The sequence below is a fragment of the Microtus oregoni genome, unplaced genomic scaffold (genome assembly GCF_018167655.1).
Source record: "Microtus oregoni isolate MIOR12 unplaced genomic scaffold, Mior012 000001F_ref0000356, whole genome shotgun sequence".
Taxonomy (NCBI): domain Eukaryota; kingdom Metazoa; phylum Chordata; class Mammalia; order Rodentia; family Cricetidae; genus Microtus; species Microtus oregoni.
Window position 1 is genome coordinate 72528 of NW_024543060.1, and position 288358 is coordinate 360885.

The 288358-nt window shown below is 42.3% G+C and overlaps 8 protein-coding genes, 2 long non-coding RNA genes and 1 pseudogene across 10 annotated transcripts; 2 read left to right on the forward strand and 9 right to left on the reverse strand.

Moving 5' to 3' along the window:
* Positions 1 to 11373: 11373 nt before the first annotated feature.
* LOC121462941 lies at positions 11374 to 12534 on the reverse strand (annotated as a pseudogene).
* A 9745-nt stretch (positions 12535 to 22279) lies between these two features.
* Positions 22280 to 31238, reverse strand: LOC121461671. Its single transcript, XR_005976215.1, has 5 exons — positions 31194 to 31238; positions 26874 to 26935; positions 24696 to 24729; positions 22886 to 22943; positions 22280 to 22304 (listed from the first exon to the last, which is right to left on the reverse strand). It is a non-coding gene; the product is annotated as an uncharacterized LOC121461671 (long non-coding RNA).
* A 10217-nt stretch (positions 31239 to 41455) lies between these two features.
* Positions 41456 to 51439, reverse strand: LOC121458069 (ankyrin repeat domain-containing protein 7-like). The gene is made up of 6 exons (XM_041667195.1): positions 51186 to 51439; positions 48195 to 48312; positions 47307 to 47480; positions 45863 to 45969; positions 42423 to 42484; positions 41456 to 41622 (listed from the first exon to the last, which is right to left on the reverse strand). Exons 1-6 carry the CDS (start codon positions 51437 to 51439, stop codon positions 41456 to 41458), a joined length of 882 nt encoding a protein of 293 aa, XP_041523129.1.
* LOC121459088 (importin subunit alpha-4-like) lies at positions 50978 to 138731 on the forward strand. Its single transcript, XM_041668601.1, has 17 exons — positions 50978 to 51103; positions 93078 to 93122; positions 104737 to 104826; positions 105011 to 105040; positions 105130 to 105182; positions 105305 to 105400; positions 109235 to 109320; positions 111740 to 111826; positions 112174 to 112343; positions 113461 to 113505; positions 129665 to 129796; positions 130857 to 130985; positions 134708 to 134812; positions 134909 to 134980; positions 135124 to 135286; positions 137735 to 137829; positions 138430 to 138731. Exons 2-17 carry the CDS (start codon positions 93081 to 93083, stop codon positions 138526 to 138528), a joined length of 1494 nt encoding a protein of 497 aa, XP_041524535.1. The 5' UTR covers positions 50978 to 51103; positions 93078 to 93080; the 3' UTR covers positions 138529 to 138731.
* LOC121458078 (ADP-ribosylation factor-like protein 11) lies at positions 74209 to 75494 on the reverse strand. Its single transcript, XM_041667207.1, has 2 exons — positions 75429 to 75494; positions 74209 to 74842 (listed from the first exon to the last, which is right to left on the reverse strand). Exon 2 carries the CDS (start codon positions 74782 to 74784, stop codon positions 74209 to 74211), a length of 576 nt encoding a protein of 191 aa, XP_041523141.1. The 5' UTR covers positions 74785 to 74842; positions 75429 to 75494.
* Positions 138732 to 162508: 23777 nt separating the features above from the next.
* LOC121458089 (emopamil-binding protein-like) lies at positions 162509 to 169600 on the forward strand. The gene is made up of 4 exons (XM_041667219.1): positions 162509 to 162625; positions 163648 to 163717; positions 168574 to 168712; positions 169237 to 169600. The coding sequence occupies exons 1-4, from the start codon at positions 162509 to 162511 to the stop codon at positions 169475 to 169477; spliced, it is 567 nt and encodes a 188-aa protein (XP_041523153.1). The 3' UTR covers positions 169478 to 169600.
* Positions 169601 to 181134: 11534 nt separating this feature from the next.
* LOC121461146 (DNA-directed RNA polymerase II subunit GRINL1A-like) lies at positions 181135 to 182416 on the reverse strand. Its single transcript, XM_041672004.1, has one exon. It carries the CDS (start codon positions 182399 to 182401, stop codon positions 181322 to 181324), a length of 1080 nt encoding a protein of 359 aa, XP_041527938.1. The 5' UTR covers positions 182402 to 182416; the 3' UTR covers positions 181135 to 181321.
* Positions 182417 to 192160: 9744 nt separating this feature from the next.
* Positions 192161 to 201141, reverse strand: LOC121461428. Its single transcript, XR_005976182.1, has 5 exons — positions 201097 to 201141; positions 196765 to 196826; positions 194586 to 194619; positions 192768 to 192825; positions 192161 to 192185 (listed from the first exon to the last, which is right to left on the reverse strand). It is a non-coding gene; the product is annotated as an uncharacterized LOC121461428 (long non-coding RNA).
* A 13120-nt stretch (positions 201142 to 214261) lies between these two features.
* On the reverse strand, positions 214262 to 224889 carry LOC121458099 (ankyrin repeat domain-containing protein 7-like). The gene is made up of 6 exons (XM_041667227.1): positions 224636 to 224889; positions 220302 to 220419; positions 219414 to 219587; positions 218478 to 218584; positions 215229 to 215290; positions 214262 to 214428 (listed from the first exon to the last, which is right to left on the reverse strand). Exons 1-6 carry the CDS (start codon positions 224887 to 224889, stop codon positions 214262 to 214264), a joined length of 882 nt encoding a protein of 293 aa, XP_041523161.1.
* On the reverse strand, positions 222237 to 223323 carry LOC121456135 (metastasis-associated protein MTA3-like). Its single transcript, XM_041663990.1, has 2 exons — positions 223270 to 223323; positions 222237 to 223163 (listed from the first exon to the last, which is right to left on the reverse strand). Exons 1-2 carry the CDS (start codon positions 223321 to 223323, stop codon positions 222237 to 222239), a joined length of 981 nt encoding a protein of 326 aa, XP_041519924.1.
* A 22840-nt stretch (positions 224890 to 247729) lies between the features above and the next one.
* On the reverse strand, positions 247730 to 249015 carry LOC121458110 (ADP-ribosylation factor-like protein 11). The gene is made up of 2 exons (XM_041667239.1): positions 248950 to 249015; positions 247730 to 248363 (listed from the first exon to the last, which is right to left on the reverse strand). The coding sequence occupies exon 2, from the start codon at positions 248303 to 248305 to the stop codon at positions 247730 to 247732; it is 576 nt and encodes a 191-aa protein (XP_041523173.1). The 5' UTR covers positions 248306 to 248363; positions 248950 to 249015.
* Positions 249016 to 288358: the final 39343 nt, after the last annotated feature.

Below are 288358 nucleotides of genomic sequence, written 5' to 3' on the forward strand. Positions count from 1 at the left end.
CGGAACCCCACTGCCTGAATTAGCAAAAGCTCAAGTACCTGTGGTTTTGCAACAAAAGCCACCACACGGCAGATTTGGTCTGATACAAAGTGACTTGGCCTGTCAGTGGTGGCGCACGCCTTTGATACCAGCACTTGGGAGGCAGAGGCAGGCGGATCTCTGTGAGTTCGAGGCCAATCTGGTCTACAAGAGGTAGTACGAGGACAGGCTCCAAAAACACAGAGACCACCACTGGCAGGAACCAATCATTGCAGGTAAAAAAATTTTATTTTATAAATAAAATGTCTGAACATGTTACTGTTCAAGAATTTAACAGTTTTTTTAATTGTAGCATGATTTTACAAGAGGTGTCTATCACCCCACATCTATGGATCCTTCTCGGATTCGTAGTTTTCATTGGCACTAAATGGTTTGATAATAGAAATATGATAAAGTCTTTACGAGACGAATCCAGGATTCTTAAGGCAGAGATTGAACACTTAAAAACAACTGATAATGACAACAATCTTCTCAAGAATCAGTTTGAAGTTCTCCAGGCTGATGTTAAGGAGAAATTCATTACTATGGAAGAGGGAACAGCTGATTTGGATCCTAAGCTTCAGTCCCTTTCTGTAGGAAATGAAACATTAGTGGCTGATATTAAGGAGAAATTCATTACTATGGAAGAGGGAACAGCTGATTTGGATCGTAAGCTTCAGTCCCTTTCTGTAGGAAATGAAACATTAACTGAGAGAATCAAAACTGCTGAATGTGACAATCGGATTTTGTCTAAAGCTTATGACAGATTGATGGAGAGATTGTCAATACAAGAAGGCACGGTTTATGCCATAAAAATTATGTCCAAAGATGAGATGTTATCTCTAACGGACAAACTTCATACTTTAGAATCCTCAATGAAAACAAAAAAAAAAAACAAAAACAAAAACAAAAAAAAACCAAAAAATAACCTGAGCAGAAGCCGGATGGTGGTGGCGCACGCCTTTATTCCCAGCACTCGGGAGGCAGAGGCAGGCGGATCTCTGTGAGTTTGAGGCCAGCCTGGTCTACAAGAGCTAGTGGCTAGTGCCAGGACAGGCTCCAAAGCTACAGAGAAACCCTGTCTCGAAAAACAAAAACAACAACAACAACAACAACAACAAAAGAATCCTCAATGAAGGCTTTGGAACATAATTCAGGACAGGAGATTCAGACATTGCAGAAGGCAATGGTGAATAGAATTGAAAAGATTGAGGAATTTCTAAATTCTGATGAAGAAGAGCAAAGGGTAGAAAGGCAAATTTTAACTACATCTGTGGGTACATCTCTCTGGGACAATTCCACAAAGCTCTACCTACAGCTCTATCTGCCTTTCCAGTAATAACAACAGAGAAGGTGATTGGTTCCAAAAACCCTAGGGTCATCAAGGAGGATAAATGGGAGCCTGTCCGTATGAATGATCTCAAGGAAATAAAACAGGCTGTCATGACTTTTGGGATGCAAGCCTCTTTTGTTAAAGAGATGCTAAGATCTTGGACCACGACAAGCAGAGCAACCCCCTCGGACTGGCTCCAGCTGAGCTCTGCGGTACTTGAGAGTGGACCACAATTGAAATGGAAATGCTTATTCAGGCAAAAGGCTAGACTTTTAGAACAGCAGGAAAAAGCAAAGGGAATTGATATTTCCCTAGATAAAATTCTAGGTGAAGGGCTCTTTTCTGACCCTCAGGAACAAGCTAATTTGGGTGAAAACACACTCTCCATGTGTACTACAGCAGCCTTAAGGGCTTGGGACAGGGTACAAGACCCAGGACAGAGAATGGAATCATTTGTCAGAGTTAAACAGGGTCAGAGAGAACCCTTTAGTGACTTTTTACAAAGATTAACTAAGGCTGTACAAATAGGGATATATGACCCAGAAGCAAGATGTGTAATGATTGAATCTTTGGCTTATGAAAATGCAAATGTGGAATGCAAAAGGATTTTGGACCCTTTAAAGCTCAGATCAGCGCCCTTGGAAGAATGGGTCTTGCATACACTCAATGTTGATACATTTGATTATGGCACTGAAGCATGGGTAGAAGAAGCAATTTCCAATGGTAAAAAGAGACACCAGAATACCAAATGTTTTAATTGTGGCAAAATGGGTCATATGAAAAGGAATTGTAGACAACAGTTTTTCAGAAATAATAATAATAATAATAATAATAATAATGCATCTTTCAGAAATAATAATAATAATAATAATAATAATAATGCATCTTTCAGAAATAATAATAATAATAATAATAATAATAATAATAATGCATCTTCTAGAAATAACAGAAATAGGAGGACTCAGCCTTCAGGTTTATGTAGAAGATGTGGAAAAGGCAGACATTGGATGAATGAATGCAGGTCTACAAGAGATAGACAAGGTAACCTGATACAGATGGGAAACATGAGAGGGGGGGCCTCAGAGGCCCCCATGGCAAATATGGTTCAGTCATTTCCAGTTTCTGCAGAGAACGTGCCTCGTCAGGACAATTAGGAAGCCCCATGCCTACTGTTACAAGCAATAATGATCAGAAAGATAAGTTACGTGTGTTTTGGCAAACTTCTATAAATGATCAAAGACCTAAACTGAGAGTGTGTGTAAATGGCATTTTATTACTGGCCTGCTGGACACAGGTGCTGATGTAAATATCATTACCCCAGAATCTTGGCATCCGTATTGGCCTCTTCAGAATGTAAATGTTCAGCTCCTGGGAATTGGAACCCTATCTCTAGTAAGGCAGAGCACGAGATGGGTTGAATGTATAGGGCCAGAGGGACAAATAGGAAAATTAAGGCCATATGTAGCCAATATCGCAATGAATTTATGGGGTCGTGACCTATTACAACAATGGAATACAGAAATTAACATTCCTGCTACTTCTAGAGCCTATATTTCTGAGAATAATATTAAAAGATATTACAAACGGAGAAAACCGGCCATTTGGGCTGTACAAGAACAAGCAATTGATGTCCCTTCAGAGATACCAACAGCCTTGCCTCTAAAATGGTTGACTGAGAAACCAATATGGACAAAGCAATGGCCTTTAGCTGAGGAAAAGTTACAGACTTTAGAACAGCTGGTACAAGAACAATTAGATGCTGGGCATATAGAAGAATCTACCAGCCCTTGGAATTCTCCTGTATTTGTGGTTAAGAAAAAATCAGGTAAATGGAGAATGGTGACAGATCTCAGGGCCATCAACAAGGTTATTCAACCTATGGGCCCTCTGCAATCTGGAATTCCTTTGCCCTCTTTATTACCAAAAGGATGGCCTCTCATAGTTATTGATTTAAAGGATTGTTTTTTCACTATACCTTTGCTAAAAGAAGATAGAGAAAAATTTGCCTTCACAGTGCCTACTTATACCAATTCTCAACCTTTGAGGAGGTACTACTGGACCGTCCTCCCCAGGGTAAGTTAAATAGCCCCTCCCTGTGCCAATATTTTGTGAACCAACCATTGCAAATAATACGCAAGAAATTTCCCAAATCTATAGAATACCATTACATGGACGACATCTTGTTATCCGATTCAAACATGGATACCTTGAACAGACTGTTTGAAGAAATAAAGATACTTTTACCTAAATGGGGATTGCAAATCGCTCCTGAAAAGATTCAGAGGGGAAATTCTGTTAATTATTTAGGTTATAAAATAGGTTTGCAAAAAATTAAGACACAAAAAGCACAAATTAGGAGAGATCGCCTATGCACTCTTTTTGACTTTCAAAGACTGTTAGGAGACATTTCCAGTCTACGACCAGCTATTGGAATAACACCTGATCTAATAATTCATTTGAACAAAACCTTGGATGGTGATAAAGATTTAAACAGTCCCAGAGAATTAACAGCTGAAGCAGAAAAGGAACTGACAATGATTGAGGAAAAATTACAACAGGCACATGTGGACAGGGTGAATCCAGAGCTCGATTGTATTCTCGTCATACTACCATCAAAAATTTCTCCTACAGGAATTTTAATGCAGAGAGATGATATTATTTTGGAATGGATCTTTTTACCACATAAACCAAGTAAGAAACTGAAAACTTATGTGGAAAAAGTCTCTGAGTTAATTATAAAAGGCAAGCTGAGACTTTGTCAACTAGCAGGCATAGACCCAGCAGAAATTATAGTGCCTTTCACTGCTGATGAACTAAAGAAATTATGGGAAGATAATGAACCATGGCAAAGAGCTTGTGCTAATTTTTTGGGAGACATTAATAACAACTATCCAAAAAGCAAGCGGCTTAACTTCATAAAGAGAACTTCTTGGATTCTTCCTCGAATCGTCCGTGATGCTCCAATAACTGGAGCCCGTACATTCTATACTGATGCCAATAAATCAGGGAAGGCAGGTTACAAATCAGAAGACTTGGATAAGGTGGAACAAAGTCCTTATGATTCTGTCCAGAAGGCAGAATTATATGCCATTCTTATGGTTCTAAGGGATTATAAAGAACCTATTAATATAGTTACTGATTCACAATATGCAGAAAGAGTTATTTTACATATTGAAACTGCTGAATTTATACCTGATGACACAGAACTAACCTCGTTGTTTCTCCAGGTTCAAGATTTGATCAGGAACAGGCTTTGCCCTATGTACATAACACACATCTGATCCCATATGGGTCTGCCAGGTCCTCTAGCACAAGGTAATGCAGAAATTGATCAATTATTGATTGGTAGTGTGCTACAAGCCTCTGAATTTCATAAAAAACATCATGTTCATAGCAAAGGTTTGAAGAAAGAGTTTTCTATTACATGGCAACAAGCTAAGGAGATTGTAAAGGAATGCCCTACTTGCTCTTTCTACAACCAAACGCCACTGCCTGCAGGGGCTAATCCAAAGGGCACCCAAAGGAATGAAATCTGGCAGATGGATGTGTTCCACTTTGCAGAATTTGGCAAATTAAAATATGTTCATCACACCATTGACACTTATTCAGGCTTTCAGTGGGCAACTGCTTTAAGTTCAGAAAAAGCTGATTCAGTAACCACTCATTTATTAGAAGTCATGGCTATCATGGGTATACCTACACAAACCAAGACGGATAATGGTCCTGCTTATGTCTCTAGGAAAATGAAACGGTTTTTTGATTATTACAATATCAAGCATGTTACAGGTATACCATACAATCCTACAGGTCAAGCAGTCATAGAAAGATCAAATTGAACTATAAAGGATATGTTGAACAAACAGAAAGGGGTGGAAAACACCCCCAGAAATAGGTTACATAATGCTTTGTTAACCTTGAATTTTCTCAACGCTAATGAGAAGGGAACGGCGGCTGCAGAAAGACATTGGATAATGGAAAATCTACTGAACTAAATCAACCAGTTTATTTCAAGGATGTGCTGACCTCACAAAGGAAGCCAGGAGATGTGCTGCGTTGGGGAAGGGGTTTTGCTCGTATCTCCACAGGTGAGGAAAAATTGTGGATACCATCAAATTAATAAAGGTTTGATTTGAAGAAGAGAAGCCACTTGGAAAAGATAAATAACAATTTATTCACAAGGATGGCGAGCATACTGATGGCAAGAAATACAGATAGGTTGAAGACAGGGTTCTTTTCTTATCTCCACAGGAAAATACTCATCTTCAAAGAAATTAAGCGACCCTGAATATTTAATTACTGATGGATGGACACATTTTGTAATTATTAATTATATATATATATCAATATATGTCTTATTAAACATTTCTTTATAAATATGTAGAGCTGGTTTTGGAGTTGGACTATGGCTCAGTCCCTCTTCAATCCCAAGCCTGTTGATAAGAGATATTTCAGAGTTTCTGTCTCAGGTCAGGATCCATGAAATGGGACAGAATAAGAATAATTATGTACTTGATAAACTTTCTTTGCTTTTCCTCATATCTGTGTCTTTCTTTATATGTCAGTATATGTCCTTGTTGTTAATGTTTAAATTTCCCATAACAAACAACAACTTTCCCTACAGTAACCTTTAAAGTTTCCAGGAAGAAGATGGGGCCCCATAACAACAACTCCACCTGGTTGATATGACGTCATGATACTGATAGCGCTACTACAAGACCTGCTTTAGGTACCAGCTGCACAAGACAGTTCCAACTTGGTTAGCTGAAATGGTGCACATCTTATACAACATTTTGGCCAGACCTGCACAAAATACTCAGAGACTATTTGCAATTTTAAAAACATTGATTTGGGAATTTTACCATCATTTGCTTTCACAGGAGCCCCTAAGAAGAATGTCGCCCCCATGTCAGCTAGAAGCAATTTTAGAGGACGATGTCCCCTCTCCCAACAGAGTTTGCCCTCAGGGTTAGGGACATCTTTTAGTGGTTGCTTTAGGGTTGAGGGGATGGGGAGATATTTTATGGAATTAGGGGTATTTTCAAAAAAAGGGGGGATTAACTGGTGTGATGGGTTGATTGGTATTTGTGAATTACTGTTTTTAGAAAATTGTATTGGTACTGTTTCCTGTATATTGATATATTAAATATTGAATGTGAGTGTTCCACCTCTATTTTTGTATAAGAGTATGCTTATAACTTTGTCTATATTGTATTGATACATCTACCATATTACAACATACATTTCTACCTCTGATACTTTTTATATAATAACATTGTTTACACTTGATATGTAATGACATTGTTTACAGTTGAAGATCATTGTCTTCATATATTGCACAGTTGTTTATTCTTTTAGTCTTCAAGATAGATAGTATAATCTTCAGCCTCTTCGAAGAGCTGTAGAAAATGGCCTTTAATCTAACCTAGAATTCTGTGCCAATGAGACACAATTACTCCTGGCAATGGAACTCTACTCCTGAGAGAACATTGAGCACCAAAGACACTCCACTGGGAGCTTGTCTTCTTGGCAGAACTGGCCTTTGGGTTAAGAAAAGCCCATACCTCAACTTCTGACAATGAAACAGAATTGTCTTATCCTGCCAAGACAGGGTAGGATAGTTCTAAGAAAGTTCCTTGCCTTTAATAATGGTATGTCAGTTATGTTAGGCCTTAGCCAAAGTTGGTTGACTCAACATTGCAAACAAAACTTTGGGTGATTGCCCAGGCAGTCAGTTGTCTCTGTCAATTGTTGCACATTTTGGATATATCTCGTTTGTTAAGTAATATTTATTCCCTTCTCAGATCTTTGACGGAGTTGAAGATTATATAATTGTAGTTACTCTCTATATTATTTAGACTCCTTGAGATAGAATGTTTAGCAAAACTTTTGTTCTCAATATTGTTTGTTATATTTATTATTTGTTATTATTGTATATAGTTGTATTTGGTTTAGTTCTGTCTTATTTAGACAAAAAGGGGAGATGTAGGGATAAGTCCTGCCCCTTAGGGGGCGTGTTCGCCTCGGGCTAATGTATACCTATAAATCTGGCAAGCATGCTCCTAGCTGTCACTTCTGATTTCCTGGTCTCCATGAGAATGGTGGTTTTGTAAGTCTATTTCCCCATTAAAACTGTATATATTTTTCCAATCTATCTGCATTCATTTACACCGTTACATCCCACAGTATGTACCATGAGAGCTGGGTTACAGCCATGTGCCCGCAACAGTACCTATACCATGAATGCTGGGTAATAGAAAATCCATTCCAAAAGTACATACACTATCAGTTCTGGGTTATAGCTATAAGCCTACCATTGTATATACACAATGGAGGCCAGGTTATTGGCATGATCCATCCACAGTGCATGCAGCTTGAGTTTGGAGTTCATTATGGCACAGTACATTCACAATGAGAACATGGTTGAGGACACATGTCCACTACACTATTTTCAATAAGAATGATGGATTAATGGTTTGAGTCTCATACAGCAGATCACCAGAAGTGCTGCAATACAGCTGTTCAGTTACCATTGTAAATGCACGATTAATGCTGAGAGCTAGACATAAGAGCACCACAGTAGATTCTGGGATGTATGTATGACCCTGTCTCAGTACACCACCATGCATGGTTGGAAACGTGTCAGCCCTCCACAGTACATGCACAGAGTGTTGGGATACAACCACGAGCCCACGATAGTGCTTGTACCATGAAGGCTTGGATATAGGCATGAGGCTCTTGCTGTATACACACGACTTGCGCTCAGTTACTGGTTTGAGTCTCACACATAATATTCACAATGAGTGCTGGATTTTAAGCATGAGCTTCCCTTTAATGTGCTGGGATCATGGTTGTATCTCGCATTCATGGTTCATGTCCTGCTGGAAACTCTTACTTAAAACCAAGAATTCATTGTTCGTGAATTATTGTGGGCTTATGGGTGGAAACCAGCACTGAATGTGAATGTACTGTGGGAGACTTAGATGAGTCTCACAGAACTCATGGTGCATGTGCTGTGGGAGGATCACGCCTAAACTCCAGCAATAATGTGAATGTACTGAGCGAGACTGAAGAACTAATGGTTTATGTGTGGATGGAGACTCACATAGCTAACCTATCACTCATGGGGCAGGTACGTCAGAAGTTCATGTCTATATCCCACCACTCACTGTGAATGCACTGCCCCAAATGCAAACCAGTAGCCCAGCACTTCCACTGCATGCACTGCAGGAGGCCGACACAACCTCAGCAGCACTCATGGTGCATATCCTGTGTGAGACTGACACTTGTACCAGCAAGCATGGCGCGTGCACTGCAAGGTGCGTGCAACAGTCTGAAAGAACCAGCTTCCAGGCTGCTGACAGCACTGACTGTCCACAGTGTAGCACAAACTGACACTTCTTTATCTGAGGGCTTAGGAAATGTACACTCAGAGCTATTCTGATGGATTCCTTCTTTATTCTCTCACAGTGCTTTCATGATGCCCCTTTGTTACCCTCCCTGCTTTCTCCATCTCTCATTCTAACTCTGTCTTTACTCTTGATGTTTCGCTCCTGATTTTCTCATGCATGATGTTATTATTCTTCTAGCCCATTTTAACTCCTTCTCTCATGGTTTTCCTCTGATGCCCCAAAGTTTCTTTGTTCTTCACAGCTTATATATCCAAAGTTTTTTTCAAGCAATATACATCTTATTTGACAAAAAATATCATCTGATGTCAGGATAAGATCTGGAGCACCCTACACATTCTTTGTATTAAGGCATGGCCATGTTTCTTGGTCATTAAAATGGGTCCTTGTCTTGCTTCATGCCATGCTGTGGTCCTGGACCCTTTGTGGTTAGGATTGTTCTAGGTCAAATGAGATGAGGGTGTGGCTCAAATATCCTTGAATTTAAGCTTGCCCCAGATGCCTTGGTAATTAGGGAGCTGCCACGCTGCCAATGATGTCCCTGGATCTTTGTATGGACTGGATGTTTCTGTGTCCCTTCTGTTTTACATGTGGTTCCAAGCTTTGAATTCTCAGATTAATGTTTTTAATTTAGAGTACCTGTTAAAGCCAGAAAGCATGAAATGGACCCTTAGAGGAGAACAGGCCTGGAGGGAGTGGGATGGCAGAAGAAATGCACTGTGGACGGGGTGAGGGAATCTTGCAAGTGGAAAGGTTTAACCAGGGATGGAAGAAGTGTGGTGTTGGGGAAAGGGGTAACCAAAAGTATGCATGGAGGAAAAAATCCTTTTAGACAAATATTACATTTTAAATTGTTTAAGTTTAGCATGTTAAGGTTCTTGATGCCAACCATATAATGTTAAGTTTAATGTTGGGAAATCACATAGTAAAAGGTAAGAAAATGACCCAGAAAATGATCCTCTGACCTCCATACATGGACCGTGGTTTGCCACCAAGCCTAATGAATGAAGCTGCATCCTTGGAAGCCTAAGTAAAACAACTGAATGAAGTAGCCCTGCATGCATGGATAACGTTCCTCTCAGAAGATTAAGTTTACCAAACAAAGACCCCAATACTATAGGATAGTTCCCTCTGAGGTGTGAAGCAAGGGGGGGGGCTACTGTCAAACATTACAAGCTCTTGCCAATGTCCTCATTTACACATGAGAATTAGATTGTAGGACTCTTCTGAACACACTGCACACTTGGGATATAGGACATTTAGAAGTCATGTTGTGTCCATGCTGGCTAGCTTTCACAGTACTAGAACTTCTATGCAAGCTACTGTATGAGGGAAGTTGGCAATGATTCTACCCATCTGTAGACCCTGCGTGTGACAACTTGCCTGGCAAGATATTCTCTGTGTGTTGACTCTTATAGGAACAATGAAATTTGTGATTTGATTTTAGGTCTACCACACAGTAGGGAACGCTTGGCTGGTTCTGTAAACTTGGTTAAGAGCCCAATGACTGAGGCCATGGTGATGTAATATGGCAATATGTCTTATTCTAGAGACTGAAACATTTGCTTGACATCACAGCCAGAGTTCATAACATATCTTGAGGTCACTTAAAACATAAGGCTGCTATCCTACTGTGTACTCAAATTGATTGTTTAGCCAACTTTTAAGAGAAAAATGTAACAATTACGACCACTTTCCTTGGTCTTTATAAACTTTTACAAACTAAACTAATACTTAATTGTAATGTTAAATTATGTCCTTTTTTTGCTCTGATTGGTATTTTATTTCTCCTTTACAGGTTCCACATAATAGACAAAGGTTTTTTGATAACATATTGTTATCTTTGCTGGAGATGATCATATGATCATTCTAAACAACACAAATGTGTACATACAAGAGACTGAGGTTTCTGCAGCCTATAAACACCTCTTTGGGTTTAAAAAGGAAAAAAAGCAATATATGACAATTCAACCTCAACTCTCAGAAAAACCGGTTTCCTGACCAAACATGAGCACCCTGTACATGGACCTATCATCAAAGACAGCAAGGTGCCGGGGGAAGCCAAGAGCAGCTCCTCACACCAGCTCAGAAGACCCTCCCCATCCAGTACCTCCTCAAGGTGCTCCATCTTCATCACAGGAAGATAGCGGTCACCCCAAAAGAAGACAGGAGCAGCAAATAAACATTGTTGTAAAATCTGAGTGTCTTCCACAGTATTTCACACCAGCATCTCAGGAACTCCATGCAAGCATGCGTACCATTTTCTAGATTGCTCCCTTCATTTCTCAAGAAAGGGAACCAGGTCTTCCTAACTGATTTTAGGTGCCTGGGAAAACTAAGTATTTCACCAGAAGGGATATAAGCAATGCTATTTGATAAGAGTAAGAATAAGGAGAAAGCAGCTATCTTAAAGAAAAGTGTGCTCTACTCACACTAAAGTATCAGACCAATGCACAACATACTGCAAAACTGTAATACAATACGGTCAAACACAATGGCAAATATGAAACTGTTCAAGCACATGAAGATCATCTTCGGAAAGACAAGCTGGGTTCTGATTTGTAGCTACCTTTGTGTAACTTTAAAAACTGTTGTCCCTCAACAAGGTCTGACACTGATCTTGATACTTGTTAGGAAGTTTGCTATGAGGCAATGGTGGCTCAACAGTCAGGTTCAGAGATCGCCCGGTGCTCATCTTCAGAATTCATCCGAGGACTGGGCATCATCTTCATCCCTCACTTCTCGGTATCTCCCTGAAGACTCCCCTTCTGGATTGTAGCTCTGCATTTTAATGTTCAGTCTCTCAGCTAGTTTCTGTGCTGCGAGCTTTGCCTGCATCTCCTCGTAATTTTGCTTCTGTTCTTTCTGCAGGGCCAGTGACTCTTCTATGGAGAGCAGCTGTGAAGGTAGGTGGTGGAGCGGAAGGAGGCGTGCTGCTGTGATGTCATCAAGATGCTGCCTAGCCCTGCGTCGCTGCTCTTCTGAAGAAGGAGATTCACCCCTCTGACAATGACTTGGTGAGTCACTCTGTTGAGTGGGTAATACATTGGTCTTAAACTTATGAGGAGGGGGCACTGGGTTTTTGGCTCGCATTTCTAGCACTTCCATGTAATGAGGCCTTTTAGGAGTCTCTCTCTGGAGCCCTGGCACGTTCTCAGTGCTGGTGTTTTCTTCTGCGGGCTCACTCTGGTCTGCAATTGTGATCTTTTGCAACTTAGTGAGAAACAGACTGTCAATGCCGCTGGAAATGTCTTCTGCTTGACTTGAAACAGGGCGCTGGGGGAGATGTTCGTTAACTTCAGATGAGGGTGCCCTGGCTTTGCTGCCGGGAGCTGCACCCGGGTTCACTGTGCAGCCAGCCTCCAAAGTCTCTTCGTTGCCTCTGGGAGTGAGATGTGCAGGTCCTTGTGTTTCTGAGGTTGTTCTGAATGATTTGTCAGGAACTAATGATGAAGTATCAAGCATCAGGTCAGAATTCTGGGCCTTGTCTACGTCGGTATCTACTCTTGTGGCTGCTTTTTGCCTTAGCTTACAGTCTACACTAACAGGATGAAACAGTTCACTTCTTGCTCTAACCTCTTCGTGTTCTGCAATGGCAGCTTTCAGTTTGGCGATGGTGTCTGAGATCTTTTTACCTTTGTCGGGCAATTTGCAAATGAATTTTTCGTTGCGCAAAAGTCTCTCCTGGCGCCTCAACCTCTCCCGCAGCTCCGCCTAACTCCGCTGCCCCAAGTCCTCGGGAGCTGGGGGCTCGAAGCCGCGGGGCAGCGAGAACATTGTGCACGGGCTGCGGCTGGCCGGCGGGCAGGGTTCCCCGGCGGGGCCCACAGAGGGCGCAGGCTCCGCGGCCTGTGGCAACTCTGGTGTGGGAGCGGGAGTCGCCATTTTCCCGGAAGAGCGCGGCTTCTTCCAGCCTAACGGAATTTTCTGGAAATCAATTATGTCTTTTTCTGTGCCCCTGATCCAGAACAATTCATGTTTATCATTTGTATAAAAGAGCAGACATAGAGGTTGAAAACACTTCTAAATGAGTATCCACCAAAACAGTTGGGCACAGCAGCATTACTGGGCAATCATGGTATTTGTAATTTCTTTTTAAGGCTGGGTAAATTGGGTTCAGTTGTGCTCACTACCTTAATCCCTTGTAAGACTCCATGAATGATTTCTGTAAAGTACCCCACTCCTTCCCCAGGTGATTCTTATGGGGAAATTCAATAAAAGAGAGAGCAAGAAAAGGGGCAGACACACAAATTCACACATAGGGACACATGTAGGGACAGACAGACATAGGGACAGACAAAGACTCAGACAGACATAGGGACAGACAAAGACTCAGACAGACAGACAGACACACACACACACACACATACACACAACCAGACAAAGGGACAGGCACACTTCTTCAGAAAGGCACAGATTTGGAGGGAAGACAGGGAACATGGAGAAAATTCAAACCTGGAAATGACTCCCAGTGGAAGTGCTTTTATTTCCTTACTGCCATGCTGATGCAGTATTGGTGACTCTGAGTTAATCACTGTTGTGGTGAATCCACAAAATAGGCCCTCTGTTGTTGTTTTGTTAAAATTCCATGGCATCAAGCTGCCTTCTAGGTACTCTCCCTGACACCTATACATTTGAGCAACTGTGATCCCTAATGAGAGAGGCTTCTTTAGGAAGTGGGCTCTGCTGACTGCACAGACTCACACCTGGCCAAAGTTTAGAGAATACATAACTGTGCAGTTCTCAGACCTCAGCAGGACACCTGAACCACAACACGCTGCAAGGCTCAGGGACTGCTTTGGAAGTGAGAGGCAGAGGTTGAAGATTGTTTCTGTGAAATGGTGTCCAGGACACAATGATAATCACACACAGGAAGGGGCTCATAAGGCCCCACCCTCAGTGAGGGACTTTGCTCACTTAATATGTGCTGGGTGATGGAATGTCATAAAAAGTAAAGAGGGAATGCAGGTAAGCAGCCACAGTTTAAATCTATGGATGTTAAGGCCAATAGAGTAGTTCGAGTGGTGTTTTCACTCATGTGAGAGCAGTGTGAGAAGGGAAACCTCAACATGACTGGTTTGTGCCTTGGAAAATCCACTAAAATTCATTGAACTCCAGTTTCCAAAACTGCAATTGCAGGCCCAGATACCCAGAAATGGGCTCAACCTGGACTTTTGGAGGCTTTCTGGAGGTTAGATAAATCCAACATTCCTTAAAAACTTGTGAAGCTACTTCCTCTTCTCAAAGGGGTCATTTCTCTTCTCACTGGCAGTAGGAAAAGTTGACTATCTGTGGTCATTATCTATTACTATAACAAGGTACAGACTAGCCTCCAGGTCCTTCAGTAGCACCAGTACCCACTGAACATGTCAGAGTCCATGCTCGTGTTCTAGGTCTTCTACCCTGCTCCCTACCCTAAACTCCCTCTAGTTCAGAAGCATCCCTCTCCCAGCTTCTCATTCTCTTTCTAAACCTATCTCTCTGTCTCCTCCTGTCTCTATGTTCCTCTCCCTCTCTCTGTGTCTCCTCTTCTGTCTCTCTCCATCTGCCTCTCTGCTCTGCTTCTGCTTCTATCATAGGCAGGTGCAGTTGACTATGTTCAGCCAACATCTATTTCTGCTCTGCGTGATTTGATGTGCCGCTGTCTGTTCTATCTCTGATAGCTATAATAGAAGCTTTCTCCTTAAACATGTCATCAAGAGGTCATGCCATCAGCTTGTACAATACAAAGAAATAGTTTAAAATATTTTCATAGTATATTTTAATGAAAAGCTACTAAAAACTTATATACAAAATTCAATATATACTGTATCAATTTTCAGAGAAATATTTAACATTATAATTTCTATTTTTTTCTGAGAGTAAGTACAGATTTTATTTATTATTATTATTAAAATTTTTCACCTCCTCCCATTTTCTTCCCCTTCCCCTCATTCCCCCTCCTCCTCCCTCTCCAGTCCAAAGAGCAGTCAGGGTTCCCTGCCCTGTGGGAAGTCCAAGGTCCTCCCTCCTCCATCCAGGTCTAGGAAGGTGAGCATCCAAACAGACTAGGTTCCCACAAAGCCAGTACATGCAGTAGAATCAAAACCCAGTGCCATTGTCCTTGGCTTCTTCAGCCCTCCTTGTCAGCCATGTTCAGAGAGTCCGGTTTGATCACATGCTCCATCAGTCCCAGTCCAGCTGGACTTGGTGAGTTCCCCTTAGATCAGCCCCACTGTCACAGTGGGTGGGTGTACCCCTTGCGGTCCTGACTTTCTTGTTCATGTTCTCTCTCCTCAGCGGTAAAAAACAACGACATCTTGAATTTTGCATGCAAATGGATGGAAATAGAACACACTATCCTGAGTGAGGTAACCCAGACCCCAAAAGATGAATATGGTATGTACTCACTCATTAGTGGATTCTAGCCATAAATAAAGGACATTGAACCTATACTTCGTGATCCTAGAGAAGCTAAATAGGAAGGTGAACCCAAAGAAAAACATATAGTTATCCTCCTGGATATTGGAAGTAGACAAGATAGCCAGGCAAAAATTGGGAGCTTGGGGGATGGGTGAGGTGGAGAGGGGGAGAGAGAAGTGAGAAGGGAAGGATGGGGAGAGTTTGGGGGAATGGGATGGTGGGGATGGAGGAAGAGTGGATATGGGAGCAGGGAAGTATATATCTTAATTAAGGGAGCCATTTTAGGGTTGGCAAGAGACTGGAATCTAGAGAGGTTCCCAGGTGTCCAAGGAGATGTCCCCAGCTTGTTCCTTGAGCAGCTGAGGAGAGGACGCCTGAACTGTCCCACACTTATAAATATCTTGCATATCACCATAGAACCTTCATCTGGCAATGGATGGAGATGGAGACAGAGACCCCCATTGGAGCACTGGACTGAGCTCCCAAGGTCCAATTGAGGAAAATTTCTAAATTTTATAAAATATTTCTGACAGATTGTCACTTGAAAGCCAATGTAATAATATCATAACAACATCATTTTTAAAGGTGTCTTATATCTTTAATCTTTCAAAATAATGTACAACAGGTTAATAGTTTTTTTTTAGAATACCAAAAAGGAGGTGGACTAAGAAGGAACTAGATTACATATGAAGGAACCAGAAATACATTATAATTTATTTTTTATATATTTTTATAGTATTCTTTCATCCCCTGCAGTACATTCCACATGCTTCCTCAAAAAGTTTTAAAATCATGCATTCTCAAAATATTGAGCTCATTTAAAAGACCAGGTATTTTAATTGTACATATATAAATATATAAACCCCCACACACATAAGCCATGTTGATTCTTATATTCTAGCCCTAGCTGGGCCTCTTAGCCTCAACAACTCTCAGTGGAATTTTTCATTCCTGAATGTTGAACAATAGGGTGCCAAGGAACCCATACATATCTATATTTGTATTCATAAAGATGTGGCAAACTCGGCATCTAATATTTGTCATCTTTTGTTACAAATGAACAACTCTACTCCTTTTCTGGAAATCTCATGAAATTCATTCTAGGCAGAAATTGATTTCAATATTTTATCGGATGGCAGAATAATGAATTTATTGACCTCTTGGAAATACTTTTGACCCTTTGCTCCTTTCAACTCTCCATTACAGTTCCTTAACCTCCTTAGAATTCCGCACAACTAGGAGGCTTCTGATCAAGGAGTAAGAGAGAAAGTCCAAGTAGCAAAGTGTTTTTGTTTATCTTTCAGAATTTATCAGTGTATTCCACTAGATAAAGTCAAATTCCTATTGACTTGTGTATCCCCTTGAGTTGTGTTCTTTCTCTGGGGATGCATGTACAGTACATGTTTAAATAGGTGAATGAAAGTTTAGCAAGCTTTACATGTACTGAAAGCATAATAAGGTCTATAGAATTAGATAAGAGTTAATGTTTTAAACTGGCCAGTAATTCAAGGAACAAAACACTATATGTAATTTATCTGCAAAACTGGTGAAAGATGGATGTTATGTCTCCCTCCCTTTTTTAATAACACACTTAGTCCAACTGGTAATGTCCACATGCACTTGGCTGTGGGGGATCCTACTGGAAGTCTTACTCCTTAAGATAAATGACACAAAAATGGGATGAGGACAAGTTAGGGGATGGGATGGAGGCAGAGGACAGGGATGGGGAAGATATGAGCAACATGGATGATCTGAATTACATACATTAAAATGTCAAAGAGTAAACTGAAAATATTCTTCAAACAATTAAATGAAAAAAAAAACCTCAAAAAATATTTCTGACACTTAACAACAGGAGCTCTTCATAGGTTGTTCAGCAGAAACTAAAAAGAAAAGCAAGAATTATCAGTAGTATCAAGAACATCATTGGTAGCATCGTCAAGATAAGCAATAACAGAGGCATCACCCATAGAATCCTATGTAGTGTCATGTCACAATGAGTAAAATTGTATTTGAGAATGGTGAGAATGTGGAGTCTTGTTTCACTGGTTTTATTCTCAGAGGTTGTTTCTTTTGGGGTGTTTGTTTCCAAAATAATGCTGTCCACATAAGTCACAGTGTATGGACACAGAAAAATAACAACTAATATCTAACAGTTACATTTCCCTGCTTCGCCATTCAGAAAATACAAGTTTCACATTAAGAGTGAAAATCATTTCCTCATTCCAGCATGGGAGGCAACTGTGTGCTTACCAACTTTACTTGGTCAGTTTGGTTGGACTAAACTGATTGTGTTAATTTTATGTGATGCATTTTCAATATGACTAGAAAAGATAATCATTTTTTTCTAGTTATAGGTAATATCTAAAGAGTCCTATACAAAGTATGAAATTTATTTATCATCATGCATATTAGAGCCAAAGAGAATTGGATTTCCCGCACAGAAATATTTATCTATTTTAAGCCATTGGTGTGGTCTAACTTACCTTGTTAAGCTCCTTTAACTTTAACTGTGCAGGATTTCTAAATTAGGTTCCATACCCACGGCATCGTCAAAGCCACCAACTGCAGCAACCACATTGACGATGTTAGGAGGAGCAAGGATGTGGTTGCTGCCCAAATTGGAAAAACCATGACGGGAGTATTTGCTGCATAGCTGGTGCCGTGAGCAGGACGTGAAGCAAGAACCCGCATATGAGCATTCTGAGGGTCCAACGTGTCACCTGGGATACAAACAAGAGCAGATTTCTGGTCAGTAGTGAAGCTAAGACACTGTGTTCTCTTCTAAGCAGGTATCAAGAACAGGGTCAGAATGTTGCACAGGGTCCATGGTGTCACCAGTGTGGCTACCAGGAGCAAGGTCAGGGACAGCATGTGTTCTCCCCCTTGCATGCCCAGTATAAGTACCTAGAGGAGGTGTGTGATCCACGCTGGTGTTGTTAACAGTAGTTTCCTCAGATGATGGAATATTGTAACCTCTTTCACTAACGCTGATGGTGTTAACAGTAGTTTTTTCAGATGACCGACGATTGTCACCTCTTTCACTAACGCTGGTGTTGTTTACAGTAGTTTCCTTAGATGACGAAGACTGAAGATTGTCACCTCTTTCACTAACGCTGGTGGTGTTAACAGTAGTTTCCTCCGATGACTGACGATTGTCACCTGTTTCACTAACATGAGAAGTTGATGTGGCATCGGCATGGGCAGGAGGCTGGGGCACGATGTCATGCATATTAGGTGGAGGAAGGAAATCTTCTCCCTTCTTTGTTTCAACCTTTAAGGAAATTTTGAGATGTTAGATTTCATTGAAAATCTCACTTATTTTTGTTCATTTTAGAACTTATCTGTTAATGTCAGGGTCTTGATTTAGAGTCCCCAAATGTTTGTTTTCTCAGGCTAATTTTATCACATAACCGCTGATATCCTGAAACTTTTGCTTCCATTGGTTTAGTCAAAGGCCCAGAGTTTGAGAATCTTAAAAGGGGATCTATTCAGCTTTATGCCTTCTTTTCTACTGTTCTTTGCTACCGCTCTATAAAAGAAAGATGGAAAAAAAGACACAATGTGTCCTCTCCTGTCTTTATGACAAGGATTTTACATTCCATCCAGATTAAGAGAATGTGACAATCGGGGGCTTCGGAAACAAAAAGAACCTCGCTCTTCTGCACCACACTACTGCTTTCCCCATGGCTTTCACAATTGCCCATTAGGTTCCCGGGATAACAGAATAGTGAGGGTGACTTTTGAAATGCATGAATAAAGTGTGCCACTACCCACAGCACATGGAAACTATGGGGCTGAAGGAAGGGTTCTGGGAGATGCCATCCAAACTCTTACTCCTTAGCTATGACTGTTTTTATATATGGCTGATGAATGCAATGGCCTGTTCCAGCATCTCTGTGGTGGGTTGAATGAGAACAGACTCATGGGCTCATATATTTGAATGTTGGTTTCCAGGCAGTGGAACTATTTGGGGGGAAGGATAGGTGGTGTGGCCTTGTTGGAGGAGTTGTGTGGTCTTGGGTTTCAGAAGACTGGTGCCATTTCTAGTGAGCTCTTGGTTCCTTGTATAGATTTAAATGTAACTCTCAGCTGCTGCTACAGCACCATGCCTGCCGGCCTCAATCACGGTGGTGATGAAATTGTATGTATCCCATTGGAACCATGTGCCTTACTAGACCTGCATGGAGGTGGGTGGTCCTTGGACTTCCCACAGGGCAGGGAACCCTGATTGCTCTTCGGACAGACGAGAGAGGGAGGCTTGACTGGGGGAGGGGGAGGGAAATGGGAGGCGGTGGCGGGGAGGAGGCAGAAATCTTTAATTAATAAATAAATAAATATATTTAGGAAGTGCCAGTTTTGAAAATGCATTTGATGCTGTTTGTCAGAAGGAGAGCCTCCCCAACTTTTATTCCAATTACAAATAATGATGCTAGGCCTTAATCATTCATGACATCTCAGGGAGACTCCTAACTTAGCAGTCTATGTTTACCTTTCTGTACCAGGTTTGAGGAGGATTTGTGCTACTTATGTGAAATACTCAAACGTTCCAGAGCTTACGTAACATGATCAAACAATGTAGCGTGGAGATGGTAAACAAAATAGCTTGAGAAGCATTGTTTGTAAAGGAAAACAGATGAGGAAGTAACATACTACATGTGTGTCCGAACTGCTCAAGGGCATCATGTGAAAATGTTCAGTTCATTTGGTTTCCTTGAGAATGATGAGCGTGAACACATCAAAGCTAGAGATTTGTGAGCCTTAGACACATTTTCACACGCCATATGTTTCACTCATTGCTTCATCATTAACTAAATATGCTTAAGCCAGTTATAAAAGGGAAATGAAAGGGCCACATGGTACAAGTATGGTTTTCCAGGACACATGTCACATGGAAATTAGAAACACTGAAGATGACTGAGAGACCCTGAAAATATTTTCCTTATATGTTAGTTACACAACAGGAGTGCCAATGAATATATAGACACCATTTATTATCTGAATAATCAATATTGTATTATCCTAAAAATTACTATTGGAGTGTGTGTTTGCTTGTGTGCTTGAATTAATATGCCTGTTTGTGCTATGCTAGTGCGTGTGTGTATACGTACATGCATACATGTGTGCGTGCACGTGTGTGTGTGTGTGTGTGTGAAGGGCATAGGATAACTTTCAGGAGGCAGCTCTCTGCTTTCACTGGGTGAGACAGGGTCTCGCAATGTTTCTGTGCTAAGATCTCATTTCTATTAGTGATATTGTGGTTTGTATATTGTGGTTTGTATTCTAATCTTTTGCATATCCAAGGTGTTGGTCCCTTCACGCCAAGGGGAACACTCCATGGTTGCCACACTCATCACATTACCATTTACTTTCTGTATCAAACTAAAATTTTGACATTAGTCTAAAATTTGCATTTGTTTTAATCATGTCAATTTATATGCTAATGATTTTTCACTGAAATCTTGGAAGATGTCTGGCAACTGAATGTCTGTTTATTAAAATCACTTGAGATCTGTCTCCCTGCTAAGACCTCCCTTGACCAATGACTCACCTTGATCATACATAATAGCTAATATTAATTCAGAAACCAAGTTGGATTAGGCTTAAAAGAAAGAGCATTTGAGTTTGGTTCTGACAATATTAAAATTACAGTTACTAATGGTTTTATTAAGTGTCATAATTATGTCAAGTCTGCCCCTGTCTCTCCTAATGTTGAATTTAGATGGTTCAAGGTAACTAGCTAGTTGTTAGCCATTTGTAATGTTAAGTAGGGTATACAAACAGAGCGAGCTCTTCTGTTTGCTTTATACCTTCTGAAGGGTTAAAACACAAAAGAAAATTGTCCATTTCCTTTACATTTTCCACTTTTCTCAAATACAGATTTTTGACATATGACCTGATAATTCTCTGGATTTCCTCAGTGTCTGATGTTATGTCCCCCTTTTCATTTCTGATTTTGTTAATATGGATTTTGTCTCTCTTTCTTTTGATTAGTTTGAATAAGGGTTTGTCTATCTTGCTGATTTTCTCAAAAACCCATTTCTTTGTCCCACTGACTCTTTGTTTCATTTACTTTGTTTCTATTTTATTGATTTTAGTCTTCAAATTGATAATTTCCTGGTATCCACTCCTCCTGGGTGAGACTCCCTTTTTTGTTCTAGAGCTTTCAGGTGTGTTGTTAAAATGCTAGTGTGAGATTTCTCCAGGTTCTTTATGTAGGCACTTAGTGCTATGAATTTTCCTGTTAGTAATGCTGTCAAAGTATCCCGAAGAATTGGGTATGTCATGCATTCATTTTCATTAAATTCTAGGAAGGCTTCCTTTATTTTTCCTTGATCCAGGGGTAATTCTGTTGAGAATTGTTCAGTTTCCATGAATACGTGGAATTTTTGCAATTAGTGTTGTTGAATTCTAACTTTAACCCATAGGTGATCCAATAAGACACGGGGTTATTTCCACTTTTTTTAATCTGTTGAGATTTGCTTTGTGATCAAATATGAGGTCGATTATAGAAAAAATAACCCCGCAGAAACAGCTGACCCAAGGTTGTGGGAGCTCACTGGCTCCTGACTGACAACTAGGGAACTGGCACAGGACCAAACTAGGCCCTCTGAATGTGGGTGACAGTCATATGGTTTGGTCAGTTTTGTTAGTCCACTGGCAGTGGGTCCAGTATTTATTTACCCCTAGTATGTGAACTGGCTTTTTGGAACCCATTCCCTATGGAGGGATACTCTACTCAGCCTAGATACAGGGAGGATAGCCTTAGTCCTGCCTCAAGGGATATGACAGACTTTGTTGACTCCCCGTGGGAGACCTTATCCTCTATGAGGAATGAATGGGGAGTGGGGTAGTGTGGAGTGGGGTGGTGGGGAGTTGGGAGAGCAGGCAGAAGGGAGGGAGAGGGAATTGGGGTTGGTATGTAAAATAAAAAAGATTGTCTTAAAGAATAAAAGAAAAAGTAAAATAAATAAATAAAAAACATGATACAAAGAATCAGAGTGTATATTATTGTCAAGTACAGAGCAAATATCCAGAAACCAAAGTATTACTATATGGTAATTGAATCTTCACATCTACAATTGCTGGCTAATTGGGGAAAAAATACTTACTGTGCACCTGGAGGAAGAGTTGTCAATATCCTCCTAGTGAAATCAAATAGAAAACAGTCTGTAATCTCTTCATAATGAAAACTTGGTTGAACAGATTACAAATAGCTAAATTTCCAAAATTTCTTGCTAATATAAACACAGAAGAAAAGAGACAAACAGAGGAGATGCTTTTATCTGTGATCCTGAAATAGGACTATCCAAGGGAAGAGACAACCTACCTGCAATTATGCTGAGAGAAAAGGCACCTGGGTGATGCCTGGACCACTACAATAACTGGACCCTCTAAAATGTATTCAGATGTATCACCACAGTTGTTTTAAAAATCAGTCTAATGTGTATCTATTTCTGCAAACCATCCTTGATCAAGCACCAGGCATCTTCTAATATATGAGAACTGCACTCAATCTTCCACTCCCTGTGTTTCCAGTTCATTCTCCTATTGGCCACCGCTATCTGCAAGGACTTACTGCTCACTGGAATTTATAGAAAGGATGGTTCACTGATACCAAACACTTTTCTCTGACCAAATTTCCATATAAAACTGTGATAGGTAGAGTACTGCTGCATTTTAACAAAATTCATAAGGAAACAAATTTCACAAAGGAGAATTTTACCTTAATAGCAGAGGTGGTGGCCGTGTCCTCTGTTGTAACATGAGGGTTTTCAGAGAGCCTTTAGAATAAAAGCATGCAGTGAGGGGTGAGTTTGGTCCTTAGAGCATCTCTCTTGAAAGATTTGTTATCTGTGCACTATATTTTTGCATTTATGTAATTCAACGTTGACCCAGGTTTTAAAAAGTTTTTACTTTGGCAGTTTCAACTTGTCTCAATCTATGTAACATTCAGTGAAGACTCACTCATAGTTCTATTTAAAAATAAAAATTTAAAAAGCCAGTGGTTTGGGAGATGGCTCAGTCAATAAGAATGTTTGCTGCCAACACAGAGCAACCTGAGTTTGAATCCTCAGCATCCACATAAAAAACTGGGCATGGACACATGCACATGTACCCCAGTACTGTGGGTGGAAGAGACTACCAATTGGGCTTGTTGGCTGCCAGACCAGCTCCAGCGTCAGTCAGAGATCTTATGTCAAGTGGATAAGTTAGAGAATGATGCAAGACACCAATATCCTCCTCTTTCCCTCATGTCTGCACAAAAAAATATGCAAAGCATGCAACAGGCACAGACACATGCACACGTGCAACACACACATGCAACACACACACACACACACACACACACATCCAATCACATAAGAGGGGGAAATGGCGAGTTTTGCACACACTTGTTATGATGGTTGCAGTAACTGATGGTTTTGAGCACTTAATGCTCCTATTTCATTTGTTCCCCTAAACCTAATGTACCATGGCCTGTTTTTTGTAAAAAAAAAAAAATTAGGCATTTCATTTCATAGCACTCTCTTCAAAGAGTTGCTCTGGGAAAACATGAAATGGACTCTATGTCTAAGCATTAAGTTGCCATCAGTCTCAGAAGTCATATTTTGGTGCCTTGAAGATTTGATAGTGTGTCCACATGCATATGTTGAAACTCTTTATACTCAAGGGTATTTCTGAGTCATTTTATAGGACACTAGGGAGCAACACTGTCCCCTCAGCTTTGATTCATCGGATCTACAGCTAAAAGTTCCTAATTTCAGGGTTTCTGATTGACAAACTCTGGAACAAACACTTTCTTTTTGTAAGTTCCACCTACCTAGGGATTCACCACAGAGGTGGAACTCATTAAGAGGGAAATAAACCTGCTAACCAGAAGCATGTCTATAAGGCCATTCTGAGGTGATTTTCTCAGCAAAGTTTGGGAGAGTTTTGCCCACACTCTTCCCAGCAGACATCTTGTCCCAAACATACTAGTAAACAGGATTAACAGCCTGAAAACTAATATTTTTACATATATGTAACTGCATGTTATGTGCAGTGTATTTGTAAGTATGTATGATTTCAGATAAATACATGCCAATGTATAGGTGTGGTGATTGGAGTACAGACTTGGGTGTCGACCCTCACCCTCAGCCTTAGTTATATGGCTGAATCTCATTCATGAATGCAAGCCCCAGGCTAGCAATCCAGGCAAGACATCCAGAAAAATGTGAGAGTATGCTCTGTCTCCACCTGCAATCTCACCAAAGCTCACCAGGATTTTAGAAGCGCACAAGACCAACAGGCCTCATGTGGACCCTGGGCATCCATCTCCCATTCTCCCATATGCACAGCCAGCATTTTATGTGCTGAATCACCGCCACAGACAGGGAGTCCTAACATCATTGCACGCTGTATCTGAGGCATAATTCAGCTTTCATTAGCGAATAATCAAGAAGCTAAAATTGTCTTAAACAGAGGAAAACTTGGTGCCAGCTTCTGAACTTTATATTCTCTACATACTGTATTTAAAATCCAGACATTCTTACCTGAGTGGGATTTGGTCTTGATTTCTTCCATTATCTACAGAGTAGAAAGGCAAAATATGTTATAAGTAACTGTAGAAAAAAGAGCATTGAATGCCAAAGCCAATGCTTTGTTACTACATATACCTTGAATCTGTGTAGCCTTCAAGGTGAATACTGATTTATAGACAATAAAAACAAGGATAACTCTTAATTTACACTTCTTTGTATGTTTAAAATACAGAGACAATTTTATCAAAGTCGATACTAATAATAAATTGGTATACAAAATACCTATGATCATGAGCATTATCAAACAGAGAAACTGACATCTTAACCAGAATCAATATCACAAGCTGAAGTGTTAATTGGTAGCACAGTGTTGCTGCTGCTGGATTTATCTCTGGACTAGTGGTGTTAGGAGAATTGCAAGTGAGCATACTCATCTTGCATGGAAGTGAAAAGAGCCTCTCTAAAGATTAAGTTGAACTTATTTCGTTGACGATGAAAATTCCAGACACAGGGAAGCTAAGTCTATGAGGACTGCTCTTTGCAGCATAGCAAAAGTTAAGAAACACAGGTAGACCAAGGGCAAAGAATTTCCAGATGCCAGGGTGGCAAAGCTACATACAGAGAGAGAGGGGGCATTGTGTGCTCTCTCCTCAAGTGCTTCTGAGGAAGATGCAGAAGCCCCTCAATTCTAGCTTCTGGTCCCTTGCTAATGGGCAGTGCAAAGAACCTCAGCACTAGCTGCTATCACCTCCCATGGTAAGAGCTATGGGAAAGCCCCCTGCAGTAGTTATGACCCTGAACTGTATCTCCAGGGCGAGAAGCATGGAAGAAACATGGGGAAAAAGCAGCAATTCCATGGGAGTAGTACCTCACAGGAAACGTTTGTGTCCACACATACACAGCTTCAAGTGAGCAGCTTTCACTGCATGCTAACAGCCTGCCCTCTACAAAGGAATAAAGCAAATTTTTGCTTATTTCATTCACAGTATGGAAACTGCAGTATAATCTCCTTGACATTGCCTATGGCTGAGGCAAAGCATTTGTCCCACCAACAAATGGACTGCCAATGAGGCTTAGCATGTGAGAGACCTCCATCAACCATCGTCACCACAAAGGAAATTTAGTGTGGAAATAATGTAAAGGACAGTCACCCACATTACAATAATACTGACTCTTTTCAATAAAGTCTTTCAGACCCTCTACACTCCACATACTCCTATTCACTTGATGCTGTGCTCTCTATAGGCAAGGCAGGTGTGAAAGACACTGTGGTGACAGCGGAGAGCCCAAACTCTGCAGTGTTCCTTCCACTCTTAGAATCTTATCCAGACTCAGTGGACCAGTCAGTGCTGTCCCCTGCAGAATGATGCTCTTTTCTCAGCCTTCCTCCTACTGTGGCAAATTGTTCTGGAAATTATGTCTATCAGCATATAAACCAAGTATCACCATATCCTCCACTAATAAAACCAAAGGAAAAGGTGCTGGCGGTATAGCCATTAGGGCGAGCACTAGTCTAGAATGCTTAGAATGGCAATGTTCAATCCGCAGCACTGCCTACAGGACTCAAAGTCCATTTTTTAAAAAAGTTGACCAAGCCTATTATTTCGTATGCCAAGAAATAGTCAGATTAAATAGCAGATAATTAAAGATAAACATAAAACCATATGTGAATTTTCTAATATGTCTAAGTAGAGAAATTACAGAAAGGAACAAAACCCATAAAATGTAGTTAATTTAGTTCTCAAAATCCTTAATGAAAGTAATTGAATACTGTATTTCTGTTTTTTACATGATCACCTTTCATTGACACTAATATATATGTAGCAAAAATGTAATATATTTATTATAAAAATGAAAGAAAAATTCATTTTATAACAAGCAAAATTGCTGTCACATAACTCTAGAGGACACATACTGTGGACTAGTTAGAGGTCCTTATATTTATACAAAGATACTGTGTGCATCAGTGGCTATGTTAAATAAATAAACATGGTTCAGATAATATAGTTTGATACTGAAATTTCTCAGAAAATCATTTCTGAAATAATTTTGAATGTGAAGAACATTAGGAGGCAAATTTTAAAACATGAAATTACGTTTATATCTTATTTACTTTGTTCCTTTTTTGAATGAATTAAGTTGCTATTGAAACTAGGGAAGTAGCAGCAAAGTATTCATGATTACTCTTACCTCCACTGATCTGAAGAGACTTCTTAAGTATTGGTTTCAGCTCTCCAGGTGGTCGTATGCCGCTGTTGCATATTTTAAAATGTAATATCTTAATATTCATACAAGAACATTTACCAAATGCTTTGATTATTTGATGTTTGATTTCCTAACATACATTAGAGATTTACAGTCAAGCATTAACTTGTCCTTCAATCAGTTGATTAGGTTTGGTGACACTTTTTTAAAACTTTTCCCATGTGAAAGAAAGGAAAGATTTAGTCCACAGAAATTAGTCCACCGAAAGCATAGACACACATGAGGGAGACAAAGAGAGAAAGACAGAAAGAGATAGAGAGAGAAAGAGAGACACACAGAGAGAGAGAGAACACCAAAGACAGTAGTTTCTTTCCAGCACATTTTTTAAAATTGTAGTAACTGATGGTCACTCTTGTGCTCAATGTAATTAGTACCCCGATTCCATTTGTCATGTCATCATCTGTTCCTAGAGCATCACAGAACCCCTCTCTCTCAGGTTACTTCGTGGGCTCTCAATGCTTGTGATGCTATCTCTCACAAGGTTTGTTTGTGGACCATAGAATAGATTCCTGCTTCTGCTAGCACTCTGACAAGATACCATGGCCTAGGCTATGCTCAAGCTGCCCCTTAGTAGTCCATTCATGAGTGGACTTGAAACTACAATCGGCCTGTTTCTATGCCAAATGAGCATTGCTATTCACTTAACGAGATAAAAATATGAACAAACAACAATAAAACTCAGTGGATAATTTCAGGTTATTAGCTTGAAACAGTTTAGAATTCCCAGTAGAAGAGAACATGGTTTTTACAAAGTGTGTCTTTGAACAGTTGTAGCTACTGTAATTTATGAATCTGCACTTTGGACCTTTTAACTTGGAGTAATTTATTAATAAATAATTAGTAATAAGCAATTTACTAATGTGTATCGAATGCTTTATGATACATGTTCCCACAAATGTTAACACAATTGTCCTCTATTATGGAAGTAATCAATTAAGATGAGCACAGAACTAGCTTGACATACCACCTTTAATTTTCTGCCAAATCAGTGTCTGAGATAGCAGATCACTGACAGAAGGGGCCTTTTACTCTATGTTCATGTCCTACTGATGGGGAAGACAAAGCCCCTTTTATAGACACATAAAGAGTAAACATGCCACAGTTTGGCTCTCTACATCCAGATAATCTACTGAGATCCAGAGACTTCATTACTGTAGAAAACAGCTCAAAGGAATGGACAAGTGATGGATGGAGCACTGTAGTAGGAGGAAGGCATGGGATCTTCCACCATCTATAAAAGGGTCCTACACAGAACAAAAGGGCCTCTGCATGTGGAGATGGTGTCAAAGGAAGAAAGTAATTTGTTGGCTTCTTGTAATACTGTGTGATAATGCAGAATGATCCCAAATCCTGTCAGCTCTCAGAATGACAAATGCGATGAAGACCTAGTTCACTAGCTGATTTCAGAAAAAAATTGAAAAGGCACTAAGTGTCAGATGGACATAGAGAGTGTGGTTATCATCAGTAGGCTCATTTTCCAAAACGCAGAATTGGTACTTGGGACATGATGGTTGAGTATACAACTCATGACCACGATCTAAAAACAACAATATTTCTGGCTAAAATACATTGATAATACTATGGGGATTGTAAGACAAAGCAAAAATTGAGTGTATAAATCAGCATCTATCTGAGAATACAACCAATAATTGGCTTGTTATCTTGGAATTTCCTTAGCATTATTGTATTCTTAGACCTTACCTGCAAAAAGGCTTCTTATTGGTATTGTAATGTACTTCTAAAAAAATCAAAATGAATTTGTTACAATGCTAGAGAAATATAACATATAAAATGATTAGATACATAGTATCCATTTTTGAGACTAATCTAGACTATTCTAAATACTCTTTTTTAGGAAATTTGTTCATGTAGAATTAATCCATTTTGTTTATTTCAAATCAAACAAGACTTAAACTTATCAAGCACAATACCTAAAAATAAACAATCACCCTGTGATTCCCAAGACAGTCAGAACTACATAATAATAAAACTGTGTCTCACAAACAAAACAACATATTCAAAATGGAAAACAAGATCCATGGGCCTATACATATTTTTGTTCTTCAAGGAAACAAAGAACCTTGTTGAGCCTTTTAGTTAAAATTGTTCATTTTATCAGGCAAATTCCTACCACTGGGACTATATGTATTGTTTCTGTCTTTTGTATCAGGATGAAACCTGGCAGAAAGAAAGAGAAGAAGGACAGAGACTTTTACATAACAGCTCAAGGGAGGGCAGGCATCAAGCTTCCTCTCCTCATCCCCTTTGGGGAAAGAATATCCTTAGTTCCATCTGTGTTCCAGACTTATATGCAGCTTAAAGGAGGCTCATGATAGCAGGCATCATCTCCCCTGAAATGAATTACTGGAAAGATCTCTCCCTTGGGAGTAATAACACCAAGCTCAACCTCAAGTGCAAGAGCATCAGAGAAGCAGCTGTGAGGCTGGAGCAGCAAATTCCATGGGCTTCCTTCTGACATAGGATCATTGTACAAGTTCACATATGTAAACAATAAACTCACTCAATCCTTCACTGTTCACTTGCAGTTTGCTTTTAGAAATGAAACATTGGAGGCTGGCAGTGGTGGCTCACACCTTTAATCCCAGTGCTTGGAAACAGAGGCAGGAGGCTCTATGGGAGTTCAAGGCAAGCTTGTGTAGAGAATACATTAAAGGGCAGGCTCCAAATATACATACAGAAACACCCTGTCTCAAAAAAAATCCTAAAATAAACATAAACAAACAAAAAAAGAAATGAAATCATTCATTTTTGTCTTGTTTAAAGTCAAGGAAACTTAGTGTGCCTTTTTAGCATTCCCCATGTCTCAGGACAGCCACTTGAGCCACCAACGAGTGGACTGGGATTGCGGCTCAGTAGGAAAGCCTATGCTTATTATGCAGGAGGCCTCAGTCAGTTCTCACCACCACAGATGCCATGAACAGCAAACTTCATAATACAGTGACACAAAGCTGTCTCCATCACAATAATATTGACTCTCTTCATCTTACCTCTTGAGAGAAGAGGGTTTTGCATTCTCTACTTAGTGTGGTTGCCACTGGCAGCTTAGGTATAAAAGACACTGTGATGTCAGTTGGTGAAAGTAAATACTACGTGGTGTTCCTGCCACTGCCACAAAGTCTCTCCAGACTCAACGGAGAAGCAGATAATTATTTGAAATACAGAATGATGTCATTTTCTTCACTTAGCTTTTTGTTTCAATTTTTTTTAAGATTTATTACATCTACAGTGTTTTGTCTGCATATATTCCTGCAGGCCAGAAGAGGGCACCAGATCTCATTACAGATGATTGTGAGCCACCATGTGGTTGCTGGGAATTGAACTCAGGACCTCTGGAAGAGCTGCCAGTGCTCTTCACCTCTGAGCCATCTCTCCAGCTCCTTGTTTCAGTTTTTATTCTTGAATCATGCTTTGCAGCATGGAAATGATATACACCCTTAGCATGTTCTTTTTAACAAAAACAGAAGGCAGAGATTATGGGTAGGGTACTTGCCTACAATGCTCCCAAAGCCTTATGCTCAACCTCTAGCACTTCACAGAAAAAAAAAGAAAGAGAGAGAGAAAGAAAGAAAGAAAGAAAGAGAGGGAGGGAGGGAGGGATTGATTTAGGGATGGGTGGAAGGAATGAGGGGAGGCAAGGAACAAGAAAAAGAAAGAAAAGGAAAACATATAAGGATTGTTAAGTCTTCCTAAAATCAATGCATTCACTGTAAAAGAAACACTTCCACCCTAAAGTAGGAGATTTCTAAAGAAAACAACTATACAGTATGCCAAAACTTTCCAAACTGAGAACTTTCACAGACATTTAAGAACTCAGATGATTTAATAACATCATAAGGTAGGAAATTAGTTAATGAAAATAATTGATTAAAGTTTTTTTGTGACTTAATTTTACTTTAGTGGCAGTGAGATGTGTTAGCGATATGCAGTGCAAAATACAAGGCATTTGTCATAAACTCAAGGAGAATCTGTATTTCTGACAATCCTATTTGCTGCAATGTGACTATGGAAGACATGTGCTGTGTAAAGATGTTTTCTCATTTATTCAAAGGCTGTACAGATATCAACATTAAAGTGAAATAAGCAATGTTTTGACAAAAATACTTCACACTTGAAAGTGCTTGATTTATACTTGTTTTCCTTAACTCCTTTTTGGGGTCTAAAAATCTTTACTCTTCCTTATTCCTTCTTCTTCGGGGAAGGTAGGACAGATGGAGTAATTCTTACCTTTGTTGAAGGTGACACACTTTTTCTTTCTCTGCTCTGGCTCTCTTGTCATTGTTCCTTCACTGTGACATATGTTGAAAGTGATCATCATTTAATTATCCATATAAAAACACTTAGCATGTTTATAAATTCTTTATTTTTGAGTCCCTCATACATCTTACGTTACATATTTACAAAAACATTTTTTGAAACAGGATCTCATTATGTATTCCAGCTAACTTTTAATACACTATATGTTTTGTGTTTGTCTTGAAATCAAAGAGATCTATGCCTCCTGCCTCCCACATTCTGGGATTAAAGGCATGGGCAAAGAGGCTGAGCCAAATAATTCTGAATTCATTCTTCAACAGTTGGTGATGATTAATGACTGCTCTCCTTTCCACCTTTCCTCATGGAGAATAACATAGAAAATTTAGCTCTTGATTAAAACAACACACACACACACACACACACACACACACACACACACACATCCAAGCACACAAGACAGGGGAATGGCTGTTTTTCCACACACTTTGTTCTGATGGTTGCAGTAACTGACTGTTTTGTGCTCTAAGTAAGTAATGCTCCTATTTCATTTCTTCCCCTAAACCTACAGCACCTTGTCCTGTTTTCTGTCAAGAAACTTTTTAGGCATTACATTTAGTCACTCACTCTCTCCAAGAAATTGCTTTGGGAGCAACATCTTGATCTGAACATCAAACATCAAAAAATCTAAACCTCAAGCTGCCAACAATATCAGAATTCACCATATTTTGGTGATTTGAAGCTGCTTTATTGGTAGTCTGTGCGCAAGTACATGATGAAATTCTTTTTTTTTTGTTTTTTTTTTTGTTTTGTTTTTTTGAGACAGAGTTTCTCTGTAGTTTTGAAGCCTGTCCTGGAACTGGTTCTTGTAAACCAGGCTTGCCTCGAACTCACAGATCCGCCTGCCTCTGCTTTTCTGAGTGCTAGGATTAAAAGCATGCACCAAAACCACCTTGATCTATGAGGATCCTCTTTATTCGCAATGGCCAGTACTTCCTGCACAAGTCTTGAGTATTTACAGGGCACTGCAGAGCAATACAGTACCCTCAGCTCTACTCCATCTGAACTACAGCTAAGAGCTCCAAATTTCAGGGCTTCTAGTTGGTAAGCTCTGGACCAACCAGTTTGTTTTTCTAACTTCACCTACCTTGTGAGTCACCACAGTTGGGTAACTCATTAAGGGAGCTATTAACCTGCTGGACAGAAGCATGTCTATAAGGCCATTCTGAGGTAATCTTTAGCAAAGCCTTGGAGAGTTTTGAACCTTGCCATATTATTCACACTCTTCCCACAGACAACTCAAACAAACAAATTAGTGAAAAAGATTAATGACTTGAAAATGGATCCTTTTACATATATGTGCAAAATATGTTATATGCTGTGTATTTCTATGTATGTGTGATTTAAGATAAATACATGCCAGTGTGTAGGTGTGGTGATTGGAATATAGACTTGGGAGTTGACCCTAACCTTAAGCATTAGTTTACTAGCTGGGTCTCTCACTCATGAATGCAAACCTCAGGCAAGCAATCCAGAAAATGTCAGGAGATGCTCTCTGTCCACGTGCAATCTCATCATAACCTCACCAGAATTTTAGAAGCACACAAGACCAACAGGCCTCATATAGACCCTGGGAATCCGTCTCCCATTTTCCCATATACACAGCCAGCACTTTACCCACTGAATCACCTCCACAGACAGGGAGTCCTAATAGCATTTCATGCTGTATCAGAGGAATAATCAGTTATTTAAAACTATATGCTTCTCCATAGATAAATATTCAGCTTTGATTAGCATATAATCAAGAAGCTGAAACTGCCTTACACAGAGAAAAACATGGTGGCAGCTTCTAAACTTTATATTCGCTACATGCTCTGTGTATTTTAAAATCCAGACATTCTTACCTGAGTGAGACCTCATCTTTTAGTCTTCGACTACCTATAAAGTAGAAAACCAAAATATGTTATAATCAATTGTAAAATATAAGAACATTAAATGCCAAGGCCAATATTTTTTACTACATATACTTTGTCCCCAAATGAGTTTAAAATTTAAAGTGAATATTGATTTATAGACAACAAATATAGATAACTCTTAATTGAGACTTCTTTGTATGTTTCAAATAGAGACAAAATTATCAAAAGTTACTACTTATAATAAATTGGTGTACAAAACACCTATGATCTTGAGCACTATAAGACATCTTAGCCAGAATCAATATCACAAGCTGAAGTGTTAAAGCAGTAGCACAGTGTTGCTGCTGTTGCTTTGTCTCTGGACTAGTGGTGGTAGGAGAATTGTAAGTGAGTATACTCATCTTGTATGGAAGTGAAAAGAGTTTCTCTAAGGTTTGAGTTGACCTTATTCCATTGAAGATGAAAATTCCAGACACAAGGAAGCTAAGTCTATGGTGACTGCCCTTTGCAGCATAGCAAAATTAAAACAAAACAAAACCACAAGCAGACGAAGGACAATGGCCCCTGCAAAGAATTTCAAACTGATAGGTTGGCAAAGCTCCAGAGAGGGGTCAAGGTGTGTACTCTCCTTAAGTGCTTCTGAGGAAGCTGCAGAAGCCCCTCAGTTCTAGCTTCTGGTCCTTCACTAATGGGCAGTGCAAAGAAGTTCAGCATTAGTAGCTATCACCTCCCATGGTAAGAGCTATTGCAAAGCCCCCTGCAGTAGTTATGCACCCTGAACTCTATCTCTAGGGTGAGAAGCATGGAAAAACATGGGGACCTAGCAGCAATTCCATGGTAGTAGTACCTTACAGGAAACATCAGAGTTCCCAAAGACAATGTATCAAGCTCCACTGCATGCTAAAAGCCCGCCCTCTGAAAAGGAATAAAGCAAATTCTTGTTTATTTTATTCACAGTATATAAACTGTAATATAACTTCCTTGGCATTGCCTATGGCTGAAGCAGAGTGTTGGCCCCACCAACAAATGGACTGCCAATAAGGCTTAGCATGTGGGAGACCTCCATCAACCCTCTTTACCACAATGAAAATCCAAGGTGGTGCCTGTTCACCTGCAAGCTCTGTGGAACCCTAAAACACAGTTTGTTCCAACACTGACGGGCCCCAAGAGCCTGCAAGCTCCGTGGAATTCTGAAACATAGCTTGCTCCAATACTGAGGAGACCTACGAGACAGCCACAGCAAAAATTGGACCAAGATGCCAAGACTCTGCTGGCCTCATTTGAAGGAAGAGATGGTAGGTGCCTATGCAAAAATTCCTCCAATATCCTAAAACACAGCATGGTAACACGAGAATCCAGTAGACACACAAAAGGAAGACTTGACCATTCTAACCCAGATGTAGAAGAAAACGACTTTGAACATAACTTTATGAAAATGATGAATACCTTTAAAGAGGAAGTGAAAATCTCCCTTAAAGAAATTGAAGAGAAGATAAACAAAGTTGGAAGAAATGAATAAATCCCTCAAAGACACCCAAAAATACCCATGATAAAACAATCAAAGAAGTGAAAGAAACAGTTGAAGACTTGAAGACTGAAATACATGTAATAAAGAAAATACAAACCAAGGGAATTGTGGACATGGAAAATCTGGGTAAATGAACAGGAGCTACAGAGACAAGTATAACCAACGGAATATAAGAGATAGAAGAAAGAATCTCAGGTGCTGAACATACTATAAAGAAAATACTCATTGGTCAAAAAACACTAAATCCAACAAATTCTTAACACAAAACATTCAGGAAATCTGAGCTACCATGAAAAGGCCAACACTAAGAATAATAGGAGTAGAAGAATAAGAACTCCAGCTCAAAGGCACAAAAAACATATTCAGCAGAATTATAGAAGAAAACTTTCCCAACCTAAAGAAGGATATCCCTATGAAGACACAAGAAGCTTACAGAACACCAAATAGACTGGATCAAAAGAATAGCATCCCCTAGCCATATAATAATCAAAACAAAGAACATACAGAATAATGAAAGAATATTAAAAGGTGCAAAGGAAAATGGTCAAGTAATATATAAGGCAAACCTATCAGAATAATGCCTGACTTCTCAATGGAAACCATGAAAGCCAGAAGGTCCTGGATAGATGTGTTGCAGACACTAAGAGACTATGGATACAAGCCCAGGCTACTATACTCAGCAAAGCTTTCACTCACCATCTATGGATAAAGCAAGATACTCCATGACAAAAGCAGATTTAAACAGTACATATCCAAAAACTCAGCCTTACAGAAAGTACTAGTAGGAAAACTTCCACCCAAGGAAGCTAACTACACCCACAACACCACAGAAATCTTACTAAAAGAATGTTTCTTACTAACAGAAACATTACTAAAACTTAAATCATACATCAAACCACACATACTAATAGTAGGAGATTTCTTTTTTTTTTTTTTTCGAGACAGGGTTTCTCTGTGGTTTTGGAGCCTGTCCTGGAACTAGCTCTGTAGACCAGGCTGGTCTCGAACTCACAGAGATCCGCATACCTTTGCCTCCCGAGTGCTGGGATTAAAGGCGTGCGCCACCATTGCCCGGAGATTTCAACACTCCTCTCTATCCAATGGACAGTTCAACCAGACAGAAATTTAAGAGAGAAATAAGATAACTAACAGATGTAAAGAATCACATGGACTTAACAGATATCTATAGAACACTCCACCCCCCACCCAAAAAAAAAAAAAGAACTCACTCAGAAGGAGTAGAAGAAGGAAATAATCAAACAGAGGGCTGAAATCAACAAAATAGAAACACATAAAACAATACAAAGAATCAATGACACAAAGAGCTGGTTCTTTGAAAAAAAATCAACAAGATTGACAAACCGTTATCCAAACTAATCAAAAGATGGAGAGAGATCATTCAAATTAACAAAATCAGAAATGAAAAGAAGGACATAACAACAGACATTGAGGAAATTCAGAAAATCATTAGGTCATTCTACAAAACCTGTACTACACAATATTGGAAAATGTAAAAGAAATGAACAGTTTTTTAGATAGATACCATATACTCAATGCACCAATCAGTGCTGTCGACTGTAGAATGATGCACTTTCTCAGCCTTCCTCCTATTGTGGCAAATTGCTCTGGAAATTATGTCTATCATCATATAAACCAAGTATCATCATATCTTAAACTAACTAATAAAACCAAAGGAAAAAGGTGCTGGCAATATAGTCAATAGGGCGTGCGCTACCGGAGAATGTTTATAAGAGCAGTGTTCAATCCCCCGAACTGCCTACAGGACTCAAAGTCCATTTATTTCTTTAAATTTTGGGCAAGTCTATTATTTCTTAGGTCAAGATTTTTGTCAAGATATATTCAGATTAAATAACAGATAATTAAAGATAAACATAATACCATATGTGAATTGTCTAATATGTCTAAATTGAGAAATTATAGAAGGAGCAAAACCCAGAAAAACTTATTAGCATTCAGTTCTCAAAAAACTTAAAATAATTGAATACTTTATTTTTGGTTTTTTAATATGGTCATCTTATTGACATTGACATTGATGTATATAATAATATGTAGCATAAACACAATGTGGTTTTAATAAAAAGTCCATTTATAACAAGCCAACTTGTGGTTACATGACCATAGAGGACACATACTGTGGAATAGTTAGAGATCTTTTTATTTATACAAAGATACCGTGTACATCAGAGACTCACATTAAATAAACAAACATGTTTCAGATGATAAAGTTTGAGACTGACAATTTCTCAGAAACTACTTAAATAATTCTGAATGCAAACCCATTTGAAGGCAGATCAAAAGAAGATGGAATTACATTTCTATATTATTTCCTCTGTTCATATTTTGAAAAAACCAAGCTGTTTTTGAAATTAGGGAGTTGGTAGTCAAGTATTCACCATTACTCTTACCTCTCTTAATCAGGAAAGACTTCTTCAATAGGGATTTTAGCTGTCTTGCTGGTCTTACTGCGCTGTGGCATATTTTAAAAAGTAATATTTTAATATTCATATAAAAACATTTACCAAATGTTTTCCTAAAATACATTAGAGATTTACCATTAGCCATTAAATTGTCCTTCAATCAGTTGATTAGGATTGGTGACAATTTCCTTAACACTTTTTCTCATGTGAAAAAAGAATTTAGTCCACTAAAAACATAGAAAGACACACACACACACACACACATACACACACACACACACACACACACACACACACACAGACACACACACAAAGAAAGACACTAGTTTCTCCACAGAACTTTTTTAATGCTGTAGTAACTAATGGTCACTCTTGTGCTCAATGTAATTAGTACCCCGATTCCACTTGTCATGTCATCATCTGCTCCTAGAGCATCACAGAACCCCTCTCTCTCAGGTTACTTCGTGGGCTCTCAATGCTTGTGATGCTATCTCTCACAAGGTTTGTTTGTGGACCATAGAATAGATTCCTGCTTCTGCTAGCACTCTGACAAGATACCATGGCCTAGGATATGCTCAGGCTGTCCCTTAGTAGTCCATTCATGAGTGGACTTGAAACTACAATCGGCCTGTTTCTATGCCAAATGAGCATTGCTATTCACTTAACGAGATAAAAATATGAACAAACAACAATATAACTCAGTGGATAATTTTAGCTTGAGACAGTTTAGAACTCTTAGTAGAAGAGAACATAGTTTTTACAAGGTGTGTCTTTGAACAGTTGTAGCTACTGTAATTTATGAATCTGCACTTTGGACCTTTTAACTTGGAGTAATTTATTAATAAATAATTAGTAATAAGCAATTTACTAATGTGTATCGAATGCTTTATGATACATGTTCCCACAAATGATAACACAATTGTCCTCTATTATGGAAGTAATCAATTAAGATGAGCACAGAACTAGCTTGACATACCACCTTTAATTTTCTGCCAAATCAGTGTCTGAGATAGCAGATCACTGACAGAAGGGGCCCTTTACTCTATGTTCATGTCCTACTGATGGGGAAGACAAAGCCCCTTTTATAGACACATAAAGAGTAAACATGCCACAGTTTGGCTCTCTACATCCAGATAATCTACTGAGATCCAGAGACTTCATTACTGTAGAAAACAGCTCAAAGGAATGGACAAGTGATGGATGGAGCACTGTGGTAGGAGGAAGGCATGGGATCTTCCACCATCTATAAAAGGGTCCTACACAGAACTAAAGGGCCTCTGCATGTGGAGATGGTGTCAAAGGAAGAAAGTAATTTGTTGGCTTCTTGTAATAATGTGTGATAATGCAGAATGATCCCAAATCCTGTCAGCTCTCAGAATGACAAATGCGATGAAGACCTAGTTCACTAGCTGATTTCAGAAAAAAATTTAAAAAGGCACTAAGTGTCAGATGGACATAGAGAGTGTGGTTATCATCAGTAGGCTCATTTTCCAAAACGCAGAATTGGTACTTGGGACATTGATGGAGGAAGGTCATTGGTCATTAGCTAATAAAGGAACTGCCTTGGCCCATTTTATTGGTTAGAGGATAGGTGGGAGGAGTAAACAGAACAGAACGCTGGGAGGAAGAGGAAGTGAGGTCAGACTCGACAGCTCTTCTCTGGAGCAGACGCCTGAGAGAGACACCATGCCCTGCTCCCCGGATAAGCTCCGACCCAGGATGGACATAGGCTAGAATCTTCCCAGTAAGCGCACCTTGGGGTGCTACACACAGATGATTAGAAATGGGCTAAATTAATATATGAGAATTAGCCTAGAAGAGAATGGGCCAAGCAGTGTTTAAAAAAATACAGTGTCCATGTAATTATTTCGGGTAAAGCTAGCCGAGCAGGCAGACGGGGTGCCGGGGAGGCAGCCCCGCCGCGTCCCCTATTACTACAGGACATGATGGTTGAGTATACAACTCATGTCCATGATCTAAAAACAATAAATTTTCAGTCTAAAAATACATTGAAAAAACTGTGGGGTTGTAAGACAACACAAAAATTGAGTGTATAAATCAGTATCTATCTGAGAATACAACCAATAATTAGCTTGTTATCTTTGAATTTCCTTAGTCTTTATATATTGTTAGACCTTACCTGCAAGAAGGCTTTATGTCAGTGCTGAGATTTTCTTCTAAAAAAATCAAAATTAATTCATTTCAATGCTAGAGAAATATATCACATAAAATTATTAGACAAATAGTATAATTTTTTGAGATTAATCTAGATTATTCTAGAGTAAATACTCCTTTTTAAGAAATTTCCTCATGGGGAATTCATTCATTTTCTTAATATTTCAAATAAAAGAAGACTTAAATTTAACAAGCATAATACCTAAAGTTAAACACCCACCCATAAACAATTGAAATGATCCTAAATGATCTCTCTCAGACAGATGGAGAGTAGCATCCTTACCAGTATAAGCATCAATTGACTGTGTCACAAAATAGCTTCTGTGGTTCTTGTTTGACTTTGGGATAATGACACTTGAGAAAAATTCTAGAATCTGGATGGTGGCACACAACTTTAATCCCAGCACATGGGTGGCAAAGGCAGGTGGATCCCTGTGATTCCCAAGACAGCCAGAACTACCTAACAATGAGATGGTGTCTCACAAACAAAACAACAGATTCAAAATGGAAAAAAAAATCCATGATCCTATACACATTTTTGTTCTTCAGGGAAACTAAGAATCTTGTTCAGCTTTTTAGTTAAAATTGTTCATTTTATGGTACAAACTGCTACCACTGGGACTACATGTATGGCTTTTGTCTTTTGTATCAGGGTATAACCTAACAGAAAGAAAGAGAAGAGGGGCAAAAACTTTTACCTAACAGCTCAAGGGAGTGCAACAGGCTTCCTCTCCTCATCCCTGTTGAGGGAAGAAGTTCCTTAGTTTTATCTGTGTTCCCAGCCTTATATGCAGCTTAAAGGATGCTCATGAAAGCAGGCATCATCTCCCCTGAAAAGAATTATTGGAAAGATCCCTCCCTTGGTAGTAATAACCCCGAGCTCTACCTCAGGTGAGAGAGCAGCAGAGAAGAAGCTGTGAGACTGGAGCAGCAAATTCCATGGGCTTCCTTCTGACATAGGATCATTGTACATGCTTACATATGTAAACAATAAACTCACTGAATCCTTCCCTAGACACTTGCAGCTTGCTTTTAGAAATAAACATTTGAGTTGGGCAGTGATGGTACACTCCTTTAATCCCAGCACTTGGTACCAGAGACATGCAGATCTCTGTAATTTCAAGCTTAGCCTTGTCTACAGAATGAATTTCAGGTTAGGCTCAAAGTCAACACACAGGAAAACCCTGTCTCACAAAACCAAAATAAACATAAGAAAACAAAAATGAAATGAAACTTTGATTTATTTTTTTGTCTTGATTAAAGTCAGAGAAACTTAATGTGCTTTCATAGCATTCCTCATGACTCAGGAAGGTCATTTGAACCACCAACTAGTGGACTGGGATTGCGGCTCAGTAGGAAAGCCTATGCTTATTATGCAGGAGGCCTCAGTCAGTTCTCACCACCATAAATGCCATGAACAGCAAACTTCATAATACAGTGACACAAAGCTGTCTCCATCACAATAATATTGACTCTCTTCATCTTACCTCTTGAGAGAAGAGGGTTTTGTTTTTTTAAACTTTTTTTATGGAGAAAAGGAGAAAAAAAACAAGTTTCCTCCTCCTCCTAGCCTCCCATTTCTCTCCCCATCCTCCCACCCTTCTCCCCCTCCTCCCACCCTTCTCCCCCTCCTCCCACCCTTCTCCCCCTCACCCCACTCCTCTCCCCCTCCCTCTCCAGTCCAAAGAGCAGTCAGGGTTCCCTGCCCTGTGGTAAGTCCTAGGTCCTCCCCCTCCGTCCATTTCTAGGAAGGTGAACATCCAAACTGGCTAGGCTCCCACAAAGCCAGCACATTACATAGGTTCAAAACCCTGTGCCATTGTCCTTGGCTTCTCATCAGCCCTCATTGTTTGCCATGCTCAGAGAGTCCAGTTTTATCCCATGCTTTTTCAGTCACAGTCCAGCTGGCCTTGGTGAGCTCCCAATAGATCAGCTCCACTGTCTCAGTGGGTGGGTGCACCCCTCGTGGTCCCAACTTCTTTGCTCATTTTCTCCCTCCTTCTGCTCCTCATTGGGACCTTGGGAGCTCAGTCCAGTGCTCCAGTGTGGGTCTCTGTCTCTATCTCCATCCATCACCAGATGAAGGGAGAAGAGGGTTTTGGATTCACTACCTAGTGTGGTTGTCACTGACAACTGATGTATAAAAGACACTGTGATGTCAGTTACTGAAAGTAAATACTACGTGGTGTTCCTGCCACTGCCACAAAGTCTCTCCAGACTCAATGGAGAAGCAGACAATTCTTTGAAATACAGAATGATGTCATTTTCTACACTCTGCTTTTTTCCAATATTTATTCCTGAATCATGCTTTGCAGCATGGAAATGATATTCACCCTTACCATGTTCTATAAGAAAAACTAAAGAGAAAAGTACTGAAGGTAGGGATAATGGGTAGGGTGCTTGCCTAGAATGCTCCCAAAGCCTTGTGCTCAATGTCTAGCTCTTCAGAAAACCAAATCAAAACAAAAAAGAAGGAAAGAAGAGAAGAAAGGAAGGAAGGAAGAAAGGAAGGAAGAAAGAAAAAGAAAAGGAAAACATGTCAGGATTGATAAGTCTTCATAAACTCAATACATTCATTACAGAATGAAGCTTTCACCCCTAAATGGGAGATTTCTAAAGAAAACAATTATACAGTAGGGCAAAACTGTCCAAATTGAGAAACTGCACAGACATTAAAGAGGTCAGAAGATTTTAATTATGTCATAAGGTAGGATATTATTTAATGAAAGTTATTGATTACTGTGGTTGGTTTGTGACATAATTACATTCTAGTGACACCTACCTGTGTACTGTTATGCAGTACAAAATACAAGACTTTTGTCATAAAACTCAAGTAGAATATGTATTTCTAATAATCCTATTTGCTGCAATGTGACTATGGAGGACACGTGTGTAAAGTTGATTTCTCCTTTATTCAAAGGCAGTACAGATATCAGCATTAATGTAAAATAAGCAATGTTTTGACAATATATTTTCACAGTTGAAAGTTCTTTGAAATAAATTCTTAATTCTGACTTTTCAGAATATTTGAAAACCACAGAACTGCATTTATACTGGATTTCCTTAACTCCTTTTTGGGGATCTAAAATCTTTACTCTTCCTTATTTTCTTTAGGGAAGGTAGGAGCAGTTGGAGTCATTCTTACCTTCGTTGGAGTTGGCACAGGTTTTCATTGATTGTTCTGATTCTACTGCAGCTGCTCCTCCACTGTGACATATGTTTAAAAGTGATCAGCATTTAACTAGTCATATAAAAATACTTAGCATGTTTTCTAAATTCTTTATTTTTGAGTTCCTAATATATCTCTCATTAGATATTTACAAATAATTTTTTTTTTTTTTGGTTTTTCGAGACAGGGTTTCTCTGTGGCTTTGGAGCCTGTCCTGGAACTAGCTCTGTAGACCAGGCTGGTCTCGAACTCACAGAGATCCGCCTACCTCTGCCTCCCGAGTGCTGGGATTAAAGGCGTGCGCCACCATCGCCCGGCTACAAATAATTTTTTGAAACAGGTCTCATTATGCAGTCCAGATTACTTTAAACCCACTATATGCATCATGTTGGTCTTGAAATCAAAGCGATCTGTGTGCCTCCTGTTTTCCAAGTTCTGGGATTAAAGGCATGGGCAACAAGGCCCAGCCTAATAACTCTAAACTAATTCTTCAACAGTTGGTGATGATTAATGACTGCTGTCCTTCCCACCTTCCCACATAGAGAAGAAACAGAGGAAATTTAGCTCTTGATAAAAACACACATTCTATTCTCTCTCTCTCTCTCTCTCTCTCTCTCTCTTCCCCCTCTCTCTCTCTCTTGCACACACACACACGAATGATAGCAGTGCTTTTTCCATAGATTTGCTTGAATGCTCCAGTAACCTTGTATTTATATGCTCGTGGTGTCAGTGTTCCTGTTCCACTCATCTGCCTGCTTGTCCCTAAGGCCCCACAGTCCTATCTGTCAGAACTCTTTGGAGGTATTTTGTTGAGTACTATGCTCTTAATGGTCAGTATATGAAAAAGTATTTTTTTTTTGCTTCTAAGCATCCTTCTGCCTGCATTCTTAGAAGCCATGACAGTTGTGGCACCTTCAAATTGTTTTAACAGTTCTTTCATGTGTGAATGCTGAAACCACCGCCTGGCTGTTTCTTTGTTCATAAGCCTTTTTGTGTACTCCTGAGTCCTTGTAACTCACGGGCAGCTTCCAAACTCAAGAAAAGCAACACTCTTTTGTCAGCTATATTCTTCCCAGGTCACAGCTAAGACTGCTGTACTTCAGGGCCTATTTCCAGGATATTCTGGACCAGCAGCTTTATTTTCCTAGTTTCTGCTTTGGCTGTCATCACAGTCTTGGAACTTGTCATGGGGACTTTTCACCTGTGGTGTGAAGCTAGTCCAAAATAGCACCGCTGCTGAAGTGATCTGCAGAAGACTAAGAAAACCTTCAACCTTGACCACTATTTCCAATGTCTTTTTAGCAGATAATGATCCCCAGTCTTACTAGATCAACAACCTAAACTTACTTTTTCATCTTCATATTTGATATGCATTCCTGTTCACATCTGTGTATGCATTTTTGTCTGTTGATCCTAGTGCATGTTTTTTAGGTCAGAGGACATCCTTGACTGGCAGTCCTTGCCTCCTAACTTAGTTTTGAGGCAGAGTTTCTTGTTGTTAACAGCTGTACAAAGCAAGACTATCTAAAGTATAACTTTCCAGACAGTCTCCTCTCTCCATCTCCCATGTCCCTCAAGGTTCCCTGAGATTAAGATGCACACAGCACATGAGGCCCTTTCTGTGTTCTGAGGAGCTGAACTCTGAAATCTTGGGTTTGTGTGATAAGTACTTTATTCCTGAGACATGTTCCTAGTCGTGAATTCCTAAAACTGTGCTATTCCATGTCAAAGTAACAAGCATACTTCATTTGCTTCAAAAGTACCAGCTTTACAAATTTCTGTCTATCTTGTATTGAAGGAAGAATAAATGACCTCAAATGGTTCTTCTTAGAGGGAAACACAGGCCCTCTAACTGGATTAGAGGTTTAATTGAAAGTGCTCTGCACTCAGAAGCCTTAGTTCCATAATTAATAACAATACACTTATAGCCACCTCTTTAATTTAGACACAAAGTCTTCTTTTAAAAATTGAGTGTTTTAGAGCCAGATAGATGGCTCAGTGGGTATACATATTGTCACAGTAGCCAAGAATTCAACAAAAAGTCAGACACTGTGTAATGTATCTATAATCCCAGCACTTTTATAGTACAAAGGAAGTGGAGGTAGTAAGATACCAAAGAGGCTTCCCAACCTGCTTACCTGGAGTAAGTGGCCAAGTGCCAAATAAAAGTAGAAAAAATGCCTCAAATAAGATGGAAGACAAAGCCATCACACAGTGTTGTACTGTGTCTTGGTTGGGAATATCAGTGCATGCATGTCCTCTGACACAAAAACAAGTACATGAAGATGAGGGATGCTAAACCATGTTTAGAATATATGGTATGTCCAAAGCGTATTTTCAATATAAAATACACAACACACAGGCTTTACTTTTTAATTCATCTGACTTTAAACTTGCATGTATGAACAAAAAAAGGTAATCATTTAATTTTTAATGCTGAAATCATCTTAAATACCAAGTGTCCATTTTAGAGCTGATATTTCTGTGATGAAACACCATGACCAAAATGAACTTGGGGACCAAAGGATTCATTTGGCTTATATGTCTGCATCATAGTCCATCATTAAAGGAAGATAGGGCAGGAACTCAAACAGGGAAGGAAGCTGGAGGCAGGAGCTTACAGAGGCCATGGAAGAGAGCTGCTTACTGGCTTGCTCATTCTGCTTTCTTATAGAACTCAGGGCCATGAGCCCTGGAACAGCACCTCCCATGATGTGTTGGGCCCTTATCCATCAATCACTAATTAAGAAAACGCCTTACAACCAGATCTTATGGAGGCATTTTCTCAATGGAGTCTTAGTTCTTTGTACTCATTTTGGACAAGTGTCCCTATCCAGATTAGCTGTTTCAGGAGTTTGGGTGTACAGATTCACATCTGACTAACACAGTGTCAAGATAGTTCAGACAGGACAGGGGAAAATAATAGCATCTGGTAATATCATCTAATTGAGGATACCCTAAACTATTTGCTTACTCAAATTCACTTAAAGCAAAGTGAGTGATCAAAGAGACAACATGATTTGAAAAAAAATATTGAAATTGAACATATATAAGAAGAAAATATATAAGGAACAGGCTAAAAATAATAAAATTATACATTTCAGTGTTGATAATAAACTTGACACTTTTCAAAGTAAACAACATTAATGTGAAGTTGCCTTAACAAGTAGAAAATTGCCAATCAAATCAGATTAGAAATGATCACGTGTTTTTGAATGGGAAGCTGAGCCCTGGTACACACTGTTCCTTTTTTTATGTTGGAACAGTCTCTTTTCCAGCTCACACTCCCTGTGAGCTAGTCTTTCTCAATATATGCTTATGAGTTGAAGCCATCTTCCCTCTACCATTTTAGTGTTCATTACTTAAGCAATGAGACCCTCAAGAACAGCACTAAGATTGTAAAAAAGAAATGGTACCTATTTGGTGTAAGCTCCGAAGGTGCATCTGCACCGTTTTCAATTAAAAACTCCGCCATTTTAAGTTGATTTTCAAACAAAGCGAGTTTATAGGGTGTCAAACCATACTGTAAAGGAAAAATTTCATTTTATAAATTGACATGCTTTTCAAATGAAAAATGTATCACAGATTTTGAAAACAAAATGAGTCACAAAAGGATAGATTTTCCTTCAGCCCTTGCTGCAGATTCACACACACAGGGCTTCCCTTTCCTTTGAAACATCTTTCCCTGTCCAACAATGCCCGTGAACACCACTATTTCCAGAACTTCCCACAAACGCTTGCTGGTTCCAAGTTTCTTAGCTCCATAGAGAGCTCAATTGCCCCAATCCTAAAACATGGATTTGGTATGCCTCTGTTGAATGAGTGAACCCAAGTGGCATCTCTGGAGCAGTTTCTCAACCTGTTTTTCAAAACTATTTTCCCTAACCTAAAAATTTTCTCCCAAACCAAACATCGTTTCCTGTTGTAGTGGTCCAAAAGATGCTGGAGGAAGACCTCAGACTCAAATGGTATGTAAACACAAAGAGTGCTTATTCTTCAGAAATAGCCAGCATGCAACAGTCCATCACCCATATAAAGTGATAATGAGGACCACACACAAAGACATACAGGCCCTTTTAAAGTGGGCGTGGGGAATTCTATCTTTTTAGTCTTTTAAATATTTTTTCAATAATTGGGCAGTCAGGGAGCAGTTACATAGGGGGCATGTTGATTGGACAGAATTAGTAACAGTTTCATCCATTGTGGGATTTTTCTGACACATATAGTCAGTAGCAGCCAGATCCTGCAACTCTGGTCTTCCAGCCTTATAAGGCCAGGTTTGGAACTGTTTAGCCAATTGGCTAAACTTGACTGGGGAACGTCCTGGATTCAGGCTTAGGTCATTAATTACAATGGAGTTGCTCCTTGTCTAAGATAGAGTCCCATTTTGGCCCCTTTGTTATGTACATGTAACATCTGAAAAAGTTAAGCGAAAATGTCTTCTCAGCATGTTTTCTTCAATGATCAAATTTCCACATTTACCTGTGTGCCTGTGACCTTCCCACTCTAGCCTCATCTCTGAGAGACAAGTCACATCAGTAACTTCTTAATTGCAACAGATTTCTGTTTTTTTCTATAGACATTTATCTTAAAATTATTTTTTTCTATTGTTTGTGTGTATGTGAAGTATGTGTGGGCCCAAGTCCTTTACTTGTTGAATTTTAAAGGAAAGCCCAAATCTGAAAAAAAATGTGCTGTGCTGAGTTCCTTTAAGTTACCTACAAAACTATGAAAAACAGATTTGGAAAAAATGCTTTACTCTGAACAGATTGAGTGAGACTGCTTGAGCTTCAGAATGTGGAAAGAGATCTGAGAGTCATTGCTAGAAGTACATTGTGAATGAAGTTGAATGATTCTTACCTCTGTTTTGGCTTTAATATCTACATTATACTCCAGCAGTTTGCTGACAACTGGTATGTTCCCTCTGCAAATGGCGTGGTGGAGGGCAGCATCGCCATTGGCATCTACAATGTGGGGATCAGCCCCGTGCCTGAGGAGAATAGAGATGCATTCTACATTGTCCCGCTGGGCGGCCTGTGGGTATTGGATAAAGAAAGAGACACTGAAATCAAGAACTTTAATAAGCATTCCAACAATTCCATTGACTAGTTACCCTTGGATCAGACCAATTGTTTAGGTTATGCATATTATCCCTCTCAAGTAACCAGACTTTCCTAAATTCATGACCTCCCCACCAAAGTTTTCCAAGTGGTAGAGTTTCAGAGGTGTGCCACCACACCTAGATATTAAAGCATTTCACTAGCACCGTTTGGCCATTTTTGTAGTGGGGGAGGTTGCTTGTTCATTTGCTTGTTTTGATAACTTGACACAGGTTGAAGACACCTGGAAAAAAAGAATCTCACTTGAAGAATTGGCTCCACCAGACTGGACTCTGAGAAGCGTGTATAGCATTTTCTTGATTGAGGTTGATCTGGGAGGGCACAGCTTCCTAGGGGTGGTGGCATGACTGGGAAGGTTATTCTGAGTAGTATAAGATATCTGAGCAAGCCTTGGAAAAAGCCACGGGAAAGCATCATTCCCCCATGACCTCTGCTTCATTTCCTGCCTCAGGTCCTGATTGAACTCCTGACCTGGTTTCCCTTCATGACTGACTGTGATGTGGAACTGTAAGCCAATAAACCTTTCCTTTCCTGAGATGGTTTTGGCCAGTGTTTCATCACAGCAACAAAAACCAAACAAGGATAATTTCTAATCCATTTTGTACCAAAAGTGTTTCGCGATAGTTACCTTTATTAGGGGAGTGCAGCCTTCATCATCCTTCATATTAATATTGGTACAGTCGTTGGATAATAGCAGTGTTACTACATTAGGATGATTATGGGCAGAGGCGTAGTGCAGTGAACTCCTACAAATTGAGAGGACATTTTAGGAAATTACAGATTATTATGTAAAGGCACACTCAAGTAGACACCAATGTGCATTTCCTTCTGATGTAAAAGAAGAAACTAAAATTTTCTTATTTACTTATTTCTCTACTCAGGTGTTCATTTTCTGTGCTAGGTATATAGCGCATGGCTGTCCCATTCAAGGCGAGTGCTCTATCACAAGCTTCACCCTTCCTCAGAGCAGCCTCTCTGGATAACACGAGAATGCCCAGTAGATTGAACTCAGATTGGATTTGAATCCTACTCTAATCACCGAGTGTTACTAGTTAGAACATAGACCTCCTATGAGCTCCACAAATCAATCTCTCCATCTGTAGAATGGGGATTCAACACTGCAGCTCTCTTACACAGTGCTGCTGTGACGCTTCAACTCACATCTTCAAGAGCATGTACAAATGCTTCCAGCACCTGACAGCTCAGTGTTGCTGGATACAATTACAATTTGTTTCTAATGGTAACAAACACAATATTTCAATGAAGAGAAACAGCAGAATTATACCTACTGCAGATGTGAAAGATTTTACTCAAGTATCTTTACAATATTTTAAAACTATATTCCCTAAGCTGGCCTTGATTTGGTAATCCTCCCAGTAGGTAGGAATGCAGGCAGTTCCACTGCACCCACCTTACTCTTTATTTCACACTTTAGAATCGCTGATGTCTGCCACTTATAATTCATGATATTTTATGACTATAATTGGCAATGTTTTTTACTTTGCTACCATACAAAATAAAAGGTCACCATGCAGTCCATTGTGCCTGACATCCAATGAAATATGACACAATCCACAGGCCCATGACACTTCTAAAGGTCACATGTATCTATGTAAATTTCTGCTCTTAAGACTATGAAATGTAAACTATTTAGAATAGCAATAACAACAAACAAAAATCTAAAATTTCAGTCATCAATACTTAAACTTTTTTTCATTTCTCTTTGCCCAGAATTAATGTTTCTATATTTGCTGCCAACAGGGACACAGCATAGTCCTCAGTCAATAGACAAAATGTCCATGTTAATATAGACACCAGGTGGTAGCAAATGGCTTTGCCTTATACCTCCATGAATTAGCACCAAAACTGAGCAAATCTATCCAGAAGGAGATAACCCATGGTATCATAGCTCCCTTGCTTTGGTTTTCAAAAAGTTTAAAGACAAAAATTACTAGGGATTCAATTGAGCATCATTCATTGTTTTCAATATTTAAATTTATAGAACGTCAGGAAAGCTGACTGAACAGAGAAATGTAATATCTTATGAATGAGAGGGTCTTGAGAGCTAGTAGATTTGTATGCTTTACAGTAGATATCTAAGTTATGTGCAGGGAATAAGTGGATTGGCAGAATGGATAAATACAGCTGGAAAATTCAGTGTTTCTAAAGAATACACATATTAAGCAAAAATACTTTGAAACAATAATTTACTGTTCTATTATTTGTATGAAGCTCTAATTTGGAAGACTGAATAACTATAGACTAAATAACCTCACAACTACAGACATGATCAAGAAGCATGTGAGCTATGGAGAATCTACTGTTGAGGGTCATTGTTTCCTGCCTATAATCTAGTGAAAAACAGGAATCAAGGACTAGGAAAGAGGGCTGCAGTGATTGTTACAACTCAGTTGGAAAATCACTCACCCTGCAAGCCTGAGACCCCAACTTCAGAATCCCCAGCACCTTGAGAAACTGGTGCTGGAGATGTGGATAAAGGAGGATCCCCAAATCTATTTTGCCAGCAAGTCTAGGTCAATCAGTATACTCCAAGACAATCAGTCAAACACAGCAGGGATTTGGGTGAGAGAATCTGTCTAAAAAGCTGAGGTGGAGAAACCACAGGGTGGTTCATTAGGTGAGGGCACCTACTGGCAGAGCCAATGGCCTATGTTCAATCCCCAGAATCCACAACGTGGCAGAACACAGCTGTCGATAGTTCTCTTCTGACCTTCAGACACTTGCTTGGCATGTGTGAGGCACAGGTGCATACACACATATGATTTTTTTTTAATGAGATGAAAAGAAATTTTCAAAGAGAATGTCAACCGTTAGCCTTCTAGTATTTACCAAAACACACACAACATGTATATAAGGGGCCGGGGGACAGAGTTATAGTTCAAGTTGAAAATTTCCTTATGAAATCCCTCAGCAAGCATAAAACAGACATAAGATTTCTTGTTAATTCTTTGGGGTTTTTTTGGCTATGAGTTGGCTTTTTATGTGAAAATTTATCTTATGATACAATTTTCTGTGTTGCATATAACATAGCATTAAAACATATACATTAAAGGGCTGGAGAGATGGCTTGGCATTTACAAGCTCTAGTTTTTCCTGCAGAGGACCTGGGTTTGATTCCTAGTACCCACACAGCAGATCACAACTGTCCATGACCCCAGTTCCAGGAGATCCAACACCCTCTTCCTATGCTTGTGTGGTACACTGAAAATACATGCAGCCAAAACACTCAAACCTAAAACATTATAAGTGTACACATAAAAAGATGTATGTGGTTTCCTTAGCTAAATTCCTTTAAAGCCCTCAGTAAAGTGCTCTAAAAGAGACAATGTAAAGGGATTTGTAAACTAACTGAAGTTCTTTGTTTTGCTTCTCTTAAAGAAAGCCTCGGAGCTGCCCTTCCAAGGTGTGCAGGTTTCAGGTGCCTAGGAGCTTAAAGCAGGTACAAACCCAGAGGTCTCCATGAAAGAAGAGCCTTAAGCATGACATCTGCCCTCCCACAGGCTGCAGATCTGGAAGGTATGTTTCTCCCTAGTAGACCCTGACTGTCCCCAACAGTTTCTGCCCCTCCTGCCCCTCGCCCCTCCTCAGGCCCCATTACCTGCTCCTTCTGTCGCACTCGTTAACACGGTGTTCCCTGGCATTGATCAATCTCTCGACTAATTTGACATCACCCACACTGGCCGCCCTTTGTAATCGGCCCACGGGATCGTACCCAATTAGGTACAAAGGAAATCGCTGCTGTCTTCTACCCAAGCACCCACGACCCAGGCATGCGGGCCACAGGTGGGTATACCAGGGAGACCGCTGAGGGGCCCGAATGGTTAGGGCATCATACTCCATATCTTCCTGCATGTTAAGGCTCTACAGGCCCTCCTGGCCCTCCCAACAACCCCGCCCCCACCAGCCCTCCTTGCCCTCCCGGCCCTCCCGGCCCTCCTGGCCCTCCCGGGCCTACTGCCCCTCCCTTCCTTCCCCTTTAACCACCCCCACCCTCCCAAAACCAGTAGTAAACGTTCAAAATCTGGTTAAAATTCCCCACTGAACCAAATAAGCGTCCTGCTTGGGCAGATCCTTAGTTCAGTGTGAGCTGAATTCTGATTCACCCTTAGCAACACAGTTCTAGGGGCATAGTGATGCGCTATGAGCTCACAATGGTACTCAGCAGCTGTGCACCGAGGTTGTGTTCTGTGTGTGCCCATGTCAGACTTCAGCGTCAAAAGCATACAGTGCTCAGTACATGTAGACAAATATTGTATGTTTTCTCTTTTAAGGATTTTATGGTTCTGATATGGGAACTTCAATCTGAATACCCACAGAGGTATGGAACCTAGTAAGGGACCAGGAGGAAGGAGAGGAAAGGAAAGAAAAAAGTCTATAGTGTTATTTAGCTATTAAGGAAAACTAGAATTGGATGGTTTAATGAAAGGGGGATGGGACAGAAAAGTAAAGGAAGGAAAATGGAGAGGGACAACCAATACTAAAGGTCCTTTGAAAAACTATATGGACACTGACTATCCTAGAATCTTCCTTTACATATGTGAAAGGAACCCACAGTGAGACAAAAAACAACAGGGGAGAGAAGACTTCAACTAGATATCTTGTGCCACCAAATTAAACCTCCAGTGCCAGGAACAGGTTACAGCCTGTTGAGTCATTCACCAAAGGGACCCATGGAAACCACCAAATAGCACAGGCTATTGCCAAGGCTCTTGGTTGCTCACACAAGCTGATGGTAAGGTCTTGTTTCTGAAGGGAACACTTCTATCACTGAATATGGAGACGTTGAGCTGGTGTCTAACTACATTATTCACCTACTAACCACAGTTCACTGTACTGGAAGGTACTCTACATGCCCCTGGAGGAGAAAAGTAGTCCTCATTACCTCTCAGCACAAAATCTTCAACCTACAACCACACCCAAATGGAAGGAAGCTCACAGATATTTATATCTAGGGGATCCAACACCCTCTTGTCTCTTTGCAGGCACCAGACATGCACACAGTGAACATACATATATGCAGACAAAACATAGACATGAAATGTGATCTGTAGATATTGAGAAGTAATACATTTATGTAGTAAGTTTACTCTTTTAAAGTATATAACCCAGTAGGTATTTTTTACTATGTTCTTACAATAACGCAACCATTATTCTATTTGCTTTTAAAATAATTTGTCATTTGAGAAAAGTCACTTTATTCATTAGCAGTTACTCTTCATTTCTCCAGACCCCCACCACCTATTAGTTACCAATCTAACTTTCTGTTTCAAGTGTCTCATTCTGGGTATTAAAGAGAAATCAAATCATCTAATAAAGAAGTGTCCCATTCTTCAGTCCTTTGGCTACTTTCAAATGAACTTAATATTTGTGATATTTATTCATGTTATAGGATGTATCCTTTCTCTACCCCTTTCCATGACTAGAAACTAGACCACTGTATTAACACACCACCCTTTGTTTACCTACTCATCAAGCAGTAGGTAATTGGGGTATCTCCTTTTTTTCTATATATAAACGCTCAGTTGCTGGTAGTTGCACCAGCAGTAATGTAGCAGGTTCCTGTTCTCTGGTATGTTTACACTCTCACATATGTCCCAGCACCTGTGCATGCTAGACAAGTGCCTTCCCTGTGACTTATATCCTCAGCATGCAACATATACTTTTCAATTCTTAGACCATATTTTGCTGTCCAGCTTCAAACTCATATATGATAGACACCACACACACACACACACACACACACACACACACACACACTCCTCTACCAAGTTCTGGGATTGCAGAGCTGTGAAACCAGGACTGACTTATCTTTTGTATTTTCACAATCTTAATGATATCAAGTATCATCTCATTGAAATTTGATTTGCAACACTTGACGGCTGATGGTGTTGAACATCTTCCAGTGTGCCAGTGGGACATTTGGAAATCTTTCCAGGTCCCATGGCATGTGGGTGAGGTTCAACCCGCGGCTGGTAAGGGACAGACAAATATGCCATGTAGATGAAGAATGGGTGCAAAGTTTTATTAAAAGGGGCGGTGTAGTGGTGTGGAAGGGATGGGAGGAAAAGACAGAGAGAAAGAGAAACAGAGAGAGAGGGAGGAGGGAGAAGGAAAAGAGGCTGAGACCTGCTTTCCTCAGTGGGGTAAAAAGAGAAGAAGAGAGAGAGGGAAGGGAGAGAGGGAGGAAGGGAGGGAGAGCACTAGAGAGACTGAGAGTGAACGGAGGGTCTCTTAAAGGGACAGGATACCATTTGCTATACAGCCAGGCAGATGGTGTGAGGTGCTGTGTGAGGGTGTGCCTGAATACTAACAAAATTTCTCTTCATTTCCATTTATTGCCCTCTGTTTCACTGGGCTGTCATTCTAGTGTTAAGTTATAAGAAATCTTAAATTCTGAAGAAAATTCCCTATAGGCCTATATATGGTTATATACAACACATGAGAATAAATCAAAGAGCAGGGAATATATAATGATTTCTTCTGGACCCATGTATGAGGCAAGCTCACACTACCCCCAAGCTCATGCACAGCCCTACGTTTTCCTTACTAGCTAGCATTTTACAAGCATTTGCTTATTTAGGGAGGGAGAGAAATATAAAAAAAAACACTTGTTTTTATTTTTTAATGGAAAGAAAACATGGGGAAAGGGCCATTGAAATGGCTCTGCACCTAGGACCATATTCCATACAAGTCTGATAACCTGAATTCCATTTCTGGAATCCATGATAGGAGATTTAAACCAACTCCCAGATGGTGTCTCTGACCTCTACATATCTTTCTTGTCTTTCACAAATACACATACAAACACACACACACACACACACACACACACAGACAGAGAGAGAGAGAGAGAGAGAGAGAGAGAGAGAGAGAGAGAGAGCGAGGCCAAGGAGCATTACTTCTTATTGGCCTGTTCCCTATGGCTTTCTCAGCCTGTTTTCTTATGGGAATGAGGACCATCTGTACAGATTGCTGCCAAAGTTGGTTGACTCAACATTGCAAACGAAACTTTGGGTGATTGCCCAGGTAGTCAGTTGTCTCTGTCAATTGTTGCACATTTTGGATCTATCTCATTTGTTAAGTAATATTTATTCCCTTCTCAGATCTTTGACGGAGTTGAAGATTATATAATTGTAGTTACTCTCTACATATTTAGACTCCTTGAGGTAGAATGTTTAGCAAAACTTTTGTTCTCAATATTGTTTGTTATATTTATTATTTGTTATTATTGTATATAGTTGTATTTGGTTTAGTTCTGTCTTATTTAGACAAAAAGGGGAGATGTAGGGATAAGTCCCACCCCTTAGGGGGTGTGTTCGCCTCGGGCTAATGTTTACCTATAAATTTGGGTTTGATTTCCAGCATCCACACACTGTCTCACAACTGTCTGTAACTCCATTCCCAGGAATGCCCAGTGCCTTCTTCAGATGCCGGGCACACAAGTTGCATAGACATGCATGCATGCTTTAATCATCCAGACACATACAATGAATAAATAAAACATGGACATTTTATGTTTTGCTTAGGAATCAATTGCCCTGTGCTTGACTTCTCATCATATCTGTTGTGTGGAGGATAAAGAACCTAGGAACCATGGGAGTGGAAGAAGCAGTTTTGTGGTTGTGGGAAAAGGAGGGGGTAATTAGAACACGTGGGACATGAAGGCTGAAGGAGAAAAGAGGAACCGTGGGGAAGAAGACAAATAAGGGCAAAGTATGTTTCAAGATGTCAAAATAAAACCCATTGCTTGTTTTTTTTTTTTTATTAAAACATAAATCCTGGGCTGGAGATGTAGCTCAGTTGGTAAGGGCTTGCTTAGCATGCTGCCTAACTTTATGCTAACTTGGCACAAGCTAAAGCCATCTGAGAAGGGAGAACCCCAATTGAGAAAATAAGATGGGGCAATAGGCAGGCCTGTAGGACGTTTTCTTAATTAGTGATTCATGTGGAAGAGCCCAGCCCACTCTGTGTGGTGCCACCCCTGGGCTGGTGGTTCTGGGTTCTGTAAGAAAGCAGGCTGAGCAAGCCATGATGAGCAAGCCAGGAAGCAGCACTCCTCCATGGCCTCTGCTTCAGCGCCTGCCTCCAGGCTCCTGCCTTGTTTGAGCTCCTGCCCTGACTTCCTTCAGTAATGGACTATGATGTGTAGGTGTAAACAAAACTCAATGTCTCTGCATGATTGGGCAGTCCTTGGGTAGCTCAGAGGAGTTCTGGTGAGGATCCAGTGAAGACGGTGTACCAGAAACCAGAGCCCTTGATCCAGACCAACCACTCGTTGCTATGAACATTTGCTTCTAAAGCTGATTGGACAAAAGGTGTATCATGTGGCATACTGCTCCCGATGCCACCAGGACAAATGAGGAGGTATTGGAGAGAAGGGGAAGGAAGAGAAGCCAAGAGTTTTTTTTCTGTTGTTTTGTTTTAATTTCTTGGGATTTTTTGTGCCTATTTTTTTGTTTATTTTATTTTATTTTTTTAAATTTTTTCTTTTGGGGGTACTGCAGGAGTAAGGGGAGGGCAACAGGGGAACTGGAAGGTGAGTGGAATTATGGTGCATGAAATTCCCAAAGAATCAATAAAGAAATTATGTTAACATAAAATCATCTATAAAGAGATTAATTGTGCAAAGTCTCAGATAAGCAGCTTAGCTGCTATACTTCCCTGACTTCCCATGCCCTAAAGTACGAGGCAGTGCATGTCCAGCATAGGTGGACAAGGGCACCACCCTCCTCCACTCACTCTTTAATTGGAGACTGCATCTTCTTCATGAAGCACATCTAGACATCCCTCAGATGGCATATGTAATACATTTCTCACCTTTGCTTCACTGCAGGAAGCAATAACACCCATTAGTTAAACCTAAGAAGTTAATAGACGAGGCAACCCAGTATATTATGCTTCCTGGATGAACTTCCTTTAAGACTTGTTTTATTACAAGGGCTTGGCTGTGGTGGCAGAGGGCCGACACCCTGAGTTCCAGTTGTACAATAAAAAACCCCAGAACTAAAACTGATAGATGTGCAATGCTGAGAATGGAAAATTGGAAGAGTAAAAAGAAACAAAAAGTAAGCAAAACAGTCTGGGTATTGGAAATGTGAATCTGTGGATTCAGCTATTCGAGAGGCTGGGGCAGAAGGATCTTTTGAGCCAAGCTGAGACCAGTTGGAGACATAGTATGTAGTAAGGAGCTGCGGGGGGCTGCGTTCTGCCCGGCGCCCAGCCACATCGGCACCCGCATGGCTAGCATATGCCCCGAAATAATTACATGGAAACTGTATTCTTTTTTTTAATTTATTTATTTATTAAGGATTTCTGCCTCCTCCCCGCCACCGCCTCCCATTTCCCTCCTCCTCCCCTGATCAAGTCCCCCTCCCTCATCAGCTCGAAGAGCAATCAGGGTTCCCTGACCTGAGGGAAGCCCAAGGGCTGCCCACCTCTATCCAGGTCTAGTAAGGTGAGCATCCAAACTGCCTAGGCTCCCCCAAAGCCAGTACGTGCAGTAGGATCAAAAACCCATTGCCGTTGTTCTTGAGTTCTCAGTAGTCCTCATTGTCCACTATGTTCAGCTAGTCCGGTTTTATCCCATGCTTTTTCAGACCAAGGCCAGCTGGCCTTGGTGAGTTCCCGATAGAACATCCCCATTGTCTCAGTGTGTGGGTGCACCCCTCATGGTCCTGAGTTTCTTGCTCGTGCTCCCTCTCCTTCTGCTCCTGATTTGGACCTTGAGATTTCTGTCCGGTGCTCCAATGTGGGTCTCTGTCTCTGTCTCCTTTCATCACCTGATGAAGGTTAATATTCTGGAGGATGCCTGTATGTTTGTCTTTGGATTCACCTTCTTATTTAGCTTCTCTAGGAATGTGAATTATAAGCTCAATGTCCTTTATTTATGGCTAGAAACCAAATATAAGTGAGTACATCCCATGTTCCTCTTTTTGGGTCTGGCTTACCTCACTCAGGATAGTGTTTTCTATTTCCATCCATTTGTATGCAAAATTCAAGAAGTCCTTGTTTTTTACTGCTGAGTAATACTCTAATATGTATATATTCCACACTTTCTTCATCCATTCTTCCATTGAAGGGCATCGAGGTTGTTTCCAGGTTCTGGCTATTACAAACAATGCTGCTATGAACATAGTTGAGCATATACTTTTGTTGTATGATAGAGCCTCTCTTGGGTATACTCCCAAGAGTGGTATTGCTGTGTCCAGGGGTAGGTTGATACCGAATTTCCTGAGAAACCGCCACACTGCTTTCCAAAGTGGTTGCACAAGTTTGCATTCCCACCAGCAATGGATGAGTGTACCCCTTTCTCCACAACCTCTCCAGCAAAGGCTATCATTGGTGTTTTTTATTTTAGCTATTCTGATAGGTGCTGGAGCAGTAGCTAAGAGCTTGTATAATCCACACAATGCAGTAATATGGGTGGCGGGACTGCGTCCCCAGCACCCCAGCTGGCTGGCTAGCTTATGCCCCGAAATAATTACATGGACACTGTATTCTTTTAAACAGTGCTTGGCCCATTTCTATCTAGCCTCTTCTAGGCTAATTCTCACACCTGGACTAGCCCATTTCTAATTATCTGTGTAGCCCACGAGGTGCCTTACCAGGGGGATACTAGCCTACATCCATCCTGGGTCGGAGCTTCATCACATGTGCCTCAGAGAGCAGAGCTATCCCCGCGTCCTCCCAGGAGAGGGGAGCATGGCATCTCTGTTCCAGAAAGCAGAGCTGTTGAGTCTGAGCTCACTTCCTCTTCCTTCCAGCATTCTGTTCTGTTTTCTCCTCCCACCTATGTTTTAACCTATGAGGGCTAATCAGTTTCTTTATTGCTTAACCAATGAAATCAACAGATTGATATATGACACTCCCACATCAACACAAGACAGAGAGAAGACAACACTTTGGGAATGGCCTTGACTTCTGAAACCTTAAAGCCAGCTCCCAGTGACACATCTCCAACAAGGTCATACCTCCTAGTTCTTCCCAAACAGTTCTAGCATCGGGGACCAGGCATTCAAATTTGCAAGCCCAGCGGGCCATTCTCCTTCAAACCACCACTCTGAGTAATTTCTGACCACGTGGGTCCTCTCATTATACATGAATAGCCTTTAATTTTATCTCTTGGCTTGTTGCTTATATACTGTTCTGTCTTTAATATTTTACTGATTGGACCATGCAGTTGAGTGACAGCAGTTCCTTGTACTTTTGTTGTTGTTTGAGACAAGGGTTTCTCTGTGTACTTATTGTCCTGTAACTCTATCTGTAGACCAGGCTAGACTCAAACTAAGGGATCTGGTTGTCTCTGCTTCTGGTGTGCTGGGATCAAAGGCGAGCGCCATAACAGCTGGCCTGACAGCAGTTAGTTATAATATTTTGCTTTTCTAGAACATTCTCAGGGATCCTCACATTTTCAAATATAATCTGCACATTCTGTGTCAAGCCCCCACAAGTGTCTTTGTTGATGAAGCCTTTTGCTGAGAAGTCCATTAAAATTTCTTCCTTCCGTGCTCCCCTATCCTACCTTCCTTTTTCCCAATCTTCATTTTTTCCCCAAGTTCCCCCCATCCTCCCCTTCTCCCTTTTCTTTCCCCATCTCCCCTTACCCCCATCCCACCCCACCCCCAAGATCCCAATTTTCTCCCCGGCAATTTTGTCTACTTCCCATAGCCAAGAGGATAACTATATGTTTTTCCTTTGGTTCAACTTCTTACTTAGTGGAGCTGATCTACTGGGAGCTCACCAAGGCCAGCTGGACTGTGACTGAAAAAGCAAGGGTTAAAACTGGACTCTCTGAACATGGCGAACAATGAGGGCTGATGAGAAGCCAAGGACGATGGCACGGGGTTTTGATCCTACGCAATGTGCTGGCTTTGTGGGAGCCTAGCCAGTTTGGATGTTCACCTTCCTAGATATGGACAGAGGGGGGAGGACCTAGGACTTACCACAGGGCAGGGAACCCTGACTGCTCTTTAGACTGGAGAGGGAGGGGGAGAGGAGTGGGAGGAGGGGGAGAAGGATAGGAGGAGGGGGAGAAGGGTGGGAGGAGGGGGAGGGAAATGGGAGGCTGGGAGGAGGTGGAAACTTGTTTTTTTTTTTTCTTCTTTTTCTCAATAAAAAAAAAAAGAAAAAAAAATTTCTTCCTTTGCTCCTCATTTCTTGTCTGTGGCCCTGTGTTAAGACTGCAAGTGAATTGACCTTTGACATCTCTTGGTTGTGTTTTTGTTGAGTGGAATTTCATTAGAACTGGAAGAACTTAGCAGTTTTCTCCCATGTGCCCCTGAGTGCCCAGGGCAAGCCAGAGCTGTCTCCATTAATCCACTTCCTGCCCAGGGATCTCACCACAGATCCTTGTGTTCCTTGTTAATAGTGACATCTGCTGGCCGCAGGTTAACAAGACAGTACGGTGGTAACTTGTGGTTGTGCTGACTTTATTCTAATACAGTACAACAGTTGCCTCTTGTGGCCTCATCCACTACTTTCTTTGGAGCCTTCTTCCCCAGTGGTCCTCTCCCAGATTGCCCCACACCCAGCTGGCACCTGGGCTCCAGAAAGTTCAAGCTGGTCCTGCTGGCTGTGGGCATTGCCCTCCCGCCCCTAGCCTCTTCCTAGGCAGTAGGGAAAACCTGGTGGGAAGAAGTGAATTTGACACCCCCCCCCCCCGGGGGTTGTGCCCTAGGCCACTGTGAGCCTGATCTGGCTGGGATTCTGGGGTTAGAAGGCGGGTGATTGACTGTCTCCCTGGGCAGCAGGTGGCAGGGTATTTTTAGCCTTTGGAGTCTTTAGGGAAAGGCCAGGGTGAGGGTAGAAGGGCAGTGAGATCCAAGGACACTGGTTCCTCCAAGACCTGAGTTCAAAAATCTCCAGAGACTGGGCCTTTCCCCAGCACCTCACAGGCTCTTGGGTTCTGGGTACAGGTTGTCCACTGTGAAAGCCACACGCTCATCCAGTCATTGGCCGTTTCCATGTCTTAGGCAGTTAGTAAATGGGGGAGGGAAAGTGGCGGCTTTGGGATGCCAACCTGGCAGGCACCCAAAGAAAGACTGACCTGTTCCTCTTCAGAGCTTCTGTTCACGGTACTGCCCAGCCCTCACCTCAGTAATCCCATGAACCCCAAGAACGACGATCTTATTCTAGCTATCAAAGAACGAGAAAATGAAAGCTGAGAGGCCTGACTGATGACATGGGTGTGGGAGGTCGATCTGAGGCACCACAGCCACAGGGCTAGGGCCTGGCTGAGTGCTCAGTGGGACCAGTTTGGAACTGTCTGCCAGTGAGACCCTGCAAGAGGCCTGGTTCACTGGTTCTAAGCCTTCTCCAGAATGGTTGGTTCAGTGCTTGGCATGTGCTCCTGGGAGGATGGGCACAGCAAACCCCTCACTGCGCTGGGCTTTCCCATTGCAGCTCATGCGGTCATTTGGCCTTCACTCAGCCTACAGAATAGGCCCTGAACTCCATCATAACTGTCTCCCTCTGAGGGGGAAACTCAGAACAGCTGTAAGGGGAGGGGTCTGTGGCTCCCTGATCCAGCCAGTGGAGGACCAGGGACAGCCCTAAGTTTGGAGGAGAGAATCCCTATCTGGGAGAGCCTTCTTCCCTGGTCCTGGTTCCTCTGAGTGCCCCCAGCTGGGGGCCCCCAAAATAACCGTATCTGAAGATCCACAGGCCACACTGATCATGAAAGCTGGCAATGATGGGACCAAGAGGGCCACCCATCTCCTAGAGATTTTATGGTGCTCTGGCCCAAGGGAGCCACCTTCACCATCACTTCTGTGGGCACCAAGAGTCATGCCCAGGCAGGAGGCTCCCATTCCTGTTGTGCAGCCCTGAAGTACAGACACCAGCAAGACTGAGGAGTTCCTGGTGCCCTACCAGGTACTCACAGTTGGCTCAGAAGCGCAGTGTGCAACACAGGCAGGTGAGAGTTATTTGTCAAATTTAGTGCCTACTTCAAGAATTGAAACCCAACACTCGAAGATAATCTGGAGAGGCTCCTGCGGACCTTGAAGGTTTCCGACACTGACTCGACACCCTCCCTCTCAGAAGAAGTGGATGAGGCCAGCGATGAGGTGAAGGAGAAGGCAGCTCTCAAGGGAATTCTGGGTGACAGTCAGCTTATCCTGGCAGACTGCCACCTGTTGGCAAAATGCCACATGGTGTAGGTAGTGCTTCCAAAACACGGGACCTTATGCTGGAAGACTTTCCTCTTCCTGTTCAGATAACAGGGAGATAGAGGTGGCCCATGATCAAGGGGTGAAGGCCCCCACCCTGAAGGGTCTCAGTGACTACCTTGCTTACTTTGAGTTCTCCACAAAGTACCTGGTGGCTTCTCCATTTCTAACTGAGGGATAACTCCGACATGGCCAATGGGTAAGGACCTTAGGTTCTTATGCCCAGCTAGGAAGCTGATATTGGGGTAAAATATAGGGGTGAGAAGATTTTTACCATGGGATAAGATCAGTAGACAATGCATTTCACTACCATGGAATGAAAGCATGCTGGGTTTGCAGGGCAAGGACAGAAGTTGCTAGAACTATGGGTGGAAGGGTAGCACCTCAGAGAAGGGCACGTTAGAGAGCAGAAGATAAGAAAGGGAAAGTCCCTGTGTCGAGCTGCTGAGATGCTCGTCTGTTAAGAACACGTGCAGCTTCAGTTAAGCATGGCTGCTTTCCTCTATGTGTGCTGGGGATCCATGCTTAGGACCTTATTCTTCTGGGACAGACTTTACCCACTGAGCAACCTTGCCAGCCTTCCATGTTAGCATCTTAAGGACTCTGTCCTTGATTCAGGTGAGTGGGACTTCCTCAGCTGAATGGAGAAGTGCCCAGTCCAGGAACCACACTAGAGGCCCTAGAACCTGGAAACTGAAGTGTGAGCCCCTGAGGAGAGCGAGTACAAGACAGGCAGTCACCCCCAACCAGCTGGATAGAGCATTGTGATTGGTGGTGAAGGCATCAAAATACAAGAGCCAGGTCCGGGGCTGCAGCTCAATGGTTGGCCAAGCGCTTGCTTAGCAACCAAGCAAAGCAAATCAAAACCCAGATCCTTCTCCTGCCAACGCCAGCCCCTTGTGCTGCATCCCTCATCTAGAAAGTGCTGTCAGTTCTCTGGTTCAGGGTTCTGTTCCCATGGAGTCTCATGGTCACGATCAACACCGCATCATCTCCCCTAACTATCTTAGAGTGACCATGACCACCCTCATATGGGACACTCTGATATGTCCTGCACTGGAGAAATCTGGTTTATGTCCGTCAACCCAGCATCTCCCGAGCTTCTGGGAACCTGAAACCTGCTTCCCAAGTCACTTCATGTCTGTCAGCACTGCTATGTCACAGGTTTCACGGAACCAGGCCACTGCCACCTCAGGATGGTGTCAGCTGCTTTGACTTGGGGCTGCACTCTGCTCCAGCTGGCATGGAGTTGGACTGACCCCTGCTGGCATGGAACTTGAGCCCATCTCCTCCTGAGCCAGCCCAGTCTGGTCCATGTGCTCGGCCTGTGTCCCCTCCACAGTGGCTGCCATTCAGTTCCCACTCGTTTGCTATGGCTGCAGGGAAATGAATCCCTCAGGTGCTCCCGTCACAGCCATCCTCACTGTCATTCCAGAACGACATGCTGAAGCCATGCTCACCTTCCAGCCGAGACCCTCAGGACGGTGACTCCTCGCTCCCTGCTTTCCCTCCTGGAAAGACAAGAGTTAACTTCCTTCCTTCTCTACCACAAACTTCCTTCCTTCCCTTCTCTCCAAAGGGGCATTTGGTTAAATGAATACTTAGTGTTTATGTTCTTAGACTGTGCAAATGTTGTTTACAACAAGCTATTTAGGGTACTGGGGCTGTAATTCTTTTTAGTGAAATTCTCTCCCTGCAGGTTACAGGTTACAATTCTCTCTCCTTCTCCCTCTCCCCCTTGCCCTCCATTTCTCCCTCCCTCCCTCCCTCCCTGTTTTCTACGTGCGTCTCTATAATACAGCTCCAAACTCTCAGTACTGAACACTTGTGTTCAGCAAGGAGGCATGTATAAGGTTCATTCCCAGGATTGGAAAAAAAGAAAACATCTAAGTTGGTGGCTTTATAATCACAGTTATAATCCCAGCTCTTTGGATACTGAGACAGGGTGGTCTATAGAATGAGACCCTGTCTCAAAAATCAAAGTAAGGTTAGAGATGGCTCAATGGTTAAGAGCCCTGGCTAATCATGATGCTCAGGATCCAGGTTCGGTTCCCAGCACACACGGCCGCTCACAACCATATATAACTTCAGTTCCAGGGGTCCCGGTGCCCTCTTCTAATCTCTGTGGTCATGTGCCATGTGGTAGACATCCATACATGTGAGCAAACACACATTTTAAAATAAATATTAAAAATCAAACTGAAAATTTACTGGTATAATTAAATGAGTAGGTGTTTGGTAAGTTAGAAGCCTCTGAGGAAACATTAGTTCCTAGGTTCCCATCCATACTGGTTGCCTTGGGGCCTCTCCATAGCATTGTTCTGGAAACACATTGAATTTCTCTAGTGCTGACCACAGTGTTACTTGAATCTCCGTCTTCAGCTTGGTTTATTCTTTGAGGAGGTGAAGGAGCATGTGACTTCCATGTCTGAGAACAGCCATTGTTTTGTCCTCACATGTGACTCCCATGTCTGAGAACTGCCATTGTCCTGTCATCACATGTGACCTCCATGTCTGAGAACCACCATTCTGTCATCACATGTGACTCCCATGTCTGAGAACTGTCATTGCTCTGTCATCACAGTGGATGCATAGTTTGATTGGGTATAAAATTGTAGGGCAAAAGTAATTCTACATAAGCTCACTGTTTTGTGTGTGTTCTTATCTTAAAGTAGTTTTATACTCACAGAGAAGTATCGAGTTGTGTAGAGTTCTGCCCTATGGCTTTACCCAGCTCTCCTTCACGCTGGCGTCTCACACAGACACAGTATGTCTTGCAGTAGGAAATTAACTTCATGCCCCGTGGTTTCCTACTCCACCAGCTACGTTCCACCAGGGTCTCCACAGATGTCATCCTGTTCTTCCAGGATTCTATGTTGCATGTAACTGTTGAGTCCTCTACTCTGGGCTAAGTCTTCAGTCTTTCTGTTTCTCACAACCTTGACATCCCTTAGAATGTTGTGAAGTTTGGATTTCTCTGAAGCTTTCCTCATGGTTACAGTGAGTTTTAGGCTTGGGGCAGGGACGCTCCAAGGAGCATGCCTTTCTCTGAGCATCAAGTCAGGGAGCATGAAGCTTGTCGGACTTGTTACTGGAGAGAATGAGAATTCCTGTATAGAAGCTGTGTCTGCAAAGCCAAGTGACTGACGAAAACTTCAGTGATGGGGAGAGCCTGGCATGTTGTTGGTCCACAACCTAGCTGTAACTAGGGGCACCTGTAACTGACTAAATAGCCATTCCTTACATGGCGCTGTATCAGATTTAGTATCCCATGACTAACAGACATAGCCAGACCTAATACCTGACAGATACCTTTAGCACATACTAGCAAAACCTTTGTATCCCACCAACGGAAGGGCTTAGAGTGTTGTCAGACACAATCCAAGGCCTTTAGCAGTTTCCGTAGCTGGCTATAACCCACCAACTTGATGTACCCATCAATATGCTTGAAAACTGTCCTGATTTATGACTGTGTTCTTTTATCATAAAAGGTTCATGAAATTGCTACCTTCCTGGAGCATAGTATTTTGGGAGATTGAAATCTATGGTTTTGCCCCCTGGTCATTCATATTTAGCTCCAAAATAAACCATGTCTTTTATTCCTTTGAGATGAGAGCTGTTTCTTCTTCTTTTATCTTTCATTCTTTTTTTCCTGCTTTTTTTTAAGTTGATGCTAGTGATGCTGACCTGTCCACATGGTTAAGTGATTTCTGCATTTTCCCACTATAATTTTGTTACAGGGCAAAATAGTGCACAGGTTTCCCCATCTTGTGTTCTTGCTGAGACCACTTAGGTTCCAAAATTTTATCTCCTTGATGGAGAAACCCATGGAAAACTACCCACCTCTATTCTAGGAACCTGAGGTCAAGATGCCCCAGCTAACTTAGCTTCTGTTAACCTGCTTGCTTGTCCAGACTGCCCCTTCAAGTAACTGTTTATCTTAGTATCTGTTAAACTATTGCAGCTACAGGGCGAGATACCAGGGTATGGTCTTGCCTTTTAAAATCTTTTACCCTGAACACTTGACATTATACTTGGGTCCTGAATACCTGGGTATAGTTCCAGACAGTTGGAATAAAGATTTCCAACTGGCTATAAACTGTGTCTGAGTGGTCATGTCATGTGGGCTCCCCTTAAACATTTGATTTTACTTGTTTGTTTATTTTTCACATAGGCCTAATGTAGCCCAGGCTAGTCTCAAATTCTCACCACATAATTTAAGCATCCAATGATGAAGCTAACCTGCAGCCGTGATTGCTAGAATATTCTAGGGTGATTTTTCTGTTCCTCTCCGTACTTTTACACTTATGAACTGAAATTCTCTTGTACGGTGGAGCTGTCCCTTCCCTTTATGGACTTAGTCACTCAATTATTGACGAGCGTTGTCTCAGAATCGATTACAATATAGGCTTACTGCTTACACTGTCCCTAGAATTTTTCAGGCCTTCTATACCATCCTCTGGAGCTCAGTGTCATTGCTATAGAGAACCTCGCTGTCATTTTGATATTTACATATCTCTCTGTATGAAAAAATGAAAGTGGAAAAGCGGAAAGAAAGCATGGTGTGAACTCTGTGGATGTGGCCAGGGCTTGTCATCTGAGGACAGTGCTGACCTTCTGCTGGTCAGCATCTCAGTCCTGGTGTGGGGCACATGTGCTTTCTGTCACACATGAGAGCTAAGTCAGAGAGGTCCCCGCAGCCTCTGCTCAGTTCACGAACTTCCTCTCAATCTCCAGTTTCTTATGTGTCTCCCCTGTGCTCATCGGGCATGGCCACCAGAGAAGAAATAATAACATTCTGCTCAGAACTGGGGCAGCTGCTGCTGGAGTGAGGTGAGAGGTCGGGCTGAGGTCATTCTCCCCCTACACTCTCCACTGCCTCTGGTTTTGATCGCACTTTGGTCCTTCCTGTGGCATGTCCTGAGACCTCCTGATTTTAGAGCCTAAGTCCTGTGTCACGTGAAAGTGTGGACTCTGGAGACATGCTCTGAAGCACAAATGATGTGTGTGACCCACTCTGTGTCCTGTGCCCTGCCTCTAAACCAGAGTAGAAACTTCTTAAGTCTGGGCACATTAGAGGGGTTGATGCTGCCTCCCTCAGACTGGTGAGTGCTGGAGAGGAAACCTGCCAAGCTGCACAGACCAACACAGTGTTGACTCTGTCCTGTGAACTGTTTCCACATGCCATGGTTTCAATGTTCATCTCAAACCTGTGAGTCTCTCTTCTGCTTTTTGGCTTTTATGAAATTTTGTTTCATTTTTTTCTTCCATTCTTCTTTTCTTTCCCTTCTTTTAATTCCCCTGTTGCCTGCCTGTTGAGGTTTGGGGAGCCCATACAATCAAATGTGTGTATACACGTCACTACTTAGGCTAATAACTCAATAGCCTCCTCTCTTTGGCTTCCCTGAAGACACCCCACACTACCCCACATTAGTTTTAGCATTAATAACCGTGTGTTTGTCCTGCAGCCTCAGAATTGGATTTGGTTATCTACATGTCCATCACAAAGGGCCAGAGGTGGACCTGCAGGGGAGTGACCCTGAGGTCTTCCCAAAGCTGTTTAGTCATCCCTGCCTCAAAGGAAACCAGGCCCAGGTTGAGGCCACACACTTGTGTAAGAACCTTGTGACCCAGCTGTGACTGAGCAAACAGCCAACAGACTCTCTCCAACAAATACCATCTGACTGCTCTGGAGGATTTGACCCCACCCTGTCTAACAGGAGGGGGTTGTGGTGTGCTCGTTCTTGTGCCTGGGTCATGGAAGGAAGACAGAAAGAATAAGGGAATTAAGAGGGTCTGAGAATGCAAAGATCTGGTTTGCCTTTCAGGCTGACTGAGAGTCTAGAAACTTCGACTCAACTGATAAACCAAAAATTTCCTTCAGAGACAATGTGCCGTTCCCTAACGATACCCCAGACAAAGATGCTAACAATGACGAAGGTCGGCTGTGCATCAAGTTTGATGCTACATGAGACTCTGTTTAAAACAAAACAAAACAAACCCTCTGCTTCCACAGGGCTAAAATGTTTGTAACCTCGAGTTTTATGCGATTAACATACAAGTCTCATCCCCAGATTTTTTGATGTGCCTCATAATGTCACAATGCCAAGCCAGCAGGGGCGCTATGACCAAGACTCACTGAAAGAAGCTGTGTTGCTGGGTGGTGGTGGTGTATTCCTTTAATCCCAGCAGAGGCGGAGGTGGGCGGGGGTGGGGGAGAGGTGGGGGGGGCGATCTCTGTGAGTTCGAGGCCAGCCTGGTCTACAAGAGCTATTTCCAGGACAGGCTCCAAAGCTACAGAGAATCCTTGTCTTGAAAAAACCAAAAAGAAGCTGTGTCTACAAAGACTAATTGGCTGAATAGAACTGTTGTCATGTGGAGACCTTGGAATGTTGCAGTTCCAGGGCCTGATGATCTTGGGGTATTTTACCCTCCTAAAGAGACATTCATTGCCCTCCTCTGTATCTGAGCCAATATCTGCTGTCATAAATCCTTTAGAATGTACAAGCAAACCTTGCCTTAGTTTGCTGTTACTGTGATAAAAACCATGACCAAAAGCAACTTCGGGAGGAAAGAGTTTATGGGTTACAAGTCTGTTGAGCCAAGGCAAGAATTTGAGGCAGGGGCTGAAGCAGAGACCATGAAGGAAGGCCACTTACTGCCTCACTTCCTTGATGGGGGAAGAGTCTTTTGTTTTGTGTTAATTTCATTGGTTAAATAAAGAAACTGCCTTGGCCCTTTAATAGGACAGAAAATTAGGTAGGCGGAGTAGACAGAACAGAATGCTGGGAGAAAGAAGCCTAGTCAGTCAGTCGACATGATTCTCCCACTTCAGACAGACGCAGGTTAAGATCTTTCCTGTAAGCCACCTTGTGGTGTTACACAGATTATTAGAAATGGGTTAGATCAATATGTAAGAGCTAGCCAATAAGAGGCTGTAACTAATGGGCCAGGCAGTGTTTAAAAGAATACAGTTTCCGTGTAATTATTTCCGGTAAAGCTAGCCGGGTGGCGGAAGTGGCCTGCCACTCCTCACAACACTTCCTGTAGCTTGCTCAGCCATCTTTCTTACACAGCTCAGGTTAACCTGCCCTGGTGGAACTGCCCTCAGTGGGCTGGCTCCCCCCACACCAGTCACTGATGAAGAAAATGCCCACAGACAATCTGGTGGAGACATCTTCTCACTTGAGGTTCCTCTTCCCAGTTGACTCTAGCTTGTGTCAAGTTGAACAGAAAACTAACCGGGAGAGACTGCTTCTTTCCACAAGTCAAAAGGATAGAAACACTGTCAACACCTAAAGCCCATGGCTGTGCTGTGACCCAACTTCCTGATGGGTCCACCAATATATTTGAAAGGACAATGAGGACTACTGAGAACTCAAGAACAATGGCAATGGGGTTTCTGATCCTGCTGCACGTACTGGCTTTGTGGGAGCCTAGGCAGTTTGGATGCTCACCTTACTAGACCTGGAAGGAGGTGGGTGGTCCTTGGAGTTCCCACAGGGCAGGGAACCCTGATTGCTCTTTGGGCTGATGAGGGAGGGGGACTTGATTGGGGGAAGGGGAGGGAAATGGGAGGCGGTGGCGGGGAGGAGGCAGAAATCTTTAATAAATAAATAAAAAAGAAAAGTGCCTTGACTTGCAACTGTTCTTATAAAAACTTCAAACTGCTACCACACTGGAACATGGACTTTGTGGTGTCCTCAATCTGTGTTCCTAGGCCATGGTCACTCATTTTTGGCTTCAGAAAAAATCATCTTGTATCCCTTTTGAGTGAGATCAGTATTTTTCACACTGCCATTCATTAACCAGAAAAAAAGGGTAAAGTGGCTTTTTCCTGAATGTTTAAACCTTATAGAAAGACCGGGTTGCATCCTACACGAAGTGACTGCATATTGCATGTAACCGTGATTTTTATGTTCAGCTTTGCCCCGAGTGACTCCATTTTGCCACGGTGCCTGGCTCCATGTAGAGCGATAATGTGGATGAAGGAAGACTCTGTGTGGTACCATGCGCATAGGTACCACTTGTGAGGCACAGGCTGAGAAATAACTTATTCTAGGAGCTAAAAAAGAATCTCTGTAAATTTACCAAAGTCATTTAGGAGCACAGGCACATATGGCGTACCAGAAATACCAGAACCAAGGATTTCCGGAACACACCTGACCGAGCAAGGGTGCACATCCCACCATGAGGGTGTGCTATGGTCTGATGGTGATGGTCCCTTGAACCTGTCAAATGACCACTTGCTGTGTGCATCAAGGGACAGAAGGGTAGAGAACCCCCCCCCACTGTCTCTGGGGCTCTAGCTCAGCTTGTCTCCACTGCTCATTGTCTGTCCATCTGCCCACTCACCCAGACCTCACCTCCCTCTGCAGAGCTGAAGTCCTGCCCCCTGCATCTATAGCTCTACTCTGTGACCCTGTGACCCTGTGACCCTGCAGCCCCACTCTGCCCTTTCAGGAACTCTCCAGCTGGGTGGCTGTAGCTGCCTCTGTCTCCAGTTAGGCATCCTTGAAACCCTCACTCCCTCTGCAATCACTCTGAAACCTATAAACATACAGAGCATAATTCACATGTGGTGTGTGAGTTGAGGTTCAGCTCAAGGGTAGAGCTTAGCAAGTACAAGGCCCTGAGCACCCTCCTCAATTCCAAACAAACAGAAACCAACCAAACAAACACCATAAAATTGGAAAAGAAAAATCTGTGTTTGCTAATAGCTCAGAAGGGAAGCCTGGAGTAAGGAAGGGGTAGGTTGTGAAGTCTGGAGTAAGGAAGGGGTAGATTGTAACCAAGGAAATCGATGCAGTTTGTGAACCCAGTTAGGTCTCAAAGAAACTCAGGAAGAAAGACTGAGATGCCCATTTAACATATCAAAGCAGTCTCTGGCCCCAGGTGCTCTCAGCATCTCAAGTACCCCTTACAGAGTCCTGGCTGCTCTCAGCACTCCTCAACTCCACCCCCATCACCACCACCACCTGGTGCCCTACCCTAAACTTCTCCAGCACTTGAGCAAACTTCGTTTCCTTTCCCCAGCTTCTCTTTCCAACCTAACAGCCATTTTGGCCCCAGGCTGTCTTGGCTCCACTCCTTGATCCTCAGGGCCTGCTTGCTATCTCTACTCTTCTCTCTCTCTTCTCTCCCACTCCTCCCTCCCCCATGACTTAGTATATTCTGCTGGCCCTGTTCAGTCTGGACTCTTCCAGATTCCATCAGCTGTTCTCTCCCTCGTGTCCACAATAAAACCTTCCCTTCAACCATACCTGGCCTTGGCCATGTCCTCATTTTCATTCAAAGTCTGACCCTGAAGAAAGACCTAAACATCTCTATGTTGCTGGCATAGTGTGCTCATGCCTGTTTACATCCTAAGGCTTGCTTAATTTTTAAAACATGTGCATTATATCATTTGAAGAACATAACTTAGCCAGAGGGTCACATATACAGTTATTGTAACGTGTGAGTATCTTTCTCAAGAAACCCACACCTATAGCTTTGATGGGTACTATAATCTCTCTACCTTCCCTCTCCCTCCCTTCCTCCCTTCCCCACCCCTCCCATTCCTTCTACATACTGAAATTTCTCTTCAATCTTAAAAGCTTTCCTTGCCTCATCCTAAAATTCTTGTCTGTGGCATAGTCCAGCTTTACTGTGTGGTGGGTCCAAGTGGGGGGGGGGGAGAAGACCTTGGGCTGGGGGTGGCAGTGTTGAGCTGTCTCTGTTGTCCCTGAGAGGAGCTACTCTGGAAGTGTAGGACACAGTCAGGGACACAAGGCTTCCCCCTTGAAGATCACAGCTGCTCCTCTGGCTGCTCGGGCACGCACCAGCACGCCCCGATTAACTTTACAGTTGTACTGACTTATCCCAGCCCAGCCTGATTTTTCTCTAAAGCTTTATTTTTCCTGCTTTGTATCCCAGGAGGCCAGTGACCAGTGGAGAGACTCATCAAAACTGTGAGCTGGAGAGGGGCCAGGCTGAAGGGATGCTCAGGGCCGGCCTGTCAGTTATGTGTGTCTCCATCGGTTGGGTCTTTGCTGTCTACACACCCAGGGAAGTGGCAGCTCCATGCTCCACGGGTGCTTGTTAGAGGCAAGATAACCCAGATTCATTATCACTTGGTGCAGTTCCCTTCCTCCCCCTGGTACCTTGCATCCACACTTCCTCGGTCTTTTGTCAACTTCCAGCTTGGCCTATCAGCGGTCCCTCCCCACAAATCTCAAGAAGTCATAGACATTAAAATAGAAATGTCTTTCCAAACATGGGGTCCCAGGTCTGTAATCCCAGAAATCAGGAGACTGGGACTCAAGGAACATGATCTGGAGGACAGCCTGAGACTTTCCATATCCCTCACCATCCCTTGTGCTCACCCCTCATTCTGTAGATGCCTTGACCCAGGCACTCCCAGGATGCTGAGTCTTGTTGTTTTTTGCTTGTTTATAGCTCATACTCCTCCAGCGCAGGGAGGGGTTAACTCAGAACAAGAAACCCATTTCTAATGTGTGGATGTTTAGCTGTTAATAACACACACACAAAGGTTCCGTCTCACAACGTGGGCTACAAATGTGTCTGTAATACGTACCACAGCACATCTGTCCCCCCCATCCCTGGGCTGTAGAGAGAGAGTTGGAGAGAATGGCTGCTGTTGCCAGGATCTTCAGATTGATCACCCAGAACTCCTGGTCCACAGGTAGCAGTGGTTCCCTGGCTGAGTTTTGTTTCTTGGCTCCTTTCCCTCCTTCCTCTGCCTTCTTCCCCCACTTTCTCTCTTTCCCTTCCTTCCTACATTCCTTTGATCCTTCCTTCTCTCTTTCTTGATTTATGTACCCTGACCCTCTTTTCTCAGGGTCTTTCTCTGTAGACTGCCCCTCTTCCCAGTGTTGTGTGGCCACCAGGCAAGGGGAGTATTTGTTTTTGTTTTTGCCACAAACAAAGCACTCTTGCTATGTGCCTTTCATGAGAACTGAGATCTGATCTTTTCTGTTGTTATTCTTGATTCACATGGCAGCCCTGCTGCCCTGCAGCTCACAGTTCTCCTCATATGCCTGACTCCCAAACACTGGGGTTACAGAGAGACCCCACAGTCTTCCTGCACCCCTGATCCACCCCTGATCTCTACACCTGCTGCACCCCCATCCAGTGCTACAGATTGAGTCTGAAACCCTGTACATGCATTCGAGGCACTGAGCTGCATCCCAAGCTTGATATGATTGAAAACATTGTTAGGAATAATTGCTCATCAATGTGCTAGACTTTGGTGGCTTCTCATGGAAAACCTTATCTTCTCTGGGTGGATGGGGGTGGGGTGGGGGGCAAGGTGGGGGGAGGAGGATGAGGGGAGGGAGTGGGAATTGGGATTGGTATGTAAAATGAGAAAAGATAGTTAAAAAAATAATTAAAAAATATTTGCTTGATCTGGAGAGATGGCTCAGCGGTTAAGAGCTTTGCCTGCTCTTCTAAAGGTCCTGAGTTCAATTCCCAGCAACCACATGTGCTCACAACCATCTGTAATGAGATTTGGTGCCCCCTTCTGGCCTGCAGGGATACATGAACACTGAATACATAACAAATAAATAAATCTTTAAAAAAATATTTACTTATTTGCAGGGTGGGAGACACATGCTTGCCTATATATAACATATATAAATACATACATATACACATATGTGTATATATACATACATACTCACATATGTGTATATCTATATATAGCTACATGCCACAGCACATGTGTGAAGGACAAAGGACAATGTGTAGGAATCAGTTTTCTCTTTCCACCCTGTGGATTTTGGTGACCAAACCCAGGCCATTGGGCTCAGCAGCAGGCGCCATTACCTGCTAAGCCATCTTCCAGCCCCCATCGTCTCAGCTTTAAGGAAAGACATACGCTACAGAGAAGAAAAAGGGAGTACAAGTGGGGTCATTTTATTTTTTCACAACATAGGATGTAGGGCAGAGAAGGGCTCATCAGAGTTGGAGAGAAGGGTGAATCCTGGAAGGCCCCAGGGCCCTGGGGACACCTGCAGCACTGTGGGAGCTGAAGCCCCTCCTGGTGACAGTGACACCTAGGTCCAGGTGACACTCAGATGCACTTTTGAAACCTCTTTTCATTTGTGAGCTTGGTTCTCAGGTATTGTCACCAACTGTCACCTTCGCACTTGGTACTGAGCTGTTACCTGAGGCATTTTGAGGTTTTTTATGTTCCCACTGGCTATGATTATTCAAAAAAAAGCACCGGTTGATTTTCAGTATAGTGCTGATAGGAGTAAGTCCTGAGAAGAAAACATCCCGCCCAGGAGTAGAAGGATTTCGCATGTAGTAAACTGAGCTGTAGTTTCTCAAGGATCACTTGGCCTTTCCTGCTCATAGAAGCAAGGATAAACTGTTCCCCCTGCTCAGGGGGTCTGGCTGGCCCTGACCCCTGTCCTGCTCCAGCCTGGAGTCCCAGGCTAAGGCATTTCAGCAGGATCTCAGCAAGTGCTGCAGGCTCTGCAGGGCTTCCTGTAGCCCCTGGCCCGTGAGAGCACTGCAGGCCCGGAGCTCCCAGCAATGGTCTTGAAACCTTTCCAGGCCTAGCCTGTTTCTGATTTCAAGCAATGGAAGAGCATCAGGCGCCTCCTGCTTGTTGGCCAGTACCAAGAAAGGGACGCCGGCCATGTTGGGGTCTTCCAGGACTTCCTGGAGCTCAGCCACTGCCTCAGGCAAGCGGGCTTCATCGGTGCTGTCTAGCACATACACAAGGATGTCAATGCCTTCCAGGTAGTCCTTCCAGGTAGCCCTGAGCTGCGGCTGTCCCCCGATGTCCCAGAGAATCAGTGACACACGTCCAGGAGATTCAAGGGGCTCCACATTGAAGCCCACAGTGGGTGAGGTCTCCACCAGAGGATTGCCTTTCAGTTTGTATAGGATCATGGTCTTGCCAGCAGAGTCGAGGCCCATCATTACCACCTGGGCTTCTGCCTTGTGACCTCTGGAATTCACAGAGCCCATGGTGGCCTCTAATAAATCCAACTGCAGAAAGCCTGGGGCGCGCATAGGCTATTCTGTCTTCCTGAAGAAAGGCGAACCCATGCAGACACGCTGAGCGTCTACCCTAGAACGAAAGAAGTCGTTTCAGGGAAGGCGTTCAGACCCAGGCCGGGCCTTTGAAAGGTCCAGGAAGTGAGGAAGTATGAGTCTCTGATCTCTGGCGCGGGTGAAGGACTGTCTGAAGATACAGAAATCAGGTGTCCTTCCTAGGTAGTTAGAGAGGAAGCTGCCGCCAGACCCTGGTCAGTGGAGGAGGCAGAAACTGTTTTCAGTTTGCACCGTCTGAGGCCTCTGGCCCTTCTGGGTTCCTCCCTAGACCCAGAAGAGGCAGCACACTGCATTCCAGACAGAGTAGAGAAGCCGGGTCACTGAGTGCTGACTTTTTGGAACTCCTCCCAGGCCCAGCACACTGGCCTCTCTAATTTCTATTGACAACCTCTGCTGATGCAGGCGGATTTGAGTCTGAGCCAGGACGTTTTCTACACCATCTAGAAGGTCTCTAGAAACCCTAGTCTTTAAAGCCTACGGACTGTCTACAGTTTAGGAAGAACTTGGGGGAGGGAAGAGGGAGAAGACAGCACTCCTAGGAGTCTGCATCAAGGGCCCTTTTTCACTCCTGCCACGGGCAGGAGAGCAGGCACCGGAGTTACCTCTGTGGTGAGCCTGGTCTGTGGCAGGTGTCCCTCCGCCAAGGCACTCCTCCGCCATCAAGCTGCTCTCTGCTGGTCGCCAGTCCCAAGAGTGAGGCCTGAAGGAAGTGTGGTAACTGTTGCAATTTGTCCCTCTTCTGCTTCCTCTCTCAAGTGGTTAGGGCGGACATCCTCCCATAGTGGGGATGTGCCTCAGAGACATGGTAGTTCTCCAGTGGTTGGTGGAGCCCAGACCAGCACCAGTTCTCATTTTTGGCAGCTGAGTCCCAAGGTCTGTGGGGGATTGCGCAAGCGCAAGCGTTGCTGCTTTCTGTGACTCTTTGCCTTGACTCCTGTGACGGACCTCCGTGGGAATTCTGAACACAGGGGCACGTGCATCGGTACTTTTCTGGTGACTGGAGAGTCTTAGATTTGCAAAACGGTGAAGCTTGTAGCAATCAAAATGGAGTCACTTGTCAAGCCCCAACAAAAAAAGGAGGAAAAATGAATTAATGAATAATAAATAAGTAAATAAAGGAGGGGATCTCATGCATACATAACTGATAAGAATATTCATAAAAGACTAAAACCACAACCTTACACACACAAACACGCGCACGCACACACACACATGTGCACACACACATACACGCACACTCACATGCACACAATGGTTATACAAAGATGTCTGCCCAGCAACTGTTTTATCTTGGAATAGTACAACCCTTTTGATTTTTCTTTGTAGCCTAAGTGGTTTCAAAATAGTTTTGTAATCCTCTTATATTGGGTGTGTGCATGTGTGCACATGTGTATGTGTGTGTGTGGAATACAAGTATGTATGTGTGGGTATATCCACACGCACAAACATGTGCAGGCATGTGGAGGTCATAGGTCAATGTCAGGCATCCTCTTCAGTTACTCACTGCCTTATTTCCTAAGACAAGGTCTCTCACTGAACCCCCAAGGTCCTTGTATTTCTGTATACTTGAATCTCAGCCTTTCCTAAGGCAGCCCCTGTGGATCTCACTGACTTGGGTGCATGAACCCACATTGCAGTGCTTTGTTAGTACCAAATAAAGAACATTAGATGTCAGAGAATCCCTCTGTTTAGTCAGACAGAACCATATGTGTATTAAAATGTGCAGTGTGATTCTAAACAAAAAACTCTCCAAAAGTGTGTGTGTGTGTGTATGTGTGTGAGTATACACCACACACATACACACACACACACACACACACATATGTCAAGGAAAATCTAAATAACTGTTTATGCAGTGACACTATGGGAGGAAGGACTGTGGTGGTCTCACTTTATAGCTAGCTGCTCTTGATCTAGTGTCCCGAGGACCAGACCTACAGAAAAGCAACGTTAGCCATTGGTGAGGGTGATGCTGCAGCAGATGCTTTGCCTCTCCCTGGGCTCCATCTCTCTGTGGTCCACCATTGTCAGGTGCCATTGCCTATGTGCCTGAGCACTTTATATGTGGACTTCTCTTCCATTTTGTCATGCTACCTTCCTTTTATTTAGTCCTTATGTTGACTTTATCTCAAGATCCTAGGGGTGAGTAGTCCTGTGTAGAACAGGAGTTGGGCAGAGCCTGACTCAAAAGCTCTTTGCAGTTGGGCCGGTTGGCTGTATACCTTACCTCATGGGAGGAGGGAGCAGAGAGGGTAAAGCTACCCTAGCTAAGGCTGTGCAATTCTTCCCTAATTGCATGCTGTCTTGGGGTCTTGGGGGAGGGCCTAGAGGATGTAGGTGGGGATAAAGGAAGGAGACTCCAACTACACAGCCATGCAGAAGCTGCCCTCCCTCTTGGGTGCAGACCTTCTAAAGTGTCTGGTTAAGGTTACCTATGATCCTGCCTGTAAGCCACCCCCATTGGCCTGATACACCAACTGGTTCCCAGTGAACTCTGCAGGAATCGCTCTGTGGTTTATCCCTGGGACCTGAGGGGGAGGGGACATGTTATTTTTGTCTCTCCCAAGGAAGGGGTTTGGGCAACACAGTGCTATTTACAGTTTCATTCCTACATCTTCAAAATGGCCATTGGAAATGTGCTCTGTAGGGGAAGCCCCAGCCAATCATCTTGCTTGTAGGTCGGGGTCCCCTGAGGATATTTTTTACTAATAAATATTGCTGGTGTGCTCCCCCCCTTCCCTTCTGCTTTCCTGTTCTCCTCGGGAACTTCGGTTCTGTAAGTCTTTTCCTAATTAAAGCTGAATATTTTATTATAATTTCTGTCTGCCGTTCATTTATGCCGCTACAATGCTACAGAAAAATGAGGGGCCTTCCTTTGTTTTGGGGTTCAGCTGTAGCGAGGAACACAGCTGGAGGAAGACACCCATGAGTAAGTGGTCTGAAGAGGTGGGGGGCAGGAGGAGGCCCTGAACCAGAAGTCCTCTGAGATGACCTGTACTGAGCGAGTGGGCTGTTTCTTCCACCCAGAACGTGGGCTTATTCCTGTGTGGAGCATGCTTATTTCTGCCCATAACCTGTAGGCCAGGAGGGGACGTGGGTGTCTGTGTGAGTGTGGTGACAGAGAAGCCAGATAATGCAACCTTCATGAAAAAAATGTCATTTATAACCTGATGGGTAACAAATCGTTACTCACTATTTAGGAGGTGGAGGCAGGAAAATTAGAAAAAAGTCCAGAGTTTTCCTTGGCTCCATAATGAGTATGTGCTGGGTTACTGAGCTGGAGACTTTGTTTCAAAAGTAAAGAACACTGATGTATGAATGTAGAAAGGTCTATGCCAGTCACAGGGCACAGTAGACAGAAAATGGGAAGAAATTTTTCTTCTGTTTAGAGAATGTAATAATACCTATGTATTTATTTTCACATACTTTTTAAAAAAAGTAATCATCTATGTATAGGGGGCATACGGGTTCTGTTGCACCCTCTCAAAGGCCCCTTCTTCACACGCTTGTAAGTGTATTTGTGAGCACCCTCTTGCAGGTTTCCTAGCCGGCTGTTCTCACCGGAAGTGGCTGCGTTATTGTTCTCCACAGCCTCCCCCTCCCTAGGAAGGCAGAGATCTGGCTGTCCTAGCTTTCTAGTACTGGCCACAAGCATGGCATTCCCTGAAGCTGCGTATCTGTAGCGAACATACTAGAAGGAATATTTATCCTGGCAGCGGCACCTGGACGCTGCGCTGCCTTCCGTCAGGGCCAGTTCTCCAGTGCTCCTCAAATTGCTGGACCTGTCCTGGTACGGGATCTCACACCACTGCTCCGAGGTGCTGCGTGGATAGGATGGTCGCTTACACCTCCGCGGCTCTGGCCACATTCAGCTCTGCTCTTGGCTGCCTGGGCCATTTTGATGATCTTGGTGAACGGGAGTGATGCCCTTTATAGCTTTCACGGTCTTTTATTTCTCTCACTTCCTGTCTAAGCAGTTTCATGAATCCACAACACTTTCCTTCCCTATGTTCAGCTGGGTGCATATTAACAATGTTTGCCAATGACAGCCCAGGCTAATTATAGCTATGCTCCCAGTGGTTGTAATCAGAGTGTATATACACTCATGGGTTCTGATTGTTTTCATTTAAGATTGTATTGAAAATTACATGATCTTACTCCAATCTCCAGCAGAAATAGTGTAATGTCTTCATAATTATACTGTCGAGGATACTGTGAACTACTGTCCTCTGGGCACCGTAGGGGTTACATTCTAAATCCAAATTGTTGTGGTCACCTACAGGCCTTTCTCAAAATGGGATCTGTTGACAGGTGCTAGGTGGTGGGGAGAACCGTTAGACATTGATATGCGATTCTAGCCACTGTTTCTAGAGTCTCCCGATTTCTACTGCCCCTTTCTGGGACCGGAGCAAAGACAGAGTATACTGAGTATAGAGGGCTGGTTAAAGGGGGCACTCTCTCAATGCCACCATGGGGAAGTATTCACACCAGCTGAGGTAAGATTTGGTGATGATGTTCTTTTGGGGTTGCTCACCCTCCTATGATAATTCCTTATGAATATGACTGTAAGAAAGAAAATAAAACCCACAAACTCCTTGGTGCACTGACCCATACTTGGATGGAATTATTACTTGGTCTTTGTTGATACCCTGAGATGGATAGACATTTGTGAATTTCCATAAGAAAAGTCCATGCAACAATGTGGTTTATTACTGAAATCTACAAAGAGCAAAAACCAAACCAACCCAAAATATCCCCCTGCCCTCCAAAGGAAAGTGTTAAATTAGCGAGTTATTTCATCAGATAGATTACAGGGTTGTGGCTTCTGGGACAGAAGAAATGAACACTCCCTGTTGCCGAAGAGCCTTGACATATAGGATGCTGCAGTACCAATTCTGCTTTAGATTTACAGGATGCTTATCTCTTCCCCCCTCTCTCTGTTATAGGTTAGACTTCTTAGTGACACCCATGGCTGAGTTCTTTAGCGGTGACAGGAGGCAGTGGCTGACAGTACTGTCCCAGACCACTGTGGGACGGTGGCAGGGAGAGAGAGAGAGAGAGAGAGAGAGAGAGAGAGAGAGAGGAGAATGCAGTCTATCATGGTTGTCATCGTTACCCCTCTATCAGCTGCTGTTCCTTGACTCCTCAGTGTTAAGTGTTTCACTCCCTCCTTTCTCCTTTCGTCAGGACTGACACTTGAAGTCACAGCACACCTTGTGGTATGTGTGGGGCTCAGTGCAATGTTGTGGTACACTACAGGTTGGCCTTCGGCCCAGGCTCCCAAAGGAATGCATCTTTCCACATTTCTATTTATGATTATATGGACGGTGGGTCCTTACACAAAACAATTATCCACCTCCAAGTAGAACTAAAAGCCCAAAGAAAGAATGACGGCTGTCTTCTCCCATCTGTGTGTGTTCACACATTTCCTGCCCAGTGTCTTCCAGCCATTGTCACCTGTTTATCTCACTGGCCAGGGCATTGCTCCTGTCTCTCAGTATCTGAATAAAATAGCATTACTCTTAGTGAGAAGAAAGCAGGAGTGGCGTGAGATCAAAACACTATTGCTACATTTACCCTCCACCGTGTTCCATGTTAGCTTTTTGTTGCACAAGGCAATGCTGTCTTCCAAAGCCTTGGCCTTGGACCTGTGCTAACAGTGTTTATAGCTATGTGTGTGTGTGTGTGTGTGTGTGTATGCATATGTATGTGCACATGTGTACATGAAGCTGTGTCTTAGAGGGATGTTCCTGGTATCGCATCATGATCATGTGATGTGGAATTCCCTTCTGTATGCTGTGAATGACATTTGTTACTAAAGAATTTGCTTTGGGCCTACTGCAGCACAGAATATGGTAAGGTGGGAATTCCAAATAGATAGAGGAAAAAAGAAGGCGGAGTCAGGGAGAAGCCATGTAGCTGCCACAGGAGACAGATGCTGGACACCAGATGGAACCTTACCCATAGGCTACAACCTCATGGTGATACACAGATTAATAGAAACATTTAAATTAAGATATAAAAACTAGCTAGAAATATGCATAAGCTAATAGGCCAAACAATGTTGCAATTAATATAGTTTCAGTGTGGTTATTTCAGGTCTGGCATCCAGGAAATGAACAAGAAGCCTCTGACAACAGATTGGTAAACCAACGTGCCAGCTAAATCCACATACAAGCCGAGAGAGCTTGGAAAGGAATTCTTAATGCAAAAAAATCAAAGTTCAGCTGCATTTATTTTCCAGATAGGCTCTGTTTGCTGGTGGTGAGCAGGAGAGTTATGGCTTCTTTAAGAGTAGGCTTACTGACTCAGCATAAAAAAAACCTGGCAGCTTCCTGGTTTGTGCTGCTAGCTGCTTAATGGTGACATAAACCTGCTGTGACCCTGGAGCTTGGGCAGCATGCATGACTCTCAGAGGCAGCAAACATGCCTCTGCCATGTTGGGCTGAGTGAAGTCAACAGGCAGGACCCTGAAGTTAGTTCTGATCTCTACACCTGCTGCACCCCCATCCAGTGCTACAGATTGAGTCTGAAACCCTGTACATGCATTCGAGGCACTGAGCTGCATCCCAAGCTTGATATGATTGAAAACATTGTTAGGAATATTTGCTCATCAATGTGCTAGACTTTGGTGGCTTCTCATGGAAAACCTTATCTTCTCTGGGTGGATGGGGGTGGGATGGGGGGCAAGGTGGAGGGAGGAGGATGAGGGGAGGGAGTGGGAATTGGGATTGGTATGTAAAATGAGAAAAGATAGTGAAAAAAATAATTAAAAATATTTACTTGGGCTGGAGAGATGGCTCAGCGGTTAAGAGCTTTGCCTGCTCTTCTAAAGGTCATGAGTTCAATTCCCAGCAACCACATGTGCTCACAACCATTTGTAATGAGATTTAGTGCCCTCTTCTGACCTGCAGGGATACATGAACACTGAATACATAACAAATAAATAAATCTTTAAAAAAATATTCACTTATTTGGAGGGTGGGAGACACATGCTTGCCTATATATAACATATATAAATACATACATACACACATATACCTCCTGAATGCTAGGATTAAAGGCTTGTGCCACCACACTCGGCCCTCAGCATTTTCAGTATAAGGTGAAAGAGGTCTGAAGGTTGAAACAGGTTCATTGTGGTGTGTACATTCTGGACCTTGCGTCAGGAGTTTGTATGTAAGCTACATGTATTTGATGTTGGTATTCATAGTGTAAATGAGTACAAGGATAAGGTACAAGTTGAATGGTCTGTATAGATAGATATGCCCAACTTTACAGCAATTAGCATTTTAAAAATATGTTTATTAAAGAGCTTTTGTGGGGCTGGAGGGATGTCTCCACAGTCAAAGAGTACTTAACTGCTTAGAGGAGACCAGCTCTCTTCAAACAAATTGGAGCAAAAGGCATTACTCTTTGCTGAACCAATATTGAAGACCTGTAATCCATGTTTGAGAGTCTGAGACAGGGAGGAGGAAGGGTCACTGCATTTGAGGCCAGCCCAAGCTGTGTAGGGAGACCTTGCTTCAAAAACTCTACCCAGACCCCAGAAGACAGTGCTTTCTTTTTGTACATTCTCAAAGTTTTTCCAAAAGGCTTAACTTGATAATCATCAGGAATCTATAAAAGTCTTATCGGTTAAAATGGAGCATCATAGCAGACAGCTCTGATGATTTCTTGAGAGCTTTTGGGTTTTACAGGTATAGAGGCATGTTCGTAAATTCATTCATTACTTGAACACTCAGCTGAAGAATGATGTCATAAGGAATTGATTATGTAAAAGGGTCCTGAAATATACTGTGGGGTGCAGAAGGCCTTTGTGGCCCATTTCAGTGAGAATTCACACCACTTACGCTCCTCAATACCAGTCACCCCACTGTCACCATCTTCTTGCTGCTGAACTGTGGCATCTGTCCACTGTCAGGATTTTAATGTCTAAGAAAGTACTAGGTATATATCCTAGTTAGGGTTTCTATTGCTGTGATAAAACACCATGACCAAAAGCAAAGTTGGGGAGGAAGGGTTTATTTGGTTTACACTTCCACATCATAGTCCGCCATTGAAGGAAGTCAGGACAGGATCTTAAGCAGGTCAGAAACCTGGAGGCAGGAACTGATTTAGAGACCGTGGAGGATGCTGCTCACTGGCTTGCTTCTCATGGCTTGCTCAGCCTGCTTTCTTATTGAACCAAGGATCAACATGGAAGGAGGCACCACCAACAATGGACCCACCCCCCATCAATCACTAATTAAGAAAATGTTCTATAGCAGGGTCTTATGGAGGGAGACATTTTCTCAGTTGAAGCTCATTCTTTTCAGATAACTCTAGCTTGTGTCAAGTTGACATAAAATTAGCCTGCATGGTATGTGGGTTTTTTTTTCCCAATTTGAATCAGGTTTCATTCACTAATTTTATTTTCAAGTAGCTTTATTGAAGGATAATTAAAGTAATGATAAACTGCCTGTTTGTCATATGTGTACATCATGAAGTGTTCACCAAATCAAGATGACAGGAATACTCTTAATTCTTTAGTTTTTATTTGTGTGTATGTGAGGTGGGAGGGGTAGGGACTAAGAGGGAGGCCAGAAATGGGAGTTAGATTCCACCCCTCATCTGAGGTATAAGCAATTATGAGCTACCTAATGTGGGTGCTGAGACTTGAACTCAGGTCCTCTGTAAGAGCAACAGGTGCTTTTACCACTGAGTCATCTCTGTGTTTCTAGTAATCACACTTTGTACTTTTTCTAATTTGATTAGCATTCTTGAATGAAATTATTCCATAGTGCTGCTCTAAGAGTTTAAATTCTTGAGACACAGAGTCCCTTATGAGGCACAGACTGCCTGGTGCCCAAGTGGTTTAGAAGAAGCTGTCAGATCCCCTGGGACTGAAATTGTTCTTAACAGAGAGAAAGGGAGAGGAAAGAGGGGGAGGGAAAGAGGGAGTGAGGAGGAAAGGAACATAGAATTCCTTTAGTAAGTAAGGGTTGGGGAGCTGGCTCAGCAGTTAAGAACTGTATGTGGCTCAAAGTTCTTAGATGTTACTAATATGTATTTTATTCCTTGTTGTTGCTACATAGTTAATGAATAGAGTACATTGTATTTGTTGATCTGTTTTAGTTTCCCATAGTCCTTCTATACACACCTGTTTTTTTAATTTTTGTACTAGATAGCAAACACAGGGCTTTGCACAAGTAGGCAAGTGCTCTACCACGGAGCTGCAACACTAGACCTCCTTTTAACCATCCTGTAGGCAGCATCTCAGGTGGTTTTCATGTGTATTTATTTCTCTGATATGTTTGCTGGTCATTGTCTCCCTTTGGAGAAATTACTACCTAGCATATCTGCCATGCTTTCATAGTGTAATTTGTCTTTTTATTACTAAGTGTTAGCTTTAAAGACATACTGTTTCTTCTATTAGATTTATACAAACCTCCCAATTTAAGGGAGTGGAATATAATTCTGTTGTAAGGTATATAATGTCAGATTGTGTTTGTGATGGTAGAAATTACTGATAACTATTGCCTGGACCTATGAATTTACTTAGTTGTGATGACATCAGAATTCTGTCATTGCTTCACAATTCTGATTTTGAGGGTAACATCTTGTTCTTTCAGGAGGTTGATGCCTCATTGCCCTATGGCTTTTACTGCATTATAGAAGTAGCTTTGTCGTAAATACCATGAAACATGAATGCTTACTTGGCAGTCCTTAAAGGGCATCAACACAAGATGCAATAATTTTCTACCTGTCACTACTGGAGACAAAGGCAATTTTGTGTTCTTATACAGTCTACAAAGCCAAGTTGAGTCTGGAAATTTTGTCTTTCACCTTCCTTTCCTCAAGTAAAATTTGAACACTCCATTTCTAGGTACAATGCTTGGGAGACAGTTGATAGGTCAAGGGACAAGTATAATGAGGCTATTATTAATTATTGAGGTATATTTTTATTCATGCAACTTGTGGACTATAGTATCAGTTTGATTTGTGGTTTGCTCACACGTGTGTGACTCCTGCTGCAATCTGTATTTATTATTGTCAGTGTAGATTCTTAGGCTGGGTTTGTCATTTTATTTTAAGTTGATACTCTTATTTTATTTTTTAACCACTTTCCATTAAGGGCTATTGCTTTTTTTTTGCGTTTTTTTTTTTTTTGATTTTTCGAGACAGGGTTTCTCTGGCTTTGGAGCCTGTCCTTGAGCTAGCTTGTAGACCATGCTGGTCTCGAACTCACAGAGATCCGCCTGCCTCTGCCTCCTGAGTGCTGGGATTAAAGGCATGTGCCACCACCGCCCGGCTGGGCTATTGCTTTTTAAAAGATAAAATTGTTAATAAACTAGATCAATAAAATATAAAATAAAATGTATAAAGCCCGCTCAGAAGCAAATGACTGCTTTTTTGGATACAGTTTGTTTCACCCAAGCTCCTTTTAGGGTCCTTTCTCTTTGGTGCATGGATCTGTCCACGTGCATTTGCTTTTTGTTTTTGTACTGGGAGTTTGTCTTTTTGGTTTTTCGAGACAGGATTTCTCTGTGGAACTCTGACTGTTCTATAACTCACCCTGTAGACCTTTCTGGTTTTGAACTCACAGAGATCCAGCAGGCCTGACTTCTTGAATGTGGCTTTCCCTTTCCTCCTCTTCCCTTTCCTGTTATAAATTCTTAGCTGTTATCTCTTTAAATGTTGCTTTGTCAATGCCTTTATCTCTTTGGATCTTGAGTAAAGAGGATATTGTAATTTACTAAACTTGCTAATTTCTTTCTTTTCTATTTTTATCATTGTCTTTTATATTTACTAGTTATTGCTCCCTTCTTTTTCTTCTTTTCTCTTTCTGTTTATTCATTCTCTCTCATCTCCTTTCTCTTTTTTCCTCTCCTCTTCCCTTTTCACAGAATCTCAATAATCCACTTTGCACATGAATTTAGGATCCTCCCAATGCAGCTACCAAAGTGCTTGGATTATAGACATGTATCACTACATTAAACTTCTGTTTCTTCTAACTTATTTTTTTTACTTTTATTTATTCTCTCTCTCTCTCTCTCTCTCTCTCTCTCTCTCTCTCTCTCTCTCTCTGTGTGTGTGTGTGTGTGTGTGTGTGTGTGTGTGTGTGTGTGTATCAGGGGGACAGTCGAGAGTGTGGTTGTCTCTTACCATGTGGGTCTTTGTGAGGGGTTTCAGCAGACCCCACAGCCAGCAGTGTTGATCTGCATTAGGCAAGAATGAAGTCTGGTTCATCATTACTCAGTAGCTGGTATTGGCTCAAACTTGTGGAGTCTGACACCGGGCAGTTTATTTTAGGCATTTTTAAGTACAGTACAATTTGAAAAAAGTTTTCTTGTGTAACACAATCCTCTTTACACAAGAAAACTGGAGGCATAATTTCATTGAAATTCATCTCAAACAAAGTACATGTCAGCTCTTCCATAAAGATGGGTTCTGTAGATGGACTATATGTGTCACCTTAAGGGCCTAGGGCAGGATCTGGTGCAGCCTTGGTCATGTAGATAGATGGTACAGAGGTCATCAGGCTATGCACCATCTCAGGTCCTGTTTAGGGAAGTCTGGGGGAGCCAGATGTGGCCTTGGTCAAACAGGCAATGCAGAGTTCACTCATTCCCAGCCTTCTGGGTGAACAGATTATATATCTCTTCTTCTGAAGAGGCATCTCTGCGTGTTTAACATTCCTGGTTTCCCCAATGCTTATCTGTGAGCACAGTGACATCATGCTTCTATGGGTCCTAGGGATTGAATTTAGTTAAGCAAATACTTTTACCTGTCAAGCCATCTCATGCCCCTCTTCTGACTTACTTTAAAGTTAACAAAATAGGTAAATAAATCACACTAAATCTATAGAAACTAATAGTTTATACTTTTGTGTTTTATTATTGTATTTCAGCATTTTTTGGTTCTTCTCTTTTTCAGAATTATTTCTGATCATTTCTTACACCCTGATATTAAGTTTATTTATTTATTTATTTATTTATTTATTTATTTTGAGGCAGGATTTTTCTGTACCTTTGGATCCTGTCCTGGAACTTGCTCTGTAGACCATGCTAGACTAGAATTCACAGAGATCAGCCTGCCTCTGCCTCCTGAGTTTTGGGATTAAAGATATGTGCCACCACTGCCCGGCACATCCTGATATTTTAAATTGTTTGTCTTTACTTTAAATTTTTGCTATAGTAATCAGTTTACATTTTATCACTTAACTCTGGTATTTCAGATCTGAAAAGGAGGAGCTTACATTCTCTTCCAGTTCTTGCCATTCATTCTTATTCTGATTATGGTTCTGTTTATTGTGGTTTATTTTCTAATGTCTAGGGATATGATTAATTTTTGGAGACTGCTTTTCTGTAGTAAACTCACACATCTGCTTGTGTAAGAAACAGCCTGCTGGGGCCATTTTGAAGTGCTGAGGTTACAGATGCAGGGACCCACTCCTGGCTTTTTATGTGGGTGCTGAGAATCTGAACTCATGTCGGCCTGCTGACACAGCATGCACTTGTATCCACTCAGGAGTCTCCTCAGCACCTCTTTGGTTTTTTTAACTAACATCACATTTGTTAATATGTTTTTGAGAAAGGTACACGCCCAGTGTCTGCGGCTCAGCTTTGTCAGGCTTAGCATATGAACATCTATCGTAGGGTGCAGGAATTGGTTTTAGTTTTTTGTTGTTGTTGTTGTTTGTTTTGCTGTTTACTGCAATTTAAAATGTGCCTCTCTCTGAATCTCCAGTAAATTGTAGCTTGTGTAATCCTAAATATGTAAATTTTTCAAAGGGTAAAATTTTATTGTAAATGCTGTTGTCTGTTTTTATTGCTAATGTAGAAGTATAGTTTGTGTTTTTATTTTTTGTTTTGTGACTTCATTGAACGTACTAGTTAGATACAGAAATTATTGGTAGGTTCTTTGGGGTTTTCTATGGACAGTCGTGCTGACTCTAGATGGGGACCATTTCGTTTGTTTTTGTTTTGTTGTTGTTGCATTCTGGTCTGTGTATCTTTGCTTCCTTTTCTTACCTTCCCTCACTGCCAAGAGCTCCTGGCATTATAGTATTAAGAACTGTGGAAGTGAAATCTTTGTCTTCTCAGTCTTTTGAGGAAGATACTCAGACTTGTGTTCTCAGATATGTTATTAACAGTTTTTACGTCTTTTTTGGTTTTGTTTTTTGTAGTTCTTTTGTTTGATTTGAAGAACCACTTTTGTTATTTTTCTGAAAGATTCTCATTATGCATGGGTTTAGTTTTTGTTGTTTTGTTTTTAAGGCAGGGTTTTGGTATGTATCCATGGCTGGCCAGGAATTCCCAGGGAGCAGCCTGCCCCTTGACTCCTGTATACTGGGATTGAAGGTGTATGCCTCCATGCCCAGCTGGCTATAGAATTTTGTCGAATATTTTATCCTTTTTTGTTCACAATGATTAGTTTTCTAATACAGAAACAGTCTTGGATTCTGGAGTAAAGTTCACTAGGTTATGGTGTATAGTTTTGTACAGTATGTCATTGTTTGCCCACGTGCCCCCACACAACCCTCGGGAACTATGTTCTAAGATCTTTACTGGTATCTGAAACTGTGGTATGGATACTATTATACTGTGTATATAACTAACTTTCCCCTATATATAAATATTGATAATCTGTTTAACTGAACAGTAAGAGATTTGCAGAAGTTAAACAGCTATAACAATAAATTATAATAATGTTTACATGGCTTATCTCTCTCTCTCAACATACTTTATCATATTGTATTCTTGTGATGATGATTTGAGGTGGCTCACTGCCTACAAGATGAGATTAGATGAGGTGAGGTAGGGTGAATGAAGACAACTGGGCATTTTAATATAGCATTGGAATGCCACATGAGGGTTACCTGAACACAGTCCAATGCTACACAGCTACTGAGATAGCTAACATGGTGTTAAGTAATTACTAAACAGAACAAAGGGATTCTTTGTCGGATGAGAAGGTGGCATTTATCATGCTGCTCAGAATGGTACAGAATAGTTTTTTTGTGTGTTTTTTCATTGAATTTGTGTGCTTTATATGAATTTGTATATATTGTGTGTACTTATTGGCTTATGAGTGGGAGCTATAGAAGGACTTGGCATGTTTTGCTTTATTCACTTGAAACAGTCTCTTACCGTACCTGTAACATGGTCATTTCAGCTATGCTGGCTATTGAGTTGCTGGGGCCAGACTCTCTCCACCTTCTAATGCTTGGACTACAGGCATGCATGGACATGCCAGGGTGTGTGTGCGTGTGTGTGTGTGTGCGTGTGTGTGTGTGTGTGTGTGTGTGTGTGTGCGCGCGCTTGTGTGTGTGTCAGGAGTAACATCTGGATTTTAATTTCAAGTCCTCATGCTGGCACAACAAACACTCTCACTCACTGACCAATCACCCCAGCCCCCATTTAATACTTTTACACTGCAGTTGACAGTGGGTAGAAGCTTGGAAAGAAAAGCTCCTGATAGGGAAGAATTACTATATATTGAATATTATTTTGTAATTTTTTTGCTTAAGAGTTTCCACATCTGTGCCATAGGGAATATTGGCTTGTAGTATTCTTGTTACTTACCTTGTCTTATTTTTGAAAAGAGGTGATGTTATGATTTTTCCCCCAGACATTAGAAAATTTCTCCATTTAAATCTGACAGGAAAACACTTAAATTACAAATTTAATTTAATGATGAAATTTAATTTCATCATTAGTTATAGTATTGTTAACTTCTTCTGTTGTTTAAGACATAGTAATTTGGTTTTCAGCTCAACCAGGTAATCTAAATTAACAGATTCATATATTTCCAGTTATTCTTTTTCTTGTTATGTTATAGACCGTGTTACTGCCATTTTGATTTCCAGTATAAGAAGTTTGTGACCTCCTTTGTTTTTCTTTCTGTGTTTATTTTTTTTCTGTGTTTTGTCACTTATGCTGATTTTGCTTTCAGATAGATCGAGAACTGAATTTCATTGTTTTGCCTTTTTTCAGTTTTATCAACTTTTATTCTTTTTAAAATTGTTTTTCATTTTATGTATAAGTGTTTTGCCTGCATATCTGTGTTCACATGTGCACAGCGCTAGCAGATGCCAGAAGAGGACATTGGATCCCCCTGGGCCTGGAGTTACAGATAGTTGTGAGCCCCTGTGTGGGTGCCAGGAATCAAATATGGGTTTTTGTTTGTTTGTTTGTTTGTTTGTTTTGCAAGAACAATCAGTGTTCTTAACCACTGAACCATCAGTTTCTTTTCTTTGTTACTTCTTCCTTGTTTTGTCTGGTCCCCAACCCCCAGTCTAGCAATTCTTGCTTAAAAATAAATAAATAAGTAAGTAAGTAAGTAAGTAAGTAACGCATTTGTCTTTAAATCTGAAGGAGTCATTTGAGGTATATAATTGGAAGATTTTCAAAGTTCATCTTGCCAATTTCTTACTTGTTTGGGAAGTTAACTAGTGAGAAAGTGAATTTAGCAGTCACATGAGATTGTAGGGGACATTTCATACTCAAACCATGGCATTCTGCTACTGGCTCTCCATAAATTAATGGTCAAATACATACAGCTCAACGTCTACAGTTTCAGCTTTGTCTAAAAATCTTTTGAGTCTAAAAGCCTTTTCTGAGACTCAAGGCAATCTCTTAAATGTGAGTCCCTATAAATTAAAAAGAAATCAGGTTTCAGTCTACAGTGACAGAGAATAATCACTCCTATTCCAAAGGGAGGAATGGAGACCTAACATGGAAAGACCAAGCCCAGTATCCCATGTCTGGCATCAGAACCCTTATGTGGGTCCCACTGGTCTTGAGGTGACCTCACTCTACACCTCTATTCCTTGCAGCACACATGGCCTCTTTTTTGGACCAGCTTCTCTCTGTAGACATCCTGTATTGCTGACATTTTCAGCACATTGGGGTCATCACTGAAATTTAGGCTTTACCTTAGTTTTATACAGTGGCCACATAGTTCTCCTTGCAGTGAATCTGCTCTTGCCACACATTGCCTGACCTCTTCTGAAACATTGGTGTAAGTCTTCATGACCCTTGAACCCTTGTATTTTTCATTCCTGCAAAATTGGACTCCGAGTTCTGCTGTGGCTGTAGTGGCCACATGTCTTCATAGCTTAACCCAGGCAGTAGACTTCTCCAGGCAGCCATTTTTTGAGCAGAGGACTCTTACAGAGGTATTCTCGTTTTTCAGACATTCTGCTGTCAAATGAGTTTTTCAAACAAATGTTTAGTTTTACAATGCTGAGTCTTTTATAGATGGGATGTTGCCATTAAAACACCATGGATGTGTAGTTGTTTTCAGAAACAAGAAGAGCGTTTGCATTCCTGGAGCTAGAGTTGCAGGTGGCCATGAGCTGCCCAATATGCAAGCTAGGAACCAAATTGTCATCTTCTTAAGGATCAGCAAACACTCTTAACCCATGAGCCAACTCTTAAGCCTGACAAAAACTATTTTTAGTGTGTCATTACAGTGTGCAGTTTCTTCTTTACTGCCCTTACTTCCTTAACATTTGCAGCAGCTTTGTCATGTCTGTCTGCTGCTTCTAACACCCTTTTCCTTATCAAATTGCACATTTTACATATTCTCTGTTTTCTGCTTAGAGTTCTTGCTATAAAGCAGGCTAAAGGCAATGAGCACCACCCATGCAGTAACCTGAATGATAGGATATCTTGAAGTTTCCTTCTCCAAACAAATTAGTTCATTACTTTTGAATTCAGCCTCATTAAAATTCTCAGATAGAATGTAGTCAGATTTTTTTTCCCCCAGAATGTAACATGGTTAGCTTTTGGTCTAGTTCCTATAGAATCTTTGTTTTCCTATGGAACTTCGTGAACACAATGTTTACTACCTCTATTTCTGCTGGCATCATAATTTCTGACTTCCTTGGCTCCTAACAGAATGTGCTCTTGCTCCCTAGTACCTGTTTGTAAACTCTTTTACATTCCTCCTGCAAGCCAGTTCCAACAGCCTGTCTGCACTGCATGGGTTGTTACAGCAGCCGTGAGCACGTACCTGAAGGAAGTAACTTAAGGTGGCAGAATTTATTTTGATTCATAGATGGAGGGGGTAGCGTCCATCGTGGTAGGGAAGGTATGGTAGCAGAAGCATGTGGCAGCTGCTCATACAGGACCAGGCTGTAATCAAGTGCAAATTGCACGATACTTTGAAATATGAATCACTAGAGATCACTTCATTGGTTATAAGCCTCGTCTGACTGCCTTAAGCAAAACTATAACTTACTGGAAGAATGAGGTAGCTTGTGGATGAGGGTGTGGGCATTCTTGATTCTATGTCCATTTTCTTCCTAGGGAATTTAACGGCACCCCCTTTCTTAGAACCCACGAGTTTACTACAGGTGATCGTTTCTGTGGTATTTGTCAAGAGACAAGATAGGAGAGAGTAAGGCAGTTTAGATTTCCTACACAAAATATACAGAAGCGAGGACACAGCTCACACGCTCACCTTCCCCCCCACAACCATCACCACCACTACCAACAATAGCAACAAAACATACACATGCAGTTTAGATAGAATAGTAGTTCATTAATAGCCAATCTACTCCTCAGTTTATACAAATCAATCAACAGATGTTTGATAAAACAATGTCAGCCCCCACCCACTCTAAGACAGGGTCTCCCTGTTTAGCCCTGGCTGTCCTGGAACTCACTTTGTAGATCAGGCTGGTCTTGAACTCACAGGGATCCACCTGCTGGGATTAAAGGCATGCGCCACCATTGCCTGGCTCAGTTGTCATCTTTTTTAGCTAATTGCAGTTTATTATTTAAAAAAGAATTGATCAGGTAGATGCAATGGCACAGGCTTATGATCTTAAACTTGGAAGGGAGCTGGAATAGGAGGAGTTTGAATTTAAGGCCAGCCTGGGTTATGTAGTGAGATCCTGTCTTAAAAACAAACAGATTAAATAAATAATAGTTTTTAATTTTTAAGATTAAATTTGGGAGCTGAAGAGATGACTTATAGTTAGGTGCTTTGGCTGCTCTTGCAGAAGATACAGGTTCAATTCCTGACATCACCTGGTGGCTCGCATTCTTCTGTAGTCCTAGGAGATTCAGTGCCCTCTTCTGGCCTCTGTAGGCACTGTATACATGTGATACAGAGACATATATTCAGGTAAACGTACATATAAAATAAACCTCAAAAACTTTTAAGAAGATTAAGTTGATTCTTAAAAAGAAACAATTTGCATATTAGCAGTACTAATACTTTGATACTAATGTGATCTTTATTTTTATTTGTAGACAATGCGAAGACACAGAAATGAAGTGACAGTTGAACTCCGGAAGGTAAGGGGAGTGTGCATCTCAAGAAATGAGTTAAGGTATTGTTCTGATTGGGGATGTGACGCCTCATTCCTGTGATCACAACACTGGGGAAGTAAAGGATGGAAGATTGAGGACAAGGGTCATCTACTACATTGCAAATTTAAGGTCAGGCTTGGCTACATGAGACCCTGTCTCAAAAAACTGGTACACAGAGCAAGGGGTAATTTTTTTCTATGTGAAAATTGTGTATAACTTGAATTATGAAAATACTTTGGCCCACCAGTAATCCCTAAAACCACTCAGTACAGCCACACCAGGGCTGCCAAGGTGGCTCAGCATGTAGAGGCACTTTTTGTACGGTAGAAGGAGAGAACCCACTCCACAAGTTGTCTTAATTTTCACACATCCTTCATAGTACACGTTCTCACACACATACCGTATATAAACACACAGTAGTACTAATAAATAAAAATTCATATAACTAAATAGTTCATAATTCTATACAGTCAGCATCTATTTTGCTAAGGCTTCTGGGTATTTTGAGAAACACTTTGTCACTGTTAAAATTTCACAACATTTAAGGAAGATGCTCTCTTAATCCTCTCTGGTCTGTGTATGGTAGGTGCCCTCCCTATTTCCACGTCCTACAATAGGAGAAAACTTATTTGTTGCTAACTGAATGCAGGTAGTGTCAAGATTATTTTCTTTCATTTTATTTGGAAGAGTTTAGAGAGTTACCTTGGTCTGAATAAGAATGGATCCCATAGGCTCATATTTTAATGCTTATGGGAGTGATACTAGGAAGTGTAGCCTTGTTGGAGGAAATGTGTCACTGGGAGTGGGCTTTGGGGTTTCAAGTGCCCAAGCCAGGCCCAGTGGCTCTCTTCCTGCTGCCTGCTGATCCAGATGTAGAAATCAGCTACCTCTCCAGCACCATGTCTGCCTGCACGCCTCCGTGCTTCCTGCCATGATGATAACAAATTAAACTTCTAAACTTTACGTCAGCCCCAATTAAATGTTTTCCTTTACAAGAGTTGCTGTGGTCATGTTGTCTCTCCACAGCAATAGATAGAATTTGACCAAGACAGTTATCTTCACCAGATTCTATTTTGATGTGAACCTATTTTATAGGAATTTAAATTGCCAACCAAGAAAGTATATTTATTTCTCTATATACTTGTGTTTTCTAAGAATATATTTGGAACTTACTTCAAATCTTGGTATCTTAAATTAGATCCTTTTTCTGGATTAACTCATTCCTAAAACTCCTTTCTCTGTTAGATTAACATTATGAAGCTTTTCAGTCTTAATGAAAAAAAAATGTGTCTATATGTACTGTTTACCTGACTTCTGGTTTCTGTTATGTGAACCCTTGTTTCCATTTTATCTCCTTACTCTCTTCTCTGTTAAGTCTGTATACAGATGTTGTACAAGTGATTCTCAGACATCTATACTTCTGGTTTCTCTCATGTGGACAGTTACATAGGAATTAAATATTTTAGCTCAAGTCATTAGCTGACAAATGACAAAACTTTTAACCATGATGCTGTAATATGTCTGAGTGTAAATTTTCAAGGAATAATATTTTATAAGTTGAGAACCAACTTAAAACTTGTTACTGGTATTTCCCACTTTGATACATTATATTAAACTTATGATGTGTTTTTGATGGTTGATCAGTTAGGTAAGCTAATGTGAGACAAATTAAAGTCTTAGTGTAAGAAATCACTAAATGCCTCATTTGCCTGATCAGATTCATTGTTTGTATCAGTTAGTTGTTTCTCTTCTTAAAATGTTTCTTTTAAAAAATACTCTATATTGTAGATCAGTGAGGTGGCTCACCAGGTAAGGGCACTTGCACCAAGTTTGATAACTTGAGTTTGATCCCCAGAACCTATCTAAATGTGGAAGGAAAGAACGAGCTCTCTCTCAGCCTGTCCTTTGATCTCCACCTGAGCACAATGGCATGTACATATACCCTCTACACACAGAGTATTACAAATTGAACTGAATGTGGTAGCCTATACCCATAATCCCAGTGCTTGTAAGGTTGAGACAGAATTGCCCTAAGTTCAAGGTTAGCCCGAGTTTGTGAAACACCTATCTCAGAAAACCTCAAAAGAATAAAACGACTGTCTTAGTGTTCTATTGTTGTAAAGAGACACCATGACCATGGGGCTTGCTTACAGTTTCAGATGTTTAGTTCACTGTCAGCGTGGCAAGAAGCATAGGCACATAGGCAGACGTGGTGCTGAAGAGTATTCTACATCCTGGTATGCAGGAAGCAGGAAGAAGAAAGAGCCACTGGGTTTGACTTGGGCTTCTGAAACCTCAAAGCCCATCCCCCCACTGACACACTTTCTCTATCAAGGCCACATCTACTATAACAAGGCTGCACCTCTTAATCCTTTCAAATGGTTCCACTCCTTAAACATTCAAATATATGAGCCTATGGGGGACATTTTTATTTAAACCACTACAACAGCCTTGCCTTGAACTTTCTCTATATTTGCAAGGTATACAGGAAAAATTGTAAGATTATATTGGTTAGTTGGGCAAAGTATTTTGCAAAATCTAATGCCCATTTCTGGTTAAATGACTAAACACCTGCAGAATGAGAGGAATTATCCCATTTGATGAAGAGCAACCACAAACTTCGTACTTAGTGGTGAGAAACTGAAATCTTTCCCTAAGATTTGTAGGCAAGGATCCATTCTCACTGCTGTTAATTATTATACTGTTAGAAGTTCTAATCGATGCCAGAAGAGAAGGAAGGTAAGAAGAAAAGCAAGGAAAAGATAGCTTTGTCCATGTCAAGACAGTCTGTATGGGAAAATCCTAAAATACTCACTTTTAAGGCTTCTGTGGCTGAGAAAGTAAATGCATTGGTAGTAGAGTGCTTACTAGCCTGTAAGAAGCCCCATGTTCTACCCCAGCTCCACATAAACCAGTTTTGATGCCTACCAGTGATCCTAGCTCTTTAGGGTAAGGCTGTCACAGCCATCTTCAGCTACATAGCAAGTTTAAGGGTCAGCCTGTGAATATATGAGACCCTTTCTGTAACTGGTCTTTGTACTGCCAGCTCATGAATAACGACACAGAGACTTTTTTATTAAGTATGAAAGCTTGGTCTTAGATTAGACTTGTCCCAACTATCTCTTGAAACTTAACCCATTTATATTAATCTATATTCTGCCACATGGCTAGTTCCTTTTCTTCAGTACTGTGCATCTTACTTCCTCCACATCTCCCTTGTGAATCTCCACCTCTCAGATCCTGCTCCAGAATTTCTGTCTCTCCCCAAAAGTCCCACCAATCCTTTCCTGCCTAACTATTGGCCATTCAGCTCTTTATTAAACCAATCAGAAGGTACCTTAGGCCAGTGAGGTTAAACAGAAACACAACTTCACACAGTCTAATAAAAGATTATCCCAACACCTATCTCAAAAAAAATAGATATTACAAGATCTAGACTGTAAATGAATTTGATAAGCATAACGTTTAGTTCATAAAAGTAAAAATCAGTATAAATACTAACAACATGCAGAAAGAGGATTAAAAACAGTACCATTTATAGTTACCCCAATGAAATGAAAATATAGGAGGTGGCAAGATGGCTCAGTGGTTAAGGCATTTATTGGCAAGTCTGATGACCTAAGTTTGATTTTCAGGATGCAGATGGTGGACGGAGAAAAGCAACTCCTGTGTATTGTCCTCTGATCTCCACACCTGTATTGGTACACATACAGACAGACACACACAAATACATAATAAAAACATGTAGAAGTTCTATATACTGAAAACTATGACATGCTATTGAAAGGAAGGAAGATTTATGTAAACAGAGTTAAGTATACTATATTCAGACTGGAAACCTCAACATAGTGAAGATTCTATCCCATATTGATCTGTTGGTTTAATACATTATCTAGCAAGAATTTTTATAGACACTGGAAAGCTTATTTTAAAATGTACTCTAGGATAGCTAATACAGTCTTGGCAAAAAAGGAAAAGGAAACAGGAATTGGTTTTCTCATTGTGGAAGCTTTTAGTATATAGTGAATAGTAACCAATACTTTACTACTATTAGGACAGTTCCACAGATCCATGAACAGAGGTAAACTCTGAAATAGACCCAAGTCCCCTGTAGATTTCTTGCTTATGTTGTATTTAATGGTTCTATGAATTGAACCTAGGGAGCACATGTTAAGCCTCTGCCACCAACCCATAGCCTTAATCCCCAGCTGATTTTTGGTAACAGTACAAACCATTTCAATGGAAGATGGATACCCTTCTCATCAAGGGGCACCAAACAACTGAACACCTATATAGCACCTCAGGTTGTTGGAGTGGTGGCTCAGTGGTTAAGAGCACCAGCTGCTCTTCTAGATGATCTTGAGTCTCAGCACCCACGTGGTACATCATAGCCATCTGTAACTACAGCCCGAGAACATTAGTTGCCCTCTTCTGGCCTCTGGGAATCAGGCACATGCATGGTACATAAACATAATATGCAAGTAAAACATTTATATAAATAATAATATTTTAAAAAACAACAAAAATATACCTCAACCCAGACATCATACTATATGCAAAATTCAGACTCAGGTAATACATTTAAACATAAAAGTATAAAATTTGTAGAAAAAAATAAAGGAAATGTTCATAATCTAGGGCCAGACATAGACTTATGAGTGGGTTACAAAATCATAATCTATAAAAAGACAAGCTGTGGGTGAGTCTCTGGCCTTTCCATCCATACTTCCCCAACCTAATAGATCTAGCCCATTTCCCACATCCAGTACTGGCCACCCCACTTGTTCTTGAAGCACCTTCTAGGCTTCCACTCAAACATGCCCTACCTGCTACCACCCTCAGGCCCCTTCTGCACCAAATCCAACCTTTTTACCCTGCCAGAACTTCCCTTCCTTTTCTAGGATCTAGCCAGGTGAGTTTCCTTGACCTCCACATATAGTACCTTGGTCTAGTCTAGCCTCACCTGCCTGTGCCATACTAATCTCTAGGCTTCTTCCAGGACTCTTCCTAACTGTCCCCTAGCCCATAGGTCCTTTCTATTTCACACCCAACCTTTCCACCCACACTCTAGGCATGGGCCAGGAAGCACATCCTGTACACCAGCCCAGTCCCCTTTGTCCATTCATTTAACTTCATTCTACCCGAGCCATTTGCACCCTCAAGGCCCAACCTACCCATATATCCCTCGTCTGCTCTTATCCATGTTATACTCAGAACTAACAACAACCGAAAGGTCCACATGCTCATATCTCATTGCAAAAATACCAACCATATGACAGATCAAGCCAATGTCATCTCTCTGAAACTTAATAGACATGTTTTCCAGCAAGAATTACCTTGGTGAGCCCAGAACTCAGACTTCATTTAAAAGTACAATCATAAACTTTATCCGAGAATTCAAGGAATTTAAAGAATATTTAAAGAAACAATTTAGTGAAATTAAGGTGAAAGAACTTAGGGAAAATAAAGGACTGATGCCCAAGAAAACACAAATGCAAGACTGGTCGAAATGACAAAAACAATTCAGGATTGGAGAATGGGATTTAATAAGAAGATAGAAATATTAAAGAGATTCAAGCTGAGATGGTAATGGAATTGAACAAACTGGTGTGGTAATAGAATTGAATCAACTAGAAAACTCAATGAAAGCCTTCAAAGTAAAATGAATCAAGCAAAAGAAAGAATACCAGTACTCTTAGAAGACAGAATGTCAGGAATGGAAGATAAAGTAGAGGGTCTAGATCAAATAAGTAAGGAATTTGAAAAAAATTTAAAATAACAAGGGAAATGTTGGGACATACAGGAGATGTGAGCCACCGTGGAGAGCATTAAGTCTTTGAATTAGCGTCATAGATGAGGGAGAAGAATCAGTTCAAAGTCAGTGACACAGAACAAAATTTCAACAAAATCATGGAAGAAAACTTCCCCAAACTAAGGAAAGACACATCCACACAGACAATAGACAAGATCAACAAGAAAACAAAAGGGGACAAACAGAAACGAAGGAAATAGTGAGTTGTGATGACATGCTTAAAATAACTTTATTTCATCAAGTTAGAAAATCTCAAAGAAATGGATAAAATTTTTGATACATACCACTACCAAAATTAAATCAAGATTAGATAAGCAACTTAAACAGATCTACAAACTCTAGTGAAATAAGAGCAGTAATTAAAAGTCTCCCAACCAAAGCCAATCCAAGACCAGATGGATTCAGTGTAGAAAGACAAAAACCATCTGATTGCTTTATTAGATGCAGAAGGGGTTTGATAAAACCCAATATCCTGTCATGATAAAATTCCTGGAGACTAGGGATATAAAGGACATATGTCAACATAATAAAGGTCATTTATAGCATCACTGCCAGCATCAACCTAAATGGAGAAAAAAAAATCAAAGCCTTTCTGCTAAAATCAGAAAAAAGTCAAGGTCATCCACTTTCTCCATATCTATTCAGTTTAGTACTTAGAAGACAACTGAAAGATATTCAGGAGATTAAAATAAGAAAGGAAGAAGTCCAAATATCTTTGTATTCAGATGATGTGATCATATACATAAATGATTCTAAAAACTCATGACACTAAACTTTCACAGCTGATAAACACCTTCAGCAAATGCAAAGAAAAGCGAACATCCTTAACAGTAGCTTTCCAATAAATAAATGACAAAAGGACTGAGAGATAAATCAGAAACACAATATCTTTAACAATAGCCTCAAAAGTTTTTTGTGGGGGGTAACTAACCAAACATATGGTAGATTTGTATAATAAAAACTTTAAGACATTAAAGAAAGAAGTGGAAAGACTAGAATGGGAAAATCAAATGTGGGGAAGGGAAGAGGGGGGAAGGAAGGAGATGGAAGAGGGACAACTACACTAAGGACCATTTGAGGTGCTGTATGAAAAACTACTACAGTAGAGGCTTTTAAACACCTGTTTATGAATGAAATCTAAATGATGTCACCATGTAGCAGGGGAGACAAAGCCCCAACGAGACATTTCTTGCAGCCAAATGAAACCTTTGCTGGAAATGGTTGCATCTAATTGAGTTATTGGCTAAGGGAACCTATGGAAATCCTCAAACTACCAATGTGATTTCTAACGCTGTTGATTTTTCTCCACAAACTGATGGTGAGGCCCTGTTGCTGAAGGCAGCAACTACATAACTCATTGTACAGAGAAATTGAGCTGGTGCCTACCTAGAACCTTCACCCCTATGGACTAGAGTTCATCGTACTGGAAAGTAACTGTATATTACCAGAGGGAAAGATAACACACAGCCCAGCTACAAACGTTCAGTCTACAGCAGTGTCCTGCCTGTAGGATGTGCTGGTGCAGTGGTGTGGCGGACAAGTTGTGGAAGTAACAACCACAATGGATTGAAGTCCTTTTTCATGAGATGGAGACCATGCTGACACTGCCCAAGAACCTGAGACTACATAGGTTCTAGACCCAAGGGGGTACCAGATACCACTGTCTGCTAAAGGAATGTAGCAATAAAATGACTGCTAATGACATTCTGCTATACCCAAGCTTTCTCTTGTGGTTGATGGAGACAAATTCAGAGACCTACAACTGGACAGTGTGTATAAAGTGAGAGACTTTGAACATGTTGTCCTAAATGGGATGTCTTTGTCAAATACTTCCCTTCAGGTCTCATGAAACTTGATGGAAGAATAGGCAGAAAGATTTTAAGAATCAGTGGGGATGGGAAATACCAAGGAAACAAGGCCTTCTAGACACAGCAGGATTGACACACATATGAACTCAGACCATGGCAGCAGCTACAGGGCCTGCATTGGTTTAAGTCAGATGGGGTTCTCAGTACTGAGAGTGTAAGTGGACAGAAGTTCCCATTCCTAACACAGAAAGCCATCTCCAGTTGTTAACTGCTTGCAAAGGAAAAATTGGTTTTCTCCAATGGAGTTCCTCTGGGTATGCAAATCAAACTTAAGGGCAGGCCCCGTGTCTAGCAACAGATAGCCAACACAAAACAAACACAATGGTATTTAACTTAATGCTTTGCCTAGTGCCCCCCAGATTTTTTGCTTATATTCTGTCATTTCCTATTTTGTGTTTTAATGGAATGTCTGTGTGTGTGAATGGGAATGTCCCTGCACCTGTGTTTCTTGCGCTATTTCTTTGGTTTTGTTTTGTTGTATTCTGATTTGTTTTTTTAGAAAATTTTTTTAGATGCCTGTCTTCCTTCCTTCCTTCCTTCCTTCCTTCCTTCCTTCCTTCCGTGTGTGTTTGCGTGTGTGTGTGTGTGTGTGTGTGTGTGTGTGTGTGTGTTTTGAGACAGGGTCTCTATATATCTTTGGGTGTCCTGGAACTCACTGTGCAGACCAGGCTGCTCTGGAACTCAAGCGATCTACTTGCCTCAGCCTCCAGAGTACTTAGTTTACTACCTCTTGGTTACTGATATCCTAAAAAAGGATCACATGATTCCTTGGAGAAATGTTCCAAGGAGTTTAAGGGTTGGCAAGGTAGTGCAGATTTTACCCCTAGCCTGTTAGGAACCATGAGGAAGGAAAGAGACAACGCTTACAGGTTCCAAAGATTTGAATAATTCACCAAATAAGCAGGTCTCTGATTGATTAGAGCTGCAGGACAAGTATTCGGGAGCCTTGTTCTCCTGACAGCACCACGCAGGAGCAAAAATAGGGCTTATAAGCACAAAAATTACAAGCATTAACAAATGCTAAGGTACAGTTACAATTTTCACCAATCAGTCAAAGCTTAGGAACTTTGCTTATATGAACTGATTGATATACAATGCAAGCCTTTCAGTTCAGCCAATCAGTTTCATTTGTTCTCTGTGTTGTCAGGAGCAGCCATGGTGTTTCTAAAGAACTAAAGATGCGTAACGACTATTTCTAGAAAGTTTAGGGGAGGAGGTTGATTGGCAATTGGAAAGTTCTCCACTTTTATGAAACAAAAACTACCACGGGAGCACTAGATGAGACAGTTCCAGAAAATATGCTTGTCAGCTACTTCCACTTGGGAGAGGAAGAGTAATTAAATGACATCTTTATAAACTGAGTCCAAGAATTAAAAGGGTAGTTTCACATTGAAAAGTGGGTTGTTTCACATTTGCAGAAGAAGGTGGAAGGTTGATACAAAAGGTACACGATTTAGTGAATTAAACATCATAATTGAAAAGAAATGTAACAATTTAGATATAGAAAGGTGGTTTGTCCAGTGTGGTGGCACACACCTTTATTCTAGTGTCCGAAGGCAGAGGGAGGCACATCAGAGTCTCAGGCTGGATTGATAGGGATAGCAAATTTCAGGCCAGTGAGGACTACCTAGCGAGGCACTGTCTATCCAAATGAAAAGTATAGGAAGCTTTTCCCTAAGTACATAAGGGTGCACCTACGAAAGCAGACATGTTATTTATGATGAAAAGTGCTATTCTGTGACAGGGATCTATTTTTATCCTGGAATAGTAGGAGTGATAAATGGAGTAAGATTCCTGAGAGATTTGGGCGCTTAACTTCTCAGGTGCTGAGAAGCTGAAGTGAACCAGGATGAAGATAGAAGGGATCAGGGTTAGAATAGTTTGGGGAAACACCATGACCAAAGCAACTTGGGGGAAAGAGGGTTTATTTCATCTTCTAGCTTGTAGTCAGTCATGTAGGCAAGTTGGCAGGAACTGAAGTGGAGGCCATGGAGGAGGGCTGATAATTACTGGCTTGCCCCTTGTGCTTGTTCCTCCTGCTTTCTTAGAGCACCTAGACTACCAGCTGAGGGTAGCGTTGCTAGCAGTGACTCTCCCATATCAACCATCAATCAAGACAATGCCTCTCACTTGCCTCCAGACAGATCTTATGGGGGTATTTTCTTAACTGAGAGTCCATCTATCTTGTGTCAAGTTGACAAAAGGGGAAAAAAAAACTAGCCAGGATGATAGTTGTGCTGAAAGTTAATTTATTTAAACTTGTAAATGGAATTAATTTTAGTTTTTGGGAAGCAATTTCAGGTTTGTAGTTTGAAACTTAAAATTGCAAGAAATACAAAATATAAAAACCACTGTACATGCTTGTGGCACATAGCTTCCTTGGATTGTTAGCACTTTTCCATGTTTGCTTTCTTTTATTTATATATTAGATACACATGTATTTTTCTTTGAACAAGCTATAAATAATGGCAGGATTTTCTATTACCTTTAGTATCCATAGAAAGAGACTTTTCTGTGTAATAGTACATTTATCAGGTTAACATAGGATTACATCTTCTAATCAGTAGAGTCGACTCAGAATTTGCAAATTGTAAGTCAAAGAGCCTGTCCAAGATCACATACTGCGTTTCTTGAAGGACTGGTCCCCAGTCTTTCTCATCTTTAGTGACTTCATCTTAGAAGCATGCAGGCTTTATTATTGTTATTATTAAATGGTAGTTTAGGGTTTTTCTGGTTTTTCTAAAGTTATTTAGTTTGATTAGGAATAATGCCAAGGGGATAATTGTTTTTTTTTCTTTTTCCCTGCATCAGACCAGGGAGCACACAGAGTTAATTTGTCCTTTACTGTTGGTAGCACGTTTTGTCATTTGGCCAAAAATACCATCTGAGATCTGCATGTATGGCTTAGTCGTAGAGTGCTTGCCCAGCATGTACAAAGCCCCAGGTTCTGTCCATAGTAACTGCCTCACACCACCAAATAAACATAACAGAACAAAAAAACCAGAGAGCGCCACCCACCGTTGTTTTCACTATACCTTCATATATATCCATCAGGGGCTTTGCCATCTGTGAGGTACTGTAGTTTAAAAGGTAGCTACTGTTGGTTATTTGTGTAGTTACTAAGGAAGAATGATGACTATATAGACGTCATTGTGTTTGCATGTGCTGGCTTGTACATAGAACAGAAGTTAGTGTTATGCACGTGTGTATGTAGTTTTCATTTTCTATTCTGAATGTTGCCATGAATATTAAGGATATTTAAATAACTTTTCTTCAGAATCGAAAAGATCCACAAATATTGGGTACCAGAAGTTTATTCAAATTTTAAGTTAAAAATTTGTTGCTGTTAAATAATACTTGAAATGGCATAGTTAACATTCTGAACAATTTGGGTGTCATGAAATGTAGGATAGGAGTAACTCTTGTTTGTAAAATTTAGGTAGCAAGGGTTTAATCTGGACTGGCAAGATGGTCAGTCAGTCAAAGTACCTGCAGCACAAGCCTGACCACCTTCATTCAATTCCTGGTATCCATAAGAGCAGAAGAGAAAACTGAATCCCAAAAGTGTTTCTCTGACCTCTTCCATACATGGCACTGTGGCTAATTCATACGACATTTAATAATTTCTTATGCCCCCCAACTTGCAACTAGGCATTAATACTTATCCTAAGATCTTCTTAATAAATTGCTTCAGGCAGCTGTTAGCAGTAGGTAGATGAAAACTGCTTGATGCATAGTTCTGTACCTCAAGTACCCTTAGAGTGTTGGTCAGAACACTTGGTGCTTGAAGAGCTGGGGATGGAGATGGCACAGAAACAGTGGAATTAAACAAGTTCATTGTTAATTAATTCAGCACCAAATACAATTTTATTAACAACAGCCTTCATGAGCTCTTAAACATTTATCTATTACCTTTCAGAACAAAAGAGATGAACACTTACTGAAAAAGAGAAATGTTCCCCAGGAAGAAAGCTTAGAAGATTCAGATGTCGATGCTGATTTTAAAGCAGTAAGTCTTGCCCTTGTTTTTATAATGTGTCTGTAAATACTTTCGTCATGACCAGGGGATGTTATTTTCAAATTTAACAAAAATCAGATAGTGATAATTACAAGGCATAGTAATTCATAACCTGATAGACTAATAAATAGTTTTGTTAATATTCTCTGCTGAACTATCTTTCTTTCTTTTTAAGCAAAATGTAACACTAGAAGCTATATTGCAGGTAAGTTATTAATTTAATACTACCATCCTGAAATGGTTTTAAATAAGTTTTTTTTTATAAATGTCTGAAATATACACTTGTTGTTGCAGAATGCTACAAGTGATAACCCTGTAGTCCAGTTGAGTGCTGTCCAGGCAGCAAGGTAAGAGCTGATCCGCACCTTATGGTGTTGGAGCTGACTGTGCAGAAGTGGGGAAGTAGAGTATATTTATATTCATAGTTTGAGAGCTACAACAAATATTAATCTTATGTTTCTTTTTATAGGAAACTATTATCCAGTGACAGAAATCCACCAATTGATGACCTAATAAAATCTGGGATTTTACCAATTCTAGTCAAATGTCTAGAAAGGGATGATAAGTAAGTCTGGATTTGCCTGCTCACTTTTTCCAGTTAATTTAAATTTAAAATTGGTATTTTACTAAATGGTTTGGTGGTGGTTTGCTCTCACCGAGCTTGGATTTGTTTTGTTTTGAGGTACTGTAGAAAAAACTCAAGCCTTGAGCAGGTGCTATATATTCTTTATATATATATAGCAGGTGCTATACTCTTTAAATTGTCATACATTTCTATGTAATTTTCTTATTCTCTGATGGTATTTAAACATCACAAATTGTATTTGAGGCACCATTTGCTTATGATTCTATATATAGATTAGCCTCATGACTAGTCAGCATGAATGATGTCCAGAACCATGTGGCTCTTCCTTACCCTGGGAATAGACCCGCAGATCACCGATCCTCTGGGTAGTACACTCCAGCCATGGTTAGTTGTCCCGTATCATGCGAGGGAGTGCTGCTTACCCTGAAGAGAAGGGAGGGCAGTCCATTTGTACATAGACATTTCTCAGGGCTGTGCATTAAGCTCCTTCAGTTTGAATTAACTTGGTTTGAACCCCATAATTCTTTAAAACAAATACTATTTTTGCATCTAGAACATATGGCCTGAAAAAGTTTTTTTGCTAAATATCCAAGAAAGTTTTAGTTGATTAAATAAAAATAAAAGTGCTGCCGATAAGGACTTTTTGTATTTGTTAGTTGTATTCAACTAACTCAGGCAAACAATACTGCAAACACCTTATGCTTCCACAGTAGCTGCAATCCTCCCTCTACCTCTAGGCCTTAACTGTGTCTGTTAATGCGTTGAAGATAACCTCAGCAAACATTAAAATGCAATGATGGTGCTATAGGGAATGAAAACAAAGCCACTTCCTTTTAGATTAACTTGACAAAGAGTAAGCCCAAATTTCTATTTCCAATATTCTTCCTGTGTCTTTCATCTATCTGTATACTGTGGTTGCTGGCCCATCTGTAATCTACCTCTTATATGGGTCTGATTTGTCCCTGTTGCCTGTCTGATCTATATGTGTCTGAATATGCCCCTATCCTTGTGTCTGTTCCTAACAAATGACTTTTGCTCTGTATTGGTCAGCACAGAAAACAGGTCGTTGAGAAAGGGATGGGGAATTCAACTAACTCAGGCAAACAATACTGCAAACACATGATCAAGCTATATCCACAAATTGTTTTCAACATTTATGGTGGATATTTGTCATATAAGGTTGCTTCTAAATCTGTCTGGTGTTTTCAGCAAGTGATACCACACACACACACACACACACACACACACACACACACACAATTCTGGGTCAGGAGCATGGAGGAATACTAAGATTAAAGCTATGCATTAGCTTAAGTTGTAAAAGTTGCTGATTGCATGAACAATCCAAGGCCTAGTAAGGCTGGTTACATTGTTCTCTTAAAGGCAAATTAAATTTAAAGACGCAGAACTCCTAAAAGGGTAGCTGGTTAAGTACACCGTCTTAAGTGATCTCAGGGGGGATTATCAATTGAGCTGTGAGGTCTGGAAAGTCTCAGTCTCTTTGGGATTAAGAGATACTTTGATTAAGATGTGTCACTATACTTAACACCTTAAAAAAACTGCCGTATATTTTCCATAGCAGAAAGTAAAGATAACTTTTATTCCAGCTGTTTAAAAGATTAAATTCCATCTTACATCTGCCAGCAAGGCTCCTTTTTTGTTCTTGGTTCCTGGCTCTGGTCCTTCCATTCCTGTCTATTTGATATAGCCTTTGGCATAGGTTTGTGGGAGTGTGTCTAGGAAACAAATTAACAAAAAATAGGACAAAATATAAACAACTTAATGAATAATTTCAGAGCCATCGCCCAAGTCATGAATAGAAAATTGCCAGTGCTTTTAGATAATGACTTTATGGTTTCTCATGGAAAGCTGTGTTACAGTGTAAAAGGCATGTTAGACGTCAGAGCCATAGAGATCCTGGTCTAAATCTAGACTTGTTGTTGACCAGAATCCAACTGACTTTTGAGCCTCAGTCATCCCATCTGTAAAAATTAGGTGGCTGTGAGAAAATGTACACAATTTAAACAAAATATTCTACATTGTTTATTTGCTTCATTCAGCTGTTTTTATATCTTTTCTCTCTCTTCTTTTTTCCCATATGACCCTTTAGAAGACTTTCCTTGGCCTTGAAATTTTACTTTTTGTATCTTCCCATTTTCCATTCATGGCCCCCGTTTCCAGTGTTTCCTAAGTTCTCCACAGGAGTTGGCTAATTCCTCCCATTCTAGTTAGGGAAGTCTAGATTGTTGCTTCCTGTTAAAGCATCCTGTTAATGTCCACTCCCCAGTCTGCCTTTCCTACCTTCTCATTCCCTGCTTTCTGCCAGAATTGATCCGGTCAGCTCCGTCTGCTCCGTTTTCTACTTGCTCTTTATGGCACGTAACAGGTATTTTCCATCTGCACTGCTGCTAAAGCTGATCATTTGTTTTCCTTACTTCCATGTTTGTATAGAGATTTTTCTTCTCATTCCCTAGTTTTGAGCTCATTTCTTTTTTATTTTATATTTTTGGCTATATGTCTTCCTATTCCACTGTTTCTGACATTATATTCTTCTATCTTTGTTACTTCTTTTTAACAGACCTCTCCTGTAGAAGCCTTTAACCTCTTTTATCCATTTTACATGCTGTTGACTCTGACTCTGACCCCCATCCTCCTATGCCCCTACTGGATCCTTATACCAGGCAGGCAGTACTCTGCCACTGGACTGTATCTCTAGCTGTTGCTTCTGTTTTTACTTTTGAGTTGTAGTTTTGTTCATTGACCTGGGCAGGCCATTTTGAATTTCTCTGTAGCTCAGGCAGTCCATGAACTTATCATTCTCCCCCTGCCCCTCTCTTGCTTGTATCTAAAATTGCACCTGTTTTTATTTTTTTCCATTACTTTCCTTTCTTCTGATTGTCAGTCTCTCTCTCTCTCCTTCTCTCTCTCTCTCTCTCTGTCTCTCTCTCTGTCTCTCTCTCTGTCTCTCTCTCTCTGTCTCTCTCTCTCTTTCCTTTCTTTCTACAGGGTCTTCATTGTGTAGCCCTGGCTCACTTGGAGCTTACTATGTGGCTAGCTTCCAATTCACAAAGTTACACTTGTCTCCCAAATGCTGGGATTAAAGGTGTGTGTCACTATGCCTGGCTTTACTCTTCTCAGCAGAATAAATTTCAAGTTGTGAACCCTAGAACATTTGAGATAGTCACCATATCCCACCATCATTTACGTGATCACAGTTTTATTTTTGTTCATCCTTAACTTCAGCTTTTTAGCCCCATTTCTTGTTGTCCATACATATCATCCCACCCATGATACCCTTTTTAGCATAGAGTGTCAGTGCCTGCCAATTAAATTAAAATTTAGAACAGTGAACTTGATTTTTACTTTGTTAGCTCTTCCATGACTGTCTCAGATCATAATGCTTTAGCTGTAGAACTAACTATACAGGCTTTAATAACTACAGTTAGTAATGTAACCCAAATGATAGTGTACTCAGGTGAGGGTCCCAGTTGTGAGTAGTCTGGAGGGCGCAGCTGGTATTGACCTGATGCGAGAACTTTGGCTAGTACAGTGATAGTGGGTTACTCTCTAAGGCTAGGAATGTTGAGGAAGAGTCATGAGACATAATTGGCTAAGTATTGCAACCATCAGTGGACATAAAGAAGGCAGGTTTGTAGTAACTGAGAAGCAGTCAGATGCTTAGGTAGAGGTGGCAGCCAGTGGTGAATATAACAAGTGAAATTGAAAGATCAGGTATGGTGCTTGTGTGGATTTGAGGCTTATAAGTTACGGTGATAGTTCCATGTCTAAAAGGATTATTTTGTTTTTTAACAGTCCTTCATTACAGTTTGAAGCTGCTTGGGCACTAACTAATATAGCATCAGGAACCTCTGCACAGACTCAAGCTGTTGTACAGTCTAGTAAGTCAAATCTTTCTTTTTTAATGATGACACAGGGTTTTATACTAAAGACTGAATTTCATCTCAGAATATTTTAAAGTTACAGTATAAGTTTTTATGTTACTTTAATGATTTCTTTTCCTTCAGTATTAAACTGTCATAAAATAATTCTTACTTTGGACCCAAAAAGAAAATGGACTATTATCTTTCAGGGTGGAGACTATCCCCTAATAAGGACTGAAAAGTCTTGTTTTAAATACTACTTTCTGAGTGTGCTGAGTAGCTTAAGCCTTTTCATGTTATGGCATATACTTTTTTTGAGGGGTGGGCAGGGTAGGGTCTTGCTGTGTAGCCAGGTCTGTCTTTGAGCTTTCTGTATAGTCCCCAGCTGACCTTACACTCAGGATACTCCTGCTTTAGTGTTATAAGTTCTGGGATTACAGGTGTTAGACCTGGTTTATATATACTAATTAAAAAATTGTTTTTGAATTGTAAGATAGGTCTGTATCATGAATACTGATATTGGGGTTCAACCTAAAAACCAGAAAAGCAAAAATAGCCAAGTCACTAAAAGTCTTACCTTTACCAAGGCTGGGTGACCACAGATTTATTCCCTCTAGTGCTGGGATTAAGGGCACCACCTGGATTTGTTTCTGCATTGATCTTGTGTAGCCTAGGGTGGCCTTGAACTCAGAGATTCATCTGACTTTACGTCTCCCAAATCCTGGGATTAAGGTTGTGTGTCACCGTTGCCTGACCTCTAGTGGCTTTAGCTTTGCCTCTGGTTGTAAATAATATGCCACTACACACATCCTCACTGTGTAGCCTTGGCTAACTTGAAACTTGTTATATAGACCAGGGTGGCCTTAAAGAAATCAACCTGCCCCTGCCTCCCGAGTGCTGGGATTAAAGACATGCACCACCACTGCCTGGCTATGAACAAGTTTTTAATAGAAACTAGGAGGTAAGATTAACTACAGCGTTTGATTTTCATTATAAACAATTTATCAGTGGTGGAAATGTAAATGCTTTGAATATTAGTTTTTAAAAGCTCCTCATGGAGTTCACCATGTGTCCCCAGTTCTACACCTAGATGAAATGGAGAGAAAGCATGCATACAGTGATGGGTGCACAGGTGACAGGTGTTCACAGCAGCATCAGTCATAGTGATTCAGAAGTCCTCTATTAATGCATCGATAAAATGTGTGCAACAGAATACTGTTTAACAGTCTAGAAGAATAAAGCATCGGTACCTGTAACATTAGAGGCGCACTTGAAAGTCACATAGTGGGGGCTGGAGAGATGGCTCAGTGGTTAAGAGCATTGCCTGCTCTTTCAAAGGCCCTGAGTTCATTCCCAGCAACCACATGGTGGCCCACAACCATCTGTAATGAGATTTAGTGCCCTCTTCTGGCCTGCCGGGATACATGCAGGCAGAACACTCTATACATAATAAATAAATCTTTAAAAAAAAATGTCACATAATGAAAGAAATCAGTATGTGTGATTCTCTGAAATGTATAAACAGAAGAGGCAGCTATTTAATGTTTGCCTGGTTCTGGGGTTCTGAATAATAGAAGAGTAAGTGGTTAGTGATTGCTAGAGATCGGAAAGCTCTTCGAGGGTTGATGAACATGTAGTTCTGCAAAAGTGCTAAAAAGTAATATATACTTACCAGTGATACATTCTTTTAAAGTATGAATTTTTTTTAACAAAAAGGCCTAGTAAGTTTTAGTAGTGTACAGGTAAAGCCTAAATATCCTGGAGCTGGCACAAGAGTAGAAAGTTTAAGAACAGGTGAACTTATCTTGAGGTTGGTTATGGTGATAATGTGTAGGGTTTAATGGAATAAGAAATTTAGAGACGAGAGAGGTGTTAAGATCACTGACTGCTCTCCCAGGGAATCCTTTCCTAGCACACACATACATAGTAGCTCGCAGCAATCTTTAACTCTAGTTCTAGGGCATCAAACACCCTCTTCTGGCTTCCACAGACTCTTGTGGTACACAGATATACATATACGCCAAACACCCATACACATAAAAATGAAGATAGAAAGAATAAGAAATATGGTTATTTTACATTACTTGGTAAATCTGGTTAGTTGGTTCTGAGGAATTTTATTGAAAATAAGTATGATGATTTCAGGATACATGTTTGGGATGGGAACTTAAAAAATTAAATATAGGGAAGATTTTGTGCTTTTTTTTTTTTAGTTGATGGCATCAGTAGTATGCTTTGGGCTCTGTTTGGTACTTTATTGTTAAAGTATTACCAGGTTAAAAGTACTGAAATTAGTTATTTTTATGTATCCTTGCCCTGTTTATACAGTGAACTGTAGTTGGACAGCTATAGTGTGTCTGACCTGTGACTACTTTATTGACTTGCTTGGGTAGAAATCTGTGACCACGTCAGATAACTGAGTTTTTATTACACACAGATGCAGTGCCCCTTTTTCTGCGACTCCTCCATTCCCCACATCAGAATGTCTGTGAACAAGCGGTGTGGGCTTTGGGAAACATTATAGGTAAGCTGAATTTGGATTTGAAAAGGCTTTAGTTGAAAATCTTAAATTAACTTTTTTTCCTACATTGGCATAGTCATTACACACTATGTTTCCTCTGAATTTCATATGAGTTGACTGTATTCATAAACATTTGTAAGGTGGTTCTTAAGTGTAAAAGGAATATATAATTTGTGTTGGTAGTGGTTAAATTTGTGTTCCCCAAATCAAAATCATGGAAAGCAGCACTTGATGTCTGACTATGGTGAGGAAACATAGAGCATCAGTGTCCCAACATGAGCCATTGCACACATTTCAGACTTTCCCATCCTGATTGTAATTTTTTTTAAATACAATTTTCATTTCTGTAGGTGATGGTCCTCAATGTAGAGATTATGTCATATCACTGGGAGTTGTCAAACCTCTTCTGTCCTTCATCAATCCCTCCATTCCCATCACCTTCCTTCGGAACGTCACATGGGTCATTGTCAATCTCTGCAGGAATAAGGACCCCCCACCGCCTATGGAGACAGTTCAGGAGGTAAATGCAGAATTGTAAAGGCGAGATGGCTTATCTCCCTGATTATGCTTTAGGTATTCATGCACAGGAAATATATAATGAGCATATACTGATTTTATTGAAAATTCTTCTGTTTTTAAGTATAACGTACCATATGTCAGAGTTAAGTGCTATACAGTAGCAAGAAGAATGCCAGTCCATTTAATGTATTTTTTCATGACTGTTTCCATGAAGAGAAAACACAAATTCAAATAAGTGGGGAGGGAGGAAGCCTTGTTTTGCTGTACTACTTTTTGGATTTAATGCTAAGAAATATGCAAATAATTTGAGTTAATTTGCATTCAGTCCATTGAATTCTGAAAAAATTGGTGTTCTTAGAAATGTGCTCTACTTTAAAATTTAGAAATCCTTTAAAACCATTATTGGCTTGACTGTTTAGAGAGTCATTGACTCTGTATCTTTATAAGCTGTGTCTTTATCTAGTGTCTATTCTTAGTGTGAGTGCCTAACAGCCATTACTCGGTGCTCTAGGTTTGTAGAAGATCTGTTAGACCCAGGGGTCAGCAAACAAACCCTATACCTTGCACTGGTTGTGATTGTTTTTGTTTTTGTTTCTTGAGACAGGGTTTCTCTGTGTAACAGTCCTAGCTCTTGTAGACCAGGCTGGTCTCAAATTCACAGAGATCCACCTGCCTCTGCCTCCTAAGTGCTGGGATTAAAGGCGTGCGCCACCACTGCCCAGCTGGTTGTAATCTTCCTGACTAAAGTTAGTGTTTTACTAACTTTACTCCAGCATCTTATTGAATAAAAATTTAGACGATGATGACTGTGAAAGGAAATTTCTTGTAACTACAATGTATGCCTGTATGCTAACATCTCCATTCTTCTCACCTGACGTTTTATGCCATAAATAAGGTTTCTGAAAATACTTGACTTTCTTTTAAGGAGTATTAATCTTTGTTAGATTTATTTGGATCTTTTAAACATTTGAAATACGTTTTTGATTTTCAAATTGAATTTATTAAATTAGATATTCAAACAAATTTCACATTTTAAGTAGTTACTGTTTTTGTGTCATTATTTGTTTTTATAAAGACATTTCCATCAACTAGCATGACTGTTTATCTTCTTTCCTCAGATTTTGCCAGCTCTATGTGTTCTCATATACCACACGGACATAAATGTGAGTGAAGTGGTGTCACTGTGGGGTTTGTCTCTTGATGCTACCAGAAGGGTTTTCTAAAAGCAGTGCTAAAGAATAGTGGGGCAGGGGGTGGAGAATGAGAGTAAGTTTAAATCAGATTGATGTAATTTTTGTTTTTAATCTTCCAGCAAGTATGCTGATTTGTTGGTCCCTGAAGTGATTAAGAACAGCAATCTCTTTCTGTGGTTTCACTTTCCAAAGTTTTAGTCACCTGTAGTCAGTTGCAGTCTTAAAATATTAAACGAACAACTTTAGAATAATTTATTAATATATTTAAAATAATTTTGTAGTATATGCCTATCTTTGCTCTATTTTATCATTAGTTTTTGTCAATTTATTAATCTGTCTAATTTGTGAATTAAACTATCTAATATCTATGAATAAGAAAACACATACATCTCTCTATATATGTAAGTATTTCTGTGCTGTGTTGTAGCACAGTAGGCATCCATGTGGGTATTATAGCTTGTCCCCACGGGGGTCTGCTGTAGTGAACTTTTTTTTTTAAAGATTTATTTATTTATTATGTATACAACATTCCTGCAATGTATGTTTGTATGCCAGAAGAGGGCACCAGATCTCATTATAGATGGTTGTGAGCCACCATGTGGTTGCTGGGAATTGAACTCAGGACCTCTGGAAGAGCAATCAGTGCTCTTAACCTCTGAGCCATCTCTCCAGCCCCTGCTGTAGTGAATTTTAAAGCACAATTAGGTTGTCGGATGCTGCTAGTTCATTTCCCGACTGCCCTGACTCGAAATAATCACACAGAAACTATATTATTTGCAATACTGTTTGGCCAATAGCTTAAGCATATTTCTGGCTAATTCTTCTATCTTAAAATAACCCATATCTCTTCTTTTGTATTTTACCATGAGGCTTGTGACCTACTAGCAAGGTTCCAGTCGGTGGTTCTTTCTCTTCTGGCTGTTCCATGGCTTCTCACTGACTTCTCCTTCTCTCTCTCTCCATATCTCTTTTAGCCTTGCTATCTTCTGCTAAGTCATTGGCTGAAAGCAGCTTCTTTATTAATCAGTAAAAGCAGCACATATACAGAAGAACTTCCCACACCACAACTATCTATAAAATGGTAAATTTTTTTTTAAACTTTTTTTTTTATTTTATTTAACTTTATTATGTTCGTTGGTGTGAAGGTGTCAGATCTCATGGAACTGCATTTTCAGACAGTTGTGAGCTGCCATGTGGGTGCTGGGAATCGAACCCGGGTCCTCTGGAAGAGCAGTCAGTGCTCTTAACCGCTGAGCCATCTCTCCAGCCCCAATGGTAAAAATTTTATGGTAAAAATTTTATGAACCATTATGGTCATAATAAATAATTGCCATGACAGAATTAAAGCTAGGTCCATGATCTATACCATGATCTCACAAACACACAACATGGGGAAGGCGGCCGGAACACCGGGCGGCGGCCGGCGGCCGGAACACCGGGCGGCGGCCGGCGGCCGGAACACCGGGCGGCGGCCGGCGGCCGGAACACCGGGCGGCGGCCGGCGGCCGGAACACCGGGCGGCGGCCGGCGGCCGGAACACCGGGCGGCGGCCGGCGGCCGGAACACCGGGCGGCGGCCGGCGGCCGGAACACCGGGCGGCGGCCGGCGGCCGGAACACCGGGCGGCGGCCGGCGGCCGGAACACCGGGCGGCGGCCGGCGGCCGGAACACCGGGCGGCGGCCGGCGGCCGGAACACCGGGCGGCGGCCGGCGGCCGGAACACCGGGCGGCGGCCGGCGGCCGGAACACCGGGCGGCGGCCGGCGGCCGGAACACCGGGCGGCGGCCGGCGGCCGGAACACCGGGCGGCGGCCGGCGGCCGGAACACCGGGCGGCGGCCGGCGGCCGGAACACCGGGCGGCGGCCGGCGGCCGGAACACCGGGCGGCGGCCGGCGGCCGGAACACCGGGCGGCGGCCGGCGGCCGGAACACCGGGCGGCGGCCGGCGGCCGGAACACCGGGCGGCGGCCGGCGGCCGGAACACCGGGCGGCGGCCGGCGGCCGGAACACCGGGCGGCGGCCGGCGGCCGGAACACCGGGCGGCGGCCGGCGGCCGGAACACCGGGCGGCGGCCGGCGGCCGGAACACCGGGCGGCGGCCGGCGGCCGGAACACCGGGCGGCGGCCGGCGGCCGGAACACCGGGCGGCGGCCGGCGGCCGGAACACCGGGCGGCGGCCGGCGGCCGGAACACCGGGCGGCGGCCGGCGGCCGGAACACCGGGCGGCGGCCGGCGGCCGGAACACCGGGCGGCGGCCGGCGGCCGGAGGACGCCCAGCACAGCCGGCAGGGACCAACTGGGACAGGCTGGAACCGGCTGGGACCAGAGCGGCAGCAGAGGACACAGGCTGCAGGGAACGCGCGAAACACCAAGAACAGATCGCCCCACTACAATTAAACCAAAGAGGTAGGCATTCGGTTGGGGAGGTCCCTGGCAGAGGAGGAGCCCGGTCCTATTCTGAAGACCCTTCTGAGGGGTGAGAGGGATCTTGCCCCCCCCCTTCCGCAGGAACCAGGAAACAGAGCAAGGGCATTTTGTAAGAGGAGCCCCTGGCCAGCAGGGAAACCTGAACCAGTTTTAACAGACCCCTTAGATAGCATCGATAGGAGGAGATGGGCAGGCGTCAAGGAAAGAATTCACCCAATAATCTGAAAATCAGCATGAAAACACCAGAACCCAATGATCTTACAACAGAAAGTCTCCAACACCCTAACACAGATGAAGTGGAAAAAATTGACTTTTTGAAAGCAGTAGAGTCCCTTAAACAACATGTGAAAAATGCCCTTATAGAAATGGATGAGAAGTATAACCAAAAATTTGAAGAAATGAGTAAATATGTACATAATACCCTGGGAAACCAAGAAACAACGATCAAACAGGTAATGGAAACAGTTCAAGAATTGAAAACTGAAATGGAAGCAAGGAAGAAAACACAAACTGAGGACCAGCTGGATATGGAAAATCTAGGTCAACGAGCACAGCCTACGGAAACAAGCATAATCAATAGAATACAAGAAATAGAAGAAAGAATCTCAGATTCTGAGGACACCATAGAGAAAATAAACACTCTGATCAAAGAAAACTGCAAAGCCAACAAATTCTCATCACAAAACATTCAGGAATTATGGGACACAATAAAAAGACCAAATATAAGAATAATAGGAATAGAAGAAGGAGAAGAGTCACAGCTCAAAGGCCCAGAAAATATTTTGAACAAAATTATGGAAGAAAACTTTCCCAACTTAAAGAAAGATATTCCTTTGAATATTCAAGAAGCATACAGAACACCAAACAGACTGGATCAAAGGAAAACATCCCCTCGCCATATAATAATCAAAACACAAAATATACAGGTTAAAGAAAGAATACTAAGAGCTGCAAAGGAAAAAGGCCAAGTAACTTATAAAGGTAAACCGATCAGACTTACACCTGATTTCTCTATGGAAACAATGAAAGCCAGAAGGTCCTGGATAGAAGTACTACAGAAGCTAAGAGACCATGGATGGAAGCCCAGACTACTATACCCAGCCAAGCTTTCGTTCACTATAAATGGAGAAACCAAGACATTCCAGGATAAGAACAAATTTAAGCAATACGTAGCCACGAATCCAGCCCTACAGAAAGTAATAGAAGGAAAACCGCAACCCAAGGAATCCAACATTGCCAACACTGCCTACAATAACTCAGGCATCTAGCGACCCTTCACTAGCACAACTCAAAGAAGGGAGACACACAAATTCTACTTCCAAAAACAACAAGAATATCCGGCATGAACAACCACTGGTCATTAATATCACTTAATATTAATGGTCTCAACTCACCTATAAAAAGGCACAGGCTAAGAGATTGGATACGAAAACAGGATCCAACATTCTGCTGTTTGCAAGAAACACATCTCAACCACAAAGACAGGCATCTACTCAGAGTAAAGGGTTGGGAAAAGGTCTTTCAAGCAAATGGTCCTAAGAAAAAAGCAGGTGTGGCCATATTAATTTCTAACAAAACTGACTTCAAACTAAAATCAATCAGAAGAGATCAAGATGGACACTTTATACTCATAACAGGAACAATTTGTCAGGATGATGTCTCAATCCTGAATATTTATGCCCCTAATATAAAAGCACCCATGTATGTAAAAGAAATATTACTAAAACTCAAGGCAGATATCAAACCACACACACTAGTAGTAGGAGACTTCAATACACCTCTCTCAGCAATGGACAGGTCAATCAGACAGAAACCTAATAGAGAAGTAAGAGAACTACTGGAGGTAATGAAGCAAATGGACTTAACAGACATCTATAGAACATTCCACCCAAATAGGAAAGAATATACCTTCTTCTCTGCAGCCCATGGAACCTTCTCGAAAATTGACCACATACTCGGAAACAGAGGAAACCTCCACAGATACAAAAAAATATCAGTGTCCACCTGCGTCTTATCAGATCACCACGGATTAAAGTTAGAATTCAACAACAATCCTACCTCCAGAAAGCCGACAAACTCATGGAAACTGAACTGTCAACTACTGAACCACACCTGGGTTAAGGAAGAAATCAAGAAGGAAATTAAAGTCTTCCTGGAATTCAATGAAAATAGAGAAACAACATACTCAAACCTATGGGACACTATGAAAGCAGTGCTAAGAGGAAAGTTCATAGCACTAAGTGCCCACCTAAAGAAAACAGAGAAAGCATACATCGGAGACTTAACAGCACACCTGAAAGCTTTAGAAAAAAAAGAAGCAGACACGCCCAGGAGGAGCAGAAGACTGGAAATAATCAAACTGAGGGCGGAAATCAACAAAATAGAAACGCAGAAAACAGTCCAAAGAATCAATGAAACAAAAAGTTGGTTCTTGGAGAAAATCAACAAGATCGACAAACCCCTATCCAAACTAATTAAACGACAGAGAGAGAACACGCAAATAAATAAGATCAGAAATGAAAAGGGGGACATAACCACAGACACAGAGGAAATTCAGAGACTCATTAGATCTTACTACAAAAGCCTGTATGCCGCAAAACTAGAAAATGCAAAAGAAATGGACATGTTTTTAGATAAGTGCCACATACCAAAGCTAAACCAAAACCAGGTGAACAATCTAAATAGACCTGTTAGTCGCGAAGAACTAGAAACCGTTATCAAAAATCTACCTTCCAAATAAAGCCCAGGACCAGATGGTTTCAATGCAGAATTCTACCAGAACTTCCAAGAAGAGCTAATACCTATACTCCTTAATGTATTTCACAATATAGAAACAGAAGAGTCATCGCCAAATTCCTTTTATGAAGCTACAGTTACCCTGATACCAAAACCACACAAAGACCCAACCAAGAAAGAAAATTACAGGCCTATCTCACTCATGAATATCGACGCAAAAATTCTCAATAAAATACTGGCAAACCGAATCCAAGAACACATTAGAAAAATTATCCATTATGATCAAGTAGGCTTCATCCCAGAGATGCAGGGCTGGTTCAACATACGCAAATCTATCAATGTAATCCAGCATATAAATCAACTGAAAGAAAAAAAACCATATGATCATTTCATTAGATGCTGAAAAAGCATTTGACAAAATTCAACACCCCTTTATGATAAAAGTCTTGGAGAGATTAGGGATACAAGGGTCATACCTAAATATAATAAAAGCTATTTACAGCAAGCCGTCAGCTAACATTAAATTAAATGGAGAAAAACTCAAAGCCATCCCACTAAAATCAGGAACACGACAAGGATGTCCACTCTCTCCATACCTCTTCAATATAGTGCTTGAAGTTCTAGCAATAGCAATAAGACAACATAAAGGGATCAAGGGGATTCGTATTGGAAAAGAAGAAGTTAAGCTCTCGTTATTTGCAGATGATATGATAGTATACATAAGCGACCCCAAAAACTCTACCAAAGAACTCCTACAGCTGATAAACACCTTTAGTAATGTGGCAGGATACAAGATCAACTCCAAAAAATCAGTGGCCTTCCTATACACTAAGGATAAGGAAACAGAGAGGGAAATTAGAGAAGCATCACCTTTCACGATAGCCACAAATAGCATAAAATATCTTGGGGTAACTCTGACCAAGGATGTGAAAGATCTATTTGACAAGAACTTTAAGTCTTTGAAGAAAGAAATTGAAGAGGACACCAGAAAATGGAAAGATCTTCCTTGCTCCTGGATTGGGAGGATCAACATAGTAAAAATGGCAATTCTACCAAAAGCAATCTATAGATTCAATGCAATCCCCATCAAGATCCCATCAAAATTCTTCACAGATCTGGAGAAGACAATAATCAACTTTATATGGAAAAACAAAAAACCCAGGATAGCCAAAACAATCTTATACAACAAAGGAGCGTCTGGAGGCATTACCATCCCTGACTTCAAACTCTACTACAGAGCTACAGTATTGAAAACAGCTTGGTATTGGCATAAAAACAGAGAAGTCAACCAATGGAATCGAATAGAAGACCCTGACATTAACCCACAAACCTATGAACACCTGATTTTTGATAAAGGAGCTAAAAGTATACAATGGAAAAAAGAGAGCATCTTCAACAAATGGTGCTGGCAAAACTGGATGTCAACCTGTAGAAGAATGAAAATAGATCCATATCTATCACCATGCACAAAACTCAAGTCCAAATGGATTAAAGACCTCAATATCAGTCTGAACACACTAAACCTGATAGAAGAGAAAGTGGGAAGTACTCTACAACACATGGGCACAGGAGACCACTTCTTACATACAACCCCAGCAGCACAGACATTAAGGACCTCATTGAATAAATGGGACCTCCTGAGACTGAGAAGCTTCTGTAAAGAAAGGACACTGTCACTAAGACACAAAGGCAACCTACTGACTGGGAGAAGATCTTCACCAACCCCACAACTGACAAAGGTCTGATCTCCAAAATATATAAAGAACTCAAGAAACTAGACTGTAAAAGGCTAACCAACCCAATTATAAAATGGGGCATTGAGATGAACAGAGAATTCTCAACAGAAGAACTTCAAATGGCCAAAAGACACTTAAGGTCATGCTCAACTTCCTTAGCGATCAGGGAAATGCAAATCATGACAACTTTAAGATACCATCTTACACCTGTCAGAATGGCGAAAATCAAAAACACCAATGATAGCCTTTGTTGGAGAGGTTGTGGAGAAAGGGGTACACTCATCCATTGCTGGTGGGAATGCAAACTTGTGCAACCACTTTGGAAAGCAGTGTGGTGGTTTCTCAGGAAATTTGGGATCAACTTACCCCTGGACCCCGCAATACCACTCTTGGGAATATACCCAAGAGAGGCCTTATCATACAACAAAAGTATAAGCTCTACTATGTTCATAGCAGCATTGTTTGTCATAGCCAGAACCTGGAAACAACCTAGATGCCCTTCAATGGAAGAATGGATGAAGAAAGTATGGAATATATACATATTAGAGTATTATTCAGCAGTAAGAAACAAGGACTTCTTGAATTTTGCATACAAATGGATGGAAATAGAAAACACTATCCTGAGTGAGGTAAGCCAGACACAAAAAGAGGAACATGGGATGTACTCACTCATATTTGGTTTCTAGCCATAAACCAAGGACATTGAGCCTATAATTAGTGATCCTAGAGAAGCTAAATAAGGAGAACCCAAAGAAAAACATATAGGCATCCTCCTGAATATTAACCTCCAGCAAGCGATGAAAGGAGACAGAGACAGAGACCCACATTGGAGCACAGGACTGAATTCTCAAGGTCCAAATCAGGAGCAGAAGGAGAGAGAGCACGAGCAAGGAACTCAGGACCATGAGGGGTGCACCCACACACTGAGACAATGGGGATGTTCTACTGGGAACTCACCAAGACCAGCTGGCCTGGGTCTGGAAAAGCCTGGGATAAAACCGGACTCTCTGAACATAACGGACAATGAGGACTACTGAGAACTCAAGAACTGGGTTTCTGATCCTACTGCACGTACTGGCTTTGTGGGTGCCTAGGCAGTTTGGATGCTCAACTTACTAGACCTGGATGGAGGTGGGGGGTTCCTTGGACTTCCCACAGGACAGGGAACCCTGATTGCTTTTCGGGCTGAGGGGGGGGACTTAATTAGGGGAGGGGGAGGGAAATGGGAGGCGGTGGCTGGGAAAAGACAGAAATCTTTAATAAATAAATAAATTAAAAAAAAGAAGATAGTCAATTAATAAAGTTATTAAATAAAAAAAAACAAACACACAACATGGTGTAAAAAGAAACAAGAAAGTATAATAGAAAAATAGCCAGAGTACTAACTATGGAAGTCCATATGATATTATTTGGCAACTTTAAAAGTAACACCTAGGAAGTAACATATGCAGTGAACAATATAAGAGCCATGTGTGGTGGTTTGCACCTGTAATCCTTCTGCTTGGGAGGGAGAGAAGGAGCAGGAGTTCAAGGCCAGCCTGAGTTAGTGAGACATCCCAAAAGAAAACAAAACCCACAACAAAATGAAGTACTTCTAGCATTGTAAGTACAAGGTAATTATGGCAGGAGTGGTCAAGATGATGCCTATCTTTGGTTTAAAATGTATAGAAGACTATTTTTTGCACTTGCCATAATATATGTCAACTTGTTTAATTTATAAAGTTCTATGAGATGGTATTTCTGTCTAAGTTATAGAGTTGACTAGTAGGTTTTGTTTTTGTTTGTTTGTTTTTGTTTTTGTCAGGTTGAACATCATTTCAGGAACACCAGGAAGGGTATTGAGAACTTGAATACCTTGAGGTTTTAGAGAGTACAAATAGACAGTGACTCAAAAGTTTGATGGGAGTTTATCTGCAGTCTTGGGTCCTGTGTTTAGAAACTTTGGGCTTTGCATGGTAATGAGTGAGGTTTATAGAAGGTTTTCAGATGGATAAGTGAGAATTGATACTTGTAACAGACAGCTAAGAAAATGTATGACTTATATAGTAGGGAAGTTTTATGTAAGCAGAACTATTTTCTTAAAATAGATTTGAAGTTGATGAAAACTTGAACACAGCTAATAGGCACAGCTAAGGAAAGGAAAGTGACCAGAATTATAGAACTTTTTCTGTGAGTATTTTCCAGCATAGATTAAAAATTTGCAGAATATGAGGGACTGATAAAAACCTAGACATTGAATAAGATTTCATAGGAAAGGCTGTATTCTAGAAAGTGCTAAAATTCAGCCCGAAATTCTTTGTGTTTGAAGTTTAGAAGCAAGGGAGGAAAACCAACAAAGTGGTGTAAGTATAACAGATATTAGATCACAGACCCTGTGGCTGTCTCCCTCTCTCCCTGAAATCTGCTGTCCACTTCTTAGACCAAAGTACTGACAGACACCTGCTATGTCTCAGGCCTGGGGTGAAAGTAAACCTCCTACTGGCCACCCCAGTGGGAAGTTGGTAAGAAAGCAGCCTTAGCACCCTTCGCTAGCAACTGCAAGAGAAGCTTGTGGTCCTGCCTAGTGCCTGCCTGTGTGCACAGGCCCCACCAAAGTGGGTCACATGATAGGAAGTCTGTCCGCTCTCTGGCAACCTATAAGAATCAGAAACTCCCTTGTTAAGGCCCCATGCTCCAGAACCCCTGTCATTTGTCCTTTAACTCTCCTACTGAGACTCCTTTGGGAACTAAAGCAGGGAGGCTGCCTTTTTTCAAGGTCCCATCATGATCGCCTGTGCTCTGTCCCTTCTAATGCATTCCCACTTCAACGCCCAATTAAGTGTGCATGCACGCACGCGTGCGCGCACACACACACCATTTGTGGTTGTGAAACTTTCTTGTTCTCTTTCCTAGTTAGCAAAACTAGTTCTGAAAGACATTCTTATGTTGGCTCCTTTCATGAACCTGCTATTTTTTTCCCTTTAAATCAGAGCAATAAACACATAAAATTTGAATTGATAAAGGCAGAGATCAAACAGATTATAGGTCATACAGGGCCTTGGATAAAATATTAAGACTCTTAGTCTTTTTATATTGGTGATAGCAAAATTAGGAATTAGTGGTTGAAATTATTCTGGATTCATAGTTCACATTTTGTAAGGAAAGTACAGATTTTAGGGAATTGTAGAGTTATAGGCAGATTGGTAGTGCATTTTTGGTAGACACAGGAGAAAATTAGCCAATGCTAAAGCTGAGGATTGGGAAATATGAAAGTGTGGGAGACTTTAAGTATGCTTAGATTGAAAGTTTGCTGCATTTGATATGTGTGATGAGAGAAAAGAAATGAGGAATACCAGGTTTCTTACTTCTATTTTAGGATGTATATGGCAACACAACTATCAGCAGGAAGAGGTCCATGGCACCAGGATGTGTGAGATGGTAACTAGTGAGAATGAAGGCGGTCAGATGGGATTATGGAAAGTTAGATGGGTTTATACCATTAGTAGTCTGTTATGAGGCATCAGAAATCAAACCACACCTACTGTGGAAGATCGCAGGACAATCCAGAGAGCCAGTTTGTTTATGTGTTTTGTTGTTGCTGGAAGTTAATTTGCGATTGTAATGCTAGAGTATCTGGCTTTCTCACCTGTTTGAATGTGTTCGTGGACAATGCAGTGTCACATAACATCTCACACCAGCCTAGCCTCTTTTACTAGTAATGTAAGGAAAGTTATCAATTTTAGCAGATCATTTATGTGCCAAGACTTGGTATTTAGTGACAGAGGACTTGGGCGCCCCAAAGACCACTTTGCGCTTGATGACTTAGTAGAATGACTCATGACTCAGAAAGCTGTTCACACTCATGCTTGTCATTACCCATCAAAAGGATACACCAGGATACAAAGTTCAGTATAGGTTACAAATCTAGAGCCCCCGTTGGCTGTTTCTTTGTTGGTTTGATCTCCTGGTTACTGAAAGTAGTGTGTTAAATTTCCTAATTGCTAGGCATTGGTGGCAGATGCCTATAATCCCAACACTGGTAGCTAAAGGGAGGAGGATAAGGAATTTACGGCCAGCCTTAGAGACCCTGTCTAAAAAAAACAATAACAGAGGCAGGGCAGTGGTGCCTCACACATTTAATTCCAGCACTCGGGAGGCAGAGACAGGCAGATCTCAGAGTTCCAGACCAGCCTGGTCTACAGAGAGAGTTCCAGGACAGCCACAGTGGTTACACAGAAAACCCTGTCTCAACAAACCAAAAAAGAAAAAAAAAAACAAAAAACAAAAGAACAGTAACAGAACAAACTTCTCCAGCTTTTTGAAGTATTCTTGTATATTATCTATTTTATAATGGCAGTTGCAGTATTATTTGGTGAATAGACATTTGTATCTTTATTAGTTTCATGTCATAAAGTATCTTTTGCATTGATTCTTAGCTACTGTTCTCTTACCAGAATTGCAACCTCTACTTTCTTTTTCTTGTTTATTTGGTATAGGTATGCCCGTAGTTGTAGAGTTGGCTTTTATTTAAGAAGCTAATTGAGGGCTCCACGCAGGATGTTGTTGCATAGTTGTAAAGTGCTTGCCTCGTGCAGACAAAGCCCTGTGTGCAACCCTAACACAAGAGTTTAATTTTAATCCTATAATCATCTTATATTTAATATGCTAATATGCTTTATTCTAGCAGCTATCTATATATTTACCTCTTTTTAAATACCTTTCCTTTATTCCAGTTGCCTGTGCAGTGATCAATGAGCTTATTTTTGCTTCATCTCTGTTTTTGCATCTATAGATTTAAGTTGTTTGCACATTTGGGGGCATTTTCCTCCATTATGCACATTTTTCTTCAGCTCTACCTTTTTTCTTAAAAAAATAAATAGCTTAAATATTTTATTTGTCTGCAGCTAAGGTTGTTAATCCTTATAACGAAAATATACGAAGAATAACGTTACAGTTTTTGGTTAGAATTTAAGTCAGACATTCATTAATATGGAATCTTCAAATGTAAATACCCCAGAAATGTCTTTAAGACATCTGGTCTAATAACTGTCTTTGAATATCACTTTACTTCGGAAGGTTTTGGCAAACAGTTAAATGAAAGCTCAAGAGTTTTCCAAAATTAGTCGTAATTAATAGAACTACTCTGTATTCAAAACTAAAACAATTTTAATAAAACTTTCCTTTCCAAAACAACAGTAAAGGAAACAAGGCATTTTGTAAAGTGTGGTCCTGAACAATCACAGTAAAAATAAATGTATACTTAACTCCCACCTCCTCAACACAGAGGCGGCTTGCAGTCTTGGGACCAAGGCTGTTTCCAACTCTTTGTCCTGGGACTCTTGATGACTCAGATATCAGCTTTGTTGTTGTACTGCAAGCTCCTTGGCTTTGCTCCTTTCAGGTTTTTGGGTTTGTTGTTGTTGTTGTTAATACTGTTACTTAATGTCTTAGTGTTCTGTAGCTGTGAAGAGACACCACGACCACAGCAACTCTTTAAATGGAAAACAGTTAATTGAGGCCTGCTTACAGTTTTGAGGTTTAGTTCATTATCAGCATGGTGGGGAACATAGTTGCATGCAGGTAAACATGGTGCTAAAGAAGAATCCTCAGATGGCAGTATGAAAGAGATACTTAGGCTTTTGAAACCCCAAAACCCACCCTCACTGACTTTGTTCCTCCAACAAGGTCACACCCACTCCAACAAAGCCATACCTCCTAATCCTTCAAAAGCATTGCCGTTCCCTGATAACTAATCATTCAGATATACGAGCTTATGGGGGGAACCATTCTTTTCAAGCCGACACAGTCCACTCTCTGGCCCCATAAGCTGAAGCCATATCATAATGTGAAAATGCATTCGATTCAGCTTCAAAAGTTTTTAAAAGTCTCAACACTGTTTAAAAGTTTAAAGTTCAGCTGTGCATTGGTGGCACATGCTTTTAACCCCAGCACTCAGGAGGCAAAGGCAGGTGGATATCTGAGTTCAAAGCTAGCCTGGTCTACAGAGCCATTTCCAGGACAGCCAGGGCAACACAGAAATCTTGTCTCAAAAAACAAAAAAAGGTAGATCCTGTACTTAACAACACAGAGGAAAGGGATTACAATGAGGAAATACCGTACAACACAAGAGTGAAAACCAGCAGAGCAAACTCCTAATTCTGCATTTCCATGCCTGATGAGCTGTTCAGAACTCCAACTCCTTCCAGTTTTGTTGACTACAACACTCCTCTCTCTTGGGCTGGTTCCACACCCAGTCTTAAGCTTTCTTCAGCAGGTATCCCGTGGCTCTCACATTTCTAACATCTTGGGGTCTCCAAGGCAATCCCTACTTCACCTTCACAGCTTCCCACAATGGCTTTCATGAAGGAACACCACTGCCACACACTTGCCTTCAGCAGATCTCAGATTCCACAACCCATATTTTGCATCCTTGATACTAAGGTCAGAAGCATATGGCCAAAGCTGCCAAGATCTGTTGCTTATTGGGGCTGGAGCTTGGTCCCCTTGTCTAGCTTTCTGTTTTCAGTGGTTTCCTTCACTTAAGGTTTTCTCTAATTCCCTTGTCACAAGTTGGAAACTTAGCTGGATAGGGTCTTGCCCGGAGGTCACCATTTCCTTTTATTCTATTTAGCATTGGACTTTAAACTTTTTATCTCCTTGAACACCAGACTTAGCTCCATTTCTTGGTGCCTTTTTCTTTTCAAACTGTACATTTTTTTTCCTTGTTCAGCTTGCTTGTTCAACATCTACGTAAGATTGATCACTAATAACAACACAGCACAGTCAATACTAGGCTATCTTGAAATCGCCTCTGCAAATGCCATTAATCGAAAAGTCTTCAGTTTACTGTCAGGCAGATTGGGGGTGGGGTGGGCAAGGGCAGAAAACAGCCACACTCTTTGCCAAAATACTGCAAGTATGGTCTCAAGGCTACTTATTAACATTCCTCTTTTCTGAAACCTCTTGGGCCAGGCTGTTGTTGTCTCCATTGCTCTCAGCACCATCTTCCCTGCTCTTACTAGTTTGGCCTGTTAAGCCCCACTTAAAGCTTTCACCTGCTTTCCTAATCCAGAGTCCACATTCTGCCAACAAACTGCATGGCCAGACCTGTCACAGCAACACCCCAGTTTTGGTACAGTTTCTGTGTTAATTGCCGAGAACAGACATCACAAGCACAGCAAATCTTACAAAAGAAAGCATTTAATCGGGGCTTGCTTACAGTTTTGAAGTTTAGTCCATTGTCACCATGGTGGGGAGCATGGTAGCATGCAGGTAGGCATGGTGCTGGCGCAGTAGCTGAGAACTTGCATTCTGATCCACATACATGAGACAGAAGAGAAAGACACTAGGCCTGGCTTGGGCTTTTGAAACTTCAGAGCCCATCTCCAATGACATAGTTACTTTTTCCAGTATGACACACCTGTTCCAACAAAGCCATACTTCCTAGTTCTTCTAAAACAGTTCCACCCCCTAATGACGAAATATTCAAATACATGAGCTGATGGGAGTCATTATATTCAAACCATACTTAGATTATATGGTTTCTTTTGGTGTTGCTCTTGAGTTCCTTCTGATTTTTTTCCTCCGTAATGCTCCCCCTGACAGTTTCTGTTTCAAACATGCATAATTGTACCTCTTCCATTCCTTCTCATTCTTTATTCTTTTCATCTCACACAGGTTTGGAATGAGTCCAGATCCAAATTAGTATTTGTTTTCTTCTTATAGGTAATTTGGAATTGTGTTCTCATGATTCTTAGTAATGCTAAAGGTGTAAGTTATGTGTAGTTTTATCTGCTCCTCTGACTTGTACGCATGCCTTCTTAAAGGATATGTGCGTTGAGGTAGCTGCTTTTGAAACTTTCAGGCAAAAGGCGTCTTTAATTTGGACACTTAGTAGAAAGGCCTCTGGGTTTCAGATGAGGGAAGAGTTGTGCTTTTGCAGCTGTGAGGACACCAAGGAGAACACACACTACCTCTGTGTACTGAGTCAGCTCACCAGGTCCTGGGGGCTGTGAGGACACCAAGGAGAACACACACTACCTCTGTGTACTGAGTCAGCTCACCAGGTCCTGGGGGCTGTGAGGACACCAAGGAGAACACACACTACCTCTGTGTACTGAGTCAGCTCACCAGGTCCTGGGGGCTGTGAGGACACCAAGGAGAACACACTACCTCTGTGTACTGAGTCAGCTCACCAGGTCCTGGGGGCTGTGAGGACACCAAGGAGAACACACACTACCTCTGTGTACTGAGTCAGCTCACCAGGTCCTGGGGGCTGTGAGGACACCAAGGAGAACACACACTACCTCTGTGTACTGAGTCAGCTCACCAGGTCCTGGGGGCTGTGAGGACACCAAGGAGAACCACACTACCTCTGTGTACTGAGTCAGTTCACCAGGTCCTGGGGGGGTACCCTGTTTGGTCTTGTTCTTGTAGCTGAAAACTTCAGATGGATGAGGATGTGGCTTAATTTGGGTTTTGGGTCTCATGCAGCCTAGGCTGCTCACACTCACTGTGTAGCTGAGGGTGGCTTTTCCTCCTGCTCCTTTGGTTACATTTCCCATGTATTGTGATCACACACGTGTGCCATGACACTCAGCACTACGTTATTGTACTTCATGCTTTTCATTTGAGGGCCTTTGTCAAGGTTCAAGTACTGAATCATTCCTTAGCCTATTCACTTTAGTAGTTGGAAAAATTGTATTGGCAGATTATTTTGGGGTCTTCTAGATTTGAAGCAGTGTAGTGTTTTGGCCTCAGACTTGTGTATGAGATAGATCACAATTATTTTTGTGCCTAATTTTTGGGCTCAGGGAAAATTTTATGCTTGTTTAACAATTTTTATTTATTTTATGTTTGTGTATTATGTTTATGTGTGAATGCTGTACCTGTGTGGAGATCAGAGGATGGCTTTCTCTAGTTGGTTCTCTTCTTCCATCTTTATGTTGGTTTCGGGGACCAAACTCAGGTCACCAAGATAAGATAACTTGCAAACTCTTTGCTTGCTAAGCTATCTTGCCAACACATTATTTCTATTTTTATCTATCTGGTACATAAAGTCAGAAATTGGAAACAAGCTTCCTAAACTTCTGTCTCATGTTTATGAAAGGTGATCGCAGGTAAGCCCTGAGATAAAAATTATACTTATATCAGTCATGTACACGGTTATCTTTCCCACCAAGTTAAAACAGAAAACTCCTTATTTTTCTGTTACAACTTCTGGAATAGCTTTTTTCTGTTTGTACTTCTTATAGATTCTTGTGGACACTGTTTGGGCTCTGTCATACTTGACAGATGGAGGAAATGAGCAGATACAGATGGTTATTGATTCAGGGGTTGTACCATTCCTCGTGCCCCTTCTGAGCCACCAGGAAGTGAAAGTTCAAGTAAGTATTTTCTTTTTTTTTCTTGTATAAAATTCTTTTTTGTTAAGTCCAGCAGCATGCACCTCAGGATTGCCCTAGTTTATCTCCTGAACCCACATTTGTTCATTTGAAATAATTTTTCAGCTTTTCAGTTACATAAGCCATTAAACATAGACCTGCATACATTCCATTATGATTTCAAATAGAAAGACGTGAAACTGTTGGTCTCCACAAATAGCTTTTTCTTCTAGTATCCTGTTAGGAGACAGCATAATGCTTGTCTGATGCCCACGTTCGCCTCCAGCCCCTCTGTCACAGCTCCTTTTCCATCTCACTTAAGCTTTCCGTCTGCCTATCTCAGCTCTCTGTCTCTGGGTAGTTTCCAGAGCCTTCCAACTGTGAACCCTGACTCTGTTCTGATTAGGGTCGGCAGTTAGTTCCGCTCATCATGCTTCTCTGCCGAAGTGTTTTTCTCCCTACAGATGCATGCTGACCCCGGGTAACATTAAATGTTATATGAGAAACACAAATGTGTGCCGACTCAGGACCATGTTAAAATGTGTGCTGCTGCTTTGGTCATAAGAACAACTGTTTTTAAAGAAAGGACTTGATGATTTTTAGTTTCCACTGTTTTAAAAACTTTCTTTTTTAGATGCTTTATATTTGTGTGGTTTTGAGGGCAGAGCATGGTTTTGGTTTTCTTTTGTTATTTTCAAGACAAGGTTTCCTCTGTTTAGCCCAGGCTGTCCTAGAACTCGCTCTGTAAGAGATTAAGATTAGGCTGGTCTCGAATTCACAGATCCTCTTGCTTCTGCCTCCCAAGTGCCCAGATTAAAGGTGTGTGCCATAACTGCTAGGCCTAAAAATCTTTTTTCTAACCAATTTTCACCTATTTTTTGTGGAGTTCTATAATTTTCCGTAGGAGATGGTTGTTTAAAAGTCCTTGCTAGTTTGGTTCTGGCTTTGCTGTAGGGATGAAATAAATGTTCATCATTTGCTCCTCACATCCTCAGAGTTATGAAAACTACAGAGATGACAATTTCATTATAAACATACTTAAAACATGTTCTCCCCTCTCTAGACTGCAGCACTCAGAGCAGTTGGGAACATAGTGACTGGCACTGACGAGCAGACCCAGGTGGTTCTTAACTGCGATGTCCTGTCCCACTTCCCAAATCTCTTATCACACCCGAAAGAGAAAATAAATAAGGTAAAGGCACACACTGCCCTTCTTCTGTCTGTGGCTGTTTCCTTGCTGCTGTTACGATGTGTTTTCTCACTCAGGGTCCTGGCATTCAAGATGGGGATGGTTGTAAGTGGATCTTTAAAACTGTTTTAGTTTCTGTTGCCTTTAGTCGTACTATCATCACAATAAAATTTTTGGACTATTTACGTGCTTATAGATTGAACAGTATCATTAAATTAGTAACCAGTATGCAAAAACATATAGTCTCTCACTAAAATAACTGGTAATTTTAAAACAGTTATTTCCCTACAAAATTAGAATAGACCTAATTCTAAAGGTGTCATGCCTTCTATCAAGGATGATAAAAATTTACTTTTAAAAGTTTCAAATTTATTTAAAAATTTTTATTAGTTGTATAGTAGATAATTATTTAAGAGTTTTATGGCTTATTTCACATACCATGTTTTTTTAATTGATTTTATTGAACTATACATTTTTCTCTGCTCCCCTCCTCTTTTCTCCCCTCCCCTCAACCCTCTTTCATAGTCCCCATGCTCCCAATTTACTCAGGAGATCTTGTCTTTTTCTTCTTCCCATATAGATTAGATCAATGTATATCTTTCCCTCTTAGGGTCCTCATTGTTCTCTAGGTTCTCTGAACTTATGATTTCTGAGTTGGTTTTCTTTGCTTTATGTCTAAAAGCCACTTGTGAGTGAGTACATATGATTTTCTGGGTCTGGTAACCTCACTCAAAATGATGTTTTCTAGCTCCACCCATTTGCCTAAAAATTTAAAGATACCATTTTTTTCTGCTGTGTAGTACTCCATTGTGTAAATGTACCACATTTTCCTTATCCATTCTTCGGTCGAGGGGCATTTTAGGTGTTTCCAGGTTCTGATTATGACAAACAATGCTGCTATGAACATAGTTGAGCACATGTCCTTGTAGTACAATTGAGCAAAAAAAAAAAAAGTGATATTACTGGGTCTTGAGGAAGGTTGATTCCTAATTTTCTGAGAAATTATCACAATGATATACAAAGGTGCTGTACCAGCTTCACTCCCACCAGCAATACCCCACATCCTCTCCAGCATAAGCTTGTCATCAGTGTTTTTGATCTTGGCCCTTCTTACAGGTGTAAGATGGAATCTCAGAGTTGTTTTGATTTGCATTTCTCTGATGACTAAGGATGTGGAGCATTTCCTTAAGTGTCTCTCAGCCATTTTTAGATTCCTCTGTTGAGAGTTCTCTATTTCGGTCTGTACCCCATTTTTTAAAATTGGATTATTTGTTCTTTTGATGACCAATTTTTTGAGTTCTTTGTATATTTTGGAGATCAGTCCTCTGTCCGATGTGGGGTTAGTGAAGCGGGCTGTCATTTTGTCTTGTTGACCATGTCCTTTGCTTTACAAAAGCTTCTCAGTTTCGGGAGGTTCCAGTTACTGTTTCTCTCGGTGTCTGTGCTACTGGGGTTATATTTAGAAAGTGGTCTCCTGTGCCAGTGCATTCAAGGGTACTTCCTACTTTCTCTTCTGTGAGGTTCAGTGTGGTTGGCTTTGTGTTGAAGTCTTTGATCTATTTGGAGTTGAGCTTTGTGCATGGTGATAGACTTAGATCTATTTTCATTCTTCTACATGTTTTTGTTGTTGTTGTTTTGTTTTTTTGTTTTTGTTTTTGTTTTTGTTTTTGTTTTTGTTTTTTTTTTTTTTTTTTTGGTTTCTCGAGACAGGGTTTTTCTGTGGCTTTGGAGCCTGTCCTGGAACTAGCTCTGTAGACCAGGCTGGTCTCGAACTCACAGAGATCCACCTGCCTCTGCCTCCCGAGTGCTGGGATTAAAGGCGTGCGCCACCATCACCCGGCTTCTTCTACATGTTTATCCAGTTATGCCAGTATCATTTGTTAAATATGCTTTTTTTTTCCATTTTATATTTTTTGCTTCTTTGTCAAAAATCAGGTGTTTGTAGGTGTGTGGATTAAATCTGGGTCTTTGATTCTGTTTCATTGGTCCTCCTGTCTGTTTTTATGCTAATACCAGGCTGCAGATCTATAGTAGAGTTTGAAGTCAGGAGTTATGATGCCTCCAGAAGTTTTTTTATTGTACAGGATTGTTTTGCCTATCCTATACCGTGTTTCAAAGTTCATTTAAAACAATGTATTAGAGCTCTCGCTTTCTCTCTCTCTCTCTCTCTCTCTCTCTCTCTCTCTCTCTCTCTCTGTGTGTGTGTGTGTGTGTGTAGAACCAAAGTTAACATCAGGTATCTTTCTTAGTTACTTTCTACATGTATTTTTTTCCTTTCTTTTTAAAATTTGTTTTTATTGAACTGTACATTTTCTCTGCTCCCCTCCCTTCCTCTCTCCTCCCTCTACATGTATTTCTTTAAAATTACTTTTACATTAGTTCTGTGTCTTTTCAGTGTACGGGCGGATGGGTATGTGCATCTGGCATCAGCTCTCTGGAGCTGGAGGCACAGGCGGTTGTCAGCCACCCAGTGTGGTTCCGAGGAGCTGAGCTCTGATTCTGGAGAAGAACAGTCCATGTTCTTTGTCTTGGAGCCATCTCTCCAGCTCCTCCACCTTGTATTTTGAGTCAGGGTCTCTCATTGGACATGGGCACCACAGACCCCTTCTCTCTGCCTCAGTTGTGCTCCAGGTAGAGATGCCACTGAGCCCAACTTTTACCTGGATGCTGGAGATCCATCAGATGTTCATGCTTGCATGGCAAGCCGTTCCCCAACACAGCCACTTCCCAGAGCCCTGCCTTGATTTGCTTTTATGGCTGAATAAGCCATTCTGTTTGTATGTATGTGCCTCATTTTCCTCATTTGCCTGTTGGTTGACACTGGGGTTGTTCATACCTTATGTCTGTTGTAATTAATGCTGCAGAAAACACTGACACCTCAGGGACTGTTTCAGTCCTTGGTTTAATTTCCTTTCTGACATACTGGAAGTTGCTGAGTCATGGCAATTGTGTGGTAGCTTTTTGAGGAATCTTCAGACTTTCATTAATGGCTGTACTTGACTGTATATTAGGGTTTTGCTTTCTCTGCAGCTGTGAGTATAGACGCTTGTCACCATGCATCTTGACACAGGTGCTGAGCATCAGGACCTCGGCACCTTACCCAGTGATCCTTCTCCCCCGCCTCATGCTTTCCAATAAACTACAGCTCTTTAATACAAGTAGTGTTGACGAGTGTTTGGAAACTCCATTCTTCTGGCCTGCCTTTCAAAAGGAGAATGAAATGTACCCCTAGGCTAAAGATTTGGGTCTGTTTTATTTGTTGCCATATCACCATTGCCTAGAACAATATGTAGCTTTAGCTAGGCTTACAGATTATTGAATAAATAATGGTTTAAGTGGACACAGAAGTATTGGGGAAGGAGGCTTCCCTTTAATGAAATGGGAGGTCTGAGTTGGCTGAATCACATGTCAAAATGCTAGCCATGTAAACCTGACAACCTGAGTTTGATCTCTGGAACCGCATGCTGGAGGGAAGTACCGACCTGCACATGCGCACCATGGCATGCATGGGCACATCCGTTTACTTGTTTACAAGCACTAGACTCACATAAAATGATAGTAAGTAAAAGAAAATGGAGGTCTTAACCAGTCACATTTTAGACACGGTCACTTTAACCCTACTCAGGAGATTTTGTTATCAAATATTTATAATATTAAAAAGAGAAAAGTACAGGTAATAAATATAGTTTTTCCAATAAAACTGACCCATATTTTGTTCACTACAGGAAGCAGTTTGGTTCCTTTCCAATATAACAGCAGGCAATCAGCAGCAAGTTCAAGCTGTAATAGATGCTGGATTAATCCCCATGATCATTCACCAGCTTGCTAAGGTCAGTCATATCATTAATACATTGTTTACCTTAATTTATTACAACCCAGACTTTTGGATAAAGAATTTATTTCATGAATTTGTTTTTACTCTCCAGGGGGACTTCGGAACACAGAAGGAAGCTGCTTGGGCAATTAGCAACTTGACGATAAGTGGCAGAAAAGATCAAGTGAGTTTGGAAAAATGTAACTGTCACTGTTACTAACTGCAGCAAGGACACTTCTGATTCTCAAGTTACTGAACATTTTCTTCTACTGCAGTTTCTAGAGGGAAAGAGAATTCATAGATTCTTTCTTCTTTTGTATTGTCTAGGTGGAGTACCTAGTACAACAGAATGTAATACCACCATTCTGTAACTTACTGTCGGTGAAAGACTCTCAGGTGGTTCAGGTGGTTCTGGATGGTCTTAAAAACATCCTGATAATGGCTGGTGATGAAGCGAGCACAATAGCTGAAATAATAGAGGAATGCGGAGGTGAGTAGGTGAATATTGGCGTTCTAAAATACTGGTTCCTCTCAGCTCAGCTTACTAGAAAATTACTACAGGCTCACTGTTAATTAAGTGACCAGAGTATTTTCCTGGTCTTATGTAGCATATTAGCATTGCTGAAGGATTTTCACAAAAGAATACAGTAGTTCATACTTTAGAAATACTGGTCATGAAGTCACTTTTCCTGGAGGTTGATGGATTTTAGGAAATACTCATTATTACATTGGTTTGTTTTCCATCGCCATACCAGAAATATGTGAGGCTAAGTGCTTAGAAAAGCAAGGTTTCTTTAGCTGGGAATTGTGGAACGTGAAAGCGTAAGACAGAATGGTTGTTGAATTAGTGTGTAATGTACGGATACGTATGCCTCTAGGAAAGTCCTCGGCTGGAGCAGCAGGACAGAACACATAAGAGAATACAAGACAGATCCAGGGTCAGACTCAGTGCTTTGCAATAACGTACAGTGTAAGATAAAGCTAAGGATAGTTCTGCAAAAGCTTTACTAACTCTTCTAAGGCCAGATCCCCAACATCAAACCTTCAGTGGGCCCCGTTACCTAATGGTCCTTAAAGTCCTCCCAACAACTCAGTTCTGAGGACCAAACCACAGCATTCATTTTGAAGTCACAGTGTACAATGTTAAACCTGGTGGACTAGTCGAGTAGGTAAAAGTTTTCTTTACTCCATTCTCAAACTCTAGACAAAGCAAACACATTATTTTTATGTTATACATAGTACCATGTGTCTGGGTAGACCCTTCTTTGGGAAGTGGTTGCCCAATTGTGTGTGTCTTGTTTGAATTCCAAAAGTTGGAAGGACTTTTAGGATTTTTACAAAAGCGTGTTGATGTTAATTGGACTGAAGTCATTTATTTAGTATTATAATTTCTGGTAAGGACATAATGAAATACATATTTAAAAATTCTGTTCTTAAAAAGTACCTGTTCTGTATGTACTAAAGTATCCAGACATTGCTATAAAACTATAAGCAGTGATTTGTTTGTTTGCATTTTGTTAGCTCTGTAGTTTACCCAGCTTATGCTTTAGAGAATATAAATGCAATAGCCTCACAGATCAATAAAAACAGAAAGGTATGTGAGAGTTTTGTTCAAGATCGTGTAAATAGTTTCGATACACGCAAATTCATGCTCATGCTTTTATTACGATATCTTTTAAGATAAAAAATAATTTCATAGTCAAGTTCATAACCCAGTAATTTTGAATAGCTTAGACAATTCTTTCTTTAATGTTAAAGTTATGTTTGTTCCTGTTGGAGTAATAATCACAATGTGTAATATCATCTTATAAAGCATTTTCATTTATTAGTGTTGACACCTATTTCTTCATATTCTGATTTGTATATAATATTTTAAAAGTCAGCTGGTTTAATATGTTAAAAAATGTTATCTCCTGGATGAATACTAAGGTTTTAATTACATAAAGTTGTGCACCTGGTACATGAAGTCTGTGGTACAATGGAACTATAAAAGATACTCTCAATCGCGCACAAGTGTGCACACCTGTATGCAGCACTCGATAGAAGCAGGGGACCTCAAGTTCAAGTCCAGAGTTGACTACACAGTCTTGTCTCATAAAACCTGAAAAGGAGATGAGTGATGAATACTTCCTCCTTCTGCTGTTCATACCTGTGGAACATAACCTGTTCACTTCGTTATTGTTTTTTCGAGACAGGTTTTCTCCATATAACTTTGTGCCTGTCCTGGAACTTGCTCTGTAGACCAGGCTGACCTCAAACTCACAGAGATCCGCCTGCCTCTGCTTCCCATGTGCTGGGATTAAACATGCGCCACCATTGCCATACTCCCTTTCTGAAATGCAGTGTTTTTGATGTAAAGCTTCCTTCAATTTAGTTCTAAAGACCTACATTCAGAAAACTGTGGAAGAGCTATCATGATTGTATTGAAACCTTTTGGGAGGTTTTCCGATCTTATACTGTCATTAACTTGCCATGCACCAAGAAGCAAACCCCTGTCATCTCTGTCAGATGGAATGTTTTGGTGACTGAGTTGGGTTTTTGTTTGTTTGTTTGTTTGTTTTTGGTTTGTGAGACCAGGGAATATCAAATACTTTTAAGGGGAAAGGAATTAATCTGCTGATGGTTGGGTTTTTCCGTGTTCTTTCAGACTGTTACTTTTTTTTTTAAAGATTTATTTTATGTACCTACATGCACATCTTTATTCCAGAAGAGGGCATCAGATCCCACTATGGATGGTTGTGCTTCACAATGTGGTTGATGGGAATTTACCCAGGTCCTCAGGAAGAGCAGCCAGTGCTCTTCACTGGTGAGCCACCTCTCCAGATCTTAGACGGTCATATTTGAGTGAGAAAAGGCATATTCTGAGGTTCATAGAGCTTTTCTGTAACTAGATTATGCAGATTACTACCACCTTAATTATTCTTATATTTTTTGTCAGGTTTGGAGAAAATTGAAGTTTTGCAGCAACATGAAAATGAAGACATATATAAATTAGCATTCGAAATCATAGATCAATATTTCTCTGGTGATGATGTAAGTAAATATTAAAATATAGATGTCTGCATGTAATGGGCATTTACCTAGAATTTTTCTCTTATTCTTTCTTTATTTATTTAAATTTTTTAAAATATTTATTTATTTATTATGTATACAATATTCCTTCTGTGTGTATGCCTGAAGGCCAGAAGAGGGCACCAGACCTCATTACAGATGGTTGTGAGCCACCATGTGGTTGCTGGGAATTGAACTCAAGACCTTTGGAAGAGCAGGCAATGCTCTTAATCTCTGAGCCATCTCTCCAGCCCCTTTCTCTTATTCTTAATGTGCACGAAATTTGTTTTGTTTTCTATTAGATACTCCACTAATCACTTTCTTTAACATTTTATTCACAATTTCACTATAAGGAAAAATTATAAAAGCATTTCTTGTTACAGTTTTATAATCTATTAACTGGAAAGAGATAATTCTGGAAATGACACTCACGTGAAGTGATACGGAAACTTATTAAGCCAAGCACCTTTTAAAAATTATTCAATTGTGTTTGTTTAATATATCATGAAATTATCACTAATTTACCTGGATATTTTTAGGCAGTTAAAATATTCATTTGGAGTTTTCTCTTTGTTTTTATAGATTGATGAAGATCCCAGCCTCATTCCTGAAGCAACACAAGGAGGTACTTACAACTTTGATCCAACAGCCAACCTCCAGACAAAGGAATTTAATTTCTAAGGTCCATTAAGTGCAGCATCGTTCATTCAATACAAACACCACCAGATGGCCACCAAGCGATAAGACAGCAAGCAGCAGAAGGCTCCCAGCACTCTTGCCTCTTGGTTTTGATGCTTCTAAAGCAAGCCATGTCTCAGTCACTTTGCAGTTGCCAAAAGTCACTCTCACATGGACTGTAAATGCATATGCATGATTTCCTGAACTGTTTTCGAATTCTCCTTAACAATCTCAACTACCCTATTTTTCCATGTTCCCTGGTGCCACATGCTGACAACTGCAGTCTCCAGTTAGAATTCTCCATAGTGGTGACGTATCAGCTGCCCGCTGGTACTCCTTTGGAAAAAGGTGCACTGTGGATCAAGACTTTTTGGTATGATGTATATTCGTGTTGGAAGACTACAGAGGTGCAGTGTGATCTGAGCCTCCATCATTGTCCTCCACAAACATATTTTCATATTCTTATGTGGAAGAATTAAAGTACAAGCCAAATGATTTTCATTGGTGGAACTGACACAAAAAAGTAATAACTTAAAAACAAGAAACTTGGTTATTGATTAAAAAAGATAAGTTTTTTAAAACTGTACTTCACCTACCATTAATTGATGTGTTTATTATCTGCCTCAGAAGCCAGGGTTGGAGCAAGAGCTTTAGATACCAATGGTAATGCTTTCGCCATTATACCTAATTTTTGAGAACAGCAAACCCTATTTGACCACTCACTCAGCCTGTGTGTTCCTGCTGTTTTGAATAATCAAATGCTGTGCATGGTCTCTACCTGAGCTGCAACCTGTTACAGACTTGAACTTCTGTTAAGTTGAAAGCAAGAGTCCCTGACTACAAAAAAATACGTCAATAAATAAATACGTTAAAACAGGAATGGAAAAGGTCTAAAATACTCATTGGTAATGTTTTAAGATAGTCTTGCTTTCAGCTTCCAGGAGTTATTTTTTTTTTAATTTGATAATTGGATATGGTTGATTTATATTGGGTTTAAACTGTGGAGCTTTCATGTTTACTGTAATTTAGTCTTAAAACATTTTTTACTTAGTAACCAGTACTTTTGATAAAGTGGTGGCAACCAACCAGCAACTCTTTAGAAGTGTTCCAAGACTTCATTCTTGAGGATCGGGGAGCTCATTCCGATCCCACTCAGAGCATCCGCACGTTAAAGAGAAAGCCAGGATCTGTGTAGAGGAATGATGTGCAGTTATTTAACTCAGCCCGATTTGCAGAGCTCTTTCATCTGTAAAACTGGTATTACTATGTAAAGTTGTTGCTTTTGGCAAATTGTCTGACCCGGATATTGATGGATGAATATGGATTTGCAGTTTTTTAAACTAAATAATTTGTGCTGTCACAGAAATGGTTTGTTGCTCTTGTTCACTGGGTATAATTTCCCAATGCATTGATGTGAAGGGATAGAAATCTAAGTTAGTGTTCAGATGGGGGCGTGTCTACTGTGATGAAGAGGAGCCAATGCCATCAGAGCTTTGTGAGCCAGCTGGGGTGTTTTCCCTGAGAGACAACACAGCAGGTGTGCTTCATTACAGACGTGTGTATCTGCCAAGGTGGAGCCACTTTAAAGAGTGAGCTTTGTCTTGTATCCAAAATGGATACAAGCGTATGTTTAAACTGCAAGATTTTTACTTGCTAGAGAATCTGTTTTAATATAGTGGTTTGGCCTCTGATTATTTATAGGTTTTATAAATTTTAGAATCAATTTCTCTTTAAGGTGGCTCAGATTTTTCAACTCTTGTGCACATAAAATTGAGTTGAAGTTCATTGTGCCTTTTTTTCTTTACCCAAATTTTGAGTTAAAGCTTCATATGGTAACTGCATCCTGTTCAAACACTTGTCTAAATTTTGAAACTGTGTAGTGTTCACTAAAAGAAGAAATAACAAAGAATGAATTAAGGTCACAAACTTTGGTGAAACCCTTAAAGTCCAAATCTTCTTGATGTTGTGAATTGTCCCCCTTCAGGTTTAGTTTCTTCTGGACTCTCCCTACTTAACTGACAGTTACCTTCTAAAATTTGCACACATTGAGATGAAAATTGGGCCTCTACTGTGATGATCCCTATTTCCTCTCGCGTCCTAAGTGCAAACTAACCTTTAAGTAACAGTAGCATCAAGCAGTGCAGACTTGTGCGTCGGCTTGATTCAGTTTGCCGTGACCTTACCAGGCCTGAATTGGAATCGCACCATTTCGTAGACAAAGGAACTGAGTGTATTGCTGCACTTTTAAGTTTTCAAAACAGTGTTTTAAAATTGCATTGTTTTTATTTTTTTTTAAACTCAGTTTAAAAATAACTAAAATGTTCTTTCAAAAGAGGCATCTAAACGTGTTCCTAATTTTGTATATGGGCTTAGGTTTTTGTAACCAATAAAAAAGCTGCTATCAAATATGATAAAACATTGAAAGATTTATTTTTAAAAATAATTGTTTAGCTTGTTTTCTGTGTGGTTAAGTTTAACTTTGGAAATGTCTTCAAGTGCCAGCCACAGTGATGGTAAAGCATTAGTGACTGCCTTTGTTTTTTGATGTCTCCTTTCTACCACAACAGTGACTAACCAGTAGCTACCCTAGAGAATATTTTGTGGCACATCAGAAGTACCAACGTGTATCATTCCCTAAGCCATCAAAACAGTAACCCCGTGACCCAGGGGCTTCAAACCTCAGAAATGGGTGCAGATCTGGCAGCGAGAGGTCATGTCAAGTCCAGCTGTCTGTTCCAGGCTGTCTTCCACTCTCGAGCCTGGAGGGTTCCTTCCTGGCTTCTGATGGTGAACGGCAATCCTTGGCTCATAAGTTCATCCTGCCATTCTTTGCCAATCTGTAATTTAGGGGGAAAACCATTATTTGGAAAAATAGTGTGGTTATGATTTTGATGCAACAAACTAGCCATTCAGAGTAAGGCTGCCTAAGCTATAAAAGCATGTAACTGTAACAGAAAGTAGTCATTGAAGTAACCGTGAAAGTGTTCCCTATCGAGGTAGAAGTGTAGCTCAGAATGAAATCTTGGATTAGTAAGAAGAACAAAGAAGCAGCTGGACTTTTGAGCATAGAGATATTCTTCTGTATGCTGCCACTTCAGACTACCTGTAAAAGATGTATAAGAAAATCAATGTGATCATGTGATCTTTCCATCGCTTCCTTCCGAGGTGCCTTCTTCTTTAGGGCATTCGTTGTCACAGGTAAACCAACAGCACCTGGCTTTCAGATAGCCTTTTTGTGACTTTTTAAAACACTTTTTGACCTATATTTTTTTTTGTTTTGATATTTTTCTTTTATTGAAAATAGATTTTTTTTCAGTTAGGTATGGTATCACACACCTTTAATGCCAACACTCTGGAGGCAGCGTCAGGCAGATCTCCGAGTTTGAGGCCAGCCTGGTCTACAGAGTGAGTTGTTCAGCACAACAAAGGCTGCACAGAGAAGCCCTGTCTTTATAAAACAAAAATAAAAAGAGAGAAATTTTTTTCGTCCAATACATTCTGTTTATGGTTCCCCTATCATTGGCTCTCGTTGGTTTGTTTTGTCCTGTTCTTATTTGTTTTGTTTTACTATTATTGTTTCGATCTGGATGGAGGGGAGGCAGAATTGACCTATAATTTTTAAACTTCTGGAAAACTTTTAACTCTTGGAGGGAAGGGGGTGTGTAATTTATATTTATTAACCTGATTCTTAATTCAACTGGCCTAAAAAGTGCTCATGAACCCACCTTGAAGCTTAAAAGAAAACTTTTCATGCAGACGCAAAAGACTGGGACTGCAGGACTCGGAAATGTATGTAGAGATCAGTCATCAAGAAGGGTGTTCAGGAAAACGGTTGTGCAAGACTCGGAAATGTATGTGGAAATCAGTCATCAAGAAGGGTGCTCGGGAAAACGGTTGTGGGAATACAGTCTGTCCCCATGATCTCTTAGCTCAACCGGTAGTGCAACTCATTTCAGTCCATTTCAAGCTGTTGGGTAATTGATTGTTGAGGTGTTCTCCTGTGCACTATGAGATGATTAGCCTCATCTGTGGCTCATACTCACTAGGTCCTAGTTAGCACCTCATGCTCTTCCAGTCCAGACACCTGAACATGACATTCCTAAATGTCTCCTGGGGCCCGACTTCCATCCTTGTACACTGTTGGTCTAAATCAATTCCTGTGTAAAAGGCCCAGCTAAGACAGTGTGTGACCAGTTGTAGGCTGTTCTCAGAGGTCAGCAATTCCAGTGAGTTAGTGTTGGCCCTAAGGCAGCGTAGTTTGAAAACTTTCATGCTCATCACTTCCTAAGTCACACAGAATTTTGTTCCCTTGGAAAGCTTACAAGGGTATTGAGTAATACAGGAGCGATGTAGAGAGATGGAGTGGCACGCTCCAGACCCTGAGTACACATTCCAGAACCATTAAATAAAGTGGGTACCAGTGCTAAGGAATGGTATCCTCTGCATGCCCCGGCATTCCCTTAAAAATTACCGTCTGCCTTTTGAATGGCTCCCTTCCCAATGACGGTGTCCAAAGACAAAACCTTGTTAAGCTGAAAAATAAGGAATGTCTTCATGCGGTAGCAGCTTTACTAGTTTTATGCAGCTGCGAACCTGTGTTCCAGAGCATACATTTACATCCATGTGTTATTTTGGAGATAAAACCAGATTTTTGAGGCAGCCATTTTATGGGATAAGATTGAGAAGTAATGAGTCACTTCAAAGGAGCTTAGTCTGCAGTGTTGGCTGCTGCTGTTGCTATGGAGTTCCCTCCTATCCCTGAAAAACATTTCTCGAATGGCTGTCGTTACAAGTGTGATTAGAACTAGTGCTTGATTTTTTTCAGAGAGCAGAAGAGACTGAGCTGTTTTTACAAGAGCCCCTCACACACACACCAGAGCACCCATGCGTTGGCCCCGTCCTGGTTGTAAATTGAGCCTGGTTCCTGTCAACTTAAACAGGCTGTGTACCCCAACAATGAGTAGTGTAACCAGCTTCCGTCCTCTCGACCCTTACTTAATTCTAGTGTGGGAAAAGAGAGTTTCAGTCATTTTCCAACTCTTGGACTTGGAGTGAACAGCCTGAACTCCCTTTGCCCAATCACATAGGCATCTGCCTGTCTGAAACTTAAATTTCATACTATCTCATTTCAGTTTTCCTTATCATATTCTTTTAACTCTATCTGTGCCTTGACAGTAATTTTTTCTTAATGAATGGTTTTGACTAAGCCTTTAGAAACATTAAGATATTTATTGAGCATCCTATCTCATGCCAGGCACTACACTAGGGCATAGGATAAACAACTGTCAGGAAGAGGCCTGCTCAGAAAGGCTAGCGAGCGTTTCCTGAAGGTCAGTTGTGCTTTTGATTTAGTGCAGTACTCTTGACCTGGTGAAGATCTGTCCAGCTGTATTTTCTCCAAACTGAAGCAAGAGCAGGGGTTGACTTGGCAGTTTCGCTGAAAAATGTGGAGGTGGGAAAACTACACAGGCATTGTGGGGTGTACAAAAGGGTGTGCAAGGTTGTGATGAGAATCAATGGAGAGGGGTAAGTAGGGCCAGCAAGGGGCTGATGGGGCAGCTGACACAGCCCGGTGGTCAGCCCTAGGATATCTGCACGGAGCAGTAGGAAATTGGCACAAAGGGGATAAAGGAAGATGGTGTTTGGGGCTGTAGAAATGGCTCACAGGTTAAGAGCACTTGTTAGTCTTGCAGAGGACCCACATTGCAGTTTACAGGTGTCCATAACTCCATCACCAGTGGATCAGTGCCATCTTCTGGCCTCTGGGAGTGGCAGGCCCAAGACCTACCCTAACCCATTTATGTACACAGAAGATGAATTCTAATAAGGACAGCTAGTTGGTAGCCACGTCTTTCAGCTTTAGTCATTTCAGGATAATTGGTCAGTTTAGTGCGGATGAGACAGGTGAAAGATGAAGAGCGAGGGTCAGAGGTGCCTGGCAGCTGTACACACCAGGCTGGTGATGCCCGAGAGGTGCAGTCTGCGGAGAGAAGTATTGAGAATGATTCTCGGATTCTGGCTGGTTCTAGATAGGAGGGAATGGAATTAACTTGAGGCACAGGAAAGAATCAGACCTTGATGTGCAAAGTGAAGTAAGTTGGTTTAAAGTGTAGGAAGGACTGATGAGGAAGTCACAGATCAGAGGGAGCTGTTGCAGCATGGTGGTGAAGGCAGAAACCAGAAGATTGCAGAGCAGGAGCGGACTCTGACGGCTCTTAATCTAAGCTCTTACAATGTTTCTATTTCTTAAATTGTACATGTGTATGTGAGGGCTGTGCTGCAGAGGCCAGAAGAGATCATTGGGTCCCCTGGAGTAGGAGTTAGAGGTGGTTGATGAGGTGGCAACTGAACTCAGACCCTCTGAAAGGGCAGGAGCCACCTCCAACTTTTTCATCTAGAAGACAGGTTAGTTCCCAAGTGCATGGCTTTTCTTGCTGCTGTGATGAAAAATGTACTGACAGAAGCAATCTAAGGGAGAAGGGATTTACTTTGGCTCCCAGTTCGTGGAGGGCAATCATGGAGGCAGGAGCTAGAGGCTGTGGCATGCAGTCAGGAGGCAGAGTGAAGCATGCCAGCGCCTTGCCTTTCTTTCCTCAGTGCAGAGCCCATTCTATGGAATAGCGCCTTCCCAGCGTCCCTAAGCTAATCCAGAGAATGCTTGCTAGGCATGCTCAGAGAGGCTGGGCTCTGTTGACCTTAGAGCCTGTCAGTGTGGTTGAGAAATGCACCGGCCATACTAAAGAGCCATTAGTTTGCTGTTACTAGTCTGGCAGGATTGGCTCTGCCCCCTCAGTCAGCAGATCTTAGACAGCTGGTATGTGCCAGATCTGCAATAGGTGTCAGGTATCCCCTACCAGACAGGCCAGTCACAGTCCCTGTCTCGTGGAGTTTATGTTCTAGTGCGAGGGAGGAGCAATACACAGTAAAGAGATATCTTCTGCAGATACAGAAAAATCCACCCTCCTAGCCAGCCATCTTTAAGGCATATAGCTCCGTGGTGCTTAGTGTGCTCACACTGCCGTGAGGCCGGCCTACAGAAGTGTCCTGTGTTGCAAAGTTGGAATTAATTCCATTAAGCAGCTGCCCTCCCCTCTTTCCCAAAATCTGCCCCCACCCGGAAACCTGGAAATGTAGTGGGTGCTATGATGGAGGAAGGTCATTGGCTAATAAAGGAACTGCCTTGGCCCATTTTATTGGTTAGAACATAGGTAGGTGGAGTAAACAGAATGGAACGCTGGGAGGAAGAGGAAGTAAGTTCAGACTCCACAGCTCTACTCTCGGGAGCAGACGCCTCAGAGAGAGAGAGACGCCATGCTCCTGGCTCCTGGGCAGATACACGCAATGAAGCTCCGACCCAGGATGGACATGGGCTAGAATCTTCCCGGTAAGACCGGTGCTCACAGATTATTAGAGATGGGTTGATCGGGATATCAGAATTAGCCAGTAAGGGCTAGAGCTAAAGGGCCAAGCAGTGTTTAAAAGAACACAGTTTCCGTGTAATTATTTTGGGTAAAGCTAGCCGTGGGGGCGGCCAGGTGCCGGGGACGCAGCCCTGCTGCTCTTATTTACTACAGTGCTAGGCAAATGTTGTTTTGTTGAGACCCATCCCCAGCAGAGGCATACAGCACCTGACTTTTGTGGGTTAAATATTAGAAATAGGGTCAGTCAGCTGTATGAGATTTAAAAATCCTGCAAGGGAGCCCAGGTCGGGTGGTAGCGTGGTGATGCTCCTGTCTTTGCTGCCCTCAGGAAGTCAGGGCAGGAGGATAACCTTGAGTTCGACCTGCCTGGGCTGCATACTGGTTTCCATTTTATCTTGAGCTAAGTAGCTAGGCTATCTCAAACAAACGAAGCAATGGTTGAAAGGCCTGTAATGACTGTGAAGATCTTTGCTTAGGCCTCTTCAGAACCTTTGTTCTCAAGATTTCTGTCTCCCAACGAAATCTCCACCGTCTGGACTTTCACTCAGTGGCTTAATCTTTCGAACCTTGTTAGACGTCAGACTTCACATATCTTGTGGAAGCGGTTAAGCATGTAAAACATGATCCTAGGTCCAGGAACCATCCAGTCAGTCAGCTGCCCAGGCTGGCCAAGCCAGCTTTGTGGGCAGACCCCTTGGAGGCCCGCCCACGAGAAGCTCCGCCCCTGGGTTCCCGTCACCACCCCTCAGGATCCCTCCCACGCGGAGCTCCGCCCGCTCGCGAGAAGCTCCGCCCATAGGAACCCGCCCACGAGAAGTCCCTCCTTCCCTCCCACCTCTGAGCACGGATCTCAAGAGAAGCTCAGTCCGTGGGAAGCCCCGCCTACGACAGTCTCGCTGCCTGGCTTGCAGAGATTTGGGCTATTTGGGGAACCCGTGAACGAGGAGTGGGCACTGAGCATGGCGACGGGCTCCTCCTTGCTGCTTTGCTCGGCGCTGCTGGCCGTGGGGTGAGCGCTGGGCCTGCGCCTGGGCCGCGGGCGGAGCGCGGTGGAGCGTGGGGTGCTCGCCTGGCTCTGTTACGATGCCCTGGTGCACTTCGTGCTGGGAAGCGTTGCCGCCTTGCCAACTGCCTAGGTTCCGCCCACGGGAGGAAGTTTGAGAACCTGCTGAGGTCCCGGGAGGCCAGAGGGCGCCCCCTTTAACAAGGCTGATTTCCTGGTTCAAACCAAACCCTTCTTCTCAGGTGCTGCCTGGTCTTCTATCAAAGGTATCCCCTGAGAATTGCTAGAGGAATTTCACCTCCTCCACCCCTCTCCCAACACCATTCATCTTGGTTTATCTTTTGTGTGACAGATATATCCAGAAATCCATTTCTTGTAGCTTTCCTAATTCTGTAGAATAGGTTTTTCAAGTATGTCCCTACGAGTTTCTGAATTTCTCTGATGTCTGTTAAGAGATCTTTTCATCTCTAATTTTATTAATTTAGGTCTTCTGTCTTTTGGTTGTTTTGGCTAGGGATTTGTCAATCTTGCTAATCTTTTCAAAGAATCAGCTTTCTCTTTTATTGATTCTTTTGTTTTTTATTTTATTACTTTCTCCCTCGGTTTTAATTATTTCTTCCAATCAATCTCCTGTTTTGGAATTTGGTTTATTCCTGTTTTTTTTTTTTTTCAAATTCTTGAGGTGCATCATTAAGTTATTTATTCGAACTATTTCTGATTTTTTTTTTAATGTAGGTGCTAAGAGCTTTCACTCTTAGTACTGCTTTTATTTCATCCCACAAGCTTGGTATTTTTCATTTTCACGTAATTCTGAGATCATGTTTTAAAATTTCCTTGATTTATTCAACTACCCACTCATCCACAAATCTGTTGTGGTGTGTGCATTTCCGGTCTTACGCACTCAAGATACAGCTAGAAAGCAATCAGATTCTGTGTCAGGGTGTAACCTGAATGGCGTCTAGGTCAGCTTCTCAGAGGCCTTACACCCCTGTGCTGTAGGAACGCAGCCCGCTCCTCCTATTACTACATCCCTGGACTCTCTTGAGCCTGGTTTCCACTTTCATCTTTTCTCACAGTGTTCTGGTCTTCTAAACCTTTGCCAGAATGGCCTATAAGACGTTGCTTAGAGCATTCTAGGGCTTTTCTAGCCCAAAGTTTCAAACTATTCATTCTTCTTACAATCCAGTTCCAAAGGCCCAAGAACTGCATGGTCAGGTTATTAAGTTCCTGTATTAGTTACTTGTGTTATTGCTGCAACAAAATACTGGCTGGAGAAATTTTAGGAAGGAAGGGTTTGCTCTGACTCACAGTGAAGGGGTCGTGGTCCGCTGTGGCAGGGAAGGTTTGGCAAGAGCAGGGGCAGCTGCACACCTAGGGTCCACAGTCAGAAACTTCAGCCCATGACCACCCCCCTGACGGCATGGTACCACCCACATGTACAGTGGGTCTCTTCCTCTCAGTTAACCTAGTATAGACAATCCCTGACAGGGCTTGTTTCCATGGTGATTCTAGATCCCATCAAGTTGACAGTCCAGATTAACCATAATGTGTCCTTAATATTCACCTAAAATAAAGTGAATAACTTTTTTTTTTTCATTTATTTAATTGGATGGGTTGGGGGATCGTGCACCCGCCACAGGATTACATCTGGAGAGCAGTAGACAACTTGCAGTCACTTCTGTCCTTCCCACTATTGAGTTTTACGGCTCAAACTTTGGGCCTCAGTTGGCTGTCCACTGAGCCATCTCTCTGGTCCCTCACCCCACTTTATAAATAGCCAATGTGACTATACATAGATAGTACTAATGAAATCTACTCCCCTCAAATTTTTAAAAATATAATCTTAAATACCCCCTTTTTAAAAAATAAAATAAAATCTGGCCTTCCCTCCAGCTAATGTGAAGTTAAAGTCCATAATCTTGAAATACAAAGAAGACATGTTGTTTGGCAATGGTTTAGGTCAATGAGCATTTCCAGTTTAATGTGTCAATACCAGGTGTTCGCAAAAATGAAATTCCTTCTTTCCCAGTAATTTCCTAGTAATTTTGTGCAGAGACTGGAGCAAGGTTCTTTCCCTCGAAGCCTTTGTTTAAAGAATTGATCTTTGGTTACATAGTCAGCTCAAGGTCAACTTGGGGCACATGATGTCCTGTCTCAAAAACAAACAAGCAAACGTGTCCCACTTAAAGGGGATGATAACATTCCAGAAATATATAAAGGTGTAAAGATTCTCAAAAAAATATACTTGTATGTCCGCAACCCTGTTTATGTTGACTAGGTAACATGGCACTTGCCTCTATTCACGCTACCTGGAGATGTGGTCTGTGTAGAAATGGTCTGTCTCCGCCCCCACCACGCCCCACCACCTCTCCAGATATAAAGGAAATGCCCCCAAATAGCCTTTGATAGCCTGCTGGGAAGGGCTCCTTTGTGATGACCCTGCTCCTGCCCTAGTTCTTCCCATCTGAGGTATTCTTTTCTCCATATATGGACGTGATCACTGACAAGCCCAGGCCACTTGGTTGGTACTTTAATCTCTCTGAAATTAAGACAAATCTTACACATCCTAATAAACTCACATTAATGGACATTTTGCAGTTACTAACAGTGCTTTTGCCCAGTGTCTTTAGAGATCAGTGGGGAGGACAGGAATTAGCAGTGAGGCCTGTAAGTACTTGCCTGGATTAGCTTTGGTTAGCAGTTGGCTGCAAATGAAGCCTGATAGGTAAGGGTATCCAAAAGTGCGGGATGAGTTGATACTACAAGGTAGAGCCTTGAGAATCAAAAGCTTCGCCCTTAGTACTCAGGCTGCCCTCATTGCCTCTTAGACCTCCCAGGTATAACATGGTATAGTTGTAGTATAGTCACCTGTGTTCCTGTTCAAATCCTTCCCACCATGTAACAGCCTCGCTCATTATCTGTCACCCCAGTCCCCTCACACAGAGGGGGCTCCACTCAGCTCCGGGTGCTTCAGAATCCAGTCAGGTTGATAATCATGATTACTCAGTACACTCTGGTTGGACACTTGAGGTGAACTGCCTGTGTTATGCATAGCTTGAACCTTTGAGCTGAACTGCCTTTGGGCTGCATGGCTTGAACTGCTGTCCCAGAGGGTGTGGTTTATCAGAAAGGTTCTGGCAGCAGCGTCTTTCTCCTTCAGCAGCTACATGGCATCTCTTAGACACCTACTCTCTCTCATGTCTTTTCCAGCTTGGCTCTATTCTGTCCTGCCATAGGCCAAAGCAGCTTTATTCCTTAACCAATAAAAGCAACACATATACAAAAGGACATCCTACATCATCTCCCCTTTTCTGTCTAATTAAAAAAAAGGAAGTTTTTAACTTTAAAATAGTAAAATTACATAAAACAGAAATCGAGCAAGAATTACAGTTACAGTATTTAGTCTATTTGTATTTGGCAAAATAAGGAAAATACTCTATCATATCTTTGTGAGTCTAAAGTTTTATATCTAATTTATCCTTTATTATAACTAAGGAAAACTAGAATTATAATTAACTAGTCTTTATCTCCACCAAAGACCCCAGAAGGATATGATATTACCTGAGTAAACAGGAAGTGCATTGTAAGCAACTTCCAAAGTTCTAGAATTGACAGAGATATCTCACTATCTGAACAGTCACCCAAAGTTCTTCTGTAATGTTGGGACATCCACCTTTAGCCCACAGGCCCACAATATCTGTCAGACTTTTCAGTGAAGCAGGAAATTTGCAGATCTTTTCTGCCTTATAATGGTCAAGTTCATTAGTTGCTTTCTTTTGTGTCTTGCAAAATATCTGGCAGTTTTTTTCTGTGAAACAGGAACCTTGAAGTACCATTCTGTATTTTGGAAAGTTCAGCAGTCATTTTTCTGTGGGTCCTGCATCTCCAGTTCATACAGCACACCATCAAGCAGTCTAGGCAAGAGCAGTTTCTTGCCCAAATTACTAGTTTTGTCACATTGAAGGCAAATTCCATAGCAAGTTTCTTCAATGCCCATCAACCTTTCTGAAGTAATTGGTGCTGCCAGAAGCAGACATATTTCATTGTCTAGAAAAGTCTTAAGTTCTTAAAACATTAATGCCATGTTTTGTAGGTCTTTGAAGTGATGAAGATTATCTAACTGAAATATATCTAGAAAACCTAACTAACATGACTACAAGTTTGACTATTATGAATGACTACCTATTAATCTGCAATTTTTAATTATAGATTCCATTTTTAAATGAGATGTCAAAGCATAATACTTAAATAAGAGTAGAAATATACATATATACAGTGTAACAAAATAGCCCTTAAATCTGTATCAATAGACCAAGATTCATACCAATGGAAAGTGTTCATCTCTATATCATATCTCCCCCCCTTTTTTGAAATTGACTTGTCCATTAATCACTTATAATTAACTTCCTTTAAATGAAAACAAACATTTATAAACAATCATTTTGGGATTTTTTCTCAAAAAAAATAGTTTTTCCCAAAATGCTCCTGCTGTTTGTTGGGCGAGGTACTTTTAAGGTTCATGAAGACCTTTTGGGTGGGTCTTGCTCCATCAAACTACATTAGCGTGGAAGGAATCCAGAGGTTCTCATCTTCTGTAGAAACAAAAGCAGAACCTCTTTTCCAAAGCAGCATATACTTAGACCCAAATTTTGAAGTCAAGATACCTTTATGTTGGTTTAACTTAGTAGCCCCCAGAATCAAATGTCTCTCTGCAGTCAAAAAATTCAAAGAAAACACAATAATATGCATAATCCAGACTCTCTGTGTATTTTCACCTTTACGTGGCTTTTTTATTCTATTACTTTTAAGATTTATTTTATTATCCTTACTCCTTTAATCTATGACTGTCTGTACTCTTTCTTCTCTTTCATAAGCCCATTACAGTTATCCAACACTGTGACCCATTCAGAGGTGGGTTTTTTGTGTGAATCTGTCTTTATTACGTGCTTGTAATAATTTTCTGACAAAGAACACCTTTTTCTTTTTTTTTTAAATGCTAAGCAGACATGACTAGGAACAACTCCATGGCCCTGGCTGCTGGCTTCACTCCATCCAAATTGGTAGAGGTCTGTTCACCGCCTCTGCCAGCTGTGCTCATTTCCCTGGCTCCCCGGATGCAGTCGGTCTATGTATCCATTAAGCAACTAGTAGCATGCTGCTCTCAAAACCCTCCCAAAAGTTCAGGACCTCCCAAAAGAGCTAGAGTTCCTGCTGCCAGCACAAATCAGGAAACCTTCCCTTAAAGAGGCTGTGCAGTTTTTGCTGCTAGTGCTGAGTCAGGAAGCCCACTCTTAAAAGGAGCTACACCTCTGCTTGCTGCCAGCAAACAAAGCCTATCTGAAAAAATATGGCTACCAAGAAACTGCACGTGGCTTCCATTTTTGTGAGTCTAGAAACTCTCTTTTTTTTCCCCTTAAGCTTTTATTAGGTCTTATGTGGATTCATGCCCCAGATGGTGTACACCATTTTGTAAATGAAGACTGCTAATTCATTTCCTGGCCACCCAGACCCAATAATCACACAGAAACTATATTAATACAGCACTGCTTGGCCAATAGCTTAGGTATATTCCTACCTAGCTCTTATATCTTAAATTAACCCATTTTTATTAATCTGTGTATTGTAACAAGGCTGTGGTTTACTGGCAAGGTTCCAGCCATGGCGACTTTCTCCTGCAGCAGCTAAATGGTGTCTCCTAGACTCTGCCTATTCTCTATATCTCTTCCAGCCTGGCTATATTCTGTCCTGACATAGTAGGCCAAAGCAGCTTTATTCATTAACCAATAAGAGTAACACATATACAGAAGGACATCCCACAGCATTGGTGTGCGTGTGTGTGCGTGTGTGCATGTGTGTGTGTCTGTGTGTGTGTGTGTGTGTGTGTGTGTACATTCTGATTGGCTCTGGCCACCCATTCTTTTTTTGCTATTACGTTTATTTATTATTTATTTACTTATTTGGAGGGGCATATGTGTTTGCCACAGCATGCATGTGGAGGTCAGAGGACAGTTTGCAAGCCTTGGTTCTCTTATTTTACCATGGAAACCCTGGGGAGCAAGCTTGTCAGACTTAGCAGCAAATGCCTTTATCCACTGAACCACCTTCCTGGAGTCCCATGACTTCTTCCTTCTGTTTCTCAGTCTGTATTTCAGAGGGCAAAGATGTCATTTACCAGCTAGTCTTTACAGGTGACTACTTTCCACCATCTGGGAGTTACCTCCTCGAGGGTTGGTATGTTCTATCTTCATCTTTGGTCCATTCACCTGTGTCCTCCATAGCTGTTGTGGAGAATGCCCTGATAGGACCATCTGTTTGAATATTTGTTCCACAGTTGGTGGAACTGTTTGGGAAGGATTAGGAGATATACCCTTATTGGAGGAGGTACGTCACTGGAGGCTTTGAGGTTTCAAAGCCCACACTATTCCCAGTTAGTTCTCCAACCTGCCTTATGCATTTGGATCCAGATGTAAACCCTCAGTTTCTGCTGCAGCACCATGCCTATCTGCTGCCATGTTCCCTGCCATGATTGCCATGGACTCTAACCTTCTAGAACCCTGGTCCCTCAAATTAATTTTTTTCTTTTTTAAAAAATATTTATTTTTTCATGTATACAATATTCTGTCTGTGTGTATGCCTGCAGGCCAGAAGAGGGCACCAGACTTCATTACAGATGGTTGTGAGCCACCATGTGGTTGCTGGGAATTGAACTCAGGACCTTTGGAAGAGCAGGCAATGCTCTTAACCTCTGAGCCATCTCTCCAGCCCAAGTTAATTTTTTTATAAGTTGCCTTGGTCATGGTATTTTGTCATGGCAATAGAAAACTAAGACAACTGACATACTGGAAGCTGGGTGAGCTCATGCCAAGCACAGCACATACTACTTAGATGTGTCCCGGGGGCACCAGGTGCAGGGACAGAAGGTAATAGCAGAGATGTGGCAAGATGTCTTAGTTGGTAAAGGCACTTTCTCCCAAGCTTAAAGAACTGAGTTTAATCCTCAGGACTCACATGCTAGAAGGAGAAAACTGACTGCCAAAAATTGTCTTCCAGCTTCCATGTGTGTACTGTGGCACATGTACACACAGCCAAAAAGATGTCATGAATGTAATGAATAATAAATAAATGTAACAAAGAAAGAAGGTGGTAGCAGCTGGGTCTGAGGAACAGTCTTAAGTCCCTAGTGGTTCTATTGGTCCTGGAAGCCAGGATCTTCCTGACACACCTACTTGTCTGAGAGCTTTAGTGAGCACCATTTCTCGGGCTGGAGCAGCCCTATTTGTAGAAGTCTTTCTGATATGGAATTGAAATTGACCTCTGCTGGCTTCTCTTTGCCAGGCCCAGCCCAGCATTCACTTGTAACCAAAGGTAGTGAGGTCATGTGTCTACAAGTTGCTAGCTGGCCACTCTTCTTGTCCTCCCCCATTCCTGCCGGCTGTAGATTCCTCTTTACACATCAGATTGGTGGGCATAGTGGCACACACCTTTAGTCCCAACACTCGGGAGGCCCAGGTAGGCAGATGTCTGTGAGTTCAAGGCCAGCCTGGTCTATATAGTGAGTTCTAGGACAGCCAGGGCTATATAGTGAGACCTTGTCCTGTAAAAAAAACCAATAAAATAAGGTAAGCTTAGGGTCAGTTATTAAGTATTCGTTCACTGTTCAGTTTGGTAGCTCTGGGGATGGAGGGAAGGATGTGAGGTGTGAGGAAGAACAGATGTGCACTTGAGCCCAGTGCTGTGCTTTGCCTGCTGGGAATGCACAGGCAGGCCCCTCCCACAGTAAACACTTCCAGTAATGAGAAAGAGGAGGAAGGATGGAAACTCCCTTCTCTGTTTCCTTATCCATCTTCCTAGTTTGCTTGCTGTTGCTGTTATGTTCTGACCAGAAGCAGCGGGGAGAAAAGGGTTTATTTCACCATCTGCCTCCAGGCCACAGTCCACCTGTGAGGGAAATCAGGCAGGAGGCATGGCAGAAGGAAGGCTACTTTGCTAGCTTTCCTGTACATCCCCTTCACCTGCCTGGCAAGATGGTACCAGGTGCAGTAAGCTGGCCTCCTGTGGCAAGCTGGGCTTTCCCACATCAATCAAGACAACTCTTGGGCTGGGAAATTCCTCTGTTGAAACTCCTTCAGATGGTTGTGACAGCTGAAGCTGACTAGCATCCGTTTTTAAAAGATGTATTTATTATGTATACAATGTTCCTCCTGCATGTACACTTCCATGCCAGAGGAGGGCACCAGATCTCATTGCAGATAATTATGAGCCATCATGTAGTTGCTGGGAGTTGAACTCAGGACTTCTGGAAGAGCAGCCAGTGTGTTTAACCTCTGAGCCATCCCTCCAGTCTTGAGTAGCATTCTTAAAACATGGAAATAATCATTCTCTTCAAAGGGTGCTGCAAACCCAGGAGTCATGTGGCTCACTCTGAAAAGCTCAGTGTTTGAGACAGGGGGATTTTGAGATGGAGGCTAGCGCACACCACAAATTCAGACCCTGCCTCAAAACAAACAAACAAACAACCTGTTATAAGGATTAAATACCATTTGTGATTTCAAGCAGCGTTTCTCAAACTTGACCATGTACACAGTCACACTGGGATTAGCTGAGATTCTGCACTGGTGACAAACTCCCATAGGAGATCTGTGATTCCAGGACCAGGGCTGCAAGGACACAGAGTGCCTGGCATTTCCCCAGCCTCTGCCTGCATCCTTCACCAACTCCCCTCTGCCCTTTTCATCCTGTTCATGTACCAGACAGCATAATCCCCATGTCCAGTCACAGTGATCCTCAAGGCTTCCCGGCTGGTCCTTAGCCTGAGAACAGCTGTCTCAGCAGAAATAAGGATCCTCTTAAGAGGACAGAGGTTCCCATGTCCTAAATCTAGCACTAAGCCCAGTATCACGGGTGCAGTAGAATTAGTGTGACTGACACCAAGGTTCCGAAGGAGCCGTCACTATCCACTGGTAATGTCAGGTGACATCCATCTGCTGGGGCTGAGAAAGACTCCATCAAAGGGGAGTGTCATTTCAATAGGAGAATGGCAGCTGTCACTAGACATGTCTAAAGTCAGTCAAGCTTGGGGGAGGGGCTGCTGCAGCTGGTCCTCCCTTGAATGGTGTGCAGGTTGTTGCCATGACAACCCCAGTGTGATGAGGCTGAGACATTTGGTCAGATCTGAAAGTACTGATACGTGTCACCAGGGTTAGTGTGCGCTAACTCACTCCACCTTGTTCTCCACTCTTAATACAGAGTGCTACATTGTTTCTGAGTCTTCATTCAAATACTTTTCAAGCAAAAAAGAAAAAAACCAAAAAATGCCAAGATGTTTTACATACAAACTGGCCTCATTTTGTGTTTTTGTTTTTTAGTCTCGGTAAAGCCACTTTTTTCATCTCTTTGAGGACTAAATGAGTGCACGCACCACTTCTTGTACAATTGTTACTCAATCCTAGATCACAGTAGCAAGACGCTGGCTTCTTTTGACTCCCAGTTTCTAGAAATCTATAAAATACATTGTTACAAGCCACAAGTCTGAATACCTGAAAAGAAAAAGGAGGCAGAGTTTTGTTAACTTCATCTGCCAAGGTCCATTTAAAGTGGCTTTGCAAGCTTCTCAGTTAGACAAAGTTAGCTCATTCCTGTTTTAGCCTTGCAACAGGAACTATCTTGGCTTTTATTGTTGTTGTTTTGTTTTTTGGCCAAATACCTTGATATTCAGAACCTTACTTTTTTTAAAATAAGCAAACTTGGTCACCTTATGCAGACCTCATTGGAGAGTAATATGCCTTCTACAACCTGAGGCAGGGGTGAGCATTTTGATGACTGGTCATTTCCCATCTGGGCATGTGTGGGGAGCAGAGGAAGCCCTGAGTGAATGTGTGTTAGTGACACGGCTATGTCAAGGACCCAGTGCATTCAGATCCATGAAAATGGCAAAGCCTTCCCCCGGGTCAAATTCAGGGAATTAGCACAGCATCCCTGTGGTCCATGTGTGAGTGTTGACAGAGTACACGGAATGCATTGACTACACTCCCAGATGTGTGTGTGTGTGTGTGTGTGTGTGTGTTTGTGTCTTGTCTTTGTTCATTCTCTCATCACCCCAGTCCAGCTAACAAGACCAAGCTGTGCAGGAAGTGGTTGGTATGGGTAATGTTTTTGTTTGGTTATTTTTATTTTTCCCCCTTTGGGAATTTCATACACTATATATTTTTTTTAATAACATTCTTCCCTATCCTCCAACTCCTCCCATCTCCTCCAGGCTCCATCCCTACCCACCCAACTTCTTGTTCTTTCTCATTGGTTTCATCCCTGGATAACACTGATAATGACTTTTCTCACTTGGTTGTGTGCACAGCACCTTCTAACGCTAAGGACACTAGCCAGTAGTGGTGAAGCTTCCAGTTGAGCACCAGCCTGACTTCTCCATGTTCTGTGCCAAAAGTATGTAGTGTCTCCCTGCAACATGGCCTTACTGTAAGGTTGTGGATGGTAACCAACAGCACTGGCAATAGTCTATAGAGTATGGTGGGCCTTTAAGTCCTCTTTGGCCAGTGAATCAAAAGATGCCAATCCCTATAACTGGGGTCTTTACGTGGTACCATTTGATGTCTAGTTAGAGTATTGTCTCCTCCATTACATATTGACTCCATTTAAATTTTTTTATGTATGTATGTGTTTTAGGAAGTTTCTACAGTAGTAGGTTTCTGTGTGGGTTTTTTAGTATTATTACCATGTGTGTATATGTGTATCTACCATGGCGCTTCTGTGAAAGTCTGAGGACGACTTTGTGGCCTTGGTTCTCTTTCCATCTCTATGTGGGTTCTAGGCTCAAACAGGTCTACCAGCTTGGACAGGAAGTGCCTTGACCTGATAAGTCATTTTGTCAGCCTGATTTCTGAGAAAGGGTCTCATTATGTATCTCAGGTTAGCCTGGAATTAGAGATCCTCCTGGTTCAGCCTGGTTCTGAGATTTTAAAGGTGTATACTATCATTGTGCCCAGCTAGATTTTTTTAAATGTATTTTTATGTATATGGGTGCTCTTTCTGCATTTGGAGGAGGGCATCAGATCTCATTATAGATAACTGTGGGCTGCCATCTGGTTGTTGGGACTTGAACTCAGGACCTCTGGAAGAGCAGCCTGTTCTCTTAACCATTCTGAATGTCTCTCTAGCACCCATTCCTTGTATGCTAGGTATCCCAACTGATGTAAGATAGAGTCTCAATGTAGTTCAGATTTACTTGTCCCTGATGGCTAAAGGTGTTGAAGATTTTGCCGCATGCTTGTGGCCCTTTGAACCTTGGGAAATGCTGTTTGCTTGTCCATTTGCTTATTGATTCACTGACTTGTTTTGGTGTTAAAATTGTTGTTACTCTTTTGGTTATTTTTAAGTTCCCGTATACTTTGGCTATTAATCTGAAAGGCTGGATATGGAGTGTGTGTTATGATGTAAAACTTCTGAAGCTAGTAACTTTGGGTGCTGCTTATGAAAGGGTCCCTGCATATTTGAAGCTTCAGAGCCTAAAATAACTTGAAGAGGTAGAAAAAGCAGCTTTTCAGTTCATCAACGCAAAGTGGATTCATGTCAGGAGCCCTGTAGGTCTTTTTTAACAATGTTGGCCCCTGGGAAATCACACTAGATGGTTTCTGGTGTACTTCCTGCGTGGTTAGAGCAGACTTGGTCAGGGGTCCTCAGGAATCTTTAGAACCCAAGTCACTGGTCTCCTTGTGTGTCCAGATTCTGCCTCCGGTGTCTTGCTCAGCGTGTTGTTGGGGTGTCTGTGGACTTTAGGGTAGCTGCTGCTGTGGCCCTCTGCCTACCTGTTTGTGTTTCTCCAAGTTCTTTCAGTGTAAGAACAGACCAGGCTGAAGTCACAGAACCTTCCAGAAATACCATCTGAAAGAGGTGATATCTAAAGGGAAGGTCATTGAGGGATATGGTAGTCCTCATGGGACCCATTGACAGTTCACACAGAGGATTGCTGTAAAAGGACCAAGTCTGGTTTGAGATGTGGTTTCTCTTCCACATAGACTCCACCATTCTCTGTCCATTGTAGGCTGGGCCATCCAGACCCTCACGCCCTGAAATGGTGAGCCGAGGAACCCCTTCCTCTGAAGTCAGCCCTTCTCAGGAGAGCTGCTGTGGTAGTGGATGGCTGGCTAATGTGGTTGCTGGGAAGGTTTACCAGATTAGAGTTGCTCTGAGGGAAAGGAGAGAGTTTCTCAACTCTCATTGTTAACCTTGAGGAAAGACCTCACAGTTGCTCAGAGTTGGTGCCTCCTCCCTTGGCCTTGGAGACCACACCTTTGTGAGATGCCAGTGTACCATCACAGCTTTGTGAGATGCCAGTGTCCTCTACACCTTTGTGAGATGCCAGTGTCCTCTACACCTGTGAGATGCCAGTGTACTCTACACCTGTGAGATGCCAGTGTCCTCTACACTTGTGAGATGCCAGTGTCCTCTACACCTGTGAGATGCCAGTGTCCTCTACACCTGTGAGATGACAGTGTACTCTACACGTTTGTGAGATGCCAGTGTCCTCTACACCTGTGAGATGCCAGTGTCCTCTACACCTGTGAGATGCCAGTGTCCTCTACACCTGTGAGATGACAGTGTCCTCTACACCTTTGTGAGATGCCAGTGTACTCTACACCTTTATGAGATGCCAGTGTACTCTACACCTGTGAGATGCCAGTGTCCTCTACACCTGTGAGATGCCAGTGTCCTCTACACCTGTGAGATGCCAGTGTCCTCTACACCTGTGAGATGACAGTGTACTCTACACCTGTGAGAGGCCAGTGTCCTCTACACCTGTGAGAGGCCAGTGTCCTCTACACCTGTGAGATGCCAGTGTCCTCTACACCTATGAGATGCCAGTGTCCTCTACACCTGTGAGATGCCAGTGTCCTCTACACCTGTGAGATGCCAATGTCCTCTACACCTGTGAGATGCCAGTGTCCTCTACACCTGTGAGATGCCAGTGTCCTCTACACCTGTGAGATGCCAGTGTCCTCTACACCTGTGAGATGCCAGTGTCCTCTACACCTGTGAGATGCCAGTGTCCTCTACACCTGTGAGATGCCAGTTACTCTACACCTGTGAGATGCCAGTGTACTCTACACCTGTGAGATGCCAGTTACTCTACACCTGTGAGATGCCAATGTCCTCTACAACTTTGTGAGATGCCAGTGTCCTCTACACCTGTGAGATGCCATCGTCCTCTACACCTGTGAGATGCCAGCGTCCTCTACACCTGTGAGATGCCAGTGTCCTCTACACCTGTGAGATGCCAGTGTCCTCTACACCTGTGAGATGCCAGTGTCCTCTACACCTGTGAGATGCCAGTGTCCTCTACACCTGTGAGATGCCAGTGTCCTCTACACCTGTGAGATGCCGGTGTCCTCTACACCTGTGAGATGCCAGTGTCCTCTACACCTGTGAGATGCCAGTGTACTCTACACCTGTGAGATGACAGTGTACTCTACACCTGTGAGATGCCAGTGTCCTCTACACCTGTGAGATTACAGTGTCCTCTACACCTGTGAGATGCCAGTGTCCTCTACACCTGTGAGATGACAGTGTACTCTACACCTGTGAGATGCCAGTTACTCTACACCTGTGAGATGACAGAGTCCTCTACGCATGTGAGATGACAGAGTCCTCTACACCTGTGAGATGCCAGTGTACTCTACACCTGTGAGATGACAGTGTACTCTACACCTGTGAGATGCCAGTGTCCTCTACACCTGTGAGATGACAGTGTCCTCTACACCTGTGAGAATCCAGTGTCCTCTACACCTGTGAGATGCCAGTGTCCTCTACACCTGTGAGATGCCAGTGTACTCTACACCTGTGAGATGGCAGCGTCCTCTACACCTGTGAGATGCCAGCGTCCTCTACACCTGTGAGATGCCAGCGTCCTCTACACCTGTGAGATGCCAGTGTCCTCTACACCTGTGAGATGCCAGTGTCCTCTACACCTTTGTGAGATGCCAGTGTCCTCTACACCTGTGAGATGCCAGTGTCCTCTATACCTGTGAGATGCCAGTGTCCTCTACACCTTTGTGAGATGCCAGTGTCCTCTACACCTGTGAGATGACAGTGTCCTCTACACCTGTGAGATGCCAGTGTCCTCTACACCTGTGAGATGACAGTGTCCTCTACACCTGTGAGATGCCAGTGTCCTCTACACCTGTGAGATGACAGTGTACTATCACACCTTTGTGAGATGCCAGTGTACTCTACACCATCACACCTTGGGTGCAGTTTGATGCAGTCTGCTAATCTTCTATTTGAGACAAGACCTCATGTGTCCCAGGCTAGCCTAGAACTCACCAGAAAGCTAAGGCTAGCTTTACTGTCTTGATCTTCTTGCCTCTACCTCCTAATGCAGTAGGTTTCAACATTCCTAATGCTGAGACCCTTTAATACAGTTCCTCATGTTGTGCTGACCCCAACCATATGATTATTTCATTGCTACTTCATAAATGTAATTTTGCTACTGTTTATGAATTGTAATGTGTGTGTGTGTGTGTGTGTGTGTGTGTGTGTGTGTGAGAGAGAGAGAGAGAGAGAGAGAGAGAGAGAGAGAGAGAGAGAGAGGCCAACTGAAATAAACTGGGTAGGTTTGGTGACCAGTCCAGTGATCAAGAGTGCATCCTGTTCTTGCATAGGACTCAAACCTAGCAACCACCTAAATGTTCACCTCGGGGGACCCAACTCTCTCTTCTGACCTCCTAGGCACCTGTTCTCACTTGCACTAACATGCACACAGACAGACACATGCATACAATTAAAAATAAAATATATCTTAAACCCTTCAGCTGCTCTTGGTTTTCCTGGGAAGTAGAAACGGAACAATGGTTCTTGTGCACGCCATAAAAGTGATCTGCCTCTGCGCTGCGTCCTCAGTCTGGACGCTTTAGAGTCTTCCTTTTCCCTTTCTTTCTCCATTTCTTTCTTCCTTCCTTTCATTCTTGCTCTTCCTCACCCCTATTCTTTCATCTCTGGCTAGCCTATAACTCACAGTGTAGACTATGCTGGCATTGACTTGTGTACAGGTTTTTTCCTACCATGCCTGGTCTAAATCTCCTATCAAGAAGATGCATTTTAGATTTACTCAGACAAAGCACATTTACTAATTAGGTGACCCAGAAAGAGAGTCAAGAAAAGGTAGCATAGACCTGCGTCCGAGCCTGTGTTAGCAGAGATGAGGGCGGGAAAGGGGCTGAATGACAGTCAAGAGATAACGTGAAAATCAGAGAAGGACAGACAGTCAGAAACTGTGGGATGGACATACATCTCTCACTAGTAAGTCCTAGCCCACATATGAAGCAAACTAATGCAGTGTGATTTTGAGACAGGTAGGGAAGGACACAAAGTGACACAGGGTCAAGACACTGGGTCAGTAAAGAAAAAGATCCATGGTCCCCTGCAGTGAACACCACCTCTACCAGCATGGTAGGAATGGCTCAAGTGGCTTTTCCGGTTTTAGAAACCACTGACAGATAAAACAGAGAAAGTAACTGCATAGGCTTGCAGAACCAGGATAGGAATTTAATCCATGTGCAGTGTCTTCTGTGTTAACAACCAAAATGGACAGAAGTCGGCCGCTGGACTCCGGAATGAGAACGTAGAGGCATCTTGTGCTCTTAGCAAGGAGCCCACACCACACAGATGGGTGAGTGGACTGACACTTTCAGTCCATTCCCGAAGGTACAGATTTGCACAAGAGGAGAGCTTCATTGTTGTGTGACATAGAGTAAGCCCCAGACTTACTGCTGGGAGGCCTGGGAGGGGCTGATGTCAATGAATAACTTACAGGGTGAATGGTCTCAAGAAGCAGGTAGCTCCCAGAAGTGGTAAAACATGGTACCCAAGCGAGTAGAGGGTGAGCAGAGAGTGCCAATGTCACATGATGCTGTGGGGTGGGGGCAGAGAGTGCCAGTGCCATATGAAGCTGTGGGGGGGGGGCAGAGAGTGCTGTTTGAATTTTGGAAGCTTGGGTAAAGAAACACTTCCATGATTGGGGAATACTAGATACTTGCAGACATTTTGATCACTAAATATCCAAAGAAAACCTTTGTGAATTTTCCCTCAGGCAATAATATAGGGAGGGGCTCAACTCTACTATAGACATTTGCTGGCCACATGTGTTTCATTTTTTTTTTTTTGATTTTTCGAGACAGGGTTTCTCCGTAGCTTTTGGTTCCTGTCCTGGAACTAGCTCTTGTAGACCAGGCTGGCCTCGAACTCACAGAGATCCGCCTGCCTCTGCCTCCCGAGTGCTGGGATTAAAGGCATGCGCCACCACCGCCCGGCATGTGTTTCATTTTTAAGGTTAAAAAAATGAACTATTGCCAGTCTTTTTGAAGATTTAAGATCTTTGGAATAATCTAAAGCTAACTTTTATTTTGTACAACAGTCAAGCACTCTCCATGAAGTTTTCACTTTTTTTCTACATAAGAACACACCTCTGGTTTGATAGTGCCAATCATTAAAAAGTAACATTTATTATTAATTTTGGTCATGCTCATATCTCTGGTTAGCCTCCAGAGATGCTGCGGTCCTCAAGTCCTTGGACCAAGATTTGAACACCTTACAGAGGGGCAGGGGGAGCTGCTGCCATGCAGGGCCTTTGTGTCTGCCGTGCCCTGTGGTGGTGAGGCTAAACAGAGCCTGTCTCCCTTTTCTTCCCTCTAGGAAGGCGCTTTCGTCTACTTGTCTTTAGTAGGAAACGGTGCAGATTCCCAAGGCTTGATTGCATCTTTATGTAAGTAATTAAAAACGTTTACATTTGAATGTCTGAGGAGATTAATTGCAAGAATGGCTACTATGAACCGAATGTCTGTATCTCATATTGTATGATTCCATTGACCTGTCCTGTCCTGTCCAGAACAGGTGAATCTGTAGAGACAGACAGCAAATTAGTGGTTGCCCGGGGCAGGGGATGAGAGTCAGATTGTGGGCAGAAAGATGGGTGACTGCTAATGGGTGAGGGTTCTTGTTTGCAACATTCTCAGTTAGACTGTGTCTATTCAGATCTGTGACGTAATAAAATTGGAATTGTATGCCATGTGAATTACATCTCAGCAATCTATTAGTGAACAGAGTGTATACAGCTGGGGTGTGGCTCAGTGGTTGAGTGCTCACCTAACATGTGTGAGCCTCTACACAACACTATAAAACAAAAGACACCAAAAGGCCTGCAGTTCTTAAACTGGGTGCTTCCACAGATATTTTATGTAAATTTACTTTTTAAACTTTATTTTTAATTCTGCATGTGTGTCTGTGTGGGTTTGTCATGTGAGCAGTGTCCTAGAGGCCAGAAGAGGGCACCAGCTCCCTTGGAGCTGGAGTCAGGCAGTTGTGAGTGCCCAGTGTGGATGCTGGTAACTGAACTCAGGTCTTCTGGAAAAGCATATATATACTCTTAACTGCTGAGCCATCTCTCCAGCCCACAGTCTGCCCTTGATTGTATGTCTATACCTATCTTCTAAATAATTCTCCAAATCCCTCCTTGTCGGGGGCCAGCCTTGACAAAAATACCTCTTCCAGAGTGGAGGCGTGGGGATTTAGAAATATAGTAAAGAATACGAAGACACAAATGAAAATAATAAAACGCAGAAACATGTAGGATAGTATTAGGAGGGAATTTCAGTGAGTACTAAAATTTCGCCTGTGTTTAATTTCCAACTGGTTGATTTGCCCCTTGCCCCAAAAGGTAGGAGTAAGACAAAAGACTGCATTGACGTACAACAAATTGAAAGTAGCAGGGTACATTCCTTGCTCATGTCCTTGATTCATGCCCTAGACCAAACACTCTGTAGGCTAACCACTCCCTGGGTGAAATCCCAAGTTATTTCCATAATTGAACTGGAACTTAGTTGGATCCTTAGACTTTTGTTTTAGGTAGGAACCAACTACTTCCCTATTTCAGGAGCAGGACCTGTTGACAATGGCCTTGAAAGAGCAGAACTCCGATTTACAACTAGGTGGGACCTTTGTTAGAAGCATGATAACCTTCAATGAATTAGAAACAAGTCCCAAACTCTCTGACCTTTGGCCTCTTTGGGCGTCCAAACTTCCTTGTTGTAAGGAGGCCACTTTTCATTTCCTGGCTGCCCAGACTCCTGAAATAACCACACAGAAACTGTATTAATTAAATCACTGCTTGGCCAATTACCTAAGCATATTGCTAGCTAGCTCTTTCATCTAGAACTAATCCATCTCCATTATTTTATATTTTACCACAAGGCTTGGGGCCTACTGGCCAGGTTTCAACATGTCTGTCTATGGCTACGGCTCCATAGTTTTTCCTGACTCTGCCTTCTTCCTCCAAGCATTCAGTTTAGTTTTCCCCACCTAGCTAAGTTCTACTCTATCAGGCCAAGCCAGTTTCTTTATTAACCCATGGTATTCACAGCATACAGAGGGGAATCCCACATTTCCTCCTACCCTATAGAGCTATAAAGTAGTTTTGCCATCTTCTTTACACTCTGCGTAAACTGACCAACACTTAGACAACTAATATTGACTTCCCAGTGTGTTCTATACCAGTGTGGTTAAGTCAGTGAGCCAGGCGCCAGCATCTCTTAGTGCTTTCAGGTTTGGCATCTGCAAGTCTGCATTGTCTACTGTGTGTCTTTGTTTTTCCTTCTTTTCTTTATGTTGTTATTCTACTCTGCTTTTATCTTCATTTATTTATTACATATCTGTGTCATCTGAGGCCTTCAGCACTCAGTCTTCAGCTGGCAGGTGTGCCGGGTGTCTTCAGGAGGCAGAGGTGGGCTATCGCAAGCTCAAGGCTAGCCTGGGTGGAATGGTAGAAACTTCTCTCTAGTAAAACTAAGTAAACATTCAAAAATCACAAAATGGGATTTTGAAGACAGGGTCTCATGGAGGTCTACCCACTTCTGCCTCCTAAGTGCTGGGATTAAAGGCATGGGCCACTATGTCCAGGCACGAATATGCTTTGTTATATAAGATCTATTTGTTTTTATGTGCACGAATGTTTCTCCTGAATGTATGTGTATATATGTGCACCACATGCAGGCCTGCTACCCGCCGAAGCCAGAAGCGGGAGGGCTTCAGATCACCTAGAACTGCAGTTACAGGGGGTGGCAGCCTCCAGATGGGTGCTGGAACGGAACCTGGGCCCTCTGCAGTAGTAGTAGGTGCCCTCAGTCACTGTGCTCTCTCCAGTTCCACAGAATGTGTTCTAAGAAATATTTCCTTATAATTTCCCACATCTAAATTACACTTGAAAACTTTATATTTGAAGTAAGTGTAATGTTTTCATAAGATTGTTAACTTTTAAAATTAAATTAGTGTGTGTGTGTGTGTGTGTGTGTGTGTGAACACCGTGGGTCCTTGGGGTGTAACACAGCTTGTGAGACTTGGCAGCAGGAGCCTTTACCCACTGAGCCATCCTGCCTGCCTTTTTTCATGCATGTGTATCTTACTTTCTGTTCCTGCCGCTGTGATAAAATGACAGAAGCCACCTGAAGGAGAAGGGTTTGCTCAGCTCAGAGCTCAGGAGCAGTCCCTCGTGGCCCAGAAGTCACTGTGGTGGGAGTTTGCAGGAGTTTGACCCTTTACAACCACAGTCGGGAACAGAGAGCCGTGGACACACGCATACGATGCTCAGCTTGCTCTCTCAGTCCTCACACAGTCCAGGATTCCCTGCCCAGTGGGCAGGATTCCCGCCTCCATTAGTGATAGCAAAGCAGCCCCAGCCCCAGCCCCAGATGCCCATCTCCCATGTGATCCTAGGTTGTGATAAGAAACACACCAGGCTCTCTTTTGGGCCACCAACCAGCTCCCAAAACATGACACAGAAACTTCTTATTAGTTATGAATGTTCGGCCTTATCTTAGATCTTATTAATCTGTTTCTCTTTATTTTTCTTTTCACCTGAGAGATTTTTACCTTTCTTTCTGTTTTTCTGTGTATTGTACTTTTCTGCTGTCTCTGTCTGGCTTTCTGGCTGCAGCCCCAGGCCTGTACCCTTCGTTCTCCCCAGGCTCCTCTTTCTCCTCTCCTCTTGAATTCTATTTTTTCTCTCTGCCTTCCAGCCTCGCCTATCCCTCTTCTGACTAACTATTGACCATTCATTTTTTTTATTAGACCAATCAGGTGCAATTAGGCAGGCAAGGTGAAACAAATGCTACATGTCTCTGACATAATTAAACAAATGCAGGGTACCCAAATGTAACACATCGTTATATCATTAACAAAGGCAGCAGAAACAAATGTAACAACCTTTACATAGTTAAAGCAATATTCTACAGCATCAACATATATAACACATCTTTGACCAGTTAAAATAATATTCCACAATACACTGCGAGGTAGGTGTGCTTGCTTGCCTGTGTACGTTAGAGGACAACCTCAGGTAGCCGCAAGAATGGCATCCACCTCCTGCCACACAAGGTATCTCTTTGGCTTGGAGCTCACTGATGAGACTCATTGCTAATGGCTGGCCTGATGGGTCAGTAAGCTTAACGTGTTTTCATTTTACCAGTGCTGAGATTGCAAGTGTGTGTCGCCTGCTTGACATTTTTTTACATGAGTGCTGGGGATTGAATTCAGGTCCACATGCTTCTGAGGCCAGAGCTTTAGCAACAGAACTGTCTCCCCAGGCTCTAGAACCATCATTATTAAATATTGTGTTTGCAAAATTTGACTGTGTTGAACTAATTTCAACTCCTGCAACTTGTAACCAAGAGGGCCAAGGGTAGAGTCACATACGTGGATGTGCTTGTATTTTACAAGTAGAGCAGCTCTGTGCCTTAGGTCAAGGGTGAGGGGCACAGTAGCCCCAGATCGTCCTTGCCCTCCACAGGCGTTGAGAGGGTTGTAAGACAATGGTCGTTCTCATTAACTGTCATAAAAAGGCTTACTAGTCACAGAGCAGTGGACAAGGATAGAAGACCCAGAAACAGACCCATGCAACGGCACAGCTCCCAGATGTTGGGCAAACTGACATAAACACACATTGGGAAAAAAGATTACAACCTTTCAACAAGAGTGTGAGGACTGGATAGTCCATGAGGAAGAGTGGAACTAGCCCCTCTTCCACATTGTATAAAAACCAACTCTAGACGGAGTAAGGACCTTAACATGAGGCCTGAAATACTAAACTAATAGAGAGAAATATAAGGAAAACTCTTCAAGATATCGGCACAGGCAAGGATTTTCTGAACAAAAATCCAATAACACAGGAAATAATAGCAAGTATTAGCAAATGGGATTGCAGGAAGTTTAAAGATTCCTACTCAGTAAGGAATGAGGAGAGCCTACACAAAGAAATCCTGTCTCGAAAAACAAACAAACAAACAAATTAAGCGGCAAAACCAAATCATCCAATCAATAAATGGGCAAGACCACATTTCTGCAAATAGAGATTAGGAGGTATACAGGGCATGGAAGTAGAAAGCGGCCATTTAGGGGAGAAAAGAGAGCAGCAGAGGGGGTAATGAGGTGGCGCGCATGAATAAACAGAATAAACCGATGGCTTGTCTGAAATTGTCATGATGCAGCCCATTTGTTTGTCTTCTCCCTAAAAGATTAACAACACAAAATGTTTGCCAGCTGAGAGAATAAACACAGGTATTTTGTCTTTAGGGAAAGAATACGGCAAGGCTGATGCAAGATGGCTGTATTTTGACCCAACCATTGTGTCTTTGGAAATTCTGACTGTTGTCTTGGATGGGATTCTGGCATTGGTTCTCATTTACGCCATAGTCAAGGAGAAATATTACCGGTAAGTTCACTGCCATCCAGCGGGAAGGGGGGGATATTAGCTGCCCAGTGCCCGCGCCACGTTTGGATGCAGTTGCAAACATGTTTACCGGCAAGACAGGAGCTTTATGTAAGACTTCAAGATGTAAAGCTTTGTCATGAAATCTCAGATTTGAGAGAGTCCTCCAGCTTTTAATCCCCTTTCCCCACCACTTCCACAGATAGTTAGCAGTGATTTTTCTTGACTGCTTTAACATTGTTTTGGCTCCATGACCACATTTGTGGACACATTGCAAATTTACATGTGTGTTGTCTCCAGCACTGATAATATGTGCATGACCTGTGTCAGCCACAGGTAATGAAGACCCTTCATCTACATAGTCCATTTACTCTCCGCAGTGCCCTTTGAGGAAGGACAGTTGTCACCTTTACAACAGAGAAGCGCCACCCAGGAGCCCACACGTTTCTGTAGTAAAGACTAAATAAAAGATGCCGTAATTCAGAGTCCCAAGCTGTACCTGCTTCATGTCGTGTGTTCTCCCACAGGCATTTCATACAGATCACCTTGTGTGTGTGTGAACTCTACGGTGGCTGGATGACCTTCTTCCCCGAGTGGCTTGTTGGAAGCCCCAACATCAACACCGAGAGCTGGCTCTACTTTTGGGTCTACTTGCTGTTTTTTAATGGCTTGTGGGTTCTGATCCCTGGCCTGCTGCTGTGGCAGTCATGGATGGAGCTGAAGGAGACACATTACCAAAGGGCCCACTTAGGGAAAAAGCACTTGTAAATTCTCAAAACATTCCATGTGAAGTTCTGCTTTGTGAGTCAGAATTGATCAGATATTCCAATAAATACTTTGTTTTTCAGTGTTGTTCCAAACAGCCATCACAGATGGGTTGGAAGGTGGCAACTTTGCTGTTTGCTGTTGTCTTTATTACACGATAATATAAGGAAAAGAGGGGCTGTGGGGTGTGGTGCTTGCCTGGCACTCACAAGGCCCTGAGTTGCCCTCTCAGCAACAGAAGGTGGTGGCGGGTAAGTTTTCACTTGTAATAAGATCATGTTTAACAAGATACTCTTATGACTTGCATAATTGTCATGCCAATAAAAGTAAATGAATATTGCAGAATAGTGTAAGGAGTAGTATAAATTTTTATTCCAAAAATATATTTTCCTTCAGCTTTAATTCTTCTCAGTGGTCTCTTTGGGTTAGTGGTTTAAACCTAGAAGTAAAAGAAATGATTCTGTCTTGTACTTAAATTTTTTAAAATTTGTGCACCAGGAGAAAATAGTAGCAGTACCTGAAGCAGTGGTGTTTGTGTGTACTTGGCAAGCTAAGGCAGTTCATGGGTTTGAGGCAAGTCTGGTTGACATAGTGTAGATCCTAGCTAAAGAAGAGAGAGAGAAAGAGAGAGAGAGAGAGAGAGAGAGAGAGAGAGAGAGAGAGAAAGAAAGAAAGAAAGAAAGAAAGTTTTTTGAGAAATGGTTTCTTTGTGTAGTCCTGGCTGTCCTGGTACTCACTTTGTAGTCCAGCCTTGTCTTGAACTCATAGAGATATTCCTGCTTCTGCCTCTGAGCAGTGGGATTAAAGGTGTGTGCCACCACAACTGACTGTTAAACCTTAACAATATTACAAGAGCTAGTTCCAGGATAGGCCCAAAGCTACAGAGAAACCCTTTCTCGTAAAACCAAAAAAAAAAAATAATAATAATAATAAAATAAATTTCAATAGATTTGTCACAGTGCAATTTGTACCTTAACAGTTGGGGTGACTGAGAGAAGTAGAATACAAACTTGGTGTCTGTGTTCTGTACCAGGATTGGACAGGCCCATGTTATGTTTCAACATGCTGGAATCAGTTTTCCCCACCATGTGGGTCCCAGGTTTGAACCCAGGTTGTCAGGCTTGGTGGCAGACACATTTGCCCTCTGAGCCATTTCACCGACTCCTCAAATGTGGCTTTATGCTCGGTGAGCTTTCGTGGAGGTGGGGCATCCAGAAGCAAGACTAAGAAGTGAGTAGTCCCAGAGTTGGCCTGTTGGTCATACCACACCTCTTGTGGCAGAGTCCTCTCTGTGGGTTGGAAGTCATCTCTAGAAGCTGTACCTTGTAACTCAGAGATTTGACCCCTAGATAGAAATCTCATAGACCTCACGGAATGTCTGATGTGGGCACCAGAAATGGTGGCTGTTTTTCACCACAAGTGTTTGGAAGCAGATGTTCATTCTCTGATGGGTACACACAGTGAAGCAGATGTTCTCTCTATGATGGGTACACAGTGAAGCAGATGTTCTCTCTATGATGGGTACACAGTGAACCAGATGTTCACTCTATGATGATGATGCATATACACAGTGAAGCAGATGTTCACTCTATGATGGGCACACACAGTGAAGCAGATGTTCTCTCTATGATGGGTACACAGTGAACCAGATGTTCACTCTATGATGCATATACACAGTGAAGCAGATGTTCACTCTATGATGGGCACACACAGTGAACCAGATGTTCACTCTATGATAGGCACATACAGTGAAGCAGATGTTCTCTCTATGATGGGCACACACAGTGAACCAGATGTTCACTCTATGATGGGTACACAGTGAAGCAGATGTTCACTCTATGATGGGTACACAGTGAAGCAGATGTTCACTCTATGATGGGTACACAGTGAACCAGATGTTCATTCACTCTATGATGGGTACACAGTGAACCAGATGTTCTCTCTATGATGCATATACACAGTGAACCAGATGTTCTCTCTAGGATCGGTATACAGTGAACCAGATGTTCACTCTATGATGGGCACACACAGTAAACCAGATGTTCAGTCTATGATGGGTACACAGTGAACCAGATGTTCACTCTAGGATCGGTACACAGTGAACCAGATGTTCTCTCTATGATGGATGCACAGTGAAGCAGATGTTCTCTCTATGATGGATGCACAGTGAACCAGATGTTCACTCTATGATGGGCACACACAGTGAACCAGATGTTCTCTCTATGATGGATGCACAGTGAAGCAGATGTTCTCTCTATGATGGGTACATAGTGAACCAAGTGCACTGAAAACAAAGAAGAGGAAACTGATGCTCATGACATCACAAGGTGGGAAAGCTGTGCCAAGAGAATGCAGAGTGTGCGATTTCATGTATGCAAATTTCACACAAGTTGACTAACCTGTACCAGAGATGCTTAGGGGCAAAACTGTTCCCTAGCTGTGGGACTGTGAGTGTGAACTGCATGGGGCTGCACAGTGAAACCTCCTGGTCTGAAGATCTAAGATGAAACTGTAGTGATAAGTCCCGCCCTTTAGGCTAATGTTTGCCTATAAATTTGGCGAACGTGCTCCCAGCCATTTCTTCTGCTTTCCTGGTCTCGGCGGGAACGGTGGTTCTGTAAGTCTATTTTGCCATTAAAGCTGTATATATATTTTTACAATCTGTCTTCATTCGTTTATGCCGTTACATTTTGGCGTCCAATGTCGGGCTATTTTGCCCCCGACTCAAGCGGGTAGCCCACTAGATAACACAGCACCCTCCCGGGTGCTGTTGTTTAGTTTGTGACTCCCCAGTGCGGAGTCCGAGACACACTCGGCCACACAGGCCCATTCTGCCTGCCTTGGCTAAGTTTGCAGCAGAACCCTATGGCCTGAATTAGCAGAAGCTCAAGTACCTGCGGTTTTGCAACAAAAACCACCACAGTGGCTGATTTGGTCTGATACTAAGTGACTTGGCCGGGCGGTGGTGGCGCATGCCTTTGATACCAGCACTTGGGAGGCAGAGGCAGGCAGATTTCTGTGAGTTCAAGGCCGGCCAGGCGGTGGTAGCACATGCCTTTAATCCCAGCACTTGGGAGGCAGAGACAGGCAGATCTCTGTGAGTTCGAGGCCAGCCTGGTCTACAAGAGCTAGTTCTAGGACAGGCTCCAAAAACACAGAGACCACCACTGGCAGGAACCGATCATTGCAGGTAAAAAATTTTTCTTTTATAAATAAAATGCCTGAACACGTTACTGTTCAAGAATTTAACAGTTTTTTTAATTGTACCATGTGGGAGATTTTACAAGAGGTGTCTATCACCCCACATCTATGGATCCTTCTGGGATTCGTAGTTTTCATTGGCACTAAATGGTTTGATAATAGAAATATGATAAAGTCTTTACAAGACAAATCCAGGATTCTTAAGGCAGAGATTGAACGCTTAAAAACAATTGAGAATGACAACAATCTTCTCAAGAATCAGTTTGAAATTCTCCAGGCTGATGTTAAGGAGAAATTCATTACTATGGAAGAGGGAACAGCTGATTTGGATCGTAAGCTTCAGTCCCTTTCTGTAGGAAATGAAACATTAACTGAGAGAATCAAAACTGCTGAATGTGACAATCGGATTTTGTCTAAAGCTTATGACAGATTTGCAGAAATATTGTCAATACAAGAAGGCACGGTTTATGCCATAAAAATTATGACCAAAGATGAGATGTTATCTCTAATGGACAAACTTCATACTTTAGAATCCTCAATGAAGGCTTTGGAACATAATTCTGGACAGGAGATTCAGACATTGCAGAAGGCAATAGTGAATAGAATTGAAAAGATTGAGGAATTTCTAAATTCTGATGAAGAAGAGCAAAGGGTAGAAAGGCAAATAATACACAAGAAATTTCCCAAATCTATAGTATACCATTACATGGACGACATTTTGTTATCCGATTCAAACATGGATGCCTTGAACAGGCTGTTTGAAGAAATAAAGATACTTTTACCTAAATGGGGATTGCAAATTGCTCCTGAAAAGATTCAGAAGGGAGATTCTGTTAATTATTTAGGTTATAAAATAGGTTTGCAAAAAATTAAGACACAAAAGGCACACATTAGAAGAGATCGCCTACTGACTCTTAATGACTTTCAAAGACTGTTAGGAGACAATTCCAGTCTACGACCAGCTATTGGGATAACACCTGATATAATAATTCATTTGAACAAAACCTTGGATGGTGATAAAGATTTAAACAGTCCCAGAGAATTAACAGCTGAAGCAGAAAAGGAACTGACAATGATTGAGGAAAAATTACAACAGGCACATGTGGACAGGGTGAATCCAGAGCTCGATTGTATTCTCATCATACTACCATCAAAAATTTCTCCTACAGGAATTTTAATGCAGACAGATGATATTATCTTGGAATGGATCTTTTTACCACATAAACCAAGTAAGAAACTAAAAACTTATGTTGAAAAAGTCTCTGAGTTAATTATAAAAGGCAAGCGGAGACTTTGTCAACTAGCAGGCATAGACCCCGCAGAAATTATAGTGCCTTTCACTGCTGATGAACTAAAGAAATTATGGGAAGATAATGAACCATGGCAAAGAACTTGTGCTAATTTTTTGGGAGACATTAATAACAACTATCCAAAAAGCAAGCAGCTTAACTTCATAAAGAGAACTTCTTGGATCCTTCCTCGAATCGTCTGTGATGCTCCAATAACTGGAGCCCGTACATTCTATACTGATGCCAATAAATCAGAGAAGGCAGGTTACAAATCAGAAGACTTGGGTAAGGTGGAACAAAGTCCTTATGATTCTGTCCAGAAGGCAGAATTATATGCCATTCTTATGGTGCTAAGGGATTTTAAAGAACCTATTAATATAGTTACTGATTCACAATATGCAGAAAGAGTTATTTTACATATTGAAACTGCTGAATTTATACCTGATGATACTGAACTAACCTCATTATTTATCCAGGTTCAAGATTTGATCAGGAACAGGCATTGCCCTTTGTACATAACACACATCTGATCCCATATGGGTCTGCCAGGTCCTCTAGGACAAGGTAATGCAGAAATTGATCAATTATTGATTGGTAGTGTGCTACAAGCCTTTGAATTTCATAAAAAAACATCATGTTAATAGCAAAGGTTTGAAGAAAGAGTTTTCTATTACATGGCAACAAGCTAAGGAGATTGTAAAGAAATGCCCTACTTGCTCTTTCTATAACCAAACGCCACTGCCTGCAGCGGCTAATCCAAAGGGCACCCATAGAAATGAAATCTGGCAGATGGATGTGTTCCACTTTGCAGAATTTGGAAAATTAAAATATGTTCATCACACCATTGACACTTATTCAGGCTTTCAGTGGGCAACTGCTTTAAGTTCAGAAAAAGCTGATTCAGTAACCACTCATTTATTAGAAGTCATGGCTATCATGGGTATACCTACACAAACAAAGACGGATAATGGTCCTGCTTATGTCTCTAGGAAAATGAAACGGTTTTTTGATTATTACAATATCAAGCATGTTACAGGTATACCATACAATCCTACAGGTCAAGCAGTCATAGAAAGATCAAATCGAACTATAAAGGATATGTTGAACAAACAGAAAGGGGTGGAAAACACCCCCAGAAATAGGTTACATAATGCTTTGTTAACCTTGAATTTTCTCAACGCTAATGAGAAGGGAACAACGGCTGCATAAAGACATTGGATAATGGAAAAGTCTACTGAACTAAATCAACCAGTTTATTTCAAGGATGTGCTGACCTCACAATGGAAGCCAGGAGATGTGCTGCGTTGGGGAAGGGGTTTTGCTCGTATCTCCACAGGTGAGGAAAAATTGTGGATACCATCAAAATTAATAAAGGTTCGGTTTGAAGAAGAGAAGCCACTTGGGAAAGATAAATAACAATTCATTCACAAGGATGGCGAGCATACTGATGGCAAGAAATACAGATAGGTTGAAGACAGGGTTCTTTTCTTATCTCCACAGGAAAATACTCATCTTCAAAGAAATTAAGGGACCCTGAATATTTAATTACTGATGGGTGGACACATTTTGTAATTATTAATTATATATATATATAAATATATGTCTTATTAAACATTTCTTTATAAATATGTAGAGCTGGTTTTGGAGTTGGACTATGGCTCAGTCCCTCTTCAATCCCAAGCCTGTTGATAAGAGATATTTCAGAGTTTCTGTCTCAGGTCAAGATCCATGAAATGGGACAGAATAAGAATAATTATGTACTTGATAAACTTTCTTTGCTTTTCTTCATATCTGTGTCTTTCTTTATATGTCAGTATATATCCTTGTTGTTAAGGTTTAAATTTCCCATAACAAACAACTTTCCCTACAGTAATCTTTAAAGGTTCCAGGAAGAAGATGGGGCCCCATAACAACAACTCCACCTGGTTGATATGACATCATGATACTGATAGCGCTACTACAAGACCTGCTTTGGGTACCAGCTGCACAAGACAGTTCCAACTTGGTTAGCTGAAATGGTGCACATCTTATACAACATTTTGGCCAGACCTGCACAAAATACTCAGAGACTATTTGCAATTTTAAAAACATTGATTTGGGAATTTTACCATCATTTGCTTTCACAGGAGCCCCTAAGAAGAATGTTGCCCCCATGTCAGCTAGAAGCAATTTTAGAGGATGATGTCCCCTCTCCCAAAAGAGTTTGCCCTCAGGGTTAGGGACATCTTTTAGTGGTTGGTTTAGGGTTGAGGGGATGGGGAGATATTTTATGGAATTAGGGGTATTTTCAAAAAAAGGGGGGATTAACTGGTTTGATGGGATGATTGGTATTTGTGAATTACTGCTTTTAGAAAATTGTATTGGTACTGTTTCCTGTATATTGATATATTGAATATTGAATGTGAGTGTTCCTACCTCTATTTTTGTATGAGTATGCTTATAACTTTGTCTATATTGTATTGATACATCTACCATATTACAACGTACATTTCTACCTCTGATACTATTTATATAATAACATTGTTTACATTTGATATGTAATGACATTGCTTACAGTTGAAGATCATTGTCTTCATATATTGCACAGTTGTTTATTCTTTTAGTCTTCAAGATAGATAGTATAATCTTCATCCTCTTCGAAGAGCTGTAGAAAATGGCCTTTAATCTAACCTAGAATTCTGTGCCAACGAGACACAATTACTCCTGGCAATGCCACTCTACTCCCGAGAGAACGTTGAGCACCAAAGACACTCCACTGGGAGCTTGTCTTCTTGGCAGAACTGGCCTTTGGATTAAGAAAAGCCCATACCTCAACTTCTGACAATGAAACAGGATTGTCTTATCCTGCCAAGACAGGGTAGGATAGTTCTAAGAAAGTTCCTTGCCTTTAATAATGTTATGTCAGTTATGTTAGGCCTTAGCCAAAGTTGGTTGACTCAACATTGCAAACGAAACTTTGGGTGATTGCCCAGATAGTCAGTTGTCTCTGTCAATTGTTGCACATTTTGGATATATCTCGTTTGTTAAGTAATATTTATTCCCTTCTCAGATCTTTGATGAAGTTGAAGATTATATAATTGTAGTTACTCTCTATATTATTTAGACTCCTTGAGATAGAATGTTTAGCAAAACTTTTGTTCTCAATATTGTTTGTTATATTTATTATTTGTTATTATTGTATATAGTTGTATTTGGTTTAGTTCTGTCTTATTTAGACAAAAAGGGGAGATGTAGGGATAAGTCCCGCCCCTTAGGGGGCGTGTTCGCCTCGGGCTAATGTTTACCTATAAATCTGGCAAGCGTGCTCCCAGCCCTCACTTCTGCTTTCCTGGTCTCCATGAGAACGGTGGTTTTGTAAGTCTATTTCCCCATTAAAGCTGTATATATTTTTACAATCTATCTGCATTCATTTACACCGTTACATCCCACAGTAGGTACCATAAGAGCTGGGTTACAGCCATGTGCCCGCAACAGTACCTATACCATGAATGCTGGGTAATAGAAAATCCGTTCCAAAAGTACATACACTATCAGTTCGGGGTTATAGCTATAAGCCTACCATTGTATATACACAATGGAGGCCAGGTTATTGGCATGATCCATCCACAGTGTATGCAGCTTGAGTTTGGAGTTCATTATGGCACAGTACATTCACAATGAGAACATGGTTGAGGACACATGTCCACTACACTATTTTCAATAAGAATGATGGATTAATGGTTTGAGTCTCATACAGCAGATCACCAGAAGTGCTGCAATACAGCTGTTCAGTTACCATTGTAAATGCACGATTAATGCTGAGAGCTAGACATAAGAGCACCACAGTACATTCTGGGATGTATGTATGACCCTGTCACAGTACACCACCATGCATGGTTGGAAACGTGTCAGCCCTCCACAGTACATGCACAGAGTGTTGGGATACAACCACGAGCCCACGATAGTGCTTGTACCATGAAGGCTTGGATATAGGCATGAGGCTCTTGCTGTACACACACGACTTGCGCTCAGTTACTGGTTTGAGTCTCACACATAACATTCACAATGAGTGCTGGATTTTAAGCATGAGCTTCCCTTTAATGTGCTGGGATCATGGTTGTATCTAGCACTCATGGTTCATGTCCTGCTGGAAACTCTTACTTAAAACCAAGAATTCATTGTTCGTGAATTATTGTGGGCTTATGGGTGGAAACCAGCACTGAATGTGAATGTACTGAGACTAAGATGAGTCTCACAGAACTCATGGTATATGTGCTGGGGGAGGATCATGCCTAAACTCCAGCAATAATGTGAATGTACTGAGCGAGACTGAAGAACTAATGGTTTATGTGTGGATGGAGACTCACATAGCTAACCTATCACTCATGGGGCAGGTACGTCAGAAGTTCATGTCTATATCCCACCACTCACTGTGAATGCACTGCCCCAAATGCAAACCAGTAGCCCAGCACTTCCACTGCATGCACTGCAGGAGGCCGACACAAGTGCAGCAGCACTCATGGTGCATATCCTGTGTGAGACTGACACTTGTACCAGCAAGCATGGCGCGTGCACTGCAAGGTGCGTGCAACAGTCTGAAAGAACCAGCTTCCAGGCTGCTGACAGCACTGACTGTCCACAGTGTAGCACAAACTGACACTTCTTTATCTGAGGGCTTAGGAAATGTACACTCAGAGCTATTTTGAGGGATTCCTTCTTTATTCTCTCACGGTGCTTTCATGATGCCCCTTTGTTACCCTCCCTGCTTTCTCCATCTCTCATTCTAACTCTGTCTTTACTCTTGATGTTTCGCTCCTGATTCTCTCATGCATGATGTTATTATTCTTCTAGCCCATTTTAACTCCTTCTCTCATGGTTTTCCTCTGATGCCCCAAAGTTTCTTTGTTCTTCACAGCTTAGATATCCAAAATTTTTTTCAAGCAATATACATCTTATTTGACAAAAAAATATCATCTGATGTCAGGATAAGATCTGGAGCACCCTACACATTCTTTGTATTAAGGCATGGCCATGTTTCTTGGTCATTAAAATGGGTCCTTGTCTTGCTTCATGCCATGCTGTGGTCCTGGACCCTTTGTGATTAGGATTGTTCTAGGTCAAATGAGATGAGGGTGTGGCTCAAATGTCCTTGAATTTAAGCTTGCCCCAGATGCCTTGGTAATTAGGGAGCTGCCACGCTGCCAATGATGTCCCTGGATCTTTGTATGGACTGAATGTTTCTGTGTCCCTTCTGTTTTACATGTGCTTCCAAGCTTTGAATTCTCAGATTAATGTTTTTAATTTAGAGTACCTGTTAAAACCAGAAAGCATGAAATGGACCCTTAGAGGAGAACAGGCCTGGAGGGAGTGGGATGGCAGAAGAAATGCACTGTGGACGGGGTGAGGGAATCTTGCAAGTGGAAAGGTTTAACCAGGGATGGAAGAAGTGTGGTGTTGGGGAAAGGGGTAACCAAAAGTATGCATGGAGGAAAAAATCCTTTTAGACAAATATTACATTTTAAATTGTTTAAGTTTAGCATGTTAAGGTTCTTGATGCCAACCATATAATGTTAAGTTTAATGTTGGGAAATCACATAGTAAAAGGTAAGAAAATGACCCAGAAAATGATCCTCTGACCTCCATACATGGACCGTGGTTTGCCACCAAGCCTAATGAATGAAGCTGCATCCTTGGAAGCCTAAGTAAAACAACTGAATGAAGTAGCCCTGCATGCATGGATAACGTTCCTCTCAGAAGATTAAGTTTACCAAACAAAGACCCCAATACTATAGGATAGTTCCCTCTGAGGTGTGAAGCAAGGGGGGGGGGGCTACTGTCAAACATTACAAGCTCTTGCCAATGTCCTCATTTACACATGAGAATTAGATTGTAGGACTCTTCTGAACACACTGCACACTTGGGATATAGGACATTTAGAAGTCATGTTGTGTCCATGCTGGCTAGCTTTCACAGTACTAGAACTTCTATGCAAGCTACTGTATGAGGGAAGTTGGCAATGATTCTACCCATCTGTAGACCCTGCGTGTGACAACTTGCCTGGCAAGATATTCTCTGTGTGTTGACTCTTATAGGAACAATGAAATTTGTGATTTGATTTTAGGTCTACCACACAGTAGGGAACTCTTGGCTGGTTCTGTAAACTTGGTTAAGAGCCCAATGACTGAGGCCATGGTGATGTAATATGACAATATGTCTTATTCTAGAGACTGAAACATTTGCTTGACATCACAGCCAGAGTTCATAACATATCTTGAGGTCACTTAAAACATAAGGCTGCTATCCTACTGTGTACTCAAATTGATTGTTTAGCCAACTTTTAAGAGAAAAATGTAACAATTACGACCACTTTCCTTGGTCTTTATAATAGCTGCCTCTTACAAACTAAACTAATACTTAATTGTAATGTTAAATTATGTCTTTTTTTTTGCTCTGATTGGTATTTTATTTCTCCTTTACAGGTTCCACATAATAGACAAAGGTTTTTTGATAACATATTGTTATCTTTGCTGGAGATGATCATATGATCATTCTAAACAACACAAATGTGTACATACAAGAGACTGAGGTTTCTGCAGCCTATAAACACCTCTTTGGGTTTAAAAAGGAAAAAAAGCAATATATGACAATTCAACCGCAACTCTCAGAAAAACACGTTTCCTGACCAAACATGAGCGCCCTGTACATGGACCTATCATCAAAGACAGCAAGGTGCCGGGGGAAGCCAAGAGCAGCTCCTCACACCAGCTCAGAAGACCCTCCCCATCCAGTACCTCCTCAAGGTGCTCCATCTTCATCACAGGAAGATAGCGGTCACCCCAAAAGAAGACAGGAGCAGCAAATAAACATTGTTGTAAAATCTGAGTGTCTTCCACAGTATTTCACACCAGCATCTCAGGAACTCCATGCAAGCATGCGTACCATTTTCTAGATTGCTCCCTTCATTTCTCAAGAAAGGGAACCAGGTCTTCCTAACTGATTTTAGGTGCCTGGGAAAACTAAGTATTTCACCAGAAGGGATATAAGCAATGCTATTTGATAAGAGTAAGAATAAGGAGAAAGCAGCTATCTTAAAGAAAAGTGTGCTCTACTCACACTAAAGTATCAGACCAATGCACAACATACTGCAAAACTGTAATACAACACGGTCAAACACAATGGCAAATATGAAACTGTTCAAGCACATGAAGATCATCTTCGGAAAGACAAGCTGGGTTCTTATTTGTAGCTACCTTTGTGTAACTTTAAAAACTGTTGTCCCTCAACAAGGTCTGACACTGATCTTGATACTTGTTAGGAAGTTTGCTATGAGGCAATGGTGGCTCAACAGTCAGGTTCAGAGTTCGCCTGGTGCTCATCTTCAGAATTCATCCGAGGACTGGGCATCATCTTCATCCCTCACTTCTCGGTATCTCCCTGAAGACTCCCCTTCTGGATTGTAGCTCTGCATTTTAATGTTCAGTCTCTCAGCTAGTTTCTGTGCTGCGAGCTTTGCCTGCATCTCCTCGTAATTTTGCTTCTGTTCTTTCTGCAGAGCCAGTGACTCTTCTATGGAGAGCAGCTGTGCAGGTAGGTGGTGGAGCGGAAGGAGGCGTGCTGCTGTGATGTCATCAAGATGCTGCCTAGCCCTGCGTCGCTGCTCTTCTGAAGAAGGAGATTCACCCCTCTGACAATGACTTGGTGAGTCACTCTGTTGAGTGGGTAATACATTGGTCTTAAACTTATGAGGAGGGGGCACTGGGTTTTTGGCTCGCATTTCTAGCACTTCCATGTAATGAGGCCTCTTAGGAGTCTCTCTCTGGAGCCCTGGCACGTTCTCAGTGCTGGTGTTTTCTTCTGCGGGCTCACTCTGGTCTGCAATTGTGATCTTTTGCAACTTAGTGAGAAACAGACTGTCAATGCCGCTGGAAATGTCTTCCGCTTGACTTGAAACAGGGCGCTGGGGGAGATGTTCGTTAACTTCAGATGAGGGTGCCCTGGCTTTGCTGCCGGGAGCTGCACCCGGGTTCACTGTGCAGCCAGCCTCCAAAGTCTCTTCGTTGCCTCTGGGAGTGAGATGTGCAGGTCCTTGTGTTTCTGAGGTTGTTCTGAATGATTTGTCAGGAACTAATGATGAAGTATCAAGCATCAGGTCAGAATTCTGGGCCTTGTCTACGTCGGTATCGACTCTTGTGGCTGCTTGTTGCCTTAGCTTACAGTCTACACTAACAGGATGAAACAGTTCACTTCTTGCTCTAACCTCTTCGTGTTCTGCAATGGCAGCTTTCAGTTTGGCGATGGTGTCTGAGATCTTTTTACCTTTGTCGGGCAATTTGCAAATGAATTTTTCGTTGCGCAAAAGTCTCTCCTGGCGCCTCAACCTCTCCCGCAGCTCCGCCGCACTCCGCTGCCCCAAGTCCTCGGGAGCTGGGGGCTCGAAGCCGCGGGGCAGCGAGAACATTGTGCACGGGCTGAGGCTGGCGCGGCGGGCAGGGTTCCCCGGCGGGGCCCACAGCGGGCGCAGGCTCCGCGGCCTGCGGCGACTCTGGTGCGGGAGCGGGAGTCGCCATTTTCCCGGAAGAGCGCGGCTTCTTCCAGCCGAACGGAGTTTTCTGGAAATCAATTATGTCTTTTTCTGTGCCCCTGATCCAGAACAGTTCATGTTTATCATTTGTATAAAAGAGCAAACATAGAGGTTGAAAACACTTCTAAATGAGTATCCACCGAAACAGTTGGGCACAGCAACATTACTGGGCAATCATGGTATTTGTAATTTCTTTTTAAGGCTGGGTAAATTGGGTTCAGTTGTGCTCACTACCTTAATCCCTTGTAAGACTCCATGAATGATTTCTGTAAAGTACCCCACTCCTTCCCCAGATGATTCTTATGGGGAAATTCAATAAAAGAGAGAGCAAGAAAAGGGGCAGACACACATAGGGACAGACAAAGACTCAGACAGACAGACAGACATAGGGACACATGTAGGGACAGACAGACATAGGGACAGACAAAGACTCAGACAGACAGACACACACACACACACACACACACACACACACAAAAACCAGACAAAGGGACAGACAGACTTCTTCAGAAAGGCACAGATTTGGGTTCATGCAACAGACATAGGAGGGAAGACAGGGAACATGGAGAAAATTCAAACCTGGAAATGACTCCCAGTGGAAGTGCTTTTATTTCTTTACTGCCATGCTGATGCAGTATTGGTGACTCTGAGTTAATCACTGATGTGATGAATCCACACAATAGGCCCTCTGTTGTTGATTTGTTAAAATTACATGGCATCAAACTGCCTTCTACGTACTCTCCCTGACACCTATTCATTTGAGCAACTGGGATCCCTAATGAGAGAGGCTTCTTTAGGAAGTGGGCTCTGCTGACTGCACAGACTCACACCTGGCCAAAGTTTAGAGAATACATAACTGTGCAGTTCTCAGACCTCAGCAGGACACCTGAACCACAACACGCTGCAAGGCTCAGGGACTGCTTTGGAAGTGAGAGGCAGAGGTTGAAGATTGTTTCTGTGAAATGGTGTCCAGGACACAATGATAATCACACACAGGAAGGGGCTCATAAGGCCCCACCCTCAGTGAGGGACTTTGCTCACTTAATATGTGCTGGGTGATGGAATGTCATAAAAAGTAAAGAGGGAATGCAGGTAAGCAGCCACAGTTTAAATCTATGGATGTTAAGGCCAATAGAGTAGTTCGAGTGGTGTTTTCACTCATGTGAGAGCAGTGTGAGAAGGGAAACCTCAACATGACTTGTCTGTGCCTTGGAAAATCCACTAAAATTCATTGAACTCCAGTTTCCAAAACTGCAATTGCAGGCCCAGATACCCAGAAATGGGCTCAACCTGGACTTTTGGAGGCTTTCTGGAGGGTACATAAATCCAACATTCCTTAAAAACTTGTGAAGCTACTTCCTCTTCTCAAAGGGGTCATTTCTCTTCTCACTGGCAGTAGGAAAAGTTGACTATCTGTGGTCATTATCTATTACTATAACAAGGTACAGACTAGCCTCCAGGTCCTTCAGTAGCACCAGTACCCACTGGACATGTCAGAGTCCTTGCTCGTGTTCTAGGTCTTCTACCCTGCTCCCTACCCTAAACTCCCTCTAGTTCAGAAGCATCCCTCTCCCAGCTTCTCATTCTCTTCCTAAACCTATCTCTCTGTCTCCTCCTGTCTCTATGTTCCTCTCCCTCTCTCTGTGTCTCCTCTTCTGTCTCTCTCCATCTGCCTCTCTGCTCTGCTTCTGCTTCTATCATAGGCAGGTGCAGTTGACTATGTTCAGCCAACATCTATTTCTGCTCTGCGTGATTTGATGTGCCACTGTCTGTTCTATCTCTGATAGCTATAATAGAAGCTTTCTCCTTAAACATGTCACCAAGAGGTCATGCCATCAGCTTGTACAATACAAAGAAATAGTTTAAAATATTTTCATAGTATATTTTAATGAAAAGCTACTAAAAACTTATATACAAAATTCAATATATACTGTATCAATTTTCAGAGAAATATTTAACATTATAATTTCTATTTTTTTTCTGAGAGTAAGTACAGATTTTATTTATTATTATTATTAAAATTTTTCACCTCCTCCCATTTTCTTCCCCTTCCCCTCATTCCCCCTCCTCCTCCCTCTCCAGTCCAAAGAGCAGTCAGGGTTCCCTGCCCTGTGGGAAGTCCAAGGTCCTCCCTCCTCCATCCAGGTCTAGGAAGGTGAGCATCCAAACAGACTAGGTTCCCACAAAGCCAGTACATGCAGTAGAATCAAAACCCAGTGCCATTGTCCTTGGCTTCTCAGTCAGCCCTCCTTGTCAGCCATGTTCAGAGAGTCCGGTTTGATCACATGCTCCATCAGTCCCAGTCCAGCTGGACTTGGTGAGTTCCCCTTAGATCAGCCCCACCGTCACAGTGGGTGGGTGTACCCCTTGCGGTCCTGACTTTCTTGTTCATGTTCTCTCTCCTCAGCGGTAAAAAACAACGACATCTTGAATTTTGCATGCAAATGGATGGAAATAGAACACACTATCCTGAGTGAGGTAACCCAGACCCCAAAAGATGAATATGGTATGTACTCACTCATTAGTGGATTCTAGCCATAAATAAAGGACATTGAACCTATACTTCGTGATCCTAGAGAAGCTAAATAGGAAGGTGAACCCAAAGAAAAACATATAGTTATCCTCCTGGATATTGGAAGTAGACAAGATATCCAGGCAAAAATTGGGAGCTTGGGGGATGGGTGAGGTGGAGAGGGGGAGAGAGAAGTGAGAAGGGAAGGATGGGGAGAGTTTGGGGGAATGGGATGGTGGGATGGAGGAAGAGTGGATATGGGAGCAGGGAAGTATATATCTTAATTAAGGGAGCCATTTTAGGGTTGGCAAGAGACTGGAATCTAGAGAGGTTCCCAGGTGTCCAAGGAGATGTCCCCAGCTTGTTCCTTGAGCAGCTGAGGAGAGGACGCCTTGCATATCACCATAGAACCTTCATCTGGCAATGGATGGAGATAGAGACAGAGACCCACATTGGAGCACTGGACTGAGCTCCCAAGGTCCAATTGAGGAAAATTTCTAAATTTTATAAAATATTTCTGACAGATTGTCACTTGAAAGCCAATGTAATAATATCATAACAACATCATTTTTAAAGGTGTCTTATATCTTTAATCTTTCAAAATAATGTACAACAGGTTAATAGTTTTTTTTTAGAATACCAAAAAGGAGGTGGACTAAGAAGGAACTAGATTACATATATATATATATGAAGGAACCAGAAATACATTATAATTTATTTTTTATATATTTTTATAGTATTCTTTCATCCCCTGCAGTACATTCCACATGCTTCCTCAAAAAGAGTTTTAAAATCATGCATTCTGAAAATATTGAGCTCATTTAAAAGACCAGGTATTTTAATTGTACATATATAAATATATAAACCCCCACACACATAAGCCATGTTGATTCTTATATTCTAGCCCTAGCTGGGCCGCTTAGCCTCAACAACTCTCAGTGGAATTTTTTATTCCTGAATGTTGAACAATAGGGTGCCAAGGAACCCATACATATCTATATTTGTATTCATAAAGATGTGGCAAACTCAGCATCTAATATTTGTCATCTTTTGTTACAAATGAACAACTCTACTCCTTTTCTGGAAATCTCATGAAATTCATTCTAGGCAGAAATTGATTTCAATATTTTATCGGATGGCAGAATAATGAATTTATTGACCTCTTGGAAATACTTTTGACCCTTTGCTCCTTTCAACTCTCCATTACAGTTCCTTAACCTCCTTAGAATTCCGCACAACTAGGAGGCTTCTGATCAAGGAGTAAGAGAGAAAGTCCAAGTAGCAAAGTGTTTTTGTTTATCTTTCAGAATTTATCAGTGTATTCCACTAGATAAAGTCAAATTCCTATTGACTTGTGTATCCCCTTGAGTTGTGTTCTTTCTCTGGGGATGCATGTACAGTACATGTTTAAATAGGTGAATGAAAGTTTAGCAAGCTTTACATGTACTGAAAGCATAATAAGGTCTATAGAATTAGATAAGAGTTAATGTTTTAAACTGGCCAGTAATTCAAGGAACAAAACACTATATGTAATTTATCTGCAAAACTGGTGAAAGATGGATGTTATGTCTCCCTCCCTTTTTTAATAACACACTTAGTCCAACTGGTAATGTCCACATGCACTTGGCTGTGGGGGATCCTACTGGAAGTCTTACTCCTTAAGATAAATGACACAAAAATGGGATGAGGACAAGTTAGGGGATGGGATGGAGGCAGAGGACAGGGATGGGGAAGATATGAGCAACATGGATGATCTGAATTACATACATTAAAATGTCAAAGAGTAAACTGAAAATATTCTTCAAACAATTAAATGAAAAAAAAAAACCTCAAAAAATATTTCTGACACTTAACAACAGGAGCTCTTCATAGGTTGTTCAGCAGAAACTAAAAAGAAAAGCAAGAATTATCAGTAGTATCAAGAACATCATTGGTAGCATCGTCAAGATAAGCAGTAACAGAGGCATCACCCATAGAATCCTATGTAGTGTCATGTCACAATGAGTAAAATTGTATTTGAGAATGGTGAGAATGTGGAGTCTTGTTTCACTGGTTTTATTCTCAGAGGTTGTTTCTTTTGGGGTGTTTGTTTCCAAAATAATGCTGTCCACATAAGTCACAGTGTATGGACACAGAAAAATAACAACTAATATCTAACAGTTACATTTCCCTGCTTCGCCATTCAGAAAATACAAGTTTCACATTAAGAGTGAAAATCATTTCCTCATTCCAGCATGGGAGGCAACTGTGTGCTTACCAACTTTACTTGGTCAGTTTGGTTGGACTAAACTGATTGTGTTAATTTTATGTGATGCATTTTCAATATGACTAGAAAAGATAATCATTTTTTTCTAGTTATAGGTAATATCTAAAGAGTCCTATACAAAGTATGAAATTTATTTATCATCATGCATATTAGAGCCAAAGAGAATTGGATTTCCCGCACAGAAATATTTATCTATTTTAAGCCATTGGTGTGGTCTAACTTACCTTGTTAAGCTCCTTTAACTTTAACTGTGCAGGATTTCTAAATTAGGTTCCATACCCACGGCATCGTCAAAGCCACCAACTGCAGCAACCACATTGACGATGTTAGGAGGAGCAAGGATGTGGTTGCTGCCCAAATTGGAAAAACCATGACGGGAGTATTTGCTGCATAGCTGGTGCCGTGAGCAGGACGTGAAGCAAGAACCCGCATATGAGCATTCTGAGGGTCCAACATGTCACCTGGGATACAAACAAGAGCAGATTTCTGGTCAGTAGTGAAGCTAAGACACTGTGTTCTCTTCTAAGCAGGTATCAAGAACAGGGTCAGAATGTTGCACAGGGTCCATGGTGTCACCAGTGTGGCTACCAGGAGCAAGGTCAGGGACAGCATGTGTTCTCCCCCTTGCATGCCCAGTATAAGTACCTAGAGGAGGTGTGTGATCCACGCTGGTGTTGTTAACAGTAGTTTCCTCAGATGATGGAATATTGTAACCTCTTTCACTAACGCTGATGGTGTTAACAGTAGTTTTTTCAGATGACCGACGATTGTCACCTCTTTCACTAACGCTGGTGTTGTTTACAGTAGTTTCCTTAGATGACGAAGACTGAAGATTGTCACCTCTTTCACTAACGCTGGTGGTGTTAACAGTAGTTTCCTCCGATGACTGACGATTGTCACCTGTTTCACTAACATGAGAAGTTGATGTGGCATCGGCATGGGCAGGAGGCTGGGGCACGATGTCATGCATATTAGGTGGAGGAAGGAAATCTTCTCCCTTCTTTGTTTCAACCTTTAAGGAAATTTTGAGATGTTAGATTTCATTGAAAATCTCACTTATTTTTGTTCATTTTAGAACTTATCTGTTAATGTCAGGGTCTTGATTTAGAGTCCCCAAATGTTTGTTTTCTCAGGCTAATTTTATCACATAACCGCTGATATCCTGAAACTTTTGCTTCCATTGGTTTAGTCAAAGGCCCAGAGTTTGAGAATCTTAAAAGGGGATCTATTCAGCTTTATGCTTTCTTTTCTACTGTTCTTTGCTACCGCTCTATAAAAGAAAGATGGAAAAAAAGACACAATGTGTCCTCTCCTGTCTTTATGACAAGGATTTTACATTCCATCCAGATTAAGAGAATGTGACAATCGGGGGCTTCGGAAACAAAAAGAACCTCGCTCTTCTGCACCACACTACTGCTTTCCCCATGGCTTTCACAATTGCCCATTAGGTTCCCGGGATAACAGAATAGTGAGGGTGACTTTTGAAATGCATGAATAAAGTGTGCCACTACCCACAGCACATGGAAACTATGGGGCTGAAGGAAGGGTTCTGGGAGATGCCATCCAAACTCTTACTCCTTAGCTATGACTGTTTTTATATATGGCTGATGAATGCAATGGCCTGTTCCAGCATCTCTGTGGTGGGTTGAATGAGAACAGACTCATGGGCTCATATATTTGAATGTTGGTTTCCAGGCAGTGGAACTATTTGGGGGGAAGGATAGGTGGTGTGGCCTTGTTGGAGGAGTTGTGTGGTCTTGGGTTTCAGAAGACTGGTGCCATTTCTAGTGAGCTCTTGGTTCCTTGTATAGATTTAAATGTAACTCTCAGCTGCTGCTACAGCACCATGCCTGCCGGCCTCAATCACGGTGGTGATGAAATTGTATGTATCCCATTGGAACCATGTGCCTTACTAGACCTGCATGGAGGTGGGTGGTCCTTGGACTTCCCACAGGGCAGGGAACCCTGATTGCTCTTCGGACAGACGAGAGAGGGAGGCTTGACTGGGGGAGGGGGAGGGAAATGGGAGGCGGTGGCGGGGAGGAGGCAGAAATCTTTAATTAATAAATAAATAAATATATTTAGGAAGTGCCAGTTTTGAAAATGCATTTGATGCTGTTTGTCAGAAGGAGAGCCTCCCCAACTTTTATTCCAATTACAAATAATGATGCTAGGCCTTAATCATTCATGACATCTCAGGGAGACTCCTAACTTAGCAGTCTATGTTTACCTTTCTGTACCAGGTTTGAGGAGGATTTGTGCTACTTATGTGAAATACTCAAACGTTCCAGAGCTTACGTAACATGATCAAACAATGTAGCGTGGAGATGGTAAACAAAATAGCTTGAGAAGCATTGTTTGTAAAGGAAAACAGATGAGGAAGTAACATACTACATGTGTGTCCGAACTGCTCAAGGGCATCATGTGAAAATGTTCAGTTCATTTGGTTTCCTTGAGAATGATGAGCGTGAACACATCAAAGCTAGAGATTTGTGAGCCTTAGACACATTTTCACACGCCATATGTTTCACTCATTGCTTCATCATTAACTAAATATGCTTAAGCCAGTTATAAAAGGGAAATGAAAGGGCCACATGGTACAAGTATGGTTTTCCAGGACACATGTCACATGGAAATTAGAAACACTGAAGATGACTGAGAGACCCTGAAAATATTTTCCTTATATGTTAGTTACACAACAGGAGTGCCAATGAATATATAGACACCATTTATTATCTGAATAATCAATATTGTATTATCCTAAAAATTACTATTGGAGTGTGTGTTTGCTTGTGTGCTTGAATTAATATGCCTGTTTGTGCTATGCTAGTGCGTGTGTGTATACGTACATGCATACATGTGTGCGTGCACGTGTGTGTGTGTGTGTGTGTGAAGGGCATAGGATAACTTTCAGGAGGCAGCTCTCTGCTTTCACTGGGTGAGACAGGGTCTCGCAATGTTTCTGTGCTAAGATCTCATTTCTATTAGTGATATTGTGGTTTGTATATTGTGGTTTGTATTCTAATCCTTTGCATATCCAAGATGTTGGTCCCTTCACGCCAAGGGGAACACTCCATGGTTGCCACACTCATCACATTACCATTTACTTTCTGTATCAAACTAAAATTTTGACATTAGTCTAAAATTTGCATTTGTATTAATCATGTCAATTTATATGCTAATGATTTTTCACTGAAATCTTGGAAGATGTCTGGCAACTGAATGTCTGTTTATTAAAATCACTTGAGATCTGTCTCCCTGCTAAGACCTCCCTTGAGCAATGACTCACTTTGATCATACATAATAGCTAATATTAATTCAGAAACCAAGTTGGATTAGGCTTAAAAGAAAGAGCATTTGAGTTTGGTTCTGACAATATTAAAATTACAGTTACTAATGGTTTTATTAAGTGTCATAATTATGTCAAGTCTGCCCCTGTCTCTCCTAATGTTGAATTTAGATAGTTCAAGGTAACTAGCTAGTTGTTAGCCATTTGTAATGTTAAGTAGGGTATACAAACAGAGCGAGCTCTTCTGTTTGCTTTATACCTTCTGAAGGGTTAAAATACAAAAGAAAATTGTCCATTTCCTTTACATTTTTCACTTTTCTCAAATACAGATTTTTGAAATATGACCTGATAATTCTCTGGATTTCCTCAGTGTCTGATGTTATGTCCCCCTTTTCATTTCTGATTTTGTTAATATGGATTTTGTCTCTCTTTCTTTTGATTAGTTTGAATAAGGGTTTGTCTATCTTGCTGATTTTCTCAAAAACCCATTTCTTTGTCCCACTGACTCTTTGTTTCATTTACTTTGTTTCTATTTTATTGATTTTAGTCCTCAAATTGATAATTTCCTGGTATCTACTCCTCCTGGGTGAAACTCCCTTTTTTGTTCTAGAGCTTTCAGGTGTGTTGTTAAAATGCTAGTGTGAGATTTCTCCAGGTTCTTTATGTAGGCACTTAGTGCTATGAATTTTCCTGTTAGTAATGCTTTCAAAGTATCCCGAAGAATTGGGTATGTCATGCATTCATTTTCATTAAATTCTAGGAAGGCTTCCTTTATTTTTCCTTGATCCAGGGGTAATTCTGTTGAGAATTGTTCAGTTTCCATGAATACGTAGAATTTTTGCAATTAGTCTTGTTGAATTCTAACTTTAACCCATAGGTGATCCAATAAGACACGGGGTTATTTCCACTTTTTTTAATCTGTTGAGATTTGCTTTGTGATCAAATATGAGGTTGATTATAGAAAAAAAAACCCTGCAGAAACAGCTGACCCAAGGTTGTGGGTGCACACTGGCTCCTGACTGACAACTAGGGAACTGGCACAGGACCAAACTAGGCCCTCTGAATGTGGGTGACAGTCATATGGTTTGGTCAGTTTTGTTAGTCCACTGGCAGTGGGTCCAGTATTTATTTACCCCTAGTATGTGAACTGGCTTTTTGGAACCCATTCCCTATGGAGGGATACTCTACTCAGCCTAGATACAGGGAGGATAGCCTTAGTCCTGCCTCAAGGGATATGACAGACTTTGTTGACTCCCCGTGGGAGACCTTATCCTCTATGAGGAATGAATGGGGAGTGGGGTAGTGTGGAGTGGGGTGGTGGGGAGTTGGGAGAGCAGGCAGAAGGGAGGGAGAGGGAATTGGGGTTGGTATGTAAAATAAAAAAGATTGTCTTAAAGAATAAAAGAAAAAGTAAAATAAATAAATAAAAAACATGATACAAAGAATCAGAGTGTATATTATTGTCAAGTACAGAGCAAATATCCAGAAACCAAAGTATTACTATATGGTAATTGAATCTTCACATCTACAATTGCTGGCTAATTGGGGAAAAAATACTTACTGTGCACCTGGAGGAAGAGTTGTCAATATCCTCCTAGTGAAATCAAATAGAAAACAGTCTGTAATCTCTTCATAATGAAAACTTGGTTGAACAGATTACAAATAGCTAAATTTCCAAAATTTCTTGCTAATATAAACACAGAAGAAAAGAGACAAACAGAGGAGATGCTTTTATCTGTGATCCTGAAATAGGACTATCCAAGGGAAGAGACAACCTACCTGCAATTATGCTGAGAGAAAAGGCACCTGGGTGATGCCTGGACCACTACAATAACTGGACCCTCTAAAATGTATTCAGATGTATCACCACAGTTGTTTTAAAAATCAGTCTAATGTGTATCTATTTCTGCAAACCATCCTTGATCAAGCACCAGGCATCTTCTAATATATGAGAACTGCACTCAATCTTCCACTCCCTGTGTTTCCAGTTCATTCTCCTATTGGGCCACCGCTATCTGCAAGGACTTACTGCTCACTGGAATTTATAGAAAGGATGGTTCACTGATACCAAACACTTTTCTCTGACCAAATTTCCATATAAAACTGTGATAGGTAGAGTACTGCTGCATTTTAACAAAATTCATAAGGAAACAAATTTCACAAAGGAGAATTTTACCTTAATAGCAGAGGTGGTGGCCGTGTCCTCTGTTGTAACATGAGGGTTTTCAGAGAGCCTTTAGAATAAAAGCATTCAGTGAGGGGTGAGTTTGGTCTTTAGAGCATCTCTCTTGAAAGATTTGTTATCTGTGCACTATATTTTTGCATTTATGTAATTCAACGTTGACCCAGGTTTTAAAAAGTTTTTACTTTGGCAGTTTCAACTTGTCTCAATCTATGTAACATTCAGTGAAGACTCACTCATAGTTCTATTTAAAAATAAAAATTTAAAAAGCCAGTGGTTTGGGAGATGGCTCAGTCAATAAGAATGTTTGCTGCCAACACAGATCAACCTGAGTTTGAATCCTCAGCATCCACATAAAAAACTGGGCATGGACACATGCACATGTACCCCAGTACTGTGGGTGGAACAGGCTACCATTTGGGCTTGTTGGCTGCCAGACCAGCTCCAGGGTCAGTCAGAGATCTTATGTCAAGTGGATAAGTTAGAGAATGATGCAAGACACCAATATCCTCCTCTTTCCCTCGTGTCTGCACAAAAAAATATGCAGAGCATGCAAAAGGCACAGACACATGCACACATGCAATACACACACACACACACACACACACACACACACACACACACATAAGAGGGGGAAATGGCGAGTTTTGCACACACTTGTTATGATGGTTGCAGTAACTGATGGTTTTGAGCACTTAATGCTCCTATTTCATTTGTTCCCCTAAACCTAAAGTACCATGGCCTGTTTTTTGTAAAAAAAAAAAAAAAAAAAAAAAAAAAATTAGTCATTTCATTTCATAGCACTCTCTTCAAAGAGTTGCTCTGGGAAAACATGAAATGGACTCTATGTCTAAGCATTAAGTTGCCATCAGTCTCAGAAGTCATATTTTGGTGCCTTGAAGATTTGATAGTGTGTCCACATGCATATGTTGAAACTCTTTATACTCAAGGGTATTTCTGAGTCATTTTATAGGACACTAGGGAGCAACACTGTCCCCTCAGCTTTGATTCATCGGATCTACAGCTAAAAGTTCCTAATTTCAGGGTTTCTGATTGACAAACTCTGGAACAAACACTTTCTTTTTGTAAGTTCCACCTACCTAGGGATTCACCACAGAGGTGGAACTCATTAAGAGGGAAATAAACCTGCTAACCAGAAGCATGTCTATAAGGCCATTCTGAGGTGATTTTCTCAGCAAAGTTTGGGAGAGTTTTGCCCACACTCTTCCCAGCAGACATCTTGTCCCAAACATACTAGTAAACAGGATTAACAGCCTGAAAACTAATATTTTTACATATATGTAACTGCATGTTATGTGCAGTGTATTTGTAAGTATGTATGATTTCAGATAAATACATGCCAATGTATAGGTGTGGTGATTGGAGTACAGACTTGGGTGTCGACCCTCACCCTCAGCCTTAGTTATATGGCTGAATCTCATTCATGAATGCAAGCCCCAGGCTAGCAATCCAGGCAAGACATCCAGAAAAATGTGAGAGTATGCTCTGTCTCCACCTGCAATCTCACCAAAGCTCACCAGGATTTTAGAAGCGCACAAGACCAACAGGCCTCATGTGGACCCTGGGCATCCATCTCCCATTCTCCCATATGCACAGCCAGCATTTTATGTGCTGAATCACCGCCACAGACAGGGAGTCCTAACATCATTGCACGCTGTATCTGAGGCATAATTCAGCTTTCATTAGCGAATAATCAAGAAGCTAAAATTGTCTTAAACAGAGGAAAACTTGGTGCCAGCTTCTGAACTTTATATTCTCTACATACTGTATTTAAAATCCAGACATTCTTACCTGAGTGGGATTTGGTCTTGATTTCTTCCATTATCTACAGAGTAGAAAGGCAAAATATGTTATAAGTAACTGTAGAAAAAAGAGCATTGAATGCCAAAGCCAATGCTTTGTTACTACATATACCTTGAATCTGTGTAGCCTTCAAGGTGAATACTGATTTATAGACAATAAAAACAAGGATAACTCTTAATTTACACTTCTTTGTATGTTTAAAATACAGAGACAATTTTATCAAAGTCGATACTAATAATAAATTGGTATACAAAATACCTATGATCATGAGCATTATCAAACAGAGAAACTGACATCTTAACCAGAATCAATATCACAAGCTGAAGTGTTAATTGGTAGCACAGTGTTGCTGCTGCTGGATTTATCTCTGGACTAGTGGTGTTAGGAGAATTGCAAGTGAGCATACTCATCTTGCATGGAAGTGAAAAGAGCCTCTCTAAAGATTAAGTTGAACTTATTTCGTTGACGATGAAAATTCCAGACACAGGGAAGCTAAGTCTATGAGGACTGCTCTTTGCAGCATAGCAAAAGTTAAGAAACACAGGTAGACCAAGGGCAAAGAATTTCCAGATGCCAGGGTGGCAAAGCTACATACAGAGAGAGAGGGGGCATTGTGTGCTCTCTCCTCAAGTGCTTCTGAGGAAGATGCAGAAGCCCCTCAATTCTAGCTTCTGGTCCCTTGCTAATGGGCAGTGCAAAGAACCTCAGCACTAGCTGCTATCACCTCCCATGGTAAGAGCTATGGGAAAGCCCCCTGCAGTAGTTATGACCCTGAACTGTATCTCCAGGGCGAGAAGCATGGAAGAAACATGGGGAAAAAGCAGCAATTCCATGGGAGTAGTACCTCACAGGAAACGTTTGTGTCCACACATACACAGCTTCAAGTGAGCAGCTTTCACTGCATGCTAACAGCCTGCCCTCTACAAAGGAATAAAGCAAATTTTTGCTTATTTCATTCACAGTATGGAAACTGCAGTATAATCTCCTTGACATTGCCTATGGCTGAGGCAAAGCATTTGTCCCACCAACAAATGGACTGCCAATGAGGCTTAGCATGTGAGAGACCTCCATCAACCATCGTCACCACAAAGGAAATTTAGTGTGGAAATAATGTAAAGGACAGTCACCCACATTACAATAATACTGACTCTTTTCAATAAAGTCTTTCAGACCCTCTACACTCCACATACTCCTATTCACTTGATGCTGTGCTCTCTATAGGCAAGGCAGGTGTGAAAGACACTGTGGTGACAGCGGAGAGCCCAAACTCTGCAGTGTTCCTTCCACTCTTAGAATCTTATCCAGACTCAGTGGACCAGTCAGTGCTGTCCCCTGCAGAATGATGCTCTTTTCTCAGCCTTCCTCCTACTGTGGCAAATTGTTCTGGAAATTATGTCTATCAGCATATAAACCAAGTATCACCATATCCTCCACTAATAAAACCAAAGGAAAAGGTGCTGGCGGTATAGCCATTAGGGCGAGCGCTAGTCTAGAATGCTTAGAATGGCAATGTTCAATCCGCAGCACTGCCTACAGGACTCAAAGTCCATTTTTTAAAAAAGTTGACCAAGCCTATTATTTCGTATGCCAAGAAATAGTCAGATTAAATAGCAGATAATTAAAGATAAACATAAAACCATATGTGAATTTTCTAATATGTCTAAGTAGAGAAATTACAGAAAGGAACAAAACCCATAAAATGTAGTTAATTTAGTTCTCAAAATCCTTAATGAAAGTAATTGAATACTGTATTTCTGTTTTTTACATGATCACCTTTCATTGACACTAATATATATGTAGCAAAAATGTAATATATTTATTATAAAAATGAAAGAAAAATTCATTTTATAACAAGCAAAATTGCTGTCACATAACTCTAGAGGACACATACTGTGGACTAGTTAGAGGTCCTTATATTTATACAAAGATACTGTGTGCATCAGTGGCTCATGTTAAATAAATAAACATGGTTCAGATAATATAGTTTGATACTGAAATTTCTCAGAAAATCATTTCTGAAATAATTTTGAATGTGAAGAACATTAGGAGGCAAATTTTAAAACATGAAATTACGTTTATATCTTATTTACTTTGTTCCTTTTTTGAATGAATTAAGTTGCTATTGAAACTAGGGAAGTAGCAGCAAAGTATTCATGATTACTCTTACCTCCACTGATCTGAAGAGACTTCTTAAGTATTGGTTTCAGCTCTCCAGGTGGTCGTATGCCGCTGTTGCATATTTTAAAATGTAATATTTTAATATTCATACAAGAACATTTACCAAATGCTTTGATTATTTGATGTTTGATTTCCTAACATACATTAGAGATTTACAGTCAAGCATTAACTTGTCCTTAAATCAGTTGATTAGGTTTGGTGACACTTTTTTAAAACTTTTCCCATGTGAAAGAAAGGAAAGATTTAGTCCACAGAAATTAGTCCACCGAAAGCATAGACACACACTCTTTGTCAAGAGAGAAAGACAGAAAGAGATAGAGAGAGAAAGAGAGACACAGAGAGAGAGAGAACACCAAAGACAGTAGTTTCTTTCCAGCACATTTTTTAAAATTGTAGTAACTGATGGTCACTCTTGTGCTCAATGTAATTAGTACCCCGATTCCACTTGTCATGTCATCATCTGTTCCTAGAGCATCACAGAACCCCTCTCTCTCAGGTTACTTCGTGGGCTCTCAATGCTTGTGATGCTATCTCTCACAAGGTTTGTTTGTGGACCATAGAATAGATTCCTGCTTCTGCTAGCACTCTGACAAGATACCATGGCCTAGGCTATGCTCAAGCTGCCCCTTAGTAGTCCATTCATGAGTGGACTTGAAACTACAATCGGCCTGTTTCTATGCCAAATGAGCATTGTTATTAACTTAATGAGATAAAAATATGAACAAACAACAATAAAACTCAGTGGATAATTTCAGGTAATTAGCTTGAGACAGTTTAGAATTCCTAGTAGAAGAGAACATGGTTTTTACAAAGTGTGTCTTTGAACAGTTGTAGCTACTGTAATTTATGAATCTGCACTTTGGACCTTTTAACTTGGAGTAATTTATTAATAAATAATTAGTAATAAGCAATTTACTAATGTGTATCGAATGCTTTATGATACATGTTCCCACAAATGATAACACAATTGTCCTCTATTATGGAAGTAATCAATTAAGATGAGCACAGAACTAGCTTGACATACCACCTTTAATTTTCTGCCAAATCAGTGTCTGAGATAGCAGATCACTGACAGAAGGGGCCTTTTACTCTATGTTCATGTCCTACTGATGGGGAAGACAAAGCCCCTTTTATAGACACATAAAGAGTAAACATGCCACAGTTTGGCTCTCTACATCCAGATAATCTACTGAGATCCAGAGACTTCATTACTGTAGAAAACAGCTCAAAGGAATGGACAAGTGATGGATGGAGCACTGTGGTAGGAGGAAGGCATGGGATCTTCCACCATCTATAAAAGGGTCCTACACAGAACTAAAGGGCCTCTGCATGTGGAGATGGTGTCAAAGGAAGAAAGTAATTTGTTGGCTTCTTGTAATAATGTGTGATAATGCAGAATGATCCCAAATCCTGTCAGCTCTCAGAATGACAAATGCGATGAAGACCTAGTTCACTAGCTGATTTCAGAAAAAAATTTAAAAAGGCACTAAGTGTCAGATGGACATAGAGAGTGTGGTTATCATCAGTAGGCTCATTTTCCAAAACGCAGAATTGGTACTTGGGACATGATGGTTGAGTATACAACTCATGACCACGATCTAAAAACAACAATATTTCTGGCTAAAATACATTGATAATACTATGGGGATTGTAAGACAAAGCAAAAATTGAGTGTATAAATCAGTATCTATCTGAGAATACAACCAATATTTGGCTTGTTATCTTGGAATTTCCTTAGCATTATTGTTTTCTTAGACCTTACCTGCAAAAAGGCTTCTTATTGGTATTGTAATGTACTTCTAAAAAAATCAAAATGAATTTGTTACAATGCTAGAGAAATATAACATATAAAATGATTAGATACATAGTATCCATTTTTGAGACTAATCTAGACTATTCTAAATACTCTTTTTTAGGAAATTTGTTCATGTAGAATTAATCCATTTTGTTTATTTCAAATCAAACAAGACTTAAACTTATCAAGCACAATACCTAAAAATAAACAATCACCCTGTGATTCCCAAGACAGTCAGAACTACATAATAATAAAACTGTGTCTCACAAACAAAACAACATATTCAAAATGGAAAACAAGATCCATGGGCCTATACATATTTTTGTTCTTCAAGGAAACAAAGAACCTTGTTGAGCCTTTTAGTTAAAATTGTTCATTTTATCAGGCAAATTCCTACCACTGGGACTATATGTATTGTTTCTGTCTTTTGTATCAGGATGAAACCTGGCAGAAAGAAAGAGAAGAGGGACAGAGACTTTTACATAACAGCTCAAGGGAGGGCAGGCATCAAGCTTCCTCTCCTCATCCCCTTTGGGGAAAGAATATCCTTAGTTCCATCTGTGTTCCAGACTTATATGCAGCTTAAAGGATGCTCATGATAGCAGGCATCATCTCCCCTGAAATGAATTACTGGAAAGATCTCTCCCTTGGGAGTAATAACCCCAAGCTTGACCTCAAGTGCAAGAGCATCAGAGAAGCAGCTGTGAGGCTGGAGCAGCAAATTCCATGGGCTTCCTTCTGACATAGGATCATTGTACAAGTTCACATATGTAAACAATAAACTCACTCAATCCTTCACTGTTCACTTGCAGTTTGCTTTTAGAAATGAAACATTGGAGGCTGGCAGTGGTGGCTCACACCTTTAATCCCAGTGCTTGGAAACAGAGGCAGGAGGCTCTATGGGAGTTCAAGGCAAGCTTGTGTAGAGAATACATTAAAGGGCAGGCTCCAAATATACATACAGGAAAACCCTGTCTCAAAAAAAAAATCCTAAAATAAACATAAACAAACCAAAAAAGAAATGAAATCATTCATTTTTGTCTTATTTAAAGTCAAGGAAACTTAGTGTGCCTTTTTAGCATTCCCCATGTCTCAGGACAGCCACTTGAGCCACCAACGAGTGGACTGGGATTGCGGCTCAGTAGGAAAGCCTATGCTTATTATGCAGGAGGCCTCAGTCAGTTCTCACCACCACAGATGCCATGAACAGCAAACTTCATAATACAGTGACACAAAGCTGTCTCCGTTACAATAATATTGACTCTCTTCATCTTACTTCTTGAGAGAAGAGGGTTTTGCATTCTCTACTTAGTGTGGTTGCCACTGGCAGCTTAGGTTAAAAGACACTGTGATGTCAGTTGGTGAAAGTAAATACTACGTGGTGTTCCTGCCACTGCCACAAAGTCTCTCCAGACTCAACGGAGAAGCAGATAATTATTTGAAATACAGAATGATGTCATTTTCTTCACTTAGCTTTTTGTTTCAATTTTTTTTTAAGATTTATTACATCTACAGTGTTTTGTCTGCATATATTCCTGCAGGCCAGAAGAGGGCACCAGATCTCATTACAGATGATTGTGAGCCACCATGTGGTTGCTGGGAATTGAACTCAGGACCTCTGGAAGAGCTGCCAGTGCTCTTCACCTCTGAGCCATCTCTCCAGATCCTTGTTTCAGTTTTTATTCTTGAATCATGCTTTGCAGCATGGAAATGATATACACCCTTAGCATGTTCTTTTTTAACAAAAACAGAAGGCAGAGATTATGGGTAGGGAACTTGCCTACAATGCTCCCAAAGCCTTATGCTCAACCTCTAGCACTTCACAGAAAAAAAAAAGAAAGAGAGAAAGAAAGAAAGAAAGAAAGAAAGAAAGAAAGAAATTCAGGGAGGGAGGGAGGGATTGATTTAGGGATGAGTGGAAGGAATGAGGGGAGGCAAGGAACAAGAAAAAGAAAGAAAAGGAAAACATATAAGGATTGTTAAGTCTTCCTAAAATCAATGCATTCACTGTAAAAGAAACACTTCCACCCTAAAGTAGGAGATTTCTAAAGAAAACAACTATGCACTATGCCAAAACTTTCCAAACTGAGAACTTTCACAGACATTTAAGAACTCAGATGATTTAATAACATCATAAGGTAGGAAATTAGTTAATGAAAATAATTGATTAAAGTTTTTTTGTGACTTAATTTTACTTTAGTGGCAGTGAGATGTGTTAGCGATATGCAGTGCAAAATACAAGGCATTTGTCATAAACTCAAGGAGAATCTGTATTTCTGACAATCCTATTTGCTGCAATGTGACTATGGAAGACATGTGCTGTGTAAAGATGTTATCTCATTTATTCAAAGGCTGTACAGATATCAACATTAAAGAGGAATAAGCAATGTTTTGACAAAAATACTTCACATTTGAAAGTGCTTGATTTATACTTGTTTTCCTTAACTCCTTTTTGGGATCTAAAAATCTTTACTCTTCCTTATTCCTTCTTCTTTGGGAAGGTAGGACAGATGGAGTAATTCTTACCTTTGTTGAAGGTGACACACTTTTTCTTTCTCTGCTCTGGCTCTCTTGTCATTGTTCCTTCACTGTGACATATGTTGAAAGTGATCATCATTTAATTATCCATATAAAAACACTTAGCATGTTTATAAATTCTTTATTTTTGAGTCCCTCATACATCTTACGTTACATATTTACAGAAACATTTTTTTGAAACAGGATCTCATTATGTATTCTAGCTAACTTTTAATACACTATATGTTTTGTGTTTGTCTTGAAATCAAAGAGATCTATGCCTCCTGCCTCCCACATTCTGGGATTAAAGGCATGGGCAAAGAGGCCGAGCCAAATAATTCTGAATTCATTCTTCAACAGTTGGTGATGATTAATGACTGCTCTCCTTTCCACCTTTCCTCATGGAGAATAACATAGAAAATTTAGCTCTTGATTAAAACAACAACAACAACAACAACAACACACACACACACACACACACACACACACACACACACACACACACACACATCCAAGCACACAAGACAGGGGAATGGCGGTTTTTCCACACAGTTTGTTCTGATGGTTGCAGTAACTGACTGTTTTGTGCTCTAAGTACGTAATGCTCCTGTTTCATTTCTTCCCCTAAACCTACAGCACCTTGTCCTGTTTTCTGTCAAGAAACTTTTTAGGCATTACATTTAGTCACTCACTCTCTCCAAGAAATTGCTTTGGGAGCAACATCTTGATCTGAACATCAAACATCGAAAAATCTAAAGATCTAAACCTCAAGCTGCCAACAATATCAGAATTCACCATATTTTGGTGATTTGAAGCTGCTTTATTGGTAGTCTGTGCGCAAGTACATGATGAAATTCTTTTTTGTTGTTGTTGTTGTTGTTTTTTTGAGACAGAGTTTCTGTGTAGTTTTGAAGCCTGTCCTGGAACTGGTTCTTGTAAACCAGGCTTGCCTTGAACTCACAGATCTGCCTGCCTCTGCTTTTCTGAGTGCTAGGATTAAAAGCATGCACCAAAATCACCTTGATCTATGAGGATCCTCTTTATTCGCAATGGCCAGTACTTCCTGCACAAGTCTTGAGTATTTACAGGGCACTGCAGAGCAATACAGTACCCTCAGCTCTACTCCATCCGAACTACAGCTAAGAGCTCCAAATTTCAGGGCTTCTGGTTGGTAAGCTCTGGACCAACCAGTTTGTTTTTCTAACTTCACCTACCTTGTGAGTCACCACAGTTGGGTAACTCATTAAGGGAGCTATTAACCTGCTGGACAGAAGCATGTCTATAAGGCCATTCTGAGGTAATCTTTAGCAAAGTCTTGGAGAGTTTTGAACCTTGCCATGTTATTCACACTCTTCCCACAGACAACTCAAACAAACAAATTAGTGAAAAAGATTAATGACTTGAAAATGGATCCTTTTACATATATGTGCAAAATATGTTATATGCTGTGTATTTCTATGTATGTGTGATTTAAGATAAATACATGCCAGTGTGTAGGTGTGGTGATTGGAATATAGACTTGGGAGTTGACCCTAACCTTAAGCATTAGTTTACTAGCTGGGTCTCTCACTCATGAATGCAAACCTCAGGCAAGCAATCCAGAAAATGTCAGGGGATGCTCTCTGTCCACGTGCAATCTCATCATAACCTCACCAGAATTTTAGAAGTACACAAGACCAACAGGCCTAATATAGACCCTGGGAATCCGTCTCCCATTTTCCCATATACACAGCCAGCACTTTACCCACTGAATCACCTCCACAGACAGGGAGTCCTAATAGCATTTCATGCTGTATCAGAGGAATAATCAGTTATTTAAAACTATATGCTTCTCCATAGATAAATATTCAGCTTTGATTAGCATATAATCAAGAAGCTGAAACTGCCTTACACAGAGAAAAACATGGTGGCAGCTTCTAAACTTTATATTCGCTACATGCTCAGTGTATTTTAAAATCCAGACATTCTTACCTGAGTGAGACCTCATCTTTTAGTCTTTGACTACCTATAAAGTAGAAAACCAAAATATGTTATAATCATTTGTAAAATATAAGAGCATTAAATGCCAAGGCCAATATTTTTTTACTACATATACTGTGTCCCCAAATGAGGTTAAAATTTAAAGCGAATATTGATTTATAGACAACAAATATAGATAACTCTTAATTGAGACTTCTTTGTATGTTTCAAATAGAGACAAACTTATCAAAAGTTACTACTTATAATAAATTGGTGTACAAAACAGCTATGATCTTGAGCACTATAAGACATCTTAGCCAGAATCAATATCACAAGCTGAAGTGTTAAAGCAGTAGCACAGTGTTGCTGCTGTTGCTTTGTCTCTGGACTAGTGGTGGTAGGAGAATTGTAAGTGAGTATACTCATCTTGTATGGAAGTGAAAAGAGTTTCTCTAAGGTTTGAGTTGACCTTATTCCATTGAAGATGAAAATTCCAGACACAAGGAAGCTAAGTCTATGGTGACTGCCCTTTGCAGCATAGCAAAATTAAAACAAAACAAAACAAAACCACAAGCAGACGAAGGACAATGGCCCCTGCAAAGAATTTCAAACTGATAGGTTGGCAAAGCTCCAGAGAGGGGTCAAGGTGTGTACTCTCCTTAAGTGCTTCTGAGGAAGCTGCAGAAGCTCCTCAGTTCTAGCTTCTGGTCCTTCACTAATGGGCAGTGCAAAGAAGTTCAGCATTAGTAGCTATCACCTCCCATGGTAAGAGCTATTGCAAAGCCCCCTGCAGTAGTTATGCACCCTGAACTGTATCTCTAGGGCGAGAAGCATGGAAAAACATGGGGACCAAGCAGCAATTCCATGGTAGTAGTACCTTACAGGAAACATCAGAGTTCCCACAGACAATGTATCAAGCTCCACTGCATGCTAAAAGCCCGCCCTCTGAAAAGGAATAAAGCAAATTCTTGTTTATTTTATTCACAGTATATAAACTGTAATATAACTTCCTTGGCATTGCCTATGGCTGAAGCAGAGTGTTGGCCCCACCAACAAATGGACTGCCAATGAGGCTTAGCATGTGGGAGACCTCCATCAACCCTCTTTACCACAATGAAAATCCAAGGTGGTGCCTGTTCACCTGCAAGCTCTGTGGAACCCTAAAACACAGTTTGTTCCAATACTGACGGGCCCCAAGAGCCTGCGAGCTCCGTGGAATTCTGAAACATAGCTTGCTCCAATACTGAAGAGACCTACGAGACAGCCACAGCAAAAATTGGACCAAGATGCCAAGACACTGCTGGCCTCATTTGAAGGAAGAGATGGTAGGTGCCTATGCAAAAATTCCTCCAATATTCTAAAACACAGCATGGTAACACGAGAATCCAGTAGACACACAAAAGGAAGACTTGACCATTCTAAGCCAGATGTAGAAGAAAACGACTTTGAACATAACTTTATGAAAATGATGAATACCTTTAAAGAGGAAGTGAAAAACTCCCTTAAAGAAATTGAAGAGAAGATAAACAAAGTTGGAAGAAATGAATAAATCCCTCAAAGACACCCAAAAATACCCATGATAAAACAATCAAAGAAGTGAAAGAAACAGTTGAAGACTTGAAGACTGAAATACATGTAATAAAGAAAATACAAACCAAGGGAATTGTGGACATGGAAAATCTGGGTAAATGAACAGGAGCTACAGAGACAAGTATAACCAACGGAATATAAGACATAGAAGAAAGAATCTCAGGTGCTGAACATACTATAAAGAAAATACTCATTGGTCAAAAAACATTAAATCCAACAAATTCTTAACACAAAACATTCAGGAAATCTGAGCTACCATGAAAAGGCCAACACTAAGAATAATAGGAGTAGAAGAATAAGAACTCCAGCTCAAAGGCACAAAAAACATATTCAGCAGAATTATAGAAGAAAACTTTCCCAACCTAAAGAAGGATATCCCTATGAAGACACAAGAAGCTTACAGAACACCAAATAGACTGGATCAAAAGAATAGCATCCCCTAGCCATATAATAATCAAAACAAAGAACATACAGAATAATGAAAGAATATTAAAAGGTGCAAAGGAAAATGGTCAAGTAATATATAAGGCAAACCTATCAGAATAATGCCTGACTTCTCAATGGAAACCATGAAAGCCAGAAGGTCCTGGATAGATGTGTTGCAGACACTAAGAGACTATGGATACAAGCCCAGGCTACTATACTCAGCAAAGCTTTCACTCACCATCTATGGATAAAGCAAGATACTCCATGACAAAAGCAGATTTAAACAGTACATATCCAAAAACTCAGCCTTACAGAAAGTACTAGTAGGAAAACTTCCACCCAAGGAAGCTAACTACACCCACAACACCACAGAAATCTTACTAAAAGAATGTTTCTTACTAACAGAAACATTACTAAAACTTAAATCATACATCAAACCACACATACTAATAGTAGGAGATTTCTTTTTTTTTTTTTTTCGAGACAGGGTTTCTCTGTGGTTTTGGAGCCTGTCCTGGAACTAGCTCTGTAGACCAGGCTGGTCTCGAACTCACAGAGATCCGCATACCTTTGCCTCCCGAGTGCTGGGATTAAAGGCGTGCGCCACCATTGCCCGGAGATTTCAACACTCCTCTCTATCCAATGGACAGTTCAACCAGACAGAAATTTAAGAGAGAAATAAGAGAACTAACAGATGTAAAGAATCACATGGACTTAACAGATATCTATAGAACACTCCACCCCCCACCCAAAAAAAAAAAAGAACTCACTCAGAAGGAGTAGAAGAAGGAAATAATCAAACAGAGGGCTGAAATCAACAAAATAGAAACACATAAAACAATACAAAGAATCAATGACACAAAGAGCTGGTTCTTTGAAAAAAAATCAACAAGATTGACAAACCGTTATCCAAACTAATCAAAAGATGGAGAGAGATCATTCAAATTAACAAAATCAGAAATGAAAAGAAGGACATAACAACAGACATTGAGGAAATTCAGAAAATCATTAGGTCATTCTACAAAACCTGTACTACACAATATTGGAAAATGTAAAAGAAATGAACAGTTTTTTAGATAGATACCATATACTCAATGCACCAATCAGTGCTGTCGACTGTAGAATGATGCACTTTCTCAGCCTTCCTCCTATTGTGGCAAATTGCTCTGGAAATTATGTCTATCATCATATAAACCAAGTATCATCATATCTTAAACTAACTAATAAAACCAAAGGAAAAAGGTGCTGGCAATATAGTCAATAGGGCGTGCGCTACCGGAGAATGTTTATAAGAGCAGTGTTCAATCCCCCGAACTGCCTACAGGACTCAAAGTCCATTTATTTCTTTAAATTTTGGGCAAGTCTATTATTTCTTAGGTCAAGATTTTTGTCAAGATATATTCAGATTAAATAACAGATAATTAAAGATAAACATAATACCATATGTGAATTGTCTAATATGTCTAAATTGAGAAATTATAGAAGGAGCAAAACCCAGAAAAACTTATTAGCATTCAGTTCTCAAAAAACTTAAAATAATTGAATACTTTATTTTTGGTTTTTTAATATGGTCATCTTATTGACATTGACATTGATGTATATAATAATATGTAGCATAAACACAATGTGGTTTTAATAAAAAGTCCATTTATAACAAGCCAACTTGTGGTTACATGACCATAGAGGACACATACTGTGGAATAGTTAGAGATCTTTTTATTTATACAAAGATACCGTGTACATCAGAGACTCACATTAAATAAACAAACATGTTTCAGATGATAAAGTTTGAGACTGACAATTTCTCAGAAACTACTTAAATAATTCTGAATGCAAACCCATTTGAAGGCAGATCAAAAGAAGATGGAATTACATTTCTATATTATTTCCTCTGTTCATATTTTGAAAAAACCAAGCTGTTTTTGAAATTAGGGAGTTGGTAGTCAAGTATTCACCATTACTCTTACCTCTCTTAATCAGGAAAGACTTCTTCAATAGGGATTTTAGCTGTCTTGCTGGTCTTACTGCGCTGTGGCATATTTTAAAAAGTAATATTTTAATATTCATATAAAAACATTTACCAAATGTTTTCCTAAAATACATTAGAGATTTACCATTAGCCATTAAATTGTCCTTCAATCAGTTGATTAGGATTGGTGACAATTTCCTTAACACTTTTTCTCATGTGAAAAAAGAATTTAGTCCACTAAAAACATAGAAAGACACACACACACACACACACATACACACACACACACACACACACACACACACACACGAAGAAAGACACTAGTTTCTCCACAGAACTTTTTTAATGCTGTAGTAACTGATGGTCACTCTTGTGCTCAATGTAATTAGTACCCCGATTCCACTTGTCATGTCATCATCTGCTCCTAGAGCATCACAGAACCCCTCTCTCTCAGGTTACTTTGTGGGCTCTCAATGCTTGTGATGCTATCTCGCACAAGGTTTGTTTGTGGACCATAGAATAGATTCCTGCTTCTGCTAGCACTCTGACAAGATACCATGGCCTAGGATATGCTCAGGCTGTCCCTTAGTAGTCCATTCATGAGTGGACTTGAAACTACAATCGGCCTGTTTCTATGCCAAATGAGCATTGCTATTCACTTAACTAGATAAAAATATGAACAAACAACAATATAACTCAGTGGATAATTTCAGTTTGAGACAGTTTAGAACTCTTAGTAGAAGAGAATATAGTTTTTACAAGGTGTGTCTTTGAACAGTTGTAGCTACTGTAATTTATGAATCTGCACTTTGGACCTTTTAACTTGGAGTAATTTATTAATAAATAATTAGTAATAAGCAATTTACTGATGTGTATCGAATGCTTTATGATACATGTTCCCACAAATGATAACACAATTGTCCTCTATTATGGAAGTAATCAATTAAGATGAGCACAGAACTAGCTTGACATACCACCTTTAATTTTCTGCCAAATCAGTGTCTGAGATAGCAGATCACTGACAGAAGGGGCCTTTTACTCTATGTTCATGTCCTACTGATGGGGAAGACAAAGCCCCTTTTATAGACACATAAAGAGTAAACATGCCACAGTTTGGCTCTCTACATCCAGATAATCTACTGAGTTCCAGAGACTTCATTACTGTAGAAAACAGCTCACAGGAATGGACAAGTGATGGATGGAGCACTGTGGTAGGAGGAAGGCATGGGATCTTCCACCATCTATAAAAGTGTCCTACACAGAACAAAAGGGCCTCTGCATGTGGAGATGGTGTCAAAGGAAGAAAGTAATTTGTTGGCTTCTTGTAATACTGTGTGATAATGCAGAATGATCCCAAATCCTGTCAGCTCTCAGAATGACAAATGCGATGAAGACCTAGTTCACTAGCTGATTTCAGAAAAAAATTGAAAAGGCACTAAGTGTCAGCTGGACATAGTGAGTGTGGTTATCATCAGTAGGCTCATTTTCCAAAACGCAGAATTGGTACTTGGGACATTGATGGAGGAAGGTCATTGGTCATTAGCTAATAAAGGAACTGCCTTGGCCCTTTTTATTGGTTAGAGGATAGGTGGGAGGAGTAAACAGAACAGAACGCTGGGAGGAAGAGGAAGTGAGGGCAGACTCGACAGCTCTGCTCTGGAGCAGACGCCTGAGAGAGAATCCATGCCCTGCTCCCAGGATGAAGCTCCGACCCAGGATGGACATTGGCTAGAATCTTCCAGGTAAGCGCACCTTGGGGTGCTACACACAGATGATTAGAAATGAGCCAAATTAATATATGAGAATTAGCCTAGAAGAGAATGAGCCAAGCAGTGTTTAAATGAATACAGTTTGTGTTGTTATTTCAGAGCATAAGCTAGCTGGGCAGGCGGCCGGGTGCTGGGAAAGCAGCCCCGCCGCCCCACTTACTACAAATGGCGCCCCAGGTGATGGACTAAACCCACTTTAAAAACCTGAGAAGTCTTAAAAATAAGGGAGAGAGAGTTTATCACAGAATTTTGCTGTTAGTGGCGTGCTGTAGAGAGATTTCCTGATTCGGCAACAGTAGCAGAAAAAACGCTGTGTCATTTTAAAGCGCGACTTCCTGGGGCTGTGCCGCCATTGCGATCTCTGTCTGGCTCCTGCGGGAGACAGAGCTTTTGAATAGAGCATTTGGAGTAAAGTGCTACGATTTGTTTGATGGCAACTAGACTCGCAGTGTTCTCGGGTCTGCTCTGCTTGTTAGAGGCAAGCATGCGCTTTCATCTAAGAGAGGCTTCCTGACTCAGCTTTAGCTGCCACGAAACATTTAAATGGTGTTGACTAAAAGCTGAACGCATGCTTTTCGGTTTTTAGCCGTAGCAGGAAAAAAGCTGCGCCGTTTAAAAATGCCGGCTTTCTGGGCCATCCTGCCAGGGAAAACTCTGACTGTTTGAGGCAGGAGGGCCGGCTACCGAGAGGACTTGAGTGTTGTCTGTTGTAGCTCACTTGCTCGCAGGGACCTTGAAATGCCATACAGTTGTTGCAGTAAACATAGCTACAGCCTGTATATCCGCCATGAGGCTGGAAAGCTAAGAAATGGACTGGATCTAGCTGGCAAAGCCACGCCTTTAGTCCTACTGAGATTGCTTGGTAAATTAAAGACTCATGTGGTCAGAAAAAGAGAGATATACAGTAAAGAGAGATTCAAAGACAAAGAAAATTTTTAAATGGTTTACAGTGTGTTAAAAATATATGCAGACTAAAAGTTGAAGTTCTTAAAGTAAAAAACATAAAAAAAGGAAGAGAGTTGTTGTGTGTGGTAGCACACGCCTTTAATCCCAGTGCCTAGAAGGCAGAGACAAACAGATCTCTGTGAGTTCAAGGTGTAGTAGTGTACACCTTTAATCCCGAATGCCTGGGAGGCAGAGACAGGCAGATCTCTGAGAGTTCAAAGACAGCCTGGTCTACAGAGTTACTTCAGGTCAAAGATACAGAGAACCTATCTCAAAAAGCAAAAAGTTAAAAGTAAAAATAAACAAAATAGAGGTTAAAATAAAACGAACAAAGATGGAAAATACACAGAGAATCTTGATACTGTATGCTATTATGCTCTCTTTGAATTGTTTGAATCCTGAGGAAGGAGCAAGAGCTGCTAAAAGATATTTATTTATAAATGCTGCTGAACTAATCCAACATAGATATTTTGAATTTGGATCTAAGGATATGATACTTTGGAAAGGAGTTTCTTATTTTGTTTTCACAGAGGATGAGACGCTGTTCATTTCTTCTATTCCGATTTGGTATGATGGACCACGTCCTCCTGAATGGTTCCTGTGCACGCCTTCAAAAAATTGCTTCGCTCAACTGCTAACTGAGATGAAACTAGCACACAGGTTATACCATGAAAGACCTAATTAACAACGCCCCCATTCAGCAGGAAGCAGTTTGGAGAGAAAAAACTGTGCCCATGTTCCCAAATATGGTTTATAAACGTCCTTTTACATTTAAAGGGGGATATGATATAGATATGAATAATTTGCATTAGTATAGATTTTGCTTTATTGATAGAGATTTAAGGTCAATTTTGTTATATCTATAAGTGTTTCTGATTTTGATTAAGGTATTGTGATTGTGTAGTTCATTTAAATATGTACTGTATAATTAAGAAATATAGGTTGTTAATGGATAATCATTGATAATAGTAAAGCTTGTAGTCATGTTAGTTAGATTTTCTAGATATATAGAGATATATTTTAGATAGACATTCTTCATGTCTTTCAAAGATTATAGAATAGGACATTTAATGTTTTAATAACTGAGGACTTTTCATGACAATGAGACACTCTGCTCCTGGCAGCACCAATCTACTTCAAGAGGAAGATGGGCATCAAAGAGGCACCTTATGGAGTTTGATAGCCATTTGGGCAAGAAACTGCTCTTGCCTGGAGTATTGTATAAACTGGACACAGAGAACACGCAGAGAGAGGACTACTGAACTTGCCTAAGGCGAGATGATCTTTCGGGGTTCCTGATTCATGAAAGAGTCTGCGAGACATTCTGCAGGACACAACAGATAGTGACTGAACTGACTTTGAATTTTCCTGCTTTATGGAAATGTCTGCTGGATACCATGGGCCTGAAGGCTGAAGATGGATGCCCCAACGGTACAGAGGAACTTTGGGTGATTGTCCAGGCAGCAAGATGTCTCTGTCATTTCTAGAGTTTTAAAAGTTGCTTTTTTCTTGTTTGCTTATATAGTATTGTATCTTTCTGGAGTCTTTGATGGAGTTAAGAATAGTTAGTTATAGTTTTCCTTAGTTATGATAAAGATTATTGTAACTTTTACTTGATAACTGTTTTGTTATATGTAATTTTGCTATGTTAAAGTTAAAGCCTTTTTTTTTTTTTGTTTAAACCGAAAAAGGGGAAATGATGGAGGAAGGTCATTGGTCATTAGCTAATAAAGGAACTGCCTTGGCCCATTTTATTGGTTAGAGGATAGGTGGGAGGAGTAAACAGAACAGAACGCTGGGAGGAAGAGGAAGTGAGGTCAGACTCGACAGCTCTGCTCTGGAGCAGATGCCTGAGAGAGACGCCATGCCCTGCTCCCGGGATGAAGCTCCGACCCAGGATGGACATAGGCTAGAATCTTCCCGGTAAGCGCACCTTAGGGTGCCACACACAGATGATTAGAAATGGACTAAATTAATATATGAGAATTAGCCTAGAAGAGAATGGGCCAAGCAGTGTTTAAAAAAATACAGTGTCCTTGTAATTATTTCGGGTAAAGCTAGCCGAGCAGGCAGACGGGGTGCCGGGGAGGCAGCCCCGCCGCGCCCCCTATTACTACAGGACATGATGGTTGAGTATACAACTCATGTCCACGATCTAAAAACAATAAATTTTCAGTCTAAAAATACATTGGAAAAACTGTGGGGTTGTAAGACAACACAAAAATTGAGTGTATAAATCAGTATCTATCTGAGAATACAACCAATAATTAGCTTGTTATCTTTGAATTTCCTTAGTCTTTATATATTGTTAGACCTTACCTGCAAGAAGGCTTTATGTCAGTGCTGAAATTTTCTTCTAAAAAAATCAAAATTAATTCATTACAATGCTAGAGAAATATAACACATAAAATTATTAGACAAATAGTATAATTTTTTGAGATTAATCTAGATTATTCTAGAGTAAATACTCCTTTGTAAGAAATTTCCTCATGGGGAATTCATTCATTTTCTTAATATTTCAAATAAAAGAAGACTTAAATTTAACAAGCATAATACCTAAAGTTAAACACCCACCCATAAACAATTGAGATGATCCTAAATGATCTCTCTCAGACAGATGGAGAGTAGCATCCTTACCAGTATAAGCATCAATTGACTGTGTCACAAAATAGCTTCTGTGGTTCTTGTTTGACTTTGGGATAATGACACTTGAGAAAAATTCTAGAGTCTGGATGGTGGCACACAACTTTAATCCCAGCACATGGGTGGCAAAGGCAGGTGGATCCCTGTGATTCCCAAGACAGCCAGAACTACCTAACAATGAGATGGTGTCTCACAAACAAAACAACAGATTCAAAATGGAAAAAAAAATCCATGATCCTATACACATTTTTGTTCTTCAGGGAAACTAAGACTCTTGTTCAGCTTTTTAGTTAAAATTGTTCATTTTATGGTACAAACTGCTACCACTGGGACTACATGTATGGCTTTTGTCTTTTGTATCAGGGTATAACCTAACAGAAAGAAAGAGAAGAGGGGCAAAAACTTTTACCTAACAGCTCAAGGGAGTGCAACAGGATTCCTCTCCTCATCCCTGTTGAGGGAAGAAGTTCCTTAGTTTTATCTGTGTTCCCAGCCTTATATGCAGCTTAAAGGATGCTCATGAAAGCAGGTATCATCTCCCCTGAAAAGAATTATTGGAAAGATCCCTCCCTTGGTAGTAATGACCCCGAGCTCTACCTCAGGTGAGAGAGCAGCAGAGAAGAAGCTGTGAGACTGGAGCAGCAAATTCCATGGGCTTCCTTCTGACATAGGATCATTGTACATGCTTACATATGTAAACAATAAACTCACTGAATCCTTCCCTAGACACTTGCAGCTTGCTTTTAGAAATAAACATTTGAGTTGGGCAGTGATGGTACACTCCTTTAATCCCAGCACTTGGTACCAGAGACATGCAGATCTCTGTAATTTCAAGCTTAGCCTTGTCTACAGAATGAATTTCAGGTTAGGCTCAAAGTCAACACACAGGAAAACCCTGTCTCACAAAACCAAAATAAACATAAGAAAACAAAAATGAAATGAAACTTTGATTTATTTTTTTGTCTTGATTAAAGTCAGAGAAACTTAATGTGCTTTCATAGCATTCCTCATGACTCAGGAAGGTCATTTGAACCACCAACTAGTGGACTGGGATTGCGGCTCAGTAGGAAAGCCTATGCTTATTATGCAGGAGGCCTCAGTCAGTTCTCACCACCATAAAAGCCATGAACAGTAAACTTCATAATACAGTGACACAAAGCTGTCTCCATCACAATAATATTGACTCTCTTCATCTTACCTCTTGAGAGAAGAGGGTTTTGTTTTTTTTAACCTTTTTTTTATTGCGAAAAGGAGAAAAAAAAAACAAGTTTCCTCCTCCTCCTAGCCTCCCATTTCTCTCCCCATCCTCCCACCCTTCTCCCCCTCATCCCACCCTTCTCCCCCTCCCCCCACTCCTCTCCAACTCCCTCTCCAGTCCAAAGAGCAGTCAGGGTTCCCTGCCCTGTGGTAAGTCCTAGGTCCTCCCCCTCCGTCCATTTCTAGGAAGGTGAACATCCAAACTGGCTAGGCTCCCACAAAGCCAGCACATTGCGTAGGATCAAAACCCCGTGCCATTGTCCTTGGCTTCTCATCAGCCCTCATTGTTCGCCATGCTCAGAGAGTCCAGTTTTATCCCATGCTTTTTCAGTCACAGTCCAGCTGGCCTTGGTGAGCTCCCAATAGATCAGCTCCACTGTCTCAGTGGGTGGGTGCACCCCTCGTGGTCCCAACTTCTTTGCTCATTTTCTCCCTCCTTCTGCTCCTCATTGGGACCTTGGGAGCTCAGTCCAGTGCTCCAGTGTGGGTCTCTGTCTCTGTCTCCATCCATCACCAGATGAAGGGAGAAGAGGGTTTTGGATTCACTACCTAGTGTGGTTGTCACTGACAACTGAGGTATAAAAGACACTGTGATGTCAGTTACTGAAAGTAAATACTACGTGGTGTTCCTGCCACTGCCACAAAGTCTCTCCAGACTCAATGGAGTAACAGACAATTCTTTGAAATACAGAATGATGTCATTTTCTACACTCTGCTTTTTTCCAATATTTATTCCTGAATCATGCTTTGCAGCATGGAAATGATATTCACCCTTACCATGTTCTATAAGAAAAACTAAAGAGAAAAGTACTGAAGGTAGGGATAATGGGTAGGGTGCTTGCCTAGAATGCTCCCAAAGCCTTGTGCTCAATGTCTAGCTCTTCAGAAAACCAAATCAAAACAAAAAACAAGGAAAGAAGAGAAGAAAGGAAGGAAGGAAGAAAGGAAGGAAGAAAGAAAAAGAAAAGGAAAACATGTCAGGATTGATAAGTCTTCATAAACTCAATACGTTCATTACAGAATGAAGCTTTCACCCCTAAATGGGAGATTTCTAAAGAAAACAATTATACAGTAGGACAAAACTGTTCAAATTGAGAAATTGCACAGACATTAAAGAGGTCAGAAGATTTTAATTATGTCATAAGGTAGGAAATTATTTAATGAAAGTTATTGATTACTGAGGTTGGTTTGTGACATAATTACATTCTAGTGACACCTACCTGTGTACTGTTATGCAGTACAAAATACAAGACTTTTGTCATAAAACTCAAGTAGAATATGTATTTCTAATAATCCTATTTGCTGCAATGTGACTATGGAGGACACGTGTGTAAAGTTGATTTCTCCTTTATTCAAAGGCAGTACAGATATCAGCATTAATATAAAATAAACAATGTTTTGACAATATATTTTTACAGTTGAAAGTTCTTTGAAATAAATTCTTAATTCTGACTTTTCAGAATATTTGAAAACCACAGAACTGCATTTATACTGGATTTCCTTAACTCCTTTTTGGGGATCTAAAATCTTTACTCTTCCTTATTTTCTTTAGGGAAGGTAGGAGCAGTTGGAGTCATTCTTACCTTCGTTGGAGTTGGCACAGGTTTTCATTGATTGTTCTGATTCTACTGCAGCTGCTCCTCCACTGTGACATATGTTTAAAAGTGATCAGCATTTAACTAGTCATATAAAAATACTTAGCATGTTTTCTAAATTCTTTATTTTTGAGTTCCTAATATATCTCTCATTAGATATTTACAAATAATTTTTTGAAACAGGTCTCATTATGCAGTCCAGATTACTTTAAACCCACTATATGCATCATGTTGGTCTTGAAATCAAAGCGATCTGTGTGCCTCCTGTTTTCCAAGTTCTGGGATTAAAGGCATGGGCAACAAGGCCCAGCCTAATAACTCTAAACTAATTCTTCAACAGTTGGTGATGATTAATGACTGCTGTCCTTCCCACCTTCCCTCATAGAGAAGAAACAGAGGAAATTTAGCTCTTGATAAAAACACACACTCTCTTCTCTCTCTCTCTCTCTCTCTTGCACACACACACGAATGATAGCAGTGCTTTTTCCATAGATTTGCTTGAATGCTCCAGTAACCTTGTATTTATATGCTCGTGGTGTCAGTGTTCCTGTTCCACTCATCTGCCTGCTTGTCCCTAAGGCCCCACAGTCCTATCTGTCAGAACTCTTTGGAGGTATTTTGTTGAGTACTATGCTCTCAATGGTCAGTATATGAAAAAGTATTTTTTTTTTTTTGCTTCTAAGCATCCTTCTGCCTGCATTCTTAGAAGCCATGACATTGAGCCTAAGCCTTCAAATTGTTTTAACAGTTCTTTCATGTGTGAATGCTGAAACCACCGCCTGGCTGTTTCTTTGTTCATAAGCCTTTTTGTGTAATCCTGAGTCTTTGTAACTCACGACCAGCTTCCAAACTCAAGAAAAGCAACACTCTTTTGTCAGCTATATTCTTCCCAGGTCACAGCTAAGACTGCTGTACTTCAGGGCCTATTTCCAGGATATTCTGGACCAGCAGCTTTATTTTCCTAGTTTCTGCTTTGGCTGTCATCACAGTCTTGGAACTTGTCATGGGGACTTTTCACCTGTGGTGTGAAGCTAGTCCAAAATAGCACCGCTGCTGAAGTGATCTGCAGAAAACTAAGAAAACCTTCAACCTTGACCACTATTTCCAATGTCTTTTTAGCAGATAATGATCCCCAGTCTTACTAGATCAACAACCTAAACTTACTTTTTCATCTTCATATTTGATATGCATTCCTGTTCACATCTGTGTATGCATTTGTGTCTGTTGATCCTAGTGCATGTTTTTTAGGTCAGAGGACATCCTTGACTGGCAGTCCTTGCCTCCTAACTTAGTTTTGAGGCAGAGTTTCTTGTTGTTAACAGCTGTACAAAGCAAGACTATCTAAAGTATAACTTTCCAGACAGTCTCCTCTCTCCATCTCCCATGTCCCTCAAGGTTCCCTGAGATTAAGATGCACACAGCACATGAGGCCCTTTCTGTGTTCTGAGGAGCTGAACTCTGAAATCTTGGGTTTGTGTGATAAGTACTTTATTCCTGAGACATGATCCTAGTCGTGAATTCCTAAAACTGTGCTATTCCATGTCAAAGTAACAAGCATACTTTATTTGCTTCAAAAGTACCAGCTTTACAAATTTCTGTCTATCTTGTATTGAAGGAAGAATAAATGACCTCAAATGGTTCTTCTTAGAGGGAAACACAGACCCTCTAACTGGATTAGAGGTTTAATTGAAAGTGCTCTGCACTCAGAAGCCTTAGTTCCATAATTAATAACAATACACTTATAGCCACCTCTTTAATTTAGACACAAAGTCTTCTTTTAAAAATTGAGTGTTTTAGAGCCAGATAGATGGCTCAGTGGGTATACATATTGTCACAGTAGCCAAGAATTCAACAAAAAGTCAGACACTGTGTAATATATCTATAATCCCAGCACTTTTATAGTACAAAGGAAGTGGAGGTAGTAAGATACCAAAGAGGCTTCCCAACCTGCTTACCTGGAGTAAGTGGCCAAGTGCCAAATAAAAATAGAAAAAAAAATGCCTCAAATAAGATGGAAGACATAGCCATCACACAGTGTTGTACTGTGTCTTGGTTGGGAATATCAGTGCATGCATGTCCTCTGACACAAAAACAAGTACATGAAGATGAGGGATGCTAAACCATGTTTAGAATATATGGTATGTCCAAAGTGTATTTTCAATAAAAACATACACAACACACAGGCTTTACTTTTTAATTCATCTGACTTTAAACTTGCATGTATGAACAAAAAAGGTAATCATTTAATTTTTAATGCTGAAATCATCTTAAATACCAAGTTCCATTTTAGAGCTGCTATTTCTGTGATAAAACACCATGACCAATATGAACTTGGGGACCAAAGGATTCATTTGGCTTATATGTCTGCACCATAGTCCATCATTAAAGGAAGATAGGGCAGGAACTCAAACAGGGAAGGAAGCTGGAGGCAGGAGCTTACAGAGGCCATGGAAGAGAGCTGCTTACTGGCTTGCTCATTCTGCTTTCTTATAGAACTCAGGGCCATGAGCCCTGGAACAGCACCTCCCATGATGTGTTGGGCCCTTATCCATCAATCACTAATTAAGAAAATGCCTTACAACCAGATCTATGGAGGCATTTTCTCAATGGAGTCTTAGTTCTTTGTACTCATTTTGGACAAGTGTCCCTATCCAGATTAGCTGTTTCAGGAGTTTGGGTGTACAGATTCACATCTGACTAACACAGTGTCAAGATAGTTCAGACAGGACAGGGGAAAATAGTAGCATCTGGTAATATCATCTAATTGATGGATACCCTAAACTATTTGCTTACTCAAATTCACTTAAAGCAAAGTGAGTGATCAAAGAGACAACATGATTTGAAAAAAAATATTTAAATTGAACATATATAAGAAGCAAATATATAAGGAACAGGCTAAAAATAATAAAATTATACATTTCAGTGTTGATAATAAACTTGACACTTTTCAAAGTAAACAACATTAATGTGAAATTGCCTTAACAAGTAGAAAATTGCCAATCAAATCAGATTAGAAATGATCACGTGTTTTTGAATGGGAAGCTGAGCCCTGGTACACACTGTTCCTTTTTTTTTATGTTGGAACAGTCTCTTTTCCAGCTCACACTCCCTGTGAGCTAGTCTTTCTCAATATATGCTTATGAGTTGAAGCCATCTTCCCTCTACCATTTTAGTGTTCATTACTTAAGCAATGAGACCCTCAAGAACAGCACTAAGATTGTAAAAAAGAAATGGTACCTATTTGGTGTAAGCTCCGAAGGTGCATCTGCACCGTTTTCAATTAAAAACTCTGCCATTTTAAGTTGATTTTCAAACAAAGCGAGTTTATAGGGTGTCAAACCATACTGTAAAGGAAAAATTTCATTTTATAAATTGACATGCTTTTCAAATGAAAAATGTATCACAGATTTTGAAAACAAAATGAGTCACAAAAGGATAGATTTTCCTTCAGCCCTTGCTGCAGATTCACACACACAGGGCTTCCCTTTCCTATGAAACATCTTTCCCTGTCCAACAATGCCCGTGAACACCACATATAGTCAGTAGCAGCCAGACCCTGCAACTCTGGTCTTCCAGCCTTATAAGGACAGGTTTGGAACTGTTTAGCCAATTGGCTAAACTTGACTGGGGAACGTCCTGGATTCAGGCTTAGGTCATTAATTACAATGGAGTTGCTCCTTGTCTAAGATAGAGTCCCATTTTGGCCCCTTTGTTATTTACATGTAACATCTGAAAACGTTAAGTGAAAATGTCTTCTCAGCATGTTTTCTTCAATGATCAAATTTCCACATTTACCTGTGTGCCTGTGACCTTCCCACTCTAGCCTCATCTCTGAGGGACAAGTCACATCAGTAACTTCTTAATTGCAACAGATTTCTGTTTTTTTCTACAGACATTTATCTTAAAATTATTTTTTTCTATTGTTTGTGTGTATGTGAAGTATGTGTGGGCCCAAGTCCTTTACTTGTTGAATTTTAAAGGAAAGCCCAAATCTGAAACAAAATGTGCTGTGCTGAGTTCCTTTAAGTTACCTACAAAACTATGAAAAACAGATTTGGAAAAAATGCTTTACTCTGAACAGATTCAGTGAGACTGCTTGAGCTTCAGAATATGGAAAGAGATCTGAGTGTCATTGCTAGAAGTACATTGTGAATGAAGTTGAATGATTCTTACCTCTGTTTTGGCTTTAATATCTACATTATACTCCAGCAGTTTGCTGACAACTGGTATGTTCCCTCTGCAAATGGCGTGGTGGAGGGCAGCATCGCCATTGGCATCTACAATGTGGGGATCAGCCCCGTGCATGAGGAGAATAGAGATGCATTCTACATTGTCCCGCTGGGCGGCCTGTGAGTATTGGATAAAGAAAGAGACACTGAAATCAAGAACTTTAATAAGCATTCCAACAATTCCATTGACTAGTTACCCTTGGATCAGACCAATTGTTTAGGTCATGCATATTATCCCTCTCAAGTAACCAGACTTTCCTAAATTCATAACCTCCCCACCAAAGTTTTCCAAGTGGTAGAGTTTCAGAGGTGTGCCACCACACCTAGATATTAAAGCATTTCACTAGCACCGTTTAGCTATTTTTGTAGTGGGGGAGGTTGCTTGTTCATTTGCTTGTTTTGATAACTTGACACAGGTTGAAGACACCTGGAAAAAAAGAATCTCACTTGAAGAACTGGCTCCACCAGACTGGACTCTGAGAAGCATGTATAGCATTTTCTTGATTGAGGTTGATCTGGGAGGGCACAGCTTCCTAGGGGTGGTGGCATGACTGGGAAGGTTATTCTGAGTAGTATAAGATATCTGAGCAAGCCTTGGAAAAAGCCACGGGAAAGCATCATTCCCCCATGACCTCTGCTTCATTTCCTGCCTCAGGTCCTGATTGAACTCCTGACCTGGTTTCCCTTCATGACTGACTGTGATGTGGAACTGTAAGCCAATAAACCTTTCCTTTCCTGAGATGGTTTTGGCCAGTGTTTCATCACAGCAACAAAAACCAAACAAGGATAATTTCTAATCCATTTTGTACCAAAAGTGTTTCGCGATAGTTACCTTTATTAGGGGAGTGCAGCCTTCATCATCCTTCATATTAATATCGGTACAGTCGTTGGATAATAGCAATGTTACTACATTAGGATGATTATGGGCAGAGGCGTAGTGCAGTGAACTCCTACAAATTGAGAGGACATTTTAGGAAATTACAGATTATTATGTAAAGGCACACTCAAGTAGACACCAATGTGCATTTCCTTCTGATGTAAAAGAAGAAACTAAAATTTTCTTATTTACTTATTTCTCTACTCAGGTGTTCATTTTCTGTGCTAGGCATATAGCGCATGGCTGTCCCATTCAAGGCGAGTGCTCTATCACAAGCTTCACCCTTCCTCAGAGCAGCCTCTCTGGATAACAGGAGAATGCCCAGTAGATTGAACTCAGATTGGATTTGAATCCTACTCTAATCACTGAGTGTTACTAGTTAGAACATAGACCTCCTATGAGCTCCACAAATCAATCTCTCCATCTGTAGAATGGGGATTCAACACTGCAGCTCTCTTACACAGTGCTGCTGTGAGGCTTCAACTCACATCTTCAAGAGCACGTACAAATGCTTCCAGCACCTGACAGCTCAGTGTTGCTGGATACAATTACAATTTGTTCCTAATGGTAACAAACACAATATTTCAATGAAGAGAAATAGCAGAATTATACCTACTGCAGATGTGAAAGATTTTACTCAAGTATCTTTACAATATTTTAAAACTATATTCCCTAAGCTGGCCTTGATTTGGTAATCCTCCCAGTAGGTAGGAATGCAGGCAGTTCCACTGCACCCACCTTACTCTTTATTTCACACTTTAGAATCGCTGATGTCTGCCACTTATAATTCATGATATTTTATGACTATAATTGGCAATGTTTTTTACTTTGCTACCATACAAAATAAAAGGTCACCATGCAGTCCATTGTGCCTGACATCCAATGAAATATGACACAATCCACAGGCCCATGACACTTCTAAAGGTCACATGTATCTATGTAAATTTCTGCTCTTAAGACTATGAAATGTAAACTATTTAGAATAGCAATAACAACAAACAAAAATCTAAAATTTCAGTCATCAATACTTAAACTTTTTTTTCATTTCTCTTTGCCCAGAATTAATGTTTCTATATTTGCTGCCAACAGGGACACAGCATAGTCCTCAGTCAATAGACAAAATGTCCATGTTAATATAGACACCAGGTGGTAGCAAATGGCTTTGCCTTATACCTCCATGAATTAGCACCAAAACTGAGCAAATCTATCCAGAAGGAGATAACCCATGGTATCATAGCTCCCTTGCTTTGATTTTCAAAAAGTTTAAAGACAAAAATTACTAGGGATTCAATTGAGCATCATTCATTGTTTTCAATATTTAAATTTATAGAATGTCAGGAAAGCTGACTGAACAGAGAAATGTAATATCTTATGAATGAGAGGGTCTTGAGAGCTAGTAGATTTGTATGCTGTACAGTAGATATCTAAGTTATGTGCAGGGAATAAGTGGATTGGCAGAATGGATAAATACAGCTGGAAAATTCAGTGTTTCTAAAGAATACACATATTAAGCAAAAATACTTTGAAACAATAATTTACTGTTCTATTATTTGTATGAAGCTCTAATTTGGAAGACTGAATAACTATAGACTAAATAACCTCACAACTACAGACATGATCAAGAAGCATGTGAGCTATGGAGAATCTACTGTTGAGGGTCATTGTTTCCTGCCTATAATCTAGTGAGAAACAGGAAACAAGGACTAGGAAAGAGGGCTGCAGTGATTGTTACAACTCAGTTGGAAAATCACTCACCCTGCAAGCCTGAGACCCCAACTTCAGAATCCCCAGCACCTTGAGAAACTGGTGCTGGAGATGTGGATACAGGAGGATCCCCAAATCTATTTTGCCAGCAAGTCTAGGTCAATCAGTATACTCCAAGACCATCAGTCAAACACAGCAGGGATTTGGGTGAGAGAATCTGTCTAAAAAGCTGAGGTGGATGTTCTGGGGCTGGAACGCGGCCCCCACAGCTCCGTTCACAGTGCCAGCCTTGCCATTGCTGGTGGATATCTGGTTGGGATTTGGTTTGTAAGTTGGGATATATACTTGTTTCAGTTTGCTCTCGGCTTCGGCTGCTTTTAGGCGTTTCTGCTGCACGTATCTGTCAGTAGTTTTCCACATGTAGTAATATTCAATGATGCTCGTCAAGGACTTCCACGGGAGAAAGTCCTGACGGATGTCATTGAAGTCTTTGCCATACTTCTCCAGAGCCTCTTCGAACAAGCTGGCTTCGGAGGCCGACCACTCCTCCATCTCACCTCTGCACAGGACTGGTCCTCCAAGTGGCACAAGGACACTGATGGCACTGCTCAGGTCATAGCTGTGCCTGTACAGTGTATCCATGGCATAGAACAAGGTGATGTCTCGGGACGCTGCAGCCGCACTCATATGCAAGCTGGGCTGCCTCACGGAGCTGCTGCAATCCAGGGCGCGGGCAAACGTCCCAACAGCACGGGCTACAACTAAAAACTGGTCAATCTGTCGATCCGTAAGTGGACTATTGGGATCCCAAACTTTAACTTCCAATTTTGATTGTTCCCTCTCATCTGAGTCTCCTTCTGGTAGCATGTCTGGAATGTCGGCCTGGTACTTTGGTCCCACTCTGATTTCCCCTTTGTCAGCTAATAATGTTTTCACTGAAGGGTCATACACCAAGGAGTAAAAGAAGGTATCCTCTTTATCAAGGTACGACAACACCGACTCTGTCTCATTCAGCAGGGCAACACTGCATCCAGCCCCAGAACACCCTCCTCGGGCGAGCCTGTGAGAGCTGCTTTGCCACACAGTCTCACCAGTGATACTCCTGGGGCCCGCCTAATATGCAGTGTAGACTGTGTGCGACCTGTTGGCTGTACTGGAAAAAGTATGGAGGTCTGAAAATGCCCACCCAGTCAGAAGAACAGAAGTCTCCCAGCCCTACTGCAGAGGACCCACGTGTGAGAAGCCACCTGTCCCGGCAGGCCATGCAGGGCATGCCGGTCCGGAACACTGGGAGCCCCAAGTCTGCAGTGAAGACCCGCCAAGCTTTCTTCCTTCATACTACATATTTCACAAAAATTACTCGTCAGGTCTGCAAAAACACCCTGCGGCTGTGGCAGGCAGCGAGACGGCCGTTTGTTGCTATTAATTATGCTGCCATTAGGGCAGAATGTAAGACGCTTTTCAATTCTTAGCCTTACCGTTCCGCTCCTCTCACCATCCTCTCTCTCCCTCGCTCTCTTTTTGTTTGTTTGTTTGCAATAAACATAAGTTCTTGTGTAAAAAAAAAAAAAAGCTGAGGTGGAGAAACCACAGGGTGGTTCATTAGGTGAGGGCTCCTACTGGCAGAGCCAGTGGCCTATGTTCAATCCCCAGAATCCACAACGTGGCAGAACACAGCTGTCGATAGTTCTCTTCTGACCTTCAGACACTTGCTTGGCATGTGTGAGGCACAGGTGCATACACACATATGATTTTTTTTAATGAGATGAAAAGAAATTTTCAAAGAGAATGTCAACCGTTAGCCTTCTAGTATTTACCAAAACACACACAACATGTATATAAGGGGCCGGGGGACAGAGTTATAGTTCAAGTTGAAAATTTCCTTATGAAATCCCTCAGCAAGCATAAAACAGACATAAGATTTCTTGTTAATTCTTTGGGTTTTTTTGGCTTTGAGTTGGCTTTTTATGTGAAAATTTATCTTATGATACAATTTTCTGTGTTGCATATAACATAGCATTAAAACATATACATTAAAGGGCTGGAGAGATGGCTTGGCATTTACAAGCTCTAGTTTTTCCTGCAGAGGACCTGGGTTTGATTCCTAGTACCCACACAGCAGATCACAACTGTCCATGACCCCAGTTCCAGGAGATCCAACACCCTCTTCCTATGCTTGTGTGGTACACTGAAAATACATGCAGCCAAAACACTCAAACCTAAAACATTATAAGTGTACACATAAAAAGATGTATGTGGTTTCCTTAGCTAAATTCCTTTAAAGCCCTCAGTAAAGTGCTCTAAAAGAGACAATGTAAAGGGATTTGTAAACTAACTGAAGTTCTTTGTTTTGCTTCTCTTAAAGAAAGCCTCGGAGCTGCCCTTCCAAGGTGTGCAGGTTTCAGGTGCCTAGGAGCTTAAAGCAGGTACAAACCCAGAGGTCTCCATGAAAGAAGAGCCTTAAGCATGACATCTGCCCTCCCACAGGCTGCAGATCTGGAAGATATGTTTCTCCCTAGTAGACCCTGACTGTCCCCAACAGTTTCTGCCCCTCCTGCCCCTCGCCCCTCCTCAGGCCCCATTACCTGCTCCTTCTGTCGCACTCGTTAACACGGTGTTCCCTGGCATTGATCAATCTCTCGACTAATTTGACATCACCCACACTGGCCGCCCTTTGTAATCGGCCCACGGGATCGTACCCAATTAGGTACAAAGGAAATCGCTGCTGTCTTCTACCCAAGCACCCACGACCCAGGCATGCGGGCCACAGGTGGGTATACCAGGGAGACCGCTGAGGGGCCCGAATGGTTAGGGCATCATACTCCATATCTTCCTGCATGTTAAGGCTCTACAGGCCCTCCTGGCCCTCCCGACAACCCTGCCCCCCCTCCCAGCCCTCCTTGCCCTCCCGGCCCTCCTGGCCCTCCTGGCCCTCCAGGGCCTACTGCCCCTCCCTTCCTTCCCCTTTAACCACCCCCACCCTCCCAAACCCAGTAGTAAACGTTCAAAATCTGGTTAAAATTCCCCACTGAACCAAATAAGCGTCCTGCTTGGGCAGATCCTTAGTTCAGTGTGAGCTGAATTCTGATTCACCCTTAGCAACACAGTTCTAGGGGCATAGTGATGCGCTATGAGCTCACAATGGTACTCAGCAGCTGTGCACCGAGGTTGTGTTCTGTGTGTGCCCATGTCAGACTTCAGCGTCAAAAGCATACAGTGCTCAGTACATGTAGACAAATATTGTATGTTTTCTCTTTTAAGGATTTTATGATTCTGATATGGGAACTTCAATCTGAATACCCACAGAGGTATGGAACCTAGTAAGGGACCAGGAGGAAGGAGAGGAAAGGAAAGAAAAAAGTCTATAGTGTTATTTAGCTATTAAGGAAAACTAGAATTGGATGGTTTAATGAAAGGGGGATGGGGCAGAAAGGTAAAGAAAGGAAAATGGAGAGGGACAACCAATACTAAAGGTCCTTTGAAAAACTATATGGACACTGACTATCCTAGAATCTTCCTTTACATATGTGAAAGGAACCCACAGGGAGACAAAAAAACAACAGGGGAGAGAAGACTTCAACTAGATATCTTGTGCCACCAAATTAAACCTCCAGTGCCAGGAACAGGTTACAGCCTGTTGAGTCATTCACCAAAGGGACCCATGGAAACCACCAAATAGCACAGGCTATTGCCAAGGCTCTTGGTTGCTCACACAAGCTGATGTTAAGGTCTTGTTTCTGGAGGGAACACTTCTATCACTGAATATGGAGACGTTGAGCTGGTGTCTAACTACATTATTCACCTACTAACCACAGTTCACTGTACTGGAAGGTACTCTACATGCCCCTGGAGGAGAAAAGTAGTCCTCATTACCTCTCAGCACAAACCCTTCAACCTACAACCACACCCAAATGGAAGGAAGCTCACAGATATTTATATCTAGGGGATCCAACACCCTCTTGTCTCTTTGCAGGCACCAGACATGCACACAGTGAACATACATATATGCAGACAAAACATAGACATGAAATGTGATCTGTAGATATTGAGAAGTAATACATTTATGTAGTAAGTTTACTCTTTTAAAGTATATAACCCAGTAGGTATTTTTTTACTATGTTCTTACAATAACGCAACCATTATTCTATTTACTTTTAAAATAATTTGTCATTTGGGAAAAATCACTTTATTCATTAGCAGTTACTCTTCATTTCTCCAGACCCCCACCACCTATTAGTTACCAATCTAACTTTCTGTTTCAAGTGTCTCATTCTGGGTATTAAAGAGAAATCAAATCATCTAATAAAGAAGTGTCCCATTCTTCAGTCCTTTGGCTACTTTCAAATGAACTTAATATTTGTGATATTTATTCATGTTATAGGATGTATCCTTTCTCTACCCCTTTCCATGACTAGAAACTAGACCACTGTATTAACACACCACCCTTTGTTTACCTACTCATCAAGCAGTAGGTAATTGGGGTATCTCCTTTTTTTCTATATATAAACGCTCAGTTGCTAGTAGTTGCACCAGCAGTAATGTAGCAGCTTCCTGTTCTCTGGTATGTTTACACTCTCACATATGTCCCAGCACCTGTGCATGCTAGACAAGTGCCTTCCCTGTGACTTATATCCTCAGCATGCAACATATACTTTTCAATTCTTAGACCATATTTTGCTGTCCAGCTTCAAACTCATATATGATAGACACCACACACACACACACACACACACACACACACACACTCCTCTACCAAGTGCTGGGATTGCAGAGCTGTGAAACCAGGACTGACTTATATTTTGTATTTTCACCATTTTAATGATATCAAGTATCATCTCATTGAAATTTGATTTGCAACACTTGACGGCTGATGGTGTTGAACATCTTCCAGTGTGCCAGTGGGACATTTGGAAATCTTTCCAGGTCCCATGGCATGTGGGTGAGGTTCAACCCACGGCTGGTAAGGGACAGACAAATATGCCATGTAGATGAAGAATGGGTGCAAAGTTTTATTAAAAGGGGCGGTGTAGTGGTGTGGAAGGGATGGGAGGAAAAGACAGAGAGAAAGAGAAACCGAGAGAGAGGGAGGAGGGAGACGGAAAAGAGGCTGAGACCTGCTTTCCTCAGTGGGGGAAAAAGAGAAGAAGAGAGAGAGGGAAGGGAGGGAGGGAGGAAGCGAGGGAGAGCACTAGAGAGACTGAGAGTGAACGGAGGGTCTCTTAAAGGGACAGGATACCATTTGCTATACAGCCAGGCAGATGGTGTGAGGTGCTGTGTGAGGGTGTGCCTGAATACTAACAAAATTTCTCTTCAGATCCATTTATTGCCCTCTGTTTCACTGGGCTGTCATTCTAGTGTTAAGTTATAAGAAATCTTAAATTCTGAAGAAAATTCCCTATAGGCCTATATATGGTTATATACAACACATGAGAATAAATCAAAGAACAGGGAATATATAATGATTTCTTCTGGACCCATGTATGAGGCAAGCTCACACTACCCCCAAGCTCATGTACAGCCCTACGTTTTCCTTACTAGCTAGCATTTTACAAGCATTTGCTTATTTAGGGAGGGAGAGAAATATAAAAAAAACACTTCTGTTTTTATTTTTTAATGGAAAGAAAACATGGGGAAAGGGCCATTGAAATGGCTCTGCACCTAGGACCATATTCCATACAAGTCTGATAACCTGAATTCCATTTCTGGAATCCATGATAGGAGATTTAAACCAACTCCCAGATGGTGTCTCTGACCTGTACATATCTTTCTTGTCTTTCACAAATACACATACACACACACACACACACACACACACACACACAGAGAGAGAGAGAGAGAGAGAGAGAGAGAGAGAGAGAGAGAGAGGCCAAGGAGCATTACTTCTTATTGGCCTGTTCCCTATGGCTTTCTCAGCCTGTTTTCTTATGGGAATGAGGACCATCTGTACAGATTGCTGCCAAAGTTGGTTGACTCAACATTGCAAACGAAACTTTGGGTGATTGCCCAGGTAGTCAGTTGTCTCTGTCAATTGTTGCACATTTTGGATATATCTCATTTGTTAAGTAATATTTATTCCCTTCTCAGATCTTTGACGGAGTTGAAGATTATATAATTGTAGTTACTCTCTACATATTTAGACTCCTTGAGGTAGAATGTTTAGCAAAACTTTTGTTCTCAATATTGTTTGTTATATTTATTATTTGTTATTATTGTATATAGTTGTATTTGGTTTAGTTCTGTCTTATTTAGACAAAAAGGGGAGATGTAGGGATAAGTCCCGCCCCTTAGGGGGTGTGCTCGCCTCGGGCTAATGTTTACCTATAAATTTGAGTTTGATTTCCAGCATCCACACACTGTCTCACAACTGTCTGTAACTCCATTCCCAGGAATGCCCAGTGCCTTCTTCAGATGCCGGGCACACAAGTTGCATAGACATGCATGCATGCTTTAATCATCCAGACACATACAATGAATAAATAAAACATGGACATTTTATGTTTTGCTTAGGAATCAATTGCCCTGTGCTTGACTTCTCATCATATCTGTTGTGTGGAGGATAAAGAACCTAGGAACCATGGGAGTGGAAGAAGCAGTTTTGCGGTTGTGGGAAAGGGAGGGGGTAATTAGAACACGTGGGACATGAAGGCTGAAGGAGAAAAGAGGAACCGTGGGGAAGAAGACAAATAAGGGCAAAGTATGTTTCAAGATGTCAAAATAAAACCCATTGCTTGTTTTTTTTTTTATTAAAACATAAATCCTGGGCTGGAGATGTAGCTCAGTTGGTAAGGGCTTGCTTAGCATGCTGCCTAACTTTATGCTAACTTGGCACAAGCTAAAGCTATCTGAGAAGGGAGAACCCCAATTGAGAAAATAAGATGGGGCAATAGGCAGGCCTGTAGGGCGTTTTCTTAATTAGTGATTCATGTGGAAGAGCCCAGCCCACTCTGTGTGGTGCCACCCCTGGGCTGGTGGTTCTGGGTTCTGTAAGAAAGCAGGCTGAGCAAGCCATGATGAGCAAGCCAGGAAGCAGCACTCCTCCATGGCCTCTGCTTCAGCGCCTGCCTCCAGGCTCCTGCCTTGTTTGAGCTCCTGCCCTGACTTCCTTCAGTAATGGACTATGATGTGTAGGTGTAAACAAAACTCAATGTCTCTGCATGATTGGGCAGTCCTTGGGTAGCCCAGAGGAGTTCTGGTGAGGATCCAGTGAAGACGGTGTACCAGAAACCAGAGCCCTTGATCCAGACCAACCACTCGTTGCTATGAACATTTGCTTCTAAAGCTGATTGGACAAAAGGTGTAGCATGTGGCATACGATGCCACCAGGACAAATGAGGAGGTATTGGAGAGAAGGGGAAGGAAGAGAAGCCAAGAGTTTTTTTTTTCTGTTGTTTTGTTTTAATTTCTTGGGATTTTTTGTGCCTATTTTTTTGTTTATTTTATTTTATTTTTTTAAATTTTTTCTTTTGCGGGTACTGCAGGAGTAAGGGGAGGGCAACAGGGGAACTGGAAGGTGAGTGGGATTATGGTGCATGAAATTCCCAAAGAATCAATAAAGAAATTATGTTAACATAAAATCATCTATAAAGATATTAATTGTGCAAAGTCTCAGATAAGCAGCTTAGCTGCTATACTTCCCTGACTTCCCATGCCCTAAAGTACGAGGCAGTGCATGTCCGGCATAGGTGGACAAGGGCACCACCCTCCTCCACTCACTCTTTAATTGGAGACTGCATCTTCTTCATGAAGCACATCTAGACATCCCTCAGATGGCATATGTAATTCATTTCTCACCTTTGCTTCACTACAGGAAGCAATCACACCCATTAGTTAAACCTAAGAAGTTAATAGACGAGGCAACCCAGTATATTATGCTTCCTGGATGAACTTCCTTTAAGACTTGTTTTATTACAAGGGCTTGGCTGTGGTGGCAGAGGGCCGACACCCTGAGTTCCAGTTGTACAATAAAAAACCCCAGAACTAAAACTGATAGATGTGCAATGCTGAGAATGGAAAATTGGAAGAGTAAAAAGAAACAAAAAGTAAGCAAAACAGTCTGGGTATTGGAAATGTGAATCTGTGGGTTCAGCTATTCGAGAGGCTGGGGCAGAAAGATCTTTTGAGCCAAGCTGAGACCAGTTGGAGACATAGTATGTAGTAAGGAGCTGCGGGGGGCTGCGTTCTGCCCGGCGCCCAGCCACATCGGCACCCGCATGGCTAGCATATGCCCCGAAATAATTACATGGAAACTGTATTCTTTTTTTTTAATTTATTTATTTATTAAGGATTTCTGCCTCCTCCCAGCCACCGCCTCCCATTTCCCTCCTCCTCCCCTGATCAAGTCCCCCTCCCTCATCAGCTCGAAGAGCAATCAGGGTTCCCTGACCTGAGGGAAGCCCAAGGGCTGCCCACCTCTATCCAGGTCTAGTAAGGTGAGCATCCAAACTGCCTAGGCTCCCCCAAAGCCAGTACGTGCAGTAGGATCAAAAACCCATTGCCGTTGTTCTTGAGTTCTCAGTAGTCCTCATTGTCCACTATGTTCAGCTAGTCCGGTTTTATCCCATGCTTTTTCAGACCAAGGCCAGCTGGCCTTGGTGAGTTCCCGATAGAACATCCCCATTGTCTCAGTGTGTGGGTGCACCCCTCATGGTCCTGAGTTTCTTGCTCGTGCTCCCTCTCCTTCTGCTCCTGATTTGGACCTTGAGATTTCTGTCCGGTGCTCCAATGTGGGTCTCTGTCTCTGTCTCCTTTCATCACCTGATGAAGGTTAATATTCTGGAGGATGCCTGTATGTTTGTCTTTGGATTCACCTTCTTATTTAGCTTCTCTAGGAATGTGAATTATAAGCTCAATGTCCTTTATTTATGGCTAGAAACCAAATATAAGTGAGTACATCCCATGTTCCTCTTTTTGGGTCTGGCTTACCTCACTCAGGATAGTGTTTTCTATTTCCATCCATTTGTATGCAAAATTCAAGAAGTCCTTGTTTTTTACTGCTGAGTAATACTCTAATATGTATATATTCCACACTTTCTTCATCCATTCTTCCATTGAAGGGCATCGAGGTTGTTTCCAGGTTCTGGCTATTACAAACAATGCTGCTATGAACATAGTTGAGCATATACTTTTGTTGTATGATAGAGCCTCTCTTGGGTATACTCCCAAGAGTGGTATTGCTGTGTCCAGGGGTAGGTTGATACCGAATTTCCTGAGAAACCGCCACACTGCTTTCCAAAGTGGTTGCACAAGTTTGCATTCCCACCAGCAATGGATGAGTGTACCCCTTTCTCCACAACCTCTCCAGCAAAGGCTATCATTGGTGTTTTTTATTTTAGCTATTCTGATAGGTGCTGGAGCAGTAGCTAAGAGCTTGTATAATCCACACAATGCAGTAATATGGGTGGCGGGACTGCGTCCCCAGCACCCCGGCTGGCTGGCTAGCTTATGCCCCGAAATAATTACATGGACACTGTATTCTTTTAAACACTGCTTGGCCCATTTCTATCTAGCCTCTTCTAGGCTAATTCTCACACCTGGACTAGCCCATTTCTAATTATCTGTGTAGCCCACGAGGTGGCTTACAAGGGGGATACTAGCCTACATCCATCCTGGGTCGGAGCTTCATCACATGTGCCTCAGAGAGCAGAGCTATCCCCGCGTCCTCCCAGGAGAGGGGAGCATGGCATCTCTGTTCCAGAAAGCAGAGCTGTTGAGTCTGAGCTCACTTCCTCTTCCTTCCAGCATTCTGTTCTGTTTTCTCCTCCCACCTATGTTTTAACCTATGAGGGCTAATCAGTTTCTTTATTGCTTAACCAATGAAATCAACAGATTGATATATGACACTCCCACATCAACACAAGACAGAGAGAAGACAACACTTTGGGAATGGCCTTGACTTCTGAAACCTTAAAGCCAGCTCCCAGTGACACATCTCCAACAAGGTCATACCTCCTAGTTCTTCCCAAACAGTTCTAGCATCGGGGACCAGGCATTCAAATTTGCAAGCCCAGCGGGCCATTCTCCTTCAAACCACCACTCTGAGTAATTTCTGACCACGTGGGTCCTCTCATTATACATGAATAGCCTTTAATTTTATCTCTTGGCTTGTTGCTTATATACTGTTCTGTCTTTAATATTTTACTGATTGGACCATGCAGTTGAGTGACAGCAGTTCCTTGTACTTTTGTTGTTGTTTGAGACAAGGGTTTCTCTGTGTACTTATTGTCCTGTAACTCTATCTGTAGACCAGGCTATACTCAAACTAAGGGATCTGGTTGTCTCTGCTTCTGGTGTGCTGGGATCAAAGGCGAGCGCCATAACAGCTGGCCTGACAGCAGTTAGTTATAATATTTTGCTTTTCTAGAACATTCTCAGGGATCCTCACATTTTCAAATATAATCTGCACATTCTGTGTCAAGCCCCCACAAGTGTCTTTGTTGATGAAGCCTTTTGCTGAGAAGTCCATTAAAATTTCTTCCTTCCGTGCTCCCCTATCCTACCTTCCTTTTTCCCAATCTTCCTTTTTCCCCAAGTTCCCCCCATCCTCCCCTTCTCCCTTTTCTTTCCCCATCTCCCCTTACCCCCATCCCACCCCACCCCCAAGATCCCAATTTTCTCCCCGGCAATTTTGTCTACTTCCCATAGCCAAGAGGATAACTATATGTTTTTCCTTTGGTTCAACTTCTTACTTAGTGGAGCTGATCTACTGGGAGCTCACCAAGGCCAGCTGGACTGTGACTGAAAAAGCATGGGTTAAAACTGGACTCTCTGAACATGGCGAACAATGAGGGCTGATGAGAAGCCAAGGACGATGGCACGGGGTTTTGATCCTACGCAATGTGCTGGCTTTGTGGGAGCCTAGCCAGTTTGGATGTTCACCTTCCTAGATATGGACAGAGGGGGGAGGACCTAGGACTTACCACAGGGCAGGGAACCCTGACTGCTCTTTAGACTGGAGAGGGAGGGGGAGAGGAGTGGGAGGAGGGGGAGAAGGATAGGAGGAGGGGGAGAAGGGTGGGAGGAGGGGGAGGGAAATGGGAGGCTGGGAGGAGGTGGAAACTTGTTTTTTTTTTTCTTCTTTTTCTCAATAAAAAAAAAAGAAAAAAAAATTTCTTCCTTTGCTCCTCATTTCTTGTCTGTGGCCCTGTGTTAAGACTGCAAGTGAATTGACCTTTGACATCTCTTGGTTGTGTTTTTGTTGAGTGGAATTTCATTAGAACTGGAAGCACTTAGCAGTTTTCTCCCATGTGCCCCTGAGTGCCCAGGGCAAGCCAGAGCTGTCTCCATTAATCCACTTCCTGCCCAGGGATCTCACCACAGATCCTTGTGTTCCTTGTTAATAGTGACATCTGCTGGCCGCAGGTTAACAAGACAGTACGGTGGTAACTTGTGGTTGTGCTGACTTTATTCTAATACAGTACAACAGTTGCCTCTTGTGGCCTCATCCACTACTTTCTTTGGAGCCTTCTTCCCCAGTGGTCCTCTCCCAGATTGCCCCACACCCAGCTGGCACCTGGGCTCCAGAAAGTTCAAGCTGGTCCTGCTGGCTGTGGGCATTGCCCTCCCGCCCCTAGCCTCTTCCTAGGCAGTAGGGAAAACCTGGTGGGAAGAAGTGAATTTGACACCCCCCCCCCCCGGGGGTTGTGCCCTAGGCCACTGTGAGCCTGATCTGGCTGGGATTCTGGGGTTAGAAGGCGGGTGATTGACTGTCTCCCTGGGCAGCAGGTGGCAGGGTATTTTTAGCCTTTGGAGTCTTTAGGGAAAGGCCAGGGTGAGGGTAGAAGGGCAGTGAGATCCAAGGACACTGGTTCCTCCAAGACCTGAGTTCAAAAATCTCCAGAGACTGGGCCTTTCCCCAGCACCTCACAGGCTCTTGGGTTCTGGGTACAGGTTGTCCACTGTGAAAGCCACACGCTCATCCAGTCATTGGCCGTTTCCATGTCTTAGGCAGTTAGTAAATGGGGGAGGGAAAGTGGCGGCTTTGGGATGCCAACCTGGCAGGCACCCAAAGAAAGACCGACCTGTTCCTCTTCAGAGCTTCTGTTCACGGTACTGCCCAGCCCTCACCTCAGTAATCCCATGAACCCCAAGAACGACGATCTTATTCTAGCTATCAAAGAACGAGAAAATGAAAGCTGAGAGGCCTGACTGATGACATGGGTGTGGGAGGTCGATCTGAGGCACCACAGCCACAGGGCTAGGGCCTGGCTGAGTGCTCAGTGGGACCAGTTTGGAACTGTCTGCCAGTGAGACCCTGCAAGAGGCCTGGTTCACTGGTTCTAAGCCTTCTCCAGAATGGTTGGTTCAGTGCTTGGCATGTGCTCCTGGGAGGATGGGCACAGCAAACCCCTCACTGCGCTGGTCTTTCCCATTGCAGCTCATGCGGTCATTTGGCCTTCACTCAGCCTACAGAATAGGCCCTGAACTCCATCATAACTGTCTCCCTCTGAGGGGGAAACTCAGAACAGCTGTAAGGGGAGGGGTCTGTGGCTCCCTGATCCAGCCAGTGGAGGACCAGGGACAGCCCTAAGTTTGGAGGAGAGAATCCCTATCTGGGAGAGCCTTCTTCCCTGGTCCTGGTTCCTCTGAGTGCCCCCAGCTGGGGGCCCCCAAAATAACCGTATCTGAAGATCCACAGGCCACACTGATCATGAAAGCTGGCAATGATGGGACCAAGAGGGCCACCCATCTCCTAGAGATTTTATGGTGCTCTGGCCCAAGGGAGCCACCTTCACCATCACTTCTGTGGGCACCAAGAGTCATGCCCAGGCAGGAGGCTCCCATTCCTGTTGTGCAGCCCTGAAGTACAGACACCAGCAAGACTGAGGAGTTCCTGGTGCCCTACCAGGTACTCACAGTTGGCTCAGAAGCGCAGTGTGCAACACAGGCAGGTGAGAGTTATTTGTCAAATTTAGTGCCTACTTCAAGAATTGAAACCCAACACTCGAAGATAATCTGGAGAGGGTCCTGCGGACCTTGAAGGTTTCCGACACTGACCCGACACCCTCCCTCTCAGAAGAAGTGGATGAGGCCAGCGATGAGGTGAAGGTGAAGGCAGCTCTCAAGGGAATTCTGGGTGACAGTCAGCTTATCCTGGCAGACTGCCACCTGTTGGCAAAATGCCACATGGTGTAGGTAGTGCTTCCAAAACACGGGACCTTATGCTGGAAGACTTTCCTCTTCCTGTTCAGATAACAGGGAGATAGAGGTGGCCCATGATCAAGGGGTGAAGGCCCCCACCCTGAAGGGTCTCAGTGACTACCTTGCTTACTTTGAGTTCTCCACAAAGTACCTGGTGGCTTCTCCATTTCTAACTGAGGGATAACTCCGACATGGCCAATGGGTAAGGACCTTAGGTTCTTATGCCCAGCTAGGAAGCTGATATTGGGGTAAAATATAGGGGTGAGAAGATTTTTACCATGGGATAAGATCAGTAGACAATGCATTTCACTACCATGGAATGAAAGCATGCTGGGTTTGCAGGGCAAGGACAGAAGTTGCTAGAACTATGGGTGGAAGGGTAGCACCTCAGAGAAGGGCAGAAGATAAGAAAGGGAAAGTTAGAGAGCAGAAGATAAGAAAGGGAAAGTCCCTGTGTCGAGCTGCTGAGATGCTCGGCTGTTAAGAACACGTGCAGCTTCAGTTAAGCATGGCTGCTTTCCTCTATGTGTGCTGGGGATCCATGCTTAGGACCTTATTCTTCTGGGACAGACTTTACCCACTGAGCCACCTTGCCAGCCTTCCGTGTTAGCATCTTAAGGACTCTGTCCTTGATTCAGGCGAGTGGGACTTCCTCAGCTGAATGGAGAAGTGCCCAGTCCAGGAACCCCACTAGAGGCCCTAGAACCTGGAAACTGAAGTGTGAGCCCCTGAGGAAAGCGAGTACAAGACAGGCAGTCACCCCCAACCAGCTGGATAGAGCATTGTGATTGGTGGTGAAGGCATCAAAATACAAGAGCCAGGTCCGGGGCTGCAGCTCAATGGTTGGCAAAGCGCTTGCTTAGCAACCAAGCAAAGCAAAACAAAACCCAGATCCTTCTCCTGCCAACGCCAGCCCCTTGTGCTGCATCCCTCATCTAGAAAGTGCTGTCAGTTCTCTGGTTCAGTGTTCTGTTCCCATGGAGTCTCATGGTCATGATCAACACCGCATCATCTCCCCTAACTATCTTACAGTGACCATGACCACCCTCATATGGGAAGCTCTGATATGTCCTGCACTGGAGAAATCTGGTTTATGTCCGTCAACCCAGCATCTCCCGAGCTTCTGGGAACCTGAAACCTGCTTCCCAAGTCACTTCATGTCTGTCAGCACTGCTATGTCACAGGTTTCACGGAACCAGGCCACTGCCACCTCAGGATGGTGTCAGCTGCTTTGACTTGGGGCTGCACTCTGCTCCAGCTGGCATGGAGTTGGACTGACCCCTGCTGGCATGGAACTTGAGCCCATCTCCTCCCGAGCCAGCCCAGTCTGGTCCATGTGCTCAGCCTGTGTCCCCTCCACAGTGGCTGCCATTCAGTTCCCACTCGTTTGCTATGGCTGCAGGGAAATGAATCCCTCAGGTGCTCCCGTCACAGCCATCCTCACTGTCATTCCAGAACGACATGCTGAAGCCATGCTCATCTTCCAGCCGAGACCCTCAGGACGGTGACTCCTCGCTCCCTGCTTTCCCTCCTGGAAAGACAAGAGTTAACTTTCCTTCCTTCTCTACCACAAACTTCCCTCCTTCCCTTCTCTCCAAAGGGGCATTTGGTTAAATGAATACTTAGTGTTTATGTTCTTAGACTGTGGAAATGTTGTTTACAACAAGCTATTTAGGGTACTGGGGCTGTAATTCTTTTTAGTGAAATTCTCTCCCTGCAGGTTACAGGTTACAAGTCTCTCTCCTTCTCCCTCTCCCCCTTGCCCTCCATTTCTCCCTCCCTCCCTCCCTCCCTCCCTCCCTCCCTCCCTCCATCCCTCCCTCCCTGTTTTCTACGTGCGTCTCTATAATACAGCTCCAAACTCTCAGTACTGAACACTTGTGTTCAGCAAGGAGGCATGTATAAGGTTCATTCCCAGGATTGGAAAAAAAGAAAACATCTAAGTTGGTGGCTTTATAATCACAGTTATAATCCCAGCTCTTTGGATACTGAGACAGGGTGGTCTATAGAATGAGACCCTGTCTCAAAAATCAAAGTAAGGTTAGAGATGGCTCAATGGTTAAGAGCCCTGGCTAATCATGATGCTCAGGATCCAGGTTCGGTTCCCAGCACACACGGCCGCTCACAACCATATATAACTTCAGTTCCAGGGGTCCCGGTGCCCTCTTCTAGTCTCTGTGGTCATGTGCCATGTGGTAGACATCTATACATGTGAGCAAACACACATTTTGGACATCCATACATGTGAGCAAACACACATTTTAAAATAAATATTAAAAATCAAACTGAAAATTTACTGGTATAATTAAATGAGTAGGTGTTTGGTAAGTTAGAAGCCTCTGAGGAAACATTAGTTCCTAGGTTCCCATCCATACTGGTTGCCTTGGGGCCTCTCCATAGCATTGATCTGGAAACACATTGACTTTCTCTAGTGCTGACCACAGTGTTACTTGAATCTCCGTCTTCAGCTTGGTTTATTCTTTGAGGAGGTGAAGGAGCATGTGACTTCCGTGTCTGAGAACAGCCATTGTTTTGTCCTCACATGTGACTCCCATGTCTGAGAACTGCCATTGTCCTGTCATCACATGTGACCTCCATGTCTGAGAACCACCATTCTGTCATCACATGTGACTCCCATGTCTGAGAACTGTCATTGCTCTGTCGTCACAGAGGATGCATAGTTTGATTGGGTATAAAATTGTAGGGCAAAAGTAATTCTACATAAGCTCACTGTTTTGTGTGTGTTCTTATCTTAAAGTAGTTTTATACTCACAGAGAAGTATCGAGTTGTGTAGAGTTCTGCCCTATGGCTTTACCCAGCTCTCCTTCACGCTGGCGTCTCACACAGACACAGTATGTCTTGCAGTAGGAAATTAACTTCATGCCCCGTGGTTTCCTACTCCACCAGCTACGTTCCACCAGGGTCTCCACAGATGTCATCCTGTTCTTCCAGGATTCTATGTTGCATGTAACTGTTGAGTCCTCTACTCTGGGCTAAGTCTTCAGTCTTTCTGTTTCTCACAACCTTGACATCCCTTAGAATGTTGTGAAGTTTGGATTTCTCTGAAGCTTTCCTCATGGTTACAGTGAGTTTTAGGCTTGGGGCAGGGACGCTCCAAGGAGCATGCCTTTCTCTGAGCATCAAGACAGGGAGCATGAAGCTTGTCGGACTTGTTACTGGAGAGAATGAGAATTCCTGTATAGAAGCTGTGTCTGCAAAGCCAAGTGACTGACGAAAACTTCAGTGATGGGGAGAGCCTGGCATGTTGTAGGTCCACAACCTAGCTGTAGTTTCTCTTGGGGCACCTGTAACTGACTAAATAGCCATTCCTTACATGGCGCTGTATCAGATTTAGTATCCCATGACTAACAGACATAGCCAGACCTAATACCTGACAGATACCTTTAGCACATACTAGCAAAACCTTTGTATCCCACCAACGGAAGGGCTTAGAGTGTTGTCAGACACAATCCAAGGCCTTTAGCAGTTTCCGTAGCTGGCTATAACCCACCAACTTGATGTACCCATCAATATGCTTGAAAACTGTCCTGATTTATGACTGTGTTCTTTTATCATAAAAGGTTCATGAAATTGCTACCTTCCTGGAGCATAGTATTTTGGGAGATTGAAATCTATGGTTTTGCCCCCTGGTCATTCATATTTAGCTCCAAAATAAACCATGTCTTTTATTCCTTTGAGATGAGAGCTGTTTCTTCTTCTTTTATCTTTCATTCTTTTTTTCCTGCTTTTTTTTAAGTTGATGCTAGTGATGCTGACCTGTCCACATGGTTAAGTGATTTCTGCATTTTCCCACTATAATTTTGTTACAGGGCAAAATAGTGCACAGGTTTCCCCATCTTGTGTTCTTGCTGAGACCACTTAGGTTCCAAAATTTTATCTCCTTGATGGAGAAACCCATGGAAAACTACCCACCTCTATTCTAGGAACCTGAGGTCAAGATGCCCCAGCTAACTTAGCTTCTGTTAACCTGCTTGCTTGTCCAGACTGCCCCTTCAAGTAACTGTTTATCTTAGTATCTGTTAAACTATTGCAGCTACAGGGCGAGATACCAGGGTATGGTCTTGCCTTTTAAAATCTTTTACCCTGAACACTTGACATTATACTTGGGTCCTGAATACCTGGGTATAGTTCCAGACAGTTGGAATAAAGATTTCCAACTGGCTATAAACTGTGTCTGAGTGGTCATGTCATGTGGGCTCCCCTTAAACATTTGATTTTACTTGTTTGTTTATTTTTCACATAGGCCTAATGTAGCCCAGGCTAGTCTCAAATTCTCACCACATAATTTAAGCATCCAATGATGAAGCTAACCTGCAGCCGTGATTGCTAGAATATTCTAGGGTGATTTTTCTGTTCCTCTCCGTACTTTTACACTTATGAACTGAAATTCTCTTGTACGGTGGAGCTGTCCCTTCCCTTTATGGACTTAGTCACTCAATTATTGACGAGCGTTGTCTCAGAATCGATTACAATATAGGCTTACTGCTTACACTGTCCCTAGAATTTTTCAGGCCTTCTATACCATCCTCTGGAGCTCAGTGTCATTGCTATAGAGAACCTCGCTGTCATTTTGATATTTACATATCTCTCTGTATGAAAAAATGAAAGTGGAAAAGCGGAAAGAAAGCATGGTGTGAACTCTGTGGATGTGGCCAGGGCTTGTCATCTGAGGACAGTGCTGACCTTCTGCTGGTCAGCATCTCAGTCCTGGTGTGGGGCACATGTGCTTTCTGTCACACATGAGAGCTAAGTCAGAGAGGTCCCCGCAGCCTCTGCTCAGTTCACGAACTTCCTCTCAATCTCCAGTTTCTTATGTGTCTCCCCTGTGCTCATCGGGCATGGCCACCAGAGAAGAAATAATAACATTCTGCTCAGAACTGGGGCAGCTGCTGCTGGAGTGAGGTGAGAGGTCGGGCTGAGGTCATTCTCCCCCTACACTCTCCACTGCCTCTGGTTTTGATCGCACTTTGGTCCTTCCTGTGGCATGTCCTGAGACCTCCTGATTTTAGAGCCTAAGTCCTGTGTCACGTGAAAGTGTGGACTCTGGAGACATGCTCTGAAGCACAAATGATGTGTGTGACCCACTCTGTGTCCTGTGCCCTGCCTCTAAACCAGAGTAGAAACTTCTTAAGTCTGGGCACATTAGAGGGGTTGATGCTGCCTCCCTCAGACTGGTGAGTGCTGGAGAGGAAACCTGCCAAGCTGCACAGACCAACACAGTGTTGACTCTGTCCTGTGAACTGTTTCCACATGCCATGGTTTCAATGTTCATCTCAAACCTGTGAGTCTCTCTTCTGCTTTTTGGCTTTTATGAAATTTTGTTTCATTTTTTTCTTCCATTCTTCTTTTCTTTCCCTTCTTTTAATTCCCCTGTTGCCTGCCTGTTGAGGTTTGGGGAGCCCATACAATCAAATGTGTGTATACACGTCACTACTTAGGCTAATAACTCAATAGCCTCCTCTCTTTGGCTTCCCTGAAGACACCCCACACTACCCCACATTAGTTTTAGCATTAATAACCGTGTGTTTGTCCTGCAGCCTCAGAATTGGATTTGGTTATCTACATGCCCATCACAAAGGGCCAGAGGTGGACCTGCAGGGGAGTGACCCTGAGGTCTTCCCAAAGCTGTTTAGTCATCCCTGCCTCAAAGGAAACCAGGCCCAGGTTGAGGCCACACACTTGTGTAAGAACCTTGTGACCCAGCTGTGACTGAGCAAACAGCCAACAGACTCTCTCCAACAAATACCATCTGACTGCTCTGGAGGATTTGACCCCACCCTGTCTAACAGGAGGGGGTTGTGGTGTGCTCGTTCTTGTGCCTGGGTCATGGAAGGAAGACAGAAAGAATAAGGGAATTAAGAGGGTCTGAGAATGCAAAGATCTGGTTTGCCTTTCAGGCTGACTGAGAGTCTAGAAACTTCGACTCAACTGATAAACCAAAAATTTCCTTCAGAGACAATGTGCCGTTCCCTAACGATACCCCAGACAAAGATGCTAACAATGACGAAGGTCGGCTGTGCATCAAGTTTGATGCTACATGAGACTCTGTTTAAAACAAAACAAAACAAACCCTCTGCTTCCACAGGGCTAAAATGTTTGTAACCTCGAGTTTTATGCGATTAACATACAACTCTCATCCCCAGATTTTTTGATGTGCCTCATAATGTCACAATGCCAAGCCAGCAGGGGCGCTATGACCAAGACTCACTGAAAGAAGCTGTGTTGCTGGGTGGTGGTGGTGTATTCCTTTAATCCCAGCAGAGGCGGAGGTGGACGGGGGTGGGGGAGAGGTGGGGGGGGGCGATCTCTGTGAGTTCGAGGCCAGCCTGGTCTACAAGAGCTATTTCCAGGACAGGCTCCAAAGCTACAGAGAATCCTTGTCTTGAAAAAACCAAAAAGAAGCTGTGTCTACAAAGACTAATTGGCTGAATAGAACTGTTGTCATGTGGAGACCTTGGAATGTTGCAGTTCCAGGGCCTGATGATCTTGGGGTATTTTACCCTCCTAAAGAGACATTCATTGCCCTCCTCTGTATCTGAGCCAATATCTGCTGTCATAAATCCTTTAGAATGTACAAGCAAACCTTGCCTTAGTTTGCTGTTACTGTGATAAAAACCATGACCAAAAGCAACTTCGGGAGGAAAGAGTTTATGGGTTACAAGTCTGTTGAGCCAAGGCAAGAATTTGAGGCAGGGGCTGAAGCAGAGACCATGAAGGAAGGCCACTTACTGCCTCACTTCCTTGATGGGGGAAGAGTCTTTTGTTTTGTGTTAATTTCATTGGTTAAATAAAGAAACTGCCTTGGCCCTTTAATAGGACAGAAAATTAGGTAGGCGGAGTAGACAGAACAGAATGCTGGGAGAAAGAAGCCTAGTCAGTCAGTCGCCATGATTCTCCCACTCCAGACAGACGCAGGTTAAGATCTTTCCTGTAAGCCACCTTGTGGTGTTACACAGATTATTAGAAATGGGTTAGATCAATATGTAAGAGCTAGCCAATAAGAGGCTGTAACTAATGGGCCAGGCAGTGTTTAAAAGAATACAGTTTCCGTGTAATTATTTCCGGTAAAGCTAGCCGGGTGGCGGAAGTGGCCTGCCACTCCTCACAACACTTCCTGTAGCTTGCTCAGCCATCTTTCTTACACAGCTCAGGTTAACCTGCCCTGGTGGAACTGCCCTCAGTGGGCTGGCTCCCCCCACACCAGTCACTGATGAAGAAAATGCCCACAGACAATCTGGTGGAGACATCTTCTCACTTGAGGTTCCTCTTCCCAGTTGACTCTAGCTTGTGTCAAGTTGAACAGAAAACTAACCGGGAGAGACTGCTTCTTTCCACAAGTCAAAAGGATAGAAACACTGTCAACACCTAAAGCCCATGGCTGTGCTCTGACCCAACTTCCTGATGGGTCCACCAATATATTTGAAAGGACAATGAGGACTACTGAGAACTCAAGAACAATGGCAATGGGGTTTCTGATCCTGCTGCACGTACTGGCTTTGTGGGAGCCTAGGCAGTTTGGATGCTCACCTTACTAGACCTGGAAGGAGGTGGGTGGTCCTTGGAGTTCCCACAGGGCAGGGAACCCTGATTGCTCTTTGGGCTGATGAGGGAGGGGGACTTGATTGGGGGAAGGGGAGGGAAATGGGAGGCGGTGGCGGGGAGGAGGCAGAAATCTTTAATAAATAAATAAAAAAGAAAAGTGCCTTGACTTGCAACTGTTCTTATAAAAACTTCAAACTGCTACCACACTGGAACATGGACTTTGTGGTGTCCTCAATCTGTGTTCCTAGGCCATGGTCACTCATTTTTGGCTTCAGAAAAAATCATCTTGTATCCCTTTTGAGTGAGATCAGTATTTTTCACACTGCCATTCATTAACCAGAAAAAAGGGGTAAAGTGGCTTTTTCCTGAATGTTTAAACTTTATAGAAAGACCGGGTTGCATCCTACACGAAGTGACTGCATATTGCATGTAACCGTGATTTTTATGTTCAGCTTTGCCCCGAGTGACTCCATTTTGCCACGGTGCCTGGCTCCATGTAGAGCGATAATGTGGATGAAGGAAGACTCTGTGTGGTACCATGCGCATAGGTACCACTTGTGAGGCACAGGCTGAGAAATAACTTATTCTAGGAGCTAAAAAAGAATCTCTGTAAATTTACCAAAGTCATTTAGGAGCACAGGCACATATGGCGTACCAGAAATACCAGAACCAAGGATTTCCGGAACACACCTGACCGAGCAAGGGTGCACATCCCACCATGAGGGTGTGCTATGGTCTGATGGTGATGGTCCCTTGAACCTGTCAAATGACCACTTGCTGTGTGCATCAAGGGACAGAAGGGTAGAGAAACCCCCCCCCACTGTCTCTGGGGCTCTAGCTCAGCTTGTCTCCACTGCTCATTGTCTGTCCATCTGCCCACTCACCCAGACCTCACCTCCCTCTGCAGAGCTGAAGTCCTGCCCCCTGCATCTATAGCTCTACTCTGTGACCCTGTGACCCTGTGACCCTGCAGCCCCACTCTGCCCTTTCAGGAACTCTCCAGCTGGGTGGCTGTAGCTGCCTCTGTCTCCAGTTAGGCATCCTTGAAACCCTCACTCCCTCTGCAATCACTCTGAAACCTATAAACATACAGAGCATAATTCACATGTGGTGTGTGAGTTGAGGTTCAGCTCAAGGGTAGAGCTTAGCAAGTACAAGGCCCTGAGCACCCTCCTCAATTCCAAACAAACAGAAACCAACCAAACAAACACCATAAAATTGGAAAAGAAAAATCTGTGTTTGCTAATAGCTCAGAAGGGAAGCCTGGAGTAAGGAAGGGGTAGGTTGTGAAGTCTGGAGTAAGGAAGGGGTAGATTGTAACCAAGGAAATCGATGCAGTTTGTGAACCCAGTTAGGTCTCAAAGAAACTCAGGAAGAAAGACTGAGATGCCCATTTAACATATCAAAGCAGTCTCTGGCCCCAGGTGCTCTCAGCATCTCAAGTACCCCTTACAGAGTCCTGGCTGCTCTCAGCACTCCTCAACTCCACCCCCATCACCACCACCACCTGGTGCCCTACCCTAAACTTCTCCAGCACTTGAGCAAACTTCGTTTCCTTTCCCCAGCTTCTCTTTCCAACCTAACAGCCATTTTGGCCCCAGGCTGTCTTGGCTCCACTCCTTGATCCTCAGGGCCTGCTTGCTATCTCTACTCTTCTCTCTCTCTTCTCTCCCACTCCTCCCTCCCCCATGACTTAGTATATTCTGCTGGCCCTGTTCAGTCTGGACTCTTCCAGATTCCATCAGCTGTTCTCTCCCTCGTGTCCACAATAAAACCTTCCCTTCAACCATACCTGGCCTTGGCCATGTCCTCATTTTCATTCAAAGTCTGACCCTGAAGAAAGACCTAAACATCTCTATGTTGCTGGCATAGTGTGCTCATGCCTGTTTACATCCTAAGGCTTGCTTAATTTTTAAAACATGTGCATTATATCATTTGAAGAACATAACTTAGCCAGAGGGTCACATATACAGTTATTGTAACGTGTGAGTATCTTTCTCAAGAAACCCACACCTATAGCTTTGATGGGTACTATAATCTCTCTACCTTCCCTCTCCCTCCCTTCCTCCCTTCCCCACCCCTCCCATTCCTTCTACATACTGAAATCTCTCTTCAATCTTAAAAGCTTTCCTTGCCTCATCCTAAAATTCTTGTCTGTGGCATAGTCCAGCTTTACTGTGTGGTGGGTCCAAGTGGGGGGGGGGGGGAGAAGACCTTGGGCTGGGGGTGGCAGTGTTGAGCTGTCTCTGTTGTCCCTGAGAGGAGCTACTCTGGAAGTGTAGGACACAGTCAGGGACACAAGGCTTCCCCCTTGAAGATCACAGCTGCTCCTCTGGCTGCTCGGGCACGCACCAGCACGCCCCGATTAACTTTACAGTTGTACTACTTATCCCAGCCCAGCCTGATTTTTCTCTAAAGCTTTATTTTTCCTGCTTTGTATCCCAGGAGGCCAGTGACCAGTGGAGAGACTCATCAAAACTGTGAGCTGGAGAGGGGCCAGGCTGAAGGGATGCTCAGGGCCGGCCTGTCAGTTATGTGTGTCTCCATCGGTTGGGTCTTTGCTGTCTACACACCCAGGGAAGTGGCAGCTCCATGCTCCACGGGTGCTTGTTAGAGGCAAGATAACCCAGATTCATTATCACTTGGTGCAGTTCCCTTCCTCCCCCTGGTACCTTGCATCCACACTTCCTCGGTCTTTTGTCAACTTCCAGCTTGGCCTATCAGCGGTCCCTCCCCACAAATCTCAAGAAGTCATAGACATTAAAATAGAAATGTCTTTCCAAACATGGGGTCCCAGGTCTGTAATCCCAGAAATCAGGAGACTGGGACTCAAGGAACATGATCTGGAGGACAGCCTGAGACTTTCCATATCCCTCACCATCCCTTGTGCTCACCCCTCATTCTGTAGATGCCTTGACCCAGGCACTCCCAGGATGCTGAGTCTTGTTGTTTTTTGCTTGTTTATAGCTCATACTCCTCCAGCGCAGGGAGGGGTTAACTCAGAACAAGAAACCCATTTCTAATGTGTGGATGTTTAGCTGTTAATAACACACACACAAAGGTTCCGTCTCACAACGTGGGCTACAAATGTGTCTGTAATACGTACCACAGCACATCTGTCCCCCCCATCCCTGGGCTGTAGAGAGAGAGTTGGAGAGAATGGCTGCTGTTGCCAGGATCTTCAGATTGATCACCCAGAACTCCTGGTCCACAGGTAGCAGTGGTTCCCTGGCTGAGTTTTGTTTCTTGGCTCCTTTCCCTCCTTCCTCTGCCTTCTTCCCCCACTTTCTCTCTTTCCCTTCCTTCCTACATTCCTTTGATCCTTCCTTCTCTCTTTCTTGATTTATGTACCCTGACCCTCTTTTCTCAGGGTCTTTCTCTGTAGACTGCCCCTCTTCCCAGTGTTGTGTGGCCACCAGGCAAGGGGAGTATTTGTTTTTGTTTTTGCCACAAACAAAGCACTCTTGCTATGTGCCTTTCATGAGAACTGAGATCTGATCTTTTCTGTTGTTATTCTTGATTCACATGGCAGCCCTGCTGCCCTGCAGCTCACAGTTCTCCTCATATGCCTGACTCCCAAACACTGGGGTTACAGAGAGACCCCACAGTCTTCCTGCACCCCTGATCCACCCCTGATCTCTACACCTGCTGCACCCCCATCCAGTGCTACAGATTGAGTCTGAAACCCTGTACATGCATTCGAGGCACTGAGCTGCATCCCAAGCTTGATATGATTGAAAACATTGTTAGGAATAATTGCTCATCAATGTGCTAGACTTTGGTGGCTTCTCATGGAAAACCTTATCTTCTCTGGGTGGATGGGGTGGGGTGGGGGGCAAGGTGGGGGGAGGAGGATGAGGGGAGGGAGTGGGAATTGGGATTGGTATGTAAAATGAGAAAAGATAGTTAAAAAAATAATTCAAAAATATTTGCTTGGGCTGGAGAGATGGCTCAGCGGTTAAGAGCTTTGCCTGCTCTTCTAAAGGTCCTGAGTTCAATTCCCAGCAACCACATGTGCTCACAACCATCTCTAATGAGATTTGGTGCCCCCTTCTGGCCTGCAGGGATACATGAACACTGAATACATAACAAATAAATAAATCTTTAAAAAAATATTTACTTATTTGGAGGGTGGGAGACACATGCTTGCCTATATATAACATATATAAATACATACATATACACATATGTGTATATATACATACATACTCACATATGTGTATATCTATATATAGCTACATGCCACAGCACATGTGTGAAGGACAAAGGACAATGTGTAGGAATCAGTTTTCTCTTTCCACCCTGTGGATTTTGGTGACCAAACCCAGGCCATTGGGCTCAGCAGCAGGCGCCATTACCTGCTAAGCCATCTTCCAGCCCCCATCGTCTCAGCTTTAAGGAAAGACATACGCTACAGAGAAGAAAAAGGGAGTACAAGTGGGGTCATTTTATTTTTTCACAACATAGGATGTAGGGCAGAGAAGGGCTCATCAGAGTTGGAGAGAAGGGTGAATCCTGGAAGGCCCCAGGGCCCTGGGGACACCTGCAGCACTGTGGGAGCTGAAGCCCCTCCTGGTGACAGTGACACCTAGGTCCAGGTGACACTCAGATGCACTTTTGAAACCTCTTTTCATTTGTGAGCTTGGTTCTCAGGTATTGTCACCAACTGTCACCTTCGCACTTGGTACTGAGCTGTTACCTGAGGCATTTTGAGGTTTTTTATGTTCCCACTGGCTATGATTATTCAAAAAAAAGCACCGGTTGATTTTCAGTATAGTGCTGATAGGAGTAAGTCCTGAGAAGAAAACATCCCGCCCAGGAGTAGAAGGATTTCGCATGTAGTAAACTGAGCTGTAGTTTCTCAAGGATCACTTGGCCTTTCCTGCTCATAGAAGCAAGGATAAACTGTTCCCCCTGCTCAGGGGGTCTGGCTGGCCCTGACCCCTGTCCTGCTCCAGCAGTCCCAGGCTAAGGCATTTCAGCAGGATCTCAGCAAGTGCTGCAGGCTCTGCAGGGCTTCCTGTAGCCCCTGGCCCGTGAGAGCACTGCAGGCCCGGAGCTCCCAGCAATGGTCTTGAAACCTTTCCAGGCCTAGCCTGTTTCTGATTTCAAGCAATGGAAGAGCATCAGGCGCCTCCTGCTTGTTCGCCAGTACCAAGAAAGGGACGCCGGCCATGTTGGGGTCTTCCAGGACTTCCTGGAGCTCAGCCACTGCCTCAGGCAAGCGGGCTTCATCGGTGCTGTCTAGCACATACACAAGGATGTCAATGCCTTCCAGGTAGTCCTTCCAGGTAGCCCTGAGCTGCGGCTGTCCCCCGATGTCCCAGAGAATCAGTGACACACGTCCAGGAGATTCAAGGGGCTCCACATTGAAGCCCACAGTGGGTGAGGTCTCCACCAGAGGATTGCCTTTCAGTTTGTATAGGATCATGGTCTTGCCAGCAGAGTCGAGGCCCATCATTACCACCTGGGCTTCTGCCTTGTGACCTCTGGAATTCACAGAGCCCATGGTGGCCTCTAATAAATCCAACTGCAGAAAGCCTGGGGCGCGCATAGGCTATTCTGTCTTCCTGAAGAAAGGCGAACCCATGCAGACACGCTGAGCGTCTACCCTAGAACGAAAGAAGTCGTTTCAGGGAAGGCGTTCAGACCCAGGCCGGGCCTTTGAAAGGTCCAGGAAGTGAGGAAGTATGAGTCTCTGATCTCTGGCGCGGGTGAAGGACTGTCTGAAGATACAGAAATCAGGTGTCCTTCCTAGGTAGTTAGAGAGGAAGCTGCCGCCAGACCCTGGTCAGTGGAGGAGGCAGAAACTGTTTTCAGTTTGCACCGTCTGAGGCCTCTGGCCCTTCTGGGTTCCTCCCTAGACCCAGAAGAGGCAGCACACTGCATTCCAGACAGAGTAGAGAAGCCGGGTCACCGAGTGCTGACTTTTTGGAACTCCTCCCAGGCCCAGCACACTGGCCTCTCTAATTTCTATTGACAACCTCTGCTGATGCAGGCGGATTTGAGTCTGAGCCAGGACGTTTTCTACACCATCTAGAAGGTCTCTAGAAACCCTAGTCTTTAAAGCCTACGGACTGTCTACAGTTTAGGAAGAACTTGGGGGAGGGAAGAGGGAGAAGACAGCACTCCTAGGAGTCTGCATCAAGGGCCCTTTTTCACTCCTGCCACGGGCAGGAGAGCAGGCACCGGAGTTACCTCTGTGGTGAGCCTGGTCTGTGGCAGGTGTCCCTCCGCCAAGGCACTCCTCCGCCATCAAGCTGCTCTCTGCTGGTCGCCAGTCCCAAGAGTGAGGCCTGAAGGAAGTGTGGTAACTGTTGCAATTTGTCCCTCTTCTGCTTCCTCTCTCAAGTGGTTAGGGCGGACATCCTCCCATAGTGGGGATGTGCCTCAGAGACATGGTAGTTCTCCAGTGGTTGGTGGAGCCCAGACCAGCACCAGTTCTCATTTTTGGCAGCTGAGTCCCAAGGTCTGTGGGGGATTGCGCAAGCGCAAGCGTTGCTGCTTTCTGTGACTCTTTGCCTTGACTCCTGTGACGGACCTCCGTGGGAATTCTGAACACAGGGGCACGTGCATCGGTACTTTTCTGGTGACTGGAGAGTCTTAGATTTGCAAAACGGTGAAGCTTGTAGCAATCAAAATGGAGTCACTTGTCAAGCCCCAACAAAAAAAGGAGGAAAAATGAATTAATGAATAATAAATAAGTAAATAAAGGAGGGGATCTCATGCATACATAACTGATAAGAATATTCATAAAAGACTAAAACCACAACCTTACACACACAAACACGCGCACGCACACACACACATGTGCACACACACATACACGCACACTCACATGCACACAATGGTTATACAAAGATGTCTGCCCAGCAACTGTTTTATCTTGGAATAGTACAACCCTTTTGATTTTTCTTTGTAGCCTAAGTGGTTTCAAAATAGTTTTGTAATCCTCTTATATTGGGTGTGTGCATGTGTGCACATGTGTATGTGTGTGTGTGGAATACAAGTATGTATGTGTGGGTATATCCACACGCACAAACATGTGCAGGCATGTGGAGGTCATAGGTCAATGTCAGGCATCCTCTTCAGTTACTCACTGCCTTATTTCCTAAGACAAGGTCTCTCACTGAACCCCCAAGGTCCTTGTATTTCTGTATACTTGAATCTCAGCCTTTCCTAAGGCAGCCCCTGTGGAGCTCACTGACTTGGGTGCATGAACCCACATTGCAGTGCTTTGTTAGTACCAAATAAAGAACATTAGATGTCAGAGAATCCCTCTGTTTAGTCAGACAGAACCATATGTGTATTAAAATGTGCAGTGTGATTCTAAACAAAAAACTCTCCAAAAGTGTGTGTGTGTGTATGTGTGTGAGTATACACCACACACATACACACACACACACACACACACACACACACATATGTCAAGGAAAATCTAAATAACTGTTTATGCAGTGACACTATGGGAGGAAGGACTGTGGTGGTCTCACTTTATAGCTAGCTGCTCTTGATCTAGTGTCCCGAGGACCAGACCTACAGAAAAGCAACGTTAGCCATTGGTGAGGGTGATGCTGCAGCAGATGCTTTGCCTCTCCCTGGGCTCCATCTCTCTGTGGTCCACCATTGTCAGGTGCCATTGCCTATGTGCCTGAGCACTTTATATGTGGACTTCTCTTCCATTTTGTCATGCTACCTTCCTTTTATTTAGTCCTTATGTTGACTTTATCTCAAGATCCTAGGGGTGAGTAGTCCTGTGTAGAACAGGAGTTGGGCAGAGCCTGACTCAAAAGCTCTTTGCAGTTGGGCCGGTTGGCTGTATACCTTACCTCATGGGAGGAGGGAGCAGAGAGGGTAAAGCTACCCTAGCTAAGGCTGTGCAATTCTTCCCTAATTGCATGCTGTCTTGGGGTCTTGGGGGAGGGCCTAGAGGATGTAGGTGGGGATAAAGGAAGGAGACTCCAACTACACAGCCATGCAGAAGCTGCCCTCCCTCTTGGGTGCAGACCTTCTAAAGTGTCTGGTTAAGGTTACCTATGATCCTGCCTGTAAGCCACCCCCATTGGCCTGATACACCAACTGGTTCCCAGTGAACTCTGCAGGAATCGCTCTGTGGTTTATCCCTGGGACCTGAGGGGGAGGGGACATGTTATTTTTGTCTCTCCCAAGGAAGGGGTTTGGGCAACACAGTGCTATTTACAGTTTCATTCCTACATCTTCAAAATGGCCATTGGAAATGTGCTCTGTAGGGGAAGCCCCAGCCAATCATCTTGCTTGTAGGGCGGGGTCCCCTGAGGATATTTTTTACTAATAAATATTGCTGGTGTGCTCCCCCCCTTCCCTTCTGCTTTCCTGTTCTCCTCGGGAACTTCGGTTCTGTAAGTCTTTTCCTAATTAAAGCTGAATATTTTATTATAATTTCTGTCTGCCGTTCATTTATGCCGCTACAATGCTACAGAAAAATGAGGGGCCTTCCTTTGTTTTGGGGTTCAGCTGTAGCGAGGAACACAGCTGGAGGAAGACACCCATGAGTAAGTGGTCTGAAGAGGTGGGGGGCAGGAGGAGGCCCTGAACCAGAAGTCCTCTGAGATGACCTGTACTGAGCGAGTGGGCTGTTTCTTCCACCCAGAACGTGGGCTTATTCCTGTGTGGAGCATGCTTATTTCTGCCCATAACCTGTAGGCCAGGAGGGGACGTGGGTGTCTGTGTGAGTGTGGTGACAGAGAAGCCAGATAATGCAACCTTCATGAAAAAAATGTCATTTATAACCTGATGGGTAACAAATCGTTACTCACTATTTAGGAGGTGGAGGCAGGAAAATTAGAAAAAAGTCCAGAGTTTTCCTTGGCTCCATAATGAGTATGTGCTGGGTTACTGAGCTGGAGACTTTGTTTCAAAAGTAAAGAACACTGATGTATGAATGTAGAAAGGTCTATGCCAGTCACAGGGCACAGTAGACAGAAAATGGGAAGAAATTTTTCTTCTGTTTAGAGAATGTAATAATACCTATGTATTTATTTTCACATACTTTTTAAAAAAAGTAATCATCTATGTATAGGGGGCATACGGGTTCTGTTGCACCCTCTCAAAGGCCCCTTCTTCACACGCTTGTAAGTGTATTTGTGAGCACCCTCTTGCAGGTTTCCTAGCCGGCTGTTCTCACCGGAAGTGGCTGCGTTATTGTTCTCCACAGCCTCCCCCTCCCTAGGAAGGCAGAGATCTGGCTGTCCTAGCTTTCTAGTACTGGCCACAAGCATGGCATTCCCTGAAGCTGCGTATCTGTAGCGAACATACTAGAAGGAATATTTATCCTGGCAGCGGCACCTGGACGCTGCGCTGCCTTCCGTCAGGGCCAGTTCTCCAGTGCTCCTCAAATTGCTGGACCTGTCCTGGTACGGGATCTCACACCACTGCTCCGAGGTGCTGCGTGGATAGGATGGTCGCTTACACCTCCGCGGCTCTGGCCACATTCAGCTCTGCTCTTGGCTGCCTGGGCCATTTTGATGATCTTGGTGAACGGGAGTGATGCCCTTTATAGCTTTCACGGTCTTTTATTTCTCTCACTTCCTGTCTAAGCAGTTTCATGAATCCACAACACTTTCCTTCCCTATGTTCAGCTGGGTGCATATTAACAATGTTTGCCAATGACAGCCCAGGCTAATTATAGCTATGCTCCCAGTGGTTGTAATCAGAGTGTATATACACTCATGGGTTCTGATTGTTTTCATTTAAGATTGTATTGAAAATTACATGATCTTACTCCAATCTCCAGCAGAAATAGTGTAATGTCTTCATAATTATACTGTCGAGGATACTGTGAACTACTGTCCTCTGGGCACCGTAGGGGTTACATTCTAAATCCAAATTGTTGTGGTCACTTACAGGCCTTTCTCAAAATGGGATCTGTTGACAGGTGCTAGGTGGTGGGGAGAACCGTTAGACATTGATATGCGATTCTAGCCACTGTTTCTAGAGTCTCCCGATTTCTACTGCCCCTTTCTGGGACCGGAGCAAAGACAGAGTATACTGAGTATAGAGGGCTGGTTAAAGGGGGCACTCTCTCAATGCCACCATGGGGAAGTATTCACACCAGCTGAGGTAAGATTTGGTGATGATGTTCTTTTGGGGTTGCTCACCCTCCTATGATAATTCCTTATGAATATGACTGTAAGAAAGAAAATAAAACCCACAAACTCCTTGGTGCACTGACCCATACTTGGATGGAATTATTACTTGGTCTTTGTTGATACCCTGAGATGGATAGACATTTGTGAATTTCCATAAGAAAAGTCCATGCAACAATGTGGTTTATTACTGAAATCTACAAAGAGCAAAAACCAAACCAACCCAAAATATCCCCCTGCCCTCCAAAGGAAAGTGTTAAATTAGCGAGTTATTTCATCAGATAGATTACAGGGTTGTGGCTTCTGGGACAGAAGAAATGAACACTCCCTGTTGCCGAAGAGCCTTGACATATAGGATGCTGCAGTACCAATTCTGCTTTAGATTTACAGGATGCTTATCTCTTCCCCCCTCTCTCTGTTATAGGTTAGACTTCTTAGTGACACCCATGGCTGAGTTCTTTAGCGGTGACAGGAGGCAGTGGCTGACAGTACTGTCCCAGACCACTGTGGGACGGTGGCAGGGAGAGAGAGAGAGAGAGAGAGAGAGAGAGAGAGAGAGAGAGGAGAATGCAGTCTATCATGGTTGTCATCGTTACCCCTCTATCAGCTGCTGTTCCTTGACTCCTCAGTGTTAAGTGTTTCACTCCCTCCTTTCTCCTTTCGTCAGGACTGACACTTGAAGTCACAGCACACCTTGTGGTATGTGTGGGGCTCAGTGCAATGTTGTGGTACACTACAGGTTGGCCTTCGGCCCAGGCTCCCAAAGGAATGCATCTTTCCACATTTCTATTTATGATTATATGGACGGTGGGTCCTTACACAAAACAATTATCCACCTCCAAGTAGAACTAAAAGCCCAAAGAAAGAATGACGGCTGTCTTCTCCCATCTGTGTGTGTTCACACATTTCCTGCCCAGTGTCTTCCAGCCATTGTCACCTGTTTATCTCACTGGCCAGGGCATTGCTCCTGTCTCTCAGTATCTGAATAAAATAGCATTACTCTTAGTGAGAAGAAAGCAGGAGTGGCGTGAGATCAAAACACTATTGCTACATTTACCCTCCACCGTGTTCCATGTTAGCTTTTTGTTGCACAAGGCAATGCTGTCTTCCAAAGCCTTGGCCTTGGACCTGTGCTAACAGTGTTTATAGCTATGTGTGTGTGTGTGTGTGTGTGTGTGTATGCATATGTATGTGCACATGTGTACATGAAGCTGTGTCTTAGAGGGATGTTCCTGGTATCACATCATGATCATGTGATGTGGAATTCCCTTCTGTATGCTGTGAATGACATTTGTTACTAAAGAATTTGCTTTGGGCCTACTGCAGCACAGAATATGGTAAGGTGGGAATTCCAAATAGATAGAGGAAAAAAGAAGGCGGAGTCAGGGAGAAGCCATGTAGCTGCCACAGGAGACAGATGCTGGACACCAGATGGAACCTTACCCATAGGCTACAACCTCATGGTGATACACAGATTAATAGAAACATTTAAATTAAGATATAAAAACTAGCTAGAAATATGCATAAGCTAATAGGCCAAACAATGTTGCAATTAATATAGTTTCAGTGTGGTTATTTCAGGTCTGGCATCCAGGAAATGAACAAGAAGCCTCTGACAACAGATTGGTAAACCAACGTGCCAGCTAAATCCACATACAAGCCGAGAGAGCTTGGAAAGGAATTCTTAATGCAAAAAAATCAAAGTTCAGCTGCATTTTTTTTCCAGATAGGCTCTGTTTGCTGGTGGTGAGCAGGAGTGTTATGGCTTCTTTAAGAGTAGGCTTACTGACTCAGCATAAAAAAAACCTGGCAGCTTCCTGGTTTGTGCTGCTAGCTGCTTAATGGTGACATAAACCTGCTGTGACCCTGGAGCTTGGGCAGCATGCATGACTCTCAGAGGCAGCAAACATGCCTCTGCCATGTTGGGCTGAGTGAAGTCAACAGGCAGGACCCTGAAGTTAGTTCTAGCCATGTCCACTTAGCATTAAAAGAAAAACATTCCTGGTCAAAAAATAATTATAGATACACATGCAATAAAGACAAATCCAGATGAAAAAGACCTCTAAATGGATCATGGTGTTGGATAAATGCATGTAGGCTTGGGACAGAGAAGAAATAGTTATAAAAAGAAGTAAATGGATTAAAAAAAAAGTATAGTCTTTAAAGAGACAGAGTGCAGTCAAAGATTAAAGAAGTAAAGATAATAAAATAAATATTAAACTTGTAAAAAAGTAATAGAGTAAGAAAAATAAGCCACTTAAAGATGGAAAATACACAGAGAGTCTGGATTATGTATATTGTGTTTTCCTTGAATTTTCCAGCTGTGAATGAGCTAAGTACATAGAGACATTTAATTGAACAGGTTGCTAAGCTAAACCAACATATATACTTTAAAGGTATCTTGACTTCAAAATTTGGGTCTAAGGATATGTTGTTTGGAAAAGAGGTTCTGCTTTTGTTTTCACAGAGGATGAGAACCTGTGGATTGCTTCCAGACTAATGTGGTTTGATGGAACAAGACCCCCTGAAAGGTCTCCGAATTCCTAAAATTATTTCACCCAACAAAAAGCAAGAAGCAGTTTGGAGAGAACTATGTCCAAATTCCCTAAATGATTGTTTATAAATGTTTGTTTACATTTAAAAGGGGAAATGATATAGAGATGAATACTTTGCATTGGCATGAATCTTGATCTATTGATACAAATTTAACAACAATTTTGTTATATGTATACTTCTGCTCTTGATTAAGGTATTGCATTTGTGCAGCTCATTTAAAAATGTAATGTATAATTAAGAAATACAGGTTAATAGATAATTATCTATAACAGTCAAGCTTGTGGTCATGCTAGTTAGATTTTCTAGATGTACAGAGACATATTTCAGAAAGGTATTCTTCAAACCTTTCAAAGACTAACAGAATATGACATTTAAAATGTTTTAAGAACTTAGGACTTTTCATGACAATAAGACATATCTGCTCCTGGCAGCACCAATCTACTTCAAGAGGATGATGGGCATCAGAGACTCCTTATTCAGCTTGTGAGCCATTTGGGAAAAAAAAAAAGCTTTTGCCTGGACAGATTGATGTTATGCTATATGAACTGGACATTCAGGACCCACAGAGAAATGACTGCTAACATTGCCTAAAGAAGGTTTTTGCTTCATGAAAGAGTCTGCCAGACATTCTGCAGGATACAGAAGAAAGTGACTGACAAACTGCCAATATAGGGAGAACTATCTTTGAAATTTCCTGCTTCATGGAAAAGTCTGCCAGATACTATTGGCCTGTGGGCTGAAGATGGAGGCCTAGGAGAATGTTACAGAAGAACTTTGGGTGACTTTCCAGGCAGTGAGATGTCTCTGTTAATTCTAGAGTTTTGGAATTTGTTTACAATGTATTTCCTGTTAGCTTAGGTAATATTATATCCTTCTGGAGTCTTTGATGGAATAGAAGAATTGTTACACAGTTTTCCTTAGTTATGGTAAAAGATAGATTAGATATAAAACTTTAGACTAACAAAGATAGGATAAATGATAGAGTATTTTTCTTAATTTGCCAAATGTAAATGGAATAAATATTGTAACTATAATTCTTGTTTGATAACTGTTTTGTTGTATATCATCTTGATGTATTAAAGTTAAATTCTTCCTTTTTATTTAGACAAAAAAGGGGAGGTGATGTGAAATTTCCCTCTATATGCTAGAATGTCATTGGTTAATAAAGAAGCTGCTTTGGGTCTATTGGAGCACAGAATAGGGCAAGGCAGGAATTCCAAGCAGATAGAGAAAAAAGATGGCAGAATCAAGGAGAAACCATGTAGCTGCCACAGGAAATAGATGCCAGATACCAGATGGAATCTTACCCCTAGGCCACAACCACATGGTGATACACAAATTCATAGAAATGGGTTAATTTAAGGTATAAGAACTAGCTAGAAATATGCATAAGCTAATAGGCCAAACAGTGTTGCAATTAATATAGTTTCAGTGTGGTTCTTTCAGGTCTGGGTGGCCAGGAAGTGAACAAGCAACCTCTGACAACAATCATGCCTGAACCCTCCCACTTTGGGAAATTCTTTTCTTGCCCTTCCTTAATAAATCTATGTTTGCTTTGTTTGAAACAGACAATAAAACAAATAATAATTTTAGAAACAGTCCAAGAAGATGAGTGAACAAGGTTGATTACCTGTAACTTCAGTACTTAGAATTAGGAGGACAGTGAGCTCAAGGCCAAACAGGGCTACGTGGTAAGATCTTGTCTCAATAAAAGGGGGAGGGGTGATTCTGCAGCACTCTTGCCTGCTGGCTTGCAGTGGATATGGGGCTGGGCAGCATGGTTGTACTAATGAGACCACATTATAAACTAGGAAGAACACAAGGGTAGAATGAGAGCTGGATTGCAGCCCCACATCCATTCCTCTTTCACCTGGTATCAGTTTTATGTTGCTGTAACAGAATACCACTGAGTGAGTAGTTTATAAAGAAAAAAATGTATTTTGTTCAAGTTTTGGAGTTTGGGAAGACCTAAGAACACTATGCCAGTTCTGGCGAGGATGCTTGCCCTATGTGATTCCATGGTGGAAGAGTATGAAGGCAGGAGGAAACAAGACAAGACAAAACTAGGTTTTCAAAATGAGACTAGATTGTTTGTACAAAATGATGGGTTGGCTTTATTGTGACATTTTCATACTCGTGTGAAGGGTCTTTGATAATTCCCACCCCCTTTTGTCTCTTCTCCAACCCTGGTATCTTAGAGTCCTACTGCCTCTACCTTTATGCCATTTTTAAAAACTACATTTGCATAATAAAAATTCAGTCTGCATGAGTCTGGTTTATTTTGTTTACTATGATGGTCTCCATCCATTTTCCTGGAAATACTAATTAGTTCTATGTGTGTGTGTGTGTGTGTGTGTGTGTGTGTGTGAGAGAGAGAGAGAGAGAGAGAGAGAGAGAGAGAGAGAGAGAGATATTCTGGTTTGCCACATCACTGACTGCCATGTTCATGGTTTTCCAAGCTTCACTTAGACCTGTCACATCCCACAGTCCTCCTACGGAAACACCAAAGCTCTGTCTCTGGAAGGCTTCAGTATCTTAGAAGAGGTAGGTAGACCCTGATTTTCTCTCACTATGTATACACGCTCAACGGGATTCTCTTATTGAGCCTTAAAAGCAAAAACAAAAACAAAACAAAGCAAAAAATGTATCTCTGATTAAATCCTAAATCCATACCTTATGTCTTATCAATGTATCAATGTTAGCTTATTTGTGCCTCTCGGAAGTGCCAAGAGATAATACTTTTGTGGGCATGCCGAGGATTGAACATAGGGCCTCACATGTGCCAAGTAAGTACCCAACCACTAAGCTATTCTAAACTATGTCTGGGAGATAAAGTTTATTATTTATTTTTTTCAGTGCTTCAAATGTTTTTATTTCTGTAGTGATTTTTTTTAATTTATTTATTTATTAAGGATTTCTGCCTCCTCCCTGCAACCGCTTCCCATTTCCCTCCCCCTCCCCCGATCAAGTCCCCCTCCCTCATCTGCTCGAAGAGCAATCAGGGTTCCCTGACCTGTGGGAAGCCCAAGGACTGCCCACCTCCTTCCAGGTCTAGTTAGGTGAGCATCCAAACTGCCTAGGCTCCCCCAAAGCCAGTACGTACAGTAGGATCAAAAACCCACTGCGATTGTTCTTGAGTTCTCAGTATTCCTCTTTGCCTGGCTATAATCACAAGGCTCAGTAGGCTGAGATGGGAGAGGGACTGCTGACAAGTCTGAAGCAGACTGGTTTACAAAGTGAGTTCCAGACCAGCCTTGTGATTATAGCCAGGTCCAGTCACACCTAGCTTGAAATCTACAATTAATTTTTAGCAGATGCTAGGGAGAGTATGTAGCTTGTTGAACCTTGGTTTATTTATCATTTTTGCCTCTATCAAATACCACATGACTTGGTCTGGAGAGATGATCTGGAGTAAACATGCTTGCTACTCTTTCAGAGGATTGAGGATCATTCCCCATCATCTGTATCAGGTATCACAGAAGCTTGTAACTCCCCCTTCCCGGGATCTGATGCCCTCTTCTGGTCCCAGAAGGAGTGGTAATGTCTTTTTCTGAAAAGTTTAATCATTTTAAGAACACTAATTTCACATTTTCTGCTTTTCTGATTAAAACATGTAGCTAAATAAATTCACTTCAAGCAGCACTTTTCTTGTGACTACAACCTTACTGTGCTGCACTTGCACTACTGTAGTCTCCCTTGCTTCTGTGATCTGTGAGATCTTACTTCTTCTGTGATCTGTGAGATCTTACTTCTGTGATCTGTGAGATCCTTGCTTCTGTGATCTGTGAGATCTTACTTCTGTGATCTGTGAGATCCTTGCTTCTGTGATCTGTGAGATCTTACTTCTGTGATCTGTGAGATCTTACTTCTTCGGTGATCTGTGAGATCTTACTTCTTCTGTGATCTCTGAGATCCTGACTTCTGTGATCTGTGAGATCCTTACTTCTGTGATCTGTGAGATCTTATTTCTTCTGTGATCTGTGAGATCCTTACTTCTGTGATCTGTGAGATCCTTACTTCTGTGATCTGTGAGATCTTATTTCTTCTGTGATCTCTGAGATCCTTACTTCTGTGATCTGTGAGATCCTTACTTCTGTGATCTGTGAGATCCTTGCTTCTTCTGTGATCTGTGAGATCTTACTTCTTCTGTGATCTCTGAGATCCTGACTTCTGTGATCTGTGAGATCCTTACTTCTGTTATCTGTGAGATCTTATTTCTTCTGTGATCTGTGAGATCCTTACTTCTGTGATCTGTGAGATCTTACTTCTTCTGTGATCTCTGAGATCCTTACTTCTGTGATCTGTGAGATCCTTACTTCTGTGATCTGTGAGATCCTTGCTTCTTCTGTGATCTGTGAGATCCTTACTTCTGTGATCTGTGAGATCTTACTTCTTCTGTGATCTGTGAGATCCTTGCTTCTTCTGTGATCTGTGAGATCCTTGCTTCTTCTGTGATCTATGAGATATTTAGAAACACATTTTTAATTTCAAGTAATCTGAGATTTCTTCAGACTGTTATTTATCTCCACTTTCATTCCATGTGGTCACACAGAGGTCATACTCTACATGATCACAGTTCTTTAATAATTGTTGGGATTTGTTCAGGTCCCTACATAAACTCTGTGCTGCTGAGTGTTCAGGCTCCCTCCCTCTGTCATCAGTGCACACACTGACAAGACTGTGTCTGTTTTAGGTCCTGGCTAGAAATGGACTGGAAGATTCTGCACTAAGAGATAGACTACATGCTTCTTTGAAGGTGATTAAAAAATAAAAATAAGCCGGGCGGTGGTGGCGCACGCCTTTAATCCCAGCACTCGGGAGGCAGAGGCAGGCAGATCTCTATGAGTTCGAGACCAGCCTGGTCTACAAGAGCTAGTTCCAGGACAGGCTCCAAAACCACAGAGAAACCCTGTCTCGAAAAACCAAAAAAATAAAAAAAATAAAAATAACTGCTTTGTTCTCACTACATATTTTCTGACTCATTTAACTCATTATTATACTGGTTCGATGGATCCTCAGATGCTATAAAATAAGGAAGCTGTTTTGTTTTCTTTTTTGCCATCTGCTGACTGAAACTGGAACTTTCGGCATGCTAGCCAAGTATTCTATATACCCAGCCCAAAGATGTTTTTAAAAATTCAGTGAATTGACCCGAATATCCCCTCTTTAAGAACCAGCCTTCATGGTTCCAGATGTCCACCAACTGATGAATGAACAATAAAAGTGTAGTACATTTACACAACACAATATTATTCAATTGTTAAGAAAAATGAAATTATGAAATTTACAGGAAAATGATGAACTTAGGAAAATTCATCCTGAGCAAGGTAACCTAGACCCAGAAAGACAAACTTTGTATGTTTTCTCTATGTGGACTTTAGCTTTTAAGCTTTAAATATGTGTACTTCAATATGAATAACCACAGAGGTTAGGTAGATAGTAAGGTACCAGGGAGGAGGATGGGATCTTCCAAGGAAGGGGTAATAGAACATAGTGTTATAAATAAATAAAGGGAAAATTGGAAGTATTAAATTGGGAGGGATATGGCAGGGCAGGGTAAAGGAGGGAATATGGGGAGGGATGACTAATACTAAAGGCCTTTAGAAAAGTCATATGCAAACCTACTGCTATAGAGCTTCCTTCCTAATATATGTACATACACACACACACACACACACACACACACACACACACACACACACTGAAAGGAATTTAAATGGAGTTACCAAACAATGAGAGTAGCAATGCCTGAACTAGACATCTTACACTATTGATTGAAGTCCCAGTAGCTGAAGTGGGTTATGTCTTGTTGAGTCATTGGCCAAAGGGATCTCACAATCAACCCCCCAACATTACAAGCTACTGCCAATGCTATTGGTTGTTCTCCCAAAACTGACGGTAAGGCCCTATTGCTGGAGACTCTATTACTTCTATCAACTTGGAGAAATTGAGCTGGTGGTGCCCAACCAGGAGTTTCACCCCCACTGACTGGTAGTGTTCACAGTGCTGGAAGGTACTATGCACACTACAGGAGGAGAAAGTAGTCATCAGTATCACCCAGCTCTGAACCCTGAGACCTACAAGGGTGACCTGCCTGCGGGATATATTGGTGCAGTCTTTCCCAGATGGAGTGACCTTGGGTGTATCGCCCACAGGGCAGGAGTAGCTGGCCAACATAAACCAGACTCTCTACATATTTTGTCTGGGTATTTGTTTATTTGTTCTGATTTTCCTTTTGAGAAAAAAAAAAGAATGGGAAGTCAGGTGGGGAAGGTCGAGGATGAGTTGGGGAGGGCAAATAATTTGATCAAAATAAATTGTGTGAGAAAAAAATTAAAGCCAATAAATAAACAGATACTAAAAAGCAAATTGTGAAAAAAAATAAAAAGCAAATTGTGTTCCACTTGTCATGATTAGGATTTTTTAAATTTTTATTTGAAAATGTGTGTTTGCATGCATGTATGGATGTCTACCACATGGCTTATGCCCATGGTGACTGGAAGGGGCATCAGGACTCCTGGACCTGGAGCTACATATGATTGTGAGCTGCCTTGTGCACACCATCTCTCTAGTCCTACTTTGATTTTTGAGGCAGGGTCTCATTCTATAGACCGCCCTGTCTCAGTATCCAAAGAGTTGGGATTCTAAGTGTGATTATAAATCCACTGATTCAGGTGACTTTGTTTTCCATTCCTGGGAATGAACCCAGAACCCGTATACATGCCCCATCACTCAGTACAAGTTTTTAGTATTGAGAGTTTGGAGCTGAATTATGAATACACATGCAGAAAACTAGTGTGGGAAGTCCTTCTGTATATGTGTTGCTTCTATTAGTTTATGAATAATGCTGATTTGGTCAGTGGCTGAGCAGAACAGGGCAAGGCGGAAGTTCCAAGCAGGTAAAGTAGGAGAGAGTAGACAGAGTTAGAGAGACCCCTGTAGCCCTGCCAGAGACAGACGCCAGATGGAACTTTACCTGGTAAGCCACAGCCACATGGCTATACACAGATTAATAGCAATGGTTTTACTTAAGCTATAAGAGTTAGTCAGACCTAGCCTATAGCAATACTGACGAATATCTTGCATATCATCATAGAACCTTCATCTGGTGATGGATGGAGATAGAGACAGAGACCCACACTGGAGCACTCACTTGGGACTGAGCTCCCAAGGTCCCAATGAGGAGCAGAAGGAGGGAGAACATGAGCAAAGAAGTCGGGACCATGAGGGGTGCACCCACCCATTGAGACAGTGGAGCTGATCTACTGGGAGCTCACCAAGGCCAGCTGGACTGTGACTGAAAAAGCATGGGTTAAAACTAGACTCTCTAAACATGGCGAACAATGAGGGCTGATGAGAAGCCAAGGACAATGGCACGGGGTTTTGATCCTATGCAATGTGCTTGCTTTGTGGGAACCTAGCCAGTTTGGATGTTCACCTTCCTAGATATGGACAGAGGGGGTAGGACCTAGGACTTACCACAGGGCAGGGAACCCTGACTGCTCTGTGGACTGGAGAGGGAGGGGGAAAGGAGTGGGAGGAGGAGGAGAAGGATGGGAGGAGGGGGAGAAGGGTGGGAGGAGGGGGAGGGAAATGGGAGGCTGGGAGGAGGTGGAAACTTGTTTTTTTTTTCTTCCTTTTCTCAATAAAAAAAAGAGTTAGTCAGAAATATGCCTAAGCCATTGGCCAAAGAATATTGCAAATAACACAGATTTCTGTGTGATTATTTTGTGTCAGAGTGACAGGAAACAAATGAGTGGCCTTCACCAACAGAAAACTAACACACACACACACACACACACACAGAGGGAGAGAGAGAGAGAGAGAGAGAGAGAGAGAGAGAGAGAGAGAGAGAGACTTGTAACCTGCAGGAAGAGAATTGCACTAAAAAGAAATATAACCCTACTACCCTAAATAGTTTGGCTGTAAACATATTTGTGTAGTCTAAGAACATAAACACTAAGTACTCATTTAACCAAATGCCCCTTTGGGGAGAAGGGAAGGAGGGAAGTTTGTGGTAGAGAAGGAAGGAAAGTTAACTCTTGTCTTTCCAGGAGGGAAAGCAGGGAGCGAGGAGTCACCGTCCTGAGGTTCTCGGCTGGAAGGTGAGCATGGCTTCAGCATGTCATTCTGGAATGACAGTGAGGATGGCTGTGATGGGAGCACCTGAGGGATTCATTTCCCTGCAGTCATAGCAAACGAGTGGGAACTGAATGGCAGCCACTGTGGAGGGGACACAGGCCAAGCACATGGACCAGACTGGGCTGGCTCAGGAGGAGATGGGCTCAAGTTCCATGCCAGCAGGGGTCAGTCCAACTCCATGCCAGCTGGAGCAGAGTGCAGCCCCAAGTCAAAGCAGCTGACACCATCCTGAGGTGGCAGTGGCCTGGTTCCGTGAAACCCGTGACATAGCAGTGCTGACAGACATGAAGTGACTTGGGAAGCAGGTTTCAGGTTCCCAGAAGCTCGGGAGATGCTGGGTTGACGGACATAAACCAGATTTCTCCAGTGCAGGACATATCAGAGCTTCCCATATGAGGGTGGTCATGGTCACTGTAAGAGAGTTAGGGGAGATGATGCGGTGTTGATCATGACCATGAGACTCCATGGGAACAGAACACTGGACCAGAGAACTGACAGCACTTTCTAGATGAGGGATGCAGCACAAGGGGCTGGCGTTGGCAGGAGAAGGATCTGGGTTTTGTTTTGCTTTGCATTGTTGCTAAGCAAGCGCTTTGCCAACCATTGAGCTGCAGCCCCGGATCTGGCTCTTGTATTTTGATGCCTTCACCACCAATCACCAATGCTCTATCCAACTGGTTGGGTCTAACTCAGGCTTCGAGGCCGAGAGATAAATGATTTGGGGTTTGAGACAAGATGAGGGAAAGAATATAGAATGACAAACAGTGAAATCTACAGACATTCAGCAAGGAGGTAGGATCCAGGGACCTCAGAGAACGCTCACAGGCCGACACAAAGATCACAACTACACTAGCCTTTGGCCAGCCTGGGAATGGTGGGGACAGCTGTAGAAGGAACTGTGTGAGATGCAGGGTGACTTCCTGTCTTGCTCTCGCTCTCCTCAGGGGCTCACACTTCAGTTTCCAGGTTCTAGGGCCTCTGGTGGGGTTCCTGGACTGGACACTTCTCCATCCAGCTGAGGAAGTCCCACTTGCCTGAATCAAGGACAGACTCCTTGAGACGTTAACACGAAGGCTGGCAAGATGGCTCAGTGGGTAAAGTCTGTCCCAGAAGAAGGAGGATCCTAAGCATGGATCCCCAGCACACATAGGGGAAAGCAGCCATGCTTAACTGAAGCTGTACATGTTCTTAACAGCCGAGCATCTCAGCAGCCCGACACAGGGACCTTCCCATTCTTTTCTTCTGCTGTCTAATGTTCCCTTCTCTGAGGTGCTACCTTTCCAACCATAGTTCTAGCAACTTCCGTCCTTGCCCTGCAAACCCAACATGCTTTCATTCCATTTTACTGAAATGCAATATCTATTGACCCACGTGGGTAAGTCAGCGGAGACCCTAGTGGGGGAGTGAGAATGGAAAGAGACAAGAGACACAACCAAGGGAGACAACAAATGGAGATTCTGATCAAGTCTCATTTAGACAAGGGAATAAGCAAGGTACACATAGGGTAAGGGAAATGAGGAAGTTCTTCTTGTGTACATGGGTAACTAGGCAACTTACTAGGCAACCTAACCATGGTTTAACTGTCAGGCAGAAACTCCCTAACTGCAACATGCAGAAAAGTCAGAAGGTTCAGAACACAGGAACAATGGAGCAATAACTCCTTGCAGGGTTATTATTGGACAGATCAGAACAGCAGGAGGAGCCAAGCGCAATAGGGTGGCCGAAACTGATCCAGGGAGCAGTAAGTCTCCCGCTCTGACCTTAATGCATGGTAAAAATCTTATCCTCATCTGCTATATTTTCCCCCAATCTCAGATTCCTAGTCCTGCACAAGAGCACAAGATCCTTGCCCATTGGTTGTTTGGGGGGTATATTCACTGAGTAGAAATAGAGAAGCCACCCAGGTACTGTCTGAGAAACACAAAGTAGGCAAGGGAGTCACTTAATCATGGGCGGACTCTGTTACTTGAATAAGAAGATGGACCTCTTCCAGCATAAGGTCCCGTGTTTTGGAAGCACTACCTACACCATGTGACATTTTGCCAACAGGAGGCAGTCTGCCAGGATAAGCTGACTGTCACCCAGATTTCCCTTGAGAGCTGCCTTCACCTTCACCTCATCACTGGCCTCATCCACTTCTTCTGAGAGGGAGGGTGTCGAGTCAGTGTCGGAAACCTTCAAGGTCCGCAGGAGCCTCTCCAGATTATCTTCGAGTGTTGGGTTTCAGTTCTTGAAGTAGGCACTTAGTTTGACAAATAACTCTCACCTGCCTGTGTTGCACACTGCGCTTCTGAGCCAACTGTGAGTACCTGGTAGGGCACCAGGAACTCCTCAGTCTTGCTGGTGTCTGTACTTCAGGGCTGCACAACAGGAATGGGAGCCTCCTGCCTGGGCATGACTCTTGGTGCCCACAGAAGTGATGGTGAAGGTGGCTCCCTTGGGCCAGAGCACCATAAAATCTCTGGGAGATGGGTGGCCCTCTTGGTCTCATCATTGCCAGCTTTCATGATCAGTGTGGCCTGTGGATCTTCAGATACGGTTATTTTGGGAGCCCCCCAGCTGGGGGCACTTAGAGGAGCCAGGGCCAGGGAAGAACACTCTCTCAGTTAGGGATTCTCTCCTCCAGACTTAGGGCTCTTCCTGGTCCTCTGGTGGCTGGATCAGGGAATCACGGACCCTCTCCCCGTACAGCTGTTCTACGTTTCCCCCTCAGAGGAAGACAGTGATGCTGGATACAGGTCCTATTCTGTGGGCTGAGTGAAGGCCAAATAACCGCATGAGCTGCAATGGGAAAGCCCAGCGCAGTGAGGGGTTTGCTGTGCCCATCCTCCCAGGAGCACATGCCAAGCACTGGATCAACCATTCTGAGAAAGCTGAGAGCCAGGGATGCACAAGTCTTGGAGGGTCTCATGGGCAGAGCAATTCCAGCCTCGTCCGACTAGGCTCTAGTTCTGTGTCTGTGGTGCCTCAGATCCACCTCCTATACCCATGGCTTCAGGGGGGTCTCACTTTCATTGCCTAGTTCTTTGGAAGATAGAATAAGACCATCATCCTCGGGGTTCATGGGATAATGAGGGCTGGGCAGTACCGTGAACAGAAGCTCTGCAGGGGAACAGGTCTGTGCCTGGGCACTGACTATGGTCAGTCTTTCCTTGGATGTCTGTCAGTCTGGCATCCCAAAGTGGCATCCCACCTTCCCTCCCCCACTTACTAACTGCCTAAGACATGGAAACAGCCAATGACTGGAAGAGCGTGTGGCTTTCACAGTGGGCAACCTGTACCCAGAACCCAAGAGCCCACAGGGTGTTGGGAAAAGGCTCAGACTCTAGAGATTTTTGAACTCAGGTCTTGGAAGAACCAGTATCCTTGGATCTCACTGTTCTTCTGTCCCCCACTCCCACCTTGCCTTAAAGACTTCAGATGCTAAAAATACCCTGGCCACCTGCTGCCCAGGGAGACACTGGCTTTTAACTCCAGAATCCCAACCAGATCTGGTTCAATGTGACTGAGGGTACAAACACAGTGGTTTAAATTCACTTCTTCCCAGCCAGGCTTTCCCTACCACCTAGCAGTAGGCTGGGGGCAGGGAGGGCAATGCCCACAGCCAGCAGGACCAGCTTGAACTTTCTGGAGCCCAGGTGCCAGCTGGGTGTGGGCAATCTGGGAGAGGACTACTGGGGAAGAAGGCTCCAAAGAAAGTAGTGGATGAGGCCACAAGAGGCAACTGTTGTACTGTATTAGAATAAAGTCAGCACAACCTCAAGTTACCACCGTACTGTCTTGTTAACCTGTGGCCAGCAGATGTCACTATTAACAAGAAACACAAGGATCTGTGGTGAGATCCCTGGGCAGGAAGTGGATTAATGGAGACAGCTCTGGCTTGCCCTGGGCACTCAGGGGCACATGGGAGAAAACTGCTAAGTTCTTCCAGTTCTAATGAAATCCCACTCAACAAAAACACAACCAAGAGATGTCAAAGGTCAATTCACTTGCAGTCTTAACACAGGGCTACAGACAAGAAATGAGGAGCAAACGAAGAAATTTTAATGGAAAAGGCTTAAGCAAAAGGCTTCATCAACAAAGACACTTGTGGGGGCTTGACACAGGATGTGCAGATTATATTTGAAAATGTGAGGATCCCTGAGAATGTTCTAGGAAAGCAAAGTATTATAACTAACTGCTGTCAGGCCAGCTGTTATGGCGCTCGCCTTTGATCCCAGCACACCAGAAGCAGAGACAGCCAGATCCTTCCTTTAGTTTGAGTCTAGCCTGGTCTACAGAGAGAGAGTTCCAGGACAGTCGGCTACACAGAGAAACCCTTGTCTCAAACAACAACAAAAGTACAAGGAACTGCTGTCACTCAACTGCATGGTCCAATCAGTAAAATATAAAAGACAGAACAGTATATAAGCAACAAGCCAAGTGATGAAATTAAGGGCTGTTCATGTATAATGAGGACCCATGTGGTTTGAATGAGAATGCCCCCCCCACCCCCCGGCCCCGGCTCGTACATTTGAATGCTTGGTCTCCGAAGGTAGAACTGTTTGGGAGGAGGAGGTGGATGCCGTTTGTGAGGATACTTGAGGTTGTCCTCTAATCTACACGGGCATGCACACACACCCACCTTACAGTGTGATGGCAGTGTGCTGTGGATTATTTTATCTGGGCAAAGACGTGTTACATTTGTTTCTGCAGCAGAGTGTGACTTTAACTGTGTAAAGGTGTGTTACACTGGTTTCTGATGCCTTTGTTACGGATATAAAGATGTGTTCCGTTTGGTTATCCTGCATTTGCTTAATTATGTCAAGACGTGTTGCATTTGTTTCACCTTGCCTGCCTAAGGCACCTGATTGGTCTAATAAAAAGCCGAGTGGCCAATAGCTGGGCAAAAGAAGGATAAGCAAGGCTGGTGGGCAGATGGAATAAAGAGGAGGAGGAATCTAGGCTCCAGAGGAGAGAAGAAAAAAGAGAACGAGGAGAAATAGGGGAATATGCCTAGGCCAGAAGCGAGGCAGCTGCCAGCCAGCTAGACAGAGATAGCAGGAAAGTAAGGTATCCAGAAATACAGAAGGGAATCCCACATCACAGAAGGAAAGGTAAAAAGCCCCAAAGGCAAAAACGTAGATAAAGAAAAACTTTATCTTTATTTGCCACCTCCTGGGCCTGGAGCTGTCGGCTCTTAAATCTCATGCTCAGTTCTGTGTCACAAGAAGCTACTCAGACTCCACACTGGGCAGGACGTGCCCTTTGCCTGTGAAGGGCGGGCGTCCTCCATCTTTGCAACCTCCAGCAGGACCTTGGACTCTCCTTGGACTCAGAGTGTGTCCTTGGACAGTAGGCGTCCATTTTGCATTTGTTTTTCCTATTGATTTGAATGGGAACTCAGTGTGCAAATAATTTCACATCGTGGGCCCTTGCTTGAAATCTTCCCTCCCATGCTTTGTCACAGGGATATTCGAGGTCACTGGGGTGTTTGTTTGTTACAGTTACCTTTTGTGTTCTTTTCTGAATCCTTCTTATTGGAGGGATTTCCTTTGTTTTTGGTTTTTTTTTTTCCCCCACATAGTTAAAAGCCTGAGCCTGGGTACTCTATCAACAACCTTTCTTGTGGTCCTGGTGGCTGAGAAAGAGCTCCCAATAAGTCTTTCTTTTATGTGGTTCTCATCTATACACCTAGCCCTGAACTAATTCATACATGTAATGTACTCTGGGGTCTCAGAATCCTCTAAGGTTGTGTCCTCAACAGCCTAACTTCCTCCCACTAGAACCACCTCCTAATGGTTCCCACCACCCATTCCTCTATGATCAAACCCTGAACACTCGGGTCTTTAAGGAACAGTCAAGGTCCAAACTGTAGCCCAGGGTTGATGTTTATAGACACGATATTATCCCTGTGTCTGAGGGAGCAACAATGGAAGGAACAGCAGCATTTTTCACCCAGAGCAGGGAAGATGTGGAATAAATGATGGCAGAGTCCATTGTGGACACACAGGGTGTAGATTGGGCTGAACTGTTGGGTGGAGATGGGAGTGGGCAGCTTGGTGTTACGTCCAGAAGTCTTAAGAACACAGATATGCAATTCATAAAATGATAGTGAAATGGGGGGTTCTGTTTGTTTGATAGATGCTGGGATTAGCAAATGTGAGTTGTATCTCAGAAACACAGCAGAAATTGTGTCAAATAATTATAGCAAGAGAATTGTTTTTATTGTGCTCAGCCTTTACAGTTTAATGTTACTTCTTTAACTCAAGGTTGGTGAAACACCTTGTCTATCAAACTTTAGATTCTCACCAGACACTGAGTCTGCCTCTTCATAATACACACAGTAAACATTTCCTACCTCCATCCAGTAAGCAACAGGACGTCACCTCCACCTTGGGCTCACTTTCTACATCTAATAAAAACGTTTAGATGGTCCATACCTGTACTTGGGAGGCAGAGGCAGGAAGACTGCTAGGAATTTGAGAGCCAGCCTGGACTTCATGATGACACCCTATCTAAAATGCAAAAGCAAAGACAAAAGTAGTTAACTACTGGAAACAGTCTTAATGATTGTGTGTGTAGAGGTTCTCCTTCGTCTGGGATGCTTATTCTACTTAAAGGGGAGCAGGGCTACAAATAACCAGAGTCCAGAGTTTGAAAAATACAGACTATTCAATGGGTAGAAAAATATAACATTACTCCTTAAATATGCAGTTAAGGGTTTTAAATTTAGGCAGCAGAGGAAAGCGTTCAACTCCTCTTAGTTTGAAACCAAGGAAATTTAGTTTAGAGAAATTGAAAAATCTTTCTCCAATCATGAGAAGCACAATTTATGAACTATTTTCATATTTTTCACCTTACTTCTAGCTCATATACATACATTCTGTATATTCTTCTTAAGGACCTCTCTGCCCACTTCATTTAACTAGTGAAGCAGTAATAAAATGATAAAAATAATATCTGTGCAAATGACTATGGTTACTGATAGAACAATACGAACGACACATTTGAAATATAGATTATGCATATCTATAGCTTCCTTCTTTTTGAGTTATTATGTAGTTTTGATGATAAGCTTGAAGGATGATCTAATACAGCATAGTGCATAAAACCTCACACAGATGATTCTTTGAAAATATTCTATTTCCAAAAAAGAATAGGATCTGTCTCTTTGTGTTAATTTTAATTTTTATAAATTACATGTACTTTATTAAAAATTTGTGTGTGTGGCATACGCATTTTATGTAACCTGTCTGCATCCTTGTATATGGGTGTGTATGCACATGTGCACATGTGTGTCTGGAAACCAGAGGCCAACCTCAGGTATTTACCCCAATCACTCTCAACCTGATTTTTGAGGCAGGGTCTCTCACTAAACCCAAGGCTCACTGATTTGGACAGACGAGCTGGCCAATGCACTCCAAATCGTCCTTTCTCCACCTCCCCAGTGCTAGGACCAGAACTGTGCCATCATGCTCAGATTTGCTCAGAGGGATCTTAGGTTACTGGTTTCCATTCATTATGCTTGACACGCTAACATTTCTTGACATTATATTTATTATTTATTCAGTGAGTGTGTATGTGTGTGTTTACAAGCACATTCTTGTCATGGCAGGTGTGGGGGGTCAGAGGACAACTCGCAGGAGTAAGTTCCTTCCCTCTATGTGGATCCCAGGGATCAAACCCTGGCCATGGAATTGTCTGCGAGCCCTTTCTGCACAGCGCCCCCCCCCCCGCCCCCCGTCCACTTAGCTGCGCACCTGAACGTGAGGCCTTCCTTCCTCTGGATTCAGACGGGTTAGTAGCACTCATGTGTGGCAGTCTGCACTCACAGGAAGAATGGCAGTTGTCTAGGATGCTGTACCCTATCAGGAAGGATGTTGAGTACCAGCTCTGAAACTTACCAGAGGCTCTGGTACAGCTTCCTTTGTATGATGCTGGGGTCCAAAGCTAAGTTTTGGAGCTAAGCTCCTAATATGGTATGTAAATGGGTTCTTTATTAAAAACAGAACTCACAGATCACAACGAGGAAACAGGAATGGAAAGAAATATCCGGGCCGGTGTGGCGAGGGGGGAGCGAGAGGGCGGGCCTTTTGGTTCCCAAAGCCACGCCCAACCTCTCAAAGACCATTGGCTGAAGGAGGTTCTCCATCAGGGGCAGGCGCAGGTGGATGAAATGAAATAGCCAGGGTACATGGCTTTACGGAGAAGCTGGGGCAACGTGATCTACACAGCATCTCCTTTTAGGGAGTGTGGGGCACATAGACGAAAAGGCACGAAGCCCCCTTCGCCCCCCCCCCCCCCCCACACACACACGTGAGAAGTCATCTGGAAACGGACTGAATATTTAGATTGGATCGTTTGAACCGAGGGTGGTTTGTAAAGAAAGAGAAAGAGTAAAGGAGCCTGTGGGATAGCTCTGTAGATAGTGCTTGCTGTACAAGCCTGACTACCTGAAGTTAATCCCAAACCGGAAGCAAAGGTGAACTCGAGAACTGCCTGCTGAAAGTTGTCTCTAGCTTCCCCACGGGCATCTGGCCGGGCACATTCCCCTTCGCCACATGCCTGTCACACGTGCATCATAATAAATACTACAATAAAATACTATAATAAAAACGGAGTCAGGAAGTCTCACAGGCACCCCCGAGGAAGGAACTAAAGTGCCTGCCGCTGGGCAGGAGAGTCTGGCCCAGCAGGAGGAGGGGAAGCGCGCTGCGCTGCTTTCAGCCGGTTTCAATTAGGCTAAAGTTTAATTTAGGTCCAGTTCCCGGCAGGGCTGTTCAGGACTGAGACACACCAATTTAAACCCCAGCGTGGGGACGGGCGTGTTTTCATATTTGCTGCGTTGTCTTTTCTCGGGACACCGATTACTGTAAATGAACAATTAAATTAGAAAAAGGGATTAGCCAGTGTTTCCAAATTAAGTATTAGGGCCACGCTATTTAATGGGGGAAGATAGAAGAACTATCTGTTCCCTTAAGTAGCCTTAAGTAATGAAGAAGCATTGAGTTTATATTTCTGTCCCCCCCTCATCTCCTACTTCAGTGGGCTATTTCCCTTACGTACAACAAAAAGACATGAAAAAACAGAAGCTGGAATGCAGTAATTTCATTTCCTAATTTAACTGTCAGGTCCAGGAAGGTAACGTTTGGGAATTCATCAAACTGATCCTGGAAGAGAGATCAAGCTTTGTACCATCGCCAACACATGTCTGTTGGGTTCACATCCCATCAATTCAGCTACAGGGAGATGGGCTTTCTGGGACACAGCTTTTGTTCCCACCTTCAGATTGCAGACTGTTGAGATCTCTGGGCCAACATTACCCTGTCTATACAGGTCACATTCTGTCAATACAATTCCAGAAAAGGCAACAGAATTGGGTTTAGCTTTTTCATTTCATTGAAACTATATCTGTTTCACTTAACTGCAGGGCAGGACAGCAACCCGTGTGGGACAGCCTGACATGGTTGCTATCTAAATGGTGCTCCGGTAAATTAGAGAAATTCCCAAGGTAACAAAACGCTGCTGATTCGAATTGTGTTTGTGTGTATAGTCTGCAAACATGTGAGAACTAAGGGGTTTTAAATGTTCTTATAACCATCATTATCTAGGTGTTTCTTTAAAAAGAATGGATTTACTACCCTCTTGCTCTCTGAGTGGTATTTTGATAGTTTCATGGAGGCCAACCTTTTGGTAAACACAAGAGTTTGCTTCTCTCTCCCAGAGTCAGCTGTGGAGTTCTGAGCCTTTGCTCAGTGGATCACCATGGTGAGCTTTTTTTCTTAAGGAGAGAGTTTATCTCATAGATGACAATGGTGAGTCAGAACCCCCTCTGTGTGCCACACAAGTTAGAATCTGTGTGTGGCATCTGCTAACCATTGAGTCTGATGTTTTATCCTGCAGCACAGTCATTAAAAGTAACAGGAATGCAGGTTCAGGGAGTTCAAAATGCCTGCAGTCAGCTGTGGGATTTTCAAAGTTCCCAAGTGATCTCACACCTGTGGAGGGCGTGTCTCTCAGTCAGTCACACCATTTAGAGCAGAGGTTCTCAGTTTTCCTAATGATGCCACCTCTTATGTTGTGATGAGCCCCAACCTAAATTATCTTTGCTACTTCAAAAGTTTAAACTTGTTACTGTCATGAATCGTAATATAAATAATCTGTGTTTTCCAATGGTCTTAGGTGACCCCTGTGAAAGGGTCATCCAACCTCCCAAAGAAGTCTAAACCCTCGGGTTGAGAACCACTGATTTAGAGGTATATTGTAAAAAGGAAACTCCCAAGCCTGGCTGCGCATCTTGGTAAACTCTCCCATCTCACGGCTTCAGCATGAGTGTGCCTTTTTGGAGTAACAGTGTGCAGTATTGCTGACAGTTCATTACAGCATGGATCATCCTCACAGCCTGCCACAAACACACAGGCTTATCTCCTTTTAGAAACATCAAGACAGGACACTGAGCCCGGGTGCACTATGGAATCCGCCTAGCAATATCACTTGAGGAGTGGTTGTTTCTCTGATAAACTAAGATCACACTAATGTTTGTAACCATCAGGATGTCTTTCCAATAGGATTTTAAAATCAGCATCTTCCTATTGGAGCCTGCGAATCCATAAACATCAAACTTCAGAAGTAACGGAACATGACTGGGAGACGATGTTGAGCCTGAGATGACAGTGGCCACCAGGGCTCTGGGGACCTTGGTTTCTTTCCAAGACCCCAAAGCAAACAAACCTCTTGGACCTTTGCATTTAGCACAGACTCTCTGCTTCCCCCAAATCACCTGCTGGCTCCTGTGTAAAATCCACGCACAGAGAACGGATTCACCCCTATTCTCTCACGGGACACAGCACTCCGAGTCTTGTCTCAGAGCGCATGCCAGACAGCAGTCTTACAGGCAAAGCAAGTCCAGTCTAAGCCTCTCTGCTGGACTGTGCCCAGTCCTCTGAGGTCTCAGCAGAGTAGGCTGCGCAGCATGGGAGCGGGGTTAGGGGGGACGGGGTGGGGGGGACTCGAAGTGGTGGGAGGTCTTGGGGAAGACTAAAGCCAGGCTGGGACCCTTACCTTAGTGGATGGTTAGGAGGCTGGAGAAGAGGGCTGTCTGTACTGGGCGGTGGATGGTGGCAGTTCTTTTTTGATGCTGTTGTGCTTCGGGGGTCTGGGGTTCAAACAACCCCAGATTCCACTGTATTCCAGACACAGACTTTTTCTTGCTCCAGACCAACCTGAATCTTGACTGGATCCTCCTTACCCAATAACTCTGCTCCAGGTGGGGCTGTCCCGACACAGGGTTGCACATCCAGCAGGTTCTAGGAGCAGCTGCCCCAGGATGGGGGAGTCAGGGGTCACTGGGAACCCAGCCCGCAGCACAAGGCGGTCGCGTGACCCATCATTCCTTTCCTAACCTCTACTCTCCTCTAAGTCCCCGCACTGCACAAGACCCCGCCTGTGTCCCCGACAATTCCTCTACCTGTCCACTCCTAGGCACCAACGCTGCACTTGGCACTTGCAGAGGTCCCCAGCGCTCCCCCGAAGCGAACAGCCCAAGTGCCTCCTCCAGGTCCACCACCGCCCTTCTCTCCAGCAACTCTGAACTCCTTCTACTTTGGCCAGGAACTCCAGCACCAGAGAACCTATATGCCCGTCCTACCCGCCGCCCCCCCCCTTCCCGCGCCCCGCATGGGTTCCCAGGCTGTAGCTGACTCTCCTCCCTGAGTCGCGCTGCCTGGCTCCTCATCTCATAGTGTGGTAACTTCAGGGGGCATGACTCTTAGCTTAGGTCCCCTTGGCGGCTCAACTGACGACTTGCAGAGCCATCTCGGCCGCGTGCAATGATCCGCTGCACGAACCTCAGCTCTTCTGGGTCTCAAGGGGCCCAGGAGCCCGAGCATCTTCTTTTGCAGTCTTTCCCCAATCGGGTCTCTCCAGAACTCCACATCCCTCATCAGCACAGCATAGTTTAAGCTCCTTCAGAGAGGTCGATCTTCAGCAAGGTCAGGTGACCGGCCACCAGGGGACGCCCTCGGGCTTGAGAGGCGAGGGTGGCGAAGGCTTGGCTGCTCATCCAGTAGTTGGAAGAAGTGGTTTTATTGTAATTTTTTTCAAGGCAGGGTGGGATGCTGAGAGTTGTGATTGGTGCTGAGTGTGTTGTGTATTTACCCACGACATACACATTTTCGGGGCACTGCGGGAGAGCCTCCTGCTGTTAGCTGTTTCCTATGGCTAGCCCGGGTATGGGGAGATGTTCCCTGGATGTGCTGAAGACGCTGATCATCCCAGTTCCCGAAAGGGGCGTGCTAGTGAGCTTTATGATGTCAAATAAGAAAAAATGCTGTCTAGAGCAAACAGGTAATAAAGCTTCTGGAGGCATTTGAAATGTTTCTCTTGTAATAAAATGGAAACATCTACGGTTTGCAACCCAGATGTTTACAATTTTTAGATCACAGTTTAAGATACCCAGTCAGTTTGCTGGAAGACTGCTCCACTATTACAACTGCACCAAACACGTCATCATTTGACACAAAGGACATCACCATCAATGGTGAGGGATCTGAATTCCACAAGTGTTTGCTTGCTGAGTCACCTCCCTGTGGGTGGCTCTGAGGCAGGGTGAGCTGTGTGAAAATTCACCTTTTACCCCAGTGTCATGTCCATGATAATGAACTCATCCCACAAAACATCTTAAATCCACTCATATGTACCCATCACCTATTGGAGGTTCTTACTTCTCAACACATAAATTTTGGGGATACAGTTAAACCGCATCAGGCCCTATCCTTTGTGACTTTGTTTATCTTCATAATCTTTTCAAAGGATCCAACTCCAAAGTCAAATGGGTACTCAAGACTCCTTCAACACAAACTGATCAAGTCATTCAAGGGCTTTGCCTTACTCAGCCCAAACCACTATGCCCATGCTTCATCCTGTCTTTGGGGGTGAGCAAACTGGCTCTCTTGCTGGATTTAGAACCCCAGGGGTCCTCCTATTATAACCTATTAATAGTTTCCCCTCACTTTTACACAGCCCTTGGATGCTTAGTCACACACCCCTTCTCCATGGCACCTCGCTCCCTGCTTGACCATCACAACCCCAGCCCCAACCTGTTCAACACCTCTACTTCCCATTGTCACCATCGTTTCCAATGCTGGACCACATATCTTACCTACGCACCATCTGTCCCTGGGCTCCGTGCTGCCTGAGGTTATTTGTTCCATTCAGGGTTGGTCTTCGTCATCTCAATGCGTGCTTTTCCAGTGAGATGACAGGAACTCATGACTGTCTTCAAAGGTGAGCTGCCGATGGGACATTAACTGCTTCACCCTGCACCTGGTCTGAGCCAACAAGTGACTTCTACTTTCTCCACTAGGAAACTAACTCACTGTCCTCACACGTCTTTCTGGCTGCTGACTTTGCATTGTGCCTCAGAATCCATTATTATTTCTTGTCTCTTTCTTGTGTGCTTAGAACACACTGAAGTCAGCGCATTCAAATTCATAAATTTAGACCTCAAGGGCCTTTTCTGTGAAAGACCAAGGTTTATTGAAATAGCAGAATAATAACAATATTGCACATGGTTCGAAACTTCGCTTTCAAGAGAAACTGGCAGAGTGTCTGCCATGGGGACACCAGGACTGCAGAGTTTCAACGCTTACCACAATCGCACATGACATTGGCGTCTAAGTAAGTCTTAAGTCTTCTGATGGTGTCCTTCCTCTCAGAAGCCCACACTTCAACAAAAATCTACACATTTTCCTTCCAAATAGACCGCTAATGTACAACTGTTCAGAATTTTACATGACCACATGCTTGTCCTCTCCAGGGTGCTAACATTCCCTGTCTGAACCCTCCTCTTACCTCTCACACTTGTCCACTTGAACACAGGGACCAGGAAGGGACAGACCTGTATGTGATATGATCTAGCAGCCTCTGCAGTAAATCTGTAGATGACATTCCTCAAGAGGACGACTCAAAGGTCCTCAGTAATTCTCCAAAATGAGTGGAATAGTGTTACTGAGCATATGGACTCCCGTGTTCAAACCCCAGCACCCTCCTTTAGTGGCTACAAATAAATGACACCGTGTTTCTCTGCAAAACACAGTGACAATTGTGTTGATTAGTTTTTGTCAACTCGACACACCAGAGAGACATCTAAGAGCAGGGAACCTCTGTTGAGAAAATGCCTTTTAGGATCAGTTTGTAGGCAGGTCTGTGGGGCCTTTTCTTGATTGATGATTTGTAGCCTGCATGTAATAGACATTCCTACTCTGTCCTGCTGTGTGAACCGTGTTCTGGCGTCTGTCTCTGGCAGTGTCTACATGGTGTCTCCCTCACCCCGCCTTCTTTCTCCCAGCATTCAGTTTAGTTTTCACCACCTCGCTCTGTTCCTCTATAGCTCCTATAGCTCTGCTATAGGCCCCAAACATTTTTTTTATTAATCAATGGTATTCACAGACTATAGAAGGGAATCCCATATCACAGCTCCATGTCTGCCTGCACGCTGTCATGCTCCCCGTTATGATGGTAATGGATGGAACCTCTGAAACTGTAAGCCACTCCCTCAGTTAAATGTTTTCTTTGTAAGAGTTGCTGTGGTCATGGTGTCTTAAAACTTTATTTTTAATTCTGCAGGTGTGTCTGTGTGGGTTTGTCATGTGAGCAGTGTCCTCAGAGGCCAGAAGAGGGCACCAGCTCCCTTAGAGCTGGAGTCAGGCAGTTGTGAGTGCCCAGTGTGGATGCTGGTAACTGAACTCAGGTCTTCTGGAAAGGCATAACTGCTGAGCCACCTCTCCAGCCCTCAGTCTGCCCTTGATTGTATGTCTATACCTGTCTTCTAAATAATTCTCCAAATCCCTCCTACCCTATAGAGCTATCAAGTAGTTTTGCCATCTTCTTTACACTCAGTATAAATTGACCAGCACTTAGTCAACTGATATTGGCTTCCCAGTGTGTTCTATACCAGTGTAGTTAAGTCAGAGAGTTAGGCGCCAGCATCTCTTAGTGCTTTCAGGTTTGGCATCTGTAATTCTGCATTATCCACTGTGTCTTTTTTCCCCTTTTTTCTTTATTTTATTATTTTACTCTGCCTTTATTTTATCTTCATTTATTTATTAAGCATCTGTGTGTATGGTATATGCAACTCTATGTGTGTTTCAAGTTCTCATTCTTTTATGATTTTTGTTTTTAATTAATTTATTTAATGTGTGTGTATGTGGAGGGCAGAGGAAAGTTTTCAGGAAGTAGTCTGCCCCTTCCACCTTGTGGTTTCCTAGTAATCAAATTCAGGTTGTCAGAGGTTGGAAGGATGGCTCAGTGGTTAAGAGCACTTGCTGTTCTTACAGAGGACCTGAGTTCAATTCCCAGCACTCATACTGGGCAGTTCACAATTGCCTGTAACTCCAGTTTCAGGGTACACAGCACCCTCTTTTGGATCTAAATACATGTGTATACACACACATATGCACACACACACATTCTCTTTCTCTTTTTAAAAATACTAGTAACAATTAAAGAGGGAATAAAAATGGTCTCTAAAGTAGAAGACCCTCTTCTCAAACTGGGGAAAGACTTCCTGACTCATGGAGCATTCTAGAAGAGACGTCCTGACCATGGGTGTGGAAGATTCTTGAATATAACTGCTTTCCAGTTACTACTGGCAGGGTGGGGTGATGGACACTGTCCATTTGGGGTTCACCCTGGAGTTCAGCCTGCGTCATCTGAGGCCTTCAGCACTCATCTTCAGCTGGCAGGTGTGCGGGTGTCTTCAGGAGGCAGAGGTGGGCTATCGCAAGCTCAAGGCTAGCCTGGGTGGAATGGCAGAAACTTCTCTCTAGTAAGACTAAGTAAACATTCAAAAATCACAAAATGGGATTTTGAAGACAGGGTCTCATGGAGGTCTACCCACTTCTGCCTCCTAAGTGCTGGGATTAAAGGCATGGGCCACTATGTCCAGGCACGAATATGCTTTGTTATATAAGATCTATTTGTTTTTATGTGCACGAATGTTTCTCCTGAATGTATATGTATATATGTGCACCACATGCATGCCTGCTACCCACAGAAGCCAGAAGCGGGAGGGCTTCAGATCACCTAGAACTGCAGTTACGGGGGTGGCAGCCTCCAGGTGGGTGCTGGAACAGAACCTGGGCCCTCTACAGTAGTAGTAAGTGCCCTTAGTCACTGCGCTCTCTCCAGCCCCTCAGAATGTGTTCTAAGAAATATTTCCTTATAATTTCCCACATCTAAATTACACTTGAAACTTTATATTCGGAGTAACTGCAATGCTTTCATAAGATTGTTAATTTTTAAAATTAAATTTGTGTGTGTGTGTGTGTGTGTGTGTGTGTGTGTGTGTGTGTGTGTGTGAACACCGTGGGTCCTTGGGGTGGAACACAGCTTGTGAGACTTGGCAGCAGGAGCCTTTACCCTCTGAGCCATCCTGCCTGCCTTTTTTCATGCATGTGTATCTTACTTTCTGTTCCTGTCGCTGTGATAAAATGACAGAAGCCACCTGAAGGAGAAGGGTTTGCCCAGCTCACAGCTCAGGAGCAGTCCCTCGTGGCCCAGAAGTCACTGTGGTGGGAGTTTGCAGGAGTTTGACCCTTCACAACCACGGGAACAGAGAGCGGTTGACGCAGGCACACGATGCTCAGCTTGCTCTCTCAGTTCTCACACAGTCCAGGATTCCCTGCCCAGGGAGTGGTGCCAACAGTGGGCAGGATTCCCGCCTCCATTAGTGATAGCAAAGCAGCCCCAGCCCCAGATGCCCATCTCCCATGTGATCCTAGGTTGTGATAAGAAACACACCAGGCTCTCTTTTGGGCCACCAACCAGCTCCCAAAACATGACACAGAAACTTCTTATTAGTTATGAATGTTCGGCCTTATCTTAGATCTTATTTTAATCTGTTTCTCTTTATTTTTCTTTTCACCTGAGGGATTTTTACCTTTCTGTTTTTCTGTTTATTGTACTTTTGTGCTGACTCTGTCTGGCTTTCTGGCTGCAGCCCCAGGCCTGTACCCTTCATTCTCCCCAGGCTCCTCTTTCTCCTCTCCTCTTGAATTCTATTTTTTCTCTCTGCCTTCCAGCCTCGCCTATCCCTCTTCTGACTAACTATTGACCATTCATTTTTTTATTAGACCAATCAGGTGCAATTAGGCAGGCAAGGTGAAACAAATGCTACATGTCTCTGACATAATTAAACAAATGCACGGTGCCCAAATGTAACACATCGTTATATCATTAACAAAGGCAGCAGAAACAAATGTAACAACCTTTACATAGTTAAAGCAATATTCTACAGCATAAACATATATAATACATCTTTGACCAGTTAAAATAATATTCCACAATACACTGCGAGGTAGGTGTGCATGCTTGCCTGTGTACGTTAGAGGACAACCTCAGGTAGCCGCAAGAATGGCATCCACCTCCTGCCACACAAGGTATCTCTTTGGCTTGGAGCTCACTGATGAGACTCATTGCTAATGGCTGGCCTGATGGGTCAGTAAGCTTCACGTGTTTTCATTTTACCAGTGCTGAGATTGCAAGTGTGTGTCGCCTGCTTGACATTTTTTTTTACATGAGTGCTGGGGATTGAATTCAGGTCCACATGCTTCTGAGGCCAGAGCTTTAGCAACAGAACTTTCTCCCCAGGCACTAGAACCATCATTATTAAATATTGTGCTTGCAAAATTTGACTGTGTTGAACTAATTTCAACTCCTGCAACTTGTAACCAAGAGGGCCAAGGGTAGAGTCACATACGTGGATGTGCTTGTATTTTACAAGTAGAGCAGCTCTGTGCCTTAGGTCAAGGGTGAGGGGCACAGTAGCCTCAGATCGTCCTTGCCCTCCACAGGCGTTGAGAGGGTTGTAAGACAATGGTCGTTCTCATTAACTGTCATAAAAAGGCTTACTAGTCACAGAGCAGTGGACAAGGATAGAAGACCCAGAAACAGACCCATGCAACGGCACAGCTCCCAGATGTTGGGCAAACTGACATAAACACACATTGGGAAAAAAGGTTACAACCTTTCAACAAGAGTGTGAGGACTGGATAGTCCATGAGGAAGAGTGGAACTAGCCCCTCTTCCACACTGTATAAAAACCAACTCTAGGCGGAGTAAGGACCTTAACATGAGGCCTGGAATACTAAACTAATAGAGAGAAATATAAGGAAAATTCTTCAAGATATCGGCACAGGCAAGGATTTTCTGAACAAAAATCCAATAACACAGGAAATAATAGCAAGTATTAGCAAATGGGATTGCAGGAAGTTTAAAGATTCCTACTCAGTAAGGAATGAGGAGAGCCTACACAAAGAAATCCTGTCTCGAAAAACAAACAAACAAACAAATTAAGTGGCAAAACCAAATCATCCAATCAATAAATGGGCAAGGACCACATTTCCGCAAATAGAGATTAGGAGGTATACAGGGCATGGAAGTAGAAAGCAGCCATTTAGGGGAGAAAAGAGAGCAGCAGAGGGGGTAACGAGGTGGCGCGCATGAATAAACAGAATAAACCGATGGCTTGTCTGAAATTGTCATGATGCAGCCCATTTGTTTGTCTTCTCCCTAAAAGATTAACAACACAAAATGTTTGCCAGCTGAGAGACTGAACACAGGTATTTTGTCTTTAGGGAAAGAATACGGCAAGGCTGATGCAAGATGGCTGTATTTTGACCCAACCATTGTGTCTTTGGAAATTCTGACTGTTGTCTTGGATGGGATTCTGGCATTGGTTCTCATTTACGCCATAGTCAAGGAGAAATATTACTGGTAAGTTCACTGCCATCCAGCGGGAAGGGGGGGATATTAGCTGCCCAGTGCCCGCGCCACGTTTGGATGCAGTTGCAAGCGTGTTTACCGGCAAGACAGGAGCTTTATGTAAGACTTCAAGATGTAAAGCTTTGTCGTGAAATCTCAGATTTGAGAGAGTCCTCCAGCTTTTAATCCCCTTTCCCCACCACTTCCACAGATAGTTAGCAGTGATTTTCTTGACTGCTTTAACATTGTTTTGGCTCCATGACCACATTTGTGGACACATTACAAATTTACATGTGTGTTGTCTCCAGCACTGATAATATGTGCATGACCTGTGTCAGCCACAGGTAATGAAGACCCTTCATCTACATAGTCCATTTACTCTCCGCAGTGCCCTTTGAGGAAGGACAGTTGTCACCTTTACAGCAGATGCAGCTGGCTGGGGTCAAGTTCATATCCAGGTCTCTTTGAGGGTCAGCGGTGACCTCACTAAATCCTGAGAGTAGTACAGGGCACTCAAGTGTCCTTAGAACTCTAAGTGCTGGGAGGGGCGGCACTGCTTCTGCAAGCAGGGATGGTGTCTTGGCTCTCTAGGCTGGCTTGGCCCATCAGAGAAGTGCCACCCAGGAGCCCACACGTTTCTGTAGTAAAGACTAAATAAAAGATGCCGTAATTCAGAGTCCCAAGCTGTACCTGCTTCATGTCGTGTGTTCTCCCACAGGCATTTCATGCAGATCACCCTGTGTGTGTGTGAACTCTACGGTGCCTGGATGACCTTCTTCCCCTAGTGGATTGTTGGAAGCCCCAACCTCAACACCAAGAGCTGGCTCTACTTTTGGGTCTACTTGCTGTTTTTTAATGGCTTGTGGGTTCTGATCCCTGGCCTGCTGCTGTGGCAGTCATGGATGGAGCTGAAGGAGACACATTACCAAAGGGCCCACTTAGGGAAAAAGCACTTGTAAATTCTCAAAACATTCCATGTGAAGTTCTGCTTTGTGAGTCAGAATTGATCAGATATTCCAATAAATACTTTGTTTTTCAGTGTTGTTCCAAACAGCCATCACAGATGGGTTGGAAGGTGGCAACTTTGCTGTTTGCTGTTGTCTTTATTACATGATAATATAAGGAAAAGAGGGGCTGTGGGGTGTGGTGCTTGCCTGGCACTCACAAGGCCCTGAGTTGCCCTCTCAGCAACAAAAGGTGGTGGCGGGTAAGTTTTCACTTGTAATAAGATCATGTTTAACAAGATACTCTTATGACTTGCATAATTGTCATGCCAATAAAAGTAAATGAATATTGCAGAATAGTGTAAGGAGTAGTATAAATTTTTATTCCAAAAATATATTTTCCTTCAGCTTTAATTCTTCTCAGTGGTCTCTTTGGGTTAGTGGTTTAAACCTAGAAGTAAAAGAAATGATTCTGTCTTGTACTTAAATTTTTTAAAATTTGTGCACCAGGAGAAAATAGTAGCAGTACCTGAAGCAGTGTTGTTTGTGTGTACTTGGCAAGCTAAGGCAGTTCATGGGTTTGAGGCAAGTCTGGTTGACATAGTGTAGATCCTAGCTAAAGAAAGAGAGAGAGAGAGAGAGAGAGAGAGAGAGAGAGAGAGAGAGAAAGAAAATTTTTTGAGAAATGGTTTCTTTGTGTAGTCCTGCCTGTCCTGGTACTCACTTTGTAGTCCAGCCTTGTCTTGAACTCAGAGATATTCCTGCTTCTGCCTCTGAGCACTGGGATTAAAGGTGTGTGCCACCACAACTGACTGGTAAACCTTAACAATATTACAAGAGCTAGTTCCAGGATAGGCCCAAAGCTACAGAGAAACCCTTTCTCGTAAAACCAAAAAAAAATAATAATAATAAAATAAATTTCAATAGATTTGTCACAGTGTGATTTGTACCTTAACAGTTGGGGTGACTGAGAGAAGTAGAATACAAACTTGGTGTCTGTGTTCTGTACCAGGATTTGACAGGCCCATGTTATGTTTCAACATGCTGGAATCAGTTTTCCCCACCATGTGGGTCCCAGGTTTGAACCCAGGTTGTCAGGCTTGGTGGCAGACACATTTGCCCTCTGAGCCATTTCACCGACTCCTCAAATGTGGCTTTATGCTCGGTGAGTTTCGTGGAGGTGGGGCATCCAGAAGCAAGACTAAGAAGTGAGTAGTCCCAGAGTTGGCCTGTTGGTCATACCACACCTCTTGTGGCAGAGTCCTCTCTGTGGGTTGGAAGTCATCTCTAGAAGTTGTACCTTGTAACTCAGAGATTTGACCCCTAGATAGAAATCTCATAGACCTCACGGAATGTCTGATGTGGGCACCAGAAATGGTGGCTGTTTTTCACCACAAGTGTTTGGAAGCAGATGTTCATTCTCTGATGGGTACACAATGACCAAATGTTCACTCTATGATGGGTACACAGTGAACCAGATGTTCTCTCTATGATGGGTACACAGTGAACCAGATGTTCTCTCTATGATGGGTACACAGTGAACCAGATGTTCTCTCTATGATGGGTACACAGTGAACCAGATGTTCTCTCTATGATGCATATACACAGTGAACCAGATGTTCTCTCTAGGATCGGTATACAGTGAACCAGATGTTCACTCTATGATGGGCACACACAGTGAAGCAGATGTTCACTCTATGATTGGTACACAGTGAACCAGATGTTCTATGATCGGTACACAGTGAACCAGATGTTCACTCTATGATGGGTACACAGTGAACCAGATGTTCTCTCTAGGATCGGTACACAGTGAACCAGATGTTCACTCTATGATGGGCACACACAGTGAAGCAGATGTTTACTCTATGATTGGTACACAGTGAACCAGATGTTTTATGATGGGTACACAGTGAAGCAGATGTTCACTCTATGATTGGTACACAGTGAACCAGATGTTCACTCTATGATTGGTACACAGTGAACCAGATGTTCACTCTATGATGGGCACACACAGTGAACCAGATGTTCTTTCTATGATGCGTATACACAGTGAAGCAGATGTTCAATCTATGATGGGCACACAGTGATGCAGATGTTCACTCTATGATGGGCACACACAGTGAAGCAGATGTTCACTCTAGGATCGGTACACAGTGAACCAGATGTTCACTCTATGATGCGTATACACAGTGAAGCAGATGTTCAATCTATGATGGGCACACACAGTGAAGCAGATGTTCACTCTAGGATCGGTACACAGTGAACCAGATGTTCACTCTATAATGCGTATACACAGTGAAGCAGATGTTCAATCTATGATGGATTCACAGTGAAGCAGATGTTCACTCTATGATTGGTACACAGTGAACCAGATGATCACTCTATGATGGGCACACACAGTGAACCAGATGTTCTCTCTATGATCGGTACACAGTGAACCAGATGTTCTCTCTATGATGGATGCACAGTGAAGCAGATGTTCACTCTATGATGGGTACACAGTGAACCAAGTGCACTGAAAACAAAGAAGTGGAAACTGATGTTCATGACATCACAAGGTGGGAAAGCTGTGCCAAGAGAATGCAGAGTGTGCGATTTCATGTATGTAAATTTCACACAAGTTGACTAACCTGTACCAGAGATGCTTAGGGGCAAAACTGTTCCCTAGCTGTGGGACTGTGAGTGTGAACTGCATGGGGCTGCACAGTGAAACCTCCTGGTCTGAAGATCTAAGATGAACCTGTAGGGATAAGTCCCGCCCCTTAGGGGGCGTGTTCGCCTCAGGCTAATGTTTGCCTATAAATTTGGCAAGTGTGCTCCCAGCCGTTTCTTCTGCTTTCCTGGTCTCCCCAAGAACGGTGGTTCTATAAGTCTATTTTGCCATTAAAGCTGTATATATATTTTTACAATCTGTCTGCATTCATTTACGCCATTACATTTTGGCATCCAATGTCGGGCTATTTTGCCCCCGACTCAAGCGGGTAGCCCGCTAGATAACACAGCACCCTCCCGGGTGCTGTTTTTTAGTTCGTGACTCTGGCTCCAGTGCGGAGTCCGAGACACACTCAGTCACACAGGCCCATTCTGCCTGCCTTGGCTAAGTTTGCAGCGGAACCCCACTGCCTGAATTAGCAGAAGCTCAAGTACCTGTGGTTTTGCAACAAAAGCCACCACACGGCAGATTTGGTCTGATACAAAGTGACTTGGCCTGTCAGTGGTGGCGCACGCCTTTGATACCAGCACTTGGGAGGCAGAGGCAGGCGGATCTCTGTGAGTTCGAGGCCAATCTGGTCTACAAGAGGTAGTACGAGGACAGGCTCCAAAAACACAGAGACCACCACTGGCAGGAACCAATCATTGCAGGTAAAAAAATTTTATTTTATAAATAAAATGTCTGAACATGTTACTGTTCAAGAATTTAACAGTTTTTTTAATTGTAGCATGATTTTACAAGAGGTGTCTATCACCCCACATCTATGGATCCTTCTCGGATTCGTAGTTTTCATTGGCACTAAATGGTTTGATAATAGAAATATGATAAAGTCTTTACGAGACGAATCCAGGATTCTTAAGGCAGAGATTGAACACTTAAAAACAACTGATAATGACAACAATCTTCTCAAGAATCAGTTTGAAGTTCTCCAGGCTGATGTTAAGGAGAAATTCATTACTATGGAAGAGGGAACAGCTGATTTGGATCCTAAGCTTCAGTCCCTTTCTGTAGGAAATGAAACATTAGTGGCTGATATTAAGGAGAAATTCATTACTATGGAAGAGGGAACAGCTGATTTGGATCGTAAGCTTCAGTCCCTTTCTGTAGGAAATGAAACATTAACTGAGAGAATCAAAACTGCTGAATGTGACAATCGGATTTTGTCTAAAGCTTATGACAGATTGATGGAGAGATTGTCAATACAAGAAGGCACGGTTTATGCCATAAAAATTATGTCCAAAGATGAGATGTTATCTCTAACGGACAAACTTCATACTTTAGAATCCTCAATGAAAACAAAAACAAAAACAAAAACAAAAACAAAAAAAAACCAAAAAATAACCTGAGCAGAAGCCGGATGGTGGTGGCGCACGCCTTTATTCCCAGCACTCGGGAGGCAGAGGCAGGCGGATCTCTGTGAGTTTGAGGCCAGCCTGGTCTACAAGAGCTAGTGGCTAGTGCCAGGACAGGCTCCAAAGCTACAGAGAAACCCTGTCTCGAAAAACAAAAACAACAACAACAACAACAACAACAAAAAAAGAATCCTCAATGAAGGCTTTGGAACATAATTCAGGACAGGAGATTCAGACATTGCAGAAGGCAATGGTGAATAGAATTGAAAAGATTGAGGAATTTCTAAATTCTGATGAAGAAGAGCAAAGGGTAGAAAGGCAAATTTTAACTACATCTGTGGGTACATCTCTCTGGGACAATTCCACAAAGCTCAACCTACAGCTCTATCTGCCTTTCCAGTAATAACAACAGAGAAGGTGATTGGTTCCAAAAACCCTAGGGTCATCAAGGAGGATAAATGGGAGCCTGTCCGTATGAATGATCTCAAGGAAATAAAACAGGCTGTCATGACTTTTGGGATGCAAGCCTCTTTTGTTAAAGAGATGCTAAGATCTTGGACCACGACAAGCAGAGCAACCCCCTCGGACTGGCTCCAGCTGAGCTCTGCGGTACTTGAGAGTGGACCACAATTGAAATGGAAATGCTTATTCAGGCAAAAGGCTAGACTTTTAGAACAGCAGGAAAAAGCAAAGGGAATTGATATTTCCCTAGATAAAATTCTAGGTGAAGGGCTCTTTTCTGACCCTCAGGAACAAGCTAATTTGGGTGAAAACACACTCTCCATGTGTACTACAGCAGCCTTAAGGGCTTGGGACAGGGTACAAGACCCAGGACAGAGAATGGAATCATTTGTCAGAGTTAAACAGGGTCAGAGAGAACCCTTTAGTGACTTTTTACAAAGATTAACTAAGGCTGTACAAATAGGGATATATGACCCAGAAGCAAGATGTGTAATGATTGAATCTTTGGCTTATGAAAATGCAAATGTGGAATGCAAAAGGATTTTGGACCCTTTAAAGCTCAGATCAGCG

What these genes read in the sequence shown, in the direction of transcription:
- LOC121458069 (XM_041667195.1), bottom strand. Translation starts at nt 51,439, where the DNA reads ATGCAGGAAGATATGGAGTATGATGCCCTAACCATTCGGGCCCCTCAG. An exon ending in GCTGCACTCCCCTAATAAAG is followed by an intron (nt 47,481 to 48,194) that starts GTAACTATCGCG and finishes CAATACCCACAG; the next exon opens with GCCGCCCAGCGGGACAATGT. An exon ending in CTGTGCCAACTCCAACGAAG is followed by an intron (nt 41,623 to 42,422) that starts GTAAGAATGACT and finishes TTTTTCTTATAG; the next exon opens with AACATGGTAAGGGTGAATAT.
- LOC121458078 (XM_041667207.1), bottom strand. Translation starts at nt 74,784, where the DNA reads ATGCGCGCCCCAGGCTTTCTGCAGTTGGATTTATTAGAGGCCACCATG.
- LOC121459088 (XM_041668601.1), top strand. Translation starts at nt 93,081, where the DNA reads ATGCGAAGACACAGAAATGAAGTGACAGTTGAACTCCGGAAG. An exon ending in TGACAGTTGAACTCCGGAAG is followed by an intron (nt 93,123 to 104,736) that starts GTAAGGGGAGTG and finishes ATTACCTTTCAG; the next exon opens with AACAAAAGAGATGAACACTT. An exon ending in TAAGTGGCAGAAAAGATCAA is followed by an intron (nt 134,981 to 135,123) that starts GTGAGTTTGGAA and finishes TGTATTGTCTAG; the next exon opens with GTGGAGTACCTAGTACAACA.
- LOC121458089 (XM_041667219.1), top strand. Translation starts at nt 162,509, where the DNA reads ATGTGCAGTGTCTTCTGTGTTAACAACCAAAATGGACAGAAGTCGGCC. An exon ending in AGCCCACACCACACAGATGG is followed by an intron (nt 162,626 to 163,647) that starts GTGAGTGGACTG and finishes TCTTCCCTCTAG; the next exon opens with GAAGGCGCTTTCGTCTACTT. An exon ending in GTCAAGGAGAAATATTACCG is followed by an intron (nt 168,713 to 169,236) that starts GTAAGTTCACTG and finishes GTTCTCCCACAG; the next exon opens with GCATTTCATACAGATCACCT.
- LOC121461146 (XM_041672004.1), bottom strand. Translation starts at nt 182,401, where the DNA reads ATGTTCTCGCTGCCCCGCGGCTTCGAGCCCCCAGCTCCCGAGGACTTG.
- LOC121456135 (XM_041663990.1), bottom strand. Translation starts at nt 223,323, where the DNA reads ATGCCCTGCATGGCCTGCCGGGACAGGTGGCTTCTCACACGTGGGTCC. An exon ending in TCACACGTGGGTCCTCTGCA is followed by an intron (nt 223,164 to 223,269) that starts GTAGGGCTGGGA and finishes ACTGCATATTAG; the next exon opens with GCGGGCCCCAGGAGTATCAC.
- LOC121458099 (XM_041667227.1), bottom strand. Translation starts at nt 224,889, where the DNA reads ATGCAGGAAGATATGGAGTATGATGCCCTAACCATTCGGGCCCCTCAG. An exon ending in GCTGCACTCCCCTAATAAAG is followed by an intron (nt 219,588 to 220,301) that starts GTAACTATCGCG and finishes CAATACTCACAG; the next exon opens with GCCGCCCAGCGGGACAATGT. An exon ending in TCGGAGCTTACACCAAATAG is followed by an intron (nt 215,291 to 218,477) that starts GTACCATTTCTT and finishes CATATGTCACAG; the next exon opens with TGGAGGAGCAGCTGCAGTAG.
- LOC121458110 (XM_041667239.1), bottom strand. Translation starts at nt 248,305, where the DNA reads ATGCGCGCCCCAGGCTTTCTGCAGTTGGATTTATTAGAGGCCACCATG.